The sequence below is a fragment of the Larus michahellis genome, chromosome 1 (assembly GCF_964199755.1).
Source record: "Larus michahellis chromosome 1, bLarMic1.1, whole genome shotgun sequence".
NCBI classification, from domain to species: domain Eukaryota; kingdom Metazoa; phylum Chordata; class Aves; order Charadriiformes; family Laridae; genus Larus; species Larus michahellis.
This window is the reverse complement of record NC_133896.1, coordinates 12113445-12375084: the sequence shown is the minus strand read 5'-3', so window position 1 is coordinate 12375084 and position 261640 is coordinate 12113445. Positions and strand designations below refer to the sequence as shown.

The window sequence follows — 261640 nt, the reverse complement described above, 5'->3', positions numbered from 1 at the left end:
CAATTTTTCCAAATGGAAAGCCCACATATGTAAAAGCTTCTAAAGGTAGATGTCTCCACTGATACTTTCCTTCATGATAGGAGCTAAAACATGATTGGCACCTCAAACCAGCAGCGGAAGGTAAAAATATGTGGAAGCATATCCTTCTCTGTGGATTCACTCTACAGGTTTAACTATTTATCTTTGCACTGGTCAAACACTGGGTCTGCTTTGCGAAATCAGAAGTTATCACTACAACTAATGCACACAGGGGGACACACACTGTGTCACTGTGATGTGGCAGCAGCTGCATTTTATTGTGCAGTCTTGACAACCTCAGCCTGGTTGTCTTCAGCAGGATAAATTGAAGAACAATGTTGACATTCATGGACTCACACTGACAGAAAACAAGGGCAAAAGGGGAACCAGGACCCTCTAATTATTTCTACTTTTCCTACAAGCAATGTGAAAAAGCACTAAGAAAGAACTTTTGGCAAAGCATATACTTTAATTCAATGACAAATCAGTGCAGTTAAGAACTTAATTCAGAAAATCTATTCCAGCCACCATCTAATCTTCCAGGCAGCAGACAGAGACTTCCCTGAGCACCCAGGAGCGTCACCCACTTTGCTGAATGGATGTACATACGTGTCTCCTGAATAAGATCATTTGGCACTTAGTACAATCCTGAAGGAGCCATATCTGATAGATGTACTCAATGTTTCTAGCAAAAATAAGTAAGTGACTAGAGGTATCAGCCAGAAAATGGAATATGTGGGTTCCAAAAGCTCCTATTCTTATATGAGTCCATTTAGATTACACTAATTCAGATGAAGAGAGTATGTTATGATTCATGCTTCAAATGAACCTAAAGTCCTAGAGGAAGATGATTCCTAATACACATAGATGAAGGGGATCTTGTCTCTACTTTGGATACTGCTTGAGAGACAGAGGAATCTTTATGCTGGTTTTAATTCTTACTGGGTTAAAACCAGTAGTCCAAAAACCAATGAGCAGAAACTCTTCATCTCCTTTTCTGACCAGGTGCAGGGATGGTATCACAAGTGCTGAATGCATCTTCTCCTCAAGGAAGGAGAAAGATGGATCACTTTTTGGAGTTTAGATGATTTGTTTCTTAGCACACCAGATTTTATGAATCCAGATGAAGAGCCAGATTTTATCCTGTGTTTCACCTAAATTTCATCCTGGGGCCAAGCACCCCTTAGGCATTGCAGCACCAACTATCATAACATTTAAGTACTTGTGTTTAATGCTGCTTTGACCCTGAAAGGGCTGCTCTGCCTGGGATAACTGAGTGAAGAGGGTGTAGGTCCCTGAAGTCTGGCCAAGTTTTACACAAAGATAAAGAAAGGCAAGTCTGCACAGGTGGTTTAGCATGGCAATGCCTTACACCCCTGTGGAAAACTTTCAAGAGTGTGTTTAGCTCAAAGTCATCTGCTAAGAGTGCCAGTCCTGCAATCTGTGCTTCATGGCTTCATGAACATTAGAGTGGTCACTGGTCCGGACTGCGGTGCTGGGGGGCAGATCACACCATGTCAAAGTCCCTCGGGTAGCAGGTAATAGTTGTTATTCAGTAATATCTGTTTATTCACTAACAGCTGAAAATTGAATTTTATTAAAATTCTCACATTTGACTGAGACAGAAAAAAATTAATCAGATGAATTTAAACCAATCGTGGTGGTATTACCTTAAATTAATACATTTGACTTTGCATTTCAACCTCTCTGATGTAGCGCACACAGGAGACAGTTTAAGCAACTATTTCTGATCAATCAGATCTGAGCTGAGACCTGTTAAATGGTTTTATGAATGTTTAAATCTTTGACAAGTGGTCACTATTGGATCTATTCACCTATTTGGTCCATTCACCTATTTGGTCTTCATCTGAAAGAGAGCAGAATCATAGAATCATAGAATCATACAATGGTTCGGGTTGGAAGGGACCTTAAAGATCATCTAATTCCAACCCCCTGCCATGGGTAGGGACACCTCCCACTAGACCAGGTTGCTCAAAGCCCCATCCAGCCTGGCCTTGAACACTTCCAGGGATGGGGCATCCACAACATCTCTGGGCAACCTGTTCGATTGTCTCATTACCATCACGCTGAAGAATTTCCTCCTAATATTTAATCTAAATCAACCCTCTTTCAGTTTATACCTGTTGCCCCTTGTCCTATCACTACACTCCCTGATAAAGAGTACCTCTCCATCTTACCTGTAGGCTCCCTTTAGGTACTGGAAGGCTGCTATAAGGTCTCCCCGGAGCCTTCTCCTGTCCAGGCTGAACAACCCCAGCTCTCTCAGCCTGTCCTCATAGCATAGGTGCTCCAGATCATTTTTGTGGCCGTCCTCTGGACTTGCTTCAACAGGTCCATGTCCTTCCTATGTTGGGTGCCTCAGAGCTGGATGCAGTACTCCAGGTGGGGTCTCACAGAGCAGAGTAGAGGGGCAGAATCACCTCCCTTGACCTGCTGGCCATGCATCTTTTGATGCAGCCCAGGATGCGATTCGTTTTCTGATCTGAGAGCACACATTGACAGCTCATGTTGAGCTTCTCATCAACCAGCACCCCCAAGTCCTTTCCTCAGGGCTGCTCTCAAGCCATTCTCTTCCCAGCTTGTATTTGTGCCTGGGATTGCGCCGGCCTACATGCAGGACCTTCCACTTGGCTTTGTTGAACTTGTCGAAGTTCTCACTATTGCACAAAGGATGATGAAATGGGTTTATATGCACAAAGATTTATTTGTTGGGTATACAGCAACTCTAATGGTAACTCTCCATTTGAGCAAAACAAAAACTAGCAAATATACAAGGGAAGGAAGGAGAAAAGAGAGAAGGAAAAAAAAAAAAAAGAGAATGTGTTCCCATCTCAGCTTGGATGAGAAGTGACAGGCGTCCCTCCAGATGAGCATTCTCTTCAGGACACCTTCTCCAGTAAAGCATTGCCCTAAAATACCATTTTTAAAGTAGCTGCATTTACATCTTGATCTCGACATTGCTTTCTCTCTCTCATTGCGATAATAAAATTGACTGACACATGCTTCAGTCTGGAACAGACTTTGCAGCTCTAATTGGCTTCTGAGCCTTGTGTGTGTATGTAACTAGGAAATGTTGCCTATCTGAAAAACTCTTACCTACTGTGCTCTATTTGCTCCCTAATATATGGCTTTACAGTAAAAATTATGAAGCGGAGAATGAAATGTAGAGGGAGGAAGGAAGGGCAACTCACATGGTGAAGGCAATGACTTGTGACAAAACTCAACTCAACAGCCATAAGAGCAATTTTTGAGTGCCCCCGTGCAAGACAATAAGGATAAGAGTGCTCTGGAACAGCAGGACAGGGAGAACAGATGCAGGTAAGGGTGTGCAGGCGGATGGCTATAAAGCAAAAGGCAGGCTGCAGTGCTCCACAAGAAGGACTACAAGGCTGAACACAGCAGGCCCTGGGCATTGCACGGGTTGGGGCACCAGGAACTTCATATGACTGGTGACTTGCATACCAGCCCCTCAACTGTTCACTGCTGATACCCTACCAACTGTGCGTGCGTGCCACACACATGAGCAAGCAAACCTGGGAAAGCAGGAATGCTGTGAACAGTCTCAGTTGCCTAACTGTATAAATGCAATATCTTTCAAGACACCTATTTTTTTTTTAGTTAGTAGGTAGTTTAGGAAGGTTTGGATCTCCCATAGAATCCATATCATACAACTCATTGTTCATTGGTATCTCAAAGCATCCCAGAGCATGTCATGTGAGAATTCTTCTTAGATCATTCTATAATTTCTTGCCATACCTGCATTTTTTAAGACTGGGCTCTTTAACACAGTTGCTGGACTGAAAACAAGGCATAAAGAGAGGTGATGAGTACAGGAGGCAACATAAGTCATGTAGGAGGCTAGTCACCAAGACTTTGGCTAGCTTTGGCAGAGTCCCTCTGAGAGAGTTGGCCTTTGCATATTCCCATCTCAGGTACCCAATCCTCCCTTGCTGAGCAGCCAAGTTACCTTCTTAATAGATATGGGACCAGGTGCTTAAAACTTAAATCCTTTGCTATCCTTACCTTACACTTGAGTCCTTGTATGGAACTTCCCCTAAACCTCTTTGTAGGCAGAAGAGAGAAACGAATGAAAAGAATACCCACCTAAATAATTCAAGAGCAGATTTGTATTAACTTCTCTTGCTAATCTCTTCTAAATTTTTTATTTTACAGCCACTTCTTGGATGTTCCAAAACAGTGTTTTGGAATAAATGCCCTCTTGCAGCCTGAAACCCTGAATAGCACGTTTAAATATAAAAATCCACATTTACAGTTTTGACAATATTGATATTTTTGGTCCACATGTACCCATGCCACACAACTTGGCAATGCAACACACCTGCCAGAAGCATCGGAGACAATGCTTTACTACTCCTTGAGTCACTTTTTGCAGTGTAGGAGTAATGCGCAAACCATAGAGCAATCCCAAAGGCAAACAGTGAATAATTTTGAATGAGAAATGAGAGTTACATATTTGCATTCTATCTGCAAGCAAATACTGAGCCGAAAGGGCTGTGCAAGGCTTACCTGCAGGTTGTCCTTCCTCCGTTTACAGGGAGGGGTTACACAGGGTTCTTCCCTGGGTTCTCCTACACCCAGGAAAGGAAAATGGAAGGGCTGAGAATTTCGAATTTCTCTTGTTATTCCCTCACAACATCGATATCTGCTCCTTTAGAAAAAGAAGGAAGGAGACTGGAGATTTCTATTAAGAGTGTCCCACTGCCATTGCATATAACCCTCCAATCGAACATTTCTGAAGACCCTCCTTACTTTCAGACGTGTTTAGTGCTGTGCATTTTAACTTCCAGACCTCGCCATGCAGTTTCTGCGATGTGCACTAGATGGCAATACGATATCTATGCTGACACTCCCAAATTCTCCAAATCTCCTGTCTACCGCGGCTCACCCTGCACCGGGGTTTGGGTGGAGACACTTGGATGGTGAGACTTCAGCTGAGGCCCCTTTTTTCGCATTAATCCGGAGCATTAAATAAGCATTGCATCACCGCCTCACACAGCTTGGTAGTGTTGCAACAATTACCTAATTCGTTCATATATGCTAGCATATGACTTCCACAAGAAACAGATATTATAGACAGTGCTTCTTTTTATAGTTGCATTTCAGCATGTGAAGAAAAGGTGAAATATTTGAACTCGGAGAGATCACATACTCTCAGGCCTGTGAACAATGTAAAGATGCTCCGCTTGCTGTTCGCCAGCCGCTGCAGACCCTGGTGCGTGCTTGGACACCACCTCTGATGAAGGACACGAGAAAGTATGCAAGACCTTCATGCTCAGCAAACCCAATTGATGCCCATTACTATACCATCAGAACAGCAGTTCTCACTTTCTGAGAGTCCTCCTTTTTAATGTCTCCATTCTCCATCCAGAAAACTCACCTTCTCTGATTCTCTCTGTTTCCTGTGGCTATATCTGACCATGACCTGCTTGAGCATTTGATCTCAGTTTTACTTACAGTGAAATGGCTCTGTATGTATTTGTGTAATTTTGTATTTAAAATATTTGCTTAAATATGGTTATATCATCCCTCCCAGATTTTCTGTTCTAAGTCAAGGCTCTAACCATTAATAGATATACTCCCTTTATTGCAGGACATGTTTTGGTTGTAGAGAAAGGAGGTTATGTCTCTATTCTTTTTATCTGGGAAGAACATGCATATTACAATGAAAGTGGCTCGATAAACAGTTATGTGTTGAGATAACATGTTTGCACCAATAATAACAATCTCCAATTAATAGGGTGCCTGTGGTAGCAGCCCTGAATGACAGGAACTAAAAGAAATCATGTAAACTGCTGACTTGACTTTGTAGTCTGCCTTCAAAAAATGTGTCTACAGGGCGTTCTGGAGGGTTTTCTGAGTGAGCAGAATATGAGCCATTTCTGATCCGCATTGTCAAGCTAATAGTGCAAACCCTGCTGAGAACCAGCACCTCAGCAAGTTAGTCAGGTCTGGCTGAAATTATGGTTAGACCACTATTCACCTGTGTCCATTATTTATGGAAATAAAGTATTTATTCATCTGTGTGTATTTATTGTCTTTAATCATCACATATGTATACTTCCTGGAGTTATGAAGACTGGGTAGCAGTCTCTCTTTTATTTAGAAAACCAAACCTATTAAAAAACCCGTTATATGCTTGTTTTCAAAGCTAAAAATATTAAAAATATAAAAGTTCTTTGAGAAGACTATTGAAATGATTTCTCAAAAATAAGTTTCCTACAGAATAATATCTTTTTGATATTTTTTTTTAAATAATTCTTTGGTATTGATGTAGTTCAGGAAGAGATGAGAAATTCTGAGCTTCCCCCAAAATTCAATCACATTAAAATGGAATATATCATCAAAAAAGGAAAAAGAAGGTTTTGTTGGATTCGACCACCTTGATTTCCAGCAATGATTATTTGTGGGTGTGTGGAAGCAATGATATTTATATTAATATATATATTTTAATATATAACTATGACCAAAAGAGAAATGATGGAGTCTGTGCCTGACAAGCTGCGGGCTATGATCTCTCATCCCAGTGAGATGACATCCTGATACTTAGGTGAAAGCACTTCTTGTAACACTCAAGAGATCCTTTACAATGATGGATGATCAGTTTATTTTTCAAAATCAAACAGCTTGAATTATATGGCCAGAGAGTCAGAACTAGACTCTAAGTTATTGCTCAGAGAAATAAGGACCAAGATCTTACATCACAAGTTATCTGTGTGGCTAAACAGACGAGGTGCCAAATGCTGGGCTTGTTCAAGTTTCCCTCTGTTTCTTTTTGCAACGTGCATGTATGGATGTCCTGAAGATACGGTTTCAGTCGACTGGCCTGCATCTGGTATGATGAGGATACTGGATGTAAGTGTGTCCAATTGTCCCTTTATGTTATGGAAGTTTCTGGTAACAATTTTAGGATGAGGATTTCATCATAAATTTTACAGTAATTTAATATAAAATTTCTCTTATGGCCTTTTCATATATATAAATACCACATTGGTCTTTTCATATATTTTAAACAAGAAATGCCTACCTTTGACTACTGGCTGAAATTAGTTTTTGGCACACCTGCCTTTCACTGAAGAAAAATCAGTTTTAAATAGCTCTAGCCATACAAACTGAACTTGGCACGGAGAAGATCCTGCGGGGACCTGGTACCATAAAGAAGGTTTTTGTGTTGCTGCATTTTAAATAAGTTAGAAACTTGTATCCATTATCCAAATTAGCTCTGCAAATGAGCTTTGCAGCAAGTCTTGCCTGACTGAAGCTTGGCGCGTGGTAGCTTGGTGTCCCTGCTGAAGACTAAGCCTTCACACCGAGTGCCTGAAGGGCAGGGCAAGGGGTAGGTGGCGGAGGCGTGTTAAAATGACAGATATGCAACGTGTGTTAAACTTTCTCCATTACTGACTTTGCCAAAGGAGATTTCATAGGCAGCTGCCATCTCATGAATTCATCTCCAGCTGCTGACTCTCTAGGGAGCACACACAGCTGCTGATACATGACATACTGCCTTTCGCTGCTTCTGTCCCCGTCGGTCTGCTTCCCCCAGCCCTCAGCAGTGGCTGCTGACGGTTCCTCCAGACAGGGACTGACAACTAGCAAACATGCAAAAGGCCACATTGCGAAGCAGACGGTTGCTGCACACGTGACATCACTACCGCGTACCCACATAAATAAGAACAAAAAGTAAAACTGCACCACCTGATAAGGCTGGGGCTCTCGATTACATCATCTGCAAACACACCCATGACATTGTATACCGCATCACACCCTCCTCACCCATTTCTTCTGCCTTGATAACCACCCATTGCTTCGATAATGATTGTTTTCCAACTCTGTGCACAATCCTACCTGAAACCCTCAACTACTCAGGGTGGTAAAGTCAGACAACTGGCAGCAAGGTGACAGAACTGCATTTGAGAAGACAACACGTACCATGGGCCCTCAGCTGGGTGGGGCACCACACTCTTGGACAACTTTACCGTCATAACAAAATGAAAGTGAAGGCAGTACTGAAAAAGACATACAAACATGTCTTGGACATACTCTTATCTTCTTTTCCTGTGTAACTCAGCCCTGTGTACTAGACTGATAAAGTCTTAAGTATCCGCCAGCTCCTTTGCTTGCACAACTCCATGCTTCAGTGCAAAAAATGTGTGTCCAGGGCTTTTCCAGATGGGGATTAGTGATTTACTCATTTTGGTCATGTCAGCGCAGAGAGCTGCAGAGCCTGAGGCTGGGTGGCCTTGACAAGCCAGCAGCCTGAAGCGGTTGGCCCTCCATTATGGAAGGGCACAGGCATTTTCAGGTGACATTGATTTCTGTGCTTTGCAGGATTAGGAAAAGGATTTGAAAAGAGTCATGGATTTCTTGGTGGGATTGAGGCCTTTTAATAAGTGTAATATCACAGGATAAAAAACTTTTACTCATTTTCCGGGCCGCGGTCCCAGCCCTTGCTGCTTGCAGGTGGGCCTCAGAGCTGCGCTTCCCTCAGGCAGCAGTCCTGTCTTCCAGAGCTTAAACCTTCACATGCAGGGCATTTAAACCCCAAACGTTCAAAGAGAGGTGATCACTGAAGTACTGCCTACAGCTACAACTCCTATTAATTTCAGTGGGTCTTAAACAACAATTAGTCAGCTGCCCCTGCATCTTGGGCCCAAGGCTCAGGTTGCTTTGGTTGTAAAGAGCCCTGAAAATGGGGTGATCGATCATGAGGCCTACTGATACTCAGGTAATCAAAAGAGCAACTGATAAGTATAAGGCAAAGCTAGACTATAACTGTTGCTATTTAAATAGCACAGGTTTGCATTTCAAACCATGCGTGAGCTACTGCAAATGATGACCTGGTCTGCCTTCAAATTAGCAGCCCACTCCAGCTCCCACGAATTCAATGGAAATTTTCCCATTAGTGCAGTCAGTATTGGTTTGAAACATTTTGCCTTAATGAAAGGTTTCTTGCAAATAAAAACTTGTCTGCTTTGTCTTGTTTCTGTGTTCAGAGACTGAGTGTTGCAAACCAGAAGGTATGAAAGCAGAAAGCATTTAGTGAAGTTCCAAATAACGCCTCCCAGTAAAAGTTTTTGCCCTTTATTGTATGCATTTTTCTACTGAAATCAATGGTTTGTAGTCAAAAGTTAATAGATGTACCAGCTTTCAGCATCTGGAGAAATCATAGTCCAAAACAAATTGTATGCTTTACATATTGTTTAGCTCTGGTGTGGTCACTTGATTCCTGAGGAATGAACACATTCTGTGTGTGTAGGACAAACTCTTCACCCTAAGAATGCAATCTAGCAAACACCAGCTGTTTAGGGTTTTAGCCAGCAGAACAGGAGGAAAAAAAATAAAAATAAAATAAAAGCTAGAAAGCTGTATTTACAGCTGCATTAGCACTTAATACCATGAATTTCTTTCAGACTCAGAACAAAACTGACCTTTAAGTGTAGCAAACTTGGACTATAAATGCAAAACATGGCCTGATTATGAAAGCTCTGATATAAAGCAGGTTTTATTCTTACAGTGCTTGTCAAGCCCTTGGCTTGGAACTGCAAAGCTCTTTGGTTGCCATGCTTTTCCAGGCAGATGATAAATCTGCCTGCTTTGTGCAGTTTGATATGACAGCATGGCTCGTGCGATTCTTTTAAGCAATGAAAATATGCCTGAGACCACAAGATTGTGTCACAGATAAAGGAGCTCCCTCTTGTATTGTTTGGCTTTTTTTTCACGGGGATGTTAAGGGTATTGAAATGCTCCTGGCTCATGCACATATGGTCACTTATTGATTGGCACTGTAGATCCAGTTACAGCAAATGGCATTTTATGCCCTCCTCCCTAATTACTTAATGAAACCCCCTTGGGCTGCAACAATTTCCATATCAAAGTGGGTGGTTCATGCATACATATAATGACTGGAGCTGAAGCAATCTTTTTAAAAGCAAAGGCATAAGGCCAAAGGCCACTTCCTACAATTAAATTAGATAATTTAAAGTCAAGTTGGATCAGGTGGGTGTCTGTGGTCATAGAAGTGTTGCTGAGTAGTCTGAGTTACTCTGTCAGAAGGAACGTTCACGTTGCACTTCTCTTCTGTTTGTAGTGGTCTGGGAGCTGGAAAAGGTGGAGGAGGCAGTTCCTGGGAGCAGGTCCCCAGCAGCATAGAGAGGTCGATGATCATCCAGGTATATCCATCAGAGTCAAGCAACTTGGTTCTCACTGAAGCCTTTCAACTGTCCTGCCCTGTGACTCCTTCTGCTTTTACCTGCCTTGCTGAAGGAGACAGAGGCTGTCACTTAAGTATTTGAACAAGAGCAAAGAACCGCTGCTCTGGCCTGGAGCCTCTAAGTGCTATTACAGTGCACTATGGAGGGGGTTGATACTCTTCAGAGTACATTGGCTTTCACCAAGAGCTGAGGGAAGAGGGGAATGAACCCAGGGCACTTGCTGTGCGCATGTCCCATTGCATGCCCCTGAGTGAGCTGGCATATGTGAAGTCCTTCAAATCATTCAGCTGGTCCTTGCTGTTGGTGTCACCACTCTTCCTCCCTTACAGCACCTGACTCTTCAGTCATCCCAGGAGGCAGCTATGGTGAGGCTTATCTCACCTAGTGTTACATGTCCTTACCACAGGTATTATACCAGCACATTAGACCCTCTTTATACTTAATGGACAAAAAGAGACACTTGTGAGTCATGATTCCTCTAAGCTTAAGGCTTGTCATGAGATATACCACAAATGGAAAAGTCTTGTTTCTAACCCTTTGACCAAGCAATTGAAAGAAGTAGCTCATATGAATGCCTCCCCTCATAATATTTGTTGTGTTTAGGGCTGCCCAGCACTAGAGAGGAGGTTTGGGGTTTTATTTTGGAATTAATCTTTCAAGTTGTTTTGTGTGCCATGGGATCTAGCCTCAGGAGCACTGTCTCTTCAATATGTTTCATCTGGCTCTGGATGCGTAAATCAAAACTCCCACCTGACCCAAGTGACACTTCCTGGCCATAATCAGCTAAGCTTCATCTGCCCACGTGTGAGCACACCAGTTAGCTAAGCTCTTGGGAGTTTCAAGGATTTCCACAGCAGATATTATTCTGATTACAAAGCATGAGCCTGTAGTTGTTCTCAGACTATGTGCAACCCCAGTTAAACACATCTAGAGAAAGATTCCTCCCTTTCAGACATAGATCAGGGGGCTAACTCAAATGCCAATCCCTCCCCAACCAGAAGAGATTTTGATCTACTTCTCTCAACCAACTTGAGGCTAGCTCCCTCCTTGCATCCTGGGCAGGGGTATCTAAGTCTCTCTTGCTGAGGTTGGTTGACTTTGCACGGAAAAGAGAAGAAAAGAAAAAAGAAATCTCACAAGCCTCAATAGCACAGTGGTCAGGACTGTCACCTGGCAGGGAAAACAGCACTCTGCTCTCTTTGAGCATTGAAACCTCCCTTTTGTACAGATTGCACTGATTTTCCAGTCCAAGAGCCTCCACCTAGTTCCTACTACCTGGAGCAGCCCAACGTTGTGGCCTGAGACTTGCTCAACATTTCTCTTGCTCAAGGGGGAGGACTGACAGCAGCAACTCTTACATGAATGAATCAACGAGTTCTGCATTCACATGACAAGTCCTTCTGCAATAATTTGAAACTTACTCCTCCAGAAAGTGTGTTAATGTTTATTTGAAAGCCCTTTGATCTTACAGAGGTATTGTTTTTCTCAGTAGATAGGGCAATAAACAGCTGCATCAATATTTACCTTACCAGAAAAGTGTTTTCTCTGTATCAGTTCTCTTCTTTTTTTGTGTTTTCTCCCTATCAGTTCTCTTCTTTTTTGTGTTTTCTCCAGCACATGGACTGCAAAAAGCATCTCTGTTTCTTTGTTTCAAACTGGAGGGAAAAGGGAACTTCCTGCTATTTTGCAAACATGCAGCCACATCCATGGCAATGTCTGAGCTGTGATCAGCTTTCTTGTGCTGCTGGAAGTTGCTGTGCGGCGGTAGGCATGCAGCTGCTGCAGGCTTTACAGCAGTCAGCTAGCACATTATCAGCAAAGGGCAAACTTATCTTCCTAAAAACTAGTTATAAAATACCAGCAACTGTTTAGTTACAAGCAGCATATGAGGCCTGTATTGGTACATGTTGTGTTTATTTGCTATATCTCATTTTTCAGCAGTTCAAACCCTTTTTTTTATCTTTGTGAAAAGGCCAGTATGCAATTTGGGGTCAGTGGTGATAAGGGAAGTTGAAAATATTGGAGGTTAAATGTCCTGTGAGACTTACATTCTCATTTCAGCCGTTGCTGTGCGTGTGTAGCTGTCCACAGAATAGAGTGTGAGATCTGGGATGACACATTCATTCTGAATTGCAACCAATTTTCTGACCAGCCAAATGAAAATATAAATTCAGGCTGTGCTCAACTGTCTCTGCAGCTCTCCCATATTAATTATATCACATGTTTTTTCGAGTCGGTGGACCCATGTGAGTTACAAACAAACAAACAAAGGAAAACGCAGAACCACCCTGGAAAGACAGCAGAGAGACTAAGGGTCAAGATTTGCGGCAGCAAGAAAAATTAAACTGCACAACTGGCGCAAATTCATATATCAAGGAAGAGAAAAAAACCTTCAGAGATACAAAGCACTGGTATATTGCCAAGCAGTTGTACCCTATGGCAGTGGAAAAGATTTTTAAAATTTAAGTTTGGGTTTTTTTTTTAATTTCTACCCTTAAAATCAACTCAATATTTAGTTAATGAGGCACTGTTAATAGTTTCTGGTCTGCAGAACTGACTCTTTTTGCATTTTTTAAGTGTGGAGACACACTGCAAAACCAAGTTTTAAGTACTGTCTGATCAACAGTAAGGAGAATATGAGCCATATGCTCGTTAACGCAACGCAGAAGCATATTCTAGCACCATCTAGCCAACTTCAAAGGCAACTTCAAGTCAGCAAGTAGGCCCTGACTGTCACATATCATCAAACCGGCAATTGACCGTATCAGTATAGTTGGTGGACTAAACAGCACGGTTACAGGACAGCCAGGGTTGCAAAGTCATGCATGTCTCCCACTTTGGCTCAAGGCTGCATCTGCTCCTGAAAAAATGTGTTTTTTTTCTGTAAGAGATAACCTTCAGTGAAGAAAACGTTTAGCTATCTTACTTACTACTCAGTGTGGAGGAAATAGTCCAGTTAGTTATCTGGGGGTATCAGTGGTTTGGGCTATGGAGATGATGGAGAGAAAGAAAATTGTCACAGCTATGACTGAGATTTGTCAAATAAAATCAACAGCAGGGTGCATTTTATTTTCTCTTTTACTGCATAATGACAGAATCTGTAGGGGATTATTTAATTCTGATTTTACTTTTGATTTTTTCTAAATACTACAGAACCCATTTTTCTTTGGTTCTTCATTTTTTAAAATATACCTTCCGAATAATTTCTCATTACTTTGTGTTTTCAATATCCTGACTTTGTATATGGTTACTATGGCCATAGTAACCTAAAATAAATAACACAGAAAATAAGTGTTCTTCTCAGTGACTTGGAATGAATTTATGAACAGAGGATATACAGCACCCATGATCAGGTGGTGAGAAAGATTTCAAATGCAGAAGACCCTGGACACAGGAAAAAGGAGGCTGAGCACGATTCTCAGCAAGCCAAATCCCACAGGTCTTATTCAGCCCTCACTCATCCAAGCTGAGTAACTAACAGCAGTAGGAGTTTTCACTAGGAACCTGGCGTAAGGAACTGAGAAAGGGAGTACATTGCTATTTAATATGTCTTCAAGGAAATACTTGCCTGATCTTTCCTAGGATGTGGGGATGGGAATTGCTAGATGATGCATGTGTTAGCCAAGGAGTTTTTGACATTGCACAAGACTCAGGGTATTTTAACATGAACTGTCTTGACTTGAATTCTGGTTCTTTCATGAATTATGTATCTTCTGCTCTTTTCCAGTGGCTAAATTTCAAGTTCAAGGTATGATATATCTTAAGGACTGTCTTGTTTAGTGAAATGCAGGTGTGCAGCATGCAGAAAGCATGCACAGAAACTATTCTCCCATCTTACAGCTGAAAGAGGCCACTACCAAGCATTATTTGCAAATCGGAACTTTTCTGGTTCTCAGTGCTGTTTCCGTCTTTAGGATGCCAATAAGTCCCAAAGCTGTCTTTGGGCAACTTAGTGCTTTGTCCTGGTAAAGGGAATTAATATAAGGGCCTAGACCCAGTGGTTGCTTTGCAAAATTCTTGTGATGAAAAGCAGCTGTGAACTGACTTAATCAACCAGTGAAATGGCGTTTATGACCGTCTTAGCTTTCTGGGACAGCACAGAGTAGCTGGAGTGAAGCAAAGGAGAGGCCCAGAGTTGCCAGTCTGAGGCAAAGGAAGGGGGACCGCGCCATCTCCTTCTCTTCCCACACTGACAAGTAAGGCAAAATCTGGTGTAAATGGGGCCAGGGGGATGGAGCATCTGGTATGGCATGACACTGTCTGCCACACTCAGCTCTGCCTTCACAGCCAGTAACAGCTCAGTCAACAGCAGTTACTTCAGAGGTTTCCCTCAGAGTGAGATTTATTCTTGGCATCCAAACCTGAGTGCTCTCAAAGCAGGAAGACTTGTACCATTTCCAAGATTTCTGCTGGCTGACTTTACAGTTGGCTGGAGGATGCAGGGGAAGTTTCTGTTCGGCTTATATGGTTTTCGCCATCGTGTCGTTAGCTCCTTTCAAAATAACAGCTTGCCTTCTTGACAGGAACGAATAAACTAGCAAAGCAATTCTTTCTTTGTTAATCTCTAACTGGTCTCCAGCAACACTAGACAATGAACTGTCTCTAACTCCATTTAGGGCTCCTTGGCCAGTGTGTACTGCACCACAACAGTCTCTGTGCCGGGAGACGAGTAGCATGCTCCAGAGGGCCAGGTGGTTACCAAATGGCAGCAAACATTATTCCCTACTTCTGGAGCCCTGGATAATCCACCAGGCACATTATTCTCTGCTTTAACCATTTCCTGATAGGCAGCTCCAGACATCGCTAGGTGGAGGACACAGCACAGGACAGATCCACATGTAGGACAAATCTGTATATAGGTAAATATCATAAATCTTTCTAATTCTTATAAATCTTGGAAAGGGAAGAAAACATGTGAGTTCCTTTTGTCCCATATATGTGAAGGAGGCATCTGGATTTGTTGCTGTGATGACAAAGGTGATCTTTCTCTTCCGTGGCAAAGGCCTTTGATCTTTCCCCCTCAAGAAAACAGTCTTAGGAACATTTTGTTGTGCTCGTTGTTTTGGATAACTTGGACTAATTCTTTTGATTATTGACCTTTCTGAGTTATAAAATGATTTCTTCTACAGCTAATTTAACAGAATGTATTTGTGACTGGCAATCTGTCAAATAGATCTCTGTAATACAATCTATCAATATTTTTCTCTCCATCCTTATCACAAGTTCCTCAAAACAAAATCCTTGAGCTAGGGTACTTGTATTGTCAAGCATGAAATCAAGAACAGTCCGCAATACGAATACTGTGCTGAAAATATACAGAACGAAATATTACCCAAACATATTTTGAGTGTGAACATATACATTCAACTAAGAAGTCTGGTTCTGATTGTTCTTAAGCTCAAAAGGCTGCAAACATCTTGGAAGTCCTTCTTTATATTTTGTTTGTTAACTGACACTATGAAGCAGAGCAGCTTGGTGAAGCCAATAATGTGTGGCATCTTTTGAAGATTATAATAGGTAATATATTTTAGAGTATTGGAGTGAACGGGGTTTGTAATTAAACCAGCTAAATTAAAGTAGCCCCTCCGGGACTACTAGCCTAAGTTCAACTAAGGAAAGGAAAGAGAATAAAGAAGAGTCCATACAGAAAAGGAGGAGTAGAACCCTAAAGGAAGAAGAGCTTTTGAAAGAGGAAATTGTTGAATTTTTAACAAAAATTGAAGGGGGCATAAAAGCTCTTGAAAGGGCCCCACCGAATTCTCATTGTGAGCAGTAGAAAGATGTTAGTCTTGGTGAGCTTTGGCTTATGGGAGAACTGGACCTTCAAGACTGAAAGAATTGTATTTTTCCATCATATAGCAACATGCTGTAGTGACTCAATGCTCAGTGTTCACGTAAGGACCATGGCATGTTACGTGGTCACAGCTGAAAGCTCTGTTTTTTTCTGAGGTCCTGTTCCTCTCTGCCTGTCATTTTGAGCAAAGTCTTAAAAATGTTGTAAGTTTTTTTTCCAAATACTATATCAATTGCTGAAACGATTTAGGCAGATATCATTAGATAATACTGTAAGTTATACTATTTTTACAGAGGTCTTATTAGGCAAAAAGCCTGAAAGAATGCCCTGGACATCATGTCCTAAGATGTCAACTTGAAAGCAAGTATAAACCCTGTGTCTCTTAGGGAACTTTGAAATGGTGACAGAGAGAGCAGATACTGCAAAGAGCCAAGGAACAACAACCATCCAAAAGAGCCGTGAACCTAAGGTTAAGTAAATGTATTTTTTCATACTCTTTCCTCATGCTACATGTTGCTGTACAGGCTGCTCAGCTAGAAAGCAGTCTTTCTTATTGATTCTCATTTCCCACAGAAAACAATACTGGCCATTTTTTAATTTGCTTTTTCTAAAATCCTTTGTAAAAGTTTTAGGGCCTTTAAAAATGTAGGATATTTTGAAATCCTTTGGCCTAAACCATCTTGAATGTGGAGCTCAGCAAACATTCGGGTTCGTTTATAAGGCTGGCATTCAAATCAGGAGTAATGAAGCTGATACAGTGCTAAGAATACGTGAATGCTGTTTGCTCTGTAAAGCTGTATATAGAATCCAATAATGAGTCCTGGGATACGGGACACTCTATCACTGTAAAGTAATTATTTGTTGACTGCTGAGCCAGCTGTGTTGAATTTGCATCTTGGAGTGTTCAGAATGCCAAAGCAGCTTTAAATCTCAGTCTTTAGTTTAGATTAGACACGTTAAATGACAGCACATTTTTTTATTTCTTACATTGTGCTAGTCTCCTGATGCTAAAAAGAAATTCTTGTTGAGATAGTGCAGAACAAGGTAAGTTAAAAATGGGAGTGATAGAAGAAAGGGCTCTTGTGGACAAATCACTCATCTTTTAAAATGCTCTCAGAGATGGTAACTGCTCTACCCACAAGCTGTTAATGTCTTGGTCTGATTCTGCCTGTGTTGAAAGAAAGTAAAAGGACATAAATTAATGTTAAAAGAAGCTAAATGGATCAGCAAATACTGTATGGAAATGAAAGCTTCTCTGTATGCATGTAGCTGTACGTATGCACCTATCTATCTGGAACCTGCTGGTGAGTATCTGTGTGTAGTTTTACTTGAGCTCTCATCGCATGAAGTCACTTCTCCCCAGACCAGCTTGGGGTGCATGAGAAGGGCTTAGCAAGCCAGCTGCAGTGCAAAGGATAAAGAAGTATTGGTCTCCTGAGACCCAGTCCATTGCTCTACGCAAAAGCTGCAATGCCTCAACCTGCTTTTATGGCCTGCCCCACAGAATTACAGCTGCTGACTTAATTATGGAGGCAACAATTAATTTCAGAGGCAACAATCATCCTGTAGCACTGGGAACTACCTTGTCATTAGTGGTGCCTCCTGTGCAAGCCACATTTTTCGCTGGTCCCCTCTGGGCTTCTGTGGCTGCATAGAGGAGGCTGCACTTGACACTGCTCTGTCCCGGAGGGGTCCTGCATCGGCACATGCACCACAACAGGCTGTGTAAGTGTGTGGGTTTTGCATCCCGCTTTTACTTGAAGAGAGACCTTAGAAAGGCATTGTCACCAGAAGAGAGACCTTAGAAAAAGCAGTAGCTCCCAGATGGAAAAAAAAGGAAAAAAAAAATCGACAGACATTTGAAAGACAAAGGAGAAATCTCAGATCTTTGAAGATCTCACATCTGATGTCTGGAGAAGTCCCGTGTCTTGTTTTGCCACTGCTCGAAGCTAAGGAATCAAAGCAATAAGTGCTGAACCATGCTGCAACCCTGCAGAAGGGGGGAAAAAGAGACAGGGGAGAAAATCAGCAGAAGACAATTGCGCAGGATATGAAGACAATTGTGCAGTATATAAAGACAGAGGATCAGATCTGGGAAAGATTTCACAGAGTGTAAAACTCTGTAAATGCCCAGCTCTTTTGGAGCCTAATCCAAACATTTCCTACAGCACGTGGGAGTGCTCGAAACCTCAGCTTCTGACCCAAACTGGCCTGAGTGCTGGGCAGGTAACTATCCAGTGTCAGCACATCTAGGAACCAGCCAGTACGGAAATCCTGGAGTGAGGTAATCTCATCCACTCACACCTCATAAAGCCTTGCAGTAACCTATCTGTCTGGGAAATCAAAATCCGGGTTTAACGATCCAGAACCTTGTTGTGAAGGTCAGTGTTTGTGACATTCAATTTTTAATTATTATCCCAAAGAACTGAGGAGGCCCTATGCTTTCTTGTTAAAACCCATCTGGAAAAACAGACGATAAGAAGAGCAATAATAACACTTCTTGGAAGACAGATGCAGGAAAAAGGAGCATACTGTAGGTGTCAGGCAGGTTATTTCACTCCAAGGATGGGCCAGGAAATGACAGAGAGCTGTGGCTCCCTGCGGCACAGCCCCACCAGCCTGCCTCCCCTGCAGAGACGCTTGGAGAGTGCCTCGAGTCCCAGCTGAAAGAAAAACTGAACAACACGATTTGTTTCATTGTCAGGATTTCACACAATGTGCTTGGTTTTTTGTTTGTTTGGAGGTTTTTGTGGTTTTTTTCCCCAGTGAAATAGAAGCAGAAAACATTTACACTTCACTCCCCCTTTTTGTCAGACATTTCTGATTGACTTTGTACTTCTAGTAGAAAACCAAATTTTTTAGGTTTTTTTTTTTTTTTTTTTACAGTGAATAAATGTTAACCTGATTATATGCAAGGTCTTTATATGGGATAATTTCTGAAAAAAATCATCTCTTATTTGATCTTCCATGTACTCCTGTAAATCTTCCAGGATGTACTCCAAGTACATCTTCCATGTACTCCTGGAATTCTCTGTGACTGAGTGTTCAGCACAGAGCAGGGCTCAGCACTGGTGAGCTGCAATACCTGACACTGTGCGCATTTTCTGGGACTTGTTTAAGAACGTCTATGGGGTTGCTTTTCAGATTAAAAAAAAAAATAAAGCTCCTTATTTTTAATACACATCTATAAAGGGGAAAACAACACATTTCTAAGTTGTTGCAACACACTTTATTTTGTCAGGCAAATAGTATTTTAGATACTCAATTAAATAGCACGGTTAAACTACATTTTGTTCTTTCTTACACACTATATAATGCATATTCACTGTAATGACAGTTTCATCATGCTAGGAACTTATACACATACCTACACTTTGAAAACCAAGACTTTCTTAATAAAACACGCATATCTACAGTAACAACAATTGCGAAGAACACATTGTTAGGTCAAGATTTCAGCAAACTTTACAAACTACACAAAATAAAAATAGCCAAAAAAATATCAGTACACGGTGAAGTTCTTAGCAGAGAACGTATCTTTACATTTGGTGAAGGTATGCTTAGAAGTCATTTTGCTTTTGTATTTTTTAAGGAATAAAATTATATACATTATTTAGTAATCCTTAAAATAGGAAGTATTAAATAGCACAAACAATATTACAGTCTTAAGTTTTGGTGTCACCTACAGCAGAGGGGCTACTTTAAACAAATAAAATTTGCGGTTTGTCTGGTCTGTACATTTAGGGCCAAACCCTCAGCTGGTATAAAGCACAGTAGCTAAATGGGCAGCGAGGCAGTTACATCAGTTTATACCAGCTGAGCGTCTGGCTCCTGACTACTCTATACACAGGGGAAGGCTGCTGAAGCATGGAAGCTTGGACCGGTTATGCACTGACAGGAGCTTATTATATATATGCTGAAGTTCTCATGCAGCAGGAAAAATGTTAGTTTAAGTATAATCCCTTAAACAGTCATACCATCATAATGGTATATGAAGCAGCTTTAAAAATATTATTTTATAATCATATGAAACTCTGAGCTATGCTGATTGTTTTAACGGAATCCCTTATTGCCAATATTCTATTAGAAAACAGTGTAACTATAATTTCTGAGGCCTAATGGGGGCCTATTAAAATATCACTGTACCTAACCACTTAAAGGGTAAATTGTACCCTTAAATACCTATTAATCACCGTATTCCATCTGGAAGCAATTATGATCCTCACAATAGACATTAATATCCCACCAACTCTGCAGTGAATCTGCTGGGGAAATAGGAAGAGGATGGCAGCATACAGAGCACGTGCACTAATGTCATTCCAGGAGGTAGTTCTATTTTGTGGCACTCGATTTTTGGTTTGTCACTTACACACTTCAGAAGTCAGTCATCCTCAGGAAAAGAATAAAGAGAAAAGAAAAAGTAGTTTGCTGCACTGAAAGTCAGCTGGGGAAAAAACCCCAAACACTAAACTCCACAACCTTATTTTCCCTTACCCATCTCATTTTCCTTTTTTTTCTGCAGAGTCTGCTTTGCCAGCTCTTGGGGCCAGATCCAAGCTCACTGAAGTCAAAGAGAAAGTTTCTCGACGGTTTCCATAAGAAGGACCTTAGATACTCATGGCTACATATTGCAGAAATATGCATTTAGACCTTGATTAACGAAAGCACTTCACTGGATGGCAATATGTGAGCAGGCTGGCGTTGCCATCCCCTTTGAAGCAGGTGGTAAGCACACAAATTAAATTCAAAGAGCTCCCACCAGAATCAAAGGGACTTGGAGATAGTGTCTAAGTGGTTTGATCAATCAGGGCCCATTTCCCAGCTATTCTGCATCAGGTGGTGATAAAGTGAGACATCTACCTGATGGCGGGTAAATACCAGAGTTACCTCCATTGCACTAGATCTTCATTCACACCCGCACAAGGTGTTCTCCTACGCCCTGTGGAGTTACTCCCAGAGTGTTCTAATAGAAGCAGAATCAAAATAATGCCCAAAGAGTTTCAACAAAGAGCCATTAAAATGTTTAAAATTAAGTTTTAAAATACAGTATCTACCTGTTACTGTCTGGAACTAACCACTTTTAAAAAAATATTTCTTCTTATCTTCTCTGGGTTCAGAAATTATTTTCACTCAGTTTTTTTTTCCCAGAAGTATACCTCTTTTTTGGTTTTTTTTTTTTTTTTGAGCTTAGCATAGCTCAGTTTATATTTTTGTATACTATCATAAAATATCACAGAATAAACCATAATTTTTCTAAGGTACTCACACGTTTTTAATCCCTGATATCTATCTCCTTTCAACAGACTCAGTGGTTTACCTAGTAAAATGAGGAAGATTTGTCCCTAGATTTTGGCTTTAGTGTTGCTCAAAAAAAAAAGAAAAAAAGTGATAGTTTTTCCCAGGATGGCTTGATGCACATTTACACAGTTTTCAACTAAACATACTTCATTAGACCTGACAGCTGCTTCTTAAACAAAAATATTTCTTTAAACGTGCCTCTCAAGTTGTTATACTTTTTGGTTTTTGACCCAAATCCATTTTTCAGTTTTATTTTTCCCTCGTTCTTTGTTGTTTTTTTTTTTTCTTCTCCTGATCTTCTTTCCAGCAAAAAAACTGAAAAGAAGAGGAAATTATGAAAATAACATTGAAAAGAAAAAGGGTACAAAGACTAAAAATGGAAATGGTTTAATTCAAAAATCCTAGTTAAAATATTTGAAACTTTGAGAAAACAGTTGAAAAAATATTTTTTTTTAAATTTTCAAAGACACTCATGACTTGTTTCCATGTTGCAGACCAGCTCCAATTTAATCATGGAACTGATTAAAGATAATCTATGTTTTTAATTTCTGAGTAAACACTATACAGTGTACCCACATTCTGTCCTTTGAAAAAAACTGGAGTGTATTTCTTTGAAAAATAGCTAAAATACCTAAGTCACTTAGGTGTTTTTTGAAATTGTATGTATAATGAACATTCTCATGTTAGCTTTGTGCCACTTATAAAGCTATGTAGTGTTATAGGACACCCTATTTTAATAAAAATCAATATGAGCAAAGATATTTTAAATTACATTCCAGAACTCATTAATTTATTACAACTCATACTCTGCACAATAATCAGTGCTTCCTCTGATAAAGTATTATTTTTTTTTTTGTTTTTCTTCTACTTGTTCCTTCATTAGACCTCTGAATGAATGAAACATTTCTACTATACTTTACTTGCTTCCTATCAGCATGCATTCACATGATTTGAACAACGAGTGAAAGCTGTAAACCCAATACTGAACAGTAAACAAGAAGAAACTCATGTTCTTAAATGCAGTGCAAGGAAATCTTAGTACCATCCTACTTTGAGCATGCATCTTAACACAGATTCTTTCATCACCAGTCTGGCTGGTACAGTTCCAGAGTTGCAAGATAATGCATTGATTTTATATTAATTTCTATTCAGCTGTAATTAAATACTGAGATGTTAAGGGTGAACCTGGTTATGACGAATACCCAGTTCTGCTTCTAGGACAGAGCCCAACCTAGTGTCAGCAAGCATCTAGGAAAGAAAATGCTCTGAATTATTTTCTTTAGTTAAGTTACACTGCATTTTATTGGGAGACGGATCTTTTCTGAGGCTTGTAGGATTTTCATTTAATTTTTAATCAGATTTGCTCAAATTTGTTCTCAATAGACAAATATAAGCCCCCTACCGTGAGGACAAAGATACCTATTACTACAAAATAAAATTAAGATCCAGGTAATTGATTCCTTCTATTTCTACTTTTCCTGCTATTGATAAGGGCCTTTAGTTTGCTGTAGTCCCCTCTCATCTTCTGGGATTCTTCCCGCTGCTGACCTTGCTGTCTACTGTCTTTGCAGTACTGGTTAATCATCTGCATTTCTGAGTGGCTGAAAGCTCCCACAAAGTCCTTTGGGTGGAACTGCAGTGCTCGCACTGAGCTGGCCCAGGTCCAAGGGGACCACTTGTCAGTCATGAAGGCCACCATCTCGGAATCCAACACTTTGAAATTGATCTTTGCTAAGGTCTGCTTGAAGTTGTTCTCTGTTGCGATGCAGTGGTAAAGCCCCCGGTCACTGTCTTGGACAGAGCGAATGAGGAGTCCTTGCTCAGTAGCTATGATCCTCTCATTCAGCTTGACCTAAAGGGCAAAAAGGCAGAAGGAACTTTTTAGGGAATGTTATGGAACGACACAGTATTGGACCTCTTGGTGCGTCTCACTTCAAACACCTCTTTCTTTCTTAAAGGGTTTCTTAGCGGTACTATGTTTTGCTTTATCACATCTCCCAGAGGCCCCTGTTATTGCTACTGTTAGGAGAGAACTTACCTCAAGGTAGTAAGTGTCACTAAAGAAAATGACATCAGTAATTTTATTTGTTATGTTATAATAGATTTGATCAGGATAAAGACAAAGATGCAAATCTGGAGACTACATGAAAGAAGAGTTTTCATAATTTTCAAAGCTGAGGAAATGAACTTTTATTTGCCAGGGTTACACCCCCCAGAATGTCTCTTCCGGCATCAGAGATTGCTGCTGGGACTCAATGGAAGAAAGGTGCAGAATTGGGGGTTGATCTGGCATTGAACACAAGGTGGCTCCTAGTTAAATGTTATGACTTTGAGCAGGTTCCTGGGGCTAACTTCTGAAGAACTCTGTCTGCACTGCAGAGCCTATAGCCCGGTACAAAAGTTTTCATTGCAGTGGCCTCAGCTGGGACTTGGCTTATTGGAAACCAAGTTTTCTACTCTCCTGTTTCCTTTCTGGCTTCAGACTCCGGACAGTCCCAGGAGATGGTCACATCATCCAAGGGAAGCAAGTTACCACAGCTTGTCGAGTTATCATCTGCTTATAAATGAGTGTGCACATGTCTCTCTGCCTATCAGCTGTGAAGTAAAAATCACTAATTTAACCCATTATGAAAGAATACCAGTACCGGTGTTCTTACGAATGATTTTTCTATTTTGCCACTGCACTTTGCATTATACCTGATTCTCTTGGGAATTCATTTATTCATTATGCTATTCTGTTATTGTAAACTTCTTTAGACATTGTGGAGGTAAGATTTTCAGAAATCTGAGAGCTTGAAATGTAATTAATCTTTTGATTGCTTTAATTTGTCTGTTATTTAAAACTGCATTGATTCTAATACAGCTATTGAATGTAAGCACAAAAAAGGGAACTGTTCTGCTGAAGCAAAGGGTTAAAGACTTGCACCTAGATTGCCAGGCCACGGCTTGAGTCTTTGAAGAGTACATGAGAAAAACAGCATGAAAGACTCAGTGAAAGGCTTGTAAGTCCTCTCTGATTTTGGAACATGGCCTGATATGAGAATAATGCTTTTCAGTATTTATAATCTATCAACAGACACTATATTGCTTAATATTTCCTTTCAAAAGATGTTCCTTTTTTATTCATATAGTAACTGCCTTGGATTTGAAACGGATTTTTTCCCCTTTTATATTACTTAAGGAAGGCACACTCCCCATAAACAATCGTACTGTATATTGCAGTGCTGAAACTTGAGAGCCTTAGAGAGTGCAGTAATGGAAAATGTGATTGCACCATGGTGGGGAAATGCTTTTGTCAATACGTGTTCTTAGCCTGGACTAGTTTCTTGCTAAAGAAACCTTTCATATTTCTCCCACTTTTGCCTTTTATCTCTTCAATAGCTCAGAAGGGCTACTGCATGCTGACTTCTTCCTGAACTTTATACAGGTTATTGCTTTTATGTCTATTTCCTCAGATCAATAAGAACTCCTGAGTGCTGCAAACCTTCAATTTGCAATTAGCAAGGTGTGAAGGAAAAATTCATTAACTAGTTCTCTGACTTTAGGGGTTGACAGGAATGCTCTGATAGCCGTTCTGCTCTGATAGAAATCACTGGGGCTGAGGAGTCAAGTCCCAGCTGTACCGAAGAGTCTGCCCTTATTTATAAGAGTAAAGTGCTGGTCACTGTTCTGCATCCACGCCAGTTCTCCAGCTTCACTGTAACCAGACTGGCTGATGAAAACACAAACGGTTTTGGTCTGGGGAGTGGATGAGATGCTGACTGAGGTGCCTTCCAGAGCTACTGCTCACGTTACTCACCTCTTTCCTCCTGTCGTTATCTTTCTGTAACAGCCATTTAATAGAAGCCTGAGGAGATTTGGGTGTGCATTCGAGAAAGGTGGTGTTGTTTTTTACTCCGTACTGAACTATTTCTGCAGCGTTTCTGTATGCTAGAAAGCAAAAGAAAACAGGTCAGTCTACTGTAAACGATGACTTGATATAGAAAGCAAGTAACTGTGTTTGCACTGTTTGCAGTACAGGTAAAATGAAGTAGAGATGAAGAATAAATGAAGAATGTATGATCCTGATATTGGCCAATAATAATTTAGAGTAATTATTTACTCTGAATTTAGAGATCACAATTTTCAAAGAAAAGAAATCAAATGCGAAGAAGCATGGCCAGTTCCAAATACTCGTGTTCTCACTCTGAGAAAGCAGGATACCTACTAGGTAGGATAAACTCTGCTGAGGGGATAACTGAGCTCCGGGATATTGTTCCCTGAAATGATCTCATTCTCTGCTACTACAAGAACGCCTCCCTAGAACTATCCAAAGGAGAATGAAGCATTTAATATATTTCTTCACACTTCACCGTTTACGAGTTTGGGGAATATGGCTGTATCTCTCAAAATACAGCAGCGTGCCCGGAAGAAGGCTCCGTCTGCTCCAGCTGGGTGCAGTACCAGAGGGAGGCGGGAGGGGGCAGCCTTGGCCCCCACTCCTCCGCTGCTCCTACAAGGCACGGAAGGGACTTGGCTCTAAATCTGAAATGCAATGAATACGTAGACAGGCCAGCAGCAGAGAGCAGGACAGATTTATAGCACTTCAGCAACACCTGGGCAAGTGCTGAGCGTATGTCATCGCTTAGACTTGTGCCCCTTTATAGTCTTGGTAGATGAACAATTGGCAGTTACTGATAGGAACTTTTAGATGCTGGTTGCTTGGCCCAAATCATAATATTTGTCCTAAAAACAATATACTTCCAGATTTAAAAGATCGCGTCATAGACTACAAAAATTTTCTGTCTCTCTTTTTTTTTTTTTTTAACAAAGGAGCAATGGATACAAAACAACATGAGAAATGCAAATACCTAGAGGTCTACATGTCTAAAATCAGACTCTGTTTTTGCACAGTCCTAAGACTGGTTTTCCTCAGACTCTACTTTATCTCCCATGCTTTTCAACTTTTTTCATCAACTGATATGTGAAATTGGAATCTATTCTACTAAAGGAAGGAGACTTTGCTTGGTTCTAGTCCTTTAAAGGGTTTTAGCACATTTATGAGGTTTTACCGAAATCAGTCATAACTTTCAGGAGAATAATGTGGAAATATTTTGCATTCTAAGATCATAAGCTAGCAAAGACCTTATCTGTGGGCTGACCTATCTGTAGCTGTGGAACAGTGAGAATCAGAGCTGTAACACATTTTTACTTTTATGTATGTTGGAACTAGGTGTATCACAGAAATCCATTTTTATTTGTTTAATTGATCTATATCTTCTTACCCAGTCCATACTACTGTTACTTATACATGGTAAGAAAAAGATTGAGAGAACATAAATGCATTTCTCTAATGGCCATAAGGACTAACACAAGCGAACAATATTAAAGACTTCACAGAACATTCGAAAAGCAATCCCCTTAGTTCTTGATAATCTATTTTAATATGCCAGAAACGCTGAGTTTACACAAGCTGAGAGGTCTAAGGCATGCAACCTACCATGCTTAAAGATTTTGTTTCAAGATTATGGTTCCTTATGAACTTGGAAGATTTCTTGCTATTGCCCGACTCACTGTTCTTTTGTCCTTTAGGTAGATTTCATTTTTTCCCCAAACTTAGTTGTTTTGCTATAAATGGTTTTAATTATATTTTGAAAGAGTCTAAGTTGCTGTTTCTTTTTATCTTTTTTTCCACTGAGGAAACAACTGCCACGTACCTATGCTATATCCCACTGCTGACTCCAAACATCCTTTAAAGTTGCTAAAACACATAAACCTATAAATACATCCACATTAAAAAAAAACGGATGGAAAACAAGAAACCTGTTTCACAAGACTTTCAAGGTTTAAACATTAGTTTCCCCTCAGCTCAGAAAGCAGACAGTTGACGTTCTCACATTTTCCACATCGAAAGAGGAGACACCCACCCTTGGGACAGACAACGGGTGGATGGTCACAGCACATCCCTGCAAAGTAGGACATGCAGCTCAAGTTACTTCATGATTCAAAGCCTAAGCTTTAATATGGATCTCTCAGAGCTCAGATTCATACTCTAATGGTGGGGTCATCTTTTGTAATTACCTGTTTAAGCTATTCAGCTTCATATAAATGACCTAATACTGAGTCATGGGGAAGGACCCGCTGGCACTGTGGATTACCATCTAGAGTAGGATTAGCCACATTTGGGCTGAGGGATCTACACTCAACTGACTGTTGTGGTCTGTTTTGATCCAGGAGATTCTTCCGAGACCCAGAAGAGACCATTTCAGTGGAATTTTTATTAACTGAACCTTTCACATGTAACTCTTAAACCATTGTTCCTTTATTCAAAAAATTCAATCAAAAATTTACAATCAGTTGCTATTATTTGGTCTCCAGATGGTACAGAGAATTAACTTCAAAATTCAGGCTCAGAAACAGAGGCGAAAGGAGCATAATTCTCTAATGTGTGCCCTTGGTTTGATGGCATACGTTGCCACCGCCTGGCTCAGACACGCATGGGGTTGAAGAGGATTAAGCTGCCTTTATGTGTCTACTCTTCCTGGTGGTATTTGACTGGTGTACGTCATCTGGAGAAAGCGGTAGCTGGGAGGGCAGAGCATTGGCTCCCCTGTCCACTTGCACCGTGCCAGGCCAACTATACAGTTGCACAGCTGGAAATAAGGGACTTCATAAAGAGATGTGGAATGGTTTGTTTTCCCATGTGAAGGGAGGAAGAAAACACCGTAACTCAAAAGACAGGTCAAGCGCCTGCTGTTTGCTGAAAGATGTGCTCCAAAACACAATATCACCTCAAATATGCAGAATAATTCTGAGGTTCAAGACTTAGATGGATGAAGAGGAATTAATAAAGACTGAACGGATTTAGAAGTAGAACATCCCTCAATTTAACTGTACCTGTTTCTAGTCAATAGTGTCAGCTTCTCAGTTCATGTATATTGAAGCATGTATTTCATGGTTCATCATTTTATCATATATATGCAAGTTTCACGTAATTGCAAGGAAAGATGTTAAAATCAAACCAAAACAAAACTCAGACTTGGAAAATAATTATGCTTTACCAGTAAACCACAGAGATGATGTGAGTTATGATGAATCACAAAAGGAAAGCCAGGCGTTCTTTATATAGCATGAGGATCTCTCAATTACAGTACCTTTCAGGTTGAAACCTCGGCACTGAGTCAGAGGGTTTCCATGTCTCACGTCTTGCCTACGACTCCTCCTGAAATATTTTGTAAAAACAAAATGTTATTCCAAGATAGCTACGCTGCAAATAAACACTTTTTTATTTGTGGGGTTTGGGTTTATTTTTACTAGATCAGCTGTTAGGGATAGTTCATGACCTACTGTAAGTGTGCTTTACTCTTGGCAGGCTTCCTAGAGTGAAGATACAGTCTAAGTGAATAATCTGTTTGCTGAAGTTTATAAAATGTTTGTACTTTTTGTAGGTAAAGTAGTTTTGCAATGGAGGTATAGAGATGGAAGGGCTAGAGGTGATGCATAAAATAGACATACGTTCACTGTTACAAAATCTAACATTCAAAGCCCGAACCCCCAGCAGGAACTCTTCATAAAGGCAAGCACCTAACCAGGAGATGCATAAGAGTCACAGTGCTTATATCTAATGCACCAACAGAAAATTATGACATAGGGTGTGTTCCCTCCTTGATTTTGGCAGGCACGTTATTTTTGGTGCCTTTAGCCACCTTGGTAGCAGAGGGACTGAAGTATTCATCCAGAATGGTGGAGAGGTAAGAGGTAAGATTCAGTTCTGTCCTCTCCTTGTATGTGACTATTTCCAAAAGATACGCAAAGTCACCACGTCTCAGAATACTTCTAAATAAGACTTTGTTGTATTATTTGGATGACAGATGCAAAATCGCGATTCTGCAGCAAACTGGCTAGGGAGCTCACTGGGACTGGGAATACCAGCATTTGAGTCCTCCTTGGCTAGGAGGTCATAGCTCACAGAACTCAGAGCATGAAAACCTGATACCTGAATTTTTTATTCTGAAGATGTATTATTTTGTTTGCTGAATATTCCGTAAGTTTGTTCAATATTTATCAAGTTCACCAAAAATCATATTGGTGATAGACTGTTGCAAAAGGATGCTGCTGGGATACGTAACAGCTGTATTCTGAACTATACACTAATGACCCGGGAGATCAGAAACCATGAAAAGCCCCTGGAGCTCCAGCACCGCTGAGTGAAGGGTGATGCCTTTGTGGCCACATTATACCAGGTACTGCACAAACACCCAGAGCCAGCCCTTATAATCCTGTGTCATCCGATCCTCCTCTGCATTGTTTTAAAAGGAAACATTTGAAAGGTGATGTTTCAAAGGAGTAATTTCTGACATTCCAAGTATATTTTTGATGTTTACCACCAAAATATTTCATCTTATGCCTTGGGATCTTAACCTTTGTGAACTATTTATGCGAGTCAAGGGAGACAATGAAGAATTTCTGAGTGAATTCCTGTGCTACCGTGAGCTGCTCCGCACTGTCAGAAACGGCACACCATTTGCATTAAGCAGTTCTGAGAATGTAAATTTACAGTTTGATATTTACAAAAAAAAGGTTGAGAAGGTGGCGTTTAGAAAATAAAGATAATACTGTCAGATGTTTTGAGGTAAATCAATGTTGGATGAGGAACTGCAGTAATCCATGGGAGACAGAAGTGTCAAAAGAAGCAAATAAGCAAATGCGTCCAGTAGATAATACTGTCTAGACTATGGGATTTGGCTCTAATTACCAATGTTTTCTCCTTCATAATCTCTCTTGTTAGATAAAGGGACAACTCATTTCCTTCACATATGAAAAACAGTTTTTTTTCCATACAGTTTTAGGTGTTTACTTTGGTTCGATATAAAAAGCAAATTGCAAACAACATGTCAGCATGAAGGCAAGCCCCAGTGGAAATACCCCTGTGTGTATATAATGGGGATGGCACGGAATCAACTGGAAACCACACGGACCGAGTATACCTGACTGCTCATTATATCTTTCAGCAACAATGTCAGTGTAGGAGTTAGGTGGCCTGAGACTCCGGGATTTTTCTTTACTTTCCTCCCCCCATCACCTGACCTTTGTTCCACGGAAGAAAACAATCAGTTTGTAGACTGGAGGCTGAACATGCTGAGAGAAAGCAGTAAAGCCCCAGGTACTTTACCAAGTGCTACATGGCCAGGTTGAGCTTTACCTTTTAATCTGAAATAAGGAATGAATCAAGAAAACTTTCAATTAACGAAAGTAATTGTCTTTAATCCCAGGGGGTGACATTGTCATCAGCTGGTTGGGGCACCCGGAGCAGAGCCAAGCTTTGCCTGGTTCTGTCTGCCGTCTCCCTCCATGTAGGTAGAGGAGTGATGCCCGTTAACTGTATCTGGTCTCTGCATCCACAGCTGCGGTGCAGGGAGTGAGCACAGTGGCAAGGCAGGTACAACTCTGGCAGACATCTGAAAGGTTTGTCTTCTCCGCAGTAACACCTCATTGTGTATTCTGTAGCTTTGTTTGTACATGAAGTGAAATCCTAGTAATACAAGAGCTCACTACAGCCTCCTGCTATTAAATGTTTCTCTTGGGAGGAGGAAAGAGGCTCCTGTTTTGCATAAGAATTATGAGATGGACTATTAGCTCTGTTGTAAATTAAAGAGAAATTGCTTTCCCTGTCTGCTTTAATAAATCTCATGTCAAAAACCCCAAATCTTCAGGCATTACATGGAAATCACATTTGCCTAAAATTTCCCTGGAAATAATTCTTCTCACTTAGGAGCAAATGAGGAACAAAAAAAATAAATTACTTTATTCCTCAGACAGCCTGAGAGATATTTTTCTGTATTGAGGGCTATCATAATTACAGCCATAGCAAGCAACTGATCTTAAACAAAGGGAACAAATAAATGTTACACTGATTTTGTGTGTACGAGACAGAAGGATTAATATTTATGATGAGGAACGTGGTTGTTTTGTTTTTTTCCTTTTTTTTCAGTCCATTACTTTAAATATGAAAAGGCGAGCTCTTTGTCATACACTCTTGCAGCATACACTCCTAGGTGATGAACAATGCCAAGCACAATAGCTACGGAGGCATTGTTTGCACATGCTCCTGAAAGGAATGACATCCCACTTCTCCATCGCATTACAACACCCCAGGCTACAGAGCAGAACAAAAGCCTTATTTCTTTGCAGGCTTCTGCTGCTCAACGCTGCTCACCTTTTCCCTGTGGGATAGAACCTGGAGCAGGAGTTGCCGTCCCAGGCGCAGTAGGGATCTCGTGCGAGGCAGCAGTCAGCGCAGGCGGTACCGTAGATGTGGCAGCGATGCAGGGAAACCTGGGTCACCCCTTCATCTGAGCTCACGTACAACTGTTGCTGTCGAAGGAAACGGAAAGATCTGTTTCAGATGTGGAGGAGCTTCACCCGAGACTCGACTCTAACACCCCTAAAAAGCTTTCAATTAATTTTGGAATTAACTCAAGACCAAGAGGGGAGCCACTAATATATACAAAGCCAAGATAAACAGAAATCTCCCAGGTGAATGGGCCTATAATATTTCCACCTTCCTGTCAGAAAACACTTAGAAATGTTAATGTTTTTTGGACATTGAGTGTCATTGTTCCGTTCTGGGGCAGACAGGCTGAGTTAATATTGCTCAGATTTGAGAACTTGGTTCTTATTCAGTGAGGATTATTGGCTCAAGCCTTTGAACTAAGTATTTTCTCTGCATATAGTCGCTTTAATAAACATTATACAGAGTTCCTAGTTGGATTCTCCAGTGCATAGGTTTCCAAGACATAAAACCTAGAGATTATGTTGAGGCTTAGGGCCAGATTCTGATAGCCTTACATACCTGGAAAAATAAGCCAGAAGAACTTTTACAATAAGTGAGAGCTTTTGTAAAAGAAGTTCAAAGTGAATAGGTCATCACCAAAATCTGGGCCAAAATGACTGTTTTACTCAGAAACAATTAACCAATTATTCTTAAAAAAATAAATCAATATTGAACAAAAAACCTTGAAACTCCCCTGATCTTTTATTCATAAAACTAAATAATTACACTGAATTCAATTTAGTGAATTATGTTTACTTATTAGTAGTTATGTAAAATATTGAGCAACGCATTGCTTGCAAAATCACGGAATACATATTCTTAGTTTGGGTGTTTACCATTTCAGCAGAAATGCTCTCAGCTGTTTACATCATTTTTATTGCCATCATTTGTTACTAATAAACAAACATGTACAATTGCCCCATGGACTCAACAGCCCCAACATTGCCTTTTTGCATTAACCAGGCTTCCAAGGGAAAATTTCTATGTAGGACTTACAGGAAAGAAAGGGAGGGCAAATTTCCTCTTTTAGTACTTTTTTTTTCCTTAATTGTCAAACAAAACAACAAAAAATTTGACACTTTCAATGAATTAGAAATGATACATAATGAATAGAAATTGCTTTATTTATTTTTTATTTATTTTTATTTATTTTTATTTATTTTTTAGTGGCTGTGGGGCATATAAATAGCTCATGCAAACTTCAGTCAAATTTCTCAAAAATTCATTATGGAAAATCTGCCTATATTTAGTATGCTGCACAACAACTGGTATGCTAACATCTTTAAGTCAATTTATTTCTCAGTTAATCAGCACTAAGTAAGCATTCAGCTTTTCTTTACCTTTTTAGATGAAATCTTCATTGTTGTTATAGGAGAATTACTCTGAAAGACAAAATTTCAAACCACGTTTACAAGGACTCTCTTGTTAGTGCTGTCCCAATATTAAAATTTAAAATTAAATAAAACCTAAGTCATATCTAAGAAAACTATACCTTTTCATTTTTTTGGAAAGGCATCACTCACTCCTAATTTTTTTTGTTATTTTCAGAACTAAACAAATGACATAAATACAAGTAATGTCTCACTAAACGTATTGGCTAAACGCAACTGCATTATTATTACTCATGTGCATCAACAAGTTTTTGTACACTTCTAATTAACCTGCATCTGTGTTAGCTCAGCAATATAGGAGCAATGTGTTTTGAAGCCATTACTCTTGCTTTGTAGTAAGAAACAATGTTTATTCTTTGACGATGATGATAATGAAAAATCGTACAATAGGCTCATGCGTATTTACCACATGATCCAGATAAGAATATGTCACATTTCTCCTACACATTATCTACAGTGCCTACAGTTTGGTTACCATCCAACATATACTTTCAGATTATCAATGACCAGAATATTAAAAATGGCATGTGTGTTATTGAAAGTTTCTTTCCCAGAGTCAGTACTGTATACTACTGTGTGTCATCACTGCAGTCTATTATTGTCTGTGTCCAAACCAAATGTTAAAGAGCTGGAAAAGGAATTATCACACTCATTGCCTTAAGCAAGTGAAGCAATTCATTATTCTCATCCAAACAAATGATAAAATTGATGGTAATAAAAATGTTCAGCATTTTTTTAAGATGTAGCATTTGCTCAGTCACAAAGGAAACCCATAACGGTGGGCCAGGATTAACTGCAGTGGACTACAAGCAAAGCAGGCCAGAACTAGAAAATCTGGCTGCGAATCATGTGAATTGGCAAAGGTTTGAAGGAGTTTAGAGCTGATGTCCTATTTCATGAACTGTCTGGAGATTCAAGGTCAAATGCAATGTTGGATCTGATGCCACGTTCTCCTTTCCTTGCGTACACTCCAGAAAGGAATCAGTACTTTGCTACTCTCGATATTTACTAGCACAGAGACAGTGATCTCATTCCTCCTCTCTTGGAGAGACTCATCAAAATACCGCTCTGCTGCCCACACAGATTGCAATGGCACAGGTTATGGTATCATGATAGGGTGAGGATTCCTCTCAGCCCACCTATTTGCTTGCTGTATTAATTTACCTTTCAGTAGACGGAATTAGTAATACTCGGGTGAAGGGTACTCTTCAGGTAATATTACTCACAAATATATTTTTTAACGGGAAGACTTCAACAAAAGCCTAGGAAGACTAACTATGCCTTTATGAGGGTTATCACAGAGTGTATTACTTTTCTCTAAAAAAATTGTTAATGCTGCCTGTCTAGATAAAAAAGCTTAATTTTTCCTTTTTGTATCCCCTCATTGAAATAGAGAAAAGCCCCTGACAAAACCCTTAAGTTTACAAATGCATACTACCATTTGCTCCGAGACTACCTGTTTTAAAGAACAGTCCATTCAAAAATCTGAAAGGGATTTTTCAACATGAGAGTGAACATTTTTTTTAGGTTATTACAAGCTGCTACGTGCCAGAGTGATTGACAGAGGCCATTCCCTTATTTCTCCCCATAGCTGTTTGTGTTTCTTTTCAGCTTATGTTGCGTTAAGCCTGTAGCTTTCTTGACTCCAGAGGCATGTGGCTTTGAAGAATTGGAGTTAAGCAAAAACAACACTAGTTTGCTTCCATTCTGCAGCTCAGAACCAGGAAGGTTACCAGATAGTCAAAGAAGTACAAAAAGCTTAGATTCCATCTGTAAATAGCGACAGTCTCAGTATGTGATGCCAATGATAAAAGTTGCCTTCTGGAAGGCACTATAATGCGACCTTGTAAAAATATGATTATCACAATCCTTCTAGCCAGTATAACACCATAAATAAATAAGCAACTTAAATGTAGGGGGAAAAAAAAACCCCAAGAAACCTTAAGCTAGCTACAGCCTTCGTAACAGCGGACGTTTTATATTCCTCTTTGGGTGGGTATCAAGCTGACAGTATGCATATTTACTTGATCTTTTATCAAGTCACAGTTGCCCTTGCCAAAGTCTCTTAGAACAAAGTGTTTGTGTGAAACAAACACATTGGAAGAGCAAAAGTAGGAGCCAGCCAAACCTGAAAAACCTCCAGCTCTTCTAAAATGAGTTCTCCACTTGCAGAGAAGTTGGTGGGTAGCACAACAACTTTTTGTACGGTTCCTTGATCTGGAAAAGATGAGAAAAAGTGAGACCATGTGGCAGAGACACAGAGAAGGAAAAAAGTAGATGCACCATTATCAATTATGAAAAGAAACCATCAAAGCAAGCCCTGTGACACAGACAGAGATATTAAAAGATGTTCAGTAATTTCTAGGGTTTGGGGTCAGAAAGAACCATGAGACGATTCCTTCACAAGTCACACACTGTGGATAACTTGTATGTGACTGTATGTAGTATTATTGTCATGTATGAACACAAAGAAGTCATGGTAAGATTGGAGTTACTACCATTACTGTTACCATTCTACCCAAAAAGATCAATCAAAATCAGTATCCCATTACTGTTACCATTCTACCCAAAAAGATCAATCAAAATCAGTATCTTCTGTACTAGTTGCTGTACAGACACACAGACAGAGGCAGTATCTATCCCAGAATCATAGAATCATTGAGGCTGGAAAGGACCTTTACAGAGCAAGTCCAACCGTTAACCTAGCACTGACAAGTCCACCACTAAACCATGTCCCTAAGCACCACACCTACACGTCTTTTAAATGTCACCAAGGATTAAATGTCACTCAACCACTTCCCTGGGCAGCCTGTTCCAATGCTTGACAACCCTTTTGGTGAAGAAATACTGATGATCTTAAAGTAAAACCATAGCAATATAAACAGGTAAAATGCAACTACTGCAGAATTTAATATATATTCATATTCATTAATAAAACATAAGAACAACAGATCATAAGAAAGGTAAACCTTCCAAAGAATAACTCTATCTACACCTAAACAAAGTAAAATGAAAGTAGTTTTTTTCAGGAGAGACAAACAATAATCAAGTCTGTTACATATTTTTAGGAGTTAATATTTTGGTCCACGAGGAAAAAAGGAAAAGCAAGGTGAAGACACTGTAGCTACTTTATCATGGCTGCCCTCTCAAAATACAGTTCCAAGCCTCCCAAATCTACGCAGGTCAAAGGAGTAAAAAGTAAGAAGGATGGGGCAATGGCAGTGTTTTTACAAGATAGATGTGATGAGCAAGACCAAAGGGATATTTGTGATTAGTTTTCCAAATTTGTTATGTGAAAAGAATATGTGAGATGCAGGGGTCCATCTGTGAAGGTTCTTGAAGGCTGAGACCGCCACTGAAGTGTTTCTGACGTGGCAGTAAAGGCAGACTGCGGGAGAATCACAAGGACAAGCATTTTTACTCGGAGAGAGCACAGCACATAGAATTCCTCTTGCCTGAAAGGCCTGGGAATTAGTCTGAATAGAATAAATTTATTTGCTCAATATTGACTCTGAGGAATGAGAGCACATGGTATAGATTCTGTTTGGGCTTCAAAAGTTTTATGAGCAATATAGACTTGTGCCGTTAGTAAAACATTAGTACAGCACAATATAGGTAAGTATCTACATGTATTTTTATGAATTTATGACCGAGGAAAGGAAATCTCAGCTTCCTGTTTGGCAATTCATAATGTAGACAACGTAAACTGAAAAAGGGCAATTTTGCTTTTGCTTTTAAGGTCAGTGACTAAATTCCATAGCTGGAGCTGCAGGGCAAGTTGGTTACAGTAAATAATTTACATCTTTTTATTTCTCTGGAGGAAGCCAGCAAATAATAATATCTCTTATTTAAAAAAAAAAAAGTTTTAAAGCCAGAATATTGATATGTAATGACACGACCACACACAGAGAGCACACTGCAGTATTTTGTCATTTAAAAAAAAAAGGAAAAGAGAAATTGAAAGCTGACAAGACTTAAAAATGTGTGGCTATCAACTGTACATGCTCAGGGCACGTTAGGCATGAATTTTTCATGAGAATTTTGTATGGAGAACATTTATTCTCATTATACAATGGCATGATAAACCAGTTCCTTCCGAAGAAACTTCACTGAAACTAAATCTTGTGATAGCACAGCTGTGGTCTAGACTGGGTGCCAGCATTAGCAAAGCTATGAGAACCTGAGAGAGATTTACTAACTGCCAGGACCCACCGAAGCTTTAAACTGCTGCAGATGCATCCCTCCTTGGAGGTAAGGAGAAGCACGTGGGTGTGTGTATTTCTGCTCCTGCTAAAGGGAACAAGCCACTCACAAATACACACAGCTTAAGTCCAGACTACCTCTGCCTCTTTGCATTCTTTTATCGATGTCCTCTCTCTAACATTAAACTATACCATACGAAATACTGTATCAAAAGGTCAGGATGGAGTTGCACCTTTTGTGTTTTTTTCCAGCTGCCTGCAAAGTGTCAACTACCTGTAACCCTGCCGTACAGGGTACTAAGCATGTTGACAGTGACCTTACCTGCAAAGGAATGTGAGGCTGCTGAGCCTCTGAAGAACCGGTTTATTTCAATGACCCATTAGCACATGCCACACATTTAAAACTCCTAAATTGTCTTTGGTTCTCAGACATTGCTCCAAACTGAAATCAGAACCTGAGGGGAGATTTTATCCTGGGCATTGGCATAGAAAATACTGATAATGCCTGACGCCAAGTCCGTCTGTCCTAATAACCTTTCTTATTTGAAAACTAGGTTCCTATCTGCCTTTTTGTCACACCCCAGAAAAATACACAGAGTTAAGGACTGTTTACCTTGGTATTCATTCCCTTTGACTCAATATCTTACCATTCGCTTTGAGTCAGTATTGTACCATGAGGGACAGATGGTTGCAGAAAGAAATATTCCATTGTTTTAAAGGAATTCGTAAACTTAATGCAACACTTAAAATAAATATTCACGTTAGGGAAAGTAGGCAATAAAAAGCTATTCATTAAATGAAACCACTTAAAGCAAGGAATTCCAATAGTCTGTACATAGATATATATACACAGACTTCCAACAATACATGGCTTGTAGGCTATAGCCTTCCACCTCTTCTAAGGCCTCTTGCTGAGGCTGAGGCTTCCACCTCAGCAATTCTATGATTCTATGATTCTAAAAGTTTTTCTACTGTTTCTCAGCCTTTTCCTTAATAAATGAAAAGCAAATATTTGTGCCCAGAAAACACTTCTTATTCCTTTCTCAGTAGTACTGAGGTTTCCACTATAAGCACGGTAGCTGACATATCAAGTCACTTAAACATGTTCACGTCAGAAAGCTTATGGTACATCTGAGCTTTGCTTATTTCCTTTAATGGCAAGGCAGCAAACTAAATTCTCTGGGTCAGAAGGAAGGTTGGAAAGGATGCAGCACTGTGCACTGCTGGAGATGCATGCAAAGTAGCAGTGCCTGAGCTGTTTCCCAGTGTATTTCACAATAGATAATCTCTTGTGTTGCGAGTCAGGCATAAAAGATCACCAAACAAATATAAGTCACATTTTTTTTTCACATTTAGGTTGACGTATGAAATTATAAGCTAATTCTGCAAAAATCATAAAAGGATGATTTCCTTCTCTGTTTACTTGTTACTTCCAGAAATCCACTAGAAAACAGTTCTACATTGTTATGATTTCACATAGTCATGAAAAAAGCTATTGTGTCTCCAGAATCGATGTACCACTAGAATGTATGAAGTGAAGAGGCGGATTTGTGCTCCCCATTTCCCTGACTTTTCACCGGGAGCTGTTTGCAGCCTCGCATCAACCCAGCAGCCCGTGAGTCGAGGGCAGACGGACAAACAAGAAAGAATTTCCCTCAAGCAGACAGCAAGAGGACAAGGAAGATTCATAATGACTGGTTTTCTGTTTCAAACCTGCTTGAACAACTGCAGTCTCCCAGCCTGACGTGGAAGACAGTGTTACTGAGATCATGTTCCCTCTGAGAAGAGCAAGAAAGAGGGAATGACAAGGGAGGAAAGCGCTAACATCCTGTGGGCAAAAAAATGCTACAGAGAGCTTGCAGAGTGGGAAATAAATGGAGAAGGAAGGCAGTCCAATAAATGGTCCAAGGACAGAGAGATAAATAAATAAAAATAATAAAAAGGGAAAAAAACCCCCAAACTTCCTTGAAATGCAGGGCATGATTCTGGGCTGGTGTTAATCAGCTAAGATTCATTGATACCAGTTGGACTATGCCTGATTACACTAATTCTTGGTCTGGCTGACCACGGGCAATGGAAAAGGCAAAGCTTAATGAATAACAATGAAAAACACACAGGTATTTGGCTGGAATCTGTATTCCACAAGCTGAATCTGCAGATGTGAGCTTAAATCTCATTCCCTGAATGTCTAATAGCTTTTTTTGCCCCCAGCCTTAAGTGAACACTGCAGTTGTCAATATCATGAGCCTCAACGAGAGTCAGCACCCATCCACCCCTGAGCCACATCACACACACAAATTGAACAACACGTTAAAAACCTGACTTTTCCACATCATAAAAACATGACTTCAATGGAGACCAACTGCTACCCTGCCACGAGCTTCACAGAGAGGCCTCCTGTGGTAATCCCCCTCCCTGATGTGTCAGACATTGCTGGACATCCTCCGAAACTTTTCTCCATGTTGTACCTGTCGGCCTGATGGCAGTTTAGTTATTTTTGGTCTCTAATCTGAGTTGAACCTGATGCAAACAAATAAAAATTATGAGCACAAAGAAAGCAAAGAGTTTGCAGAATGCTGAAAAACTTCCTGCTTGAGAAAAAGTTGAGGCTCGGGAGACCTCCTGAGATGGTGGCAGGTTAGCCGTCAGGGCTGAGAAGCAAGTCCCCACACTCTCTGCTGTCCTTAGGTGTCTGCTGTAAATCAGGGCTCCCACGACAGACACCTAACCTCTCTGTGCTTTAGTTCACTCATCTGTTAAAGGGGTGTCATTTTTTTCAAGCTCATAGTATTCTTGTGAAACTTTGTAAAGCAATTTCAAGCTGCATCAAAGAACAAAAGACAGATACAAATGCCTAATGAGCTCACATCTGACAGCAAATATTTGACACAGCCCGAGCTCGGTCAAACTTTTGGAACACACTTGTAAGCTTGTTTGAACGAAAAATGAACAGGGGAACTGAAACAGGTGGAGGAACGCCATGTTAACTTACATATCTTCTTAGAAGGCTGTGAAAAAGCTTTAGATGAGTTGGTCAACGGAAGGTTTTGAATGACTCAGGCACTATGACTAAGAGGAAGAAGGAAACTCTGTATGCTGCTTGTTGTGCCACTGTTGTGCAAGATCATCTTCCTGAGCTCACAGACAGGAAGCTGCAGCCAGCAAATCTATGGGAGGCAAACTCACTCTTCTGACCAGATTATCTCTCTCCGTTAGAATCTGTAGCTCATTACATGATTTTGGCTATTGCATTACTGGAGGCTACTGTTGTCAGCAAGGGTTAGTCTTCCAAAAAGACGGCCATCATGTAACACCATGAAAACGAGTATTACAACCTTATGCTCTGAAGACATTTACTGCAACCAGACTTCGAAAACAAGTGTTGCATCAGAGAGGAAAGTTAATAAGAAACATAGATCAACCTCATGCCACGTTAGATTCATGTGGTGCACATTAATCATCTGAATAAGTCACACTGAAGTCTGAAGTGCCTTTTCATGACAGTAACTTAGATCTCTTTCCATAAAAACATATCCTTTCTTGATTGCAAGGAGCTGAAAAAAATCCTGTTGGTGCTCATGGCTGTTTAATGTACCCAAGTCTGACCCAGACATTTAAATATTTTCATAGCACCAAGAGCAATAAAAAAACCCATGCATAATCTTTTGGTTGTGCAATCTGCGTGTACTTTGACCGAAGGCTTTCGTACTGCAAGCAGTAGGTGGCATGCTTAAAAAATAAATATTAATCTCAGGAAAATGTTCTCATGCTGTTTTACTGCTATTCTTAAAACTCAGATGGAAACCAACCTACCAAAGGATAAATGGAAAATGTTGAAAGCTTGGGTTCTTTAGATACAACTGAAATGAGTAAAGTAATTACAGTAAAACTCTAGGGTGCATCAAAAACTTCAGAAATGGGATAATTGAAGCAGAACTCTAACCCCAAATTCCTGAACTGAATATGTTATTATTCATTGCATAGGGAAAAAGTATCATCAGCATTGCCCTTGTCAAATATGCAAAAGAGTGATTACATTATATCCATGTAAATTATCCCTCGGGTTTCTGTTTGGGAAGGGGAGGTATTGAGCACTTGTCTGTTGTAGCACTGCTCTCTACCGTTAAAGACTTGCTCCTCACTCTAAATCATCTCATTTCAGAGCGGGGTGAAGAGATCCCTTTGGGTGGACTTCACAAAACTAGCAAGTTCTGTTAAGTGCTTTGGGAGTCTTTAGGTTGAAAAACATAGGGAAAATAGGAGATTGTTATCATTTGAAAAGCGGGTGGAATGCTGGGAGAACAATTTCTGTCCCTGGGATTTATTTTGTTAGCCACATAGGCAAGCGAGGGAGAAAAGCAATGTAATAACTCTGGGCATGGAACAGCCCCTGTGAGCTCAGCACTTTTGTCTGGGGGTGCAAAGGAAACACTACATTTATTTCACATTAATGTGAAAAAATGACACAGCTGCCTATACCCTCCCATGCCATGGCTACATGATGAAAACCACTGGGGTTCTTGGAGCTTTATACTTCTGTTATTCTTCACTTGCATTCAGGAACTGATTTATTACTGAGGCTATAGAGGAGGAAGAGAGGAAAAGCTAAACATTTTGTGTGCTCTGCATCTGGCAAGACATAAAACACTCCAATTTCAAGCATGAGACAGGTCACTGACAGTGACAGACATGGCTGGCAACATCTCAGTTCAGCAGCAGTAACTCATCATCCGAGCTGAGTGTAATTGTCACCAGGTGTCAAGTCCCATTGTCTCCGTCTGTGGGGCTCCAGGCTCCCAAGGAAATTAGCACATGAAATTCTCCTATACAACGTGGTTTTTGCATTTGCTGGGATGAACTGACACTGAAGCAAATCCCCTCTGCATTCCTTTTGACAGTTAATATCTCTATCGAATTCTCCTGAGTCTCACAGAAGGCAGAGAATAAAGAAAACAAGTTTCTCCTCTCAGTGGCTGAAACTTGATCACTTTTATTTAAAAGGGCTGAGAAATGCAGTAACTTACTTTGCACCAATTTCTTCTGAGGAAGACCTTGGAAGCTATTAATGTCCTGTGCCACACTCAGGAATAATAATGCCTCCCCCCCTCCCCTCTAACTAACTAGAAAGCAGAGAATGATCCTCATCTCCAGGGTAATGCAGCAGATAAAGCAATGAATATAAAGTATCAAGAACTGCAGTTTACCTACTTGTCCCATAATGGACCCTGTGCTGATACAAAGAAGAGAGTTAACAAAACTTCAGATCAAGCTGAGGTATGTTAATGTTTTTAATGAATCACAGGTGTATGCGTGAGGCCACGCTAATCACCTAAAAACAGTCAGAAGCTAATCAAAGTATACAATGAGATGTACTCTATTTATCTCCTGCAGAATTACAGAAATGCTAAATATCAGTACTCTGCATTTTCATGCACATTTCAAATTTTCAATACATTTACAGTATTAACCGTCACTGCTACACTAAGAATCCTATATTGGTTTGAAGCTTTTATGTCTTATCTTTTCCACTTATCCACTTAGTAGAATTTTCCTCCAATTAACATTAGATGTTTACACAACATTTTAAAACAATAGCGCTACTATATTAAAAAATGCATAGAATGTTTATTTGAAAGATCTGTACTAACCTACCAAGCTATTACTCTGGCTAAACATAGTGATTTGGCAAGGAATAAAGCTAATAGAAGACCAAACCTTGTCTTTTACTAAGAGTTATTGAGGAGTTGTATAATGGTAGTAGGGACAATATCTATTAACACTTCTGATATTTCTACAGCAGTGTACAAAGACTCTTTTCTTTACTTCTGTAGGAAAGGAGGAAAATGACCCTAAGTCAAGAATTGTAGCTGCATTAATTAAACTAAAAAAATGTGATTACATGTTAGGGATGGGGGAAAAAACCCACCTCAAGAAGAAAGCCCTGTCCTAATTAGCTTAATTTGGTAGTTTTCAATGACTCTGCAAGTAGTATCAAAGAGATATTCAAGGACACGATAAAACTCATTTATCAACTGCCAAAAAAGAAAATAAAAATACCCAGATCAAAACCTGATCAAATTCCTAATGTAATTCATCACCCAGCGCTTCTTCTACCCTGACTATGCCTTACAGTATACTAAGCATTCACAATACCATAGATGGTGACCTGGTAAAGGTTTGCACAAGATCATGAATTAAGTCTTTCTGTTTTCCTATTTCCTGCCATTGAACCATGGAAGCTGTAGGCTGGAAGGGGCACCTGGAAGTCATCTGGTCCAGTCCCCCACTCAAAGCAGGTCCAATTAGAGCAGGCTGATTGGGGCCATGTTGAGTTGGGTTTTGAATCCTTTGCATCTCTGAGGATGGAGAATTCGCAGCCTCTCTGGGTCCTTGTTGCAATGTTTGCTCATGCTGATGGTAAAACCTTTGCCTTTATATCTAATTGCAATGTCCCACATTGCAACTAGTGTCCAGTCCCTCTCACCCTGACACCGAGCACCTTGAGAAGAGTCCAGATCTGTTTTTCCCCCCGTTAGGTAGCCGTACCCTCCCATTAGCTTTCTCTGAATAAACCCAGTTCTCTCAGCCTTTAGTCATATATCACACGCTACAGTCCTTCAACTGATCTTGTTCCATTAGGTCAATGTTTGCCTTGTACCGGGGAGCCCACAACTGGACACAGTACTCCTGACAGGAGCCGAATACAAGGGAAGAATCCCTTCCAGCAACCCGAAGCAACACTTCTGCTAATACAGCACAGTATGCAGCTGGACTCCTTCGGCACGAGGGCACCCTGCTGATTTTGATAGTTGGGGAGGTTTTTCTAAGAAGTGTGAAGAGAGTTCCTTTTAATCCTGCCCCTATGGAAGCCTAACATTCTTGAGAGATTTTTTAGCACCAGCTTCCTAAATCTATTATAACAGGATGGTTATTCCCAGCCCCATGCGAGTTTGTTGGCAGACACGGTTATTCTACAAGCAGAAAACAACCAGGACCCCAATAATATGTGAACCATAAAAGCAATGCAAGCCATCTCTGTAATTATTTTCTGATGTTCAGAGATGGATTTGTTCTCCTGGAGTTCTTTTCCTTTGTTCTACTTGAAACCATCTGTAGTAAAAAAGATTAGCCTTTGTGCCTATCAACCTATAATGCCCTGTTAAGCCAGCGGGAGTTTCAGATGTGAATGAATCCTAGGGTCCAGCCAGAGTACCACTCCACTTGTCTGCTTCAATCAGAAGAGTGTGATTCATATCTGAATATTTTAAATAATGAAAATTGATCAGAACGAGAATCACTTGACCTGTTCCCTGCAGACTTCAGAAGCATCACACCAGATTCAAATTTTAGGTAAGTAAAAACAAAATGTAGGTTATGTTAGACAGAAATTATTTTGGAATACTTGGATCAAATTCTCTGTGTCCACTACTGCTAGGACTCCAACCATTTGTTTCTTTTTCTCTGCTAAGTACTTCCATATTTTTACTTTTTTTTTTTTGGTGGAGTTGTTATTTTTGCCTTTGTACCATCCTGATCAGATTCTGTTTTTCTTCAGAAGCAGCTTACACAGCATATATTAAATAATGATGATGACAGTATACAAAATAATACAAAGCCAGATTTTGGTATTTTTACTCACGTTAGAGAGCATCAAATTCTAATGTGGAATCATGTCACAGATAAACCAGATTCAAGAGAAGTATTGCAATTGCGATCAAATACAATATAAAATAGTGTCGATTTCTGTCTCAAATAAAATTTATATCAATACATTGTATCTCTTGCACATGGCTGACATCTATAGTAAACATAAAAATGCACACAAAGTAAAAAGAACATAATTTATGGATTTCTGTAGACATTTTTGTAGATTGCAAATATGTTTAAACAATTGTTTCTGAAAGTTATAAATTGTGCAAATCGGAGTTGATTGCAAATTGTAATGCAATGGAGGAAAACAACTGTTGCTGTTTGTCTTACCTGTTCCAAGAAACAAGACGTGATATCTTCCGTCAGCAGCATTCACTCGGTCTACAGCAATCTTTGTATACTTGTAGTCAGCTCCTATGCGGATGATTAATGGCCTCTTGTGTATTGGGTAAATGGGATTAAACATCAAAGGGTGATTCCTGATGAAGGTCACAACATCGTCTGGAAACTCTTTGGTTGTCCGCATATTAGGTGTGAAGGCTCCTCCCGGGCACTGTAAGAAACATGCACAGTAATGCCTAACAATACTTACCATCTTTCAGAGACTTTTCATCTCCAAGTCATTTACAAATATTGACAGATAGTTGACAAAGTAAGTTCCCGAAAGAGCACTTCAGACTCTGACTGAAAGTAATTATGTTCCAGTAACGGGAATGAAGTGCTTGAATAGCTACGCTTTGAACTCCCATCAATTCAGATAAAGCAAACACAAACATTATTTTTTTTTTGCCTTTCGAAGCCCAGCTTGATGGCAAAGATCCATACTTCTGGACCTATTTCCACATTCTTTATACGTCCAAACTGCCTGTTGTAAAAAAAAAATTGAAGTGATTGGTATGAGAAGATACCAAACTTTCACAGCTGGTTTGTTATGGACTTAGTAAAAAGGCAAAAGGTAAAATCCAGTATTAACTGTAATTTGGTCAATAACCCTCTAGTCATTACATTGATTATGAGATGGTGAAAGGGCCTGTGACTCATCTTCATTTGAAAAAACAATAATATGGAGACAATCCATTTACATCTGAGAAGGCTGACCATTCACAGGATCTTGCCTACACTTCCCCTGTGCCCGAGAAATAACAGAGTTGCATAAATACTCTGGATGCTTCTTTAAATGTAATGAAGAATCATCCAAATAATCAGCCCTGGGGCACTCTGGACCTCATGAGGACATAAAAGCAATCTTAGAAATCTCGAGTGTTTACTGAGAGTGAAACTAATAGAGGACTGTGGGAAGAAATCAGGAGCTACGTCAGTAATGGGAACAATGTTCTGGATGTACCTATGCTAATTTACATTACTTGTGTTCAGCCATCGTTACCACACTTCTTACTGCTGCTCCTGAGCTTTCATTTTACCCTTTACCAGACTTCTGAGCTGTGAAACTCTCCTCGAAGTATTGGAACTATTCAGAAATGTTTCAACACAGTATTTTTCCAGTTGGAAAAATGTTGATTTGTTCAATACGAACCATTTCATGGAAACTTGTTTATTTTGATGAGGACCATTCTTACGTCTAGGATGGAATTTCTGGTCAAAACCACAGACACAAAAATAGCTAGTAGTTTAGGGAGAGATTTACCTCACCTGACTTCTACTGTCTCAAAGTCAGGCATTTATTCTTAGTTAGCCATCTAGGTTTCCTCTGTAGTCAGTAATTCAGACTAGATGTCCTGCTTTTGGGTGGCTAAAATTACATAAAATGAATCATACTCTGAGAGACTAGGAAACTCGCTGCGGATATGTGAGTCATGTGTCCAACCTACCTGATGTGAGCAAATGTTAGAATCTGGGTCTTCACCTCCCAGGGGATCCCTCTAGCCACCAAGCAGGAGTGCCTGCCCGTTCTACCTTCGCTGCTAAAAGCTGTTCCATCTTGTGCACATAATAAACTATTCATTGGGCAATACCAGGAACAAAGTAGAGAGGGGACTGCAGCCTAATCCCAGGGTTTAGAAACAATTTATGGCTCAATTACATTTTAATTATTTATACAAAGTAGAACAGCTCTGGTAGGAATTCTTTTAAAAAAAATGCTCTGGCATTACCTTCAGGAAGAAGAACTGGAACTCAGCTCAGATAGGCGTCTCTTTTCTCATCTGACACCCTTTACAATTGATTCTTCTGCACTCTTATTTATCCTGAGGGTTTTGGTTTGGTTCCCATTAGAAATGACACTACATGCTAGCCCTCTAAGATTGCTCATAAAATTGAATTCTTATTATCTTGTTTGCTCTACTCCTTCCCTCTGTGACACTTCCATCCACAGTCTTCCAGGAAATGTATGGAGCTATCTGCTAAGATTAGCAACAAATGCTGAAAAAGAACTGTGTTCAAAAATTTGTGGGCTATTAGCAAGATTATTCTACTTGCTAGTGATCTGCCAGACCCCAGTTCCTCTCCAGAGGGATTCCATTTCACGAGCAGTTCAAATTAAACTTTCCTGTCCTACAGAGCTCAGTTGAAAGAAGACTTTCCCTGATATTCTGTCCTTCCATTCTTGACTTGGAGATCGTAAGACCTTTGTCTGTGACCCTCTGCAAAAATGTCTGCGCTATGGTTCACCCCAGTATGACCCTAAAAACTTACATTATGTCATTGTTCTGAGCAAAGCCTTAACCAACATCTTTAATCAATTAATTCTTTTGCTCTCCCCCATATAAGCCAATGACAGGCAAAAGATGTTACTGAAGAACCCTGTAAGCTCTCCCTTTCCTGGAGGGATTGAATGTGTATCCTTCACACCTCATTCAAGCACTTGGCTACGCGATACTTACGTTCACAGTTGATCACCATGCAGTTAGATTGCAGAGAGAAACAGAATTCTTTAATTTACAGCATATTCCCCAACATGCTGTAGGTACAAAAACTATTTCTGTAAACTCTGAAAAATGGAAACTATCTTCAAACATCACTGAATTTAGTAGCAAGCTGCCAATTATGTAATTTTTTTTTCCTTTCTTTTTCCATAAGTAAGTTTTGCTTGTGGAGAAATAAGAAACCATTGGTATTTAGTGAAGGGCAGCCAAACATTGCGGAGTTGATTACGGCCAAATGAATGTATTGCTTTATTTAATCCTACTGAAGCTATACTGAAGCCTTTTCATTATTTATCCAATGTACTGCGACACAATGAACATTCATTTTTGTCTAGAGGTTTAGCATGAATATCTTTTTAGGCAACTGTAAAGTAGCATTTTCCATATCTAGTCCAGCATCCCAGAACTTGCCAAAAACTTACATTCAAGAGGAAAGAGGCTCATGCCCCATAGTCTGCAAGTGTGGCTATTAAAAGTTAACCCTTCGAACACAAATCTGAGAAGCAAAAAATCCCTATGTCCCAATTTTTACAGATGCTTTGACATAAGTGAAAAATAGAGTTTGTGGCATGCATTTAAAAGTGGAACTTTTTGTCAGTGAAATAAAAGCAAAGTGAATCAAGTTCCAGCTTAGAAAATATACCTTTAAGATACCGTGTTGTGGCTGGATTGTGAGGGAGCACAGAAAAGCCAGTGATCAGAAAACCAGCAATGATCATCTTAAAAGAATCTCTTTTGGCTTTATTTTTTTGTGAGCTCTGATCTAAGAATCTATCTTCAAACTCAGAGCTCATCAGCACTGATGAAAGAGAAATCTGAAAATCTGAAAAATGTAGATAATTTCTGTCACCATGTTAAATCCAACTCTGAATTTTCTTTTTCCCTTTCCATTGTGCTGCCCAATTTCTTCAGGCCCATCTGGAATATACCTCATAAGCCTCCGTGAGGCGAACCAAGAATAACATGGCTGAGGAAACGCATACAAATACAATATTCTGAAGCAGCAAGAAATTCTGAAATGTGACTAATCACAAGAGCATGAAACTTCCTGTTTAAATGGGCCATTCATTTTCCTTTTTTGTACAGTTTAAGCTTAAAGCCTCAATGAACTCATGAGATTAGAGCTATACGAATTAATTGCAAAGAAAGAATAATGCTAGCTTTAGACCTCAGTGGAATATCAGGTACTGATTAGCCAATTCGAGAGATCTGGGAACATGAAGTGCTAAATCTTACAGCAAGTAATAACTGCACTAAAATGTCATGAAGAATTGTGTGAAGAGGGAGAGCTCTTCCATGTATCTGAGCATTTGTGTATGAGAGAGAAAGAACAAGATCTACAGCACAAAGACGAATATGAATGAAATGGTGATATGGTTAAAGGTTCTTGCAGCGACTTGCAAAATTAAAATGAAATTTAATTTCCTGTGATAAATGGAAAAGCAACAAAGTGTTCATCTAAAAAAAATGATAACTACGTCGTTGAGAGATGATTTATGATTCCGTGCATACGTATTTAATTCTGTTACTTAAGAAATTGCAAGACTTCATAGAAGTCAACAAAAGTCCACACTACCATAATTCATTTAGCAAATACGGATTTAGAGAAGTTTCTAGAGAAAGTTCATACATCCTTCATTAAAACTCAAAATATTAGACTTCATACTTCTGCTAATTCTAAATTAAGAATAGTGCAGATAAGTAAACAAATAAATAAAAAGTGCATCAACAACAATTTTTATATACCATAAAGGTGAAAAGAAAAAAAAACCACAATTGTGTTTAAAATCTTTCATGAGACATTTTTATAAAACTTGGAAACAGAGTTAGCTGTAATTGTGTACAGAATCTTCATTGGAAGATTATTACTACCCCTCATACAGTAAAAGAAAGTCCTGAAAAATCCTCAAGGCATACAAAAAGCATCCTTTACAAGGAGGACTTTGAATTCTTTCTAGAAGATTTCCAGATACTGTGTGATTTGTATAGCAAGCTGAGAAGCAAATAAAATTGTTCTGAACTGTAACTAAGTGTCATAGTCACATATGGTCCATTATCCTGGAATAAATAATATCTATTTATGTATTAAACAAAGACAAGTAATTGGCAAACCTGCATAAACATCTTTGTACTTACGGTGCCAGGTCGTGGGTACGGAATTCTGCCCTGATATGGAATCAGCTGGTGGTTCGGGCCCTCCTTGTGTGCAAACGGCCCATTGAACACGGTCTGGATGTCGGACAGATGATACACACACACAGCTGAGCCTTTGAATATGGAGCTGGAAGACAGTAGGAAAAAGTTAGTATGCAACAAACCCATTTTTGTATAGCTTTTCCATCATTTGGCGTGGTCCAATAACAAAAGACACCTCTAAAAGAATATATTTAATACAATTTAACGCTGCTATAGTATGGATCTGATACATTTTAAATCAATTAATTTAGCTCCCCAATATACACCATTACTCCTTAATACCTAGCACCTTTTTGAACAGTGAACTAAAAAACGAGGGAGGAAGGTGCTACCCTACTGGTGGAATAAGAAAATTTCCTAATGTTGAATATAACAGAAATATAATCTGGCCCCAGTTAAATCAATGGCAAAAATATTGCTGACTTCAGTGAGACAAGAGTTTTACAAACTTTGTACTGCCAAGCTCAAGCCAGGTTTCCAGAACTCCCTACCAGCATATTAACCACAAGACCTCCATGAGCCTCCTAAAATACACGGCTAAAATATTAATCAAAACATCCAGCGCAATTACAATTGGTTAGATTTTTACAATCAGTTGCCAGCTTTTTAAGCAAAATGGGAACAGGTTGTGGCTGTAAAGGAATTGCTCCTATGTAGTCCTCAAATCCACCCACAAAACCGGTCTGACAAAGACCCCTCGAAGTGAGTTGAAATTTGATGCTTCCTGAGGAGAACCTGGGGGGTCACCTATGAGAAGAGCACATTTTTAGCAGTGCTCTGGGTTCAGCAATGGTCTCAGATGGTCTCAGACAGCACAATCCCTGAATGGCACCCATCAGCCCATGATGACGAAGGGCACTATGGGAATAATTTCCAGTGATGCTAAGGCTGACTGCAGTGAATTAATTACTCTTTTTTTCCTCTCACCGCATGTAAGTTTTGAGATATTTATCTTAACAAAGTGGAAACTTCAGACAGTCTAAAATCTGCCTGATGTTAACTGTAGGATGAAGATAATCCAAGTAACTCTCTGTTTTCAATTGAAGAAGAAAAAGAAAAACACTCCAGAAAAAACCTGAAAACATTACACAGTGTCTAAACAAGGAAAGGGCAATCCACATAGCTCTCAGCTATATATGGGTCAGTAGGAGGAACCTTTTAGATGGATTATGGTGTTTGTGGAAATTTTAGTAGGTATTAATAGATTTTAATACATATATTTAGTCTTTCCAGGTGTTTTATGTTAAATTTACAGCAGATTATCACACTAAAATAATTTGCTTCAGTACTACTTGTTTTCCCTCTGTATCGTTTAGATAAAAATACTAATAGTTATTATTTGCTGGGATGTTTCTCTCTTGCTACTGTTACGAGTTGGAGGTCTCCAGAGATGAAGATAAAGAAACTGCTAAGGAGCAAAAATCCTTATGATTGCTGTATTCAGCTAGGTAACGCTTTCAATCCATAGTTGAACAAAGAGAAAGAAAGCATAGACCATATGGTTCATGACAACAGAAATGCTTGAGTGTAGAAACTTCAATATATAGAGAAAACAGCTTGAGAGCCAGGAAAAAGTGAAGTTTTCTCTTTGTTGTCACCTTATATGGTCCTGTGATTCAAGCCTCATTTCCACTGAAGGAATACCAGGAGAATTAGGTAAAAGTGTTTCCAGTTCAGGCGTGTTGCATCCACAACCTAATCATAAGTGTGGTTTTACTGCTAAACATAACCTCAGCATTTTCTCTTTTTGTGAAGTAGGAATCATAAAATGTAGACAGCACCAGATGTTTACAACTTACGGGATTCTTCTTCTCCCAATTAAATATTATAAAATCATCTTTTTCCTGGGTGATTCACATATTTAAGAATGTAGATCCCTGGATCCACGTAAAAAAAAGTCAGAAAAGCGTATCAGGAAAAAATACTTTCTCATGCAAGGATATTTTTACTAGAAATTGCCATTAAAGGAATTATTAGTAACACATTAAATAATTTGCTAATTTGATTACATAAATAAAATAAAATTAAAAAAACCGGAAAACTTATTTGAAGGTAAGTAATAACAGCTAAATAATACAGGATAGCATATCAGAAATTAGTAAGCAGTAACTATTTCTACTCTGTATACTACCACTATCTGGAGAGGGCAAGAGAAAATAGAAAAAAATAAAGGTAGAGATGGCAGAATCTGTTGGTCCCCCTGTCTGTCTATCTTTGTGGAGAGTTTCGGCATAGTAAGCCATATCTAGTACTTCCACTGCCCTTGGGAGTTCACTGAATGCTTTCTAAACTGGACGGTAAGTGACTACTACTGACTGATAACAGGGAGCTTAAGGCTGCAAGGAGGTGATCAAATGCCACGTATGCTTGTCTTTTCGTAGCCAACTGAAGCCGACATGGATTATTTGCCATCTGTGTGATCATCTGCCAGCTGAGAGACTGGAGCTGATTTGTATGAATTTGTGTAAGAATTCCCGGTTTGATCCTTCAGGGTGCTGGATGTCCTTCAGGAGGTGTAAAGTGCTCTCAGATGCCACATGAGTTCACCCCGTTGAAGTCGTTCAGCTTTCCGCTGCTGAACGGTGACAAGTGGCCCTCCACGGAAATGTTTTCCCACCGCCAGCTGACTACGTCAGGGAGAAGTTTGCTCCAAGCAGCACGCCTCTAACGTGGATTCCAACAGGAATGATACTGAGACTGTTACTCCTGCATGCAAACGATGGTCACAGGAGACATCCAAAACTGCAGAGAACAGCCTTGACCACAAACCGTCACTTTCAGCTTTCATACGGAAAATTGGGCAGTTCAGAAAGGTAATTTTTCTTCAAATCTCCCCACTTACCTTGACGTTGTAAAAATTCCATACACAAGCGTTGTTCTGGGGTTATCTGTCTCTAAGAGAAACACATCCTCTGGAAGAAAGAAAAGGAAAAAGAAAAAAAACGTTTTGAATACTAATAAAAAACCCTTTATTTTTCAGTTTAATTTATGACCTTATTCCTGCTGAAGTCAACAGTAGTTTTGTCTCAGACTTGAATGGGAAAAAGCAGACGTAACGTATGAATGGACCATATGCATAAATTTAGCATTTGAACGTTCAGAAACAGATTTTCAAACTAAATCCATGCCATCTAGCCTGATGAAGACAGAAGGCAAGGATTTTCAAATATGTTTGGGATCCATATTGCTCTCAGCGGGATCTCGTGTCAGCAGGTTTAACAGTAGGCAAACTGCAGCAGTCAAAGACAAAGCGTTCCCATAGACGGAAGTACTCCAAAGCAGGACAATTAGGCGTTTTATCATCCAGCACACACTCTCGATGCTCTCACTAGCTCATTTTCAACACGATATGAATGACACGCAGTTTTGCAGCGACGATACTGAAAGATGTAAACCTCTCAGCTCCCGTCGTGGAGGGATTTACTGACTGCTCTGCGCAAAGCTGTACCTGCTCGCTGAACAGAATTTGCCCACCTATACCTCTGATCTGTTGGGGTTTTTTACACTTCAGTGACAAATACTTTAATCTCTGACAGTTTGTCCTTACAAATGTTTTAATAACTATAATCGAGATACCACTTAAACGTATTTTACAACACACAAAAAGAGTGAACCGTTTGAGCTTTTTATCATAGAATACGTTGTTTAGCTTTCCGTTTATTCATGTAGCTCCTTCATGTAACCGTCTGATTTTTTAAAATATTCTTTTAAATACGTCAAAAGCAAAATACTTCACCATGCAGAACTGGAAGTGTTACACTCTTTTGCATTATACATGAAAACAGAAGCACATGCTTGCTCTCTCCCAGTTTTCTGCGTTTCCAGCTGCGGTTGCATTCTTCCTCTTTGCCACAGGATTGTGCTGGGAGCCCAGACTGAGAACATTGTCTCCTATTCCGTACAGTCCTACATTTTGTCATACAGAAAACTAAAAGTGGTTATCCTACTGCTTTGCTGAAGAGGAGTGGGCTGGTACATCAGTTCTGAAAGATAAGTTGCTGTGGCAGTGCTTAGGCATGGGGAACTGCTGAAAGTCAGTCCTCCAAGCACCTCACACATTCTGAGTTAGAACAAGTTAGGATCTGCGTCTAAGACTTTTCCATTGAAACCTTGGACCAATATAAAAGTAGACCAAATATTTGTAACGATACCAATTCAAAGACTCTGAACCCCATTTGCTATGACGGAAATCAGCAATTGTGCCAGAGAACCAGAGAAAAGAGAGAGAGATTACAATGGAGAGAAGGTCAGAATCAGATGCAGCTCAGTGTGGCGCCCGTTACCTATTTATATTATGTATATATATATATGTATTTGTATATTAATATACATACCAACTCTTCCAACACCTGAATTAAGAACTATGACTTTGTACATCACAGCTGTGGACAATACGCAACTTGAAACTTTCTGATAATGTTGTCTGACACTTAACTATCAAGATACGCATCTATTAATTCCTTACTGAAAGGAAATCTCTTGTGACTGCTATATAGATTATTCACTGAATATTTGCAGTGTTTCCTATGTTGAACTGAAAAGCTAAGTGCCTGAATGAATCCTGTGAAATTATATTTATTCGTGGTACTACTGCTGGTGCCAGTAACGGGATTTATTAGTACTATCTTGAACTATCAAATTGAGGCCTCTACCCAGTAATCAAAAAAGAAAAACTGCATTGCAGAAAAGCTGTTACGTTACACAGTGGTATAAGAAACAGTTTCCAAGAGAAGTATGTTAAAAAAATGCTATTATAGTCCTAACTAGGAGCAAAATAACAATAGACTTCACTTGTTCCCTTCCAAATATTAATTCTTCACATATATAATTCCTTTACACAGTCAAGATTAATTACCTCTATTTCAAAGATAATCATAATTACCCAGAGAGATTTATGAAGAATTTTTTCATTTCCTGTCATAAAACTGCAAGGGGAATTTTGTCATGAACTTCTACAGGGCCAAGATCTCCCTGTCAACAACTTGACTAAGAAACTGGATGAACATCAATAATTAAATATGCACAGGGTGCAGGATTTAGATAAACTTTAAGGGATCTTTCTTGCCATACCTAATTCATCAAAGTATGTTTCTGTTCCATCTTCATCCATTACTGAGCACACAAGTCTTGCTTTCAGGAATGTTGTCCACTTGTTCACGAGGCTACGTTGACCACCTGTGTCATTCTGGAAAGGAATATTATTTGCAGAAGAAAAATACAACACAGATAACATTTTACTAGGCTTTCCCACATTTTCCTCAGGTTAATTTGACTCATCATCTAGACAATTATGCTGTTATATTCAATATAAAAAATAGATAGACCTAAACAAATCCCCTTATCTAAACACTCCAGATACAGGAAAAACAGGAACAATTTTTCTGAGCAGACTTTCTCTGCTGGGATAGCAGGCTTGGGAGGGTCGGGTAGTAGATTTTGTGCAGCAGCAGTCAGTGTAGGTATCACTGGAAAGGACTGAGGAGGTCTGTATCGCTCACCGACACCTACTGTGGAGAAGTCCATGCTACCTCTGAAAGGTCTAATAGTCCTTTGGAGGGATGTTTCTTCTAGTCCTGACAGGAGGTTAGCTGCATCTGACCCAGTAAGTCATCCTGACCCATAAGGTGCATGCTCTGAACTAAATTCAGAAATGATGGCTAACATGGGTCAAAGCTAGTTTTCACTGTTGCAAGTCCTGCTAGCTTGGTCCAGAGCTGGCTTGGTCACAGCTCGCTCAAGGATCTTTCCATCTCTTTCCAGTGCAAGGTGGAAACTCTAACTGCTAAAGCGGATGGTGCAGCACAGAGGTGACGGCTCCTGCCTCATCCTGCTGATGAACGCCTCCGGTAAGAGCAGCGTCTTCCAAACTGCGTAGCACAACATCACCCAAGGAGAGGCAAAAGGGAAATGGAGAAGCTAGCAAATGTGATTTCGATAAATGCTGTGTATGTTTCACTGGTGATGCTGGAGCTGGTAATCCAACTTTCTGGGTGACCCATAAGGGGTCTTTTGAGTAGGTCTTTCTTGGCACCATTGTACTTATATATTTAGCCAGTCTCAAAGGTTTTGATATATGAATATGATGGTATAGAAGTATAGAAATATGACTGGCTCAGATTTATTTTCACTGGCTTTGGGATTCAGCCACTGACTTCAGCGTAAGTCTAAACAGGCTGAGGCCTTTCAGAAATCATCTGGGCTTCATTATAACAGTAACAATAACAAATACAGCTATAATTGTGTGAAATGTTTTCTTGCAAAATACCCCAAAAGGCCTTTGGGCACCCTCACAAAAATACAGAAAGCGGAGATTATAAAAGAGATCACATGCCTCATCATATTGCCAGTTTTAACACAACCCCAAACACGCCCTCACACCCATGCACAACAACAGCACAAAGCACCAAATTTTAAAGAAGACCCAGATTATTAAGAAGACAGGGAATACACAAATGCTCACAATTATGTTCCTGAGCCTTTCCAAAAGACGGAATTAATTGTGCAGTTATAATTTTTCTCTCATAAAAAACAACAATTTCAACAGAGATATTAATAGCTGTTTCAATCATTTTTCATCTACAGTTGATTACAAATATGAAAAAGGAAATAGAGACAGCGAGGAGCACTGTGATCATAAATTAATTACTGCAGAGGAGTCATCGTAACTCCTGAATTTAATTTTCCCGTGCACGTTTTTAAAGTTAGGCTCGCACATACATCAATGCAAGAACTCAGGAAGGGCAGATACTGTAAAAATGAAAATGATATCTGAAAGTTAAATCAACTCACTTAAAAGCTTGGCTCTGATATTTCCAACGTGTTTCAAAGATTTTGAGTTTGTTTGTGTATATATATGTGTGAAAGGTTTCACCATCTTGTAATTCAGTTTTTCTAAGCAAAGAATGTACCTCATTCGTGCAAAGGACAGCAAGTTTGGAAATGTAACACTGGTATCTAGTCTGAGTCCATCAGGGAAATACATAAATCGCTGAATCTCTAAATTTCCATGTCATTATAGGTATAGCCAGATATACATAACATGTTCAGACCCGAGCTGTGTGTTCAGTAACAGCTCTTCTTAATTATGAATGGGGAAGCTGAAACAGGAAATTTGTTTCAAACACAAATCAAAGGCTTTTCAACCATTTAATCTTTTAGCTTATCATGTCACACTAGCAGCATGTCCCAACAACCTGGCAAATAAAAGAGTTCTTACTGGGCATATTCTTGCAATCATTGAGTGAATTTGCTTCGTGCTGCCGCTGTTGTCTGTGAGTCTCTCTTTGAAGAAGAAGTAGATTTTGGCATCATTGGGGTCAGTGCCATCTGGGATAACATGAGCATCCACAAAAATCGGCTCTGAAATGAAACGGCGTACCAAAAAGACGAAACCAAAAGATGCATCAGTACAAGCAATTAGTGATTTGACAGTTACTGACTGCTTCAAGGAAATGCTATACAATACATATAGGGGCATGGCAGGGGCGTTGGAACTAGATGATCTTTACGGTCCATTCCAACCTGAACCATTCTATGATTCTATGCTCTAGCCTCATGTCTGTATATACCGGATATTATCAGGTAAATGCCCTCTTAAGTTCCTGCATCCTCACATATTATCCCAGAGATTTTTAGAAAACCAATTAAAACGTAGAAGCTGTAGTATTAGATAACTGTAGAGACTGAAAGACTTGGAGGAAGAATAGGGAAGAATCAGTGTGTTATCAGGGCCACATAAGGAAAGATTAATTGTGGCAAAACATAAAAGTAAACTGTTGAAAGACTCATTAGGAAAAGAACAAACAAGGTACATAAATAAGAGAGGAAAATAACTCCTGGAACACAGAAAAGGAAAGCAGGGTATGCAAATGCTTGAATAGCATTTCAGTTCATATCAGAGGTTGATAAACATAACCAAGTGTACATTGAAAACACTGCAAAGGAGCACTAGTGAGAGGGCAAAATAACTTATATCCTTAACAATCACATAATGGACAGTGGAGGAGTCCTCAGAAGACCTTCTCCTCTGTCTGAGGAAAGAAGCAGACCCTCTTCCTGCACGAAGGCTGTATCTTTTCAATGATCATGCAAGAGTGCTTCATCGGTTGAAATCCAGTACAAATCTTTAAACAATGTGATACAAAGGTTGGACCTCTGACAGAAAACTCACTTTACACTGCAGCATTTTTCTAGTCATATGAGCCCATTCTCAATTAATATAAGTGTCATGACTCTGGCTCTAAAAGAACATGGAAATAAACTGTGCTTGTCAAGTACCTGTTCTGAGCATATGAAACAGGCAGATTTTCCAGAAATTAGGCATTTTAATGTTTTTTTTTCCCCTAATTCACTTTAGGGTGCACACTTCAGGGTGTGCAGATAAGTGTAAGAACGTACAGCAAACAGAAGAAAAATTTAGAAAGCACAGTTTCCCATTCATAGCAAAGTGAATTTATTCTGATTGCAATCCTGAGATTTCACTGTACTCACAGCCGCACAGGAATAACAAGAGTGACCCCAAAAATAATCAAGACAAAAGCACAGTAACTTTACTTCAACATGGCTGAAGGCTTTTTTTTAAATTTGAACTGCTATGTCATTTGCTCTATAACCTTTGGGATCTATCTCTGCTCAGCAGGTTGACCACCATTTTAATTCAAAATAGTTTAATTGGAAGGAGTCTTCGTATCAGTAAAGTCAGGGAGAATTTTCACATTGATTCCAGTGAAGCCAAGAGTGAAATGTTTGCACTCAGAAATTAGTTTTCCTACTGTGTTTTGATAATCAATTTCTTACCACTGAAATAAATGGCAGTAACTGTCACTGACAATGGTGCTCTCTTTTGCACACATTTTGCATACAAGTGGTGGTGAGTCTTCTGTACAGAGGTGGATCAGCTTGAATTATCTGAAGTTAGTAATTCATTACAAAAAACCCTTAAAATCAAGCACCCTAATTTAAGGCAATGTCTGATGCATTAGAGGCAGACAAGGTGCTTCCCTAAAAGTCAGATTGTCTAACCACTTGCCATTTGAAAGGTTTTCATACACTTTCCCTTGAACATTTTGGTTCGGTCTTAATGCAAAAATGCCCATCAGATGGGGTGGTCAAAGAGGTTGGCTCATGCAGTGAACCCTCTACATCTGTGCATTGTCGACAATATGTATTTACACACATTTCTTCATGGTTCAACTTCATAAATTAAATTCAGAGAAAAGCTCTTTAAAAGACAAGCTCTTTATTTTAAACAAAACAAAGCAGAATCTCTGTGAAACCCATTAAAAGCTCTGGCAAAACAAAGGCATCTCACCACTCAGCCACTTGGAGTTGTGCTGGTCGGTTCGCACTGCATTCCTCCTGGTCAGACTCCGAAAAATGGCTGCATCTGTCCCCATGAAATCAATATACATTCCTGAAAAAAGCTCTTCATCTGAAAAGAATTGAAACGGAAGGGAAAAAACAAACGCATTGTTATGGCTTTTGGGAAATCCGTGTTTACTGATCTATTTTTATTTTAAAATCACCAGTTCTTTATTTACACAGGAATTTATACAGACAAATACTGGGTCATGGGAATGGGGGTTCCCTCTGATTTACAAAGACACGAGCTAGAATGCATGAGAATCCTCAGATTTTTCTTAAGGACTATAGGGAACTGCATAATTCAATGCAAAGCAGAACTGCATATGTGGTGAACCTGTCTTTGATATGAAGTTTAGTTGATCAACTTTCTCTGCTAAGGATCACTGGAAAATCAAGCTAGTGTTATCAAAAAGAATCACATTCGATTTTTTAAGTACGTACTTCAAAAAGCGCTTTTTTTTTATGGGAGTAGACAAAATGACTGGGCTGAATTTACTGCTGGTGTAAGCCGGCACAACATCTATTGCAGTCAATGGATCAGTGCCAATTTTCGCCAACACTACTGTCAGGGCTGCCCCAGGCAGCCTCAAGCTGACTCTAGTATTGCAGAGGCCAGACAATCATATTATTGAACTTTACGCGGAGTAATATGGAGCAACAGTTGTCCCCTTTTATGTACTTGATTCTAAGTATAGGGTCATTACGCTTGAACGGAATTAGACACGCAACTCTTACATTAACAGAATGATGAACTTCTGCTCCCCGTGCAGGGCTGAAAACTCAGTCCATCCGTCAGGACGCATATCTGTGTTTGTGTGAGTCTGTGTGTGCGCATACGTATACGTATATATAATTATAATTCTAATTACATATACTATCTTTTTCTACTCCGTGAATAACCAAGCAATTTCCACTGACTAATGACAATGAAACCCCAAAGTAGAAAACAGTAGCTAAAATAAACTCCAGCTCTCAGAGTGGGAGTGGTGGCTGAATACATTCCAGTACAGCTGGGTCCTTTGATTGATGTTTTTGTCTGAATTCCTGGACTACCCAGAGTGTGGTCAAGCTGGCAAGAGTCACAGGTTCAGAAGAGCCTGAGGCTATTTTTATGCTCTGTGTGTGTGTGTGTGTGTGTGTGTGTGTGTGTGTCCATCAATATGGAAGACTATTGGCTCATAAGAGAATTAAAACTCTGGAGATCTTGTTTTTCTGCTGCTGGCTACAGTCTGAAGTGAACCCCTGCAGAGCAGCCAGCAGCCACTCTTCTGCTCTCATCACCCCCAGTGATGACAAGATTCATACGCAGGGGATTTAAACAATGCATTCGTTGCATGTTTGTGAAGCATTTACTTTCTGAGCGCATCTTGACAGAATGATGTTAGATCTATACTGATTTATAACTAATTTTGAACATGTATGTACATATATGTATATATATCAATGCCTAAATCCACCAGAGCTTTATTCTTATAATGAAATAAATGGGCTGAAAAAGATCAGGCTTATGGTTCTCACTAAATGTTATGTACAGTCCTATTCATATAAACATATGCATAGACATTAACAATAGTACTGCACTATGTAATTTTAATCCTATTACATATCAATGCTGTCAGTTATGTTATAAGCATTCCTAGCGCCTACTTGCTAATCATGTATCAGATGATACCCATCAGCTCCACTTCCTTTTGGTTAAATCCTTAAATTCCACACAGCACTCGGTCTGCACGGCACAACTAGTTCACACTACTTCTCTTTGTTATTGGAGGAATTGCTGAATTGATGAGTTATGTCTGCTTGTATAAATATCTCAGAGTCTTGGTGGGGAGAGAGACATGCATCCTGCACATTAGTTATGCCAAGTTTCTTCAAACGACAATTTTCATTGCTTTGATGCAAAAGTGTCTTTGTACAATGGCAAATTGTACCAAGTTCAAATTTGGTTTTATAGCATCACTTTCCTCTGAAGGGTGAATCAGCTTTCCTGCTGTATTCTAGGCCGGCGATGCCCAAAATTGCCAAGAAATTACAGCTATATTTAAAAATGGTTCTTTTGTTGTGGAAGAGTTACCCAGTCTGGCAGTATTTCCTATCTTCTGAAGCGAGAGGAAGGAATTCCTCCAGCAGAAGAATGGTCAAAGGAGAGTCCAGTATGTGGGTTCAGTCCTCGCATTTTAACTCAAGCTGTGGTTTACAAAATCTTTCCTTTTTTGCCATGGATATTGAGGCTAAATTCATTCAGGTTTAAATGTTTTTGAAGTGACTGGACTTTGTAGTAACAGGGAAAAAGTACAAAACTCAATCTGTGGTAGTCTTTTGAAAAAGAATGTGACCTTTGCAGAATAATTTAAACTTTGTAGATGAATTATGTCATGAAAGAGAAGTCAAACACTAGGGAAGGAGGTCTCCTCAGTCACATAACTGAGAGATCAAGGAAGATAACATGAAGTCTACTAAGATGAACAAAGCTGCTATAGATCTATTGTAGAAAAAAATCAGGCTATTGTATATACAGTAATTCAGAAACAATGTACTTCAACGGTGTTTCATAAAATCCAGAAGAAACAAGGAAAGGAAACTTTATTTTTTAATGACAGTTGATGCACTTAATACCAGCACAGCAATGAGTAGCAGTGGATTAATCCATCCCTGACTTTGAACAAACATTTTCTTTACACAGTGAGTGTCTGTAAACACTGACCATAGATCGCCAATGAGATAAAGTTGTAAGTGCAGCCAAGGTTTGGAGAGGTATCTAGGTAGCATTTGCCTGTCTTCTAAACATGCTTCAGTTCATACGTCTGTAATGAAATCACTTGTCCGTTGTACTAAACATATTTGTGATGAGGAATCAAAAAAAAAAAATTTTATATTTTGAACAGACCATGTAGGATAGACTATATGACGCCTCCCTTAAGTGCCAGGAGACTCAAACTTTAAAGGAAATACCTGGCACAATTTGTAATTGCCATTCTTTTCAGTGGAAGCCGAATGGCAGAAACACTGCACATTGCTCCCGTGTAAACCTTGGGTGAAATACACGGTCCTTGTGTGCACTAAGGTTTATTTGCTAAGAAAGCCTGAAAAGTCTGTGCAACTGCTGTTCCCTTCATAGCCAAAAATATAGCAAGGAGTAGGCACATACTGAAAAATCAAGGCTTTGGCACTAGAAGCCTGTGAACATGCTGGAAAAGTGAAAGGTCAGGTTACACTAAGTATATAACACGTCTCCTGGTTGGAAAAAAAAAAAAAGTTTCTTTTACTGATGACTTTGGTTGCACAAAGCATGTGCCCCCTTTGAGTTTTCAGTTAGGTGTGAAATAGGCACTGCAGTAATTCTTTGTATGGGGTAGATCTCACAGTCACTGAGTACAGTCACCACCAATTCAGAAGAATATTTGAGGTCTGTCAGTTGTATCACTTTCTGGCCTTTCAAAGGGAAGAAAATTGCAAAATTGGTTGGGTATGAAGCCAATTGAAGAATGAAGAGCCTTGCAATAGCTGGTGGGCTCTACAGCAGAGATGACAACAAAAATGACATTCAAAGTAACTAAACTCTTCAGGCTTTCTTTCCCTGGCTACTCTGAGATTTTAAAAATAATTAAATGAGACACAAGTGCTGTCTAGGATGAACAAGGTCAGAAACCGTTCAAACATAAAATGCTAGACAGGGTAGTGCAAAGTTGAAACTAACCCTGGGAAAAAATCTGTGAGCTGGAAAAGGGACAATCTTTTGTTTTCTGTTTCTCCCTCCCCTTCAACAGCTAATTTCCGTGTTTCATTTGTACACCCACCTTTAGCTTCATGTAAACCTTGAAACAAGGATGGACCCAACTCTTGTGCCCATCAGCCAGACACAAGGTACTGCTCCTTGGAGGCTGAATTCTGTGTCCAGATCGTTTCAGGCATCCTGTCAATGCACATCATGCATGATCGTATGGGTTTAGATCTCAGCAACTTGGGAGTATTTTTACTTACTGATCATAACAGACACCGTGTTCACATTCGGGTTGAAGGAACAGCGCCCCTTTCCTGATTCACACTTGGAGTCGATCTTGAAGATTTGTTCCTGCAATGGAGATTTGTGTGTCACTTCTCATTTCAGGAACCATCAGAGGTAAAGTGATTTTTATGCTTGGCTGTTTCCAGCATTAATAATGCTCAGCACCACTGGGCACTTTTGCTGTACTATCAGCAGTTTAGCTTTCCTCTTCAGAATTTCATCATCTTTTCAGACAACCTTTTTATTGGTACCCAGTTATTTTCAAGACTCTTGTTATAAATTCAAGACACTGAAACAAAGAATTTTTCCCTGTAGCTCAGTTATGCTTTGGAGAGGTTGACTGATCTCTGCAATAACATCTGTGGAGATTACTTCTGTGTTTTTGAAGTTATTTATTATTTATTTGCTGAATACACGGTGATCGTTATGCTAGTCCAGGAAATTATAATAAAGCTATTAGAACAATAATACACATTAAATAAGTATCTCTTATGACAACTGTCATTTGGTGATAGTATAAAACATTTGCTCTTTACTGAGCTATCAGATCTCGGAGAATCCTCTAAATCATACATATTTTCTTCAATACCATCTCTTGGATTATGTGTAGAGCTCCAACTCCATAGTCAAGTTTTATCAATATCTCTTGACATACCCTGAAATATCTTGGAAATTTTTTGCTGTTTAGGAATCTTGGTATGGGGATTTCTTTATATTCTACCTGATTTATTAAGAGGAAATACATTTGGCAAAGTAGAAGCAACCTGGACTACAGCTTGAAATGCAAGCAGTCTGAATATCTTTACAAAATTCGCCCATCACGGTCCACCTCTTCACTTCTTGGTTCCCAGCAACACCGAAGAGCGCAGTATGCTGAGCAAGAAGGGACTCGGGGCCAAGTCTGCTCCTTAAAAACCGCAGTCAGTAATGGCAGAGACATCGATCCACAGCACAGCGACTCCCATACCACTGTCTACCAAACAAGCAACGTGTTGTGGCAATGTACTAGTTATTCAACTAAGGGCAGCAACTCTTTATATTCCCTTTAACAATTAATGTTAACCACAGGGGAACAGGGATGCCACACAGCTCACTGAGCAGCCATTTGGTGACAGTGAATTGGAGCCTCCACCAACCTGAAATGTTCAGCTACAGCAGGAAGTTTCCATACCCATTATCCCCTATCTCTTTCCCCCTCTTCTGTTTTGCCTAATTTAATCACAGAGATCTTATCTATTGTTTCAGTAATCAACTCTCTAAACAATGTTAAAACGTAACTATGAAGTTTCTAATATGATCCTGGGGTTTTCTTTTGTTGTTGTTTTACTTCTAGATTAATATGCAGCTTGATGCTAATCCATATTTACTCTATTATACCACTATTTACCAAATCAAAATGCCCATTACTGCACTATTAAACTAGCTCCAGGATTACACTTGATTTTCATATATATTAAACTACTTTTTAGCCTATAATTAATTCACAGTGATTACATTTCCTTCTGTTTGCATTTACTTTGACATTGGAATATATTTGGGTGACTAAGAGAGTCATTACCAAAGACCATAATATCAAGTGTGCCAAGCAAGAAAACTAATTATTTTTTAACCTCTGTTTCAGGGAAAGGGCAACATTCTGCCTCATCAATGAAATCGCTTTTTATGTGAGATTATGTGGAATCCTGGAGACAAAAGAGCAAAACAGGCCCAGTTCGTATAATTGCTGGATACGACTCTTACTGTCAAGCTTTGCAGCTTCTAGAGAAAAACAGATGTGCTTTCTAAAATATCCATTTTGCACGTGCAAAACCAGCCTTCTGTGCACGGAAAAGTGTACTAAATTAAAGGTGAAATGATAAAAGCAGAGAAAAATATGAGTTCTCACTAGTCCCATCGGCACTACATAGTTCTTCATTCTGCTCTATTAATTAGTCATGCACTGATATATGCAATGAATTCAGAAGGAAATGCTTGGCTTTAAACTGTTATGCTATTGTTGGCCTGTACGGTAATGGCTTTGAGCATGCGAAGCCTACAGTCAAGTGTCTGACTGACTCCAGACGTCTGAAACAGCAGTTTATTTAATCAATTTATCATAGGCATGTAGCTATACAGACAGGCTAAGTGAAGCCAGTTCTGCTCATCCAAGACACGTATCTTTATTTTTAACTTAAGAAATTTAACATCTTGCATCATCTGGAGGTGTCATTTCCCGCCCCCCCCCCCCCCCAAGTCTCATTTACTAAAACCCTAAAATAATGAGATTCCGAGTTCTCTGAGCTACAGTACTACTACTTAAGCTGATAAAGGAATATTGCATTAATTAGAAACAAATGATATAATTTTCTATGTTTTAAATAATTTGTCAAGAAACAGGATAATGCTGAGAAAAGCTGACCTCAGTTTCAAAATACATCAAAATAAGTTAATGTATACTCTATTAACCAGAAGTATGGATTTACTCATTCAGTTCTGCATGCTTGTGCTTTTAAATCCAGGCCTATGAACCTCTACTTTTAGACAATGCATTAGGAGTGAAGGTGCAGTGATTCAGACGATACACTCCGTTAATGAGGCTGGAGCCAGGTAGGGATCTAACAAAAGTCACTGAGATCATCCCATGCAAACCTACCTGGAGAAACAATGATTTATCACCTCCTTGGCAACCCTGCAGTAGTCTTGGGTCTTGGCCAGAATTCCCATCCCACTCCCAATGAACTCGGTGATGAATTTCCCAGTGTCTTCCCTAGGAGCCAGCCCAGCTTTTAAAGCTGCCCTCAGATGGCAAGACTCCAGGTAGCACTCTCTGATCTTCCTTCCCAACACATCTGCTTCCACATTGTACAGGAAAATATACTGCACACCCCTGTGCCTGCAGACATGAATCTGACCCAGAAGCTACTGAGGTGCTGGGTCTCAGTTAAGTGGTTTTCTTTCTCCTTCTGGTTGCTTAATTTATTACCTATTACATTTGCACATAAACAAACATTTCACTTTCAAATCAGGAAACTTGGACAATATATTTATGAAACATCTGGTACTTTGTATACTGAAAGTACACAGTGAAACTGAATATCGAAAAACCGGAGACCTATCTGGAGAAAAAAGGATTTACACCCTGGAAGATCTCATAGTGATCACAAAACTTCCTGACTTCATCCTGGCAGAATCTAAGGGGCAAAACTTGTGCAGCAGCTGAAAGTTCCCTGTACTGGGATTGCATTTAGCGGGTATTAAGCTGAAGTCCAGCAAACCTTTACATACCTGAGCAGTTAGCCCACGTAAGGGCTTCTCCCAGGGATCAGTAACACATGGAAGTTATAAAAAGTGGACTGCGTATTTTGCTTTTTATCTAACTGGCTACTTCCTTTCAAGTCTTTCTTCGTAAATTTTCCAACAAACAGCAGGAATGAATTCACCAGACAATGTCAAATAAAAAGCAGTATCAAGTGTAGCCCAGCATTTGGTATGACTGTGGAATTTTGGACAACTATCGTATTTGAGGCATGGTTTTTGATCATGGCTTTGCTTCTAGCTGGTAACAGGTCAAAAAAACCTATGGATCTTTGTTCTTTTTCTACACAACATGATTGAAGGAACCTATTCGGATCACTGATTTTTGCATTTTCAAAATTTTGAGTTTTGCGTAACACTAGTAAGATGCATGACAAAACGGGTGGATAAAATGAGAAGAGGCTTACCTCGGACCTGCGGCCCCTGTTGACGTACACACACACAGGGCTGAAGGCGCCGCTGCCGCAGACGTACAGGTGTGTGCGATTGTACGACTGTATCACACGCACAAAATTACCACAGCCATGCTGCAGGGAATACAGAAAAGAATAATTTCACATTCGCAAATGTTATTAGATGCCAGGAACTCTAGGGAGTAGACACGGTTTATTATTTGTACAGTGTCATAAAAAGCAGCTACTGAATTTGGTAGTCTCTGGACTGGAACAGCTGCAGACTTCTGCTTTCTTTTCATGCCATTTTGCCTAGTCTGGGGACTGGGCATTGATAGGGCACTACAGAGGAGTTATAGAGGAGTGCATATAACTTTTCCATTTCCACACAGCAACCCAATTTTCATCCACAGACATCTCTGCACCTTGCGTGGGAAGAAGCAGGGCCTCTGCAGGAAAATAAGAAGTAACCTTATTTCCTTAAGGACATTTCCAAAACAGTCTCTTTTTTACCCCTAATTTTTTCATCCTATCTGGAGACAATTAAAAAGAAAAGCAAGGCCAAATCTCAGATCCCATTATTTGTGTAAACAATTTCTTTCCAAAACTTCAAAACTCTCAACAACACTAAGGAAGTTTGCAGTGAATTGTTGCTTCATATTGAAGATCAACAGCAACATCTTCAAATCAGCATGAAAACTAAAACAGAACGTTGAGAGACACATAGTTCCACACCACCGGATTTAGTTTTCTCCTTCCAGCATACCCTTTTCTTCTCTTGCTCTTTCCTTTTTTGACTTTGATCAACTGTTAATGCACTTTAGGTTGAAAATAAGATTTTCTCTGGATATTATTTCTTATTGAGATCACAGAACTGCCTTCATATTCAATCATTCAAACCTTCACCAAAGACAGTGAGAATTGCATGGGCTTTGTCAGCACAGGATTGAAAACTGTGTCATCAGTCATCTTCATGAAAATCAGTACAGTTAATATTTGTTCAGCAGACTGCACAGTTTATTTATATTTAAAGGCATCCACATTTTTTGTTCAGCAGGAGCTGGTACTGTAATACGACATCTGAAAACTGGTGCATAACTGTAGATAGCTCTGAGTTCATAGAAGGAGTTTCTCTACAGGGAGCACTGCGTGTCCTCAGTTAAGTGTTAGCTCTAGCTATATCAGAAAAATCCTTTAACCCAGTCAAAATACATTTTTTTTCCCTAAAGCTGACGGCTGTTCCTAAATGCTTCCATTTTCTCATATCCAGCTATCTTAGTTCGGCTCAAAGACGCCTTTAGTAATGTCTTGCTATCAAAATCTTGTTTTTCTCAGCAGTATTACCAATGCACGTTATCGCTGTGGAAAGGGAAGAAGGACAGGTGAAGGTATACCACTAGCTTATATATGCCAGAGTGTAAAATGATGCTTTCTTTTCTTTGCAGAAAACATTTCTAGAAGACTCCTAGATAAAGGGTTACATGCTGAGAAATCTCAGAATGAAAGTCTTTCGGGATCAGGAGCAGGAGACAATGTCTGCATGAACAGTACTGGTACGTGGCACTTGCTACTCTGCTTCAGTACCATGCCACGTGCTTTCCAAAGTGTCTATGGCAAGAACGCAGGGGTGCTTACATGAAGGTCTCTTTTCTTTAAGGACAGCCTTCTGGGGTAACCATCTGACACATATCTCTTCACTGATGATTTACAGACAAGTAACACCAGTTGGCTCAATATCAGCATTCTCATAATTTAATGCTGTCCGGCAGGAAAACCATTTTATGATCTTCTCTGAATGTTTGCCCATCTCCCTAGTATTGAACCACTGAACTCCATTTGCAATTTGCAACGTGATTAATCTGAGTACTGCACTGTGACTCCACAACCCAACAAAGCAAAAAAATTCATAATCATTGTTATTTCATAATATATTCTGTGGGATTGCCATTCAAGAGCATCTAAGCTTCAGTTTATTTCCTTTTCCTTGATACTGAAGTTTGAGGTGACACGAAACAGTTGTCTTTAGGATGGATGTTTGTCAAAAGCGGTGGCTAAGCTCTAGGTATTCATATATTACCAGTGCTTCTCTTGGAGCTGATACCAACACTCGCTCAATAACAGCATCCGGGGAACTGCCTTACTGTAGACATCTGAAAGTCAGATATCTATGCCACAGGATCTCACCACAGTAAATACAGAGAAATAGATGTCATACTAATGTAAGCATTCAAGCTAGCCTGGTCAACATACTATTTAGAAGTGACAATTTCTTTTCAGTAATGAAAAAGGCAGCCAAAGATGACAAATTCAGGCATCAATGTTTGTCTAACAGTAGGGTAAACGCACTCTTCCCGAATCTCCTTGGAAAAGAATTCACTGATTGTGTAAAGTACTTTACTGGCTGCTCCAAGACCATCTATTCCTCTTTTACCTTGTGATAATCACCATTCTCTAATAGGCCAAACATTATCATGCATTCACTCACCCATTCGTGTTTTTTTTCTTTTCTTTTTTTTTTTTAATGTGATAAATTCTAATTCATTTGAAACTCTCAATTCTTCTGAATTCTCTGCTTCTTGCATTATCAACTCACAAGAATGCTATTAAAATAGAACTATAATTTTTAAGTTGCAAACAGTGATTGAGCATTGGGTTCTCTTTTTCTCATTTCAGTGAGCTTTCAACAAGACACATCATTGATTTTAGTGGGAGCAGCAGCTGCTCTTCAGTAGCTTTTTTTTCCTCTTTTAAACTCTTGAGGACAAATACTAAGAAACTTAATGTAAACTTCTATTTTTGGAGCTTAATTTTTCTTCTGCAATGCACAGCTGGGATTAAAAAAATCAGTTAAAGTTGATGCACGTGGACATTTTTAATTACCTACGTCACAGGATATTGGCTGTACTCCAAATTAAATTGTAAAAACAGAGGTTCTATCCAGAAATCTGTCCACTAATGCAGCAACATTTAGGTACTTCAGCATGATTAAAAAGCTAGGAAAGTCTCACCACTAAATATACAACATTAAAAGTTCTCTGCAGAGCCCAGTACTTAGTAGTTTCTTAGGTTTTTTCCTGTGGATCACATATTTTGCACACTGTTTTCTGCTTAGAGTATCATCTACATTTTTCCTGGTTTTGGCCTAGAAGAGCGTCATCATATGTTGGAAACATGACTAAGACTAATGAACTTGTCTATTTCAAAGAAAATAAAATTCCTTAACCAGTCTATCACATGTTGCTGATGCAGTTCACATACTCAGCAACTAGGTTCAACATTAATCACCATTAATAAAGCCGCATGTTTGATTTTCACATCTAGTGCAACGGGGCACTATTTATAGAATTTACTGCATGCTGCACTAACCAGAACAATGTAAAGGTGTGTAGAAAAATAGGACATTCAATGAGATTTTGTTTTTTCACTACCATAGCTATCAGGAAAGAATGCAGATAAGCCGCCATATCAAACATAATATAGTGATTCATAAAAAAAATCATTCTGTTGCTCTGCAGAAATACAGTGAACTACTCTCCACAGTTTTGAAAAAGCAATATTGCAGCAACACTCCAGCAGGCCAACCTTCTGTTGTCCTTACGTTCATCAGCATTTGCAATAGATTTTCAAAACAATTTTCTTACAATACACACAGTTTTTCTTACAAAATGGACTCAGGTGAATAATTGTAACATTGCAATAACTGAACCGCGTGCCTTAGTTAACAATACAAAATGTGTAGCTAAAACAAATAGAAATATTAGGTATGATACTGAGACCTTTGAAACAAATAACAGTTTTTTTATACTAAATTCAGTGGATGTTTGCATTAATCCTATTGTTTATGAAATTAAAAGCTATATTCATATACACCTCCTTATGTCCTTCAATCACTTAATTATGATCCTACATATATGCTATGTTCCAAAGATGATTACACCTAATGTGAAGGCTTCCAATTTCCATAGTTTTTTGCTCAAATCAAAATATAAGCAAAACTTCACCGATTTTTTTCTTACAAATTTAGTAGTGAGAAACCACAACTTTATAGCTCAGATTAGATTCTGAATTGTAATATGAAAATATCAGTTGGAAAACAGCTATATCTGAGAGCTAAAAAGAAAGTCAGGATAAAGACCTTAGGTAAAAAGTCAAAAGGGAACTGAACAGAATTAAAATGTGACTTTCTGCCTTTTTTTTTTTTTTTTTTACAGTTTAGCTGTCTTCTGTGAGTAAAATTTAGGCATATACACACTGTAAATTCAAATTACTTTATGGAGATAACCATGTTAAACTCTGCCAAAGACAGGATCTTCTGTATTGTACCACTCACCGGGTCTTTTGAAATAGCTCATTTCTGTCTATTATCTATAAAGACAGCCTTGAAAATTATCATCTGATTTTGGTCCCTTGGAAGGTGTCTGCATTTAGATGGGAGAATAATCAGCTGCAATGCAAAACGACCCAACAAAACTCCTCCATGGTCTGTGTTTCCCCTGATTCCAAAGATAATTTTTACCTCTTCCTAGTAAAGCATACTGGTTTCCAGATAGTTATTTGGGCATTGTTTTGTGGAAGTCATGGGAAGAGGTGTTTGGGGTGTTCCCGAGCCTGGGGTCTGCAGGCTGCAGGCAGTGGGCACCACTCGCCCATTCCTGGGGCGAGCAGCCAGCCAGAGCGCTTCCCTACACGCAGCACACTCTTTAGCATCATCCCCGGGACATAGCTGGAAAAGCATTATTACCTAGTTTGACTAGTTACAAGACAAAAAGGCAAAGAAGTGGACAATGCGTATCTTTTTTCATGTGTCAAAGTCTGAAGGTGCATTCTATTTACATAGTTTGGTTTTTTTTTTCCATAATTTCACTTTATCATTTGGCCTGCCTAGCATTTAAAAAGCAAAACAAACGCTTCTTTCATTTTGTTTTTGGCTGCACTCAAGGTGCTCTTACTTTATTGCCAAGTATGTAATTTGTGTATGTGTGTGCGTGTGGATTATAACTTACAGTAGGATCTTTGCCAGCCATTTTGCACTCTTCAACCTTGTTTGCTGACGCTGGCCAGAAAATCTGTAAGGAAACAAGTATCTTTTAAGTAACGTATTTATTACATATATTAACAACCAAAAAGCATTTCACTGCCTAACTTACACTAATAAGTTAATATTTTGATATCTTTTATACCTTGATTTTAAGGCAAAAAAGAATTTTCATTGATAAGTGAAAACAACTTTCTGTCTAGCATTCAGTAAACGAAATAAAGGCTCAGGTCTTTGGCTGATGGAAATTAATTATATTAAATATTTTTAGGATAAGTTTATCAATTTATTTAAACTTCTTCCTTCTAAATAAGAGATATTTTCATCATCGTTGTCTAAATTACTGTCCATCTTTACTTTTTTTGCTTCTACTGAGCTTCTAGCAAGAAGACTGAAATATTCAAAGAAGAGTTCTTGTAATTTTTTTTCTTTTTATTTTAACAGCAAAGGTTTGGTTATCTTATGATAAAACATGCTTAAAATCTTAAGATTTCAGGCTGATTTCTTGATTTCTTTCCAAGATATCTTGCACTGCAGTTTTCTGACAAACTTCTTATTGTCTGAATGTTTATCTGATCTATGCTCAAATCTAAAGTTATTGAGCTTCTTCCAGTATTTGTTTTGATTTTGAACTAGGAAGGACATCAATTAGAAATCTTTCCCTAGAAATCTGGTAGGTGACAGAACCTGATAACATTTAGCCTCAAGATAACATAAATAATAGCACTAAAAGATCTCTGTGTGTATATATATACATACATATATACACAAAGATTTGTAGGTATGTATGCATATGTATATAGGGTTTCCATAGAGGCACAAAATTAGCAGAGTGAATCTGTTATAAAAATAAATAAACAAACAAAAGAACGTGCGGAATTGCACAGATTAATTCTGAGCTTAATACTGGGTGATCACGTTCACTGCCAGAAAATTTCGGGTGTTTCTGCTTTCTGTTGATTTTTTTTTTTTTTTAAATTCTTATTTTTCCAGGCCTAAACAGAGTGCTGAAATGCCTCACAGCTTTATACTGTAGAATATATTCCATGCAACAGAGGCCTTCCTATCTAACCCAGCTCTGCGCGGAATAAAGCCCGCCCTGCCAAGGGCAGGCTGGAGCGCGCCCTGCGGGAGCGCAGCAGCTCCCAGACACGGGTGGCCGGATCACTGGGGAGACGGGAATTAGCGAAAAGGTCACACAGGCTATTTCAGATCAGAGAAGGCGACCCCATTTCAGAGGAAGATTTCCGTACCATTAGGACGCGTTCACGCCATCGCCCGAGAGGCATTTAATTTAAACGTGTTAAGTTAGAGTTAGCCTCCCCGCACTCCCTGCGCAATCAATTCAGGTAGACAGGCATGTCCAGAGGGTGATTCAGAGCAAAGCCTAATTTAACCGCGCTTAATCACCCTCCAGCGGGGCCTCTCTCTCTCTCCTGACACATTAAAAGCCTTGCCTCTTAAGGAAGGCATTTAACTTCGCTGCTGCAAGCTGGCTATCTCTGCCCCTCCATGCTCCTGAGGTACAGTCATAAAGCCCGCAGATTAAAGGATCAGATGAATTTGGTAGAACAAGGCCTTTTACGGTACACTTTAAGGTAGTGTTGTAGCAGTGATAATCTAAAGATAGGCAAGGCAAAGTCTGTAGGGAGGTAATATCTTAACAGTCAGGCATCTGGGCACACAACTGCTTTTGCAGGCTACCTGTTTTAAAAGTAGAGAAGCTGGATTTGAACTGGTTCTGGAGACAAGAGAGGAATCTGTGAAAGTGGTTTAAACATTTGATAATTTGATTATTTCCAAATACAGGCTGCCCACTACAACTGGGGGACTTGGGACACAAAGTCCGTAGAAAACGGCATCTCGGTAAGTCAGAGAAGCAGCCAGAAAAGCGGTGGTGCTGAGGAAGATGAGGGCCATAGTGTCCAAAAAAACCCAAACAGGAGGTGTCCCAACTACCCAACTGAAGGGTGAAGGCTGACACAGACATAACAAAGGATTGGAAAATAGTTCTGCGATTAGGCTTCAGAGTACAAAACAAAAAAATAGTTGAAGGTTAAAGGCAACTCTGTCCCTGTTGTTTTTTCCCCTCTGGTCTGAAAAAGATCATATGTATCTTATTCTTCCTTACAGGCTTCTTTCAAACGTGCATCTCTGAATTATCTTAAATCTTGGAGAGGAGTGGGAACCATCAACCCATACAAATTGTCCTTATGTTGCTTCAAAACGAGTGAACAGAGCAGGTTTTAAACGGTGTTTGAGGAGCAGCCATGCTAATAGTTTATTCATAAACCAAGGACTAACAGTTCAATAAGGTGCGTGCCTGGACTTTTGCCAGCTGCAAAATAATGAAATACACATTTTGTGTCTTAAAAAGAAATACATATAGTAAAGCAACCTTGGATTCTCAAAATAAATCTTGAACTTACACTGAGAGGATCCTGGCTTATATTATTAATATTCAAAGACAGAATATGATCTTTGCTGCCCACGTAGATCCGATCCTGATCTTCATCCATTAGTAATATCCTGTAATCCAGGGGACTGTGGGATATTCTGTGATATTCAGAGGTCTTAGTTTCTTGCAGCTCTGAAATAGTAAAGACAATAAGTTAGTAAAACAGTTCAGTTGCCTTTCTCGCCTCCCAACTACATTTCTTTCTAAATAAAGGCATCTTTGAACACAAGTGGGGTCAATAAGAGAAGAAAACCCCTCATCAGACACGTGGTAATAATGCAATGGTTGAGTTAAAACTCCCTTTCCCAGTTTGAATGTGTTTTTTTTAAACGTTAAGTAGCTCGACATAGCTCATAAAAATCAGGCATTGCTGTTATCCATTGATCTAATTAATTCTTATTTCAATGGATATGATTATTCACAGCTTTGGCTTTTAAAGAACACCATATACTAAATTAATCAATGTGTTCAATACATTTTGAAGTTTATGACAGCAGAAAATCCACAAGATCAATGAAAACTACATAAGAACAGTTTACTTTCTTTTCCTAACAGGGGACCTCACTAAGAATGGGTTTTTGTCATTTTCAAGGTTATTTTTTTTTAGTTCTTCATCACTATGCACAGCTCACTTAAAAGATAAAAAAAAAGAAAAAAAAAGTATTCCCTCAAGCCTAAAAAAGTTGTTTGTTTATGGGACTTGGATCAAACTATCAAAACTGTAGAAATAGCTCTCTTTTTTTTGTTTTCTCCCCCCCCCCCCCATATAATACTTTCTTCAATGAAGTGAAGTGAAAAACATCCTTTGATCTCAGTAATGCAGGATCAGGCCTGTTACAGGAATAGCACAAACATCTGCAATATAAGTATTTCTTGCTGCCCTTGAGAAAGCTCAGCCTTCTTGTCTTCGTTTGGCCAATAAATTTTGACGCCCACTCAGATTATTCTTCTTTTCAGTAATAACAGAAGGGATATTTCTCAAGAGATGAGAATGGAAAAACAAAACTTTAATAATCAATTTCTCCTTATTCAAATATTCCACATATAATTATGCCTTGTTACCTCATGAGCATTATTATTGCATTGTGCTCCCTGTGACTCTAAAAGGGTGGCAAATACACAGTACATATGAAAATGAAGCCCTCCTATAATGTTTAGTCATAAATCTAAGAACTGAGTCCACATCCCTTTTGCAAACTGTTTGGGACAATATGGCTTGTAACTGTTGCTAAAGCCTAGTTTTTGCTAAAAGCAAAGTTTTTGCTGAAGGCTTTTCTAAAAGCAAAGTCATATACTGAGGACACTTGCATCATCCTCTGCTACAATTAGTAGTTTGCTGCAGAGATAAGTGGTTGACTGTGGATGTCTTATCCAAAATTAACCATCTATGCCTTTTAGATGACTAGATTAACACGGGCTAATGATATTTTGGAAAGCAAAACTCTCAAAACAAAAATATTTTTTGATATTTGCTCTGTTAAAAAAAAACAAAACACGTATGCCTAAAGTACACACTTTCAGTAAAACACATCTTTAGCTTGAAGCATAATTTTTTCTTTGAAAATTACTTGGAGAGCAATTTTTGACAAGCTGTAGACAACATACAGGCAAAGGCTGCAGTCTTAGGACTTACACCTGTCTACTAGAGATCTAATGATTGAAAGAACACTTACCAGAATATGATTTGCATTGATAAATATAATACACAACCACTGAATTTTTATCACGATTGTTAAATAGTTTCGTAGGAAGATGAAAAATATCTTCAGTTACTGAAAGATATGATGTTTTGATTCACTTAGACGTGTGATAGCTTTCAGGAGCTAAGGGTTACCTACATGCATTTATTATGGTAATATTAAAAAAAAATATATAATATTTCTATTTCATGTGTCCCTCAAGAAAAGATAAACATACAGTCAAGATTTACAGTCTGCACCGAAAAGCTTAAACTGAAACAATACTCATTAAATATATATGAAAATTGTCCGCATCGTTTTCAGAAGCCTTTCTTCAGTGCTTGAAAAATCAATTGTTTTACTTTATTAAAAAAAAAAATCCTCCCTGCAAGCTCGCAGCTAGGATTTTCAAAGGCACCTGGGAGACTCATCAGCATAGTGCCATTAAAATGCAGTCCCTTTGCCCTCTCTGAAATTCTCAGACTGACCTTTCATAACACGCCTGAGAAGCTAACGCTCATCCCTTTTGCTGGTGGCCTTATTAACTTTACTGTAATATTTGGCAGCCGTAAGGTGAAACTTAACCTTCCCATAACTGTGTATGTGATATCCTAGGAAAGCACATATGAAGTGGGAGAGGCTGCAGTTTCCCGCACAACACTGAGTAAATGTGAGCACAGTGATTGAGCAATAAAATGCCTCTCCTTATTGCTTCAGAGACTGACAACGACTGACAAAGAATAAGCCATGACTGACATAAAAGATGACAAGATCATGACGATTGTTTTTCAGCAGAAGACAAAAATAGAGGTATTTGATTTCCACAACTTTCATTTATTAAAATCCATTATTTTCCTGGATTTTTAACCTCATTGCAATGGTATTATGTTTTCTGAGGCACCTGAACAGTAATCTGCCTCCATCAAGCTGCTGATGAGGAGAATACCTTATGACATGCCACTAAACCACAGAAAACTCAATGCCATTCATAAGAAGGAAGGAAAACCCTGAAACAAATAGTCTCAGACAGATTTATTAGTTTTATTACTTTCAGTGCTGAAGCATACAGTTTATTAGACTCTTAGGGCTACGGGGAGGGAATTTATAATTAATCAAATTTCCTTTTCATTTAACAAAATTTACCATGCAATCACCCAAGAAAATCTGATTTTTTAAACATTTACTATCTGAGCGTTGTTATTTGGAAAGAGTGGTGGCTGGAAAGATGCTTTTAATTTCCCAAAGTTTTTGTAAAAAAATGATGTAAACATTTCCTGACCTTCAAAGTAAATTCTGTTCCATGCTTTGGGAATTTAACCAAACATTCAAGGCAGTAAACCCTGTATGGAGAATGATGTTGTGGACAGCTCTCTGTGAATAGTAACGATTTTGTTTGGCAATAAAAAAAAAAAGATTATAATATATTCCATACACAAATAACTGTCATCCTTAATGATACAAGAATAACCTTTGTTCCCTCTTTTTTCATCAGTCAGTGAATTTAGTTTTGGCTTTCCTCAATGATAAAGCCAATACCAACGTGATTCCTAGTGTGTTAGAAACCTGGTATTAGAAGACAGGTTATACAGCTCTTGTCCCTTGTAATGAAAAACAAAAGCTTCAGTGAACTCCCTCCCCAGAGCTATTATTATTATTATTATTATTATTATTACTACTACTACTACTATTACTATTACTATTACCATTACCGTTACCATTACCATTACTATTACTATTATTAAACTGCACATTTTGGAGATCCCAATGACTGGGAGTTTTCTCCGTACACAGTACAGCTTACTGACAATTAGGCAGTTTAACATTTACACTTTAATTGTCCTTCTAATCCGCCACAAAAGTTAATGCAAGTAGTATTTTTTAAAAAGTTGTGTTCTCGCAGGAGAAACAACAACATGTTTGTGTAATATCCATTATTAAGATCACAAAAGCCTTTGTAACACTCAAAACTCATGGTGTTAGCTAGAAAAAAAACAATTTACAGCTATCAGAGACTGGAAATTCAGGAAGGTAGAGATATCTCCTCTGCTGACAAACACAAACTTCTACACCCAAATTATCCGACCTGCATACAGGTACATGAGCTAGATCCACTCATCACGTTGTCCTCTGAACGTCTTATTTAATCACTCAACATCAGCCTTTCATCACTCCTTAATTCAAATTCACTGGTATCACCATTGTGAAAATACAGTCTGACTTTCCTAACATAAGGATATAACTTTCCCAAATATGTAAGATAAGACCCTTATATAAGTGACTTCCTTGGTAGACATCTTATACTAATATAGATGTCTGATACATACATTACTGAAACTAATGCAATTTTTAGCAGGACCTTCCCAAAATAAGATTTTCCTATTCGCAGACCCACATACCCACTTGTTAATGCAAAGTTCGATATAATCAAGAAATTACATTGCAGAGTTTGGTAAGCTACAGCCGTGGTACGCAAGCATCCCCAGCCCAAGTTCAGAGCACTGAGTTTATCCACAGATAAGCTGTGGATAACCTACGATACGTGAAAGAGTACATGCAGTCGTCTCTGCACGGTACCACCCCTGGGTTTCCAGCCTGGCAGGGCTTCTTTGAGCAAATCTAGGATGCTCTGTCAAGCTTTTAATTTAGGATCCCCTGTGGTAAAGCACAAGAAATAATATGTTTTCCTTCTCTTTCCTGCTGGCAGAAGGATTCCGTCTCAGAAGGTTGTTTATGGGGAAGCTGAGAGCAGAGGCAGAGATTTGGTGAATGTGCCTCGAAAAGGCAGGGAGTAAAGCACAGCAATCCAGCTTCACTCGCAGCTCCACAGTGAAGAGGAGAAACACAGCTTACCAGAAAGATGGGCTACATGTCCCCAGGGAACCTCTGCTGCCCAAATCGGCGTGGATTTTATGCAGCCTCAGTGATTTGCAAGTCATCAGTAACATGCTGCTTCCCTTTACTCCCTTATCGGGTATGGGGTCCACAACCGACAGGCCTTGTGTACATCCAGCACTAGGCTTGACAACATCAGCTCCTAGTTAAGGAGGCTGTAAGACTCTCTTAAGCCTCATTAAACCTTCAGTTTGTGCCAACAAATATGCCAGCCCATGCCAAATGTGAAACTGCAATGTAAAATCTCACCTTCTGGGAACTGAAAGGAAACCAATTCCTTTTTTTTTTTTTTCTTTTCACTTCCCCTCCCCCTGAAATAAATATTTAAGTAGAATGATTTTTTTCCTTATAGAATCAAAAGGAAATGTCACCTTTTTACTCACAGGTCACTTTGGAACAGGAGAAAAAGTAATTTGCATGTATACATGTATAGAGAGACTGTGCATAATGTTGCTAGCAATGAAAAGAATCGTTATATATTTTAAAAATGTGAGTGGAATCAGAGGTATCTGCAAAGTTACAAAAAATAATTTGAACAAATGCTTCTGTTTTATTACAGTTTAAATGTTTTCCTCTCTACTTTGTATTAACTAACTTCTCTGTTTTGTACCTTATTAGTAGAAAGAACTGGAAAATATCTAGTTAAAAGATATTGGATTTAATAAGAATCTAATAATGTCAACTTTTGTTTTCTTGGCCTTATTTCTGATTTTTTAGTGTAAAGACATGGAAGAAATAAAAGTATTATTTTTATAGTTTCCACAGTACCTGTGGAAAAAGTATGCTATTTATAATACTGTTTTTCAACTCTGTGAGGATACGGTGTGTCTATTTGTTTAGTTTTATGTATGGAAAGAGAAAAAAGAAAGCCTGACTATTTCCTTTCAAAACTTCACAACGAGTCACCTTTGCGCTGTCGATATGCCTGTTCTTTGAAGAAACCTGTATTGATTCCTTCTGCTCAAGGGGGCGAGATAAGAGAGCCGTTAAAGCAGTTTGCCACTGCTCATGCAGTGCTCAAACTAAAACCCGACCCTCCGCCCGCTCTCCAGTGAAGCTGATTATAAATGGGTGCGCAGTCATTTGGCCAAAGAGCCACAAGCGGCCAGATGTGCTACTAGCCAGTCCCTGGTGTGCCTTAACCATACGGAGCCCAAAAAGCTCAGGTAGACCTTTGACCTTTTCTTTATCTCTTTATCTCTTCTTCACGCATGAGAATTCTTTGCACTTTTTTTTTTTTTTTTAATGCTGTTAGAATGGAATCTGTTTTTTTGTATAAGGCGGTAATAGGTTTATAAGGACTGGAAATCACAGATGTGCACACTTGCTAGCTTCTGAATCGGTCTGAAAGGGGTTTCATTACATTTTTACTAAAAAAAAAAAAAGAGCATGCGAGAGGCGAGAAAATAAGATTTACAAGTGCTCATACAATCACGGGCTAACTAATTAACAAGATCACTTGGAGGATAGGGAGGAAGGGAGCTCAGACAGTACAGGCTGAAACAGGAGCACTCTTTGCCCAGAGCTAAAATGTATTATTTGCTAGAAGGAAACTTAATTGCTGCATTTGGAATGAGGATAAATAACGCTGAAATGTCAATGATATCTAAATATGATCTGGTTTAAATACACACCTTGAATACTTGTTGGTATATTTGCTAAATGAGTTGAAAATGGAATTTAAACATTACTGGATTGAGATAGTGAAGTCTTTTATAAATCAAAATAATAGAACCAAGGTGAAGTCTTTGGAGAGTCAGGCCCAGAGGTAGCTCTAGCATGTCTGAAGAACAATCTGTCACCTTGTGCAGCTCAACATACACATTAGGAGCAGTAAAACACTCAATAGCTCTTTGTGAAGGGGACCATGTGTTGATAGGAAAAGACATACCAGTTAATAGTTGACCTTAAGCAGAGTGTTCACATATGTCAGTAGATGAGGCCTTTCTTTACAATTCACAAGACACACAGACGTCCTAAAATCCTGGTAACTTGTAGACTTTAAAAAGATCACAATGGAGTATTACCTGGCTTTTGATCTTGGGGCTTTTTAGAAGTTGTACTGAAAAGGGAATCACTCATGACAGAGCGCTGTTTTATTAAAACTATCAAAAACTATCAGAGAATTTTTTGTCTTTGATTTGCTACTTTGAAGAATGAAGAAGGAGGGGCAGATCCACTGAGGTGTGGGCAGCTGCCAGTTTTGTGCGGAAGGAATGTGATTTCTAAGCAAAGGCAAACACACACGACGAGAGAAAGTCTTACTTGTGTGTGGCAAAATGTATTAACATGGCTCTGTGGCACATTCATCAACCCAACACACCCCACAAGGTTAAGTGCATTTTTATTGAAGCTTTACATTATGAAGAACAGACGCTATTAAAATGCCGAATTTTTTTTTTTTACTTACACAGATATTGTCATGATGAAATCATACCACATTCCACAATAGAATCCCCACTCCGAAACAAAGAGGGAAAATATGTCAACTTTTTCCAAACTGCAGTTGCATAGCTATTCCAAGTCTTGCCAAATATTCCAGTATTGAGATTCTTTCATTGAGAATTACACAAGACCACCCACACCCTCCAGCCAGCCAGTCTTGTTAGGCTGTAGGCAACTCTAGGCATAATTTTCAGATTATTCCTCCATTTACCTCACTGTAAACCTGGAATAACTCCTCTGAAGTCTGTATAGGTATTTCAATAAAAACATGGAAAAGTGGGCTTCTTACTTTTTAATAAATAGTGTGCAGTTATAGTTTTACAGGTCATCAACTTTATCCCTTTATATAATTGTAATTTGTGGGGTTTATTTCAGATGTCACAAATGCTGCCACTCTACAGAACCTTCCAGAAGAAGATACCTGATTTTTCAAATATTGCCTTGCTCATTTCTGCCCATTATTAACCTGTTCAGGCTTTATTGTTGTTTTTCGTCCCAAAACCAAAGAGAGAACTTTGGCAAGCATGGAGAGCCATAAAGACAGGCCAACTGTGTTTAACTTCACTGCAGCTTAGTTAGCCCATCAGATGGGAGCCAGTCTTCTCCAGGTCTTGTGTATAAAGAGCTTGTGTATAACAGCTCTGCAGCGTGCAGACTGCTCTCCAAGAGTTGTAAGCTGCATACTTTGAAGTCTGCACAGTTATACGGAGTTTACCCTTTTGTTCCTTTCCAACAGACACGGAGAGGGTCCTTGCCACATTGCCTAAGGCTGCACAAGCTCAACCCATCTCACTAGCCCCGGTGGACACAGTGGCTTTGCCATTGGTGCTTGAGATGTTTTTGTTTTCCAGATGCAGGAGTGAGAAGCTTTCAGTTGCCAAGTATGACTTTTTTTTTTAGATGAAGCAAGAGAAAAAGCTGCACCCGTGGAGAAGTCAGACAAATTCCACATAATTCCACTTCTTGTGGGAGCAGTATATCTTCTCATTGTAATCTCTTATGTTTCCTTTCTTGCTCTTTTCTTCTGGTGGACCAGCAATCACGTCATTGGAGGAACGGCTGTGCTTCCTCCTGCGATGCTCAGTCATACAGAGAAATGTTCCAAGTAGCTATCAGGCTAACTGGCCAGCTGAAGCCCTGACTGTATGCAGACACCAAAACTCTTTGATCCAAATTTAAAGGAAGATAAGAGAAATGGAAGAAAATGAGTTACTGTAATTGTCTGTCTGAAAAATGAATTAAAACTGAAGCTAGTGATATTCTCCAACTCAGAACTGGGCAACAACACGAGGCTTGTGAGCTCTTCTTCCAATTCATTCGTCTTCATCCCATTTGCTGCTAGTAGGTTGGCCTCTGGGAGGAGAACAAGGTCCAAGTGGACTTCTCAGTAGTTTTGCGTCTCATTTACGCTGTTATTTTTGTGATAAAAGCAAACCTTTTTTAGACTTAGGTGTATCTGACTATTTACTCCCCACAACCTGATGTGGCAGATGATGTCAGCTGGGATGGTTTTGAATACTGGGGAGGGAGAGAGAGCAGCACGGAGAGTTTAAGTAAGGTTGAGTGAAAGGTGGGTTGTTTTATGGCTAGAATTGTCTTTCTTTGCAAGTTTACTTTTCTGTTTCAGTGAAATAGTGTACTTGGCAGATTTACTGAGGTAGCCTGTAGACAGTGAAGACATAATTTGCCCTTTGTAAAACTGACAGAGGCAGCTACTCCCCAGATGTGCAGTTTTGAGGTGTTAATACTTTTTCATTGATGTACCAACAACCATGCCTCTGAATTATAGTGAAGAACTATCAAATGTTGCAAAATAATCAACCCCTTAAATAATGAAAGTATGATAGTAGTCTCTTAACTTCTTTTCTGACCAAAAATCCTCTTCACATCAACTCACGTGCAGTCTTTCTTCTTCTCTCCGAGCATATTGTCACCAAGCTGCAGAATTACTCTTGTTGCCAGAGCTAATAAAAACTCATTGAGAAAACACAGCTCAACCACTGAAATATTTAATTATGGTTTCTGTAATAAAGTAAGATGCTGCTTCACTGTGGTGAGGCAGAGGAACCCTTTTCATTATGTTCTTTTCTCTCCTTCAAAGAGCAACCTCTCCAGAGATTCAGCCAATCTCTGTATATCTAGGATTGGCATTACTGCCCTTGCTGCCATAATCCCTGCCTTTATTGATGTTACCAACTTTAACTGCAATTTTAACCATGCTACTTTATCCACAGATCTCCTTAAAACATATTGGTCCTTTCTTTGGCAACCACTTCTCACCCCTACTCTGTATAAAAAAAGGCAACTTATTATATGCAGGCTTGGTTACAGTTTCATTATTATTATTATTATTATCATTTTAATCAAATTAGGATTAGCTATCAGGCAAACATCAGGCATAAAGAGATCAGGCTACATCCCAAGTGCTTAGCTTTTATTCATTCTTCAGTAAAATAATGTAAAATTTACTCAGCCATGAGCTGAAGAAGGCTTGGAGGGCACTATTTCACATTCCAAACAATTTCATTAATGAACTCATATAAATGGATTGGTGAATTAAAGGGTGGTATTTTTAGACACAAACAATCCTGAATACAACGGGTTGCTCATAAAAGAAGCCAAGTTGTCTATAACAAAAATAAGGAAACAGGTATATGGGATGTTCAGTATCAGATACACCTAGGTAAACTACTGGTTCCTTTTTTAGTCTGTTTTCTTGTTTCGTAATAGTATCAGTATGTCAGTTAATGGTACACATATATCTGGTGTCTATACAGTCTTGTCTATATATCAGATAATCATCTCTATATACCAAGTCTAGAAAGTTAGCAAGCTCTGCTTTACGTCTGGGAAAGATAAAAGAAACACTTATTCTCGCTCCACTACGTGAGAAAACAAAGCAGCTGGAGGTCAACAAATGGCATCCCCCCTTCAGTGAACCTTCAATGAACCCCTAGTCCAACATGATGCCAGAAGTGTCGTTATATTTGAGATAACAAACTTTACCAAAAGAGACAGCCACACTCCATTCCACAGTTCTTTGACAACTGTATTTATCCAAATGTCCTCCTGACATTTCTACTTGTAGAATAGAAATATTAGAAGACTTCATTCTTTTTCCTATATTTCCTTGTTGTTCTGTATGGTTAAATTACCCCTTGTAGCCTAATTTGGGCTCTTTGATTAGATTTGATTTTGCATCCAAGCGGCCACCCAGCTTTTTGCAATGACAGGAAGCAAACTGCTTTCTGGATGTGGGTGTTTGGGATGCCTCCTGAAGCCAAGGAAAGTTTGGGTTGTGCGAAGAGCAAAGGTCAAGCCTATCCTTAAATGTTTTCCTGTTGTTTTTTTCCCCTGAAATACACTTTTCTGGTATATTAAATGCATTCACTCCCAATAGAGGATTAGCCATGTGGTTTCATCAGACTGCACATTAAGATTTTTTTTTCCCCCAAATTACTGTAATGCCACAACTTGCTTCACTGGACACAGGTCTTGGCCACGTACCCCAGAGGACTTCAGAGGTTGGACGCAACTAGAAATTATTAATTTCACCATCAGTGTTCACTGAGTTGCTGAACACCTAGGATTGTTATGAGTATTTTCAATATTAAATTAATTAAGACTTAGTTTTGTTTTTTTTTTTTTAATGTCAGCTTCAAAAACAAAATACTTCCAAGCATGTGTGCACTGAATATTATTTTATTTAAGCTTACTTTATTTCTGTATGGGTTCGGAAGCTGGAAGTGGGTCTGTCACTGCTAGGTGAGATGTGGCTCAGTGGGAGTAGGAGTGCTGCGCTCAAGCCCCGCGGGGAGATGTGTTCAGTGGGTAGCATGCTTGCTGCTTAAACAGACAGAACGTAACCGTATTTCACTCTTTTTCACACCATAAGGACTGACACAAAGAGCGAATTTAGGAGCACATTCCAGAGCTTCATGCTACCATCAATCTTCAAGTGATCACCAGCTGGTATTTGGGTGCACAATAAGTCATGTTTAGTGGGCTGAGCATAGCCTGGTGGATTAGAGTCCACTCAACTCTAAATCCTATTCTGTTGGTATTTTGTTTTTTGACTTGAGACATGTCACATAAACTCTCTGAGTTACATATGTGAAGTGGAGGTAACAGTTTGATATTTATTTGACTGGGTTGTTTTTGGGTTGCACTGGATCATGTACAAAAAAGCCTTTGAAATTAAAATGAAATAGCTGGAGGAAGTTATTTCAAGTGTGTTTCACACGCAAAAAGAGAGATTTTTTTGTTTGTTTGTTTTAAGTCCAGGCTCTTCAGACTTAATAAGCTCAGCCAAAACTCTGGTTTGGATTTAAGAGATAGCTTTTATACTCTTCTGTTTAGATTTCATCTGAATGGGAAGCCATTTAAATAAATAAACCTTCCGCAGTCACTCACTCCGTGTTTAAACTAGACTTGCAGTATTTATTCCGTAGGATGACCATCTAGTATTTGGCCAAAAGAAGGGAAAAAAGTATAAGAATTCCCCTTCTTGCGTGTCCACAGATATAAAAAAATTTTAGACAAAACCTACTTGTTTATATTCAACTCCCAGTTATGAAGCATGTCGTGATTACAACGGTACCACTTTTAGATAATGGTAGGCTCTAACAGGAGTGAGCTGTTAGTTCACTTGGATGTGCTGAACACCAGCAAAGAGAAAAAGGAAGAGAAATCATTGGTCCCAGGTAAAAGGCAGGAGTCAAGAGAGTAACATACACAGCTAAAGTACTACATGGAACTCTTACAGGTTCAGCATAGAAATAGCAGGTTCAAGGAAGACAGGACCTGAACAACAATCCAAACCTGAAGGGTATTTAGATTCCTGACGGATTAAAATTGGCACACTGCAGGTATAGGATAGGAAGTGGTACTGGACAGTATGGTACAGAAAACCACAGTCAACCGCTTATCTCTGCAGCAAACTACTAACTGTAGCAGAGGATGATGCACGTGCCCTCAGTATATGACGCTGTCCCCTTGATCCTGAAACAAAATTAAAATTGCACTAACTTTAAAGGCAAAATTCACAGATTTTGTCCTTTATTTATTACCTGTACTCATATTTTGGAAGCAACAGCAAAATAAAGCGGCTATTCATTTAAAGTATAATGTACAAATATCTAAAACAAAGGAGATTTGTTTCAGGACCAGAACAGGGAACTATGAGTCAGAACTCCTGGGCACTTGCTCTCTGACCTTGAACAAATCTCTCACCCTCCATTTATGTCAGTTTAACCATCTGCTATATGTTTATAACAACGCTTACCTGTCTTTCAGAATTACTATCAAGTTCAACTAATGTATGTTTGCTAAAAAAAACATCAAACAAATGAAAGGCATTTTTATGTTCAAGGTATTATTCTAATTTGTGTTCCTTAACCATTTAGGCTTATTGCACAATACATTTAAATCACTTCATTCTACAGGTACACATGTTCTAGTGTTTCTGTGTCATATAAAGTAATGCCACTTAATGCACAATCCATTTCAGCTCAATTAAATAGATAATGCCATGAATTCTATTGTAGTAGAATGGAAATCTCTACCACGAAATTGTGACAGAGTAAATACAGACAGTTCTGAATAGCTTTTAATCAGAATTTGTTTACTAAAGGCATGTTAAGTTCTCTAGATTTGCCCATGAGAAGGAATGCCAAACAGTGACCTTTTGAACTCGTAGCTTGAATGCAAAATATTTTTAACAGGTTTAAGTCTTTTAGCTGGTGTTTATTTAATAGGGCTTTCACTATTATATGACATATTTTGACTAATTCCCTTAAATAGCTTCACTTTCATAGCCGTTCACTGTATACTTCAACTGTTTATCAGTTATGAAAAACTAAAAGCAATTCTAATAACTTTTAACTTTGTTAAACTGATCTCTCATATGTGCTCCTCTTCCTTGTCTCTGTTTACTATTGAATGCTGGGTTATTGGGTGGTCTACTGGCACTCAATGTTCCTAGAAGCAGGATCAGATACATATTAAGTGTAAAATACATAATTTCAACTTATTTTTATGTCTTTTTGGTGGTAATCTATTGTAAAGTCTAAATATTATCCACTGAAGACATTACAATCTAGAAATACCTATCTTTCTCATTTGTGCTACAAATGCTATCAAATCTACTCTTTCTATGGGAATATCATTAGTTGAGAATTACAACCCTTTATGCACAACCCAGGATTTTATCATCACTGACCAGTAGTCTGTTGACCTGATTTTCCACTGCATTGCTCCAAACGTTCCACTCTCAACACCAATAAAGTCAACAGAGAACCACTGGCATAAAATATAGCTAAAGCATTAGGAATCAAGTCTTAGCTCTCCAACCGTCAGAAGTACAGTCTCCAAATTTATTAACTTACCAGTTGTGTGCAAGTAAAATTTCAAAATTGTTAAAATATGAGCTCATGGTGAGAAATGACCTAGAAATTTAGACACTTGGCCTCTAGTCCCGGTATTACTACTGAGCTTGAGTGCAGACAATCATTCTTAGAAATGTGATTCTCAGCTTTGCAATGCCTGTCAGTCTCTCCTTTTGTACAGCAACCTTGAGGTAGAACTGAGAAGAGCACAAGTATCCACCTTCCTGTAGGAATATTTCAGGCATTAGCCTTCTGCCTTTTTTTACAGCTGACACAAACCATTTGGTGCAGGTTGGTAAGGCCTGACCATGCATATCAAGCTCACCATAATCAATTTAGGCAGAGAAATGATTTTATTCTGCATGCCAGTAAACCCTAGACAGCCACCTCCTTCAACAACCCAATGCAAAGAGAAACACTGTGCTGGGGGTGCCCACTCGTACAGCTTTGGTCTATTCAAATTTCTGATTATGAGCTAGGCTGGATTTTCCTGAATTAATATTCTGAACATAGGCTCTTAATTCCAATTTAGATGTCGGTTTAGGTGCATAATTGGCATATTGAATAGGTTCCTGGTTATACTTCTGTGCTATACCACGCTTCCCTTACTCTAGCTTTGGGCATGTAGCAACTACTGTCATTTCTTTTACATGTAAGCTTAGTACTGCAATGCCACTTTATATTCCAAAATATGAATACCAAAAGAATTCAGCAATATCTGTTGATTTCATAACAAAGGAAATATTCTGGAGTCTGGCAAAATGTTTTCCCTTTCGTACATCATTCTGTTTTACATGCGCCGCACTCACATAGTCATGCAGGTATGATACTGCTACACTCAGAAGTCTCAATCCTGAGCCTAATCACAGGAGGCAAAGCAGGCTGTCCCAGACTTGTCATCTCCCATCAGATTACCTGTCCTTTATCACATCAAATCAACGCACGGTAGTCCAGAAATAGAACGATTAATGATTTCCAACTTGTAAGAAAAAGTACACACAAAGAAGTTCATCCATCAGTGTTCCTCATACCAAATGAAATGGTCACAAATCCTGCACTGCCAGAAAATACATCACCTTCTTCAGGCTTAAAACATGACAAGACAATAAGGGCAGTATATTTTAGGCTTCGTTACGAGAAAAGGGAAATATTAACAATCAACAACTATTCAGGGAAGAAACTTTCTGCTGAAGGAGGCAGAAATAAAGTCATTGTTTTCAGGTGTTTTCTGAAAGGAAGGACAGTGATACAAGAACCTAACTTGTCCATGCTGACATAATTTTCTCTTTTGTCATTGATTTCAAACTTCTTCTGCAGGTTCCTGTTTTTTTTGTTTTGTTTGTTTGTTTGTTTTTCTCTAACAATTAGGAAAGAAGCCTGGATACTAGCCTCATACTAGATATCCAACATTTAGATGACAACACTAGAAGTAGGTGAATTTATTCAATATGCCAAAAATACAGCTTTGTCTCACTGGCACTTTGAAGGACAAGTGTACCAGTGACAGTAAAAAATAATAACCTGAAAACAGTTAACTAAGGGTTTTGTTTGTTTGTTTCCATGGTTGACTTTGGGCCATTGAAATAAAAAAAAAATCTAATTCTTTATAACTATATTGAACTCAAATGTAATTGCATCAAAAACCTCCATGCAGGAAAAAACAATCACACAGACAGGAGTGTGGTAAATTAACTTGTTGGATTTATCGTCTTAGAAAGCAAGTGACACATGAGGAGAGGAAGGAAGGCAAGACAGTAAAATATCTGCAATTTGAATACATTTACATTCATTTCCTGTAACATTAAATGCCACCTCATGTCCCCCTGCCCCTCACACACTAAGCCAATGCAAACCAAAGGTCCTGAAAACCCTATTTGTAGAAGCAATCAGAATGTGACTTTTCACAGACGCAAATAAATAATCAAGTGAATCAATGTTTGCGAGTCTGGTCCGGCTGCATGTTACCGACATTTCAATGCCATTCGCAAAGAGTGCTCTGTGGATCACATAATTAATACAGTTTTTCTCCTTCTGTTCTGCTTTCTTTTCTCCAGCTCTCTAATAAGGCAAAGGAGTGTGCTTTTAGCTGGTCTGAGCTTGCGCGCATCAGCTGAGATGACAGATAGCCCACGTCCGAGCGTGAACTGTAGCACGCTTACGAACATTGGCTAACATTTCTTTTTTAAAATAATAAAATGCAGTTGCTAAAGGACAATTTTTGTGCTGGGTCTTGGCCCCCATATTATTCATATCCTGCAAAAATTCTGCTTCAAGTAGCTGACATCAAAAATCCATTCAGTTGTTCAAATATGATGTTTTGCATATCTGACAAGGTTATTTATAACTATTGCATTATTTTAATTAAAAGAAGACCTATCAATTACATTAATTAATAGTGGTACTGTGTGGTGGACGTGTGCCTAACAAGTGAATACAGAGTGTAATTTGTTTGAACTGTTTTTTTCTGCTGCAATGATACTGTTACTCAGGAGACATTAGCACTTGGCTAGATTTAATTGAACAAAGGAAACTATGTCAATAGCCTTGGGAAAAACATTCTAATCGGAAATGAGCAAGTATTTAAACAAACTTGCCTCTGTACCGAAAAAAAAAAAAAAAAATAGAAAAGGCATAAAATAACTGCTGATAATTAAGATACGAGGACATAGAAAATACGCATTACCATTCTGGAATAGACAAAATACTAAAATATTCCCAGAATATCATCTCTTTTGCTATATGTCAAGGTAAAAAGCACTTAATTATTGTGGGTGTGTAGATCAGAATACCACGCTGTGATAAGGGACTTGTTATTTCTGATTCCATTTCATGACACGGGAGACGATGCTCTTACATCTTTTGTCTCAGTTTGTGAATTCATCACGTTGACACATTTTTGCCTATGTCTTGCCTCTAAAATTATAATTGCTGAAAGCCAATTGACTTGGCTTTTAGCTGGCATTACCAGGCTTTTCTTATTGAAAAAAACACTTATTTCTGATGATGAGGACCTTTTATTTTAACTTGAACTCTGTTACTGGCTAGCTGCATAACTGTGGGTCCATCACTTCATTTGGCTGTTTCTCCTTCTGGCTTTGGTCTGTCTTGTTTATTTAGATTATAAACTCCTCAAGATGGGGCCACAAACAGCTTCTGAATGTCTGTGCAGAAGGGCAGGGACAGCATATTACATAATTTCAGTGTATTGCAGTATCAATGCAAAAAAAGTTGTATAGTGGCTTAAATTATTTGGAAGGGGGTTCATACACACACCTGTTCTTTTTTAATTAGTTTTTTAAACAGTTATTTTGGCTGAAATAGTTTAGGTTCCTAATTTGCATTTTGAACAGCGTCAGAGCAATATTCCTATTGGAAACTTTCCTTCAGGTTGCCTTCTGTCTGCTTCACTCTGTTGGGAGATCCAGGATAAATACGTTGCCATTGCTACTGAGTCACTCGACCACAGTAACAACTGAAACCAAGGCAAATCCTCTGCGGCCATTAGGATTGCAGACAATCTAAGCATCATCTTCTGAAGCAAATAAACAGGCAAGAAACACACAGGAAAGTGATATGTAACAGTTGCCTTCGGATATTAAACAAGGCAGGTCAGTACCAGGTCAAAAATATTTTGTATGGCAGCTCAAACCACAGACACAAAGTCAGGATTGCCATTAAGTTACAACAGACCTGCAAACATTACAGGAGGAGGAAACACAAGGGCATTCTTCCAAAACCCAATAGCTCCATCACCCTTTCTGACTCAGTGAATACATAAGCAGTTAAGAGGGGGCTCAGCAGGTCCATTTTAAGAATTCCAGGTTATCTGAGAGAAGGGACATGGCTTGCACGAGTCTTCCTTTTCCATTAATAAAGTCAAATGTGTGTTTGTCCATACACTGATGAGGCAGGTTGCGGAAAAGTCATACAGTCTTCTGCAGGCATCTAGTTTGAAGTGCTGAATTTAGAAGCCCAGTTCTAGAAGCTCTGTATAGTCTCACTGAGAGAGAAAACTCAGAGGGTTAAACAGAGCAGGGGAGCAGCTTAGATTCTCTGAAGCTCCTTCTGAAGGAACCCGCCTTGATTTGTTGAGTCGAAACAGGGCCTAAAGAAGTGAGGCTCTAACTCCAATTTGCAAACAATTCTCAGTTTACTTGATCTGCATAAGGGCACATCTAATGGTCTCGATTCCCCATGAGATCTCAAAACAGGTGGAAAGTATACCTCCTTGAATAAAAGATCATGGACGTTTTTCAAAACGCTAGGCCCATGGGTCAGTGGTCATGTATTTTTTCTTGCAAGTATTTTAAAATGCTGCAGTGTCATGTATATCTGTTACAGGAATCACGAGCAACAGGAGAGTAACAATTTGTAGTTTTAATTGATAAAACACCCATCTTCCTTTTATGTCCTTCCAAAGAGATCACACTTTCAGATCTGATCCAGCCTCTGTAGATCTTTATCCCTGCATTCACTCCTTTTGCAATCAACAGGATTGACAAGATTCCCCTGAAAGATTGGTGGACGTATTTTCAATAGGACAGGGCTAAAAGACTGAAACAAACCAGGAACTTGTAAAGATTTCAAACAGGGTACAAGAAGAAAATAGGAGCAGATTTTCATCTGCTCCAGCTGTAATATGGTCTACTCCAATGAAGTATTTAAGCACTTAGAGCTTAACTGAAAACATACAAGAAGTTCTGCTAAGACTTCTCAGGAATGCAAGCTAAGCATCTTTAAATGCTCTGTTGGACCAGTCTTTAATTCCAGGTAAAAAAGAAAGTGAAGAAAGACACTCACATATGAGGGAAAAGAAAGAAAACAAGTAAGGAAATGAAAATATTGCACTAGTTATTACAAATGGGAATAGTGATATCAGTGTTTAAAATACATGGCAGTGTCTTACTGAAAGACAGGAAGCTAAATTTTAGCTGGAAGATGTAAGTAAACAACGGGGCTGCCACAATTATGTATTGCTATCCCAGCAGAGGAAATAATCAACAAGAAATAAGAGGGTTATGGAAAAAAAAAAAAAGAGTAAGAAGAGGAGAAAAAACCATTCTAGAAATAAGATTGCCAATACAGCTGAAAATGGGTTTGCACGCCGTTTTCTTACTCCTGCCTCTATGCAATCTTGCTTGGACGCGTTTAAGAACAGCCATCTTCAAAAGTCCTTCTGGGATAAGGAAACAAAGAGGGATGGTGGAGGGATACTCCTCATATGTCTAAGATACCAACGTATCTATCTGATAATTTATTTGTCAGACAGTATTTACTTCAGATTCAAAGTAAAATTGCAACTTTTTGTGTAACAAGAAGGCAATCTCTGTCAGAAAGAGTTGCACCTTTGTGAACTAGTCAAAGAGAAATCAGAAACATGAAGAGTAAAAGTGACCTGCCAAAAGTCATCCAAGACCGTAACTGAGAGGAGTACTTACTGCCAAGGCCCACTTTCATGTCCTGTAAGATCAAGGGTTGCATCTTGGCCACTCCTTAAGCGAAGGGAGGAATCATTTGGGAACAGCCATCCCCAAGGAGGCTGCATGTGGCAGAGCCAGGATCCCTTCTCAGAGCCCCAGTGCTAGTTGGCTCCTCTGAAGCCTTTCCAATGTCCTTGGAAGGGACCAAGTACTCTGGCTGCCTACTTGCACGGGTAGCAAACAAACAGCACATGCTCGAGGAGAAAAATGCGGAACCCCCTACTTTAAACAGCCATTAATGGTTTGTGGCTTAACTAAAAATAACAGTGGCTGGAAACACAACCTGACTTTGTTTTTTTTTCTGTATGGGTTCAAATTATGCTGCACAGCGACCAAGACATTTCATGAGATTCAGTCCCAAGAGGTTCAAATTTTACTGTCCCAGGAGGATAGGTTGGTTGTATGTCCCCCGGAAACCTGTCAGAAGGAAGTTGGCTTTTATAAAGCCCACACTAATACACTTCACTCCCAGCCTCCCACACGACAGAGAATTAAGCTAAGACATCACTCAGCCCATCTGCCTCTCTTACCTCCTAAACATGCTTCCCTTGTGTTTTAACAGTATATATTTCACTTGGTTAACAGCTACTAATAATAATGCTTGAGGAACAATGGAAAGTTAGACGTGGGCAAAAAGAAGTTTCTTTTCTCTTGTAAATGTAAAGAAAAAAACCCACCCAAACACAGATAATTTGAGAGGGAAATAAGCATGCAATCTAGCAACCTGATTTTCGGCACACAACAACCTCCAAGTACAGCATGTGAAATGGCAAAGGCTTGTTACTTCCACACCATGCCACTAACATCGAAGTCCACGGACACCTCTTAGGTTTTCTGACACGTCTTATTTGACACATGTTACTCTCGCTATACTGGGTGTGCTTTGCACTGGCTGTATACGAAGCTATTTGTTCTTTCTGTTTCCTAGTAGCAAAGGATTTATGTCATTGCATTAGAATGCTATTACAATGAATAAACTCATCACCACCCTGAAAACAAAAACAACAGGGAGAATAAGAACGAAAAAAAAAAAAAAAGCCAGATGCACATCCAGAGAGAAAAAAGTCCTAAAGATTCCTAAAACAATATATATTTTGGCCACGTATGTGTATCTTGGTGAGTCAGCGTCCCAAATGCAAAATTTAAGGGCTTTGGCCCAAAAAGTAGAAGAATTTTTGAAACAGCCACTGACGTGCCCAATAGCAGAGATGTGCTTCACAGAAAATTCAGAGAGCGAAGAGGAATGTTTGTTTGCCCCTGTGTGCTCAGAAGGAAGCAGCAGGATGCGCAGGTCTCCAGCTAACCCTGCCATCCTGTTTCGCATCATCAGAGAGATGTGCGAATTTTCATTACTCTTATAAATATCACTGCATTGAGGAATATTACACAAGTCAAAAGTTCACAGAAATCAGTTTTTTTAACAAACGAACGAATACACTTGGCAGAGAAAGAGAAGTGTTCGGAGCAATCTGAATAGCGAGACAAATACAATCATTTTTTGCCAAACATTGGCCTACACTGACAGAAATAAACAGAAGCGTGACTAAATCGAATTCAAGACCATTTCAGCTAAAGGAAATCAGGACTTGATGATTTAAGAAAACAAAGTTATTGGTATTGCAAAGATCATAAAGTAATCACGGAAACTAGCAAATTATTTCTGTTTTATAATGGGAACAGAAAAGAAGATGATGACTCAATCTCTGTGAAATAAAACAATAAAACTTTCTCTGTTCCTCCAAAATGAGGCCAATTACTAAGATTCAAAGAAATTTGGTAATTTCTTCCTTGAAATCTTATTGTGAGTGTTGATCCCCACTATTTTTCCATGGTTCAGCTACAAGCAGAAGAGCTGAACTCTCACAGGAGATGTGGTAGCACCTCCAGTTTGTTCAGAAGAGGAGTGGTTTGATATTTCCTGAAGTTCTATAATTTTCAGAGTTAATTTTTCGGAGTCTTTCCTCTGACACGAACTGAAGCATGATTTCAGACAAAGAGTCAATTATCAACGCTGAGTCTTACACAGGGCTTGGTCCAAGCCCATTAGAGACCTCCCAAGTTTTTGTTCCTGCACACACCAGGCTCCACACGCGGGGTCGTGTGAACAGTTACACCCCCCATGTCAGGGCACTTGCAGGGGGCGGGCAGGCCATGCCGGCCAGGGGCTGAAGCCAAGGACTTCTGCAAGGGAGCATGTTTTCCAGAAAGTGCTCCCGAACTCTTCCTGGGGTGCAGTACCCTGGAATGTCTGACCTGCAAGCTCATTTTCCTGGTGCAGCAGGACAGTCAGCAGGTCCTGGCACACACATCATCAGGAGAAAGCCACGACATGGAAGGAACTGATGTAAGGCCAGGCTGGATGAGGCTTTGAGCAACCTGGTCTAGTGGGACGTGTCCCTGCCCATGGCAGGGGGGTGGAACTAGATGATCTTTAGGGTCCCTTCCAACCCAAACCATTCTGTGATTCTATGATTCTGTGAAGGGTGACCATATGAGCGACTCTTCTGTATGAAGCACGTGACTTATCAGGTATAGTATATAGTATTAGAAAAACCTTATAGACAAAATAGAAGTGCAATAGAAAACATTTTCAATAGGTCAGGGAGACAGTGAATCGATGCACACTTTGTCCAACAAAGTGACCCTGAAACCAGGCAGCAGAAGTCTGAGAAAGGACTGAGTATAGATGGAATGAAATTTGTCCTTCAAACTTGGGTTTATCAGCAGCAACTAAATCTTGACTTTGTTGAGACTCCCCCCATCGGTGTAACTGACTGAGCTGTAAAAATAGGCCACACAATAATGAGGTTTTTGATAATGCTTCCCAGCACAAATGTTTCACAGAAGCTTCATTTGTTGCCTAACGCCGCATAGGGAAATCATAAATACTACTTAGAAATATATAGGTCTTTACGGACTCATAATACATTTGTATCTGTTATAACTAGGATTAAGCTGCATACAGCTAGACCTGCAGGCTAAATAATAGCAGGTTTAATTAATTTGTTAAGGCCATATAAAGTCTTCAGCTTTCTAAGTACAACAATTCTATTCATCCAGGCTGACTGAATACCAATAATTGCCTAACAGCAAATCTAGCTATGAGACAAGGCAAGCATTCAAATAGCAAAAATTACATGTAGCAATTAGTTAATATGGTAAAACTAATAAAGCAAGTGTTCATGGCACAAAAAAAGTCATAGAAAATAGTATATAAAAATAATAAAATGAATGTATTATTGCACTTGCTTAATAAACATTTTGTCTCTCAAAATTATTTCCTTCTCCCTCCAGGGAAGCACGCAGCCTCACAGCTGGTATCCAGGAAGAGCTCTAATACTGCTCACTACATATGTCCAGGAAAAAAGCAATGGAACTGACTTGCTTCATTTTTGGAAGTTTTAATCTTGAGTAGGAATAGCCTACTTGACCAGACTGAAGTACCTTTCTGCGACCAGATCAGATGCTTCAGCATGAAACTTAGTATGCTTTCTTTTCAGTTTCACTTAGGAGGAGAATAGGATGTGAACTATTCATATGGATACTATTATATTATTTCTAGTAGGTTCCATAAGGAAATGTGGAGGAAGGCAAGAAACTAGACCATTGTCTCCAAAGAATTAGGTTAGTGCTCTGAACCTTCTTACGTGCCATTTTGAGTATTAGATTTACAAATTTAGGTTATGTATACAAAGTAATTTAAAAAAATAGTAACCAACATTTATGTTGCAGCAGGTAATAAAACAATAACATGCAGTAACACTGCCCCAAGGATCCCAAATCACTTTAATTAAGTCTTAAAAAATAGCCCGGAGAAAAATGAACACAGTATATGAGAACACATCTCTCAACAACCAGCTCCAGGTTAAAGGGAATAGCTGGTTCACACCATATAGCAAACAACACTCAAGCTTGGGGATAAGAATAAAAGTGAATACTGAAGCCAAACAAAGATGCAGATGGTAGGTCAAACACAAAAGTCAGAGGTTTAGATCTTTCACAGCTATATATGGGCTCACACTCTTAAGTCTGAGTCTTCGAACTCTAGTAACCTGACTTCTCTTTAACATTTCACCTAAAGTATAGCACCTCCAACAGCACAAAGCCAACAGGCTTTATTCTGGCTGTGCTGCTTTAGGAGATGGTCAGCCCCTGAATCAGCAGCCGAACTGGTGCAGCAGCAGCTGGGTGTGCCTGGCTGCGGATCCAGCTCCAATTAACTCCCCAGCCTGGAGAGCTGGCAGGATCCTTGTGCGAACTGGAGCAGCTGCAAAACCTTGGTGGAGTGATGTCTCAAGCTGTCTGTAATGCACATTAATTTGCGAAGTGTGGAAAAATATACTGTGCAATATTTACAGTTAACAAGCTAACAAAGCTATGTTTTGACATTGAAGACAGAGTTCTGTGGCTTTTGAGTATCTACTTGGAAACTTGTCAGTAATACTGGTTTATAGTTCATGTCATCCTCTACCTATCCAGATGTAGATACATAAAAATACCCAGGTATAAAGATATGGAAAACCTTGGCTAGTGCTCTCAGCAGTACTTGCCAAAGCTGAAAATAAGCATTACAGAAATCAGTCTTCATGATGAACACTAATTAGCTGGCAAAATACTTAGGAAAACATGTATGCTACAAATAAGTAAAAGGAGCTTTAAAAGAGCTTTTCTTCTTTTTTTTTTTTTTTTTCCCAGAAAAAAAAAAAAAACAAGTTAAAAGGAAAATGCTTTCCATCTCAGTGAATCAATTTTAACATGCTAACACTCTGGACATTCAGATTTTTCCTCGTTTGTTCTTTTCTACTGTTTGGATTTGTAAGAGGCCTATTGGCTGCACAGAATTCAGGCCGAAATGCATATGTGTTCACAGTGCAGCGGATTATCAACAAGTGCAACTTTGAGCAGAAGAGTTAAATGGTGTAGCCTGGGCATGTTGACACAGATTTCTGTATCATTGGCACGATGTGTAACCATTAACAAATATCGGCTGCTTCTCACACTCAAAATAAAAGTGGAATCCTCAGAAAGTCAGAGGCCTGGATATTTGGAAAAGTTTTTTTTTTTTGTCTTTTAATGTTGCAGTTCAGTAAAACAAAGCCCACTCATCACCCTTGAAAAATGTCATGTCCTTGAAAACTTTTTAAACTATCCTTTGGAAACAATGAGGACAGAGAAGTAGCGTATTTGTTATTATTCAGTGTTCCATTGTAAGGGAGAATTCAACCAAAAATAGCATATTAAGCCTCCATAGCTACCGAGCACTGAGAACCCACAATAATCTTGGGAATATTTTTGTTATCTCTCGGTGTCAGCAAAAAAAGACAAGCAAACAAACAAAGAGAAAACTCCCCAAAAAAACGAAGAAGTCTATTGTTGTACACCTGACTGCATTGTGCATATGGTCTGGTTTTGTGTGTTGAACTTTAAAACTTCACTGACACTGAGGAACACTGAATGATTTAATGGCCGTGTGAGTTTTTCCTGTCGTGTGCATACAACTGACCAAAGCTGTGCTGCCTGGTGGTAAAATCAAGTATAATATGCCCCATAGAAATAGAGAATCTAGTCGTCACCTGCCAATCCTCACTGATAGTCACAATACTTGCTAATTAACTACACAGAAAAGATCAAGGAAGGAGGCATCGGAAATGAGATTCCTGTGGTGAGGTCCTACGTACAACTCGGTTTGACCAAAACAACTTACATCTGGACAAAATTAACACTCAGATTCTTTGAACTCTGAGATAGTGGCCAAAGTGGCTTGGATGCAAATACATGTATGTGTGCATATATAAACACAGACGCACACGACTCAAAAAGACTGCCAACCAAGTTTTCTGCAGGGCCAGTCACCAAGGCACACGAGAATCTGTGTCACATCTGTTAACGTTACACTTGGTGCTTCAACCATAGGCAGAGAAAAAGCACATAATGTGATTAAGTGGAAGATGCATACGTTGAAAAGGAAAAGGAAAAAAGGACACTGTCATCTTTGAGGACACATTACACAGTGAAGAGAACTGAGCTTTCAGATGTAAAACACATGGCTAAGGCTTGTAATTTACAATATGAGAGTCTAAAAATGTAAAGAATCTCATTATACCAGCCAGGTTAAACATTTAAACTCCAACATGGAAAATTATTCTGCTGCTAGTTCTCTTCAGAGCTTTGACTTCTGTTAACTCCTGTGTCCCCATCTTGACTCAGAATTGCCAGGACCACGTATGTTAAGTAAGAGAAAAGATTTAAGTATGTTCTCAAAGCAGCTTTTCACCATTTACACTAATATTCTTTCACTGGTTTTAAAATTTGTTGGTTGACAAGGCCTAGAACCTTAATTAAATGCTAAATATAGAAGACTGTCTTCAATATCAGTGGAATAAAGCCAGAACAATGTAACCTTACTGCAAAACTGGCACGGTTTCATAGTAACTCTATATAGCTTTCTAAATCCAAAATTTAGGTTTGCAACCAGCAAAAGACTTACTGTTAAAATGCTTGAACACATTTGTCACTCCCCATAAAAGTGTGCAAGGGAAGGACATATGCGACACGTGCTCAGATTTCTTGTTTCCGTACCCTTTCTTCAAAATATTCCTGCAAAATATGCCACCAACAGCATGATGCCAAGTGCCTTAAGGGTCACACTGGACTTGCTTCACAGGACTACAATGATTATACCATGGTGGTGCTGACATGCAGCCATGTCCAAACAGCTGCTAAAGAGATGACAGGATACCATCTGTCAGGAAAAACCATGCCCAGCTGCTGTCTAATCTGAAGATTACTTTGCTGACATGGCGCAGATGGCACGAAAAGCTTCATTACCAGGTTAGTTAACCAAGTCAAAAAAATCCAGTGTTACAATAGCAAAAGCCTGTCTACAGCTGTAACAACGAGGCCTGAAGAAAATGGTGTTCGCGCCATGGCGCAGCAGAAGGTACTACGATCCTCCAGACAGAAGATACTAACAAGATACTGAAAGATCTGACAGCCTCCGCTGCAAGGCTGCTAACACGCTCTGCAAGGATAATTTGTTCTTATGACCAAATCATATCTGTCCTCTAAGTTTAACCTCCTCTACGGCCCCACACGCCACAGGGGCGTTCCATGGACCTCTGAGCAAGGGAACCAGCAGGTAGCTGCCTGCTCCATCCAGGTGGCTGCCAGCAGGCGCCTCCGGCTTTGGCCCACGGAGCAACGTTATTCTGTGAGAGAACAGATCTCACCCAAAACGCAAGAGAGAGCATTCCCGTGGGTAACTTCGTCACCCAGGTGAGCAAGGAAAGGGTTTTTGTTTTCTGGAACATCAGCTTTCTCCCTCCCCCTTACCATCAAATTGGATTTAATTTTCTTCATCACTTTGCCTGTTAAGGAAATTGGTAGCACCTCCAAGGACTTCAAAGAGCACAATTAGCTGACATGAACAAGCCCACTGCTCTTCTTTCTCCTGCTTCCAAGAAAAAAATGTTTGCTGTAAGCAAAAAGATGCTGAAGTACCCCTTTCAATATGTTTATAGCTTTACATTACTATGATCTTGTTTTCTTTGTGATCCATGTTACATGTCTGCTGATTGGAATAAATTATACAGATTTCATTGCTGTAACGTGAAAAGTATGAGAGGAATTTTCCATCTAGGAGGTTTAGCAACACAACTCACTTTCAGTAGATTTGTCCTGTCAGGCCATAATTGCTTGAGAGGGCCCCACCCTCTACGAACTTTCGGTAAAAAAGATAATGCCATTTAATAATATCGGCATCCAGTATACTGTATTTCACAAATATGTATGGTCCTGTAGTCTGCCAAAATTCATAAAATAAAACAGATAGGAAGCAATGCCAAATGCGGAAAAGGAACTTTGTCTTAATCATGTACTTAGTTTACAATTAGCAAACGCAGTAATTCCATTTAAGGTTACAAACTGAGGATGCAGAACTCAAAGAAGAGTGCAGCTAGTAAAGAAGCTGGATGAATAATGTCTTTTTTTGCATGCTTTTTCATTTCTTAAGGAAGAGGTTTTAAATAACAAGGAATGCAGGGACAGTATCAGAACAGTTGCTCTACAATCAGTAATTTTTTAGAGCGCTTTCTCTACATGCTATTTTGGTAGGATTATATGAAATACTAATTAAATAAACTCTAGACTGTCCCTCTCTTCCAATACAGTCTGTGTAGCTCTAAACAACTCGTGCATGGGTATACAAGGACTTGTGTGATTAGCGAGCAGCAAAGTGAAGGCTTAGGAGCTGGAATTCCCTTTAGTGCTTTAGGTAAAGCACAACTAGACACACCTTAAGATGAAAGTAAATAATGGAAATTAAGTCCTGATTTTGAACTCTCTGTGGACTGTGCTGACCCTGGCTTTGCATTACCGAATCCCTGTTGAGGTGACTCCGGTTGAGTCCAGGCACACTCAATAATAAATGTCGTTCCTGTTCTGTCGTACATGCCTATAGTTACAATAATGCCTGTCAATTTTGTGTCTTTATTCTCATAGTATATCTGGGATGTATCATCATTACTGATCCTCTGAGGACTAAGGCATTTGCTCAAAGCGTCACAATAAAGCTCTTAAGCAGGAGGGAGGTGAACCTCCATCTGCAGGAGCCACCATAGCTGCTTGGTCAGCCTTCTGCCAAAAGATATCCAGGCAAAACCAGCAGAATGTACTTTTGCTTCCTTAAACATTTACAACCACAATGAGGGTATGTAACACACTCAGAGAAGCAGAGGGGGTGCTGCATCAGGCTCGTGCCTGTGTCTAAAGGAGTCATGTAGGCTCTCTTGAACTTGGGACTACTGAGATGACTTCTCTGTGTTCCAGTTCACCTATCGGAAAACACGCTCTGCAAAGCTTTTGATGCTTCTTTCTCTAAAAACATTATTAAAATGCCAAATATTGTTATCGTTGCTACTGTTCAAGTTTTTGAGTCAGCAGAACAGGTCTGAATATCTTACAAACAACCACTGTGTTGAAATTCTTTACATACTTTTGTAGTGTAGGCAGGATAAATCCTGTAAAAGTAATGCTTTGCTTCACCCTTCTTTATAGAAATTGGAAATTTTTCAGCTACTTGGGGGAAAATACATTTTATATTTTCCAAAACAGTGTTTTTGTTTTGAGGGTAAATATGAAATCGTAAAACATATAATAAGCTTTCCACTATGATTTTCGTAAAAGCTAGAACTATTGCTTCATTCAAATATCAACGGCACGCTGCTAGTGCTGCGTGTCTCAGTGAAAGCTCCCCTTGCTCTTCTAACGCTGCTGTCCTAACAACAAAATCTACCAAGAGTGAGAAACTGCACTGCCCACCCAGCGTTCGCTGCAGCAATTGGTTGTTGTCTCTACAATATCCTAAACACAGGAGGGAAAAGCTGCCAGTAGCCATTCTTTTTTTTTTAATTTCTTTCCTTTTTTTTTTTTTCCCCCCCCTCTGCATTTTACAAAGAAGCAGCAGCTCCAAGAACAACTCTCTGGCAGGCTGCTGTACATGCTGACTTGGAAACTCATCTCTGATTCTAATCCAAACCAGCAGGCTGTGAAGAAAACCATAGTCTCTCAAGTGCAGCAAACACTTCTCCCCCCTCCCCAGTCTACTGAGACATTGTGTCATCAAAGATTTTATTGTCCCAGCAGGTGGGGGTTACGTACCTCGCAGATACCAACGTTTTCAATTATAGGCCAAACACGATGCATCGGTTTTTAAAGGGGAATTTTTTTTTTTTTTGTTAAATGGTATGAAAAGCATTCTGCACAGTTACAGAGCTGTATTGAGGCATTTAGACAGCAGAGGGATGAGCGTGGCGGACCAGGAGCGTGCCTGCAGTCACAGCTACACCTTAGGAAGATTTCCTCCTATAGCCATAGAACAGAATAGTCATGGACACAAGTATTGAAGAAATATTCGATTCAAACCCACTGTAATTAAAACAATTATGAAACCTTAAGGCCATTACTGCCATCCAGTAAATCAGCTTCAAATACCTGCGCAACCAGAAGATCAGCTCTGTGTCGGAACGTGCCCCTCATACCACCACCTTCCACATTCTGCACTACTGCCAAGTAATCTTCCCTTCCAAAATACTGAGATTTTAAATACCACGTTGATAGATTTTTGTACGTATCTCTGCACTTAAAAGTCAACAAGACAGAAGACATCTCCTATTGCTAAGAGTATAGTGTGCTGTACATCATTATGGTTTGATGCTTATACTGTTTTTAAAAGCAATAACCCACCTGAAGAGCAAGGGCTGTACTGTGTTGCATTTCTGGTGCAACAACCATTTCTGATATGATCTAGAAATCTTTAATTATTGATGGGAAAACCTGGTGTTTTCCTGTAGCACAGGAGAGGGCTGAGGTAACAAAAATGATGCTGCTTAAACAGGTGAAAACTCTCAATAGAGAAGCCCCTGGATTAAGTCTCTCCCTTTTCCTCCATATGGGTAATTTCAGTCTAGCGCCTACATTCAGAATTGCAAACCTACTTCAGAGCTTGCCTACATTCCAGTGCTTTTTAGAGGTGCGCTCGATTCCCAACTCCAGGAATGCATCCTGGAACCAAACTCTGTGTAAGACTCATAATGTTATCTGAGCTGAGGCTCTTAGAGTAGCTATAGCAGTTTCAGACAGTCAAATAAATACGTTCCCCCTAGGCCCCTAATATTTAATCATGGAAATATTAAGTGATTTTACAGCTGGAATCCCACCAGAAAGTAAACACTGTATACATTCAGCATATTAAGTATTCATCATTCCTTGTGGGAGTAGCTGATAAGGAATGCTAACAGGCAAGTGGATTTGGCATACGTGTGAGGGAAAGGCTGACCTTCACAAACATGGGATGGATGGAAAAAAATCCCCAACCTGATGCGTTTACGGCGTACATTGGGGATGCCTCCCTTTTCTGCAGATACAGAAGTGGTTTTACATCACTAATGTTTTAACCAGACACAGCATTTACCTTACACTTCTACTAGCCAAACCCATCTCATTATTATTAGTTCCCTATGGCCTTTATTAGTCTTTATCAGCATAATGAATCACATCAAACCAACGCGACAAATGCATCTAGCTTCCAGTTCTGTTGGCTTGCCTTAGGTGCGGCAGCATGGAGGGTCAGTCCAAGAAAAACATTCGCGTTGAACCTCAAATAAAAAAATAAAACCCAACTAGAAACCATCAAAAGACCTCAGCCAGAAGCTCTCGCATCCTCCCTGTCCTTCCTTGAAAAAAATACTATCCCTGCTCAATGAGGGATGGTGGCTCGTCCTGGCTCATTCTTTCAAAATCAGCACCATCAGTTATTTATTCATTTCACTGCATCTCTGTGTGTGGTATCACGAATTCAGACCTATCTTGGCCTAAAAAATTCCATACAGGTGCAGAAATACTTCCTTCCACACAAACATACTTTGCGCGTATGTGAATTAGGTTGGCTAAATGCCCCTTGCAGTATTCTTCTCCAAATCTAGGCAGATCTAGGCTGGCCCAGTTCTCGGCGGGGAGGTCACTTAGGCACTATTTGCAGATGTAAAGAAGTTATATACAAGCAGCTGGCAAATACCAGCCCACATTCTATGCCCTTTTAAGGCAAATTCACTGAAACAAGTAATTCCTTTTCTATTGTATGTCCGTAAATTTGATGCAAATGTGTAGTCTAATTTCACAAATGGTAAATATTAGGCACAGGCTATTCCAGAAACTTGTTCTACAGTAACATTGCTTACAGTAATTACTGACTTTTTGTAGAGGTGAAGCCCTTTGTGATACTACCAAAATGCCACTACAGCTGTTATACTAAGAAAAAATTATTTTCCTGGATTTTTTTGTTCATAATGTGTTTCATTGTTTGTTTGAGGACCTAGTACATAGAGGCAAAAACTTACTTTCACCTGTATAGACCACACCATTAGTAGATGAGATTTCTGCTGTAGTAATAGCTAACTAGCTATTGCAATAACCACATTTAAGGTTGAAAAGGACTTATAATACAAAATTAAGCTACTTCTCTTTGCACTTCCCAGACTGAAAATGTGTTCGATCTGCTTAATTTATTGTACACTTTAGAGAAGAGCAAATTCATTATGGAGCAAAGTGAGGCTACTTATTTACTTATCTGCAGAATACTGAAAGTACAGTGGGTAGGACCCAAAATCTGATAATCTTACTCAGTTTAGGAAGGATGGTAGAATCCACAGGATTTCATGAACTTCAGCTTAAGTCAGGCCACAAAATTTCTACTTCTTCCTTTAATACACTGCTTTTTAACCTTTTAGCAGCTGGTCTTTAAATATGCTGCCCTCTCTTCCTCTACCTGCCTTGTGTGACTGCATCTCTCGTCACTCAAAGCCCCGCTGCTGCGCCCCCACCAGCCGTTCCTCTATTCCTTTTCCCTCGGGGTGCCGGTGTCTGCTGCAGCCGCACCGAAGCCTTTCCCTAATGTGTCCAGAGAGCTGACAAGTCTGGACTCTGCTCCACAACACGCCTCACTTCCAATATTGAAGCTGGACTGGCACACTTTTACAAATGCACGTGCAGGAATTCAATACTCATGTTCATTTAATATTGATGAGCAAGGCAAGTCTAGAAGCAGCGAGCAGCGATTAAAGGTGAGCAAACACTTGAGATCACAAAGGATGCTCTAATGCACAAAATCAAGTTACAAAACCACAAAACCAATGGAATTGCCATGGTAAAACTTAAAGGCAGTAGCAAAATTTACATTTTTCCTTTCTGGTATATATGGTTCATTCCAATAGCTCAAGTTGTATTTTCTTTGGGCATACTGTTAAAATTAAAAATGTTCTGTTTAAATTTCTGGCTCAGTTAAAGTCAACGTAAGAACACGGGACAGCCCTAGAGGGATTCCAGAGATGTTAACAGACATCTTCAGTACAGGAAACTCAAGTCAGCACAGTATGATATGGAAAAAAAAAAATAGAAGAGGGGAAAAAATTATGAAAGCTGAATGAAAAATGTGGGAAATACCAGGCTTATAATACTATGCACCACAACACAAACCATGGCATCACTCATAGATGGCAGTAATTCCAGACCTGTATCAGGAAACACGCAATTTTGCAAAAGCAACTGAAAAGTGAATTTTGGAGCCACCTTTAACTCATTAAAACTGTCTGTCTTATTTCCACTGAAGTTGGTGGCGAAATACTGTCTGATTTTATGGATCTGAGACAGTAGGTTTAGATTTGCTCATTTTCACTTTGAAAAAGGATCCATATTAGAACCAAAAATTATGACCACTAATACATTTTTGGAGGAAAGGCTTCATTTTAAAGTTTGTGTAGATGCCCGCTTCTAGACATTCCACATTTTAATAAGCAGTCCATACAACCCTAGCCTAGACTATGGTGGAGAGACCATGAAAATCAGATAACTTTTATAACACATATATTATGGAAATATATGAAATACATGGAATATACAGAAATGTATGAAATATATTGATATTATTTATTTCCGATACATGGAAAATATAGAATTCATCAGCATCAAACACCAACATCTTGTCCTCCTACGAAACTACCGGAGAAGTAACAGTTTTAATTAAAAAATGTTAGAGGTTATGGATTGCTGCCAATTACTCGACTGATTTATATTTCAGCAAAGGCAAGAAATGCATGTTTTACTTATCATACCACGCACATGGAAGCTAATGTAATGGACCAAACCAAAATGGAGAAGCAGCGTTGGAAAGGATCACAATGTTATTATACCATCCTGCTAAATCGAAGAAGGATCAATATACGTAGTCATGATTACAATGTTTTTTTCTGGTAAATGTGTAATTCTCTGGGGACCATCACTCCCGTTCTTCCAACGCAACCTCTTTTAAGTTTGCACAGTTAAAGTTTCTCCTATGAATTCCTACTGCAAATTAAGTCAGTAACTCCCTGCTTTGTCCTCCGTGGATGCGGGGAACAACTGATAACCCCCATGGCTATAACAGTTTTGAAGACTGTTATCAAGTTCCCTTTTCCCACACTATGAGTCTTCTCTTTTCCAGACTAAACAAACCCAGTTATTTCAAGCTTTCCTTGCAGGTCATATCTTTTATACCTCTTATCAGTCCTGTTGCTGTCCTCCAAACTCCCTTCACTTTGCCTACATCTTTGCTAAGTGTGGTGACCAAAACTGCACTTGTCAGTGTGCAGTAGAATAATCGCCTCCTGTGCCTGAAATGGACGTTTCCATGAATTTATCTGACACACTTATGTTATTACTTACTCAGTTTGCAAGGTAGTACGCCTAACTCCAGTTCTGTGATGTTGCTGCCCAATTTTCTTCCATTTTTCATTTGACCATTTAATTTCTTCTCCCTAATTGCACACACGGGCTTTGCAGTTCTCCTTATTGAATTTCAATTTATTGATTTCAGACTATTTTTCAATTCAGTGAGATTATTTTGAGCTCTGACCTTATCCTCTAAAAATCTTGAAACTCCTCTCAGCCTGGTGTCATGTTCAAACGTGGAAATTTTATTCCATCATCCAAGATGCTGCTGAAAATGTGTAATAGAAATAGATTCCAGACAGACACTTTACAATCACTCTGAAGAAGTCTTTCCAGTTTGACAGCAAAACAGTATTCTCTAAATTATCTTCCACCCACTAAGCATATATTAAATTAATCTAGGCCTTAATTCCATAGTTTGCTTTGATGAATTTGAAATGGGGCAATGTTAAATCAGGCTGTAACAGATGCACTTCCCCATATCCATAAAAGCAGACACTCTATCACAGAAGGAATCTGGATCAGACTAAAATCTACTTTAGTCCTTATAAATCTACTTTGTGTGATTCTATTCACTCCATTATCCTTCCAAGGCACTTAAAATGACTGTTACAGCATTTTGGTTAAATTGGGAGTTTTTTTGGATCAAGTATTATTGATAGGCCTGTACTTTTTTAAACCCTCTGTTTACCTCTTCGCAAAGAGCAGCCTCATCTTTGCCGATGCACCATGCTCTGATCCACTCGGACACGACCATCCTCCAAGGGCTCTTGAAAAGACTCACTAATGCTGCACTTAGCGAGTAAAAAAAGGGTCACCAATTATGTGATTAAAAAAGAAGACACAGGTCTATAGTGTTAAACTGTGATAACAGGAGCCTGGCATTGTTTGGGCTGGTGCCAGGCAGCAGTTTCCCAACCAAATATTGAGGTTGGGTGCAGTACAGAAATAGCCAGGGATGATTCCCAGCAAATGCTTTGGACGCAGATGATCTCTTTTGGAGGCACATACAATTTTTACTGGATACCTGGGCTGTTTCATGCCCCATGACATCAGTACCCAGGAAAGTTCCTAGAAAGTCGTATTTCCTATTACAAGCATAGCCTTGGGACTGAAGGATTCCTTGTGCTTTCCTTAAATTTGTCTAGGATAAACTTAATCAGCCTCTCACACTTGAAAATATCTAGCTTGTCTAAATATGCTTTAACTTGTTCTTCTTGTATTATGATCAGGTGTTTCTTCCTCTTCACTAAAACAAACTGTTAAACTTGTAACCACAATATGTTTATTTGCTCTCTTTTTAGTCAGCTACAGATCTGTTACTTTCTTTTGCATTTCCTACTCATATCAAGACCTGCAGGATAAAAAAAAAATCTTTGCAGTACTTGCATAATTCAGAATCAGGCTTGCAGTAAATCGTCAACCTGCTCTAAAGTAACACTTTCAAATAAGAGCAGTTCCTCCATTCCTCACTGACTTGTCAATTAACAAGCAGTGTTTCTAGGCCAAAAGCTAGGTTTTAGTGGATTTATTATTAAAACACACATTTCAAAATAGTTTTGTATTATAATAGAAACTTCTATTTCAGTTTGCTTAAAAACACTGCAGCACAAAAAGAAAGCAAAGATCTCTGATACTAGCGTCCATTTGCACTCTTGGTCAGTTTATTTGTAGGCCTTTCCTAAATCATGCAGTTAATCAGACTTTTCTAGTAGTTTAGAAGCCAGAAATGACCACTCTTCCAGAGTCTTCTATGGTTTTTAGATTATACAAACGTTACTCAACATTCTTGTTTTCAATTGCTTAACTGAAAATGTTTGGGTTAAATTTTTCCATTTCGGCTGTCTGCCATGGTCTGCAACCTTGGAAATTTTCAGCTCCACATTTCTGGTCTTCTGGTCTTCTAAAAGAGGAGGCTAGGGATAATGTATCATCTTGACCATGTTAATATCAATAACTTTTCATGCGAAAGGTTTGAGCATCACTTAAATAACTGTTCTGAAATTTCATAAGGATGTGCCCTCTTCTCTCTTGTGGAGAAAGCACCCACGTGTGCCCAAAACATGCAGCTTTGAGAAATGACACTTTGCCTGTGCCCAGCAGAGACAAGTTCCAGCCTGGACCAACTGCTGCATGTCAGGCCAAGATGCCAGACCAAAAAGAAAGAAACTTGTCTCAGATGAACCCTTTCCACAGCCTCAGACTTACACCCTTTGTGCCCTTCCAACACAGGGCCCGGCAGGATATGGAGGTAACCCCTTCAACCAAATACAGCGGGTACCAGCAGGAGGGAGGCTGGCCTACGGTCACAAGTGATGTCTCCTCTAGGTTTGGTCAGTGGGGGTCATCTTACTGCTTTTGCTACTTAAGTGGCAGAGGACGGAATGACCTCCAAAATCAAACATGGCTTATGATTTTCATGAGCATTAGGATGATGGTAGAATTTCATCAGAAGAGGAAAGAGGAACGCAGAATGCTTTTTAAAACACTGTTGTGTTTTATTTTTCCAGAAACTTCACACTTACTTTGTTAACTCATTCAGTGCATGGAATACTGAGAAACCTTGAAGTAAATCAATATTTTTTTCATCTCCATTCCTCAGTGATAGGAATTATTCAAGTTCTTTTGAAGACAATATTTTTAATTCCTCTCGTTTTTTTCAATGCTGCTCAGCATAGCATCTGAGTGCCTTTAGAAACATTAATTAAATTACTATCATAACATGTCTATTAACTTACAGATGGAGAATTGAATTTAAGAAAAACTGGAGTACGTAGCTGAAGACTTTAATATTGCACAGCACTTTATATGTCCAATTGTATGTTGCTTATTATCAAGCCTTAAGTTTAAATATTCGTCACTTCGGCAATCAACCAGTAATCTCAGCCCTGCTGAAAGCACGTTGTGACCAGCTCAAAACACTACTTAATGGACTTGTCTAGCATTGTCAATGAAAACTGTGGAACAGATAAGAAGAGGACTCAATTCCCTCAGAAACGTTGAGTTGAATTTTTTCTCTTCCCCTTTGCGCCTTCTGCAAATAAATGACAGTAGAGATCCACAGCCCAGAATCATATCGTAGGCCCTGATTAATTCCAAAGATGGAGGTAGCCTACAAGAAAATGGCACAATAGTTCCACAATACATGGTCACAAAGCAGCTGTGTTAAATTTAGGCTGGCTATTTTCTAGCCTTCTAGTGATTGACTTGATCCTTCAGTAATGCTCTCTTCACATGGTTGGGTTTTGGAAGAGTTTTGTAACGAGTCTAACTCTCACCCGGGCTCACTCATCACTTCTGTTTCCAGGCTGATGTGAAGGGGGAGCTCTGTGAATAGCTGCCCTAATATACTGAAAGGCTTCACATTTCATGAGCTCTTATGCTTTCTGATCTTTGATAATATAGTTTGTCAGTTTTTCACTTTTTATCCAACCTGGGATCCTATCAGAAAATGCTGACAGACTCCCCTCGAGACGAGAGCCTCCCCAGCAACATTTAGGTCATGGGAATCTTTCAACTGACTTCAACAGACAGTGGATCAGATTTTGAAATTCTGACAAAGGCGGGTGTTCCTCTGCATTTCACAGGGCTATGAATGCTTCAGATCACTGTTCAGACAAGAGGCAACACACAACTCTGTAAGCTGAATCGTGACGACATGGGGCTTAGTCTGCCAGGCTGATGTGCGCGTGTAGGAGCTCTTGACCTACTCATACATTGCAAGACCAATTCCACGGCTCAGAGCTAAGGTAACCAAAGCCTTTGAAGTAGGCTATAAACATACATAGTGCACAAATAACCTGGTGGTTTTGTTTCTTGCTAGAGGAAATTTTCAGTGTATTTATAATGTCCTTTGATGCTCCCTGTAAATTTGCAAACAAGAGGCCACACGTCCTTTCGATGAAACTTCAGTTGTAAATATATGTAAAACAGGCTGCTGGAGCAGTTTGGAGAAGTTTGAAATAAACAAACAGAAACAGTTACACATACATCACCAAAAACACGGCTTAGTTACGTTTTAAAAGCTCAACAAGGCTCCCACAAGTTATAAAGGGTTGTTTAAATAGCTCTTTTTAACTAGTTATTTAAACTAAGAACACCATGTCTGAACAGGAGATTAAGATATACACTGGCTATGTGTTTCAGCACTTTTTAAACAAACCCCACAAGCTATGCACAATAGAATTAAACAGACACAATTAGAAATGACGGCCCTTTCTCCTGCATTCAGTTTCACTCATTTCTAGAGCTGAACTCAAACAAAATCAAATGAGTGGATGTGAAATATTCAGGCATGTTATTTTATCCTAAATAATGGAATGGGATTGGAAAGGGGTGTCTCGAGACCTCTTGTTTTAATAGATGGAATCAAATCTAGAGAGGCAACTTATCTTGGCAAGGTATTGAGAGAAATGAGAAGCAGTTTCTGTAAAATGGGCTATGTACTACACAGCAAGTGAAAATCTAGACAGATGCCAGCTTAACCTGGAAGTCTGCCTATCTTGTTGGTCACCATTCATGATTAGAAGACAGAAATCTTGCTTGAGTTGATGAATGTGTATTTTCTAGCCAAAAGCCTGCTCATGTGCTTGCTAACTAGAACACATACTTCAGGCGAAAAAACACATTATGGCTGTCCCAAGCAACAGAAAGAAACAAGACTCAGCATCGTCATATAGCACATGAAAAGAAAGGAAAACTGTATATGTCTTTAACAACGTACATAGAATCACAGAATCACAGAATCTTCAGAGTTGGAAGGGACCTCTAGAGATCATCTAGTCCAACTCCCCTGCTAAAGCAGGATTGCCCAGAGAACATTACTCAGGGCTGCATCCAGGCGAGTCTTGAAAGTCTCCAGAGAAGGGGACTCCACAACCTCCCTGGGCAGCCTGTTCCAGTGCTCTGTCACCCTCACCGTAAAGAAGTTTTTCTGTGTATTTGAACGGAACTTCCTATGTTCCAACTTGTGCCCATTGCCCCTCGTCCTGTCACTGGGAACCATTGAAAAGAGTCTGGCACCATCCTCCTTCAACCCACCCTTTAGATACTTGTATGCCATAATAAGGTCTCCCCTCGGCCTTCTCTTCTCCTCCATGTCTGTAAGACTCTACATGTCTGTACCTTCTTTTGTACTTGGCGCTGAAGCTTTCCACTGCTCTGAAAGATGTAGTGATACACTGTACTGGGAGAGTTTTTTTAACTCCCCTGAAAGGCACTAGGGTACAACGTATTAGCAGCGGTGGCTGAAATAACCCTTCTGTGGAAGCAAGCAGGATGTCAGCAGCAGCCCGTGAGTGGCTTCTCAATGGCATACAACATAAAAATAGCTTGTTTCAACAGATTTTGATCTATACGACATGTCATCATTGTTCTCCACAAAAAGTCACAAAAACCATCAAGGTAGGATTCTTTTAAAAATCCCCTTTATTTTAGGCCTTTTGCTTAGGCTTTCTCTTTTCAAAGCATACATAAATCCAGGTGTTGATGATTTGTGGGTATTTTTTTAAAAAAATCTATCTAAATTTCACACACACATATTTAAACTTTGGTTTCCTGTGGATTTCTCCCAGCTTATCCAAGTCCACAGGGGCTGGTGCTTGTGTAAGAAAAAGCCCCAGTTTAAGCTATGCTGTTTAACACTGGCTCATAGGGTACCGCCAGTTTACTCCACAAATATGAAAACGTCTTGCAGAAAAAGAACCCTCGGACCAGTGTACTGAATGTATTCCTTGGTAGGATCTCCAGGGCAGCAACTATAGACAGCCTGCTCGTCAGTGAACAAATTACCATTTTGATTAGCTTTTACAAACATTCATCTTTTGCTGCCCCAAACATTTGAATGAGACTAGGCAACCCTTTCATCTAAATGAGCTGCTGTTGTATGGTGCACCATTAGCTTCTATAAACCTGCTGCCGTAAGCATCCATTACCACAGCCTGGTAGTGACATATTGATTTTCAAGCTGGAACTACTTCCCTTGAGACTAGAGAGCATATGGCTGTTTGTTAGACCTGCTGGGTAAAACATGTTGATGGCTAAAAGGAAAAAAGATGTGCGAGTCTTTGTGATTTTTTTTTTTCAATTATTAAAATTCTCAATACTAATTCAGTCTTAGTAACTACCTTTTTTCTTTAGACCAAATGAAATTCAGACTGGGTCTTCTGCTGTGTTATTACACAGATAGAAATTCATGACCACTGGAGTTACAATCAATAGTGATATCAAGTTGAAACTATTAGATTCTGAGCTAAAACAAAGTACTGAAAGGCAGGGACTATTGGTATATATGTGACTGAGATCATAATTAAACACCTGTTGTACAGAGCCTGGCCAGACAGCCGGGCAGCCATGCAATCTGCAGGAATCTTCCTGTGAAATGCTTAACAGGCTTTATGTTAGAACAGAAAGAAAGCTGTTTTAGCTCACACCAAAGGTCTACGCAGCGTCTAACCCAAAATAGCTACAGGGGCAGAATATAATGGAAACGATTTTTCAAATGACATTCCACCTTTTCCTCATAAAATGCCTCCACGCATGTATAGATCGGTATTCGCTGTACCTAAATTTCTATGTTTCGCAATATAACAAGTCAGATTTAGTGAAACTTTTTAGGCTGGACACGTAAAATAAATTATACTAAGTGGCAAAGTTACACATTTCAAAGAGATTTCAACGGAGGCACTCAGAAGAGCTGTGTCAAACTCTTTTAACCTCCTGACTTTTGACGCATGGATGAGGCATTAACTCCCTCCCTGAATACACTCACGCTCTGCGCTGAACAGTAAGTAGTGCCCTGTTCGTGGCAGAGACCCAAAATATATAAAGAAAATAAAACCTAAAAATAATCAGGTGAATGCTCAGGAAACAATATTTACATATTGTAGCCTACAGGCAAAGGTTTCATCATTCAAGCCGTCAAGTCATGCGTTGGCATGGCCATGGGTGCAAGCTCCAGTCTTCTCAGCTGTAAGTGTATTGGAGCTTTACTACCTAGCGAAAACAGTGCTCACTACAGGCTTCGAAGCAGTTGGGGCAACTTCACAATCCACACAAAGAGAGAAAGCAAAAATACAGTTATGAGGCAGAAAATGTGAAGAGCTTTTTCCTAAACACATCCATGAACCAGGCTGTAGCCTGTAGTGGTTAAAGTGCCACATACTCCCAGTTTAGAAGATCACATGATCAGAGAAACATTTAGAATTTATTAAGTAGTTGTGTCTTAGTAATGATTAAGGACAGTTAACGGGTAAAGTGACCCCTGAAAGGAACGGGAGCTTACATATGACCACTGTAGGGAAACGATTTCTTTTTTCCGTCCCTCAATTTAGATTTGCAGCACAGGAGATTCTCACAGTAAATTGCTTGCATACTCATCTTTTCTTCAGGAATTAGCCTAGTAGCAACCTGGACCAGTTGCAATCCAATCTGGTCCCGATAATACTTTTAATATTTAGACTGAAAACCATTTTTACCCAAAGACTCCCCCGAATCTCTTTCGTCATCTGTTCTAGAGAAAGACCTGCTTATATTGGAAAACAGCATATATTGGATGTGGGTATGTACGGGTGGAGAGATCACAAATCACTGCTCCAAGACGCTTTAGAAGTTCTGCTCCAGGCAGTGCTCATTACAAGTGTTCATCAGTAGCAGAAGCAAAACACTGCATTACATCGTTTCAGCAATTTTAGTGATTTAATGATTCGTGAGCTTCATGGGCACAGAGAAGTGAAGGCAGCAAAAGCAGTACCCAGCACTAGAGGGTAGGCACAAAGGCGGGCGGCAGAGCAGGAACAGGTACAGTGAAAGAGCAGCACACATCGAGCTCTTCCCAGGTGCCAAAGTGCATGGGAGGAGCGGCAAAAACTTGCTGCAAAAAGACAGCAGGCACTGGTGTTCCTCACAACCCTCTCCCCCCATAAATCTCTTCAAAATATTCCTGTAATACCAAATCTGAAGACAATTATATTTCTGGACTGTTACATGAATGCTAAATCCCCTGAGAAGCAGATGACTCCCTGGTGGGAAGTACTTAGGGGCATTAAAGAAGGAAAAGACGTAATACTTGAAGCAAGAGGAAATTTTTATTCATCTTGAACATGATTTAATGGATAAGGTTCTTCCTTCCTTGGAAGCCAGTAAGTGGCCCACTGAGGCTAACTAAATTAGACACCATGACAGACTAACCAAAGCTTTTCACTACTCCTTTTCCAGAAAAAAAAAAAAAATACAAAAAATTCTTTCCCACTTTAATTCAGCTCAGCACTTTCCTGGCTGGTCTGCTCGGTCTGAAGCAAAGTCCACTTCTGCCTTCCTCCCACCATCATTCCCCGCTCCTCCTCTCCAGCCTCCTCTCCCTCCGCCACCGCTGCCGAGCAGAGCCTGCCACACACTCACCCATGGTGCTACATGCTCGCTTCGCCCACATTGCTCCGTGACATATCACAAGTCTCTAATAGCTGGAAAAAATTATATTATTAAAAGCCCTCCTTTATTAGACACTTGAAAATGCATTTTAATCACTTTTAAGAAACGGTGAGAGTTTCCAATGAGCAGAATTAATTTCTGGACATGAGGCAACTGAATCAAGCTAACCTGCAGTTCTAAGCTTCATCCACCTGGTTCAGTTAAGGACCGTCAAACTTGGTTTTATTAATTCTGTCAGTGCAGCGGGTTACAAAGCAAGCACTGGAGTGCCCAGTGCCTCCTGAACTTTTCCTAACTACTTCTGGCACAGCTCTAACTGTAAAGTTCACAGACTTCCAAAAATACACCGCGTGAGATGCAGCTGCCCCGCTGGCAGTGGCATCTCCGGCCGGGAAGGCTGCGCCGGGGTCACGGGGGGATGGCCGTGACCCTGGATGGGCTGGCAGGGCAGCTCTGCCATCTGGGAATAAAGTCAGGAGAGCTCAGCCCTGGCGTGGGCAGCGCCACCGCGGAGCAGCGCCGTCGGGATGCCCTGCTGCTCTCGCGGGGACACCGGGAGTGGGCAGGGACGCTCAGATTTACCCCCGCATTCACTGGCCCCGTAAAATCAAATTCCCTGTTCAGACATGGATATGGATAAAGTGTGAGAAGCAGAAGATCCAACCAGCCTTGGGAAGAATGATCATTACAGCTGCTGTAGCACTGTATGACAAAACTCTGTGTTTAATTTTGGAAAGTAATAATGGAGAGAGGTAGGAGAAAAAGTGACAAAAAATGCAACTGACGATTACAAGGATTGATTTCCCCTATCTTATTTTCAGTTCTGATGTCAAATCTACACTGTAAAGTGATAGTAGAGTCTTGTTTTCCTACAAGTCTTACAGATCTTGATGCCATTTTTGTAGCTCGTTGAGTGGCTCTCCCACGTAGAGACTTCTGATATGCTTAATATTGCACAATGTTCTCATCCAGGATTTTTAGCTTTCATGAAAAACTCTTCACAGTACGTAATGGAAACTGCTTTAAAATCCAAGGACAAATTCTAATGATTCCAATGAAAATATAAGCATTTTGGATTTTATTTAATACTTCTTCTAATGCTTATTCCAAATTTTTTCATCCCTTCAAGGAAGTGATACAGCTAATGGGCTCAAAAGGTACAGCCTACATCCATTTACTCTACTTAAAGAACAGCAGTATCAAATTAATTAAACACCATTAATTAAACACCATTCCCTACTGCATACCTAAACACTTCTGCGCTTTAAACCTGCCTGCTGCATGGCACACCGACCATAAAGAAAGCAAACGAACGAACCAGAAATTCTTCTTATTTTGCATATACCATATAACTGATTTTACAATCCTTTGAAACCTATGCAAGCTAAAACTGCCTTCAGGCATCTTATGCAACTAAAATAAAAAAAAAAAAAAAAACAAAAAAAACCACCAAACAAACAAAACCCAACTATATACATCTAATTTATTTTGTTATGTTTGATTTACCTGACTCCTATTTGCTAGAAAAATATATCTGAAGTATTGAGAAAACACAAGTTTTTCCTGAGCATCTTGGTGAGTCTTTCTTGGTTTCTATCGTTCTTTAACAAAAGCCCATTCGCTTGTTTCTCTCTGCCCCTTTTAACTCCAGCTCAAAGAACTGATGGATGAGCTAAACTTTTCCTTCTTAAGAGTGCAAATTCCTCAGCAGTGCAACTTCTTCTTTGTTACATAGTAAACAACAGGCACAAGGAGATGATTTTACACACATATTGCTCATCAGCAGTAAAGATTCGACTGCTAAACTATGGTTTTGTCTCCTTTCCATCACTGTCTTCTTTCTGGGCATCTGAGAGGACGAATAAATGCGGAGGCTGATTTCTGCGGAATATGCCTTGATGCCGTAAAAGGGCCAAGGAGGCAGCAGATTTCCAAGTTGTGTAATAAGGAGTGCTGGCACTGGCGACAGCTGTCTGAGTAAACAATATTACACCGAGCCTGAGGCTCACACCAAACTTCAGATCTAAATATCCCTTTTGGTTAAGCACGAGGCTGTTCAGAGCACAGGTCTGTAGGGCCAAGTCAAACCCCGGCTTTTGAAGGAAGCCCTCATCAGAACAGACGTACCTATAAAAATTAAGAATATATAGAGAAAGGATTTGGAGTTGGCAGCAAGGCTCAGTTATGAACAAATCTGATGGAATCTGATTTCACTGGAAAACTCCAACACTAGTAACGATACTGACAGTATCGGTCAGAGAGGCAGAAACAGGTAACTGGTTCCTACATGATGAGGCTCCTATTCCAGTATTACAGCACCATATCTGGATCCCTCTGCGTCTTTGCACACGCCAAGCACAGCAGACTGCCCTGACGCCTAAAAGCAGAGTCACGAAGAGCTGTGGGCAGACCCGGGGAGACAAATCCCGCAGGTGAAAGCAGCCTAACGCAGCATCGCCACCTGCTCTTACCAGCGACCCAAATTAATCTGGGTCTCCCCCATTACACCTGCCAAGGCAATCCTGTCTCAGGCATCAGTTATGCAATTGCTCGAGTTACCTTCACGTGCTTGACTTTAGGTATCATTCCCTTTTGTAGGTAAAACCCAAGGTTTCCATCTCCAGTCAAACTGAATGGCAAAATCTAGGACGAATTAGCCTGAAAACCTCTGGAACAACATACACTCTAATTCACGCTTCTGTCCTACTGCCCATGTGGTCTTTAGAGGGCAAGAAGAGACATGTGCCTGTGTATATTAAAAAGCTGAGAGTGCAGCCCTACACATGTGTACATTGTACAGCTGGTGAGTCAATGGCAAAATGACAAGCTTCAGGAAACAACGTGCACATAAGCATGTAAATAGAGTTGTCCAAAGTCTTGGCTCTGTTACTCCACTAGTACTGTGTCACCGGTAGATATGTTAGGGTGCCTACGGACTTGGCTCACTCTGTTTTTACCATTTCAAATCTAATAGCTTAATACACAATTAGGAAGGTGATGCATATTCACCGACTTCAAGGGAGTTAGCCTGGATTTGCACAAATTAAATTACCATTAGAACAATGGAAGCGTATGCACCTGCAAGAAATAAATTAAAAATGCACTGAATTGTATTTAGCATTACTTTGAACCCTACCTGGAGGAATCCCATCATAGAACAGCCCCTTACCACCCTGAGATTATCCATGGAATAATGAACTCTCTTGCTCGGCTCTTCAGTATTAGTAATGTGGAGGAAAACACGAGTTTGGAACTCTATAAGTATTCAAGAGACTGACGAGACCGAATTATGAAGGAAGATCAAGAAAATGTGAACAAACAAACCAAAGCATGGCCAGCAAGGCCAAAAAATGATTGTTAAGCAACATAACAGTTCTGTGTGAGTGCTCTGTGCTCAGACGGGATAGGATTAGGATGGTGCACAAAAGTATAATTCACTGTTACAAAGACTTACAAAATAGAAAACAAAGGCTCATAGTTAGAAAATAATTCTTCTTCCTGAAATAACAGCTCAGAAAAAAGTTTCTGTGCTTAGGACATTCATTACTGAACAAGAGAAAGCACTACAAAAATGTGCTGGAGCAAAGATTTTTTCACTAAAATGAGGTGGATTAGAGGAGTTAAAAATTCCTAATATTTCTGATTTTCAAGATCCCTACTTTTATAAGACATGTCTTTTCATTAAGACTGGATTTAAATATTGATTTGGTCTATTTCTTAAGCCAGAGGTCTCACAATGCCATTTTGTGCCTAAGTATATGTGTGTGCACACGTAGGCAAAGGGATAGAAGTGTGTGTCGTATCGGGAAAAGAGAGATATTTACATATCTTTCTTACCTGAGGCAAAAATTATAAAGTATTCTGAATTCACAAGTATCATTAGTAGATATCTATCCTGTTGCTTGAGGGAATGAGACATAAAAGCTCCAAGAAACAAGCAAAGTTAATGAAACCGAGCCAAATTCTCTGCTGGCACAATTTCATTAGAGGTAAAGGCAGCTGCCCCCACATACATAGCTGAGAAGGCTACTTGAATGACGAAGACAGAAGAGGGAGTCAGCCTAAATGTGTGGTTTCAAATTGTATTTTTTCCTGTCAGCACAAATTGTAATTGCAACATACGGCAATTTTTATTAATTACGCATGTCAGAATTATAAGTATGCATTGCCCTGCATTTCATGGCTTTTATGAGTATCGTCAGGATTGTTCTGATACACGCATTGACTACAAAGTATGCCTTATATCAAAGAAATGTACTATTTTCACTCCAACTCCTGTTTTATGTCTTTCTTTTTTCCTTTACTTCTGCAAAAATAATTTATAAAACAACTACATTCACAGTCTTCATTGTTTTATAGTTGCTTTTGGTGCAGTAGTTTCCTTCGAGTCATAAGGTGAATTGTTCTTATAAAGACCCAAACAACAATTTAATTAACTTTATCAAAGTTTTATAGGAGATATCCACCAGGGCCTAAAACCATTCCAGAACATAGGCACCTCTGATGCCTGTACGCAGCATTGGGGAGCACTAGCATATAGAAATGACAGATTTGTTCACTCATAACAGCAAGAATTTAAACCCTCCAAGCACAGGAGTATCTGATGGTGACATACACAAAATGAACTCAGTTTTGGCATCTGTGAGCCAGTCTAAGGTCAGGACAAAGTGGTAGCAGCCTTTCAAAATTAGATGTTTCCTTACAACCAGCCTTGGGGATGCAACCCAGCAGTTAAACTCTGAGGGCTAATCTGTGCAGAAGACAGTCAAAGAGAGGATTTTGGGACCCCATGGCTGATGTCCCCCTTCAGTGGGCTACAGCAATCATCTGAAGGATGTGAAGAATGGAACAGTGGCTCGGCCACAGCTCCTGTCTTCCACCATCCCAAAAGCTGCTCCTCACGGATGGTTTCTCTGTTTTACAGAGCTACCCGTTACCACAAAATAAAGTTGCACTTATGAAAACAAGGAACTGCAGCTAGGACTCAGATCTAATCTACTGCCCTTTACACTTCTCAGTCTAGTTCAGTCCGTTCTGCATTATTTTTTGTTTATAGTGGCAGGGCTTAAAGAGAGGAGTGAAAAGTACACTTCATTGATTATCCCACCTTACACCTCCTACTTACAACAGTTATTTAGGAAACACAGGCTGGAATTGGAACTTCTGCCTCTCTGCTTCCACAGTAAAATGGAAAGTAAAACATTTTTTTTTCTCACTCTTTATTATATACAATGCAGAAAAGAAAGTAATCTCTGCTCAGTTCTTTGAATGTAAACTATGCAAACATTTCTCTTCAGGCAATGACCCTTAGTGTGAATTCCAGGCTGATGGAGGTACCTCCCTGCAGAGCTGAGTAAGTCAACTGAACACCAAGATTTGCGTCCTATTCCTGTCCTCAAAAATTCTCCCCTAGCTACTTCCAGGTAACGTTTAAAGAAGCACGATGATTTCTGGCAGCATTTTGCTTCAGCCCCCAGTCTGAGGTGCCTAACTCTCCCCACGGGCTCAAGAGCAAGCACAGACACCTAACACAGGCTTTGAATCCCATCCAGGAGCCATGCGCAATAATGTTTTTGCCAGACATTTCAGCATGTTATTCCTTTGTTGTATTAGCCCTCATTTTGTAATATTGTTTGCATGTAGTCACTATCTAGTATGTTGTGCATTCCAGCATATTAACACATAGCAAGTAGCATCTTTCACTGGTAAATTGTCTGTTGAGGCTCACCCAATATAAGTCAAAAAGTTTTCAGGTATTAACGATAGAGACCTTTGTCTTGTGGCGCTGCGTGTTAGACATTGTAGAGTTTGCTAGTGGAGTGAGAACAACTTAAATTCCCAAATCACAGCTCAGCAGTTACCACAGGTATCTGTCACTCAACTGCAATGACGCGTGCTTTATCCTAAAGCAGCAAGGCCGGGGAAGGTGTGTAACTATGAGGATGCTTGGGTGAGAATTTAATGTAGCTACAGAAAGCTAATCCAATCCATCCAGACATAAAATGCACTCTTTCTCGTTGCCTTTAAGCTGAGGTACTAGTGCAGCTACCTAAGAATACTTTGAACACATGTTCTCGTTCCAGTTCTTATTTCTTGCTCTAAGGTAAATACTTTATAGGCATATTTTTGTTTATTTAATGAGAGATATGTGTGCTTCCACTTGGTGCTTAAGTGCATTAAAAAAGCCATGGTGTGTGGCTACCAGGCGTATACGGTACGCGTATACTGAAGAGTGACTGTATTCCTACCCAGTGGTTAAAGGCACAAAAGAACCATGGGAACCTTGCTCCAGCCTTTATTTTTGGCTTCAGTAAGATAAATCCTAACTCTTTATTTGTCAAATTACTATCTGTTACAGTTTGAACTTTCCTTAAGCTTTACTCTCCTAATGAAGTTTAATCTGCCTCTGGCTTGCAGCAAAAGAGCATTGTGTGTTCGTGTGTAGGCAGTGTGAATGTGGTTTTGCAGAAGAGGAAGCCTTCTGAATGTTGGGGGCTAAAATCAATGGAAAATGGAAGCCAGCCTATTGCCCTTGTTTTTCCAGCTGTCAAATTTTACTCTAATAAAGTAGATAGTATTTCTTTACAACCCCATTAGTTTTTCCTAAGCAAACTGACAATACCATTCACTGTTCTGTGAACGCAATCTCCATAATTTATGCTATTCTCCTGTGAGAAATACTCTGAACATTTGTGTGTAGAAAAAGGAACCTTTCAGCAATGTGTTCAGAGGTCCACACATCTCTTCTACTTTATTTCACTTTTTAATTTGGACAGGGGACTAGATACAGAAGGGAGCAAATGTGAATCAAATTGGAGGAGACAGTAAGTGTGAAGAATTGTCAGGGCAGTGCACATTTTAGGCTGGCAAAATAGTCCGCAGTCTCATAAGGAGCTTAGAAATAAATAACAATAGATTTTATAGAAAGAGAAGGACATTAAGGAGATCAGCTCTATGAAATCCTTCCATAATTATAATATTTGAAAGGCAGCCAAACTGGGGGTGGGGGAAGGGTGCAGAAAGCAGGAGCTCCTTTTTTGCTACATGACACGATCTATGATTTCACATAGGATCTTCATCTATTAAACTTGTATCTACACAGCGGATCATCAGCTTTCTGACCCATGATTTTATAATGTGTGAAAATTTCTCGAATGTGTTGCGCTGTTTAAGATTCAGCAGGTCTAGCTATTAACGGGAGTCAACATCAGAGTAGAAAGAAAACACTTTGCGGCTACAGAAATTCCAATTTGTATTTGTAGAGAATACAGTTTCCCCCTCAGTATTTATATGGCCCTTATAACTCAGGTATTTGCAAGTCTTGGAGTCACTAATAAACTTTGGTTTTCCACTACCCCTGTGAATAAAGAGGCAGCATGAGCACAAATGGCCACATTTGTACTAGCATTATTAATAAGTTTATAAATATTTCTAGGAATCTCGTGTTTCTTATGAAACCTTGTTGAGATTGTTTTCATTGAAGACACTCTGTAGCTGAGGATTTTGTTCTTCTTTTCACTTTGAAAAATCTTTGCTTGATCTTAATTCTGCATAATCAAATTCAAACCGGTAAGGATGGCATTTGGGTTTTACTTTTTCCCTTCCCCTACAGATTTGAGATGCTGGGAGAAATGGTCCTAGTCTCAGTCTGTTTCAGAAGAATTTTATGATTATTATCATAATGGAAAAAAAGGCAGCTTTAATCAGTTAGGTATGAGACATACTTAATTGACTGCAGGAGAGACAGTAATGAATTGTTACTTCCCATCCTCCCCCATATTATTCCCACTAACACAAGCATTAACACCGCTGCGCTGAAAAAGCGAGTATTTTGCTTTTGATTTCACCTTCCCTTCTGAACTGTAGTGTAACATTCCCTCAATTAGGAAAATTAAATATTCTGAAATGTGAAAATATTAACTAACTGTATGAGACAGCACAATTACAGAGAAAGTCTGTTTCTTTAACCTTTGTCTGAACTTGTAAATTACTGATTTCTTTTTGTGGTAGTTGCCTGACATGCCTCATTTCAGATGCTGCCAGTTGTCGTAAGATGGCAAAGTACACAAAGATCTTTCATTCTGCTTCCACCAGGCAAACCTCAACAAAAAGCTTGGGTGCAGTCGTGTGGGGTAGTGGCAAAAGAGAAAAGAAGGAAAAACCAAACCTGCAAACCAACTCTGACTCTATAAATAATACAAAGTGGCAATTACTGGCACGGGCAGTGAAGAAGGGACAGCAGCAAACGTGTACCCTTTCATCATTGCCAAGGGAGCAGCCAGGCCTGGCTGACATGTGCAAGTGCCACCCACGTTAATCCATCCTCATTTCCACGGGCTCTGACACCTCTGAACTGCATAAACGCTTCAGGCTGAAGTTGAGACGTAAGAAAAAATTGTGAAAAAAGGTAAAACCAGAGAAACTTATTCTATTTTTTTTTGTTTCCATTCTAATTTTCATTAGGAAATCGAATACTCTCTTATTGAAGTGAAGTGAAGTGAAAATAAATCATGAACACTGTCATGTATTCACTGGGTTCGTAACTGCACGCCTTCTTTCAGGGTGGAGAAAGATTAAACGTAGATTTCTAATTGAAACACTGAACCCATTGGAAAACACGATCATAAACCAAAGTATGGTAACATCATAACTAATGGTAACATAATAAGTCCAGTAACATCACTGGACTTCAGAAGGAATTATACTTTGTTTTGTTGTTGTTTTTTTTTTCACCCACTAAATGAAATTCCTTTTTAGTTGTTTCTTTTTGTTTTGCCAAAACCAAGTGGAAACATGTAAAAGAAAGACAGACTGCTGCAACGCAAGCTATATGCTGTGTATAAACCCCTGCAGACCATTTTGAAATTGAAATGCATCTGTTGGAAGTGTATGGAAACACAGACATGAATACGGATATTTTTTTAAAGTTTTGTACCATAAGGTTTTGTAACACAAAGTTCTGTAACACAATCTTAACTTAATTTGTGTGTAACATCCATAAAATTGAACTCGGACTGAAAGCTGGAAGAAACAGCCTTTCCATGTCCTTTTTCTCCTTAAGAGTCTCCGTTCCTTCTGACATTTTGGCTTGCTTCTTCCTGAGGGATTATTCTATCTAGAATGCCCTTTTTATGCCGGAGGAACAGTTTTCAGTTGTTGCAACCCTGACTTCACTGTAAAAAAACCCCAGCAAACCCATAATAAAAAAAAAAAAACCCAATCTTGCAAGACTTCTCCCTGCATCCTGCATCACCGTTGCATGCTGCCAGCCAGCCAAAACCACACCGAGAGACCATGCCCTCTCCCCTGCGCTAAATACTAGGGTAGAATTCCTGTTGGGTGGGATATGTACACGGAAGTAAAAAGTCTTAATCCTGTAACACCATTTACATTAATTACGGTCTACAAGCAGAGCGGCACTAAGTCTGTTCTTCCCTTTACCTTGCTTTCAGCCTCTTTTTTCACGTGCAGGAGGAGAGAAGGCAGAGAAGGTGTGGCAGCTGGGCAAACAGAGGCCGCATGGTTTGCTGTGAACTGTGACCCCCAAATCCTAGGCAATATTTGTGGAAAAGAACAATTGCTTTATCCAAGAACAATCTTGTTGGCATTTTCTACCAAGAAAGAAATCATCAAAGGATTTTTTTTTCCCCCTACCTTAATTTAGAAAGAAAATAGTTTTATTTGTTCTTCAAAAAAATATCTTCATCTTGTCTAGTCTTTTTTATCATTGGCATTTATTATAGCAGATAACAGCTGCTGAGAGCCTTCAATCACAGAGCTTTTGAAGGCTGATGGAAGCATCAAGCTAATATTTTCAATGGCTCTGGGATCTGAACCCATATCCTCGGGATTAAGGCAGATCAAATGAAAATGCATACCTCTTTATAGACAAAATCCACCTATCCTTTACCACACAGAGAATGAAATTTGTCTGCACAATGCAGAGTCTAAAGCAGTGATTTGAGATCTTTTCTATTTTATTATTCATATACAAGCTATTTTGCTCCTACTTTGGTATTACAAAAATGACACAATGCTTTGGCTTCCCCCCTGACAAGAATTAATGCCCAAAATGTAAATTAATAGGGAACTGGTAACGGATACACAGTTTTTTCCTTTTAAACTGCTTATATTAATTAAGTTATGAGCAGAAATCAAAACATATCTTCAGAAAGTTATAGAGAAACTTCTCTAAAAACGGCTGGCAGGTGAGTTCCTCATGATATCCAGCTTCAAGAAATACTCAACACCTGCCACAGGATACAACATTCACATTTGTTCACACTCTCCAGAAAAAAACCTCAGTAGCTGACTCTAGCCTAACTGGAGCCAACGAAATCCTCCTTTTTCTTCCCCAGCTGAACACCAAAACAACTTCATAGTCATTAAGTACATCCACAGACAGATACATGGTCCTGATTCTGATCTTACTCAGTTTTGAAGTGGCTGAATGATGAACTGTTGTAATACGAACAGAATCAGACTCTGTTCATATTATATGTGAAGATGTGCCTGGAAATGGGTGAAGAGATGGTGAGCAGTTACAGAAGCGAGCAGTTCACCATTAGAATGGAAGAATTGCTTTCCAAGACTAAAAACAAGCCAAAGAACAAATAAAGTTTCTGAAGCACATGGCATACAGGGAGAGATGAGAGACCCGGGTTTGTTCAGTTTTAAGACACAAAGGAAAAGGGGAAAACTTATTGCTGTGTACCATGACCTACCAGAAGGCTACTGGAACATTGGCATTAAAGGGTGGGATTTCCACCCTTGGAGCTATTCTAGACTGACATGGACATGTCTCAGAGGCACCTGATCTAATCAGACCTGCTTAGAGCAGGATGTTGGCTGGAGGTCCCTTATGACCCGCATGACGCTATGATTCTATGGAAGACAGGAAAAATACAGTGTTTTTGTCAAGGTATGTCAGTAAGAGACTATTACAGCCTTTCAGAGAGGTGAAGGAAAGTTTCCCTAAATCTTTACAGTGTAACAATCAATACACTTCTAATGACTTTTTCAAATATTCAAAATAATACAGTATCAATCACATGACTGAAAGAATGAGCTCAGAAGCACACATATGACTGCTTTTTTGTATGGTGGTTTTGCATGTGTGTGTGTGTGTCTGTTCACATTTATCATCAAAGAACAGAGCTCAAGCTTGCAAAATCAGCCACTGAAAAGAAAGAAAATACCATTGCTTGGTCAAATCTAGGATGTTATGCATATGAAACAGGATGTGGCCAGGTAGTTTAATTTTTTTACTCTGGACTTTGCCATTTTAATGTAATTTTTGCAAATATTTTTTTGCTATACATCTGCCATACATCAAGTAACATAGAACTTGCCCAGAAGTAGACACATATACCTCCACACAGTAAGTACTGTAGAAGTCTGCTTTATCTGTTGTATGTAACATTATACACACGTACAGATACAAACTTTGAAAATAAACTAGAACCAGATGTCACAGTAAGTAAAGGCCTAAGATCTGGTCTGAGACCAGATGTATACTCTGAAATTTGGCCATAAATTCGACATATTTAATTTAACCTTAATTTTAATTTGGTATTAAAGGAGTTCAATAGAATTTAAAAATAAATAAATAAATTATGCATCTGTAAATTTAGTTACATTCTGCACGCTCCATCATTACTTGTGGTGATTTACTCATCACATTATGAATGAGCTCACTTTAACAACAAGAAGGCATCTCTCTTTCTTAAACAAAAGAACGAAGGTGATTATACACAGAAAATACAGGTAGAATCATCTGACGTTGTTTTCATATCATTTCATGTAATGCTGCATATCTAGGATTTCTGCCATTCTTTAGAAGAGGAATTTTTATATTTTATTGTGCAGCTACAGACAGATCCATGTTTTTCCCTTCCACACCAGGGAAATCTATTGTATTAAACTGTAAGAAAACAATTTACACAACATGCAAGGTTCCAAACTTGGAAACCCACACTTTAGTCACAATAATTTGCAGTAGGCATCTTAAATAAAAAATCTTGATGTTGAGTGTTTACAGCTTCCATTGTGGACACAGGCTGCCAGGTCATTTGGGTCAGATTTCTGACCTTTTTGAGAAAAGCTAACTTACTTCTTCAGAACTGCTTTAGTAGATAAGCTGTGCTGGAAACACTGCCAAAATAGATATCAACATCTTAATACTCACACCTGCTGATCCCTGATAAAATCACAGAACCACAAAGCATGCAGGTTGGAAAAGACATCTGAAGGTTATGTCGGCCAAAATCCTGCTCAAAACAGGGCCAGCTACTGAAGTGAGATGGGTTTGCACAGGACTTCGTCTAGCTGAGTTTGGAATACCTGGAGTGATGGAGAGTCCATGGCCTCCCCGTACAACCTGTTTCAACATCTCAGTATGCTCATGGTAGGGAAAAAAAAAGGAAAAAGAAAGAAAAATTGTCCTACCATCTAAACAGAATTTCTTTTGCTAAAACTTGAGACTTTTGCCTTTTGTCCTGTCATTGTGCACCTCTGAGAAGAGTCTGGCTCTGTCCTCTCTATACTCTCCCCATCAGAGAGTTGAAGACAGCCACGAGATGCCCCTCAGCCTTCTCTTCTCCAGGCTGAAAAAGCTTACCTGTGTCATGTCATGTCCTCCATGTGCTCCAGCACCCGTAACAGCCGAGTTGCTTAGCACCTCACTGGGCTGCTTCCATTTCACCAGCACCTCTTATGCTGGGAGGGCCCGAAACTGAGCACAGCAATCTCTTTCCCTGATCTCTCCTCTCCTCTCCACAACTCTAAACAAATAAATTGGCATGATTGCAGAAAACTTATAGATGACATAAAATGTCAGAACCATGCTCAACTCCTGTGCAGAAAACTAATATTTTGCCGCCAATCTGAGCTTAAAAGAGCATATACACGTGTACTTTCTTCAACATGAGACCTTCAACCAGACCTGAATTCACCTTCAAAGACCTGTAGATTTCCTCTCGAGCTGATCCTATGGCTGGCTGTTCTCACACAATGTGAACTGGGGTGGAGTGAGTTCTTCCCAACTCCTTGTGCCTATGAGTAACCTCCACGAGACCCTTTCACCTCTTGGCGACTGCTATGTCACCCCCTCGCTCTCCACAGAGAAGTAGTTGCTTTCTTGAAAGGGCCTTTTAGAGAAAACATGTCCTACAGTCTGGTATTTCTCTCTCTCACATTTCCACGTAGGATTCGTACCTATCAACCAGAAATTAGTCCCGCTTTGAACAAAAGTCATTTTCAGCTGCTCAGCAAACAGGTTGGGGCTATCACAGACACAGGGCTGGAAAAATAAGCAAAGGGAACGGTAAACAGTGAGTGGACACCTTGTTTATTCAGAGTGCTGCGGTTTATTGATGTTACACACAATCTCAAGTTTAGTTGATCTTAGATGTTAGATGTTTTCTCTCACTTCCAACCTGATCTGAAAGGGAGTTTTCTCCAGCTGGCTAGGGAAGCTTTCAACAGCCGTAAAGCTCTCCTGATGCCATTGTCCCCTCATCTGTAGAAAGAGAATAACCTTAAAGGAAAGGTCCTTCACAGTCACCACAGACTGAAAAGAAGAAAACTCAGCGGCCTGCCTGTTGGACAAGTCCAGACGGACTTCTTTCACCTCTTTGAGGGCATGATAAGAGAGGAACTGAATATACAAAAAGGACAGGCTGTCTCATAACCAGCATTCAATGCCTGACTGCAATACCAATACCAGTACCAAGACCAAGACCAAAGACCAACATACCAATACCAAGTAAAACCCACTCAATATAAGCAAGAATATAATAATAATGGAGAGGGATCTCATCACTGTACAGCACTGTTGGATGTATCTGTAGTGTTCGTATGAGGGAAAGTTCTTTGGCAATGACACCCTGAGAATCTGGAATGAAATGTATCTTTTTTTGAAACAACAAATGGAAATTAAGTCATCATCTGCGGCAGATTCCTGTATCTGCAAACAAATCCAACTCAAGAAAGGTTGTTTGTTATTTTTTTTTTAAATAAATATATTTAATTCTATTAGATCACCACCCCCCCCCAGACACATCTATGTGAATTACCACGGTAAGTACGAAACCTGCCCCAGTATTGATTCAGCTGGCACAACCTTCCCCTATAAAACCCTCTTCAGAGCTCCTGCATCAGGGTGGTCTGCTCTCCCCAGCTGCTGGGGAGATGCTGAATTCCTGTACTTGCCCCTCTCCCTCAGTGCCTGCTTTTACTGAAGCGGACACAGCAGCAGCTTTAACTAGTCGGGTCACATATATACCCACAAATGCAGCAAGACTCACGTCCCTCCGCTCCTGCAAGCACCACGCTAGTGCTTCATGAACTTGCTGCTCATCGTCAGGCTGCTGGGGCGGGAGGAAGAATTCATCAGCCAAGGAAGCACATACCGTGCAAGCAAAGATTCTCCCATGTCTCGAAGGAAAAGACGGGACCAGAGAAAAGCCTGTTTTGGCTGGTGGGCCAAACCATGCTGGCCAAGGTAGAAAGTCTTCTTGCTTCACTTCCTGAACACTGTTAGTGCAGATAGTGGTATACCTGACCACATCTGAAAGTTTCAAATTATTTTTGCAATTTCATGCAGCTTTGCCACTTCGGGAACAGACTTTTTCAGCTGCCCGTGTGAGCTTAAGAACAGATTTACCTGAGATCAGGTAATAGTAGAGAGGGAGTTTGAAGAATCATCCAGTGAAATAAAAATCACTGAAATAAAAATCACTGAAATTTGATTCTTCTCCTACTCTACTTTTGAAAATTAGGTTTGAGAAGGTCTTACGTTGGCAAGTATCTGTAAGAAAACAAGGTTTCTACTGGAGAAACAAATGACTTATCAAAGCTACAAAGATGATAAATTATTAAATTAGAGGTAATGGCTTTACAGGCATATTAATTTTCATATTTTATAGCCATGTATGCACGGCTTTATTTCCCTAATGCAAACCACAATACCTCATGAGGGCTTTAAACTCTTTTGTCTTTGCTGTAGGTTTGTCTGCTTTAGGAAAAAAAAAAAATAAAACGATGGTGCATTATTTTCAAAAGTGGCAGGAAGTGGGTTTTTAGCCGAATCAGCTTAAAAAATTCCAGCTGTGTTCACGTTGAAGCCATCGAAAAGTCTAAGCCCAGGATCAGCTCTCCATGCCAACTAAATCCTTTTCATGCTTCAAAAAGTAAATTTTTTGAAATAATGCCAAGCCTCTCCTTGGAAAAAAAAAAAAATCTTAATTGGTTGATATTAAAAAACCAGAAAGTGTCATTCTGAAGATGTAAGTGCTCTCATTTTTGTATGCTAATTTGATATTGTGCCTTCTAAGAGCACTCAACATATTAACACGGAGACTGTCTCGGAAAACTGCAATGACAGGCATGCAGACTGGCTATTTCAGACAAGGAGGAATTTCTAAGAACTGTAGAAAATAAATGTGTTATGAACTATCCTGTGCCACTGAAACGCACCAGAAAGGCCACAAAAGTTTACCCAAGGAAAACACCGTCTTTCATTCCCCGGCTGGTTGTGGCTCAGTAGAGGATAAGGGAACTCCTCTCTTGTTGTCTTCCGAGATCAGCGGTTGTTTTCAAGGAATTTATGTATCAGTTTTAGGTTCACACCTAGTAAAATCTCTGGGACCAAGAAGCAGAAAACGCAGGTGCACATATTGCTATATGTATGTTACAATGTTTTGAATACGTATGCTTTTTTGCATTAAAAATAATTTACTGCAGGATTGTGAATACATCTATCCTACTGTCTTTCCCTCTCTGATTCCCGTTACACTATTCATTTTTGTCTGCATGTATACTATGATATTTATCTTCTCCTTCTGCTGTTCAAAACTTTGCATTCTTGGTCTGTTACATGAGAAGGAAAGAAAGCGAACCTTGTCATTCCCAGCCATTGAACTGAATGAGCAATCAGACACTTGTCTCACATATTTCCCTTATCCCTGTAAATCTAACTCTGCAGCTCCTTTAAGCTGGGAGACTGAAAGATATAGCCTGATTTATACAGATGTTAAAAGCAGCCAAATATTTGCCAATTTAATTGATTCTGGGCTGACAGAAACTGATTTATTCTGCATAACTTGAAACTTTTAGAAGCAAATGTATTTTTCATTAAGAAAGGGAAATGGTATTAAGCAAAAGAAAAGAATTCTAAGAAACTACAACAAATGATCAGAAAAACAGGTGACTGAGAAAGCCTATTGCTCTCAGGGAAGGATTTACAGGATCTTGTTTTTTTCAGTTGCATTTGCAAAGCAATATAGGAACTATGAAATTGCAAAGGAAATACTAAAAGGAGACAATAGTTGAGACAATAGATAGTTGAAAGTGAACTTTAATACGTCACGAATTTACTGCATAAGTCTAAAGCAAAGCCCTTTTTCTTCATTTCAGAATACCAGTCTGACTCTCTTAATGGCTGAAAGTGATGAAGAATTTGGCTTTGCCTTAATTTTGTTGGTTTGAGTTTGTTTTTTTTTAAAATAAAATCAACTGCCAAGGCACATTTTTTTCCATTAAGCAACTTGGCATTCTGGGGTGATTGTGATGTCTCCTCATCCACATTCTAGAAGATAATTTTGGTGAGGCAATCATTTATCCCAGAGCAGTAAGATTAAGCAGAACAGTTCAAAAGTCTGGGTATTCATTCCAAACTATTTCTAAATGTTGCATTTCACAAAATTCATATTTGCACTTGAAATTTGTACTAGAAGTAAAAACTTCTCATAAAAATAGGGTGTGTTTTATATGAAGCATTTACTTACAGCCCCCAAATAAAAATAAAAAAAAATTCAAACCCAAAACCATTCTTCCTTCCCCAGGATTACCTATGGCATTAAAAATGTCCTATCACACTTCCGAGATGGTGGCCAAATTAAGAATTGGCCAAGTTAAAAATGAAGAGCTCATCCCTGAAAGGTTTTCATAGACCAGACTCTAAGCTCATGGTGATTTGAGGGCGTTCACACACCAGGTCTGAAATTCACTTTCTCTCCCCAACAGACACACAGATCCTGCATTTCTTGGCACTCCCTGATTGAACTCGTGGGAGTTGCGTACTGGTGAAATGCTGTTCCAGAGATTTTTCTATCAAGATGGTTTGATAGAGGGTTCCAGAGAAAAAGGTTTTTTCAGATAATGATGAAATACCATGGGCTACAGTTTCTTGTAGGTAAGATGGTAGCAGGACATTTCTTCAAAATGTTGTCTCCTGATTGTATCACTGTCTTGGATATAAAACAATTATTTTAAGATCATTAGTTAAAAGTAGTTATACCGTGCTTCTGAAAATAATCTAGCTATAATCTGGGGCATTAAGTGTGGTAATCGAGGAGCCTCTGTGGTGTTCACTTTTGCATAAATGACTTGCTGGGTGAGAGTAGCAGTTGGGAGTATAGAATGATAGAATGGTTTGGGTTGGAAGGGACCTTGAAGATCATCTGGTTCCAACCCCCCCGCCATGGGCAGGGACACCTCCCACTAGACCAGGCTGCTCAAAGCCTCATCCAGCCTGGCCTTGAACACCTCCAGGCAAGGGACATCCACAGTTTCTCTGGGCAACTTGTTCCAGTGCCTCACCACCCTCAGAGTAAAGAATTTCTTCCTGATATCTAATCTAAATCTACCCTCTTTACGCTTAAAATCCCAAATAGTAGCTGCTGAACAAAGGGACAGGAAACATAGCCTCCACCTTGTCCACACAAGAAGCAAGAGACTTTTCTTCAAGGAGAGATGTTAGCTTATATTCACAAGGATAAGAAGAAAAACTAAATTATCTGAAGGGCATTATGGTCCCAGCTCCAGAGTGGCTTCATGGGAGAGGCAAAGCTATCACACCTTATCTTCCTTCCGCTGTGATACCAGAGTCTTAGCTTCACTAAACCGGTCATCAGGATTTCTGCTTCCAGGAAGAAGCCTTATCAATGGTGGGTGAAGTAATGATGCAAATGCAATTGTACCAAGTTTGCATTGAATAAGGATGGAGGAATGAAGGGAAGGAAGGAAGGACAGATGGTGTAAACCCTCCATTAATCACCATCATTCATTCCATTACTGGAAATACGCATTTATCTTGATTTGCACGCTTCACAGTAAGACAGAATATCCAACATCACACCGATTCACACAGGTAATGGAATATTTTTCACTCCTCAGTTGCATCCCCGAGACCCTAACTCTGTAATCAGATGAATATGGGAAAACACACAGCCTCCTTTTAACCTGGTGTCTGCTCCAGCCATTGCCATCTGAATGTAAGATGAGATGAGAAGGCATGCTGCGAATCAGCAAACTGTGTCCCTGTGACAAAGGCCTTTCCTTGAGAAAGAGTGCCTACTCTTTTTATTAAGGAGAGTTATTGAGAAGACTGAAAAGTCAGCACCAAAAAGAACAAAATACATATGTTGAGGAAACAGCCGGTTCAAATGACAGGATAAGGTCTCGGTCTATGTATTTATTCATGGCAGGATCTCAGTCAACGCAGTTCAATAAAATGAGTAATTATTGTGAGTCACGTCACTAATTACATCTGATACACAAAAAGGCTTGTGCAGCACCACATATCAAAGTGCACTGTGAACTCATCCAGCATGGAAACGGCTCACAGAGGAGCTCTTGTTACTGGTACTCAAACAGTCCTGAAAAAGATAGGGTTTTAGACATGCCTGTGACATTTCTCTCTCATTGCATTTTTTTTTTGAACATAAAAGATGTGTTGCACAATAATGGCAATATAACTGCCTATGTAGAGACTTCAGCATTTGCCTTGGACAGGCAACACAAGGGAGAATTGTGATGAGAGAGCAGTGGTATTGGCCAAGATAAGCTGCTTTCTTCTATGACAAGTAGAGAGAGCTAAGATGTGTCGAAACTGTCAAAATGTTCTAAGATAAATTTTGATTTTTCCATAACAAAATAATAATAATAAAAAGACATGGTTCACATACAGGTCAAATTGCCTGAGTTGTAGAACAGAAAGAGATTGAAGTCATCTCTTAGATCTACTTTTTATTGTGCAAGAAACTTGAGTCTTCTCAAACTTTGTAAAATTTGGATGAGTTCTTCATCCAAGAGTAGGATTAAATTTATAAGCTTTTCCCTTAATTTTGGTGCCTTATAATACCTTGAAGACCATGTACTTATTTGTGCTTTCCTACAAGGGTACCTCTTGTAATAACTTCAGAGAACACGTGAAGAACTGGACCAAACATCGCCTGTGACTTCAGCTTTATTGCATGGTTGTTTTCATAACTGAAGTCACAGCACGTGGCATAATCTAACCAGAAACAATACACAAAATTCTACTCTCCTATACACTCATGTCAACAATAAGGACAGTGAAGGCAAGTCAGTGACACTGACACTGAACAAGAGTGAGTGTGAAAATAAGCAGATTCAATGTCATTTGGCATGTGGGACCTCTCCCCAGGGAATTCTAGAAAGAATACTGAGGTTTTTTTACATAATGCTTCCTTAATTCAGTTTCTACAGAAGTAAGTTTTATTGCATTATGTTCTCTGTTTATTTTAACAGAGAAAAAAAAAAGACAAAACAAGAAAAAAATCCATATAAAGAAAGGATAAAGTCTAAAAATGACCCCCCCCAAAGACTTCAATTTGTAAGTTAGGTATTTGTCTTTAAGAACAAAGTTGTCAATTGGTTGTTAAATGTAAAAATACTAACTTCACTACTAAAGATAAGAAATTTTATTTTTAGTTGACAGTATTCAAAAGTTTTTAGATCTCCAGTGCGAGACAATTGAAGGGGAAGAATTATCACATGGTTGGTGTTCAACACTTTATAAATGTTATTTAAGATCCATGAAGCTGCGAAAGCCACAAATCAGTTACTTTTGAGAAAATCTGACCCACAATTTGTGAAAATTATGCAACTATATAAACACACACAAGATTTCTGTATGAGTTTTGCATATAATCTCTCTTTTTATTTTCTCTCCTTTTTTTTTTTTTTTTTTTTTTTAAATGCTTTACCTCTACTTCATTTTGCAAGTAGCTTTCATTCCATGGACACCACCAAAAGACCCAATCAACTGTTTGAGCATAAACCGTTGCCTACCAGACTGTCATCAGCACAAAGTCCCCCAAATAATAAATGAACTTTTTATTAACTGTGGTAACATTAACATTACAATGAGGGATTGTTTAAAAACAAGTTGTACTGCTGTTGCTCAAGAGCTCAAAGAAAATGGTTCTCAGTTCCTTTCTTTTTCCTTGAGGGTAACCACAGGGGTTGCATTAAATCTTTTAAAATATGTTGACAGTTGAATAAGTGCTGCTGTTGCTCTGGTGACATTTTATGCTTTTTAATTGTCATTAATGAAGCTGACTGATACTTTCTTAAAAGTGCTTTACGTGTTCTAGTAATTTTATGACAAAAAGAGGAACAAAGCCGTCTGCAAATTAGCCGTGATCCACTTCTCATATGGAATTTTCACTGAAGACAATGGGAGAATCTGCATGGGAAATATCTGCTTGACCAGACATTTTAGGTAGGAATGCATGAAATGTTCCCAGTAAATTGTGGAAATTATCACTTGGTTGTGCATCTCCACGTAAATGCAAAGCTCAAAGAAGATTTGTTTGAGCACAATTTCAAAAATAAGTGCTTGAACTGCTTTGACTGAGTCAGAATCTGATATTAAAATGGTATGGCCCAACATTTTAGGGTTGCAATAAAACCCAAAATATAAATTGGAATTAAATTAAAGTCAGATCTGACGCTACCCTGGAGTATAACAACTCCTTTCTTATTTTGATAATACTCCCACTGATTTGAGAAATGTTTTGCCCCTGTAAAGACTGAAGGATACAGCTCCCAATTATCTGTTGAGGAACGTGCAGTAACAAGGAGGAATGCATGTAGCTTGAGAAACAGCAGGCACTATACTTGATAGTTCATAAACAGATAAGGTAAGTCTTTTGCTACAGGGAGAAAATAAACTATGGTGCTTTAAATTATGATGAGTGATTTAAGTAGATTAAGGAAGATCTATTCCGGGGACAAGGAGCCAGAAGAGGTAAGAGGAGGGGGGATGGTATACTAATGGTTTAGGGAGATGTGTTGAGTCCTTTGCTTCCCCCATCCCAAGTTCCTTGGCTTTTGTGTGCTCCATGGTAACACAGCAGCTGATTCCCCAACACTACTGCAGCTACTGCATCACGGGCTCCACATCTTTCCAATTCCAGAATCAGAAAAAGCTGGAGCCATCTTTCTTTCTTCAACTGCAGTGGCTCTTCAAGTGCAGATGTTGTACAAATACCGATGGTCCGAGCCATCACAGTTGAACAGGACGATTAGGTTATGATAAATCACTGCAAGCAAACTGAGAACCCTTTTTCCTGATTCTCCCTAGACCCAGTGCCATGGATAACCACATATACCTGTGCAAAGCATGCAGTTCAGCTCCAGCCTGGCCTTTTCTTTCATCCAAGTAAATGTCTATACAAGGTACAAAGCGATAGAAATCAGGCCTCAGGGTTCTATACGGCACTGCAATTTTCAAGACACTCAGGGTGCAGACAGCAGTAAGTTCCACACTCACGTCAGACGCACATTTAACAACCTCAGCTAAGTCACAAACTACATTTTAATTAGACAAGGGGCCAGGCTTTTGATTTCAAAAATAGAAATTAGGGTTGCAGTCCTTCATCCATTGAAGTTAATTGCAAAATCCCTATTATCAGGCTCTTGAGGTATTACCCAGGCTTACTTTTTAATTACATTTGATTCTTAATGAAGTAGATGGCAAAGAGAAAAGCAGCCAGTGATTCAAACGATTCGCATTTTTATCTTTCCTGATGAACAACAGAATAGGTCAAGATACTTGCTGGATTTTCCCATGAGAAATGCTGCGATGTGAATAAGCTCAATTGACTTGGTCCTGAAGGAGCAGGTTAGCTTTGAAAAGCATCACTCATTTTCTCCTCCTGTATACATTCTACCCCCAAAACTTATGCAATGTAATTATAGACACCAAGCCAAACCCAATTCAGAACTTGAAAAATATCATGTAAGTATCCTAAGCTTGAATGACTTGTATTTATTGTGTAATGTCATTTAAACCATAAGGAGTCCTAATTATAGTTTTATTTTCAAATTATGCGCTTGAAAAGAGTGACAATTCCCCATAAAAACTGACAACTTCTCAGGGCATGGAGACAGCCCATAACTTGATATTCCTACATTATTTAAAAAACAGTAAGCTATGAAGCAACTCATGCAGAAAGAGTACGTTATCACACTTGGCAAGAGGACAATACAAAGTTTCACCTTTTTCTCTTATATGAGTATCCATGTAAATAAATTAAGATTTCTAGAACAGACATTAGTACTACAGGTGGGGCAATTACCTTGTTATACACAACAACCTGCAAACTCTTTTCACGTAATGAAAGCTGTTTCTTGCCATCTGGAAATTCGGCTTAAAAATAAAATTACCGGGCTTATATTGTATGAAAAGCACAGCCCTTTATTTCAGGCCTTACTTGTCATATTATAAAAATGTATAATTTCTTACTTTTATGACTTCAAAAGATCCATTAAAAAATCAAAGACTTTAAAATTCAACTTTTTTTTTTTTAAAGGTTGAATGTCAAGATAAGTATTAGAAAAAGTAAAATGTCCATTTTAAGAGAATCAGATAGTATTGCAATGATGACACTTACTTCTCCTTAACTTTCACTGAGGTTAGACACTCTATGTTTTCACAGAATCACAGAATTGTAGGGGTTGGAAGGGACCTTCAGAGATCATCTAGTCCAACCCCCCTGCCAAAGCAGGGTCACCCAGAGCAGGCTGGGCAGGAACGTGTCCAGGCCGGTTTTGAATATCTCCAGAGAAGGAGACTCCGCAGCCTCTCAGGGCAGCCCCCTCCAGTGCTTTATCCATTCAAAGCATCACTTTGAACATCAAGGAGAGGACACAAGACGTGCGAGTAACATACATGATATTGCGGAAGCGAGCTGCAATCGAGGCAGCCCAGCAGGGTTACAGTCAGGAACTGGAGAGCTGAGGCTGTGTCCACAGGGCTGGCGTGGGGTGCCAGAGCACTTGGGGCTCCGAGAATCTCACCAGAGGAAGGGGCTGTTGTATGAAGCTCCTTTCAGGTAGGGATGGAGAAGCTGAGGTTTCAATTCACTCAGCCATTATTTTTTCTAAATCCCTAGGTTTGGGTGTTTTTGCTCTATAGGTGGTTCTGCCTATCAGACTTGCAGGACACCTGTGATGAGCTAAGGAACAAACCACAAATCTGTTCAGCCCAGGTTAAAACCATTTGCCCCTTATTATAACTTTTTCCCATTCACAAGGTTGAATACCGCGAAACCTCAACACTTCCTACTTCATGCCCATACCAGAGATCAGGGGAAGCCTAGATGACTTTCAAGGCCACCGTGGACACAATGTGGAAATCTGAGTCAGCCTGTTTCACGTGACAAAGCTGCAGATGTAACAGACAACCACAGCCAAACTCCCTTCTGCACTGAGTTGTGTAAAATCAGTACCATCTACATTAAGTCAGTGTTACTTAAGCAAGGAAAAGAAATTCCCACCTACTTCTTCATTTGGCAGTTCCCTCTTGGAATGCCATTTCTACTATTGCTTTTACTGGAACCCAGCCAATTTACACCTATTGAGTATCACGTTCATAAGTTTAGGGCCCTACACTCCACAACATACGGTGCCTTGTAATCGTTCTACCTTTTGATATTTGTAGATGGTCTAACTTGGCACATCTCCCTCTGGATGTCTCTCAGACTCGAGAGTACATAGTTATGGTCATGGCTGCAAATAGCAGTTTGAGATACTTACTAGCTATTGTCTTTAAAGCGATTTTTTTTTAAAGACTATTCAGAGCACCCAGAATACTCCCATGACGGGACATGGCAGTTGCGAACCACACAAGCCATCCTAAAGCAGACACATCAGTGTGGGGAGTGGCGAGCCCTCATGCCTCAAAGACAATCGCAGGAAAGGCAGAGAACTGAAGAAAACCCTACATAGGGAAATGGAGAATTTCTGCTCAAATTTAACAGAACTGGTAAGCCCAAAGAATACATATTCTGAAGTGGTGGCTAAAATCAGTATTTAAGACAGGGAGCAATACTAGAAGAATAAGCTACCTTACTATTAAAGTAGTACTGGGGTAATTGCAGCAATGAGGTACTGCTCATCACTGCAGAAGTAAAAGCACCTTTCTTTTGAAAGTAATAATTTGGAATCCTTGTTTACAGTATGCAGACATCAGTGACTGCTACACACTCTGTACACCCGACACATTGTACAAAGTGCACAAGGAAAGATATTTTGTCAAAGGACTCCTTGCCTTGCTAACTATCCTGGTAAACCTTCAGGCAGCCTGATTTTCAGAGTATAAAGTGTCTCAGTTGGGCATCAAATGAAAGCAACTCAAATCATGAATAACTTCCACTACGTGCCATGTGCATACATCTTTCTCAACCAAAACTAAGGTTAAGAAAGAAAACCTTTAGTTGTTAGTAAGCCATAATAACTCTCAACATAAATAGAAGATATTATTAATTATGTACCTGTAACTACAGTAGCAATGAACTTCATGTAAAAATCAAATTTAGGCTGACAGGTACCCCAGCAACACAAACCAATTTCTACCCAGTTATTGAATTTAAAGAGAAAATGTTCAATCATAACATTTGCTTAAGAATGTTTATCTTTTTTCTTACCATTGAATGTTAGAAACACCCTTGCTTGGGGCTGGGAAGATCCTTTTACACTGCTAAAGTAAATAAATATCCCAATCAACACGTGCAGCGCAAGAAATGCCATCTCTTCAGATTTCCAACTTAATATCCAAGAAATGAAACCTGAAAGACAGAGATATCGCATTACTGTTGTTATACAATTCCGTGGAGCACAAACAACACTACAGAAAGATCTGTGTTAGAAAGCTCTTCCAGCGGAAGCCATAATAGATGACAATGTGAAGGAGGTACGGCACTTCTGGTTTTTCTTTGTACATCGGAAAATGGTTTTCTCCAGCAGTCTTCTGTGCTGGCACAAAAGGAGCTCTCTGCCTGTTAGTACGAACCAACAGAGCCTGAGCTTTGGCTAAGGCGGACTACAGCATTAGGTTCAGTTTATTTAAATAAGGACAATTCCACCTGCTGGAAAAATAATTACACTAAATGTCAAGGCAGAGCAAAGCAAGGACAGGAGATAAAGTTTCATGAATAAAAAGCTGGCGGATATTTTTAGACTTCTCTCCTTAGTTTACATCATATTTGATCTCTCCCATGTTTTGGGGGGGGGGGGAGGGGGTGTGGAGACGGACATGACAACAGGGTTCAGTTGTTTGGTTGTTGTTTTTTTTCCTTTTTTCTCTTAACACACTTGAAGTCAAAGGTGCTTGGAAACGAGCATTAAGTTTCAGTAAGTTGAGTACTCTAATAGCCCTCTACATCTTCTTTTCAGATGAAATCCTGACTGTGTGTGTCACTAATTTCAAAACCATTGAAACCAAAAGTATTTCTACATGCTTGAAACTATTAGTCAACATTTGCTTTTTGGGCTAGGCCCTTTCGGGATACTTCCCCGCTCTCATAGACCTCTACAGAGCAGTAAGAATCCCCAGTGTCAGACAGTGCGTTACACTTGATACTTCTGCTGCCACCCTGCACATCTGCTGAATCTACATTCAGTTTAGCTGCTGAGAAGACTGAGCTCCTCCAAGAATCAGAAAACACCCCAAAATAAATCTGCATCTTTCCTTAGCTCAGGAAGGACTTGAGCTCACTGGAGTCAGGGGCACTTTCCTATCCATTCCAATGGTCTTCGGACCAGACCCATAAAACCCATCAGACATTAAAAGCTGAATATTGTGTATCTGCTATGCTCCTAAACTGCATCTCTTCAAAAAATTCTTAAGTCCAAATTTCATTTCACCTATGATAACAACTTTGTTCTTCAGCTCAGTGAGAATAAAACACACTCTCATTTTAGGCCTATTCTTCTCCCGTGCTTATATGTATTTTTTTAATTTTTGGCATCAACAGCTCTTCTACTAGACACCACTTACTGGTTAATCAAGTGATATATTTGATTTTACGGTAACTGGAAGCACTTTGAAGGATACAACCCCTCCAGCTAGAAGACAGCATGAAAGGCCATACATTTATTTCATGAGGAGTTTTGTTGCCTGTGCAATCATCTTACGCTTCTTTACCTCAGCTCTGCTCTAGCACGACAGTCCCTCCAGTGGAAGCCAATGTTTCTACAGGCTTGTTCGGTCGGTCCCTCCGAGATTCACACCTGTCCTAAAAGAACCGGCTGTAACCACCACCGCATGGCAGGAACCAGCTGTCAGACAGGGATGACTTTAGGTCAACACCAATTTGGGCTGGATCCACACCAGTGACTTAGCAGTTAAAAGCCCCCTATCTCATTACTACCTCTGTCATTCCCTATTCACTCACTGTAAATCGTTCCGAAAGGCTTCTCTCTGCATGAGAACTTCATCCTAAGTTGGGGGTGGGATGGAGAGCGCGCAAGCGAGCGCACAGCTCTGTAGCCCACACTCAAAACTCTCCATCACGATTTGCTCCGGAGTACTGAGAAATGCATGAAGATCAAGGAATGCTTCAACTCTCCTAACTGACAAAAACGCCAGTGTCAGAAATTTGCCGGCTACAGATCCGGTCTACAGGAGAAACCTATCCACTCTGGCCCAGTTCCAAATTATCTCCAAAGGTCTGTTAACTAATAAAATGATAGTTGCAGAGTTTTTGCCAAGAATAATTTTTAAACAGGCTGCACAAATTCTAGTATTAATTCTGCTCTGTGGGCTTTAAATTTAAAACCTTATGACTAGCCCATGGGATATCCTTTAACTTACCCCTCTTCTAAAGAGAGAAATGCCATTAAATCCTGATAAAATTTCTTTGTCAGGCCAAAACAAATAGCCAATCGTACTGAACATGTGATTTAACAGATGCAATGGGATTAGTTTTTTTACAGCAGTAGCACTATGCTGTCTTTTCAATAGAGATAAAAAGTCAAAGAGGAACAAGTGTGTGGCTTTCTCTCTTCCCTTAAATGATATTGTAGGAAATAATAATAAAAAAATCCTTTCAGCATTCTTTCCCTCCCACTCCCATGCCTCCTGCCAATTCTAGTGCAATCAGTTACAGGAGTGAAACGTTGCTACATTTCATTGCTCAAATTGCAGATCTTCACCGTTAACACAGAAGTGACAGGCAAATACAAGATTCAAATTCTGAGCTGCGTGGCTCCTACCCAGCTGTTAGACACAAATAACAAATGCATATGGTGACAAAAAGGTACCTCAGGGTGTCTGACACGTGAGTTACCTAATGGAAACAGGTTTAATTTCAGAGATTTACATACCTGGTAACTGAACACAAACTCACTGCAGGTTTGAATCTTGGTTTGGGCTTATATCCCAGTTCTGAATTTATCTCAGTAAGTCATGATACTATATTCAGCATGTCCTGTGCACATGATCTCTGCTGACAACCCACAGACCTAAAACCTTGCAAGTACTTTTAAAGAATCTTTTAGGACAGACAAAAAGCAACGTCTAACTACATTTCTGCTCGTGTACCCTGTTCTAACTGTAAACAAACCAGCAAACCGCTACTAAAGTGAAGTGGTGAAGTTTTCCTGCCATGGAGGTCACTTTCAGCATGCTGTATTGCTTTTGGAAAGTTATTACATAGCCTTGCTGTAAAGTGCTGCGCAGGTGTCATCCACTACCGGCAGAGTCCTACCCTCAAATACTGTAAGGAAAATCATTCAGCAGAAGAAAGGAAAGAAAGAAATAAAGGGAAAAAGAAAACCCCGCCAAACACACACTATGCTAATCTGGAAAATATTGCTTTAACTATCTGTGAACAGTAGGAAAATTCAACCATCAAACACATTTCACATCTATTACAGCAAAGAAAGAGAACTTTCAATTATGCTTACCCAGCTATTGGAGGAACCAGTAATACAGATTTCTATCTGGTTTCTACCAGTTTATGGACTCCACTTCTTTTACCAGAACATTTTAATTCCAAACCTGGCTCACTGCGGGGAGGGGGAAATAAAAAAAAAAATTTAAAAAAAAAAAAAAGACGAATAAAGAAAAGTCTCTCTTCCTGCTGGCTGCAAAGGTACTCCCGGCTCCTTTGTAAGATAATCCTTATAGCTGGACTCCTAAGGCACCGGGAGCGCTGCTCCCCAGCCCTCAACCCCGCACCTAGGAGCGAATGGGCAGCGGCGGGGCGGGGAGGCTGCGGGCTCTGGTTTCCAGTGACGGGCGCTGCCCTGCCCTCGCCGCCGCCGCGCTACCGAGGCGAGGCACGGCGGCCCCCGGTGCATCATTAGCTGAGCAAATAGGGGCTGGAGCTCATAAATAACGGCGAGGCCACACCCCGCCGAGCGCGGCGGCGGCCGCCCGGCCCGCCCCGGGCAGCGCGGGGACCGGGGCTCCGCGGGCGCGCAGCCTGCCTTGGGTATGGGGGCGCAGTGCAGTCAAAAGCTTTTTAGGGGAACGCTGCTCTTCCTCCCGGCTTCTCCCCGAGAGGGGTTCAGCGGCAGGTAGCCTCCACCGCTCATCCGCGCAGTTTGCGCGCCCGCGGGGCTCGCTGGAGGAGGGAGGGGAAACTCGCCGGGAAAAGTTTCTGCCCCTCCGTGCGGGCCGTCCCGGGGCTCCGAGAGCGCCCCGACGGCAGCGGCCGAGCCCGGGGGGAGGCGGCGCGGAGCGGGGGTGTCGGGGGAGCGGGATCCCCGGGGGGAGCGGGGGTCCCGGGAAGCGGCGGCGGGTGGAGGGATTCCGCGGGAACGGGGAGCTTTCGGCAGAGGCCGGTAGATGTCACTGAAGAGAGGGAAGGAGGCAGGGTGGCGGTGAGGAGGAAACCGGGTCACATCCAGCGCCGGTCAGAGTGATTTCTTCATGTTTTTTTTTTCTTTTTCTTTTTTTTTTTTACCATTGAATTATTTCCTCGATTTCAAACTTTAAAAGAAAGTGAGCAAAGAATAGTAAAAAAGAAACGTTAGAGCAGTAGTTAAGATTTGTAGTTCAGTCTCCTGATTGCTCCAGGAGTTTCACTATAAGCTTGCAGAAGGTCTTTTGCAGTTCAGGAGACTGGGAGCTGCATGTGCATCTCTTTTGCTGAGATATTGAGCTATTAATTGTTGCAGACTTTCCACTTCTGGTGAGATTTGTGCTCTTATAGCTTTGGAAATTTTACCCAAGCTGTCTTGAAAGTGAACTGCAGCATAGCTCCATTAAAGCCGCTAGAATTTTCCAAACAACAGTATTTGGGTTCTGGGTTAGTTTTTCCTAAGTTGTTTTGCAAGCATATTCTGTTCTAGTCTGGACTGCTATTTGTGAACTTAAATCAAGAATTCCACTTCTTTAGGGAGAGATGGTCTCTGGTCCAGCTGAGGCTGCGCAGGTTGCATGGCAGGGTACTGTCACAGCAATACTTCGAAGGAGCGCGTCTCAGCACATCTCACGATCCTCTTGCAGCCCTGTCCCACAGGCAAAACTATGTTAACAAGTAAACAAGTACCCACAATGAATCAGTGCACATGCTCAAGTTACAATTGTGTTTCCAATTATTACACGCTCTGGCCATACTAACCAAAGCAGTCAATAATACTAATGCATTATAGCCAGAGTGCAGGGAGTAGCCTGAACACAGTGCCCTTACTAAACTTATTTTGTGAATACATGTGGATGTCTTTACAGCCTGTGTCTATAGGCTACTTTGGGTAAAAGCTCATCTGCGTGAGTTAGGGTCACACGTGTTTCAAAGACAGTTTCTCCCCCAGGCTTCAGTGCCAGCCTAGCAAAGTCAGTGCTTTCTTCAAGCAAGAAATTTCAGTGTTGTGAGGCACTTAACAACCCCAGAGAACGTGAAAGTGTGGGATTTGCAACTGATGCCAGAAAAGAAATGGGTCCAGAATTTTGAAATGCTTGACCCACTTCAGATCATATCTTGAGGATGAATTAGCTGATGCCGTCAGATGAACTAAACTCCCGAGATCATGAGTCCTTAAAAACATTGATGCTCTTCCAGTTCTCCTCCTTAACACAAATAAACGACACAGAAATGCATGAACATTTGCTGTCCTAGAGAGCAGCTAAAGTAAGCCATCAGAGAGCTTGTTCTCTCAATGGGCCGGCGGTGTGGCTGTGAACATGATGCTGCTCATCCTTGACATGTGGTGACGTTCAAATGCCTCAGTCTGACAGCAGCACCCTGGCAAAAGGAGAAGTCACTTGTTTGCTTTGGAAAATCCCCACAACTGAGTGCAATTAGAGATCATCACACCAAGCAACAGAAGTGAATCAGCTAATTCAGTATTCTCTGTCTTGCTGTGGTCTGTGCAGGGTGATTCAGAGGAGAGTGCACAGAAAACCACAAAGCAAATACGAAGTAACCTCTCTTTTAGGAGATTTTTGGGAGATGTGTAATGGGTGGCAATACCAGTCAAAGAAAAAGGAGAATGTTACCATGAAATAGCAACACTAAAAATGATGATGATTCTAACTGTCCTCCCCAAATGTTTTTGCCATAAAAAAAAGAAAGTAGTATGATGATTCTATTTTTCTTCTTAGAATTCAAAATAACCATCTTCTATGTAAGATCACAAACACATGCTCCTAATAATATAGCATTAGAAAAAGACAACAAAAAGAATATGCTCAAGCATGAATCAACATTAGCATTAGTTAAAGTCACTTGTGTTTGTCAGTGCTTTTGTATGTATGGACACTGGGGAGCCATCTGGCTATCTGCATTTCTTTTTCACATGTGCTAGCTACATCAGAGATAAAAAGGTAAAATGGAACACTGAGGAAAATTATGGGGCTTTCCGACACTCCCTCAAGGACTTTGGGTTTATAAAATAGCAAATGAACTACAAAGAGACAAAGGCAAAACTTTAATCTGCGAGATACCATCGCACTCGTATATCTGTTAGGCAAAGCAAGAGTATGCTAATTTTAAAAACAAAAAGCAAATTGAAACAAGAATAAGCATGCTATATTGATTTATTTGTATTTAACATGTGCATATGTGCAGGTCAGAGCATGATAATTAACTTTAAAAAGCAGTTTGAACTTCACAGCTGGGCCGAGTGAAATGGTTAAAGTTTTACTTTAGATGTTTTGTAATAGCATGTATTAGCTTCAAGCAAAACTCATGGAATGGAAATTACTTCTCCAAACTATGAGGTGGGGTTTCAATATTTACTGGCATGAATCAGCCCTGTGAGTGAAACGAAAAGTATGCAAGACACTTGCTTTCCAGGCTGTGTATTTTACAGGCCAACACAGGGGTGAGGACAAATGAGTTGGACTCTGCTTTGCAGCTGATTTTTAACCGTTCCTGTATTAACACAAAGCATACGAGGCAGTGTACGATTTCCTTCTAGTTCTGATTTGGGGCGTGTGAGATTTATAACTGAGTGCAGGTCCTCCTGGTTGTGTCACACGTGTGAGGATGGAGTCGGACCCCGGCTCTCCGCATCGGAGTCAGGGTGGTTCTGATTCTCGCAGGGTGATCTGAGACGGTGAAAAAACCCTCGTGGCCAAAACAAACAGACGCTGATTTTGTTGTATCTGCGTATGGTGTTTGTTTCTTACCCAAACAAATCATCTACATGGACCCAGGCCTAGCTTTAGACCTAAACACTAAGTGAAGCCAGGACCGAGAAAGACAAGAGTGGATTTGGGTGTTTACTTAACACTTTGTTTGGGGGTTTGGCTTGTTTTGTTTCTCCCCGCTTAGATTTTAAGCTCCTGAAAAAGTGAAGAGATTATAGGAAGCAGTAGGACCAGAAGGAACACAGGTTTAAAAGAGGGAAGTCAGAGAAAAGAAACTAAGATGGATGAAGATGGCAGAGAAGGAGGAGAGGAACCTCCTGAGACACAGTTGGATGGTTAAAGACAACGAAGTGGAAGAGAATCAAATACTTTCACTGGATTGGCAACAGCTAGCCATTAAGAATCAACAGGTTCAATAATCAGTTTCTACTTGCAACACAAGCACAGACTTAAAATTCAGACAAGATCAAATGCTAGCTATTATAAAGAAAAATGTAGCAAAAGTGACCACCAAATGTAATCCATTCCTTCCTTAAAAATCGAAGGAATTGTGTATACAGTAAGTGTCCACATTCCAAGTTATGAGAGAAAATGCAATTAACTTCTATTTACTCTGTCCTCATTTGTGAGTGTCAAATCACCTTTTAGAAATGCAAGGTCATTAGGTAATCCAATTAGTTCATCGTTGTTTATTTTCTTTCTTACAGTTACAAGAACTGGGCAAAGTGTGAAATATATCAGCAGTTTATTGTAGAAAAGCTTATTAGGTGTTTGTTTTGAAGGTGTGCTAATATGAATAGCAATTTCTGTTCTTTTTCACAACAAATAGTCCAAAGATTCAAGAGATAATAAAGATAAAGCTACTGGTGATACCGCTGTGTGATCAGAGATGGCGTTAGGTCCTCGGACATAGTGTGCCCTAACTTGTCAGTAGGCTCATTCAGGTGGGTCAAATAAGGACTGCCCGTCAAGAGTGAGGTTTCATCACCAAGGTCAAAGGCTTATAAAACTCCTGGCGTGTAACTAACAGTGAGTTGTCAAACCAAATCCATCAGTTTGCTGTTTACTACTTAAGGTTCTGTGAAAGTCCATTTGCAGGAGACAATTTGTCTTTTCACAGCCTAAAGAAAAATTAGGTGCTTAGGCGCAGGATCAGCGTAACCACCTTAATGAAGTACAATTACCTGTATGGGAACAGAGGAAAACTTTATGCTCTTAGTTTGATAAAACTCCAGTTGTCTCCAGTCAAATAGACCCAGCTCCGAATGGCTTTCCTGGAAGTCAGTGAGCCAGCACTTCGTAGTGACCTCTGTCCTTGAACAGACTGTGATTTCTGTAAGGTCATCATCAAATAAGTACTTCTGTGTCTGTACAAGAGATGTAAGCTGATTCCTGGTGTGCTACCAGGCCTTCGTACCTCCTCTTTCCAGTGAGGCAGCCACATTATTGCTGTTTCTAGAAGCACAGTGTTTTGGTCAGATTTTCCATCTTTTGGCCATCTGACTAAATGAGGTCAGAGGTATAGCAAGAGTCACTGTGCTTACACAAAGCTGGGTTTGAGTTTTTCACAAATAAAACAAGTCATCATTATTTTGCAAGTTGATGAGCAAGAATATGTATTAGGAAGACTTGAATGAAAAGGGATGGGTCATTGAAGCACCAAAGATGGCTTTGGGCCAAGCAAGCTATAAATACAAGAAAGCACAAGTGCGTAGAGGATGCAACAATGTGTCGTCTGTGTTTTGGAAGTACTTGGAACGAAGGTCCTATGGTGCAAGGAGCTCTGCAAACACACAGGGAAGTAAAGCAGGAGCAGTTAGGGAGAAGCATTTTATCCAAACAGACAAATAGAGATAGGAGGGGAGAAGATGACTGCAGTATAGAGAGGGACAGGGACATAACCCTGCGCATCATGGCCATTTCCAGCATGACATACCACTCTCCAACCTGGTGCTTGATCTGTTGCTGCATACTACAGGCCTCACAGCATTCAAGGAAGTCCTCTCGCCCTGTTGGAAGAAGATTTTGAAAAGGTAACTTTTTGCCAACGATTCAGCTACTTTAGTGTTTATAGAGCGTTATGTGAATCGCTGGTTTGAAAAAAAAAAGGTGGCTTATTATTTTTTCCCATTCATCTTAGATTTGAAACATGCTTGTAGAAGCCTGGTTGTATAAAATTACCCACCCCCAGTCTGGTCCCAGATAATATAGCAATGCAGTCCTATTTCCCACCATCCTTCGTCTTCAAATGAAGAATAATGACTGCATACCTTGCAGTCTTCGATTTGTTTTCTTCTCTGTAAGCACAGACTAAGCTTTACTGATAGTATTTGTCAGCTAATTGCTCACTGCATATTGTCTGCGTTCTGGAAGCTGTTAACCTTGGAAGAGGAGAAGGACCATTCTGCATATGCCTTGTCCTTCCCTAAACATGTCTTGTTGGCCACTGTCCCTATTACTTTCCCTAAGGAAGTTTTTTTTCTGTGCAGAAGAAATTAAAGAACTTGTGTCTCCAGATGAAAGAAGAAAAAAACTAATGGAAAAGGTCATAATGTAAACCATGCATGCAAAGTGGAATGGTGAAACAATCTGAATAATGCCCACTGTCCCCTGGAGATGTCAAGGGTCTGTGTGCATGGACCAGAAGGACACTGAAGAATGGATCAGGCCCCAGAGATGTCTCCCCTCCTACTCATCAAGCCTGATCCTTTTGCATTACATCCTAGCTATCACTGGAGTTGGGATTTTAAACTAGATCTCTCAGGTGACCCACTATGACCATTCTCATTTTTTCTTTAGGAAACTGAAGTAGCAGTGAAAATTTTAATCTAAATCCAAAGTACCCTATAATTCCCCCAAGGTGGAAAAGATTGAGATGTTATTGGATTCAAGTCCTAATTCTTTACCATAGCATTATATCAGTATTAAGGTAGACATTCTTGCTTCCAGCAAAGTGTTCGTTTCCTTTTCTTAAAGAGGCTGTCGTGTTGTCAGCGATGAACCAAGGTTTGTCGCTGGAATCAGCATGGTACAGATGGTGTTGTACTGATGTTTTAGCTGTAATACTGATCCCTTTAGTGCCTTGTTGTATAGATACCACTGCATTCTTCTAAGGTCCTAAAGAAGATAAAATTGAAGCTCTGGTCTTTATTGTGTTCTGTGTTGTATTCTTGATCGTGTGAGCTCTCTTCTTCCTTTGTCACAGGTATTCATACAGTGCCTCCGAATAACTCGTGATTCATGGGCACAGGCCCTCTGTTTTGCCTTTTTTCACTGTCAGTGCAATAGATGTTTTGAAAGGCTCTTAAAAACGCTTTTTCCAGTATATTAAGCTACCATATTTCAGTCATCAAAACCCTCCTTGAAAGCTACCCGATTGTATTCATTAGAACGTGTTGCGTAAAAAGCATGAGCAAACACTTGGCCGGGATAACGAAAGCCTGTGAAGTCAATGTATGTTCAGTGGGGTTGAAGAGAGTCTGCTGACTTCTTTGTACGTTTTTGGGGCCTCAGGACAATCAGGATATGGGTTAATTTAAAACAGCATTAAGTCATCAGCTTAAAATCAAATCTTATTAGTTAAAAAAGGACTGAGAAGCAGTCATAGAATCTGATCTACTTATTTATTGGCTATTATGGTTTGAAAATATGCTTTATGCCTATTATTTTATTAATTCCCCACTCAAAGTTAGCACAGGCTTCGTGGAAGCACCCGATGCATGAGAAGCGCAGCATCACGTAATCTTAACATTGTGAATTAAGTGTCAGAATTTTCTATCATACTGAAAAGTTTCTTTTGCTTTAACTTGGTTCTTGGCTTCTTACTGAAAAAGCCACAATTTAAAGTGAGTCTGCATTTATTTTTCTCTCAAACAACATAAACATTCTGCTAAATATTTATATTACTTTTTATCTGACTCTCTACAGAACATCTGTTAATTGAATCTTTATTTTAATCTATTAGCAGGAGGGTGTTTTAAGCCAAGAAGGCAAAAAAAATAATCTATAGTTTGGATGGCAGCCATAACACAGTATCTTCTCCAAAATTACACCTTTATAACTTAAAATCAATTTATTTATTGTCAGTTATTCAAGGTCAATTAGGAGGAAGAAAAGGCAAAAGAAAAACACGGAATAGATATAAAATATTTTTTAAGATCTTTATTCGTTGCTATTTTGCTATTGCTAACATTTAAACACTTAACTGGTACTACTTCGTACAAATTTATCTCAATTTACTTCCAAAACATCGTGAAATTGGAGATAAACATTTTCAGTAATATTTCACCACAGTCTTGCCTGTTTATTCTGTACAGTTTACTTATATTACAAACACTTCCAGAAATCAGTTAAATCCTTTGTTGTCAATATCAATAAATATATACAAAAGATATGCTTGCTCTTTGCTTTATACACTCATTTTAATTGAGTAATTGGCAAAGAACAGTCATCAAAATGTTCTAAAAATGAGTTCCTTATCCTAATTGTTAAAAAAATGCTTCGAAGACTGGATTTTCCTCTCAAATATCACAGAAGTGGAGGAAGTATAAAGAAAAAAAAAGTTAGTATAGCTCATTATGACTGTAATATCATGCACAGCATATTTTTCTTTACCATTATTTTTTCCTTCCAGAATAAGTGTTTTTTTCTGAACATAAATTCATAATGTAAATGATCTTAGACCAGATAAGCTTTGAGGAATCCCTAAATTTTGCCATAAGAGGGCATTATTCATGCACTTAGAATAGAAAATGTATCTCAATATAAGCTTGTATGTTTTAAGAAATGGCAATTCTCTACAGTCATGTACGAAAGAAGTAAAAAATATGACTACTTCTGTAATTAGGAATACCTTAAATGAGTTACTGAGACAGGCATAGTTCACTATCATGGGTTTTCTTACTGGATGGTCTGAAGATACAAGAGAAGACCAAAGAAGAGGCAAAGTACTACTTTTGCAGTTTAGAAATTACCACAGAAGAAGACAAAGCCAGAAGTTGGTGGTTTGACCTATGGACACAATTCAGAAAGTGTGCCTAGGCAGAGTTAACATTAAGCACTTGTTTATCCCCTCCATACAAGTGGAATTTTAAGATACATTCAAGCAGCAAGACATCAAAAATGAGAGCCTTGAAGTTTCGTTATAAAAAAAGGACTGAAGAAAAATTAGACCATGTGTGAGACAAAGGACATGAATTCTTAAGTTCCTGCTGTGAATAAAAAAACAAACCAAACCAAACCAAAAAAAACCCCACAAAAAACCTGAGCCTCTAACATTTTTTATAAGTAATGTAGATCGTGAAATGGGAAGAATAAAGAGATGTATCGTATCAAAATATGGACCTGAGAAACCTTTGGGATGGAAAAGAGTTGTCTCTTCTCCCCTCCCCACCAAAACATTCAGAGTAGAAGTTAGATCCCAAAACATAGTGTAATGGCTTCTGCCGACTTCTAATGTCGGTGAATGTTGGATTGTTTCCCAGAAAGATAGAAAATCTTCATTCTGGAACAAGAAAAGTTGTTAACAAAAAAATATGTGCTATGTGGGGTTTCCAGAGCCCTGAAAGACTGTTACTATGTAAGCTGCAGTTCTGCTCTTCATGAACAGAGCCAGACTCAGGACCACAAATATTGGGTGTCTTGGGCAGTGATTACGTCTTACCCTGTGTGCCTGTTCTATCAGGTATTGCAAATGTCTCTAGACAAGTATTTGGTTGCATCATCCTTGTCCACCCCAACAAGCAACGGATGCTTTTAATTCTGAGTCTCTCAGAACATCATTTTCTGACTTAATATTATTTAGCATATACCAGGGATATATTTCATTGTCCCGTTTCCTGGAATTATGTACGTTATCACATGAGCTCTACCTCTAAATCACTTTCACTAAAACCTATAGGAAAAAACAATTTGACAAGCAGAATACAAATTGCTTTCAGATATGTTTTGGGTATTCTCCAGCTTGTCAGATCTTTTTCTCCGTTGACATCTAACAGAAAAGCACAGAGATCCAGCAGTAATCTGTTATGTGCAGAAATTCGTAGTTGAAATGAAGAGCTGAGTTTGGTCATCTGGGTATTTTTATTACTAATTAATATTAAAAAAAATAAAAATCTGTAGGGGAAAGATTTATGGTCTTTGAATTTCAACCCACTTCATCATTGCATGGACATTACATTAAGAGTTGAAAAGCCAGTGCTGCAGTTGGCACAAAAAAGTATTATGCTGGTGAAGCCAGTAAGTCCATTGAGTTATGCACTGACTAATAATTTATGTTAATGCCTACATATCTTTATAAGAACTAGATAGATTCCCCAAGGCAATGATACCTCAGTATCTGTACTGGAATCCCTGTCATTAAAAATGGAAATCATATCAATGAAATTCTGCATCTGCAACCTTGGATTTTTCACCTTCTTTCTGCTTTAGAAAGGATTCCAGGATTTTTGTTCAATTCATCAGGTAACAAATATTTGAAATGATGGTCTACAGCCCGGATAAATTCCAACATACAAGTTGGCAAACTTATTAGGAACAGGTTAAAATCAGGCAGCTCCATGATGGGCAACTTTCAGGAGCATTTTGCTCCTCTTGTGAAACCTTGACTTGTGGAACCACTTGTATGGATTCACATGTGCCAGAACAAAATAATCCAATTTTTGTCAAACATGCTGGCTACTACTCCTCCAAACTCCTCCAAAATTATTCCGGTTTTGTTGGGTTTTTTTTTGTAATTTTTTTGAGGCCTCTGTCATTATTGCTGTGATTATAATTATTACCTACGTGCTTGGAGATCTGAAGCCATAGAAGTTTGCAGTTATGTGTAAATAATTGGAAAATTGTAGTCACTAACAGGGAATGATACTGATGACTGTTGGGCCTTTTAGGGGCAACAAAGTCTTACGGCTGCTGGAAAAGCAGGCACTTCCGTCCAGAGGATCTAACACATCCTTTAGACTCAGCTGGAGATGGGCGTGCGATAGTGTCTGTACCTATTTGGGAACAAGGAGCCGTCTGCCAGGCAATTATCTCCTTTATATTACAAGCAGGCTTAGGTTATATTTTAATAATAATAGTAATAATAAAAAGACAGTATACCTCCTCTGTTGTTTTAGTTCTCTCTTTAGCACAAACATTATGCATCCTGGGAACACACATTAGGTACAGATTTCAAGGTTTTTCAGTATTTCACCACTACCTTTAAACACACAACTGCTTCATGAAGTGCTATTTTAGGCAGTTTGTTAGAGCTGTTTTGAAAACAGGCAGGGTAGTCACGTGTGAAAGAGCTTTCACTTTTCCTCTCTTAGAAGAAAATACCTCTTATCACTGCAAAAGTTCTTCGGCTTCCACAGGCCAGCAGATACACTTTCCCACTTTCCCTCCACTTCTTTCGTGGCACCACTCTGAAGGAAAGCTACTGGATAGTCTGAAAACACAAGAGACGACCAAAGAAGAGGCAAAGTACTACTTTTGCACTTTAGAAATGACCACAGAAGAAGACAAAGCCAGAAGTTGGTGGTTTCACCTACATGCTTCAGACTTGTACTCAGGTGTCCCATTCCCCTATTTCTGCCTGGTTTCTGGGACAATAGTTTTATTCAGCTTGAGCCTGGTGAAAAACCAAATGAGAATATAAAGAAGTATTTTCTATTCACTGCTGTAGGTTTTGGATTAAAGGCAAACAAACAAACAAACTTACTTTTATTTTTTCCCTCCAGCTGAAATCTGATACAAATGAAGAACTCTTAAGTTTCCTCTGTGATCTTGATGGTTAATTCCTGTGTGCCACAACTTCACCTCCATTCCTACGTGCCTTGACTTTACCTCCCACGGAAAAGGAGCCAAGGAGGCTCCCTCACCACATTCTTTCTCTAGCTTCTCTATTTCAATAGGAAACTTTTCAGAAAGGATCTGTTTCTCAATGTGTTCTTCACCTAATGCTATATTGTCTTCAGGTGGATTCTTACAACTAATCCATTATGACTCAAAACAAACACTGAAGAGCTTTTAAGAAGCCTTCAGCAAAATCCAGTAACACCAGAACATACCTGTGTTTTTGATGTTGTACAAATCTACTTTGTTGGAGACAGTGTCACACATTTGCTGCATTTGTATGAGACATCCTTTCAAATCAAGAAAGCACATGAAGTTAGCAGCCTAGCTAAATTTGAAAGGAGTCACTGCAGAAAAAAACAACATTTAGCAAGAGTACGTCCCATCATCTTTCAAACTCTGTCTGTGAGCACTCAAAGAACAATTCCGATATGCAAAAATATAATCTTTTAAAGTGCAAATGAATATCTGTGAGCCCCCTCAAACAGCCTCAGGACTTAATCCTGCTTATCTTCATCTTTGGGTAATGACTGGTTAAAATATTTTTGAATAATGAGGGCATTATCAAAAATCAAGTCTATTCACAAAAGATGCATGAAAAGAAAATGGGGCTCAAGTTGTTGAATACATTTTTCATTCTGAGCAGTGTCAGAATCTATTTACATCTTAGAAAGGATGTTGATTTCCTAGTTGGTTTTAAGATACACATTCACTTTGTAAATATTAAAAGATGCTAATTTTATTTTCCTATCGTAGAGATTAATTTTTTACAATAATCTTTAAAGCATCTTTGTTGGTGAAGAGGTATTTTGGCCCTCGCTGCTGACTACTTCACACCTTGTTTGGTGGTTTACACAGGTGCAGGGTGATGTAAATTGCAATCAAAAGAGAATGATTTAATTTTTAATTTTATTTTTATGTTCCCCTTGCACAATCACAACAAGTGGAAAATGTGTTTTCCATATATGGAGTTAGTAATTTCTTATGACACAGGAACACAGAAGTTGTACACAGATCAGCTGCTTTCAGTGAGCAGATGCCTCCCTGCACACAGTCTAAATAAAAGTAACTTTTCTGTAGGATGTACTAGTATGAGGGAAACAAGCAAAAATTCATTTTGGATATTTTTCATCACTTAGATTTCTTTTGGGGGTTATATCATCTTAGCTAGTATTTGTAAAAGTAAACTGCAAATAATAGCATTGAAGGGAATTCAGAGTAAGAAGTTAACTTTCTGAAAAAAATCACAAACACAATGTCTAGTTATCATCATAAGCTCTAGAGAAGTCGGAAATAAAATACGTTTTACTAGCATTTACAGATTAAAAAACACATCAAGATAAAATGACCAACAAAACCTTTATTTTTTTTTAATGTTTAGTATCAAAAGAAATTGAAATCCTTTGGCATTTACCATATACAAGGAATCACAGACACTAAAATATTCTATCCTTATAATACCGTTTCATGTCCCTTTTCTTTAAAGTCTACATTTTCTTTAGAAACTTCTCTCTGAGGATGAAACAAAATTTTCCAAGCTATCAAAGCTGGTGCGCTAGGTCAGGAAACCTGTATTCTGTAACAAATCGCTGAAAGTGTTTTCTTATTCTTTGTGTCTGCCTATATTGTAGATTTTATCAGAGCACCTCAGAAAAATTAGGCTATCAACTCTTGGGGGAGGGGGAGCCTAAATGAAAAAATTATACTATATATTATATCATCATATTGTATTAAAATATATAATATATGATGTAATCCCAGTCACGAAGGAGTGCACAGGTTTCGTTGTAATTTATATTCATGTTATTGCAGTTTTACTCACCTGCAGGAACTGGAACTGTCTCTGGTTGACACATTTGTCACCTGAAAAATGAATTTAACTAAACCACAGAATCTCAGAACGATTTAGGTTTGCAGGGATTTAATCTCATTCAATCCCCTCTCAAAGCAGGACCAGGTCTGGAGTTAAACCCAACCTCGGCATGAGATCACATTGCTCCTTATCCCATCAGGGCTTGAAAATCTCCAAGGGCTGATGTTCTGCCACCTCCCTGAGCAGCCTGCGATTTTTCCTCCTGTCTAAGTGCAGTTTCCTTACATTGATTTTGGCTTGTCCTTTCCTTGATCACCCCCTGTCCTTCCACTGTGCTCCTGCAAGGAGAGTCTGCCTCTGTCTTCACTACTCCCTTTTATGTGCTCAAGACTGCTATTTGATCCCCCTTGTCTGGCCTGTTTTCTAGTTGTGTTTGCTCTTCCTTGCCTTTAAGCCAGGAGTTGGAATTCGAACTTCAGTTGATTCTGAGCACGGGCTAGTGGCCATGAGGTAAAGCTAAGGACAGGGTGTGAGCAGGCGGAAAACAGTTTTTTCTTCCACATACACATGGCAAGTGAGTATTTCTGTATCCACAACTGAGCAGGCATGGAGCAGGAGACGAAGAGCCAACACAGTTGTCCAATCTGTGCACAAAAGGACAGCTGCAGCAGAGAGAGAGTTGAACTTTTTAAGATTCATTTTTAAATGGAAAATTTAAGAATCAATGTTGGTTTCGGATGAAACTGCCTCAGCACATCCTTGATCTAAGCAATGATATATATTTGAATTTATAATCGAGGGCTGTAATTTATAGCAGAATAGTATGTATGAATGAGTACCTCACTGGCAATCTGACCAACTCTCTGTAAGGGAAGCGAACTGATGAATATGTACCATATGTTTAGTTTGTGTAAGTGGAGGCAATCCTCAGTGACTTCAGAGGAGTTGTCCTTGTTTACACCAGCTAGGAGCTGGCCTCGTGCATATAATTTGCAATTGAATAAATGCAGATGTTAGCATTATACAGAGCTTACAGAGTTTCAGGTTACTTTTGTTAAACAAGGCATCTAGCCCGCAAGTTCGGATTTGGCAGCGCTGCACTGCACTGCTGCCTGAGAAGAGACATAGGTTTGGAAGTGAACGTGGCATTTTTGAGCCTTTGGAAAAAAAAGCAAAAAACACAAATGTTCATTTATCCTAACTGCACAAGAAGTCTTCCACAGTAGAGAAAATAAGGAAATGAAAAGGAGGATATATGGAACCTGAGACAGTGAAATATGACAGGACAACGTGTGTACCTGAAACCTCGCACCCGGCACACCTGCCTTTTGCCAAAATGCACGTAACTGCACCACCTACAGCACTGGTGTCTTAAGGATGCGCTAGTTTACCAAAAGAAAGCTGAGTTTTCTTCAAGTTTGTGTTCAGTGTTTTTATGCCCGTTGCAGAAAATACAGGGCTTCCTGCAGATACTGACATTATCTAAAGACAGATGCCCATGATAAAATCCTGATGTGTGACGAACGACTCCAGCAATGTCCCTGAAGTCACTGGGAGGGCTCACATAATCGAAGTGCTGAGCAACACGGAAAGAGTTGTAAGGACCAAACCTTTAGTTACTTAGCAGCACTGGCAAGATTTTAAGGCCCATGAGGGCATGCTAATTCAGCATGAGAGAAATGGTTGTCTTGATGATGTATTTTATTTCATTAGGAGAATACGCAGTGTGCTAAACTTGGCTGACTTTTTCAGCAGTGTTTGCAAACAAATCTTCTGGGATAAACAGAACATGAACGATACTGCTGACAACAATCTAACCAGGAAAATGTCTTTTTGGTACAAACTAACACGTGCAAAATTTGCTGTTGCTCCATCCATACTGTAGCACCCATGAGTGGTTTCCTGTTTCCATGCAAAGGAAAGTTGGGCGTTTGTCATAATAGGCAGATAGTGGGTGTCTGATTGTGTGCCAGCTTGAATGACTGATGGATCAGGATCCCAGGGCTCACTGTAACTTCAGGAGAAAGTAGGTGAAGATACAGCCTGTATCTTTACTATCATGTATATGCTGATCAGGGCAGTATCATTGCTTGAAGACTGTATGACTCATTCTCTGCTGTTTGTTTGCTGTTTCTCATGTTTATTTATCAGGAGTATCTGTATATGCAATCAACACAATCGTAAAGCTCATCAAGAATCAAAATCCAGTTTTGTTTCAATATAATGTAAGATTAAAATTGTAGTCCTGGCTTTATGAGCATGCATACAGTGATTAAATTAAAATTTGTTTAGAAAAAGCCTAATGCCCGTATCCTGCAGAAGGTTAGCATAGCTTGGCAGGGTGAGTCCTCCGGGCCTTTTGTTCCTTAAACGTACTGATCTAAAAGTTTATTGTGGAGAAAATAATTATTCTGCAATGTGAGAGACCTTGCCACTGACATGTTAACACGACGGGGGGAACAAAAAAGAAATCTCTTAAACAGTCAAGGAGTGAACAGATTTTTCCGCAGTATCATGTGCTTCTCTTCCCACTTTCTCCTCCTCTGTTTTCCATAAGGTTTGCTCAACCATTTACGCACTGGAATAAATTCACTGGGTTGGCGAGATTCACTAATGAAGATAAAGACAACCAGATCTGTAAAACATGTGATGGTTTCTCTCTCTACTTTTCTGGCTAATAGGTCTTCACTTCCAGCCTGAGTTACAGGGTTACAGACAGACCTGAATGCCAAGCAGGGACAGGCTAGATTCATTTGTGGTTTTAAATACTTGCACCGTGTCTTTGACTTGGTTGCCTTGACTGTAGCTTCCTGTGCTGGTAGCCAGCACACCATGCAGCTGGTATAAATCCCTCTCTCTCATCTTTTGCTCAAACTGCACCTTATTCTGGCTTTCCATCTAAAGCTAGCTATCCAACCTGGCATCCTTGCTCTTTCTTACAGTACTTTAAAAGCAGTCATCCCCAATTTAAATGCTGGCTTTAACAAGGAATATGTCAATTGCTCTTTGCAGCTATTTTATTTTTACAGTACTGTGAACCTTTTCCTCCTTCATCTATATTTTGCCTCTTCACATTTCGTATTCTCACGACTATATTCTCTGTCCCTGAATAAAAGTCTTTACACTATGTATTATAATAGTTACACAATTACTTGTAAAAGTAGAAAGTATGTCACTGATCTCCCTTTAAGCAGTCAGGTATCCATCCTGGGTTCCATTAAAACCAAACTGAATCAACAGGACCAAATGAGGAGTGATAACTTTGCATACACTATGCATGGGAACGGGAGTTCCTGCCAAAAGCTCTTGGTGGGGCTTTGGAGGAGCTGTGTCAGGAGGAACCGAAAGCAGAGTAGTGAAATATTCAGATAGTTCAGGTCTTCTCTCCATTTTCTCTTACAGCAGCAGCAAGCATTTACCCTTTCTCCTCAATTCCAATTCACGTAAGAAAGAACAAGCCCAATGGCTCTGAGCAACAGCAGAAAATTACACCTTCATTGTCTGAAAAAACCCATGTGGGCACAAAAGGGGAGATACTGACACTGTGGCCGCAGTTTGGTACACTGTAGTGTTGAAGTCAGGTATAGTGTTTCAGTGGTGGGTTAGAAAGTTTCTGGAATAAGTACATTTTTTAACTAACAAAGAAACCAACATTTACAGCATATAGGAAACCAGTGACTAGCAGAGTGGTTCTGCAACACCCAGAAAATTAGTCATATCAAAACATCCCATGCCTTGCTAACGTGGCAGCGTGGCTGTTTTACTACAGTTTTTTTAGCACAAAAGCAGGGACTCGAAAATTTTTGTTTTATTTCCTAAGCCTCTGCCCCAACTTTTGTTTCAACAGTCAATGAACCTGCAAGAGTTTCCAAATGCTGACAGTGCTGTTGTTTTCCTCGGATGTCTCAAGACAAAGCAGTAGAAATTAGCTCCGGGGACTTTTTATAGAAAATACAGGTAGGGCAGGTGTAAATGTGGATGCCACGTAGCTGTACAAATGTGTCATAGAAATGGTGACTTCTTCATTACTTTAATGTCTCTTATCACTGAAACGTGAGAGCTAAAGTCAACAATGAAAGCTTTACTATATAGTCGTATAGTTATTATCAGAACTACTTAGCACATCGCTACTTTATGACTAAAGTCTCACGATTAAAATACACTGAACTAGTTCTATAATTCTTTTAACCTCACTGGTACAATAGTTCTACAGAAACATGAGTTTAGGGCGTTGCAGCGGTCAAAACCCAAATAAAATACAAGGAATCGTCAGGAGAGAGGTAGAAAGAGAACCAGAATCCCATAATTAAACTAGCATATGATTCCTTGTTTTATAATCTGTGTACTTTGCTATCTCAAAAGAAAGGAACATGAGCAGTAAGTTTGAGCGAATATATAGAGCAGCTTTCATACAAGCAACATCTGAGTAGGCTGGACCTCCTCAGCCTACAAAAGAGAAAGCTTAGGAGTATGATAAAGATCTACAAAATAATGAAAGCTATAGAGAGGGTAGATAGGGATCTATTCATCTTTTTTTTCCAGTACAAGATCCATCAGATGGTCCCCCTCTTCTAACATCTAGCAGTAGAGAATTTCAAAACAAACAAAAAGAAGGGATTCTTCATGCAACAGGTTTTATGACTGTGGAGTTCTTTGCCAAAAGATGCTTTGTTTGCAAAGCATTTATATGGATTAGCAGACAGATTGGACAAACACTTAGAAAATAAATCTGAAAGTAGCTGGAAGCAAACAGAATATTATGGGTGAAATATCATACATGCCTGCTCTGATCATCTTCTTGCTTATATGTCCACAGGTGGACACTTCTGGAGACATTACTGGGCTAGATGGACTCTCAAAGCAGCGTAGCTGGTTTTACATGAGATGAAAAATATCATAAAAGATGTGCCTTAGAAGTACTTACCTGCAGTGATGCTGCCATCGTGGATTGTGGGTTTCCTAGTTGTCTGGAGTTTGGAGAAAAAGAGGAGGTGCAAACTGGGGATAATATTTTGTGTTTAAACATGTGTGACCATTTTTCCAAACGGAAGGTCTGTAAGTGGATCACTTTTCTTGCATTTCATTTTGTTGTGTTAAAAGGACCGATTTAATGCAGAAGTCTGTCATAATATGCCTGGGGATATTAACTCATACAGCACGCAGACATATAGGAGCTCTGAAAATGGGGAATAATAAGTAAGTCTTGTTCAAACTTTGTAATTAATTTGATCTTACTCTCCTCTGGTAGTTTGATGATGATCCATAAAACTGGATGACACATAAAGCTGATCATTTGCCATTATTAAGTACCCCATAATTTATTTAAGGTCTGATCTTGAGCAGTGAAAACACTCCTATAATATCTGAAGACTTGCAAAATTGCAGGGTTTAGCACTTATCCAAAGCGGCGATTAGCAAGAACAGAGATGTTAGCCCTATGGTCCTTGGCAAAATCCAACTAAGTGAAAGTACTGTTTATACTGGTGCCTACATTTCCCCTCCGGTTTTATACGGATACGATATTTTTCAGGCCTCCTCCCAGAAAAGTAATGTGCTGACTAAGTCAGAGTGATTCATGTTTCATACCCAATACGTGGATGTATTCCAATAACATAGAAATGCTGAGAATGATTGAATGAAAGTACTGCAGAGCTGAGGTCTACTAGATAACTATTAACTGTAATGCACTGGCTTTGTATAAAGGATCCAAACATAAAGCAGGTTTTTCTCATCTATCTAATATATAGACAGATAAACAGACTCCGCTGAATGGCTTAAAATCCTAGCCTGTGACAATGGGTATTGTGTATTTTGAGTATGGAAAAATAAGAACAACATTTTCTTATAAAGCTTATAAAAATGCTTCATCAGCTTTTGGTGAGGGAATGTTGAAATTAAGAGCACTTACAAAGAAAGAAGAATCCTTACAGTGTAATGAAGAACCCTTATTGAACTTTCCTATGATTCAAGAAAAAAAAAGAATGAATTCACTCTTTTTGTTTCCCCACGTACTGGCAATTTTTTTTCTATATGTTTATAGATATATACAATTTGCAGATGATGGGATATATCTCCCACATTGGCAGCCCTGAGCATCTTGACAGTAGACGGGGCAGTCAGCAAATTCAATAGGATGACGTCAGTTTACTCCTGACGAAGTCTGGGTATGGTTTTGGGAGCCTTTGTAATCTGTCTGGACCATGGACACAGACATATATTTCGCATGACATCTGGATAACTTAAAAAGCCCTTCTGGATGAAACACCGCCATGATATAGTAGAATATTAGGAGGTAGCTGCAGTTATTAAAAAAATTTACCCTATTTTAGAAGCTGTCTCTGGAATCTTTTGACTACTGAAATAAGATCTAAGATCTTCCAGGCCAAAATTCTCTCAGCAAGCCCAGATACGGGCCTAATCACTGCATCAAAGACAGAGGGATGAATGTGGATTTCTGCTGGTGCAGGAGAAGAGGGCTTGCCCCGTGCTGGCTGGGAGAGCAGCCCAGCAGCTTTTCCCTGCCTGACTCAGCAGATGTTTCCATGGCAGTCTGGGCTCCAACGTGGGGAATGCTGGGGGGTGAACAGAAAGGAGCGGTTTTAGATTACCCCCCTTTCTCCACTGCTGTGACTAACTCTTACATTCCTCACTTCTGTGTGTTGGCAGCAAGTATCGATATAGATTTGAACTTTCAAGCTTGAGTTGTTTTTATTAACAGAGAGTTCTCTGTACCGGCAGCTCTTAGGGTGGGGGTAAAAAAAAAAAGAAAAAAAAAATTCTACGTGGGCAATTCCCACCTCTCTGGCAGAGAGGCAGAAGATATCAAGATTTTTTCTCATATATTTTGTGTTTGACCATAAGAATTCTCAAAAATGTTTGGCAGCAAGCTGTGGATTGCCAAAACCCTATTTCTGCTTGGTGGTTGGGTTTGGTTCACAACAATATTTTGAAGCATAAAGGTTGTTGGTAGTTCCTGTGGTTTATTTTGCTACGGATTTAATTCTCACTGAATTCCCCTCTATTCCAGAAACTGATTAGTAATTCTAGTGAAGCTACACCTCGTTAACCTGTGCTTATGTCTGATTAATGGAGAACGAAAGGTTATCTCTTTATACTATACTTCTTCAGAATTTTATGGTTGTGAGTATAGTTTGATTGCACTGGGTTGATATGAATAAACTATGTAATACTTGACATTCTTTTGTTGGCAATCGATTTTTATGTTCTCATGTCTTTGAGATGGTAATTTTAGTATTGTCCAAGGAGAGTGATTTACATTTCTGCTTTTTTATAAATGAAATGCTTTTTTTATATAAGTTGGCATGGCATGGCCATTATTCTCAGTAGCGTTGCACAGGTGTACCTGAGGATGGAAAATGAAGGTAATGTCTACAGGTGTAAGCAAAGGAAAAATATAAGGGGAATAGAGGAAGAGAAATGTGCCTGCACAATATTTATGAGTATTGGTAATGCACAAATGATGAAGAGCACAGAGTAAACATTCAGGGCATTAGCTGATTCTGGGGACAAGAGAGGGAGAAATAGCTGGTAAATTTGATTTGGCAACAATGAAGTCCGTTTCAAGTTAGAATAAAGTTGAATTTTTAAGTAAAAATAGTAATGAAAATCAAATTGAAAATCTGAAGCATTGGTATCTGCTCAGGTTAAAGAGTACTGATTGTTATGTCTGCATTGTATTCTAACTTGTTTGCTCCCTGTGCTTTTAACAGCATATTTATTTGTAGTTAGTAACACAGTTTCCAACATAAAGGACTGAGATTTTTGAACTCTTTTAGCTAGCAGATCTATTATTTGTATAAAGGTTGCTGGAGTTGTCTCACCTCCTTTCCTAGTACAATAATTGCATTTGTTTAAAAACTACACAGAACCTCAAAAAGTCACGTGTCAAACAAAAAGTAAAAGGTTCCGTGACCCTGTTAACCCACTTAAGGTGATGTCTGTTATTACCAGCTCTGCTTATGCTTACGGAAAATTGCTGATTTTTTTTCCTCTGCAAACAGTTGTTACATCTTGGGTCAAGCCAGTTGTTCGAGGTCCAAATAAAGAGGAAGCCTGATTTTATGGTATGAGTCACTGAGCTTATGATGCAAGTGTTGTCTTTTTGTTTGGGCTGGCAATTTTGAAAAGTAAATGAGTGAGCACAGTATCCAACGGTGCGTCCAGTAAACGCGTGGGGATACTGTCCATGACACACATAGGAAAGACCAGTGGCATCTATGCTGAAGCTTTCCACTGATAATCCGAACTGGAAAAATGCCATTCTGCTTTTTCTAATAGTATACAGGATCACAATAGGTTTCTGTTAGTGTTGAACTTTGTCATGTCAGCTGAGTTTAATGAATATTAATCAGACTTGTAAAAAAACTAAAAGTGCTCCAAAGTTTTGGTATTCCTGTTTTGGATTTTATCAGCTTTTTGGGATATAGTGCATCTGTATCCAAAACACAGATGTGAAATTCTTAGTGTCATTACAAACTCCTAAAATTGTAATGTTTTGTTTTTCATATTTCTGTTTTTTCCTGTGTGAGATAGAAACTATGATGAGAACTGTAACTGTTTGTCACCTGCTATCTTCTACGTTTGGACCGATGATTTATCTGAGAGTTAGATTTTTCAAAATGTATAGAGACACGCAGAGGGCCTACCCTGATTTTACTGGGAGATAGGACCATCCTACTAGGCATCTGTAGGCCACCAGGCATTGATTTGTTTCTGCATATCCCTGCCAAAAATGTGTTATAAACCTGGCCTTTGATCCTTACTACTGTAAGTATTTAATCTCATTATATTTATACACTATTGTACATGGAGTCTGGATCAAATCTCTCTCTTGGGAACCTGTTATTTAATTTATTCTTCATATTTCTGTATTTTTCCTCCACATGTTCTTTCCTGGGTCACTAGTGACTACTGAGCTTGCTAACAAGTCTGGGTCAAATCCCATAAAAATATCTTCTTTCTCTCTCTGACTCCAATTAGCCTTTTGCCTTACCCTTTCCAGATAAGTGATAAGGGAGGGTGATAAAACTGATCCCTTGGGCCCTTCCCAGCAGAGGAAGACCAAAAGTTAACATGTTAAGTCACCTTAACCTCATGAAGAAGCAGGCAGAAGAGCTCCTCTGGGCATTTTTCAGAGGACCAAGTCAAGAAATGCTCTTTCATCTGAGGAATTGCACCTACATATGGTGATTATGTGCTGTGTAAGTGACAAAGATTGGGTCTTCCTGCCTCTCTGCCCACATACCCCGTCCACATACTTGACACTAGTATATCCACCTCTGAGCAGATTGCAAACGAGAAAAAGTCTTTAAAAGAGTGGCATGGACTTCCACCTTCTCTCCTCCCTGCAGTTCTGCTAGTTGGGGATGTGGTCAGAAACTTTTTGAATGCCTCTGCCCTCTGAAAACCTGTCCGAGGGCTTCTTCTCCCATGGGGGTATGCTGTGCATCCCAGTATCTGCAACTTTACTGGGGAAGTGGTACCATTAACATGCAATGCCATTCTTGTGGAAGAGGATTTTTCTTTTTATTTGCCCTTGGCGTTGTGCTCCTGCTGCCATACCGATTGCTCCAATCAAAGCTAATCCTTAATCTTCGCAATTTCTAATTCATCATATGCAAATATATGCTAAAGTCTGCAAAGTTTCCTTGAATTACTGTGCTGCCTCCTTCATAGAAGATGATGGTAGGGTGATTAAGGGTGAGGAAAGGGTGCCGATTCGGATTTTTTTCTCTTATTGTAAAGCAGCTGCCAGACAGCAGAGGTTCTCCTGGCTCTTTTGAAATACCCAGCTGTGAGCAGCCAGTTCAGATTCACTGAGCAGTGATCTGGGCATATTTTCTTTCTCATGGCCATATCCCAGAAATCATAAGAACTGGAATGTGGTGTTTCTGTCACACATACAATGTGTGCTAACTGTTGCTAGGCTGCTTTGAAGCTACTTAGTGGCACCAATGTACCGCAGAAAGGAGAAAAAAAAAAAGGAAAAAAAAAGAAGTAATTTCAAAATATAACTTTGAGACTAAATCTTGAAGATCCTCCGTAGCTTTACTGGCATGCCTAAGACCCTGATTTTTCATGGGCATTCAATATCTAATGTCCCCCCTCAGCTCATTGTTGATAAATACTGAAAAAGGGGTGTCTGCCTCCCAGCATCTTCGGTACCGAGCTCAGTATCTCATAGAATTAAAACATAAGTCAAGTTGTCTTTCTTTGTGTGTTGTTATTCAAGTGGAGGAAGCAATAACAAGAATAAAACAATAGCACTGAGATGTATGCAAGTTGTAATGCACACTGGCAGAAAGGAAAAGCCCTTACCGTTGAAAATAAAAATGGAGGTTCAAATCTTTTCTTTTTGACCTGATAGTTCTTCTCTTAATTTCATTCCTGGCTGGTTTTTACCTTTTAGCAGCAGTGTAAATACTCTTCAGCATTATTCTGTTCTCAGTATTTACATCCATGTGATTTGTCAATGATATGCTAATTTTCTTTGGCATTAAGACTAAGTACAAGTTGGCCTAATTTCCAAGTAAAGCACTAATCAAAGCCTGTGAACGTTAACGTGTAGAATCTGTTACAGTGTAAAAGTACAGAAGTGTCCAAGCAAGGATTCCTGATTGTGAAGAATTTGCGGTAGAAAATAAAGTGGTTACTCTCCAGCTAGATTATAAAGACAACCCATAATAGTTTGGTAGACTAGCTGGACCTAAATCATTCCAGACTTACTAAGTGTCTTGCAATGGTGTTGTCTTCTGTTTGTGTTGTTTAAAAAACTATTGCCAAGTCAGAGGTCTGGAGCTTATTATAATTGTGTGTATGATATATACAATAAAAAATAGCCGATTGAAATCTTAACCAAAAACAAGAAGCAAAAACTGCCTTGATGATCACAGACATAACAAGAAATAACAGGCAACTCTCTTTGTGTAACTTCTGCCTTTGAAAATGACTTTTTAGATTTATCATTACCCTTTTACACAAGGTTGCGAGTCGCTAATTTTTTTTCTTAAGAAATTGCCTTTAGAAACAGTCACTGTTCTGACAAAGAAGTCTTTCAGACACGCTCTGCGCCTTTGATGGATATTTAAGCTTTTTCCTCCAGGAGTGACAAAAAAGAAACAGTGTTCATTCCACTTTTTATAAATGTTCCTTTATACAATGTGTAGTATATATAGTTCTAATGATGCATACTTGCAAACCTGGCAAGACAACTAAGGCAAGGTATTTATAAAACATGTCCAAAAATCTCAGGTTTATTTATTAAAAAAAAAAAAAAAAGTTTAAAATAAGTTTTCACAGAAACTGTGATAGGGGACAATTTAAGAAAGTATGGGTAACGAAAGTTGATAAAACATTTTAAATCTCACTAGTTGTTTTTGGTTTTACCCTACTTCTAGCAATTCTGGAGGTTTAAAAAGTACAATCTTGTTTTCAATATTTTTCCTCAGTATTTGCAGATCTCTGTGGATAATAAATTATGCCCAGCAGTGGGTGGAATTCCATTTTGCTTGGAACTATTAGTGATAAATCTTGATACAATTTCTAGAAAATTTGGAAAGGTTATTTGTAAGGTATTACAACTTCAAACCCCTTCAACTTGATCAGGAAATAGAACCCTTATTATGTGACATCAAATTGCTATACTAAAAAACTTTATTATCTTGTGAACCAATCAAATGACTAACTTTTGAACCCTTAATAACCCTTTTAATTGATGCAAAGACACAGAGAATATAATGACCAGTTCTTGCAGTAAATCTTTTGTACTCAGCTATTGCAGTGATTTTAATTGCCTGCTCCTGAGAGCAAAACCTGCGCTGATGAGCAATAGCTGCCTTGTTGAGTTAGGCCCCAATGAGCTGCATTTGTTGTAGAATCACGGAATAGTTTGGGTTGGAAGGAACCTTTAAAGATCATGAAGTCTAACACCCCTGACGTGGGCAAGGACATTTTTCACTAGATCAGGTTGCTCAGAGCCCCATCCAACCTGACCTTGAACAGGGACAGGGCATCCACAACTTCTCTGGGCAACCTGTGCCAGTGTCCCACCACCCTCATCATTAAAGATTTCTTCATTGTGTCTAGTCTAAATCTGCCCTCTTTCAGTTTAAAACTACTGTGCTTTGTCCTGCCGCTATAGACCCTCGTAAAAATTCTCTCTCCATCTTGCTTATAAGCCCCCTTTATATATTAAAAGGCTGCATTAAGGTCTGCCCAGAGCCTTCTCTTCTCCAGGCTGAACAACCCCAAGTCTCTCAGGCTTTCTTCATAGGAGAGGTGTTCCAGCCCTCTGATCATTTTTGTGGCCCTCGTCTGGACCTCTTCCAACAGGTTCGTGTCTTTCTTGTACTGGGGACCCCAGAACTGGATGCAGTACTTCAGGTGGGGTCTCACGAGAACAGACTAGAGGGGGAGAATTACCTCATTTGATCTGTTGTCCATGGGGGTTTTTTTATGCAGTCCAGGGTACAATTGGCTTTCTGGCCTGCAAGTGCACATTTCTGGCTCATGTCCAATTTTTCCATCCCCCAGTATCCGCAAGTCCTTCTCCACAGGGCTGCTCTCAATCCCCTCATGCCCCATTCTATATTGGGGATTGCCCCAACCCACATGCAGGGGGTTGCACTTGGCCTTGTTGAACTTCATGAGGCTTGCACTGGCCCACTCCTCAAGCCTTTCAAGGTCCCTCTGGATGGCATCCCTTCCCTCCAGTGTGTCAACTGCATCACTCAGATCAGCATCATCTGCAAATTTGCTGAGGGCGCATTCAAGCCCACTGTCTATGTCATTGATGAAGATATTAAATAGTTTTGGTCCCAGTACAGACCCTTGAGGGACACCAGTTGTTACTGATCTCCATTTGGACACAGAGCCATTGACTGCAACTCTTTGGATGTGGCTATTCAGCCAATTACTTATCCGTCTACTAGTCTATTCATCAAACCCATATCACTCCAATGTAGAACTCAGAATGTTGTGAGGGACTGTGTCAAAAGCCTTACGGAAGTCCAGATAGACAACATCTGAGGCGCTTCCCTTGTCCACTGATGCAGTCAATCTATTGTAGAAGGCCACTAGATTAGTCAGGCATGATATGCCCTTTATGAAGTCATGTTGGCTGTCTCTAATCACCTCCCTGTGTTCCATATGCTTCAGCATAACTTCCAGGAGGACCTGTTCCATGATCTTACTGGGCACTGGGGTGAGGATGACTGTTCAGTAGTTCCCAGTGTCCCAGGTTGGAAAACAGGTGCTTTCTCTGAGTGTGTGAGTTTCAACTTTGCCAATCCTGGCATTTCCTCACAGCCTTCTTAAATTCTGAACTTGGAAAAAAGGTGAGATGGTTTTAGTTACAATTTTGTAGACAATGCAACTTTTCTCAGTTGCAGAATTTTTTGGTGGTGCTTTGGGGTTTTTTAGTCTTTGTGAAACAATGACACACCAGTTTCAAGGTCACTTTTTCCATAAAATATTTTACGTAAAACCAGATTAAATGGGCTAAATTAAATTTTAAATTTGACCAATTTTAATCCATGAGACTAATGCAAATCTAATTTCTATTACTGAAAAAATATAATTGCACATGGGAGAGAAATTAGTCCTTGGTTCTGTTGCTAAATACAATTTTTGTTCTCCAAAATTATAATTTTAGTGTTGTAAAATAGCACGATAAGTAAGGCAAGGAGCAACTAATAATATCATGTGCATTTTAATACATTTGACTAGGTGCTAAACAGTTTGCTTTAGTCTTTCCAGTCACATATGTTGCATAAGATAAAGCCTTGTTTCTCTTCTCCCGTACATGTATCATATATCTCAGCTGACTTCAAGGAGTTACTATAACGTTAGAAAAGCATGTGGTTCCTAGCATGGGTTTGGCATTTGGTTCAGGCAAGTTCTGGAGGGGATTACTGTTCACGTGTACCAATGTTATGAGAACACAAGGTAAGAAATGCTAAATACGAAATTAGAGGCAAAACATAAAGATTTGCTCCATATCATCTGTCTACTGTTCTAATAGTTCTGTCTTCCTGTGTGATTATATTTTAACTGCAAAGATGTATGACAAACTTTTAGATGCTTTGACAAACATTAGGCTCTTGTAGTCATTTTCTGTCCTTCAGAAGCTGATCTTAATAAAATTGCTACGCATTCACACTTTCTGAAGCTAGCATGGCTTTGACACGAGCCAAGCAAGAATAAATTAGTATGTGTTTCTTCCAAAGATATGATTTTGTTTGTCTTTTTCTTAGTAATATCAGCACCCTTTTTTTTTTTTTCCAGTGATTTTAGTTTAAATTGGCTAGAAAATTTAAAGCTAAAACCAAGAAGTGGACTCGAAATTCATTAAACATATATATAAAATCTGTTTATTATAAATTCTGCTATTACAGGGTATAAAATTGAATTCACAAAGGTGAGACACACAAAGCTAAATTGTTAACAGATTTTCCTTCCTACCTGAAAGAAATAAAATTGTAGTGTTCATGTGGGAGAGGTATGGAGCCAAATACCTATGCACATTGCCTTGCTTTTCTTTCCCCTCCCGCCAAGTATTTTCTCCTCCTTTTCACAGCTGGCTGACCTATTGGAGGCTCAAAGGCTCATGTAGGAGTTGTACCCTGAGGATTAGCTGTGCCATTTAGCACTGGCTCTCTGCACGGGGAAGTGCAGCTCTGTACCTCTGAAAGGCAAACTTCTTGCACAGCTCTCTGTCTACTGTCTCATCAAACGAGCCCAGCCAGAGGTTGCTTTTTTTTTTCCCCCCCTCACCAGAATATTTAGCTTCCTTTCCTTTTTTAGGCAGCGAGTGTGTAGGAAGCGGGGTGAGCTTCTGGCCTGAGCCACGCCCTTCCTCTTTTAGGCCACGCAGCTGTGCCTCTGCTTTTATGAACACGTGCAGATAGAGTTGAACTTGTTTTGTCTGTGCTCCAGGGTAGATGGATGTGAGCCAGCCCCAATCTGTCAGTGAGCTGGCTACGTTAGCGTAGCGCTGTACCGAACCTCCTGAGCTCTGCTGAGACTCTGCAGTTATCGCTGAGGTGCAATGACACACTCATGCATCTTCGTAGTTTAAGAGATCGGACAAGGGTTGGGTCTGGCCTGATCAAAATCTCCATAGAGTGTGTGTGGATGTGCTTCCAATCTGCGTCTACATCTTTATCCCACTGTTGCACAAGGGGAAAAAAAAAGTGGAAATAAAGGGAAGTCTCCTGTGCGTACTTTCATTCCCTTGCTATTTAAACTTCAAGCAGTAGGGGGTCAAGCTAGCCCTAAAATAGGTATAAGAGAAATTAAGGACCATTTGTGCTTATTTAATCAATGGAAAACGGTCTGTGTTTTATTTCATTTGACATCGGTTTTGTCTTTAACTGATAATAACTTAAATAGACAAATTTAATCAAGTTCCTTTCGATTATTCAGGATGCGTCTCACGGCTATATGCGGCGGTTTAGGTATTTAGTGCAGATGTCAACAGCTATGCTTTAGGTGGTATCTCATGCTGTAATTAAGCCCCCCTCCTTCTGAAATTAATAAAACTATAAAGAATAAATGTCAGACAAAAGCATACTGTTAGAAAGGGGAACTAATTATACTGTAATTATATCAATAGCGCCTAGGAGTGCCAGATAATAGCCCGATGACATCTAGTTCAAAGACGTATGTGGGGTGATATGGGGAAGACTATGACTTTGTATAAGATTCATGAAGTCACATAGTCATTTTTTGTTAAAAAAAACCACCAACAACAGAAATGTTCATCATCTATATATCATCCTAAATAAAGTTAAGTTGAAAGAACGAACTATCATGATCCACAGCACCAGACAAAAACAAAGTAATTCCCCCAAAGTTATGATTTGGGACAGGAAAATTAGGTAAGTCTAAGGCTGTCAGTTAATTTTCCTCCTTTATTCTGAAGAGAACATGCTCCAGGGCTGCTCCAATAAACAACATAGATGAAACTGCACCAGATTCAGCTCCCTTTATGCTACATAGCCTTTTCATACTACCTCAGCAAGCCGCCATCCCTACATGCTTCCAGCAGCACAGCTCTAATGTCATTTCACACACTTGTTACTGAAAAAATCCCACACATATAGTAACTATGTATTGAGAGAACAGAAGGAACATATGGAGCCAGAAAGACAAGTGTCTCTCCAGTGCGGTAGTGTGGTTTCACCAGTGTGCTTTCAGGAAAGTATTAGCGTGTTCACGAGCCACTCTGCATCATTTGGCTTGGGGAACCAGGGACCGCTGCCTGGCAGAAGCATTTAGCACAGTGAGTACAACCGTAATATATTTAAGTTGGGGTTGTAAAAAACACCTTTAATTCAGGTTACTGCATTCTGGCTACCTGTATTTAGAAAGGGAACTCTAAACTTCAGAAGAACTGAATCTCTAAAATCTCATTTGGCCCAGCCAAAGCCCGATGCACTATGAAATATACGTCTCAAGGGAAGGTTTGGATGTCAAGCATCTGCCTAAGAAGTAGCACATTTCAGCAACTGAATGTCAAACGCAAGCTGGAAACAGTATGTAGAAGTGTGAACACACATCTGTGGATCTGTAAATACTTTATTCCTTGAAAAATGTAATGCCATTAGTCCCGAAGCTATTCAGACCCCAAGTTTACTGTTTTCTTCTGGAAAAAGTCAGGGCCAGATTTAGAAGCAGGGTGATGGAGACAGTGCATTGCATGCTTTCTCTTTTATAGGCTGGACAAGCCATTCATCCACGACACCCAGGTACTTCCACTCTCCTACAGAAATTTGAACAGGGATTTTCAGTCTTTCAGAAAAAAATCCCATATCCTTTATGCTGCTGACTTTCTTGAGCTGGTTCTTCTTCTGCCTCTCATGTTTCAACTGTTTCGTTTTGAATAGAATACAAAACCGAGGAGAATTGTTTGTTGGCTTAAACATTACTACATTCCCTCCGAATGGTTTTTCTTTCTAAATATTTCATAATTTGTACAAAATAAAAGATGTCAAAAGACATTGGTAACACTGAATGACAGAATCCCTGTGATGTACCAGTTGTGGCACTTTCCTGAAAGGTCGGAAATGTAGCTCAACACTCAAAAGAAAAAATTAGTCTGAGTTACCCTCGTAAATGTAACGGAGATCCAAGTAAAATATTTATTTCAGCCCAAGCTTTCCCTCCCCCCTCCCCCCTCCCCCCACCCCTCTTCCCTTTTAAACAAACAAAAGTAATCCTGTTTCAGATGTAATTTTAAAGGAGGGAGAGTACTGGCTTGTCAGTTGACAGAAAAAAGCAACAATTGCATAATCCATCTGAAGGGAAAGACCTTATTGAGACAGGGTGGAAGTACAAACATTGGTCTGTTTAGATTTAACCCACCTAAAAATTTGGATGATGGATTTTGATGCTTGCTTAAAGTCTGCAGCAACTTATTGGTATTTTTTTCTTAGTTGCATTTGCAAGTTATTGTTCAATTGGAATATATTAAAAAGTCACTCAGGAAAGCTATGGGTGGCATCCTCATTTCCCTAAAATCAGTGAAAATATATAATTGGGATCAAGTTTCATCCGATAAAGACAGAATACTCAAACTGAAGCTGATTTAGACTATACAGCTTGGCTGGAAGTTGTTTATACATATTATACATTGCATTATAAATGTACATACTCCACATTACAAATCGTGGAGGTTTCAAAGCTGTCATTAAGTTAGTCGGCTCAGTCCTGCTACAGCGACACAGAAGCCAACACACATGTTGGTGTCTGAGCAAGTAATGCAGATAGCCTGAATGGGATTCACCTTAACAGCTTCGCCTTCCTACCTGACACCTGAGACAGTTAACTAAGGTCTGTTGGTAATCTTTGAAGAATAGAAGCTTAGGGAACAATTAAGCTCCTCGTAAAGTAAAAAGCTGATGTAAGTCAGATGACCTGCGCCCTACCTGTTTATTTCTACTGACTGCGTAGAAAGGGTGGCTAGATCAGATGTAGAAAACTATTACATACCTGCAAAGATATGTGGGATGAACATCACTTCCCTTGTCCTTCACCTTGTCCTTGTCTCACATGCATCTGGGAGATTTTTAGCTCTTTGTTGCTTACAGCCGAGCCCAAAAATATCTCGAGCATGTCTTTCTACAGGCAGTTTTTCCAATTCTTTTCTTATGGATCTTTCAGAAGTGGAAATAGGCAAAATTGTATCTATTTTAAAGGAAACCAAGAACATTCCAAACTTTAATAAATTTTCATGGGTTTGGCTTGGAAATAGAGAAGGAAGGGCAATGGTTGGTAAATGGACCCTTAGTTGTTTTTTCCAGATGCTTCACCACTGTGAATGAACTGGGGTGAAGAACAGGAGAGTCAGTTCTGCACGGTGACAGACCTCTCTGTCAGCCTTATTAGAAATCACAACCTTCATTAAATTTAATAAATGGGAGATTGCAGGAAAGGCAGTGCAACTCCGAAAAAAGGAAAGCATTTCATTTCTGATTGCATCTTCCTTCTTTAAAAGAAAACAGAAGTGTAATAGTGCTTCCTTGTAGTTGGTACAGTTCTTTCCAGTATGATTGGTAGGAAACAAAACTTTAAAGGTTTTTAATTTTTCAAAAAAAATAATCTCAAATTTAAGATGGCTTTTAGCACTTTATAAGAACTCTTTGGGCCTTTTGTGTCTGTAAAAACCTCTTAGAAATTCCCCAAGAGAGGACTGTATCCTGTAGTTTCCAAGACTTAGAAATGTTAACTGTACTTCAACTTGTGGCTAGCAATGAAAAATACATTAAAATAAAAAATAAAAATTACATGAATTTTAAAAATTTAGGTTTCGGTTAGATTGGCCAGTGAGGTGAATGTCATTTTGAATTATTAATTTTCCATTACTGTATTTATTACGCTGTTGGATTTCCAGTGGCTATTTTTTGCTTTCACTTCTCTGAAGGTATTTTCCATATTTGGGATTTTAAAAATAATAGCAACTACGTTCCCTTGCATCAATGGTTCCCACACAGTTCAAGTGTAAAGCCAAATTTGAATCCAGACTTGAGGAAATCCTAGAGCAGAGGAGTCTGAAGTACTTGTACTTGGTGCAAAAAACGGAGAACATAGTTGTGAGGATGTCTCCTGAAAAACCTGCCGTGTGATGAGCAGTATCCCAGAACTACTTGGTGTAGTGAATCCAAGCTAGGCTCTCTCTCATACTCCAGCTTGAAGAGTCTAATGTAAAATACTTTTCTCCTGGGGCTTCCTAAGTCTCTGAAGCAGTTAAAGATTAGGACTATGAGTTCTGTGTTAAATGTTTAAGTGGTGCAATAAAGAATACAACCTTGAAGTCTGAGTTATAGATTTTCTGTTTCTTTGGTCTGAGCATAGTTACAGGATATCTGCTTTACTCAAAGAGTTCAAAGCAAAACCTAATTATCCTTTTTCCACTCAAATATAGGAATTCATTTGAATGGATATACTAATTTTACTATTATAACTAAAAGCTGTGGTAAATTGTCATTCTCAATTTGGATTCAAATACCGAGAACTTCGGATATAAAACCAAACTGAACCCAAACTCTGTTTTTTTTAACTGAATCTCAATTCCAAATTCTTAGATTTTTGTCTTCCAATAAAATTAATGAAAGGCATATGAAAATATGTTAAAGGAGAAGAGTATTCATGCTGAGCTGAATATGAAAGCAGTTGGGAAACCTATAGGCTCAATGCCAGCTGAAAGATCTTCCAAATTCTGTCTGAGCAACTAGGTTTTGAGACATATATGGGATTTCCAGACCTCAGAATGTGTATTTATGTATCAAGGGCTGACAGAGTTAAGAAGGTGAAGAGGAGAAAAAAACTTGTTGTTACAGGAGGAAAACGATCATTTTACACTACACATTCTTTGTTCAGTGGTCTGCACAACACCGCAGAAGCTGCCTATAGACTTGGCAGTGGAGGAGGAGACTGATACAAGTTCTATGTTATGCTCAGAAGAGAGGAAACAATACAGACATTAAAAATAAAAAATTCCTCCAAATAACCAAGTGCCAGGATGTGAAGTAATAAATATTTGGTACAGCTCAAGAAGAGTAACAGGGTTTTAATCTATGCCAGTGTGATACGGAAAGCCTGTTTGAAACCCTGCTCAATCATGACCTCAGGCTGGAGGAACTCATCACTGGAACAGACTTCAAGGGTTCCAAGTTTTCAAGATTATATGGGATGTTACAGTGAAACGGCAGCTCTTTTCCAGCCTGCCATGTATGGACACTGCAGTTTTGCAGCAAGAATGCTTTTTGGTAGAATAACGTAATTCACATCCACAGTAGATTATTGTAAAAAATACAGGCACCTTTTGTGAAGAGTTTCATTGTCCCCTTGAGAAATAAATATGGAATACCAATACAAAAGATACATTTAATGTTTTTTTCCTGTATAGAAAAGTGTGAAAATAACACACGGATGGACACTGTAAGTGAGAAGAGAGGAAGGGGAAATACTTTCCACAACAGCAGAGCTGTAAAAGTCCAGGGAGTAGAAAGGTCGTTGGTTCGCGCACCTAGAATATAGACAAGGTTGGCTATAGACTCCTATTAATGATATTAGTTAATGGACGTGCAGAGTATGTCTTTAACAACATAAGGGAGAAATAAAGCATTGCCAATATTGTTGACGTGGTTTTGTACTGTGGAGTGTTTGGATTTGAAATTTCAAGTGAGTTGCTGGAGCTTCTGTGTCTCATTCACACTATCCAACTAAAAGGTACAGAGGTTCATAGGTCAGAGTACAGACAAGTCACAGTGTTAAGCACTGAAAAGGGGATTTTGAATAAAAATTTAAATTACTTGGTTTTGTAGAAGTGTGCTTAGAAAAGAATATTTCATCTTCAGCCTGTGGTTTGACTAGTTTGGCAAACTTTCAATGACATTCTGAGCTCAAGCCACAAATTCATATTTGTAAAGAGATTCACTAAAGACAATGTGTCCAGGTCTTTGTTTTCTCCTTTGCAGAAAATATGTTTTCCTGATCAGCAACAAAGTACTTACATCTTATATGTTGTTTTATATAACAGTAGTGGCACTTTTCTGTATAAGCATACATACATATATGTAAAAATAGTTTCAAATATATATGTGTACATATATGTATGTTTGCGTATGTGCATGCACACACATACATACAAATAAATATATTTTTATATATGTATACATGCATGCACACATACACATTTAAACCATTTTTTGCTGTTCTTCTGCGTTTCCATAACGAGAAATCTGTTTCGCAGTGTGTGAAGCTACTATATTTGGAGAAAACAGATTGCTGTAACTAAACAAATTCATTAGGGTTATTCATTTATTTATTTATTTAGACATCCAGTCCTATTTGTATCGATTCCCTTTTGCCACTGTCTTCATGTGTGACAAGAGTGGACACAAAGGTCTCATTGAAGGTCCAATGAAAGTGATGAAAATTAATTGCAACATTTTTGTGTGGCATTAGAGAGACATGAATGGACATGTCATTCATTACTAAACAACTTGGATTACTAGCAGTAAATAAAAGTTACTTTAATACAAGGGCAATCCTGATGCAAAAATAAATGGCTACAAACTGCAAATAAATTCAAATAGTCTGGAAAGCAAAAGGTTTCTATCCACTAAAAGGATCTTTTGGAGCACCCGGTACATAGAAAAATTAGGATTATAAGTGGTTTTAGGATGGTGCTGGACAAAATTACGCAAGGTATTCTATGATATGGTTGCAAGTGGTAACAGTAGATTGGATTTTGTGCCCTTGGTCTTTTTCTCATAGTTTTTCTGTAACAGTTGTTTATTTTGTAATTCTTAGAGGTACAGAGTCTTGAAAGTTGTCTGTCAGCTCTACTTTGAGCCTCACAAAGGATGGACTGGTTGAGATTTCTCAAAGTTCTGCCTTCAGACAGAGGTGGAAGGCAAGAACAGTTCAAGTATTATAACTATACTGGTTCGGACTAGCCCCAGTTCCTTTTTTTCGGCATCAGTAAGCATCTAGTAATGAACTTTCCATTTATGACATAAGTGTAATTCTCAACCTGAGAAGTAACAAAGCCAAAGTTTGTGGTGGCTTGTGTTCTTGTTTATTCGAACTGCTTTCATCTAGAAGTTGAACTGCAAATCTTCTGAGAACAGGTTCTCTTGAGCTTTCCAAGACTGTTCCTCAATCCAGTTTGGAAATTATTCAAAAATAGCTTTATTTTCATTATTTCACTACTTTCAATTCTCTTCCTGTGTCAGAACTTGATAGCGCAGACCAACAGTGGAAATGATAAAACTTCAGAGACTTCTATAGAAATGAAATTCCCTTTTTAGGCAGCTCAGGTTTATTGTCTGAGTTTGAGCCAGTATTATTATTTCCCGTAGTAGCAGCAGTATTATTGTCGCTTTTGTTGTTTTGTTGTTTTTGTTATTGTTGCTATTGTTATTGTTATTATTTTTAACATTATTTTTCCTGCTTTAATTAAACTGCAGAATATTTTTAGAAATTGTCTAATAAACATAATTACTGCCAAAATTTGGTCCCAGTGCATATTCAGTTCTATTAGATTTCTTTGAAATTACCTATCACTGGCAGTGTGTTGAAGCATGTCTTTTCCCAAATAGGTTTTTCATAATTTCTGTTCATTTTTGTACTATTGGTTAATGTGCGTGGTACAAGTTTGCATCAATTACTAGTTAAACTACAATTTCTATCAGAACCATAACTCTTCACACAAGGCTTCATTCCCTTGCAGTTCATTTTCTTATGGCATAATTGTAAAATCTAATGAGTATTTTATTAAGGGAATGCATTCCCTCCCAAAGAGTTTGACAAACACCTCAGTTTATTTCTGAACAAGGCTCTACTGTTTGAAAACTAGCTTTACATCTGATATAATGGTTTATAACTATGTTACCTGACATATATCATGTTAACTAGTACATGTAGCTTTTTTTTATTCAATATATGCAGCTTGACAAATCTAGAAGCTGTCTCACATACGGCAGCTTCCAAACAGCAAATCCTGATTGTCTATCTTCCATCTCTGTCTGGGTAAAACTCTCCGTCCACAAAGGTTTCAATACCACCATTTATTACAAGTCACTGAGATATAAACAAATTATTAAAATGAGGCATATGTGTCATTTAAGAGAACATGAGAAGGGCAATCTGTCTTCATCCCCCTGCAAGAAGAAAAGGCTGTTTTATTTTAAAAGGAATGCAAGGCATTAGAAATCACTTGCTATTTACTGGAGCTGTAGCTATAAAATATCACACAATGTTGAAAGCTAGTCTTTTTAAATAATTTCAGTGGCAAACTGTGAGGTCAAGGTTTAAAGTAATTGCCCAAGTAACACAACTAATAGCTACAATTCTTGAAACCAGACACCTAGGTTGTAAATCAGCAAGGAAATTAAGAATAACCAGTGTGGCTGAGACTAAGGCATCTCTGAGGGCTACTTACCGAGCAAGACATCATCCTCAGCTACCCAACATGACGTACTAAGAGCAGATTTTTTTCTGAACTTCCCCTTCCTCTTTTAGCTTAAACATCTTTATGCAGGTCAGGTCTTACATGGGAAAGCTATAAAAAAGCTATAGGAAAAAAATAGAAATAGTTTGAAGATCAGGTAGTGGTCCAGTAGATTTCTTTTCTTGCAGGCAATTGCCAGAATGCTGTCATTCTTCTGGATCCCTAAGTCCTGCATCACTGGTTGTGTAGAGGCCCAGCTTCAACAACTCAGAAAAGGGTTCTTCCCAAAATTTCTGTATACCTTAATTCTCTATTGTCACCAAAGCTCAAATATCCTCAACAGCATGTCTGTTAGAACACTTTTTGGAAAATATCAGGATAGGTTTGAATTCCCTCAGGTTGGAGAGGGAACTGAACTCAGAAATCTCATTTTTTAAAATTAATTTACTTACTACCTTGCTATTATGCAAATAGTGAGAGATTGTTCGGGTGCTTACACTACACCTGCATGTTAAACCCAGGATTTATCACCATGTCTGCACTGTCTTCAAAGAAGCATGAAAGATCTCAACTTGCAACTTTTTACACTGAAAGGGTTATCAAACATTGGCACAGGCTGCCCAGGGAAGTGGTGAAATCCTCATCCCTGGAGGTATTTAAAAGATGGGTAGACGTAGTGCTTAGTGATATGGTTTAGTGATGGTTTTTGACAGTGTTAGGTCGATGGTTGGACTCAATGATCTGAAAGGTCCCTTCCAACCTAGGCGATTCTATGATTCTATGATTCTATCACAGTGAAACGAAATGAAAACTGGTTTGTGTTGAAATCTGTATGTGGAGGCACTCATAATTAGCCATGTTTCTTCATGGACATGCAGATCTGGATATTTCTTTCCCTGCTGCAGTTGGATGTTAAGCAACTGGGTATTTCTTTCCCTGCTGCAGCCCTGAGCTGCAGTTGGACGTTAACTAAGAGCTCCATGGCCCAGGATGCTTCTGAGCTGGCAAGGGTGGATAGGAAATGGAAGGTGAATTGGAGAGCATGAAGTATGGATTTTATGGGTTATGGTACTGAACTGAAGAGCATACCTTTTACTCTCTCTTTGGTGTTGAATTAGGCTTTAGGTCCTTTCCTACAAAACTGTCAGGTTATTCCAACAGCTCCAGTTTAACTCTACAAACTATAGAATTTAACTCTATATCTGGTGATGAATTATTTTCCTTACAGGTAAAATCAGACTAGTAGCCTTCAGTCCTTGTATTAAAATAGTTTGATGAACTGAGACTAGATTTTCTGTATTAGCATAACTAAATAAACATGGTGTTATATAGTCAATTGATCAGAACATATGAAAATTTGCTTTGGACATAGTCATTCCAGCATGACAAGAAGGACGAAACACTACAAAGGCAACCTTGATGTTTCAGTAATTTGCAGATCATTGCTTTCACAATAGCTGAAATACACCAATAGTCTAAAATAGTTTTTTATTACGCCAAGTTTTATTGGGGAGATGAAAAGAGAGCAGTAAAAAAATATTGACACTGAGAGAAATACTCGCATATTTAAACATCTATCTAACTTACAAACTTCAATATTTGTGTGAAATGAGTTTCCTTTAAATACACAGGAAGATGCTACTAAGCAGGGCAAAGTTTGCAGTCAGAGAGAAGTTTTTCCTAGAGAAGGTGTCATCACTGGGGAAGAAACCAAAAATGTTGTGAATGATTGCTCTGGGTTTTATTTAATTATTTTATTCAATGGGATAGAAAGGCAGTTGTTACCTGCGGAACAGAAGGGAAAGATAAAGCCATTAGATTTGTCTTGTGGTACAGAAAGAGAGAGAAGAAAGGGTGATGGAGGAGAAAGTATTTTTAGAAATTCAATATGATTTTATTTTGCATTTGATTCTCTAAAATTTGCTCTTGGTCGTTGACCACCATTCGTAGCAGTGTGTGCTATTCCCTGTGGGAATGAGCTGAAATCGCAGCCACCAATTTCAGCGGGCTTTGTTGGCACAGTTATATCATTTTCTTGTCTACACTGTGGTAAGTTCTTTCAGGAAGAAAGACAGGGAAAATCTTGCAGCAACATATAGAAAATATTTTTGGGCAAAAAAGGTGCTCTTCCTCACTTTGTTTTGGGAGTTCATAATTCTACAGGATCATGAGTGGCATTTCTCATGGTGGTTCAGTTTGAGCGACACGAAATGAAGCAAAGCATGCCAGACTGATACGACTATTTCTGTATCTAATTACTTCCGCTGTTTTTTGGTAATTCCAGTATCTTTTTATAGCTGAATCAGAAGGGTGCCTAAAGAAATATGTCAGAGATGAGCTTTTGTTTTGGGAAAAATATTTCTTTTCCCCATATCCCAGTGAACCCAGTCATGTAAAAGAGACTGCAGGTGCTGCCCACCCTGTTCTCTTTAAAGGTTGGACTTAGCCCAGGACAAAATTTTGGGTCCATGAAGTCAATAAGAAAACTCTCAGTGAGTCAGCTGAGGTCAGGAAGGGTAACATTAGATAATTGTCACTATGCTGCCTTCCCTATTGTCTCAATAAAATACGTAAAAGATGGTTCTGACTCAGATTTACAGATGTATAGTTTTCAAGCCCAAGAAGTTGTTGAATGAAAGCCGAGACACATGTTCATTAAATATCTGTAGCATGTTTGGGATATAGTTAAGTTACAGGGTGTGTACAGCAGGGAAAAACACTGTGTAGATTAACAATTGTTTACCCGGCAAATCCTAGGCAACAGACCCCGTTTTTAGAGTTATATGTGAGTGATACAGGATTTCTCAGTACTAACAAGATGAAAATCAAACAATAGCAAGAAGACATGTAACGTGTTATAAACATGCACCTATAAGTTACAAGGATTTTTTTCTTTTGGTCTCATTTATTTGGATGGATCAATTACCATTTAAATTATTTTTTGCACTAAAGTAGAATGGAGATTCTAACTGTGTTGGCTGCTGACCCAGCTAGGGAGTAACCAAGCTAAGAAGGAGGAAACAGAGACAAAGAAATGTGAATAAAAGTCATGGGGTGTGTAGGTCGGCATCGCACAGACAGTCAGGGAGAAAACAGAACCAGTGCTGAGGACTTGAGAGTGTTGTGTCCTCGAGACACAACATATGTAGGTGTTACCCTACAAAGAAATTGAGGTCTTACAGTGCTGTACATTGATCTATACATTACCTATGAAGTGGTGCCATTTTTCCAAAGCAAAACTATTAGACTTTTTAATTCAAGAAACATAGCTTGGCTGAAGTTAAAATAAATGTGATTTTGAATGTACTGGCAGGTATTTAGAAGACAGTTTTCTGACTGGGAAAATCTGAAATTATCACAAAAGACACCTGATTTGACGTTAATTTTAGGATTCTTGTTCCCGCTTATGTTGATGAATGATGGTTTTCAGCTACCCAGAGGTTTAGTCTCATAAGTGGACAGAGTTTTGGTGAAAAATAATCCAACAAGCAAAAACCTTAATCTGAGCCATTGAAGGAATAGGATTGCATTAAATAGCCCTTAAGGGAAACAAAAGCAAAAGAAAGATCTTTTTATGTAAAAGTTTGGAGTAAGAATATTCCCTTAGAAAAATGCAGTTTACATAGAAAAAAGGCATAGCTAATTTCTCAAATAACAAGCAAGATAGAAAATGCAGAAATTAAATTTTTTAAACAAATTGCTACAAGAAATCTATGTACTATCTGGGCACTAGACCAGAGCAATTTGTGTGTGGTCATCTGAATGCAAAACCAATATGCAGCTCTAATTGAAGGAAGAGGAATTTGGCCCACAGAGTCATTGTTTACCAGTCAAAACAGAGATTTAAGAAAATATAGACTTGTCTTTATTCTAATTTGTAGTTTTGGAGTAAATCAAGGAGTGCTCTGTTTAGATTAGCTTTTGCCGAATGCCCCTGTTTACTTGAACTAAGTGCTGCTCAAGAAATAGAAGAAGACATAGACCAGACATTCTATAATTTAAACAGTCTGATAACAGAAAACATACCCTATGCTAAGGGGAAGTGTCTGTTGATTTTGCTTTACTTTTCGTTCATTTACTAATTTAAATAGGTTTTAAGCCACCTGCATAAATTTTAGCATATTTGACTAAGAGTTGGCTAAAGACCAGAATAGCAGCAGAAGCAGCTCAAGAGAGGGAAAGTCCTGTTGTAGAGCTAGAAACGAGATGAACTTTAGCAGTACAAATGAACCCATGAAGACCTGCAGACTAAGAAAAAATGAAGTCCAGGACACAGGAACCGTTTAATCAGGAATAAGTGCTGTGCTAGATTAAAGCACAAGGCGTAGGGTGCAGATGCAGCTGTCTATGAATAAGGTGTTGTGGTGCCATGAAGAGTGTCAGCTGGGCCCTACACAAGCCAAAATCCTGAATGAAGGTCATTCCTGCATGGAGGAGAATTGGAAATATCAGGAAGATGACCCAAAACTTGCACTAAAGCAGAAATCTGTTTAGCACAGAGCTGCATCTACACTCTTGCTTCGTCTATGGCAGATGCAGATCCAGGCTTCTTTGTCTGCCCAGCACACAGGGGCCCAAATCCTCTGCTAGTTTATATGGCAAAAGCAATGTTTAGAACAGGCTTCATGCTACCTGCTGAAGGTGAAAGATCAAAAGGTAGCCAGAGTCGGACAGCCTACGAGAAAGTGTGACTCTGTATTTGGTGTTTAAGGTGCTGAACTTGGTAATTTAACTCAGTACAAAACTTTTGTAGTTGTGGTACTGAGCTGATCTGGGCTGCAATCCCAGATGTTGGGACCGCAGCCTGGAAGGAGATGTGCATTCCACCCGCGCCCTGCGATAGCGCAAACATTAGCAGAGGGACTGTGTTTCTCCAAGGTTAATGCCTTACCACAGGAACACAATCTGTTTCCCATCTGCCTCTCTGACCTCTTCTCCCTCCACCAGTGAATCCCGGAGCAATTTCAGCAGTAGGCATGTGGAGCGTGCTTCCTTCCCTGAACCACAGAGTGATTAGGGCACTCTACTGAGAGATATGGGTTTGAATCACTATAAGCAGGTTAAAATATTATTACAGTCCTTTTTCATCCAAGTTCTGGGGTTGAAAGCCAAAAGTAACATCAAATCAGTATAATTTCCTTCCTGTGCTTAGCAAAACTTTTAGTAACATGATGGGTATGCAGTGCTCAGTTTGATCTTGTTGCCAGTGTGGAAGATGTATGCTAATTGTAGGGAATTCAGTTGCCTGTCACTCAAAATGACTTATTTTGAGTATGATGGAAAAAAAATTGTCCCTCGGGAATTCTTTGCCTTGCTTCTTTTCTGAATGGATTGTATCAGAAATAATTTTACTTAGTGTTTTACTTAGTGTTGTCCCAGATTAGGAGACATAATCCTTTCCTTTTTTCTGGATGCACAACACCCTCCAGGCACTTTCCACCCCCTGCCCTGACCTCCTTCATTTTTGAAAGGTTTTTCGCATTGTACTGAACTCCCTGTGTTAATACTCTCCCTGTTGCAGCACACTGGTGGAACGTACAGTCCTGTCCCAGATACAAATGTTTGGCACAGTGTTCCCTGCTTGGAATCGACTGTTTATGACTTTCCTCAGCAGCACGACAGCGCTCTGTGATTAAACACATTCAGATTTCTCTCTGTCCTACTTTAGTTTATATTGACCAAAGATATGACATTTAAATTCACCTACTTGGAACCTCACCAAAATGATTCATCACTGTTTCGTTTGAAGTTGTGGCTCTGGGAACACGCCAATAAACTCCTAAGAAAACAAAGCTACAAAGAGGTATAAATAATAGGCGAGAATCTTTCTACACGCAAAATGAAGGTAGAACCTAATAGGAGCACAACGCTGGGCTGAGGTTGCATCCATGTGCCGGGACAGACTTATTAAAGTTGTTACCAGCTATTACCAGTTATTTCAAGTTGTCACCAACAAACATGTGTGCAACAAGATTATTCTTAATAGTTGTGTAACTTTCGTCACTCTGAAGGTAATTTGTTGTAAAATATGATGTAAATCAGTTCAGCTCTACTCACAGACTGACTAACATTTCCAGATAGAATCATAGAATCATAGAATTGTTGAGGTTGGAACGGACCTTTAAGATCATCGAGTCCAACCTTTAGCCTACCCTGACAAGAGCCACTTCTAAACCATGTCCCTCAGTGCCCCATCTACACTTTTTTTAAACACCTCCAGGGATGGTGAATCCACCACCTCCCTGGGCAGCCTATTCCAATGTTTAATAACCCTTTCAGTGAAAAAATGTCTCCTAATATCTAATCTAAACCTCCCCTGACGTAACTTGAACCCGTTTCCCCTCGTCCTATCACTTGTCACCAGGGAGAAGAGGTCAGCCCCCATCTCTCTACAACCTCCTTTCAGGTAGTTGTAGAGGGTGATGAGGTCTCCCCTCAGCCTCCTCTTTTCCAGGCTAAACAACCCCAGCTCCCTCAGTCGTTCTTCATAAGGTTTGTCCTCCAGGCCCCTCACCAGCTTTGTAGCCCTTCTCTGGACACGCTCCAACACCTCAATGTCCCTCTTGTAGCGAGGGGCCCAAAACTGAACGCAGTACTCGAGGTGGGGCCTCACCAGTGCCGAGTACAGGGGGATGATCACTTCCCTAGTCCGGCTCACCACACTATTCCTGATACAGGCCAGGATACTGTTGGCCTTCTTGGCCACCTGGGCACACTGCTGGCTCATATTCAGCCGGCTGTCAACCAACACTCCCAAGTCCTTTTCTGTCGAGCTGCTTTCAAGCCATTCTGCCCCAAGCCTGTAGCACTGCATGGGGTTGTTGTGACCCAAGTGCAGGACCCGGCACTTGGCCTTGTTGAACCTCATACCATTGGTCTCAGCCCATCGGTCCAGCCTGTCCAGATCCCTCTGCAGAGCCAACCTACCCTCAAGCAGATCAACACGCCCGCCCAGTTTAGTGTCATCTGCGAACTTACTGAGGGTGCATTCGATCCCTTCATCCAGATCATTGATAAAGATATTAAAGAGAACCGGCCCCAGCACCGAGCCCTGGGGGACACCACTTGTGACTGGACACCAACTGGATTTAACTCCATTTACCACCACTCTCTGGGCACGGCCATCCAGCCAGTTTTTTACCCAGCGAAGAGTACACCTGTCCAGGCCATGAGCAGCCAGTTTCTCCAGGAGAATGCTGTGGGAAACAGTGTCAAAAGCTTTGCAAAAATCCAAGTAGATAACATCCACAGCTTTTCCCTCATCCACTAAGTGGGTCACCTTATCATAGAAGGATATTAGGTTTGATAGGCATGACCTGCCCTTCACAAACCCATGCTGACTGGGCCTGATCACCCTGTTCTCCTGCATGTGCCGTGTAATGGCACTGAGGAGGATCTGTTCCACGACCTTCCCAGGCACCGAGGTCAGACTGACTGGCCTGTAGTTCCCCGGATCCTCCTTCCGGCCCTTCTTGTGGATGGGTGTCACATTTGCTAACCTCCAGTCAGCTGGGACCTCCCCGGTTGTCCAGGACTGCTCATAAATGATACCAAGTGGCCTGGCGAGCACCTCCGCCAGCTCTTTCAATACCCTTGGGTGGATCCCATCCGGCCCCATAGATTTGTGCACCTCCAGGTGCTGAAGCAGGTCCCTCACCATTTCCCTTTGGATTAGAGGGGCTTCATTCTGCTCCCCATCCCTGTCTTCTAGTTCAGGGGTCTGGGTGCTCAGATAGTTTTGTATAGTAAAAGATGGAGAGAAGGAGAAAAGGGAAAGGAAGTACTAGGAAAGGAAGAAAATTCCCTTTATTTTGCAAGTCAAACTTCAAAACGGTCACAATATTCCTAAAATTGCCTGAAAATATTTCCACAGATAGCTTTTTTCGCAGGAAGGTCTCTATTCACCATGTTACAGAACTGGAGCTGACGGATTTGTTTCTTTTTTGTATTGAGTATTTAAATACTCAGCAGAACACAGAAATACATAACGTAATGATTTTGTTACTTGACAGCAGTTTGGACACTGAAACGGTGCGTAGGAATCTGGCTTCCTTCCTTTAATTTAGGGAAATGTGTGTGTTTGAACAAAGTATAACTGTAGCAAAGGAAAACATTTTCAATCAAGTATTTTCCTGAAAAAAAATAAAATGTTTCAGTAGAGATTACTGTAGGAGAATCACTAAATGACTGTTCTTCAGCTATGTAACGCACAGTACCAGCCATAGAACAGGCTGCCCTGTAAATAAGGGCCAGCTGTTATCTATTCTTTTACATTGATGATAAATTTTGTTAGGACAAAGTGTGACATCATCAGGTCTTAAAATCTTGTTGTGTTAATTTTGTGCTGGTTTGAGGTCAAGTTCTGGTTTATTTGGATGCAGTCCATTTCACTGGGCTTTTTTTTCTAAAGCATTTGGGATTCAGCATTGAGAGGCAAAGGTAATAGCACAAGCACGATCTAGCAGTGAAAGGCCGAAAGGCTGAAAACCAGCGCATCTAGGCTCAGATTGTAAAGGTTTATGATTTTCAGACATTCCTCCCTGGGAAATAGTACAAAGTGAGCATACAGAAGTTAGCTGTCAAACTCCTGGAAGACCTGTCCCTGTTTTCTGGTTCCAAGTTTCATCTGACGGCTGGTAAAGTTCAATTCGAAAACATGGTCATTGCTGCTTCTGCTCTCCAATGCAAATTATTCATGTGGGACAAAAAACCCTTAGAGAATTGCTGTTTACCAAATGTTTCTTTTACTACGGCAGTTTTTGTAGAAGTAAACTGCCAAACTTTATAATTTATCTACTTTTAAAATTAATATTAAAATTAGACTGATATAAAAAATAGATTTACTGTGAATCAGGTAAGTAAGAAAACACCTGCAAGAAGATCCAAGAACAAAGAGCTGCCATAGCCAGGAAGCGTATTTGAAAGTGTTTACAAGTAAGAGTCAGTAAGAGAAGAAAAAAATAAAATGCACCAGCTATCTTATTGACTTCTTGAGTAAATGCTATAACCAATAGATTATTACAAGGTTAAATAAATCCATTTCTCTTGACATGTTCCTGGGACAGTACCTCAGGGAAAAAAAAACCCACATCTGTCAGTAGGGAGAGTGTGAGAACAGAGACACCTCATTGGGGTTCTGGGATTTAAAAAATACGCATCTTCCTCCATCTTTTGTGTTTTACCTTGCTCTGGGTAACTACAAGTGTTAAGACTCACAGAGTTCACTGTTTTGGCTCTCACTGTCCAGGACCAAACTCTCCACACCCAGCACAGACAGAATCTGGGCATCTAATATGAGGTTTGTTACTCCATTTCAAGAGGCTGGAGTCCTCTCTGGCCTTGACCTTTGAATCTTTTTTTTTTTTTTTATTGTCCCTAATAGATTTTATAGAGGTAGAAATTTTGACCTGTCAAGAAGTAGATTCTGCAGAGCAAGAGAAAGTGATACAGCTGTCAGCTTCATGACAAATGACAGTGATTATGTCTTAGCAGGACATCTGTGACTAATTTATGCCATCACAGGTGCACAGGAGGCAGGGGCAAGTAAAGCAGTTCAGTAGGGAAAGGACCTGTAGCAGTCTCTCCATAGGGAATTCCAAGGTTAATTGGTTAGGGAAAGGAAAAATTACACAGACTGTAATGATAATTGGTTTTTATATCAAATTAAATAAAAGTGCTTATAAAATACAGGCAGGAAGAAAGGAGGGAAGGGAGGAAGGAAGGAAAAAAAATTAAGCCATAAATGAAAAGTATTTTTATCTTTAAACTACCACATTGTTTCCTTGCTTAAAATGTTTTTAAAAGGCAAAGAGGTATTTTCAGTGAAAATATTTTCTTCCATTATACTAACAGGTAGGAAAACACTGAACAGCTGTAAAAGCTATAGTGTAATACACCCTCTAGCAAGCAAAATATGTACTTGAAATGAATATTGGACAGCGAGTGCAGCCTGACCCAGTTCAGCAGGGGACACCTATGCGAACTAAGGTCAAAACTCCTCTTCCGTGATTTTACAATGGGCTAGCATCATCTTCAAGAGGAATTCTGCCTGCCTGCTTGTGACCTGGAATAAGCTGACTGGATTTTCTCTGTAAACGGAAGGATGTGAAACAGCTATGTGATGGAAGCAGTCTGATCTTTGGTCTGATTCAAGCCCATCAAAGCAAGGGCCAAGGAACCACTCAAGCCGAACTCCACCAGTGGGCTGGTTCCTGAGGTGAGGAGAGCATCGTGTCTGGCTGCCTCTGGCTTCTCAAGCAGGGACCCTTTGATATTCAGGGTAATGTTGGGAGAGTCTTTGGAATGACTCACATTTTTGGTTCTGTGAGACCTTAATGATTCTGTTGTAATGCTCCTAGGCTCACCAATGCATGTTTTTTCCGTGACAAAACCTCATGATATTAATAGAAAAAGTGAGAAATCGGATGCTAATGCTGGCTGAATTCTGGAATCTTGAAAACTAAATTTCTGATTTCATTATTTGAAATATATGCTTAATAAGAAGATCTTTAGTATGTAAACTGTCTTGCTTAAGTGCTAGATTTAAAACAGATAAATGCTGAAACATGGATTTTTTCCTACCATTACAAATTCGTTACATTGACTTTGTTAAAAGATGGTACAATTTGTTCATATAAGCATTTACAATTCAAATATTTAATAATATTCATTTACATTACTGAAAGTTTAGTCGATGGTATTGTTAAAAGAATTCTCAAGGCAACAAAGACCACAAATTTTTGAAAAAGCCAGTTTCAGCAGTTTTCTTTTGGTTGCCTGCTATATTGGTTATTTATTTTTCTATGAGCACTGAATTTGTTTGGAAGAATGAGAGTGCTTATTTATAAATAATTTTCTTAGGCACTCCCCAGTATGTCTCCCAGATCCCTTAACAAGAATTAGAAACAGATTTCATACACAATATGACCGTAGTGAATAGCAAAAGTAATGACAACTGTCATTGTTGATTCTTTTGGTTCTTTACCGGCCAGAAAAAACATTTATTCAAATAAATAATCAAAAATCTAAATTAATTCCATTAGCTTATATTGTGCCCAGAAAACTGGATTGCCACTGAGGGCAAGGGATTTAAGAAAGCTTCATGTCATAGTCCTGGAAAAGAGATTTGTTTATAGGTTTCCATGTAATGGCCATCTCAGTAGATGAAATTAGTCCAAAATATGACAGCTTTATCACAGAAACAATGTGTGTCTAAATTGGGGGTTTAATAAGGAGTGGGTATTCTACTTTAACTTGTCTCCATAGACAAAACCTAGATCACAATCCTACAAAAAGGTTCAGACAGACTGACCCAATTTCATGCTTGTGAATTTAACAAGCATTATCACTTTCAGTTGTAAAAAAAATCATGTTCCCCTTCTAAAATCATAGGATTGGCCTATTAGGCAATAAATGCATGCAAAAAACAACAACAAAAAAAAACTCCAAACACCTTTCCGAAGTATTTTTATTTATCTACAAGTTTTAAATTATATTTTTATATATCCCTGCTTTTCCCAATCAGGAAATATAAAAGATTTTTTAAGAAATGAAATTGAGGAAGTCATCCTACTGTAATCGGTTGTTTCAAAAAATTGAGGCACCCAGAAAAATATCTTGAGTGATCTTAGAATGATTATCGTCATTGCAACATCAACATACAAGCGCCAAAAGAGCAAATTATAAAACAGAGAAAATACAAAAAGAACATCACAGGCATTAACATCTGTGCTCTGTCCTCAGTGAAAATGTTGTTAGTTCACTGGGATTTTATTATATGTTTCTTTTTGCATATAGAAAGCTCCTTTTCTTGGAACTTGTTTTTGATGCTTTTCTATTGCCTGATTTGAGGGGTCTGTGGTTAAGGTGGTTATTGATTCTTGTTCCTTGAATGGCTGAACTTCTCTGATTTAGTCAGAAAATAGGTAAAAGCCACTATTATTACTCTTGGTTGAAGATGATCTGGTTGCAAAATTGATTTTTCAGAGATGGATGAATGCCACAGAAAAATACCATTTTACAGAGAAGATTCAAGGAGCTCTAGAGATGGTATTTAGGCAGACGATCTCTGTTTGAGAAACATTTCCCTCAAGGTGTGGGTTGGTCCAGGAAAGAATTTACTTTCCTGATAATAAGCCTTTGGACATTTTCCCAGGTAGTGGAACTAATTCATATGATACATTTGTATGCTGTTACAATCAAATTTTGATATATTAGCTTACTTTTCAAAATAATGTTGTGTTTTAATGTTCCACTCCTAAACCTGCAGTTAAAATTAATTTCATTATCCTTTCTGCTGTGGCACGTAGAATCTCTTATCTCCAGCGTGACTTTTTCATTGCAAAAGTATTTGAAAATATCATTTGTTATAAACTAACAAATAGAAAATAAACAGGGTGATTTCAAATTTAATCTTCAGGTACTTTTGAAAGAAACTAAAAACAAATGCATCTCTAATATAATATTTTCCTTACTTACATTGGAAACAGCTTTAGGTAGATGAGGTTTGCCAGTGATGTACATTTGAGAAAGTGATATTTCCCTGCGTATGGATCATGTTATACTAAACAATAAATACGACTGTGAAGACTAGAATAGCAGCTTTATAAATATACAGAAGAGGTAATAGACTCACTAGCAATGATCTGCTTGTGCTTATTCAATTGTCCTGCTGGAGGGGAAAAGTAAAGGAGAAAAAAGTCTTCTACCTGCACAGAATTGATAAACACAGCATTTATTGCATAAGCACATACTCAGTTACCTCTTGACCTGGATAGACTGCTAGTCATAAACCACGTATTCAGTTCCTTTCTTTGTCTTCTTCCTGAATGATAGGTTAACAAATCATTATTTTGGCCTGTGGACTGTATGCTATCTGCTTTCACTGTTGCCTCACTCTTCTTTCTCCGTGCTGCTTCAGCAGTGCATGTTTCAAAAACATACTCTCCTCTGCTCCGTTATTTTTCTCCAGGATGTCTCAAAAAATAATTCTAATGCAAATTGTCTTGTAAAAGCATATTTACATACAAAATTTTCAGTTTTTACACCAGAAATCCAGAAGAAAAATTAGTTCCACAGTTTGTAAAAAAATGAATGAAGAATAATTGTGAAATGTCAATACGAATTCCTAGGTCACGACGTGAATTCTGGACCAGCATGGCAAAAATAAGGACAAGGCTACATTTAAGTCACTTTGTGCCACTTCTTCATTTTCAAATCTTAGAGACGTATAGATGAAAAGGAGAGGAGAATAGAGGCATTCATGAGATACACACGAAGAAGCTAAAAAAGAAAATTAATACCTGACAAAAATGAAAGACAGAAAGTAAAGTCTGAAATTAATGTTGAGTCACTCCTCCATTTCCGTCAAGATTACCCTACTGGTGTTTTTTCTCATTCCTGCCAAACCTGACTTTGTATTTGGGTGTTAAAATAAGTGCTGTACGCTCAGCTCTGAATTTATATAGGCCACAAATTTCACATTAGTATTCAGCCTATCCTGATGTTTGTGTTTCTTGGCATCTGAAAGAACGGACCTTGAAAACGTGCTGCTGAAACTGAAGCTTTCTTAATTTGTCTGTCAGAACGAAAACGAGTTTTATTCAAGATAAGAGTATTACTAAAGTTCTACTTTAAACTTTACATTTGCCTAAATTAGTGCAGTTGAGTTAGTCTGGTTGTACTTAGTGCAGTTAGGGAGAAAGGACTACAGAGCTGAAGTTCTCTCCTCTAAGATCAGTGAGGGTTGAATCAGCTCATATGCAATGTAAAGCAATACTCAGCTGTTGGGACTGACTTTTATCTATTTTTTTTTTCCCTGGATCATATGATTTCATAATCGGCTGTAAAAATGCATATTCCTCTTCCCTTTTGTTGACCACCAATTGCTTCTGACAGCCACTTGATAAATATAGCAGAAAGTGTTGGCATATTGTAAAGCAGATCAGGGCCAATTGAGACAACGAACATTCCCTACATTGTGAATTCCTGTTGCGTGGAGCATCCACTTTAGGGGTTGAGGGGTTATTCCTCACTGTCCAAATGATGGATGGAAGATATCAAACAGGTGAAGTGCCTTTGTACAATGACTCAAGTAGAGCATGACAAATAAATGAGTATTTTGTATTTAATATCCTCTTCATAAAAAAAAAAAAAAAAAAGAAAATAAAAAAAGAGCAAAAAAGAAACGTAGCTTAGACATTTAGGGAGATGGAAGTCAATGCTCATAGCAGCTTAATTTCTTTGGGCAGTAAGTTTCTAGGATAGCTTAATGGCTTAATTAATGTTGTCTGTCAGTGTGGCTTGCAGTTGTTTAAAAGCAACCAGATTAATTTGGATGGACACATTTTATTATGGTTAGAAATTGAAATAAATGGTCGCAATGCTGTGAACATAGAAGTAGCGACAGGTAGTAGGGAAAAGGTGACGAGTGAAGAAAACAAAAAAGAAAGTCAGGAAACAAGTGCCCCATAGAGAAAGACACACAGATCTGGAAAGTGAAGGGATGAACCAGATGATGCTAGCAAGGACTGGAATTGAGAGAATAAACCCAAGCAATGGGATTTGTTAATTGGTTGCTTCAGATTATTTACTGAAATAGAAATTCTGAAAACAGAATGAGTTTTTTTATTAAAATCATCTAGTTCAGGATTTAGCCCGGAGACTAGAACCAGTTGTGGTCTAAATTAAGATAAGTCGTAGAGCAAAAGGGAAAGGGTGAAAGCTGGTAACAGGGCAATTACGGCAACTTGTTTATAGAAATGTAATTGGCAGAGGGAGAAAATCAACAGCACAGTTAAGAGGAAGTTATGTTACTTTTCTTCAGTTTAAGGAAATAAAATAAAACAACCAACCAAACAAACCAGTTATGTTTTTATGATTTATGGATCCATATTCCAATAGTTGCATGTTTCCAGGGCAGCACTTCCTGAGACAGGTAGAGGTGGGAAAAGCAAGGCTTTTCATTTTCCGTGTTTCTGGAAGAAGAGACAGTCTGGGAATATCCCAGGTATAATGAAAAAGTTGTGGGTAAAGTGAAGGCAACCTGTTTTCTTCTCAGCACCTTTCTCCGGCGTGCTGAGGCTGGAGCTATGGTGGTATAGCCATGGCTGTGTTGTCGTAACAGATTTGGCTACTTCCCTTCAGCTCTGGCAAGAAGGGAAGAGGAAAAGGCAAGCACTGAGTTTAGCCAGACACACGGGCAGCAGGATCTCAGCTGCTTGTTGCTGCAGCCAACACCTTCTCCTGGTCGTTTTGCCAAGCCACAAAATTGAATGTTAATGCCATGAGGATTAAAACAAAATCCTGTGGGACAGTAGTACATTTTTACTGATGCTGGTGAGAAACACTGAGCCAGGCCTGTATCTTACAGTTAAAATTTTATGTTACCGCTGTCAGTGGAAACAGTAATGAAAACATCATCATTGCTAAAGTTTCATTGAGGGAAGTACTTGAATTTTGTTTCTTTTCCTCCAAATGGTAATAATAACAAAATGTCACAACACAATTGCCAAATGTGTATCTTTTAAAAAGCCAGCAGGAAGTGGGCTCAGAAATACATTGCTATGTGATTTTAAAAAAAAAAAAAAAAAAGTAATTCCACCCAACTGGTGCAGAAGAAAGAGAAAAAAACTTGTGTCAGGATTTGTGTAAGACTGTCTTGGCAAATAAGGAAAAGTTCTGTATTCATTTTTTCCTTGAATGGATAAAGAAGCAGCATTCCATTTCAGAGACCCACCCTTTTGAGATAGTTGTATATATATGATCTTTCCTGCTACATATAAATATACTGAAATTAGATAATGGAGGCATTTGCTTTCACTTCTTATTGACTCTACCTCCAGAAGACAATTATCCAAGTTTTAAGAAGTGAAGATGACTGGTCTTTGCCTGGGAAGCCATCAAGCCTTCCAGTGTTTCCAGTTCTGTGAGATCCTTCTTTATTCTATTTGTGATCCTTCTTTATTTCTATTGTGGGTTCTCTGTTATGTCTGTTTTATTTTTTCATCCAAGATAAAAGAAGGGAGATAAGAGTTTATATCTGTAAGCAGAGTTTATAGGGAACATTGCAGGGAACAAAGCCAGTAAAAATTTTAATTAGCCAACTAAAACTAAAAGGATTTCTTCTTTCTGGGTACAAAAGACCTGAGAGAAGTCTGTTTTACTGAAACGCAGGTATCAATAGTATTATTAAAAGAGTAACATACCAGTGTTACTATTGAATATTTGCTGTATATTACAAGTATATATATATATATAAAAAACATGGAAAAAGTAAGATGTTAGAAGAAATGAGTTGTCCAAACAATGATCAAGCAAAAGAACGCATCTTTCTGGGTCAGCAAATAACAGCAAGGACTGTGATGTCCTACTGTTTTTAACCAGAAATCAGAGTTTGCCCATCTCCCACCAACCACCTATACACATATATATACCCACATGCTATGTGCATTCACACAGGCAGATTTACTTCTCTGAGGTGCACTGTCCTCCCAGCGAGGGCTGATGCACACTCCCTCTTTACTGCTTGACTCTGCGTCCAGAAGAGTTTTGAACCTTGGGTTTTATTTTCAGAATTTTTGGAGCACACCAACAGAGTCTGAGAGACAACTTTTCCTAAGATATGGTGTATTCTTTGTGTAATCAAAGTCTGAAGAAAAAAATGTCCAAATTCTGTGTCAAGAAATGGAGCAGTCTTGATTGTTTTCTGGTGAGTTCTAGTTGGTTTTGGCAGTTTCGGTACTAATAAATCAAATGGGTGAATGACTGTTCTTGCTCTGAAACCAATTCTCATGACACAGACTGCATTTATGTGATAAAGTTTTATTATGAAAGTCATGGTGGCTTCATCAAAACTGCTTTTTGGGCATGGTCATTGGTATGAATTAATCTCCAAAACTTGCCCTTAGAGTGCAAATCGTCACGGTAGTTGGTCCAGGCCAAAACCAAGTCAGGGATAATGCTAATAAGTCAGTAATACAGATGGCGATACCACTGACTTGTGCTTTCATCCTAAAATGATTCTACTAAATGAAGTCAGAATCATGTTTATTTTCATTGGATTTAGTGATGAGAGTCACCAGATTAGGGATCCTACATGAGCAGTGCAAAGAAGCTTCCTTTTCTGGTAGCTGAAGGTCATCCTGCTGACAATGGCTTGGGTATGGGCATAGCAGTTATAAAGCACAATTTATTTTATTCTTTCAAAATTCCAGTAGTTAATTTTCTGGCACAACCGCAGTTTTCTTATGCAGTTTTTTTAACTTACTATGCCCCGTGTCTCAGTTCCTTTTGATAATGCACCTTTAAAGGGAGCATTAGTTAGTGGGGGGTAATTCTGGTTTTAGAAGATTGATTGCTACACTGAATAAGGCTAATAAGGAGCTGGATTTACTGGACAGCAAACAAACAAATAAACAAAATCAAATAAATCTCTTCTCCCCTCCAGCAGTCTTTTATTTACCTGTGTACCTTTTGTCAACCAAGATTACTGAGAGTGATGACTGAACCTATAAAGATTTGTACTGCAGCCTCCGCTGGGGTAAGAATGCAAAATGTAGATGCATGCCCTGGCACTTATCCGAGCTATGGAAAACCTCTTTTTCAAGTGCAACGGGACTGGGAAAACTTTTTAAAATTATTTTTAATACTGCCTCATTTTTGGTTGGGCTAGACCTGTTTTCTTAGGATACCAAACCATGCGAAAGTAGAAATAGCACAGAGACAGACAAAGCAGCGCTCAGTGAAAGTGTGCTGTGTGTTCCTCAATTTCACAAGAAAAAACCCTTGAAGAACTCTGTGAAATGGGTATAGCTGATTAGGGAAGCAAATATAAGCTCACTTCTAAATGTTACCTTTAAAAACTAACTTTGCATTGTGCTTCTACTGCAGGTAACACAACACAAATCAGTCTTCCAGAAAATTGTGTCCCTACCCTAATAATATTACACAGTATTTTGAAAAGGATCTTCCTGAGGAGAGCAGAAAGTTACATGTTGTTTTAACTCGTGGAAAAATTCCAGATTCATATGACAGTAAGCTGGAACACAATTTTGGCCAGAGGTTCTCAGAAACTGTAGGACAGAAAATATTCCCTTTTAATGGAAAAAAAGAAACAACACTTACATCCTACTATAGACAAAAAAAACCCCAGGGATAAATAGCACACCAAGAAGGTAACATTAGTACCGTCCCACCCAAGAGCTGCACAGATATTTCTCCGCAGCCCATTCAATAACACCAGCTTTTCCTGGGTGAATTAATGGAGCAGCTGTGCAAGCACAGAAGGCAGAAAAGCAGGGGTTAAAAAACCCCCGAGAAACCAAAACACCCTCTCAAGACCCCAAACACGCTTCACATTCGACCCAGCCTGGAGAGCCAGCAGATGGAGAGCCAGCACATTACAGGAGAGAGGGAAGATGCAATGACACAGAAGGAATGTGGAAACTTGAAAATAGACTTGGCACCAAGTGAATAGCTGAAATTGATGACCAAATGATAGATGGGTAATATAAAGTGACAATGAACAGAGAAAATTATTTCCCTAGGGAGAAGGCCTTTTTGGGTAAACCATCGGGCTATTTGCCTGTAATCTATTTTTGCATGTGATTCTGCAATTAATCATTTCATCCTCAGGCATCCGCACCAATTTGTGAGGCCTTTTCATGCAAGTGTAGGGATTTCTATGTAGATTTCATATAATTCCCTTCGTTTTTTTCTTCTCCTGATGTTGACACCACGTTAAAAGCTAAGTCTTGTGTATTACACAAAGGTGGACAAATGTCTTGCAGGTTTCAGCTTCTGTATCTTTAAAGTTATCTATTCTTACAAACAAAAACCACAGCCTATATATTAAAAACTTCTTAAAATTAAAAAGGTTGCTTTCTTATTTATGGGGACTGTGTAACCAGAGGAGGACAAGAGGGTGTAGAAAGAAAAGATTTTCCAATCAGACGCTGCTTCCCTAAATATTTCGAAGTCCAAATCTACTGTTAAAATTCAGAAACTTCTGAAGGCTGTGCTTGCACATAACACCTGAATTTTCAACCTTTTCCCAGAGTCTTTCACAAGACGTAAGCTTTGAATGTAGTTTTGAATGTGATTATTCACTCCAAAGCATTAACTTTTTGTGTTAGAAGCACTGTCTTTTTGAAAGTGGCGCTGTCTAACCATAAAACTGTATGGTGAATCCTTTATGAGACCATTATTTTCGTGGAAGGCACAGAGAACCTGCATTATGGGCAGTTCAGCGTGGAGCAGCACTCCGAAGGAAGGTGCTGGGTATCTGTATGCACAGGAACACATTTTTATCTAGAGTCATCTGTTTCCACTGAAGGGTATTTTGGAGCAAATACTGCCGTTTAGAAAACAAATTAAGAGATTTTATTAGTCTCTTGGATGAAATACTTCATTTATCTCTCCTATAAATTAGCTTTAATATTAACTTGGTAAATTAAAAGATATGTTAAACATAAAATATCTATCTGTAGTAGGCCTTTTAAACCACATCAAGGACAGAGCTCAAATTATAGTAAGCGCCATAAAAAAATGTTAGTGTAGAGATTCAGCAATTATATCCTTCTCAGAGACAGGAAGATATATGTATCAGTTACTCCTGTGTGGCATTGCTGAGAAAAGCTGACTTTGTAATGGTGATTCTAGTCCATGCAGAGATGTAGTGGAATACAATTCGAAATGCTGTGCAGAATTTAAGAAGAGGGAGAAGTTGGCAGCCAGGCAGGACATTCTGGCCACTGGAATTGTTATGCTGAGGAACTACTTAGTGATGCTTGAACATCTGCTGTGCTCCCTTGTTGCATTTTGTTATGCATTTGGTTGTAATCTCTTGGAGTCAAGTATTGCAATTTACGTGGTGTACCATGCTGTTAATCCAGACTCAAGACTTCTTACTAATTCTGCTACAAGACGAAATAGCGCTACTAATGCAGACGGAAGGGGTGCTGCCTCATTTCAATGATGCTGCGTGCAGGTTGTCCGGGGCAGAGTCAGTGGCCTACCTGCAAATATCTGGTAGGTAGAGCTTCACTGGGACTCTGGTAACAGAAGAGCTCAGGCTCCTGGCCTCAAAGGAGGGGAGGGGATGGTCTACTGATGTTAGCTAGATGGGGCCCCATCGCGCCTCAGCTCCTGCCACGTGCTGGGGCCATTGAGCAAAATTTCTCATGAGAGAAATGGACTCAACCTGTAGCTGGGTCAGTGGCGTAATTTATGAAAGCTAATGGGGGTGCAGTACATTAGAGCTACTTTTCCATATATTACATAGCTTAATGTTAGCAGGCCAGGCGCAGAGGAACCCAGAACTACATATGAGTTCAAAACAAATGAGTATACAATGGTATTTTCATTATTAAACATGAAGATAGTCTGTGGCAATGTACCAGAGCACTGTTATCTGAATGCCCTTTTCTTATACCTTTATAGGTGTCCACTGTTAAATAAACCTTTGGCCCAGTTGCTCTTCCATAGTAATATAAGGTTAGATAAAAGGCCATCTGGATTATCCAACCTATTTTATTGCCAATATAGGTTTGTTTTAGAAAGTTGTTTACTGTGTTGAGTCTCGTTTAAAGACAGCAGGGCTTTCATCATTTCTCGTAGCTATAAATTAGTCGCTTAATACGTTTACTCTGTCTGTGTCAAAAAGGCAAATTATGGGTTTTTTCTGGTTTCTTAGTAGATTTATTGCAAGCTCTTACATCCAGTTCTCACATTGAACTTGTAGTGACTTGATGGTTAATCATCTGTCTTCCTACCCCATCATACCCCTGCATTCATTTGAAACTCCATAACTTCGGGACATGAAACTATCTGCACACAGCTGCAGAGATCAGCAGGAGTAGCCATATACTCGGGCCAGCGAGGGAGAGAAGGGGAATAAAATCTTTTTTCTCTTTATCCATGAGACTGTAGCAGCTTAGCCTTCTGATGATTTGTTTAACCTCTGTTGATGAAAACTAGTTTTTATGTACGTATAAGAAGAAGGAAGAAAAATAGAAGTCCACATAGGCTTTGTGAATCCAAGAGGATAATTTTTTCCCCAGGCTTTACAACTGCAGCTGGTTTTTTTGCGCAGAACTTTTATGCATACTGATTTGTGGCCTTACAATTTGGGCATTGCAACTTTTCTAATCTGACTGCAAAGATGCTGATGAGACACATGTTTCTGATTGAAAACAGTATTAGGCTTGTCTTTGAAAGACCAGATAATAAAACTATAATGTTCTTTCTTGTCTAGATAACAAAAGCATGATTTATTACTTTATCTATTTCCTGTTATTATCAATTTTTGTCAGTATAAACAAAATAAGAATTAAACGTAATTATTATCTGCAAAACACTTAGAGATTGTCAAAATGTTTGCTATTATGAGGAGTATTTCCAGCCACTATTTCCAGATCCTACCCTAAGTCTTGAGCAACGCGCAGTTGCTGATGTTAAAAAAATCCCCATGCATTAATGTAGCAATTCTGATATGTTGCAAACAGACATAATTTTCTGCATGGGTCTGTGAAAAAAAAAAAAAGAAATCAGGTTAGGAGACATTTGGAGCCCAGTTTTCCAGCTCAAACTTTTATCCCCCCTTGAGAGAGGGAGAGGTCATTACTCAGAAGCAGTGCTTGTAATGGCATGAAGTTTTGTATGTCACAGGCTTTTAGTTAATATGAAGTCATGAGAAAAAAATGTGTATTCAGTTTTCCTGGCTTTCTCCAAATTGCTACACAGAGCAGCAGGTGCTGCATGTAACATGCACAGAATCAGTCGTGTGGCTGAATCCAAGGAGCAGATTGCAGCCTCGAGGAACGCAGTGATCAGCACCCGTTGTTCTCCATTTGTCAGCCAGTGCAGAAGTGCATAAAGGTTTCTAGCACTGATTTTTCAACTTTAACCTTTTCAGCAACCAGAACAATGTCTGATAATGCTTCTAATGTCCTAGGTGGTGCGTAACAGGTCTGTGGTCTCCCTTCTCAGCCTGTGCAGCCTCAGCTGTGCTGAACACGATGCTGGTTAGCACGTGCAGTGATTGAAGCTTCAGCACTACCTGTCCCCCAAAGGGCATGTTCACTCTGGCATACATTGAGAGACAGCCTACCCTGCATATTTGTTTTGCAATCTATCCACTAAGGGGTCTTTTTATGATCATGATTTATGGAGGGCTTGTAGGCAATGAGCAACTCTTTCAAGAAAGGTCGACTGTGGATATGTGCTTATTCTTCATGATTCTACTGACTCTGATGTGGTCACTGATATCAATATGAACCAGATTATTTCTCCACAAGTTTTTTGTTTTTCTTTCCAAGACTCTGAGGAAATTAAAATTCAGAGTCTTGAAAAAGTAATTTATTAATGTATTTTTTTAAATAATAAAAAAAAAAGTCATTCAGAAACGTGCTGGACTTCATGTGGCCTCTATGGAAAGCATAAAGGTCAAGCTATTGCTCACAAAAGACGTATTTTCATAATAGTCTGGCTTCAGCAGCAAAGCAAGTTTAAAATAGTTCTTTATTCAGGCTGAAGTTATTTTTAACCTGGATCATTTAAGTAATCCATATTGCAGCACAGCCACACAAACAGTTGCATTGGTTGCATGAACTGGAAGGGTGTGATATGAAAATGGGAATAAGCATCTGGAGATGGGGAAGAGAGGGGCTTACATTGATTTTTTTTGTCTCCAAAGACATCATGAAACAGTAATCAGAGATTAGTAAGTGGATCTCTATTCCCTAAAATGAGCAAGACAGACAGACGTGTTCCAACTAAGTACACAAAAGCTCCAACAGTCTCTTCAAAGGAGGTGCCTGCTTCCCAAACTGTAAAGCACTTATAGTTCAGGTTTTTGGAAATTACTCTTGAGCAGATTTGACCGCACTGGATGATTTTGTTATAGGACTGTCCTGCAACTCCTATTTACAAAGTGCAACTTCCACAGAGAGAGGTGCTTGTTGTCTTAAGGTCAGTGCTCAAATGGACAAATATTCAGAGAGAAGACAGTAGTAGCTAACACTACAATCGTAGAAAAATTTGTTTTGCAAAGACAGTGGTCTTATATGGATCTTCTTTGCACTTCAGATATTCAACAGATTACAGACTTCTGTGAACCTAAAGGAATCACTTGGAATCACTCAGTTCCCACAAATTTCCTTGGAGAAGAATACAAAGGTACTGATAAAAGGAATACTGTAACAGGGCATGAAAGCAGAATAGGAAACAGGAACCTGCGTGACCTACACAGGAAAAACTATTTTTTTCTCTTGAAAGAGAATAAGAATCTAGAGCAATTGTTTACATGGGGGGTCTGTGTACTGTGAGTGTGTGGGGTTTTTTTTCTGGATAAAACATATTGAAGAACTTTCGTTTACCTGATAATATAACTTTCAATTTCTGCTGTGGATGCATGTAGTGTGCTCTAGAGACAAGCAAGTTAAAATCAAGGCAGTAGGGCAGAAGGTACAGAGCACCACACGGTGCATCCCGGAACAGTATCAGCTTGTCCCAAAATAACAGGACCACATGAGAGCAATGCTCTTCCTGAATTAATAAATGATGACTCCTGTTATTGTAGAAACAGTGTCACATGTATATTACTCCTTGTTTGAGAGCTGCCACAATCATTTCTGGATTACTTTCTCTGTAACACACCAATCTATGTTGTAAATAGGGATATGAGTTGTAAGAATAAAAGGAATCCAATAAAATAGCAAGACTTGAGTAGCGAAATAAAATTTTGGCATGTTAAACAAACCGTGTAATTTTCAACCTATTTTATGCATCACTTGTTACTATGTTGCTTCAGAATTGCTTCGTTTTCCTCCATAGCAGTCTTATTTTCAGCACAGAAATTATTATATTTTTTTTAAACTAATGTGAAAAATTTGCCAGACAATAGACAGAGATAAGCATGAGGGAAAAAAAAGCTCACTTAAGCTTTTTCACTTTTCAAAGCACTAAAACTTGCATTCAGGTGAATAAGTAATAATTACAAAATCATCTTTTTCCAGGTTTAAGAATACAAGGGAATAGTAAGAAAAATCTCTGGAGATCTGACAAAGGAGACGTGAGAGAAATACAAATGAAAAACTAAATGAAACAGATCATTTTATGGTGTTAATGATGTGTAGCTATGAAATCCTAGGTTGAATCACCAGAACTACAACATATTTTTCCTGCTTAGCCCCTGGTGAAATATTTAAAAACATTTTACTGGTATAAATGTGAGTCAGTAGTTTCTGTGAAGTCTTGAGTACTGTTACAAAAACAGCTGAATGTTCTTTCTGGGCTCCCAAGAAGGAGTTTCAAGCTGAAGAGGTTTTTTTGTTTTGTTTTGTTTTGTTTTTTAAAAAAAGAAAAACAGAAAAAGTTCAGCAAAACAAACGAATCTCATGCAACTAAACCCATTTCTACCTGTACTGTACCCTCACAGGCTGGTTGAGGTTACATTCACTAAGTCCTTCTATTTGAGATCTGTATGGGGAAGGCATTGGGCACTCTGCTCTGGTCACTAGCTGCCAAAGTCCATAGGCTCACTGACATCAGCAGGAAGACATTTGATGATTTAAGTGAGTTTTGGAAAGTATCCCATATTTCTGATCTTTTTAATGCAGAAGAAAACTGTACCTCTTCATTCAAGCCAGAGATAACAGGAGGGTGGGTATGCGATAAATGATGCAACTAAATTTTATAATATGGACTGGGATAAACAAATATATGAATTATTTCAAATATTTACAATTCAGTTATCAGGAACAAGTGATAGACACTCCTAGAGCTGAAAATAAATGCATTTATGAAGTCAAAAAGCTCAGAAGTCTTAGGGCTGTCGTTAATCTCACTATATCTCTTTGGGGAGTGCTTGGTCAGATGCCATTATGAACTGGCTGTCCCACTTCTGATATGCTTTGTCAGCATGGTGGTGTTTACTGGGGAGGGAATAAAGAATATAACGTGGTGGTGGTGTGGAAGCCAAGCTGTCCGAAGATAACTGTGCCATGATAGTGAGCAGCCTGCTCACTGTTACAACGCCGCAATCCCTGGTTGCACTGCGGGACAACACTAGTGCGCTCCACACACAAATCTGACCCAGAACATGCGCGAACCAAACCAGCTAGAACTGCGTTAGCTGGCATTCTGTGTTTTTACGGCAGATTTTTACTGGCTGTGTGAGAACAGATGCTCGCTGGTCCAGCACACAGCCCCCTGGTTAATCCTTCAAGACGTTTTGAACAAATCTGAACGGGCAGAATGGGTTTATACTGGATCAGTGCTTTGTGGCATGTGGCCACGGAGTTTTGGATCTGACAGAAGGAGACTCAAAGCCAAATTTTGCGTCTTGTTGAACCATAGCCTAGGTAAACATGAAAATAGTTTTTGTTCCATGGTACCAGATACTGCCACGCTGAATGCTTTACAAATAGGACATATGCGGTCTCCGTAATACAGATGCATAGACTTTTTCTTTAAAACAGAGTCAAATTATTGCACAAGAAATTTTGACTCTACATCCTGCTTTTTTTTCTTTTTGCTTAGGTGACTGGGGAGTCGTGCTAACCTCATGCTTGTTGCCTCATACCCCATGCTTATATTCCTTCAAGAACATTGCCTGTATCTGGTCTTCATGGGCAAATTTCCAGAGGGAAGCAGCACTTTCTCTCCCTGTTCCTTTCCTTGACCCCGAATACTAGTCCTAGGAAAAGAAACTATCTGGAAAGCAACCAAACCTGAGGCCTTATCCACAGCAGGATGCTGCTGGTACTGCTTTACTTGTTCCCAAAAGCAGATTACTCGTTACTTGTAAAAAGTGGTGTTATGGTAGAGGAACAAATAGAAACTGCAGCACTCTTTCCAACTCTCAGTCTTCTGAGTGAACGTAACTGATTTAGGATTTCAATCTAAATGTATCCTGAATTAATAATGTATTATTATGGTCCATTTATACTACTGGTAGCATGAAGAAACATGATTATTAATTTTTTTCCCTTCAAGAAACTCACTTTACTTAACTATGATGAGACTAGGGAGTCTTTTAAAACAAAATACATTGATAAGATAAATCTGTGCATGGGGCAAACAAGTTAAACATGCAATGACACATAATAAAAGCATCAAGTTTATTGCTTATATCCTAAATTAATCATATTTTAACTGCAACCGAGAACCTCAGTACACTGAGATAGGTTAATGAATACCAAGGGACAAATGAAGATTTCTGTGGCACAGAAGTAATAGCAGTGCTTCAATTAAAGAATGCCTGGTTTGTAACCAGCACAAGAAAGCACAGATTTTTCCCCAAGTCTTTTCTCTTTACTTTCCAATTCACTGGAGGCAGCAATTCGGGGTGGGGGTGGGAGGGGGGCTGATCCAGTTCCACTGTAGTCAGTAGAAAAGACTCTGACTGGGATTTGGATCAAGTCCTTACTAACACTACAGGGTGGGGTTAACAATGTAAAAAGCTATCGTTTCCAGATCTGACTATCTAAGACCAGATGTGCAAGGCAGGAAACCATATGATTAGATTCAAACAATAAATAAAAAAGGAGTTGCCCTTGTTTAGAAGCATTTTCCACTAGTGGAGATTTTCTAACCATGACAACATACTGCAGGATTCAGTATTAAGTCATTGAGTGGCTGAACCTCTATCCAGTGAAGCCTATTGAATCTTTGGGGAGTCAGGATTAGCTGAAAGAACAAATGTAAGAGATCACTTCATGTCCGGCTAAAGCCAACAAAGGTTTTCATGCTGAACTTTCTTCTGGTTTTCATTTTCTGCATTTTGAGTTACTTATCTTATTTGAATCTCCTATTGCGGGATCCTTTTAACTGTTGTAATGTGTTTCCAGTTAATAAAAGTAGGCATTGTTTGAAACAAGACATATTCCTTGAAACCAACTTTACCTTGCCTTTCTTGCTCTCCTTCTCTCCTTCCTTGCTGCTCTCCTTCCCTCTCTTCCCCTTCCTTTCTTCCTTCCTTTCTCCTCCTCCCCTTCTCTTCCTCCCTTCCCCCTTTCCTTCCCTCCTTCTTTTCTTCTAACTCTTCCACGTAAAAACCAAAAAGAATTTTTCAAAAGAAAAATCAAAAAAAACCCACCACAGACCAACCGCAAGCGGTCTGTCTGCATGTGACAGTCCTACATAGTGCACCAATTCCCACATCATGGTGGTCACTGAAATGAGCACACTGTGGGCCCCTTCTCTCCTTTGCGCCTTGTATAATAAGAGTTGCCTGGCTAAAACTGGTTGGAATACTGTAATTCTGATTTGCAGCTTTTTTTTGCAACCACTTTTGCAATTTTTTCCACTGAGACAAGTGTCTAAAGGGACTGGAAGGCAAATCTGCAATTTTTTAACTTCATGTATGCTTCACGTGTTTGAAGGGAAATTGTGACTCTGTGACCTTTGAGGTCATTTACCATTGCAAAACATCCAATCACATGTGCGGTGCAGGGAGAGAGAGGGTGTTATGAGGTTACTCATAACTGGATCAGCCCCCAGAACCTAATAAAATATTTGGGCAACATTTTCCGGATAAAGGGCCCTGTACTAAAACGTCTTTAAGACTGAAAGTTTTCACAACTGTGAGTAATTGGATTAGTGTCTGGAAGCAGCCACCATGAAGAAGGTGCCTGAATAGGAGCCGAAGTTAGAGTCTTAGACATACTTAAAACTCTAAATTTACCAGTCAGTACTTTCCCATTTATTATCGCTGTACAAGAATATGAGGATTTATACATTAGCACAAAGGTGGACATTGTCCTGTTTTCATTTCCATTCATTTCTCTGTCAAGGAGGAAATAACCTGCACCTGGAATGCAAACCTCCCTGCTACGCAAAGAGCAGTTAGACAGAACAAATCACAACTGTTATAAATCCCAAGGCAGATGCTGTGAAAGCTTCTCTCTCCCTTGCCACTAATAATTAAAAGATCTATATAATATGGCAATAGTAAGTGAAGGATAAGGTTAGGTGCTAATTTTTTTCCACTCCACAGAGGAACGTACTATAAGAACATGACTTCCCCAACAAGAAAATTGGCCAATTTTATTGTGCCTAAAAAGGTAGCTTTAAAAAGAAAGAAAAGTAGCAATGATCCTAAATAATGTATGGAATTAATATGGTACAGAAGGCAGAAGATGGGTTTCTAAGCTGTAGTTCAAAACCACCGCAGAATCTATATGCACGGGAGGAATCGACTCTTCAACTTGATGGAGGTCAGCCCATTCCAGCTAAGGTCATTCTGATTAGTTTGGGCAGCTACTGAGCCAGCTGGTAAACAGATGCTTTCTTATAAGTTGATGGTTTAGAATAAATGAGGCCAAATGCTTTGATTGTGGTTGATGCAAGAAGTCTGATAAATACAGCCTTGTATTTTCTTTTGCTGTTCGAAATTTTTAGGCAGCAATAGTATAGTATTATTATACTTAAAAACAAGTAAGTAGACAACATATAAAAATGATGAACTGAAAATGTGCAAAAGATTTTTCTGAGCTACACCACCCCACCATCGCTACTGCAGTCATTTTTGTGGGTCTTTGTAGCAACCCTGTGGGAAAAGTGCCCATTTGGATTTATGTTGCAGTAATTCCCTGAAGGACTGAGCAGTTCCTGGGGGTGCTCCTTCCTACCAGGTGTTATGTGCATCTGACTGTGAGACAGACACACTTTTGCAATTTTTGTAAGGAAATCACAATGTCTGCTGTAAAAGCTACCTTTGCCCTTCTGGAAAGACACAGGATGGGCTCCCGTCACTCAGAATCAGTCTCAACATTTAGTTCAGAAGATGCTTAACTCCACAGACCAAACTCTGTTTCAGGAAGATGGTGAAGCTGTACATGCCTGGACTTTCCCTAGAGATGGATGGGCAGCAATTCTTGCTCTTTTTCATTCCCTTTCTCTCTCCCCACACCTTGTTATTGGCCGGGGCGGGGGAGATTGTGTGTGTGTGGGAGATTATGGGAGAGGGGGAGATTGTGGGAGGGGAGGAGACTGTGGGAGGGGGGGAGTTGTTGTTTGATTTGGTTTTTCATGGACCTTATTCAGGCTTGGCCTTAATTAGATTGTCTCCGAAAATTTACAGTCCCTGATAGTCGCCAGTTGTTGGCTGTTAAGCAAACACAGCCATGGATACACTGAGCTGGATTCTCCTGTCACTTCCTATATTCCCACTTGCTCCACTTACCTAGTGGCATAACACTGATTTACACCAGTGCAAATAAGATCCATCTGTTGGCTTCACCGGCGCACACTGGTTGTTTCTCTTGTTAAATGATACCTTTGTGAATTGTCATTTCTGTTAGCATCTGGTCCCAAAGTAATGAAAGCAGTGGGGTGCAGTGGCAGGGAGGGAGAGGACAGGGACCGAGGAGGGGGTCTGTACAAGTACCAGGGGTCTGCAGAGCAAAACCACCTGTTGGTAGAAGTCTCAGGTCTGCCCAAGTTTGCGGTGAGCAGGAGTGCTGCAGTTGCTCAGTTTTAAGCGCATCAGGATGAAGATTAATGCTGGGTTTCTTCCACTTAATTCACAACAACCAACATCCTATGAAACTGTTGAGCACAACAGCATGTAGGTGATAACAGATGCATCTAGTAACTTATAAATGCTGTTAGCACATCCAGCCATCATGCTTCATAATTTTGTTACAAACTTTGGCATATGCATGTATCATCTACAGCATAAAAAAACATCAGCGTGCAACGTATGCGGATGCATTTGCCTGGGCTAAGGCACAAGTTAAATGCTGAAATGAATGGGAACACCTACTGCATTTCATCATTTTTAGAACCACAATACAGAATAAAATTTATCTGCCTGCTCACCTGTCAGCAGATATTTTTATGCCGTAGGTAATGTACGGAAACATCAAATTTTGTCACAGAAAAGTGAAGCATTTTGTGTGTAAGTTAGCAGGGCCTAGATATTGCTTCGCAACACTGCTAACCTGGATAATGCAAAAGATGCAATTATCTGGTACAAAATAGGCACCTGTAGTAAAGGCATCTTTTTCCTAAAATTTTACATTAATGTGTATATTTAGAGAGTGGAGAAGAGGCAGTTAACATAAATGTTATAAACTGTGGAGAAATTCATTACAACTGAGAAATGACTGGAAATTGAAAGCACTCTTTTAGGCTTTAGTCAGCAGATGTCCTGCCATTTGGGTTCAGCACTGTTCATGCTCTCAAATCAAAATCACATGAGAGCCTTTGGGAAGCAGAGTTTTCAGACTGTTTCCCCTTGCGATCTGTCAGAAGTTTTCCATTAAGAAATACCGCCCTGTACTGGATCTTGTTAAGAGCATGATTCTGATCTCAGCCCTTCCCTCTCTCTCTAGTAAATGACCTTTCATAAGGATTTCTTCACTACTGATTGTCTGTTCTTTTCTTCCTCTGGATAATTTTTTATCCTCAGCGTCAATTTTTTTTCTCTCTGCTCCCCCAAAACAGACTTTAAAGGTGTAAGTTCCCTAGAGAATTCACCTCTTCCCAGAACCAGAATGACATTTAGCTTCAAGGAAACTTTTTTACCTCCACATTCCAGCCCCAGACCTGTGGGTTTTTCGTTTACCAGGAGCTGTGCTTCCAAATACCTGCCATCAGCTTCTCGACGTGCCTTCAGGGAGTGCTGCTGCGGAGCTGCCTCCTCTCCTCCTGGGGGGTCAGAGCCGCAGTGACAGAGCTGCCAATGATGCTTGGGGTCGTGTGGCCCCAGGACATTTTGGCATCACTCCTAAAGCTGTGACCCCCTATTGAGCTGGTTGTGCAGTCACCAGAGGACTGATGCAGCTCTGCCTCTCGACTTTCTGCCTTTTGGGAACAACACGGGCACAACACGTGTCTTTCAGAAGTATTTACTTTCCCACCAAAAAGGCCACAAGTTGGGCAACACTTGCAATTGACTCTTGATATGATGGATACAGCTGGGAGCTATACACACAGAGGAACTGAACATGGAGCCCAACTTCGGCACAGCCTTTGCTGGAGGAAGCTACATCCTCATTTTATTTCCTGGCCTCACGCATCTCATCCGAATGACCGGGAGATTGTTAGACCAAGAGCATATATAAGATCTGTGCTCCTGAGTGACAGAAAAGAGGTTAACCCTGCTATGAAAGCGTATCAGCCTGTCAGGACGCATGGGGAAAGGCTTGAACAGCCAGTGTATGAGACTTGACAGTCTCCCCTACAGTCGTACCTGAGCTCCAGGGCTGCAGAGGCAGCAGGGACCCTGTGTGCTGCACCACCACCCTGGGACCCTCACCCCTTGGGCTAAGACCACAAGTCCCCATGATCTGACCTACACGACTGAGGTCCAGGGACTGGAGTACACTGACTTTAAGGATTCTGACTGCTTTTAAAATGCTTTTTCTTTTTCCTTGATAGTAGCTGTATCCCTTTGGATTACACTCTGTTATGCCTAGGAATGGTTTCTGAATACCTCCTGAACCATGGGTAAGGAGGTTTTTTTTTTCGTACTTTCCACATTGCCAGTATTCCTCACATAGACCTACCACAATGTGTCCTGCACTGTGTAATCAAACATGGAAAAGAAGACAAGCGTAACACAGCTCAGCTTTGTGGTTCACCACGTGCATGGCAACGCTGACTCCGAATCATCATGCCAAAGCAAACCCTGGTCTCAACCCCCAGTTTAGTGCGATGTGTGAGTTTTATCGAAGTGGGCCTGACAATTGATATGCTGACATCTGCAGTGCCTAAATTAAAGTACTCATATCAAGAAATCAATAAGCCACAACCAGTTACTTCAAATGAAGCTCAGGATGAGGGATAATCTCAGGACATTAAAATAACAGAGACTGATGGGATCAAAGCAACCATCTAAACCAGTTGTGCTTAGTTTGCTTCTGTTGGTTGTTCATTTTGGCGTGCCTGGCTACGTGGAAACTTCAGAGATACCCCTGAATCCTTACCCCGAATTGAAAAATTGCATATCTCCACAGCTGCATTTTGATCTTGCTCTGCTTTAGATTATGTTTATTATTAAAAAATCCCTCATGCTTTATATTATTTTCACATGTTGTTTATGAAGGGTTAACAGCTGATTATTAGCTGTGATACAATGCAAGCTATGCATCGCAAACGGTTATGAGCACATCTGTAGAAGATACAGAACGTTACAACATACCTATCGATCTGCTTCAGGTTGTGGCGATTGACTGTGGCGTTTGTTAAAGCAGGTATCATTACTTACCCGGAAAAAAACACAGCACAGAGAGTGGAAAAGGGCAAAGAAATCCCTGCAGTTTCAAGGCCAGTGCATGAACTTTCCTGCCATCTCTCCTTATTCAGTGCAGCCTGGCTTAACTTTCCTACTGCTCTGCCCTCAGTCATGCCTAGCCCACGTTTTTCTGCCTGTTCTGCAGATGTTTGCCAGGGTTCTCTCTGTGCTCTAGCATGCGGTGGCTGTAAAGGTGAGATGTAAGGCTAAATGTCTCTTGGGTCATATTCACATATAATGCCACTGAATATGAGAGTGTTTCAGATTAAGATCAGCTGCCACACAAGGTTTCCAGAACCTGACTTCTGGGAGATGGAGGGGGCTCAGCCGCACGCAGTACGTGGTCCGAATACAGCTCCCTACTCAGCTTCCTTTCATCTTAGACGGACCTTGGACCTGAAAGCCCTGGAAAATCGCTCATTCATTTCTTAACTAATAGTTTAGCGAGAGGTCAGAGTATGGTCCCTCTCAGCCTCCATGTTGAGAAGCAAAGCACAGAATGTAATTTATTCCTTCCTCAACTATGAGCCCACTGAATGCTTAAGGAAAATGGACCTATTCATGGTAGACACTGAGTCTATAATTTGAAGGGAGATTAATTTTTTATGCTAGAATATATCAAAAAGGAAACCAGTTAAAATAAGATCCAGGTATTTCAATAAGGGAAGAATTAATTAAAGATTTTAACAGAGCTGATGACTTCTAATTCTGGATGAAATTATAACCTCCAGTATATCTCAGCCAATGAGAAAAAAACTTTTTTTATCATCATAGCTGTATATATTGTCCTCAATTGCCTGCAAAATACTGATAGAAATTGTCCACACAAAGAAGGCAGTACGTACACAGTTTTTTGCTCTGTCATTGAACATTTGGAATTTATCGACAAAGCAGAGGTCTGCAATGAAATATAAATAGAGCTATAAATATATGCATACTTTTTGGTGAGGCAAATGAGGTCCACTGAATCTCCTGCACTTTTCAAAACTTCCCAAAAGCCTTGTTATCCTCAGGGTAAGACAAACTTTAGCCATTAGTGTAACTATTATAGATGCAATAGGTGCATAACACTTCCACTAGTTGAAGTACAATTTGAAAAAGTTTATTTTCGAGGAGAGTTTTACATACAGGAAAATGTAAGAACCCCCCTTAATATTTTAAATTCTCATTTTGCATTTGTGTATTTTTTCCCTCAGTCTCTGATGGCTTCCCAGTTTTCACCTGTTGGTAAAAAGTAACGAAACACTAAAAGATGCAATCCAATCTCGCTGCTCAGTTGGGTAAAGTCTGTAGTCTCTAAAGTCTTTGACTCTCGAATTATGTTTGGCTGTAAAAGTATATGCAAACCCTCAATGGGTAATGTAACATTTCAGGACCAGTGTTCCTTACATATCTTTCTTTCCAACGTCCCTCCTTGGTTGCACTAAGGCTTGTAAGTAGTTTGTCCAGGCTGCTTTGGATGATCAGAGCCACCTATAAAAAGACGAGTGATCAAGCTGTGTGGCCTAGAACAAAGATATACCAAGTAGAATATTAAGGATTATTCCGTTCATTTCATTCCTGTGTGTGGTCTCGCATATTTCTTGCCTGTTGTTTACATTATACAGAATATTTTTTCTGGTTACTCAGAATATGATATAGATATAGTACCTCTTTCCTATTTAACTAAGCAAGCTTTGCTCTTAGCCAGAAATTCTTCACTACTGAAGTTTAGGATCAAACTAGGAATAGGTGAATGGGGGTTTCTAGTGGAAGAACCATTTAGTTTAAAATATTTGAGAGGAAAGATTTGTGGTAAACATTCGTGTATTTATATGAGGACTTGCAGTTGATGCTGCCAAAGGAAGATTTTCATGAAGTTTTATTCAGGAAAGCCCATATGCTTCAGTACTAGCAGAAGGAATAAAATGACACGTTTCATATATTTTAGTTAAATAAATATTCTTGCATCTCTTTTAAACTAAATTATTCTGTTCCATTTTACATGCATATAGTTTCCCATGAAAAAAAGTGACTCTACAAGTTCGTCTCTGAAGCAGTATTCCTAGTGATTGAAAATAATCTGACAGAGGCATTCCATCTGCATACCTGTCTGTGTATGTATGTATGTGTCTACCCTCACACTTTCAAGTCTGTCTATTCCCATACTTTTAAGCATTTTGTCAGATACTTTCCCGTCCAAAAAAGTGGGGGCTTTGGGTTGGGTATTTTGTTGGTATTTTGTCCTGGAGTACTTGTCTTATTCTGCTTAGAAAAGACACTTTGCGCAATTTCACATGTTATCTTCACTTCAGCTTAGTTTTGCTCTTTCAAGAAAAAACTTAATTGTCCACATCTGTCAGATGCCTCCAGATCCCTATTAATATCATTGTGCTGCATCTTTTCACCATTTTAAAACTCTTAGGTGTTAAAAGAGTCTTTCTGAGTTTTTAATTTTCCTTATAGTTTTTTTGCCTCACTCCTCTATTCAAATTATGTCCTGTGCCAAAAAAAAAAAAAAATCCTATCTGCTTCAGGTGTACTCCTGGCAAGCCACAGGGCTCTTCTGCACTGGACTGAAAACAAATTGTCTCATACGTGGTCTTGTAGCACCCAACCCTAAGGCCAAATCTAGCAAGGGGAGCAGAGCTGCAGGGTCTCCTCGTTGCAGAGTAGCGTAATGGACACAGCATGTTCTTATTTTGGCAATATCCTTGCATGCACCCTGTGGCTATCTGCCCCTTGCCTATTCCTTTAATGGCACCTCTGTCTTCTCCCATGAAGGTCATTACAGGATCACGGCTTGTCTCAGAACCTCATAGCAAAAGACTGATAGACTGAGAACTTAAAGACCTTAGCAACAAGATTGCACCCTTCTTAGCACTGAAAATGCATTTAAAACAGAGCAGATGTGTTCCCAAATGTAAGGGTGAGTGAGGAATAAAAGCTGGTTTGATTCTTGATACAGACATTCATTTTTAATTGAGACTAGTGATTTGTTCTAATTAAGAATCTGTAATACCGTCATAATTTGTTTGGGCCACGGTGATTTTCTCTATTTGACAGGATCATTTATAATCATTAAATTAAATAATTTCCAAATTAAACAGCCATAAGAGGATAGAAAAAGTGTTAATACTTTTTCTGAAAGAAAGACTGAAATGAACCATGGCATTATTCTGATTCTAGTACAGCTGTTTCAATTTTCGAACTTCTATTTTTTCTCTCCCTCATGGTTTAAAATATAGGGGGAAAGAAATAGAAATGAAAACAAATGGGAAAGGATATATTGTTCTGAGTATTCTGTGCAAAGGAGTAACAGCAAAATACGAGGCCATTTCTTTTATCTATTTGTTTATTTCAAGCTATTTAGAAATATGTTGTTCTGCCAAAACCCTGAGTGCAAATACAAACCCTTTTGTAATAAATCTTGTGAATTAAAGCCAACTACCATATACTGCGAAGAAAATAAACCTGTTATGAAAGACCTTACAGGAACAACCACCGTGCAATATCTGTCCTCAGGTGTGTATACAGCTTCCAGGGTAATCAGCAGAAGGAATATGTGCATCCCTTCTTTTATCTCACTGGATCTCCATAGAGATTTATGAATGATCAGGACTAAAGAGCAAAATTCCCCAAATACTTGCTGGTGCAAACTAGGATATCATCTAGTTGAATTTTTTTTCCTGGAAAAGCTAATATTGCCCTAAATTGTATAGGGAGATGAATTAAGTTTGTATATATGGATGTAATGTGAAATAATGTCTCCTACATCTATTTCTCACTCATACCCATCCCAGGTGGTTTTTTTTCAGGTTTCTCTGAAGTTTTGTCTTCAAGTTAATGGGCAAAAAAGATGGGGAATGAGAGGAGTCTCAACCCTTTCTCAAAAGACACTCACCAGCAAAATGGAGCCAATGACTGAGTGCTGTAATTTCCTGTTGATGCAGTTCAGAGCAGGAGTGATACAGCAAGTTTATTTCTTTAGGGCAAAATAAGCACACAGTCCACCACTACTGCAGTGCAATGTGTGCATTACCCAGAGTCAAGGACTTCACCTCAAGCCATGGGGAGACTATTGAGCACTGACCTAACTCCGTTGAGCGTTATCCCGAAAGACAGTGTGTCTGCTTACAGTGGCAAAAGTTTTGGCTCTGAGTTTTAACTTATCTCTTGGGCCCATTTAATTTATTTCTATTTTAATCCAGAGTTGTATTTTTACAGGGAAATGAATGTGAGTCTTTTGTAAAGCAGGTGGTTTCTTGAATAGGCCTTCTCATTTTTAAATATTAGGAAAGAAATAAGACTTCCGTGGTCTCCAGAAAAATGAGCCTTAGAGGTTGTAAGTCTTTGACTTCCAAATTGACCTTTCGTTACTGCTGAGTTGCTGTCAGCCATGCAAGACTTGACAGAACAAAAGTGGGATTAGATTTCAGAGACACTAACCACCATACTCTGTCGTCCAAACTCTTTAGTGCATGACCTGAGAAGTAATTCTAGCTTGCCGCCACACATGGCAATATGTATATCCTAAAATCAAGCTCATTAAAATATTTAAATAAACAAGACAAAGAAGAGGAACAAATGGAAACAAATGAGCAGCAGCTAACAGAAGCTGGGCTTGGCAGCTCCGTCCCCTTCAGAAACTGATTATATGGATGTTTCCATCTCTTAAAAAGCACTTTACTGTAAAACAGTCAAACACCAGAAGAACGGAGTAAAGGAAATCAGTGTGTATGCTTAGAAAGTAAAAGAACTTTAATGACCTGGGCTGTGGTTAAAAAAGACACGTTCTGTAGAGATTTCATCTACTTTAATTTCCTGTTCTACCTGGGTGTGATCTGTCCCTGAGTTCTTCAGGAATGCCAGTTCTGAAATCCAACAAGATTTCTCATTCTCCTTTGAGCACTGATTAAATGTTTTGAAATTAAGCAAAAGCTTAACAGGTTTGAAGGCTCAGCCAGAAGAAATCAGAATTTTTATTTGGTCTGGAAATCCCAGGGAAGGAGATTGCATCCACAGGCTGAAGGTGTGATTCCAGGCCTCCATGTTCTCATTCTCCAGTTCTTACTGAAGCAAAGACACAGAAATGTAAAGAAACAGGGTGGGTGGAAAAAAAGAAAAGAAAAGAGAAAAAAAAAGAAGAAACAACAGGCAAAGAAGAAAAAGCTAATCTGTTTTTTTTCATAACAGCTCTACAAGAAGGAAATAGATGCAAATAAAAATCTGAATTTCTCCCTAATCTCTGGGAGATCTGGGTACAGTTATGAAAGCCTTGACATTTAAGAAATGAGGTCTAGGTTTCAAATCTGAATTTCTTATTTTGGATGTGCATCTAGTTGGAAATCTACATTTGATTTTTGCCTTGGATGAAAATGTAGCTTAGCTGGATCAAGAGTATTCTCTCCTTTTCCACTTATATATACAATTAAAACACTGTGTTGCTCTATGTTTTTGCTGTATGTAACTCAGAATTAGAAAGTCTGCTTTTCCAAAGAATTGTGACGCTTCGAGTAATTGATTGAAAGAGCTGAAGCCACACACCACTAAGCACAGAACTGATGCGAATTCATACTACTGCTTCAAATTTGTTCAAAATATTTTGATAGGGTAATTTTGTCCTGGCAGACTCAGGATGAGATCAAGTATCATCTGCTCTCCTGCAGCTACACAAATGCAGCCCAAGCAACATATGGCGTGCTCTGGCACAGCACGCATGCCGCAACTGAAACACGACCACACGCTCACACCAGGCCTAGATCAGATTTCTGTTGCTTTTAGTGCGTAGATCAAGTATCAATGAATAAGGAACTACTAATTATTTGCCGTGGTTTTAAAAGAAATACCCAGCTATCAGTTCCAAGTATTGGGCTTGATGCTGGGAGATGCTGAGTCCTCCTCTCCTATCTGATATACCTGGGGCTGTCAGTTGGGCTGCTGGTGAGGGGAGGAGTAGCAGAGTCCCTAAAGAACATACTGTGTTTAGGGAGATCGTAACTAAGGGACAGCTCAGCTGTGGCCGCAGTTACACATCTGCTACCATGAAAAGCATACCCACTTTCTGGGCCTTCAGTTAAGCAAGATCTTTCAGTTGCTGTTGCAAGGCTATTATTTGCACAGATGTATCCACACGCGCACAGGACACTGGTGTTTTCTCAGAACTTTCTGGCCAATGTCCAATTCATCTTTAACTGCAAAATCTATATTTAGAAAGTGCCTTCACGGTGACCTTTCCTCAAAAAATGTATTTTGGTCCTACATAAGCAGAAGTCATTAAAAGTTAAATAAATAGTGCATAAATATGCCCAGAGTATTAAGCTAAAATATTATTTTTGTACTTTATGTATCTCTGGTTCCACTTCCACATATCAAAAAAACACCTGTATATTTCTAGCTGCAATTCCATTTATTTCATAAAAGAAGAACAAATTAAAAATGATAAACAAATAAACCAGAATTTTCTGATAGTTTATATCTGGTATAACTTTGTGAGAAATGAAAAAAAAAGGAAAACGGGGAAAAAAAAAAGATTTGGGAGGTTTGTTGCCAATTTCAAGCTATTAAAACTTTTTTTTCCTGAAAAAAAAGAAATTTTTTTTTTAGATTTGTAACACAGCAAAAGAGTAGAAAAAAAATTTAAATCTATTAAAACATTCTGCTTTGTGAAAAAGAAATGTTTTGTTTCAATTTCCACCTTTTAAAAGCATCTCAAATTTCTAAGAAACTTGAAGGAAATTCTCAGAAAACTATTTCAAATGGATCTGGAATCGTCAATTTATTTCTTAAAAAGAGGAATACATGTTTTTAAAGCAATTCTGTAATGCTGAGTGTACGTTTTTTCCTAGAAGAGAATTATGCATCTGACTAATCAGTTCACACCTGTGAAAAATGAGTGTAAGCAGATGTATAATGCTTCTGTTATAATGTGGTATGGCTTCCCCTCACAGGGGAAATCCTGGCTCCAGCAACGTCAAAGAGAGTTTCTCAAACTCATTTCTTCACACCTAATTCATGTTTCATCTTTAGGAATCAGTGATTTCACGTTAGTCTAAATGTTGCTACTCTTACTGGTGCAACTGCCAGATCACTCACTTTAAATATGCTTAGTATTGCAAAAATTCAGATTTTTTATTTTATCAAGGGCCAAAATAATAGTTCATGCCCTAGATATTTCCTGTCTAGACTACTATATTGGTCTTTTGGACAGATTTCGTGCTTTTTCCATTGTTGTTTTCAAAGTGAAATGTACAATGTCTGTAGCTTGTTTCTTACATTTCTAAGTTCTCAAGACGATGATGGGCCTGTTTTCTTGGCATGTAATATTAGAAAACTATACCCCTTGTAAGAAATCAATCCTTTATTTCTATTTGAATTGTGATTACATGAGAAATCAGGAACTGATTCTGTGGGTTAATCTACAATAGAGTCCCCCTTTAGATAATGGCAAACTTACAGTGGTGACCTCTGAAGTATCCTATTTATTGCACTCTGATGAAAGATGGTAACACCCTGCATTCAGCAACTCAGGAGAGACACTGAGAGGTCAAATATTCAGGTGAGTTTCATTCGTTATTTTGTTCTTGTCATGGTTTCAGCTGGGATGGACGTTCCTTTTTTGCTAGCAGCTGGTGTGGGGCTATGTTTTGGATTTGGGATGAGAATACTTTTGATAGCGCGCTGATGTTTTTGGCTGTTGCTAGGCAGTCAAGGCCTTTTCTGCTCCTCACACCACCCCACCAGCAAGTAGGCTGGGAGGGCACAAAAAAGTTGGGAGGAGACAAAGCCGGGACAGCTGACCCCAACTGACCAAAGGAATATTCCATGCCAAGTGACGTCATGCTCAGTATGTAAAGCTGAGGGAAGAAGAAGAAAGGGAGGTATGTCTGGTGTCATGGTGTTTGTCTGTCTTTCCAAGTAACCATTATGCATGACGGAACCCTGCTTTCCTGGGGATGGATGAACACCTGCCTGCTGATGGGAAGTAGTTAATGAAGTCCTTGTTTTGCTGTGATTGCATGAGTCGCTTTTGCTTTACTTATTAATTACTTCCATCTCAACCCATGAGTTTTTTCTCACTTTTACTCTTCCCATTCTTTCTCCCATCCCAACTGGGGGGAGTGAGCAAGTAGCTGCATGCACCTAGTTGCTGTCTGGGGTTAAACCACAACAATCCAAACATATTAAAGAAGTTAGCTGTCCCATCTAAATTTACAATACAATCTCCGCCAGCATCGCCAGATAATTATTTATCTGAATTATTTTAGATACCTGTATTAATGCATCGCACATGGCCTCTTTAGGACACCTATTTCATAGAATCATAGAATTGCTGAGGTTGGAAGGGACCTTTAAGATCATCAAGTCCAACCTTTAACCTACCCTGACAAAAACCACTTCTAAACCGTGTCCCTCAGTGCCCCATCTACCCTTTTTTTAAACACCTCCAGGGATGGTGAATCCACCACCTCCCTGGGCAGCCTATTCCAATGTTTAATAACCCTTTCAGTGAAAAAATGTTTCCTAATATCCAATCTAAACCTCCCCTGACGTAACTTGAACCCATTTCCTCTTGTCCTATCACTTGTCACCAGGGAGAAGAGGTCAGCCCCCATCTCTCTACAACCTCCTTTCAGGTAGTTGTAGAGGGTGATGAGGTCTCCCCTCAGTGTCCTCTTCTCCAAGCTAAACATGCCCAGCTCCCTCAGTCATTCTTCATAAGGTTTGTCCTCCAGACCCCTCACCAGCTTTGTAGCCCTTCTCTGGACACACTCCAACACCTCAATGTCCCTCTTGTAGCGAGGGGCCCAAAACTGAATGCAGTACTCGAGGTGGGGCCTCACCAGTGCCGAGTACAGGGGGATGATCACTTCCCTAGTCCGGCTCACCACACTATTCCTGATACAGGCTAGGATGCTGTTGGCCTTCTTGGCCACCTGGGCACACTGCTGGCTCATATTCAGCCGGCTGTCAACCAACACCCCCAGGTCCTTTTCTGCCGGGCTGCTTTCAAGCCACTCTGCCCCAAGCCTGTAGCTCTGCATGGGTTTGTTGTGACCCAAGTGCAGGACCCGGCACTTGGCCTTGTTGAACCTCATACCACTGGTCTCAGCCCATCGGTCCAGCCTGTCCAGATCCCTCTGCAGAGCCAACCTACCCTCAAGCAGATCAACACGCCCGCCCAGTTTAGTGTCATCTGCGAACTTACTGAGGGTGCATTCGATCCCTTCATCCAGATCATTGATAAAGATATTAAAGAGAACCGGCCCCAGCACCGAGCCCTGGGGGACACCACTTGTGACTGGACACCAACTGGATTTAACTCCATTTACCACCACTCTCTGGGCACGGCCATCCAGCCAGTTTTTTACCCAGGGAAGAGTACACCTGTCCAGGCCATGAGCAGCCAGTTTCTCCAGGAGAATGCTGTGGGAAACAGTGTCAAAAGCTTTGCAAAAATCCAAGTAGATAACATCCACAGCTTTTCCCTCATCCACTAAGTGGGTCACCTTATCATAGAAGGATATTAGGTTTGATAGGCATGACCTGCCCTTCACAAACCCATGCTGACTGGGCCTGATCACCCTGTTCTCCTGCATGTGCCGTGTAATGGCACTGAGGAGGATCTGTTCCACGACCTTCCCAGGCACCGAGGTCAGACTGACTGGCCTGTAGTTCCCCGGATCCTCCTTCCGGCCCTTCTTGTGGATGGGTGTCACATTTGCTAACCTCCAGTCAGCTGGGACCTCCCCGGTTGTCCAGGACTGCTCATAAATGATACCAAGTGGCCTGGCGAGCACCTCCGCCAGCTCTTTCAATACCCTTGGGTGGATTTCAGTGTACTACTGGGTCTCTGAACCTAAATAAGACTACGTGAGATGCTTAGCTTTTAGATAGCTAAGTCAGATTGGAAGAATACTCTCTTCTTTTCTGCTGGATACCTTGTGATTTGTCAAGGATGTCGAAGAACTGTGGTGACTGTCCATGGAATGGTAAATATGGATATTTTTGGAATGGCTGATCAGGTCATTAAGTGATTAATAAGCCATCATTTGTTATTTTTAATTGCAGTTTGATCTTTATCAAATTTATTATAACATTCAGTAATTCTAGTCCAACCTTTTTTTCAATATCTTGTTCTCTAGCCTTTGCTTGAATGATCAGTCAGAATCCATAGCATACATTTTAATTAATCAGTTATATTTAATTAATCAGAAATTAATCAGTTTTCATTTTTCAGTTTTTTCTATAATGGTGACTTATTCCATGTGTTTCTTCAATATGTTCGTCCATGCACAATTTTCTGTCTATTGTCTGAATGTTCTTCAGAAAATTGTGACCCAAGAGTTATTAATTGACACCATGTTGTGGTTTCTTTTGTCCTTAGGGCATAGTCAGCTTCACTGCTTGTGTGATTTTGTAACCTTTGAGATTTCAGCTGGGTGACTTTGTTCTGCTATGTTCATGAATTTTGTTTTATTGAGTTTTGTATTTAACATGTTTTTATACAGGGAATGCTATTCATGCATGTTTCCCAACCAGTACTCCAACAAAGCTCAAGTGTTCTGTTGATCTCATTGTGAAAAGTTTAACAAAGATTTTTGGAAGTTTTCCAATAAAAATGCAACAGAAGCAGACGGGGAGAGGTTAGGCAAACACTGCTGCATTATACATGGCCACATATAATACTGTGCTTAGGAAAGGCTAAAGAAGTATAATCGCTCAAAGGGACCATTTATGGGTGAAAACAGTAATAAACATAAGTAAATGTTTCAGAATCATCTTTAGTTTGAAGAAATGAGGACCAATGCCATCCCTAGTCTATAAGATTTTGTGTCACTACAAAACTTTCCAGTTTTCAATGGTACGTGAACCAAGTTCTCTTTCAAAAACACTTCAAGATACTTTTACAAATCTCCAGTTTTATCCTAAATCTTTTCAAATATCAGCAAATACAGAGTGAGAGTATTGGTTGCTATAATGCTATACATAATAATTTTATTATATATATAATGTTATATATAATAAAACATGCATAACATTGCTATGCATATTTTATTATTCCATGCTGTTGAAAATAAAGAATTGTGGCTATCTTACGCTATTCCAAGGAACATTGTGCAGACTATATTGTCTAAACCTCAGCGTCACATGGTGTCGTCTTCTACTTCTGTCTTCTTTCAGAGAGTATTTATTTACCATGGCCAGATCTACAAGCCAAAATTCTCCATGTTCCTTTCTCTGTGAAGATATTCTAGGCAGCTAGCCAATTCCTCATTCTCTACGCTGGGATATATGAGCGTGTGCATGGGCCTGTTTGTCCTCTCACAGCTGATGCGTGCTTCCTTAGAGAACAGGACTGGGTAGGGCTAAAGCAGCCTCTAGGCTGTGCTAACAGGAAAGCAGATGGCCCTAAGGAGCTCCTGACTGATCCCAGACTCTTAAAAATCTTGATGCTCAGGGAAAAAAAGAGCAATCATTTTTAATTTGGTATGAAGGATTTGTTCCTTGTCTGTCATACCGTTCACTCATGTACAAACATCAGATGTTTTGTCAGCTACTGAATTTTGCACAAGGAAAACCCAAAAACGCTTTTTTTTTTTTTTTTTTAAATTCAGTTTCATTACTTCATTACTTTGGGCTTTAATGTGAATCCATGAGTTAATGAATCTTTGTAGCATGGATACAAATGTTGCTGTTGCAGATGGAAGCACTCTTCTAATAAAACAAGCCTGATTAATTTTGCTAATACCCTTGTTCTGTTAAAGACTTTCCCTTTTCTCGAAGACAAGCATCAAAAGTTGAAAGCTGGTCTACCAGGAAATTGAGATTTTCTCTAGTGGGCTCATCAGTAGTTAAATATTAATAACGTCTGAGCCAATATGCTTTGAGTATATACTAGATTTGCCTCCTTACTCTACATCATCTTTGAATCCCAGATTTCCCATGGTCATCGCACCAATAGAGAACAGCTATTTATCAGAGATTGCTTTTCAGTTCAAATTTTGTTTTTCCTGCACTGGTATGCATGCATTAGTAATATGTGCTATATATATAATTTCCCCTGTAATATTAAATTTCAAATGCATTTTTATCATCCCATCTCTTCATCCTCTCTCAATATAGAAGATCCTATAGCATTGCTTCACTCAGCTGCTCTGCTTTTTTAACTCTCCTATAGATCTAAATACATGGCAGTTGTAACAAGTGTATTTATGCGCCTAATTTTAAACTTGCTAAGTGAAAATCACTAAAATTGATTCAGAAATTAATGCCTTCAGAAGCCGCAATAGCGCAACTTTACTTGCCATCAGTTAGTGGAAGTTTAATAGTGCTGCCTGCAAAAAAAGCTGTGTGTGATCTTACACTTTTGCTAAAACTATTACTGAACTTTCAAAACTAGACACTGTGAAAGAGGGGAGTTTCGTTTGGTTGTGGGGTGTTTTTTTTTTTTTGGTTGGTTTTTTTTTTTGTCTAGACATTGCGTAATACAAGGAAGAGGGTTAAAAATTATAAACATATTGGCATTTCATTTCAGTGCTTATGAAATGAGATGATTTCATACAAGAATGAAACAAAGTCATGCTCTCAGCAGACATATGGAAATATAAGAGCATGCCTATACCACACAGTTATCCCTAGGCTAGTATCAGTCTCCTCTGTCAGGATGCTGCACGACATCAATGTGCTGTTGCCAGATCGGAATCACCTCGCTGGCTTCAGGGTCACAGCACGCCCCGTGCTAGTGCTGAAGGAGGCAGAAAAGGATGGTTAGAAGCTCTTTCAGCAACAGAGGCAAATCTGTCCTCTTCCTTTGGAGCGGGAAAGGGACAGAAGGAGGCAGAGGATGTCAGGAGAGGGGTCGGGGCTATGGATAGCTTTTTCTTTCCTCTTTCCCTGAAATCTTGCGATACTACCTAATTTGCCCAAAGCTGACACTTTAGGTAAGTCCTCTAACGCTGGTAAGGCTAAATAATTTCTCTAGTGAATTTTGTTGCTGCTGTTATGTTTTAAAGGATCTAACATCATCCACAGCAGGATTCAACCTAGAGAAATAAGCTGTAGCCTTAATAGCAATTTTCCATAGCTAAAATTTTCAAATGAGAGCTTGTCTGATGACTTCATCCTTGTCTTCTCCCCCAAAACCTCACCAGACCCCCAGACTTTAAACTCAGGCCAGGATCTCTCCAAGGTCCCCTAATTTAATATGATGTCATCACAGACTCGGAAAGGATCTCTCCACTTGACCTGATCAGCTATCCATTCAAATTACTTCCCCAGGCAAAACTGAATGCTCCCTGGGTGAATGTCTGGAGGGAAGTCTCAGAAGCATGTATGATTTATATGCTTTAGCTAACCAACTCCAAAAAGCCATTCTCTTTATGGTACTTAGGGAAGTCTGCACGAAATGAAGCTGGGATTAGTAAAGGTACTGGAGAAGAGAGAAAGTGAAGCTCTCTGAGGACATACGAATAAGTATTACATGCATCCTGAATTCCTTTATTTCATATTCTATATTGATCACAAGTATAAATAAAAAGTAAATACACTCATTCCACAAAAAAAACCCCAACAGTCTTTGAACTCATTCAGATATTTCAAAATATATGCAGAAAATTGCATATTTTTCTTTGTAAAAATGTAATTATACCTATTTCTGTACAACACACATTAATTTTCTGTGCATTTGTTATTATGTAGAATGAATTAAGATAGGTGGCCGAGGAAAAAGAGCCACTGTTAAAAAGGTGAATCGGATGCAGTAGCTTCAGGGAGAGGGAGCTGAAGGAGGGAGGAAAAATAGCATGCTGAGCAAGAGGGAATAGCATCCGCCAAGCACAAAAAGTCACAAGGCATAGGTAGCTTAGTTCATAAACAGGCAATCCTATAGATTAACATCACTGTGTTAGCTAAATTAGACAAATCTGTTTAACAGTGAACACATTTTCAAAATAATTACTGGTGTGTGCTTGAGTTTTAGATAGCTGCAAAGAAGTTGGCAAATTGGCCAGATGCTGTATGCCTAGGAAAAAGATTCAAAAATCAGGAAAGGAACAACAAACTCTTGATTTCAGCTGCTTGTGAGGTCCTTCAGGGTAACCTGTGCCAATCAATAATTAGAGTAACTGACAAAAGCTATGCATGGTGAATACAGCAGAGGCAGATATTAATGTATACTGATTGGCTGCAGTTTGTGTAAAGGATGATCATTAAAATGAGGAAAATGTAGCAGTGAGACGTTTGAAAAGAAAATGGCAGAACATTCTATTACTTTCAAAGTACACCTCCTTCAGTCAATGGAAAAAGAAGACAACTATGTCCAGAAGGCCGTTCACCTTACTTTAGAGAGAGGGTGAATTGCTTTCTGGGGTGCATTGCTCTCCCTCTACTCATTTGCTATAGAAAGAGCCCAGTTAACTGGTAGAGAATATATCCTACATTTTTAAGAGAAATTTATAATGGAGTTTAATAACTATTTTCCTGAACCTGTTCCATTCATATAGCAATAAACTCAGTTTAACAGTATGTAGAAAAAGTTATCATCTGTAGATCTTACCTTTATTTTTCACACTGTTGCAAGCACTTATTCACATTTTTTTCTGCAATAATGCAAGCATCTAAATCTCAATGGTATTTAACTTTTTTTTTTCAAATGTCCCTGGACTCTAGTATTGTAACTTTTCTTACAACCTTAGAACTACAGGAGAAACTGTCTTGCCACTCCAGTATATATTCTGATATGTTTTTATTGATAGATAGGTTAAAGTTAATGGATATTGGGTTTCAGTTCTAAGCCTAAAATATTTATTGCTTTTATTTATTTATATTCTGTAGACAAGGGATTTTCTCTTTGTGCTTTTTGGGTTTATTTATAATAACTAGAAGGAAGATATATGAAATTTGGAATGAATCAATCAAAACACAGACTTTTCAAGTGCTCAAATGTCCTCTGAGACAGTGTATGGGAGAAAACTATATGTGTTACAACCAAATAATTCAAAATCTGTCCTAATGTGGAAGAATCAGTACAAAAAAAGCAATAGTAAGATGCAGATAGACCTTTGAAAGATTCACAAACTGGTCGGTTATTATCCCAACTGACCTTTAAAACCAATGTTGATTATTTTTCATCCAAAAAAAACCCAAAAAAGTAAACAGAATGAGACAATTAATTGTTTCTGATCTCTATATAACCTCAAAAGAACAGATGAGAATGAAAGAGCTGACGGTTGCAAAACCCTGTTCTGAGTAGCTCCCTACATTTAATCCAAGGAGGTCTGCAAGGTATGGCAAGCCTTCTATTATTAAACAGGTTGTTTCCCTTTCCTTTTCTTACTGTTCAGACCTTATGCAAGTAATAGTTTCTGAAAAAAGGCTACTTTTAGTCACTGAACTTCATTGGTATTCTTTGACTCTTTATAGTAAAGCTCAAATATTTCATTAGTAAACACAATCTATTCATGTAGATTTTTACAAGCATATATATTGCTATCTCATTTGATTACCTTGCTGGTAGCTAGATTCCTTTCTGATTTTTTTTACAGGCAGTCCTGCTGAGAGGACTGGCATAAATTAGATAATGAGGATATGGCATAAATGAGATAATCAGATGTTTTCGTCATAAAAGATGTATTCTCGACTCCCACTACATTTTCGCTGCAGATTACATCCTGAAGGAGATCGCAGCAGGGACAGGAGAACTGGACTGGTTGGTTTGTGCCTTTCGTACAGTTGCAATCTCATACCTTGCACGATACAGGCTGCAGAATCTCTCCCTGCACGTTCTGTATCAAACTCATATGTATTTTGCTGAACCAAAGTGTATCTTTTTGAAAACTACCCAGTCTCAAAGTAATTTTTCAAAAGAAAAAGATATTTATAGAATCATACAACCATAGAATAGCTCAAGTTGGAAGGGACCCATAAGGTTCATCAATTTACAAAATGTAAAGGACCGTGACCCCTGACTGTCTTTGCCGCACACATGAAAGTAGGATAAGTTACACAGTCTTGTTTTGAAATGCTCTTCAGTGAGTTGATAACGCAGTCCAGGTTTTAACTCACTGATGAGTGAAGGGAAGTAACAAGGCAGCTGTTTGGGAGTCTGGGAGGCTGATATTTTTTTTTCTCATTCATGTGACATAATAGTTGCAGGGTGTAGTTACAGGTCAAGTCCACTCAGAGCCGTTTCCTGACGATTAACATTAGGCCAGTGACTCCACTAAGTGATCCAAAAAAAGAGTTAAATAACCACAAGGTCTTACAGGAGAGGTACAATTGCCACAGTTATAAATAAATAAATAAATAATCTGTTAATTCTGATCATACTTAGAGTTGACTTTGATTTTAGATATAGCTCTATGTTATTAGTATATTTACTACAAAGCAGCCAAGAAAAACATATTTTACGTCCACTAAAGAAGGCGTTGGTGAGACTGCTTCTTGTAGCTCTCTGCATCCGGAAAAGTAACATAAAATTGAAAAAGAAAAGCACAAATGTAATGCCTTGTTAACAACAAATTACTGAGTCTGCCTTTATATATACTCCCATATACTTCTGAAGAGGTAATAAAAATGGTAAAAGGGGCCCCACACACTTTTATTTTTTTAAAAAAGGAGACCGGTGTGAATACATGCACATAAACATCTTCCATAACTCATTTTAAAAAGCAAGTACATTAGTATTCTGAAAGAGTTAGGATCAGTTTCTGGTATAGAATTAGTGTTTGTGGTGATTTTATTAAAATAGTGGAAAAAAAAAGAAATGTGTTTCCATTGCCTTTGAATATTTTTTTCACCCTCCCCACTCCTGCTTTTAGAGGCAAAACCCAAATGACCCTGTAAAATAGAATGATGGAAGCAAAAGACATTTAAATTATGCTGTAAAATGGTGGAGATTTTTCAAGTAAGACCTTATAAGTCTGCTCTTTCTGAACTTATCAGAACACTAGTCAAGTTTTGGCGTCTGATCCATTTTTTGCTGTCCTATATTTTAAGTGACTGGACTGCCTAGATTGTCAGGAAAGGAAAATGAAGAAAACCATCCAAGACATTAAAACTTTATGAGGTTTGAGTCAATTAATTGTCTTTTTATGTTCTCTGCTACTAAATTGTTTGTTTATCAGAGAGCAAAAAAGATAATGTTGGCTAATGGGATTAGAATACAATTAAACCAACAAGCACACAAAATTCAATATACAAGCAATAAAGAAAACTAGCATTTTTACATTGATTTGTGCATGCAAAACACACTTTAAACTTATCTAATGTGACATTTATCATGGGTAGATACCAGCAGTGACAGCTGAGGAATTTGCTTCTAAGAAGTCTTGTGATTAAAAGAAAGCTGTCAGAAAATTGCAGAAGGAAAGTCCCAAATTTTCCTTCATCCAGCTGCAGACCTTTCTGGGGGAGATAAAGGGCTGGAGCTCCTACGATAGAAACTACTCTCAGTGCTGTCACATGCATACTTATCACTGCCATTCATAGCTTGCCTGCATCTTTGTCCACCATCCTTTCATGGAGGGTATCCGATCATCTTCATGAATTTTGTCCATATTGTTCCCTTTTGCAAATAGGTGTGAGCAAGGAAACATAAGAATGATGGTATCAGGTCATAACTATTCACCTAACCCAGCATTCCACCTTCAGCAATGGACGTGAGCTGAAACCTAGACAAGAGCAAGTCTATCGTGTATGATAGCATCTCCATATACTCTTCCAGCTTGTATTCATCTCAGTGAATTTTCTAAGATAAATGTAGTTTAGTTATGCTCAGTGAATTTTTTCCCCTGAACCTTTCCAGTCAGCATGCACACCATCCTTTGGAGAGGAGTTCTACACATCTGCTAGCCAGTGTGTGAAGTATCACCTTCTTTCTGTTTGTTTATTTTGCACCTGATCCCTCCTAACTTCAGCTATGTTACCTCGTTTTTATCCTGGAAGACAGTGAACAGTCAGTCTATCCCTAACCTCCTTTTCCCTGACATTCATGACTGTAGACTTTTGCTGTACCTTCCAACCCATCGCTTTTCCAGATGTCCTAGCATAGTTACAGTAACCATTCCACACCCCTGAGCACCCTTGTTGCCCTTCTCTGCACCTTTTCCAGTTGTATTAATATCATTTTGGAGATATTGAGATTAGCTATACAGTTTTCAATATAAATGTATACAGTGCTTTCTGTTTTGTTCTCTAGTCCCTTCCCAATAATTCCTTATACTCCTTGATTTTTTTGACTCCTACTGAGATTTGAGCTGAAGTTTTCATTACTCTATTGATCATAACCCAACACCTCAACACCTGTGTTACAATGATCAGCTCAGAGCCCATCTTCTTATACATGATGCTGGAATTCCTGTACTCTAAATGCATTATTTTATGTTTATCCGTTTTAAATCCCATCTTTCATTTTATTACCTTATAGCTCAGTCTCATAAAGTCCTTTTGCAAGGCTTTACAGCCATTACTTATCTCTACTGTATGATTAGTTTAGCAACCATTGCAAAGTTTCTTGCCTTACTGATCAACCCCTGGCTTAGGTCAGTTATTTATGAGATAAACACCACAGGTCTCAGTACAGCTCCCTGCAGAACTGCACCGGTGTCCCTTTGTTGCAAGAGGTGGCCGTGCATTTCAGCCTTATGTTTTTTATCTTTTTAGCAAATGATTTATCTATGCAAGGATGTTCTTTCTTATGCTTTGCTTCCTTAGATGCTAATGCTGAGAGGGTTTGTCAAAAGCCTTTGGAAATCCAAGCAGAACTGTACCATCAATAAATCTTTGTTCCCATGTTTTTGTTGACTCTTTCAAGGTATTCTGTTAGGTTTTAAAGACAGTACACCCTTTTGTAAAAGCCATGTTGTTGCGTCCTAAGCAGACTGTATACAAAGGTATCCGCAGATTCTTTTATTTATTAGTTTTCCAGTAATTTGGTAAGAGCAAATGTCAGACTTGGAGGACTGTGTGCTTCAGAACTGCTCTGGAGCCATTCTTAAAGTTTTTTGCCACTTTCAGGTTATCACATATCATGGCAATTTGTACAAGAGGTTACACATTACTATTAGCATTTCAGCTATTTCATCCCTTAGCGTGCCCATAGAATTCTTGAATGATTACCATGCTCTGGTTCTGGCATTTTCTTGTTGATTTGTTTATATATCCCGTACTCTGTGGTCAGTTAAATTTTAGGCAGATGCTCTGAGTAATATCCCACAATGAAAGGTTCTGCTTTAACTGGTTACTTCCACAGTGATCCCCAGGTTGTGTTTTTTTTTTTTTTTTATGTGATTTTGCCTAATCACCATTGGCTCTACACACTTGCCTGGTGGCTTCCTGATTTTGATGAATTTGAAAAAAAATTTTTTATATTTGTTTTCAATTATTTATTTTTTTGCTAGTTTCCCTTCAATCTCTTCATTTTTCCCTATCTGTTCATGTGTCCTTTCATGATCAGGTAGATATAAATTTCAGCATCATTCTAATGTAAGATAGATATTTTTTATTTCTGAATTGAATATCTTATTTTAAATTTTCATTTATAAAATTATTATATATCTAAACTCAGAGATACATTGAAAATAAAGTGGCTATGAGTCTGCTCTACTGTATTTTGTATATGTTTTCTGACTCCTCAAAATGAACAAGTACACAAATTTTAACCTATTACAGTTGGCATGCAGAGAATGAATAATGAACATCTTCACTGGCATAAATCAACTTTATTTTGTTCACCGAAAGGTCCACCTCTTACGGTATCTTTTAACAGTGCCACTATCTGTGTTCATGAAAAGAATAAAAGAAAAGTGAAAACATAGGCCAATATTTCTCCTGGCCAGGGAGCCTCTGACAGCTCCTGCTTTGGTCACTTCCTCATATGAAATTTGCCCCGTGTTTGATAATCCCCAGAGTCCTTACTCCTCTGAATTTTTCTAATACCTCTTGGAATCCAGCTATATATTTGAACTTCATAACATCCCAAGGCAATTTGTTGCCTGATTTATTTACTTACCTTGGTAAAAGTACCTTTTAAAGGGTTACCATGATATCTGATAATTTTGTTAATTCCTTCTATCACGTTTTCAGAAAAAAGGGAATATTTTGTTCTGATTCAATATGTGCTTACTCAAAAAAAAAAAAAAAAAAGCATAACATTGACTTCTATGCATAAATTTTTTATCTTTCCATTAAGATAACCCAAGTTATCATGACAAACAGTCTACAAAACATGCCAAACAGGCATGGATAAAATTTATGCCTTTTTTCTTCTTTTTTAATTCCACTGACCTGTATTCAACTTATCTGAAGTTTAGGCAGGAGTTTGGAAGAACTTTGTCGTTAGCTGAAAGAGAAAGAAAACTCATCTGACTAAAAAAATTCTCTGTTTGGAAGGAGCTGTTGTAAGCAGCTGCTAGGATCATTATAGCCCAAAGTGCATCCACCACCCATGAATATTTTAAATACACTGAAGAGTTTTGGTTTTTAAACACATTTCTTATTTTCATTTCCTTTAGTCCTTGAGGCATTTGACATATTGGAAGATACCACAATAAATCATGCTCAAATTATCTAGAACTTGCTTTAAATAAGACTTATGTATTTATATTAAATTTTACAGGAAAAAGAAATTTTAAGCCCTAGAATCACTTTTTTAATGTAAAATTTACTGCTGTACATAGCATTCCTTTGTGACAACGATGGAAGTACATCATATTTAACACTTCTGCAGTATAATTCTCCCTCAGTAAATTCTTTGGAACATTTACAATTTTCTGTCTTCAGATAAACAAGTCTAGTTCCTAATGAAGGGAAGGACCATGCTTAAAATTGGCTAAATTACCACCAAGAAAGATTTGTCTGATAAATTCAGCTCTTTTACTCTGTTCATGAGTTTCTCTCAAACAATTTTAAACTAGCAATTGACACAAAGACCCAAATACTGATTCTGAGAAGGTTTATTTATAAAAGCTTTATTACTTGCAGCCTGAGTTAGCCTCTTTGATTTTCCTTTAAGCTCCGTCTGTATTAGAAAATAGAATAGTCTAGGGTTCATTCTTTGGCCCTCAGGCACCAAACGTCCATAATATATGTCCGTACTGCTAAACTCTCTTCCTCCACTAGACACAGCACCTTTATACATGCTGTCTGCTGGGAGCAGCCCTGTTCCCAGCATTATTTGGGAGGATAATAGTTGGCACAAGCCAAAACTGTGCTACAGGGCATGTTCACCAGTATGCAGTACCACGTACCAGTGTTTGAACCTTGGGTCCTGCCCTGTTTATTTTACTAGTCTAAATGCAACGCTCAAATAATTGATGATATATAAAGGACTTCTATACCTCAGAGCTGAAGTCTTGTTTTCAAACTATTTACTTACACTGTTACAGTACATTATGTGGCTTGACATCAGCAAAGGACAAGCCAAGCCACATGGTATTACTTATTCTCTTTGACATGCTTTTTCTGAACAAAGAATAATGAATAGAAGAGATAGCTGGAGAAAAAAAAAAAGACAAAAAAAAAAAGAAAAAAAGGAATCAGTGACCTCTTCTGTTCTCCCTTCATTGAAACAGAAATGTTTTAAATTTTTTTAACTTATAAAAATAGTCAGTGTTAGTTATGCATAGCAATTTACCTCTTCACACAAGAATTGTGATTCTGTAATAATAAAAACCAGCCAGTTTTCCATATATCAAAAGGGATTCTCTCCCTTTCTCAGCTCTTTCTGAAAAATGTTCATGAATATTATATAAAAGAACAAGCAGCAATGACAGTGTATAGCTTCCCAGGATCTGAAGAGTTTTAAAGACTATTTTTTAGCTTATATATCCGAATCTAACTCCTAATGTGGAAGTTCAGAGTAGTATGAATCAAACTGGAGGTAAAGCTCTTTAAAATTTCCGTACATATGTTTGGCCATTGATGCACGTATTAATGTACTGATTACTTTAAAAGGAATATAGCACTCTACTTAATGAAAAAGAACAACCACACATTAACACCACCAGACATTTTCTGTTTCATAATACTGTGATGTGACGTGTTGTCCTTCCTACATCTAACGGGCACCAATGTACACAGGGTTAGAGATAGTTTTAAGCAAGAGGGGAACTCTGTATGTTTACCTCTAAGGAGGATTTGAAATGATACTTGCCATTATTGCAGCTCCATGGCAGCACAATGCAAACGAGTAGCTTCAGAGAATAAAAGGAGCCTGGTGGGAGGCTACACTCACCCTGGCTAACAGGAGGTTTCACGATAGCTTTAATTGCAATGCAGGCAAATAACAAAGGGGAATCATCAAAGGCAGGATTCACCAGGCAAAGAAAAATACCTAAATTTAAATGCATATGTATAGATATTTGCATACAAATTGGATGTCTCAGCTCCCACTACAGATAGTGGGGATATCCACCGGGATGACTCCATTGCCAGCACACAGATGGCTACTGCCAGTGGAGATGCCCCAAGCCTGGCTTGTTGCGCTTGGCCTCCGGTTGCTGCTCCAAAGTGGCAAGGGCTGCTCTAGGGCTCCTGTGTCCCCTCCTGTGCAGCTGTGCTGGGTGTTGAGAATGAGCACAACATCACTGGCTGCCAGTGCAAGCAAGTCAAGCCCCTTGTCAATACACCCAGTCAAGTCTGGAGAGCTGCAGCCAGTCAGATGCAGGACTGCTTTGGGGTGAACTGGGTAGTTCTCTAGGTTCCGTGGTGGGCAGACTTAGGGTCAGCTATAACATCAAATTCACACGTAAGTAAATACCCCTCCATGAGTCTGAATCTAGACCTGACCCTGGCCCTGAAGACCTTTTTCAGGTGCCCACACACAGATATCTCCTGCTGTTTGAGATGCCTTAGTGAGCTTGGGACATCCATGTATTGTAGTCTATGGGAAACCTCTGGCTTTTTGTAGCAGCGGTCAAAGTTCAACAAAGATACCACTGGGCATGTTATATGTGAGCAAGGACCTGGACCTCCAATTTCTGGAAGTTAAGAAAGGTTTAGAAGAATCTCTGTGTTGTACCAAATCTTTGGCAGATCGTGCTATCTCTCTGTTTTACCCTTGGCAATGTATTTTTCTACCTGGACTCAGGTAGAAATCTCCATTTCTTCACATTTTCTTTTGAAGAATCTGCAGGCTTCCTCATGGCCCAGACCCAGTCTCTCATCCTGTTTTGCATCAGCCTCTCTCAGAGCCTGAACGAGCTCCTTTAAAATGAGTTTCAGAAGAATTTTCTTTGTGGATGTGGTACACTTTGTGCAGTGGATGGCCAGCTGCACTACAGTAATGATGTGTTTCAAGGCTTCTTCACATCACAGGCACCCAGGGACACGTTGTCCTTCACCTCTTTTACTTCAGTCCTAAAGAAATATTTGAAATGGCAGTATCTGTAAAGTTTAATGAGATGATACACTTCCAGAACATGCTGAGATCTTGAAACGAAATTTTGTACTAGAAATTAAACTATTTTCTTTAAAGAAAAGAAAAAGAAGAGGAATTGAAATGCTACATTGATTTCAGCCTTCAGAATGAGTTTGAGCTGATAATTAATTTTTTTAAATCACATGCTTTCCTGGTGTACAGCAGTATAAGTTTTTCCCCAAAAAGTCAATAAATGAAGTTGTGTTTTGTAAATTCAGTAGTGAAAGATAAGAAATAAGATGTTATGGACCAACTGTACACAAGGGAAAGAAAATCCTCTTGTTCCAAATTTGGACTAGGAGAGATTACTTATCCTTGGCAAATGAGTACTCCAGAAATAGAAACAGGATCTTCCAACTCAAACCACGATAGGAAGGTTTGAGATGCCTACTGTCAGCTATTTTTTATATGGAAATACAATAATCAGAAGGTTTATCATGACAATAATCATTGAATAAAATGGTAAAAAAAGAGAGAAAATTATATCACCCATTCAGATTTCCCATACTACTGCTTCTTATCCTTTTTCAAGTATTCAGCAGCAGCAAATCCCTTCTATCAGGCCACCCGACCTGCTGGGATGAATTGTAAATGTTGTTAAAAGTGACTTTCGAAGAGGTGAATTGAGAAAAGAGATCTGCACTAAGAAAAGTTAGTATTCTACATAACTGAAAATGCTATATAGCTACTATTCAAATTCAAATAAGTAACGTAATTTCTTTTCAGAAGCAAAACCTGGGCAATCTGTAAATTTGGGAGCGATGACAGAATTGTATGGAATATGACAGTGACTTCCGGCTGACAAATGGAAAATCATGATGTACGGTAAAAAGCAGCATTGCAGGCACCAACTGTATAATTAGGAAAACCCCATCAATTTAAGGTTAAACTGTCTTCTGAAACATGACTGAATATGACTTTTGAACCTTCTGTCCTAACCTTTAAAATGTGTTTTCAGAGAAGCTGCTGGTTTCTGCATTGCAAGACCTTATTTAGAAGTAAAAGCAAGTAAAGAATAGTTTCAAATAATTAAGTGCATTTGACACTGAAGCAAATCTGTTTGGATTTTATAATCTCTATTACATTTGCTCCACAAAGAAAACAATCCAGTGAGTGAATGCTCCCTTCTCCATCTTTCTAGTCTGCAGTTTTTCTGAAGCTAAATCAAGTACTGTTTTGATATGGAAACTAAAATGCTAATGAGATCTGTACTTAATGAAAAATGTGTTATAAATGAGTTGCAATGCCTTTTCCAACTGCTAATTTAAAGGCAATTCACACAATGCAGTGTGTATTCTATATTGTGAAAAAATATTTGGGTAAAGACAGATGCAACAGCTGTGACATTTTATGCATGTCTAGATGGTTGGGATTCTTTAGAATAGTCCTCAACAAAATGGTACTGCTGCTTCCATAATCCTTCTGTGACAACCCATAGTGCTGAAAGCCAGGCCACATTCTTTGGTTTCTTTTTAAAGCTGTTGGATAAAATCTCGGCCCCAGTAATGTCAAGTCAAAATAAAAATTACCATGGACCTGAAATGAGCCCAGGTTTCTCTCATGAGCAAAAAATCAATCCAGTTTTACTTGAACATCCAAGTTTGATTCAGCATTTTAGTTCTTGTTAATTACCTCCACAAATTAAAGTGCACTGTGCATTTTATCAAACTAACACATCCATTCCCTTAGGTTCATTATAGATTATTTTTTTTAACATTGCAGGCAGGAAAATCCTATTGATCGATGTTATGCTGAACGTTTTGTTTGTATGTGTGTACTCACATGATGGCAGTGTTTCTTGCATTTTGTACTGCTTTAAAATAAATATTATTACCTCTCATTTTACAGTAAGAGTAAAAACAGAGATTAATTTGTTTAAAATATGGCACAAAGTTGTAATTTGTAGAGATTTTGTGGGTAAAAATCTCCATTTCTGCAAATTCCGGTTATTCTATAACCTTGCATTCGAGTTATATGCATGAGCTAATAGTTGGCACAGAATCACAATAACTGTATTAAATTATAAATATGTTCTCAATATTTTAGATTACACATGGAAAAGTTATTGAGTCTGAGGACTGGATGCTTCAGATGTTTATTAATTGAATAGAGGTTATTTGTTTGAATCAGTTCCAAGTTAGTAATAATGACCAAAAAGTTAATAATCCCTAATGGAGGTTTAGTAGACTTACTGGAAATCAGTTGACTGCTTCAGTCCCCACTGTAGCACAAAACTTTCCCTTACTCTTTACAAAGCTACCACCAATATCCAGGCAATTGCTACCAAGGCTGGTTATGCCATTGGAAAGGTCAAGGAAGGAGCAGTTACTGGAGGCGTTGAACTACAATTTACAGCTAGTGTTTTGTTAGTGTTGCAAAATATTTCAAGGAAGTTTGCCTTACAAACAGCAAGAGAAATGAAAATCTTGTCTCTAGACCTAACAATTGAATTTTGGTTTTTGAGTTTTCTTTCACGTTTGGAAAAAAGAAGCAATATGATAAGGATTTATCCTCCAGTAACAAAATGCTTCTTAAAAGAAGGGTATGGCTGGTCCCTGTAGGTAAGCATGTTCTGCCTTAGTCCTGTAGATGCTGAGGACACACCTGATTAGTTGACCACTTTCACACTTACTAAGGTTTCAAAGGATGAGAAGTCATAGTTAAACAAGCATCTTGTTCTTCTTTCACAAGAATTGCTTGAAAATAAGAATTTGGATTTTTTCCTAAAGCCATATGCAAGTGTAATTACAAAACTCATTTCACTAGTCACAGATGTCAATGAGATTTTCACTAGAATGGGCCAATCCTGAGTTTGGCTTAACTTTTTAGTCACCCATGATTACAAGCAAATAAATTTAGTGCAGAAAAATGCATGTGTAGAATACTTAGTGTACTTAGAATATTCAGTGCAGAAAAATGTCAGGTGTTCTTTCCAAGAATAGATTTATTGATTTATGCTTTAAAGTCATGCATCTGCCAATGATCTTGCTTGGTTATTAATTTCAACAGCATTTATTTACCTGGCATAACACTTAAAATCCAAAATAATTTACTAAGTTCCCTGGTTTACATAAAGTACCTGAGCAAATGTTCAGGTCTGATTGATAGACTTTAACACACCCATCTCAGCCCTCATTATGGAACTGGAGGTTCGTAACATCTAGAAGTTTTTATTTAAACTAATTTTAGATAACATATTTTGCCTGGGTAGGCAGAAAAAAATATGTAGTTTTTGCTCAAAGAAAATGTGCTCAATTTACATGCAGGAACAGCATCTTGGAATTGCTCGTACACGGGGCATCCATTTTGATGCATAAATGCACTACAGAAAATGTGACTCGTGTCATTTCTGTTATGTAAACGTTGCATTTAGCCAGTTATACTGCATTCATTAGGTATCCATGGCCAAATGAACACGTTCAGAAAAAGAAAAACATCTACGTGTCTGATGGCATCCTGGTTTTTGTCTCTGACTCAGTCTTTGGTCTGCCAAAAATACTAGAGATAGCAATGGAATTTGAACTGCATTGTGATTATAGTTATCATGAAAAATCTGATCTGTAGTCATTCCAGTTCAGGGAATATATATACAATTTATTTTAAGGGGTTCTTTTCTAGCCTAATCTCCCTGGAAAATCGAGAAAACATGGGTTTTTTTTTTTTTTAGAAACAAAATCCATAGGTGTTTGTTACTGCAATATCACCAAAATGAGTATTTGGATTAGAATTTGATTGGTCAAACTGTGTGATGGACAGACCAGTGGGAATGCAAAGGGGGCAGGTGAAGAGGCACTGTTGGAGAAAGCAGGCACTCCGAACAGAAATTGAAAATAGGAAAGAAATCACATCCTACCGTTGAAATAAATTACTGCATCTATTGTTATTCATTAAATGTACGGTCCAAACCCTACTTTTTTTCTGAACCTCTGTGAAAGAGAAAAATAATATCCCAATTTGACATCTTTCCAGTATTTAAATTTTCAGGCATTTGTTTGAGTCTCAGAAGTTTCTCTTCTGCTTCTTTTGACTCCCATGTAAAGGCACAGCAGAGAATAGGTGAGTGTATGAAATCAATGACATAGAGGAGTCCTTGCAAAAAGGCAGAGAACAGTCATACACAGGCTACCAGGTAAACCATTTCAGTGCATTTAGTACTTCATAAAAATAAGGAGCAGGTTTAAAAGTAGGGACAGACAGTTCTGTTTCCTTATAATTCTTTCATCTGATTTCCTGATCCGAAGGTAAAATTCCATTGAGATCCCTTGGGAAAAAATAACCCTTTTCTTCTCTAGGATAGGGGAAGAAAAGCATTGTGATTACACTGGTAAATGAGAACTGTCTGTAGCCAGGATAATTTGCCCTATAATCCATACATGCTCCAAAAGTAAATCTGTGGGAATATTTGTTTGATTGTTTCTCAGTTATTTAACCCTTTCTAACAGCCTCATCCAAGCAGCTACACCATATTGAATAGTTATAGAAGGCATTTGGGTTCTTCAGGATTTATTATTGCACTGGTAAATCACAGTTCTTCCTTATAAATAAGAAAAGGATGTGAAAGGAAAAATGTTGAATTGTTATTATCAGTGCAAGAACATGAGATTCCGCTTTTTCATGGTTTAGGGTTGTTTCTGGTGTTTCAATGTGCTTACAAGTTCTCTCACCACAGAGTTCTGAGTGTCGTGGTTGGTAGCACTCTGCCAGTCCTGCAGTTGCCACAGTCTAATTCACAGATTTCACTGCTGTGGTAAGTCAAAGTACATATAAATGTTTATGTACTGGCAAAGTACTTAAGAATAAAAATAACAGCATGCAGTAGGCAGGCAGCCATACTATAAACTTAACTTTGTACTTTTCTTTCTGCTGTCACTTTCCATTTTTCTTCCTTCTCTTGGCATTCTTGGCAAAATACCATTTCTTTCTCACTTTCTCTTGTTATATGTCAGACTCTCTAAACATTGCAATCTATTCCAAGGCTATATTGGTAAGTCAAATTAAGTTGTATACCACTATAATAATGTTAACAGAGCATTGGAGCTATTAGATGTTGATAGACCATTTTACAGCTATATGGTGATGTAGTATTGAAGTGATTGAACACAGCTTATTTAGGTGATGTGCTCTGGTGATGGGGCAGGGAGGGTGGGTGGGAAAGAAACATCTTTTTCAATAGGAGATTGTTTCCTAATTATGTCTTTTACTCGTGTCTTTTGATCACTGTGTGCAGACAGGTAGATCAAGGACTTAATATTGTCCCATGGAACGCTTCCTCCAAATAACCATATTCCTGTCTTGCACAGAAGTGAGCTATCTATCTGTTACAGTCTATTTCTTATACATGCCATGTATTGTCATTCATTATCTGTATCTTCCAGACTGATCATCAGACCATTAAAACCATTGATTTTGAATCTGGATAATTTAAAAATATTCTAATAAAGACTATTTCGTAACTATGTGAACAACAAAGACCTTTCTGTTTGTTTGTTTGTTTGTTTATCTGGGCTTTGAAAGAAACAGGAATTTGATTGATATCATATGGGCTTGTTGTCCTCTTGCATGAGAAGAATTTGTTCTAAAAAATACTCGACTGTAGTTTTTGGCTGTTGAGATAGACTTTGAAATACACTGATTGCCAAAATAAAAGCAAATAATGAAGACTCCTACAAAATAAGTTCTGGTCCATTGTCAAACAGGGGACTTCTTTTATAATGAAATTGCTCTAGAAAAAGAACCACCACAAACCACAAAGTTTTGATAAATATATTGTAAATATATTTTGAGTGAACCAATACATTATTGACAGTTTGAGTCTTAGTGTCTGAAATTCAGAAAAAATTACTGCAAAGATACTGTATAAAAGTATACCTCTGACTCTGCATCCTTTTTTTTTTTCTTTGTACGTGCTTTGGTTGAATAAAATCCTTAAAATGAATGCATAGACACTTTGTGGATATTCTGAAGTCTCATTTTCCTTATAGTAAAAAAATCCTCTGTTGATGACTTCAGTAGAGCACAAAATTATATCATATGTATTTTATTTTTTTCATCATTCAACACAGTTTTTTTGCTGTTTGTGGAACTAGAGTAATTGTAGGTGCTCAACTCAGTGTGATTCAATTTGAAGGTGGTCTGGTGCTCTGTGCTTGAACTCCTTCAGCCTGTGGATGGTATTAGTATCCCATTTCTAGCTCATGTTAGTGATGTAAATAGCACATAAAATTTGGAAAGTGGCATAGTTCTGATCAGCCATATTTTTAAGGGGAGATTTGTGTTTCATTTGGGGAGGATTGCTGGATGATAATCCCAAATGGATAAAGACAGTTTTCTGAAGCTTTAATGAAGAATTTCAAGCTCAAACAAAGCTCTGTTAAAAAGTACACTGCATGGCAGGGAAGAGCATGGTCTCCTAACTGCTAAAACGCTTCTTGATATTCAGCCTAGGCTTTACTTTGCTCATTTTCATAAGAAATAAGAGTGTACTTTGGCTTTAAAGTATCAGAACATGTACCACGATACGAAAGGAAAGTGGGGCAGACAAGGAGTACAAAATGCCACTTGTTAGTGGTTTTTTATATCACTGACATAAATTGGACTCAAGAGTCAGAGACATGTGACAAGTATATTCCTTAAATAGCCATAGACTTATTTATTAGCTAGGATTCTTTTTAATTCTAGTTTCAGGATTATTTTTTAAAAGAAATATACAGGTTCAGGTAAGCATATTTTCCTTTCGCTGAGCCTAAAAGTCTTTTTCAGACAGTGGCTATTGTTCCTTGGATCACAGCTGTGGACATTATCTTACTTTCTTTTAAGACTTTACCTTGAATGGAAAGAAAATAAAGTTCCAGAAACTGGAACAGAATGGAATAGTTTAGGTGATAATGACCATGAAGACAAAAAGATATGATCTGGGGAACAGTTCCACCTCAGTAAAGCCAGGACAGTTTCCATTTTCCACCCTATTTTATCATATAATCAATTCGGAGCAACAATAATGGAACTTGGCCCAGTGTGTTAGTGACAAAATCACATTGTAAATAGGCTAGACAAGCATATGTCTTCTTCAATCTCATCTTCTTGGTCTGTTGGATCTTGCATTCCTTTCCTTCTTCAGTTCTTTCCATAACTCACACAGGGACTGAAGGCTCTTGTTTATGCATTTCGTGGTGAATTTGATAACAAGCAGCTTTGACATATAAAGGAGAAACAATGGCAGTGGCAATCTCGTTTGTTCCATTTATCCTATACAATACTACCTTTTAGGTATATTTAGGAATCTTAGCTTTAGTTCAAGCCACATAATGAAAAATAATATTACATTTTCCCAGATGACGTTTTTATAGCACGAGACTGGGATTAAATGTTGCAGTCTATTGGAAGAAGACCTCAGACTGAACTGCACTGAGAACTGTATCCAGATTTTGTCAAAAAGTGAGGTGGCTGGTCTACTCTAAAAAAAACCTTAGCGAATAACTAACATTTATGAAATGCTTACGATCAAAAGTGAATACAGCATTGATATTTTGGTATTTTGGGGGGAAACTACATATAATATCTTCATCTTGAATAACCTTCTAAAAAAGATATGAATCTTTCACAAGAAAAGTTAAAAGAGAAGGGACAAGTAACTATTATAGGATTTCAGCTTAAGGATTTCAGCTTCGGGATTTCTCTTAGGGAGAAACGTCTATCCTGGTGCCATAGAGTAAGGTATACAGCAAGTGGCAGGAAATTCAGTCTCTGCCACAGGCAACGTGATTGTTGCAGACTTTGCTTTTGTAGCGACTCTACCTTTCTTTGGTCAGTTGACAAAACAGCAGGAATCTCTACTGACGGAGAGAAAAGCTGCTTCCCTTGACCTCCGTCACACTGGACTGGGACCAAGGCTCAGAAACTGGCCGCTGGAAAAATCAAGAAAAACGCCTAGAAAAACTCATTCTGTTAAGAGAGATGAAAACTTTGTTTATTTCAGCTCCAAGCATTACTCTCTGGCCAAGTCTCCAGGACATGCTATGAAGGGTTGATTTAGCTGCAGCTGGACTTTGTGTAGAGGAAGTATAATGTGATATGCCCTAAAAGTCAGGAACCATCAGATCTTTGAGGTCATATGTTACAGATTGCATACATTGTACTATTATATATTGAGAGAGTAAATAATATGTATTGCCTGTGCTGTTATATAAAGCTGGACTTTATGTAAGGTTAACCACATTGTTGGCTTTGTATAAAGTACTGTGAGTATGTGTTATACCTTGCTGTACATCATACAGACCTTAAGCATACTATCTGGGTCGGAGATACCAAGGTACCAGTGATATTCCTCATTCCTGTGATATGTTACAGTGCGGATGGATTATACCTGCAAAACAAGGCCACAGTCTCAGTGGAAACTGCAGATCAGCCAGGAATCAGTTACCAGCTGGTTACACTTTTGGTTTTTCGCTGGATTCCTCAGATCATTAATGATTCATTTGCTCCGGCCAGCAAAGCTTGACCGTGCATGGAACTGTTGGCAATAGTTTTAATGGGATTCAGTTATCCGAGCCAGTTAGCCAGAAGTGTTATTAAATGTTTGCAGACTACTCATCTATTCATAGGAGATAAAATATTTAACCTTTTCCCTTGTAAATACAAACAAATTATGAGGATGAAAGACATACTACTGTCTGTTTTTATGGTACTGTATAGGATTTTACAACCCATTCCCTATAGGTCTGCCTTTCTTCTAATTACTAAGTTGCAGAAATCATCCAGAATATTTCTGGAAAGAGATGAGTGGGGTAGGTGAAGAAATAATTTGAACCCAGCCAAATAGCCTAAGAATTTATCTTGAATGAAGCAATCTGGAGAAAATAAAAAAGAGAAAATTATGTTCAAATGATTAGCAATGACAACAAAAGCACTGACCTTAAGATTGGTGCTCCAAAGCTGACCTGTTGAGGAAGCAATATAAATACCTCCAAGGCTAGGTCTCGAAAATATTAGTAGTTGTACCAAATCCCTTTATCACTGTAAACCAGGCACGTCATGTGGGACTTGGCTCTACCTGAATTACACCCAGCCTAAGTCAGTCTATAGCTCATGAATTCAAAACAAGACATGGAGACCAAATCAAAACACACCTAATTGTGTTTCAAAATGATTTGTTTGAAAGATTACATGACCAAATTATTTTATCAGTTCTTGACAAAACAGCTTTATTACCTGCACATGCAGAAATATAATTGCAAAATGTAGTATTTTCAGCTCTGATGGATGTGTTTTCTTTAATGGCAGTCTTCAAAATGTGTAAAAAATAAAAGGTCATAAAAGCAGCACTCATAACCTGCAAGTGTAGAACAACTTTCAGACTATTTGCCTTTTATATTTATTATTTGTAATGGCTGAGAAACACCTATAAATGACAGAACAGCTAGGACATGTTTTCTTTAACAATCTGCACTTTAAACAACTGTATCTTTTACAAGAGACTGAGAGAAAAACAGCTTCTATTTTCCATCAATAACATTATAGTAGGAATGTAGGTTGTTTAGCTAGGCTTAGATGCAGGATATTGAGAGATATTATTCAGTTTACACTACTTCGTCTCATGCAGCAGAAAGTTTTCCTCCATTCAGAGAACCACTACCAGAAATAAGGATTATTCAATTCTTATTTATAGAATAATAGAATCATAGAATCTTCATGGTTGGAAAGGACCTTTGAGATCATTGAGGCCAACCAAACCCCTACAATCTCTGCCACTAGAGCATGCCCTGAAGTGCCACATCTAGACGTTTCTTCAACACCTCTAGGCATGGTGACTCAACCACCTCCCCGGGCAGGCTGTTCCAGTGCTTGACCACTCTTGCAGTAAAGTAATTCCTCCTAATATCTAATCTAAACCTCCCCTGCTGCAACTTCAGACCATTTCCTCTGGTCCTGTCATTATTCACCTGGGAGAAGAGGCCAACACCCACCTCTCTCCAACCTCCTTTCAGGTAGTTGTAGAGAGCAATGAGGTCTCCCCTCAGCCTCCTCTTCTCCAAGCTAAACATGCCCAGCTCCCTCAGCCTCTCCTCACATGACCTGGTCTCCAGAGCCCTCACCAGCCTGGTAGCTCTCCTCTGGACACGCTCCAGCGCTTCAATGTCCCTCTTGTACAGAGGGGCCCAGAACTGAACACAGTACTCCAGGTAAGGCCTCACCAGTGCCGAGTACAGAGGCACCATCACTTCCCTACTCCTGCTGGCCACGCTATTCCTGATACAAGCCAGGATGCTGTTGGCCTTCTTGGCCACCTGGGCACACTGCTGGCTCCTGTTAAGCTGGCCGTCCACCAGCACCCCCAGGTCCTTTTCTGCCGGGCAGCTTTCCAGCCACTCTTCCTCAAGCCTGTAGCGTTGCTTGGGATTGTTGTGACCGAAATGCAGGACCCAGCACTTGGCCTTATTAATCCTCATACAGTTGGCCTTGGCCCATCGATCCAGCACGTCCAGGTCCCCAAATTTAAGCTTTACTTTGAAGATTTAAATGAGACTGAAATATACATTTTGCAGGTATCTGTGCTGACTAAATTAAGTCTAATAAGCTTTATTTTATTTTTATCAACATATTCCTACCAGTGCAATAGTATTGAACTGACTTTCTGATGTTTTTTCTAACTTTCTCCTGCAATTTACCTGCTTGGTGTTCACTTATGCATCTGGCAGTGACTAGAAAAAAAGTCCATCTCCGTGCTAGAGCAGTGAGGTGACCTATGTTCCACTCAAAAAAAACAAAACGCAAAAATGACAGCGGCAATGCCTTTTCGGTCCACATGCGATGTACTGCTTTATGCTAAGGAAAATGGCAGGAGAGAGATCTGTGGCAACACCAGCAAGTAAACAATAGTAATAGCATAATCAAAGGAGGAGGGACTTTATGTGAGGTCAACCGTTTGCGGCTAAACATAAAGAATGAAGGAGTTGAGTCATTAAGCTCACATTGAGCAATTCACTGAAAATGATTCAGGAGTACTTATTTGTACGCTTCTTGCGTATACTTCCTGAATAATATTCCTAGGACATTTTAGGCCTCGTTAATACACAGAGTCCGCCTTTGCTTAGTCAAAGTGGTACTGGGCCAAATTATAAATGTTAGTCACAGAGGGAAACACTCCCTCCCTCATGTAAACCCACCCAAGTCTCAAGGGATGTACCAGTGACTGATGTGAGCAGTGAACAGTCATTCTGTCTCAGACTGTACTCAGTCTGCCTTCCTCATGTGGAGGACTAGCTGAGTAGAAAAAAAATGTTTGGTTTAAATGTAATTACTTAAGAAAAAATTTCACCTTGTATGAGTAAAAATGGCATAATTCAGTCCACAATTATTATCAATCCTTGGCTTGATTTCCTTGCCTTCACTATTTTTTTTTTAATTATTATTTTATGAATTCAAAAGAACCAGTTGCTAAAAAGTATGTGCCCTTATTAATGTCTTCTGTTTTGTATTTACTCCCTTAAAGACACTTCAAAATACCATTTTTAATAGACTTAATATGTAGTAAATCCAAAAAGAAAGATCAATGAATGTAATCACTCTTCCTTTGAAGTTCAATTTTTACTATCATTCATGAAGTGAACAGGTGGCTTGTAAAACATGTGATATAATTAGTTAATTTTCTCTTTCAAAAATTTTAGCCTTATGATTTGAAACAGTAAATGATGGTTTTAACAGATTTACTGGACCAAAGACAATAAACAGAGAATGAGAAGGCCTCAGGTCACCTAGCTATGTGCCAAAGACTAATTGCTCCTTGCAGTGTATGTTGGATGCTCTAGGGAAAAGTGAGAGAGCAGAAAGTTTCAAACAGAAGAAGCATAAGGATATTAGCCAGTCAGGACATTGTTTCTCAAGGTCACTGAGCCAGACACTATGATAACTTATACACAATCCTTAAAAAGAGTTTGCATCCTTTTTTTTACAATGAACTGAAGAGAAAAGCTGTAACTTAAAGACATTATGAAGTAGGAAATTGGAAAGCAGATAAATCAGAAGTTGTATTTTGTTCATATGGAGCTTGACCAGACAGACAGATTGATGGCGAGAACAAAAATCTTTCCTGTGTTACTGGCCTTTTACTATCCTGTGCGTTTAAAGTTTTGCTTTTATTGAGGGAATTAATTTTATGCAGCATTTCCTCACGACCTAAACAAAATGCAACAAGAACAAATTAATTATTACTTTATTACTGTTATTTAGTAAGTTTCCTACAATGCTATTAAAACAAGAGGTTGGAATGAGAATGAGAATTTCAAGAATTTCAATTTTTATAAACTTGAGGATTTAGCTAACGGTATGGCTTTCAAACTCAAGTTTTCTTATTAGTAACAACAAAAAAAATAATACATTTTAATAGAAGACAATCCACTTCATTGAGCATAGATTATGATGTGAGCTTCCAAACTACACTTATAAAGTTACTTTATTTATATGCATTACACAAGTCCTATTGATATCATGCATGAAGACCTCAGATTCTGGCTGTTATTATTATTAAATTAATTATTATTTATTATTATTAAGTGACATCTGGGGCATTGACTTTCTAAACGATTACATTTTATCATTCAGTTCACACTGTTCATATTATCGTGCCAAATTTTATCTTTAAAATGTAGGTGAGTGATTTCTGCAGAGACACCTGAATGACTCAAGGGATTTCTTCTCAAATAAGCAAGTGCTTTTTTCTTAAACCTTACTTAATGAAATAAGTAATTAAATATAATAATTGACTAGTACCACTATCCTTTTAAGTTCATATTTGAAGAAAAATGGCTTTTTTCTACCATAAGTCATCTTAAAGTAAAAATGTAATAACTTCATTTGACTAATTTTGATAAATCCTTCAGCATAGGCCCTTCTTGAAACCAACTGCTCTGCTGAGACATACGCATTTCAGAGCATTTGCCAGATCAAGTTAGAAGTGTTATGACACGACACGAAATCTAATAAGAGTCTCTGAGAGAAATTCAAATTACATCTACACATTCACAAAAATCGAGTTCCCCCGTGTTTCCATTTAGCAGCATTTCCCATTACTTAAATCTTGTTTCTTCAGTAGGTGAACCAGAAAACAGAGTTCTCTTTCTCTAGCTAATGAAAATACACAGATGGGGAAAACATACAGTTGATGCATGCTCACCCGGAGTTTGAAATATGATGAAGTTCGTAACAGAAACCCTCAAACTTCCATCAAACAAACTAAGGTAACAGATACACCAACTATGTTGATACTAAAATGGCTGAAACATCATAATACTTTTTATAGGTCTCATGGCTTGAAGTCTACCAAAAGTAAACATCAAATCTATCTTGAGTAGGTTTCCTCAGCTGCCTCCCTGTAAAAGAGGAGCCATTAGATCCTCCTTTAATGTTTGCAGAACTTGAGAACATGCAACAGAATTCCCTCTTGTCTAACAACTAACCTCCCCGATTTCTCCAATTTCTTCAAGAATTTTTAATAGACCTTTTCTCTTCAGATGTTGAATGTGCTCATTGAGTTTGAAGGATTGACCTCTTCACCCTTGGCCATTTTAGGTGTAAGAAGACTTCTGTAGGCCAAATCTATAAAAGGATCTGAAGCAAAGTAGCAGTTAAATTTATTTTGCAAACAAGACTTTGCTGAAGATATTGGGCAAGAGCTGATGGAATTCTTCTTTCCAGTGTATGTCAAATTCAGTTTATTAGAAACAAAAAATAAAAGGAATAGGAAAACCAGAAACATATCTACTTTTTTGTTGTTGTTGGTTTTTTTTTGTTCATTGGTGTGTATATATACATACACGATATATATAGGGTATAAATGTCAAGATTTTGGTATCAGGACAGGGAAGGGCTGCAAGGATTGAAGCACTTTAATATTTGTCTTCCTTCTTTTCTTGTATCTGCATCAGTAATTAAATGTTTAGGTTGTGTTAAATGGCAATAAATTAACTTAAATTCCTCAAGTCAAGTCTGTTTTGCTTGTGACAGTAACCAGTGTGCGATTTCACTGTCTTTATTTTGACCCACATGTTTTCTCTCTCTTGTTCTTATTTTCTCCCCCAACCCACCAAGGGGGTGGAGTGAGGAATTAGTTTTGTGGGTGCTCGGCTACTTACTGGGGCCAAACCACCATAGTCTTTTAAGTTATTTGATTTTTTAGCATTTAAATCAGTTTTCCATCTTCGTGTCTATCATCCAGCTTGCTTTGTCTCTTGTGTCATATAGCAGCATTCTTATTGGACACGAAGACAAAAAGGTTATTACTGGATCTTATCAAAACTATTTTAAACTTTACTAATCCTGACTTTGATCTATGGTCCTTTTGTTTGTTTTCTGGCACTCATTTAATATGACTAAAGAAACACTTGCCGTTAGTTTTTTATTCCTCTGTAATGAATCGTTTCACTGCACTTCCTGATCTCTCATGTGTAGCATTCTTTACTCACTCCTACTATCCTTCTTGAAATGATTCATGGAGTTATGCCTGGAGCTCTCCTCTCAGTTCTGTGTATCTTGCTTGCAGTGGTAACTCCAGACTGTGTGTGCATCTTTGCTTTAGAGAAATTACAAACCTTCTCCACACTTAAATCTTTGTCTTGGCCCAGTTTACTTACCTTACTGGCTTCCTAGTTTATTAGAGCTTTAAACTTTATTTGATAATATTACCTGATTTTTTAAAAAAATCTTTCCCTTACACTTAAGTTTGAAATGATTGATTATAAGCTATTATAAGATTATATCAGTTTATTTTTTACATTATTTTTGCTTTTTTTTTGAAAAAATCTCATATTTATGGGGAAAAAAATAAACCCAGAGAATTATTTAATGCAGAAATCTCAGCAGCACAATTAAGGAATACTAAGGTATACTGTATCAGTAAAAATTTCTACTCTAACCCATTTCTTGAATTAAAGTCTCCTGTTATTAAGCAATTCCCAGTAGTATTAATTATTAATCGTATTAAAGAGGCCATGCTAGCAGTCAGACCAGCATTCTCTCTCTAAAGAATCTACTTAAATATTGTGATTCAAATTCAATGATACAAATATCCTAGTCAGCACTGTGCTATTTTTTTCATTTATTATTTTTCTATCTCTTCATAGACTTGAAGAAGCAGTAAAATGTATAGAAAAATTGGAAAAGGTCTTCAAAATTTGGGAAGTGTATTCTCTACTATGTGAAAAAGCAGTTGTAAAATCTCTTAGATGATGTAAAAGAAGATGAAACTGATCAGCTATTTGCTTCTGATAAAGTGGCAACAAAAGTTTCACTTCTAGGAGTCATTGTCTGTTTTATTCAGGAAGTGATTTAAGTGGGTAAAGAGAAACAAACCTGCATTTTTTTTCTTTGTGTCATCAGTTGAATTTTAATTCTTATGAATAACAGGTATACCTTTCCATCCAGTTTTGGATGGTAATTCACTTAAAATGTCTGATCTTTTAGATCTGTCTGCAGTACAGTTCAGTGCAGTGCGGTGCAGTGGAGTATTGAACGGCAGGTAGAACAATTGTGTCATAGCCTATTTTCAGTATATATAGATATATACACACAACCTGTGGTAGAATTAATGAGAGATACTGAATATATTAAGTAGATTTCTTCTTGTCAAAAATTAAAATGAAATTATGAACATTTAACATAGGAATTATTGTCCTGCTTGAACTGTCTATTCCATTTTAACACATCCTTGTCACGTGAAAGTAAACCGTACCCTACATCTGCAAAAAATAAAGGAGATGACTCAATCACAGGCTGAATATGTCTAATATGGAACTTTGCAGTAACGTGTATGAAAATCCAATGGCTGATTTTAGACAAGTCTTCATTGAAACTTAACAGATACAGTTTTCTAAAAGAATCATCAAAACTCCTTAAACCATACATGTTTTCAATAAACATTTGGAATGTAATAATTCTACAATAAGTATCCTATTAAAGTTAGAGTTATATTTAATAACAGTTGTTGCATAGTTCATAGAGACTAAAACAAATGGCTAGTGTAAACAGATTGGCCAAAGATCAACGGTTATGAAGGAGATATGTAGACTATATATATATATATATATGAATTCATATTTCTATAATTACTTTATGTATGCATATCTATAGACTGAATATTTCCTCCATGCTTTCACGTTTCCATCATTATATATATATATATATATTTCTTATACATGCATACATTTAGGCCATGCAATGTTTCAAACAAATTTTTAAAGTACATGCTTTTAAAATAAAATTTCTATATTAAGTTGCCCTTAAAATCCAGATTTAATTCACTTTTAAGACATCAGATCTTTATCACAGATTTCACACCAAGACCAGTACATTACACAAACAGGGTAAAACAATTTTTCTATACACTATAGAAGTTTATCTATAAACTGTAGACAGTTGCAGTTAGATGAATGTAAATGTCTTCTTTTGACCAGAGTTTCCCTAAGACGTCTTTGCATTCTGTAGTGAAAAATAGATAATTTTAGTGCATTTCAGTTGAGCCACCTTAGTATGCAGCAGACTGTTTCTACAAACTTCCTATTGTGCTCCGCTGACTAGAAAAGGAGCCTACAGCAATCAGTTCAGATGTAAATATATGCATTACAAGCCCGTGACTTTGATTCTTAACTCCTACAGTCAGGAAATCATATATTTAATGGGTTTCTGTCTGCACTGATAATCTATTTCTACAGCATAGTCACAAAATAAATAGAATTTTTTAGTTCCGTAGGCAAAAAAAAAAATTGCTCTGTACCAAAACATATACCAGTCTCTCTCTGAAACACATCCTGAAAACAGTGTGTTTCGCATTCAGGTACAATATTTTTTATAATCTGAAAAATTTCATTCTGATTGTGAATTTGTAGCAAACAGTGATATAATAAAATATAAAATAAATGTCAGTCATTTTGAAACAATGGGGAAAATATATTAAAATATAAACCACATTATTATTATTTTATCTTTTTTTGTCAAATATATATTTATAATGTATTGACATGTTTGATGAGAGAAGACTTTATCAAATAGATGTTTCCTCAAGAAACAAATCCTGGAAAATTTCCAACCAGTGCTTTGTCCAGAGTAAAACATTTCTGTTAGACCTCATTTTGCAGTAGAAGGAATAGATTTGTGGTATTTCAACAGTTTATCAGCCCAATAATGCAACTTTGATTTTATTAAATTTGTGCTCTAAACACTGTATGCTGAGCACTGGTGAGTTTTGATCTTCCTTGATATGAAGCTTCGTTGTCACAATAGCCTTATTATTTTTTGTGACTTTGCATGCAATGAGGTGACAGGATTTGTCCACTGAGAAACACTGGGACATGGCTTGGGGTGGAATATTTATGAAACCACAGAGTGTTAGAAGACTAGATGGACTATTCTGGCTGAGGTATAATCATTTCCCTGAGGTGAACCCTGGTCATAAATCTGGCAGACATGCCAGTATCTTCTTACTCATCTCAAATTCCCAGCAGGACCTACACCAAATTTAACTGGCTCTACAGTTTCAGTCTAGCATGAAGTATGCAGTGAAAATCAGAAAGAATGTAAGAGCTGAATGTGATCTGGCTGAATCAAGTTTAGAAGTCATTTATTGCCAGCACCCAACTTTAAAAAAAAAAAAAAGAAAAAGACGCTAATGGCTGAAGTCTGCTGTACAGCAGGGTCTACATGGAAGATAAATTCAGCCCCAGAACTTGGGAGAGTGTTACTGTAGGATCAAGATTCAGGACCAAGACAGGAATAAGATCAAGGCTGAAAAAAAACCCCAAAACAAACAAAAACACACCCTTGTCCAGGAATAAGAGTCTGTTTTTTTCTTCTGCGTTGAATCCAAACCTAGTTTCTCCTCAATTTTAACCCCTTTGCCATTGCATAACTGCATACTTTTATGGGAAAAAAAATAGATATACAACTTGATATGAGACTATTCAAACCTTTTAACAACTGGGAGATATACTGCTAAGGAAAAGCATATTACACCAGGTAAGATTGTAAGGGTACACAGAAATCTTAAACAAACAATCAACCCTGCCAAACCCCATCACATTTACCAGAAATGAGAACCGTTTAAATCACTGGAAAAAAAATCTTTCAACCTGACAAGCTTCAATCCGAGCTTTAGGTTAGGGACCGCTAAATGTATCAGTCACGCTCCAGATTCCACCGAATATTTAATGTGGATTGTAAGAGGCTTTGTACAGAAATTATAAAGGTATGGCTTTGTAAGGTAAACTCTTTGAAGGTTAACACACTACTAGTTGTGTGTTCTATTGCTTCCAAAAAGATCAGCATAGTGGATCATTGAGCTCCGTTGTAGGATGCTGCGCATTGTAACACGCATGTATTTTTATGCAGAGCTGTCCAGGAAAGTGAAAAAGACCAGCTATACTTCATGAATCTCTAAATATATTCTCTTCGGAAAAAAAATAGTCATATTCCATTTCCACTCCTGAATTGTCTACAAGTTTCCTTATGCTCAACGTTGTTGTATAACCTTTTTAGTTTCTTTCAAACTAGTTATAAAATTAAAGAGGTACGCAGAGGGTTACTGCCAGGTACTGCTTGAAAGAATTCCCTCAGGTCTTGCACACAGTCAAGAGTAATTGCGTCTTAAAGAGTTACTACTCATCAGCTGTGCAACAGGAGCTGACTGTGCATATTCTTAGCTCACCTGAGGTGTGAAATAACGTCTGTTTAATCTCAACTATGCCCATTACTACTTCAAGTTAATGTGTTTTACTTTGCAATTTGGAAGGCCTATAAGCATGAACAGTCAATACAGGACAATATACTACAAAGATTCACGATGTCCAGCATCAAAAGGTTTTTAAAAAAGCCTAGAACTGCACAAAAAAGGCTAGGAAAGTTTCCTTTATAAAGTTTATATAAATTGTTCTTTACTGAATAATAATAAAAAAATGTGACCTTGGTTAATCTATCCAAGTTTCAGTAAAACTGCCTTCTGCAATTCTAATTACCTCCTTTCTGGAGAAGAAAAATAATAGGACACAAAGGACAGTTTATTAAGTTTCAAGGTAATGCATTTGCCTTGAAATGGTTAAACATCGAAAGAGACATATATTAAAGTAAATCGCTCTTACTAAAATAAAATTTTTCTATGTCCGAATATTGACATGATCCTAATAGCATGAAAAAATGAATAGAAAATATGACTGGAGAAACTGTAGTTTAGTACTAAAATTGAGAAATACAGGGGTTGAGAACCTTAACTTTCAAGAAATTGTGTAATTTCAGAGCAGCTTTTCTGCTTTAAAGGTTTATATTTTTCTTATGGATAAATTATGTCAAGGACTTTAAGAAATGCCAGAGAACATCACTAAGTTTTCTGTTACTAAGAAAAAAATCATATCTCTTAGTTCTTGTATATTCAAATGTACTTTCAGTGTGACTTGAATCATTGCATACGCTATTTTCTAGCCTGATAGTAAGATCCAACCTTAAATTTAATTAGGATCAATAATTATTTCCATTTCCCTGAAAAACTGTAGAAAAGTAAATTACCACGTCATATTTCAGAAAAAATTTGCAGATATTTCAGAACTTTGGCTGTCTTTGGTACAAAAATGCCAAAGTGGGTGGATGCGGTGGAACATTATTATTTAGTTATTTTAGAATTCTGTTTCTGACAAAATCCCACAGAAAAATTGTTTTTGAAAATCTTAATTACTGTTAAATTATTTTTTTAACCAGCTCTACCACACATGAGATAAACTTCAGGTACTCTATGATGATGTATAAGGCCAGACTGTATACTTTCATAGTACCTGTAAGATTTAAAGGGTGTTACAGTTTCTGGTATTAACATAATTCTAGGGAACTTTTATGGCTTCAAACAACTGGTCTTGCCCAACAGCCTTCTGGTTTTGTAGAAGTTTTCCCTCTTACTTGTGATAAAATCCTCCCATACTAAATAAAACCTGAGTTCTACGCACTAGATGACCTTTAAAGGTCCCTTCCAACCCAAACTATTCTATGATTCTATAATTATATGATTATAGATGCAAAGACGGGTACTTGTAATATAATACTAGTAGAAATAGTACTATTGTGGAAACTCACATACACGAGTCAGAGCTTTCAGGAGGTTTGCTACCATTCAAATCTTCTAAAATTGGAACCTGAGTATTAAAAATCATTTCAGTCCTAACCCAGGCATGATCAACTAGGAAGAACTGCTTACTATTTTTTTTTTCAGTTTGGGCTTTTTTGTTCAAATTCTCACTTGAGCAGTTTTTCAAAGCCAAAAAAACTCCATTAAATATGGAAAGCAACCTGGCTTCCAGTTTGTGGTTTTTCTTTTCTCCACTTCTACAGACCTTCACATAAATTATTTGATGTCTTGTGTCCAGCCACTGTAACTCTTTGTTTCATTGGCTGTGAAAGTGATTTACAACTATGCAACAAGTCTTCACCTATACAACTTCGGCAGTGATAATAATACTATGAAAAATCACTCTCTGTTTTTTGTTTATTTGTTTGTTTCTGAGTTTTGTATATGCATATCAGAATCAATATTGGGTAGATTTCTTGTCACGATAGGTAAGTCTTAACCTGAGCAGGTCACCACTGGCTCTCGAGTTTCTATTTGCTCCCAAAGAGATTCAGGCACTTCCCACACCAGAAGCCCTGCTTTTCTTGGATTTGAAAGCAAAGAATTAGAAGACAAAATCCACAAATTAGTACAGAACTTCAGTTGGTGAATTCAGATCATAGTCTCAGGTTAAAGATCTGAGCGCGTGCTCAGCTCTAGAGAGTCTGCTTCTTCATCCTTTTTCTCTTGTGACCCCCAGTTTACCACCCTCCTTATCTGTTCTTGACACACATCTCCTAACTTCCTCACTTGTTTTCTCTTGGTTTGCAATGTTGCGTTCTCACTGGGCAATCAGTCTTAGCCCAGCAGAGTCCATGGGTAGTCTTCAATAAATGGAGAAAATCCAGTGGAGATCGACAAGAAGAGTAGTAGGAATCAAAAGTTGACTCATAAGAAAAAGCTGAAAGAATTAAGAATTTTTTAGACTGGAATACCAAATAAGACAACCAGTAATTCCCTATGCCCATTTTGAGTAGGGCAAGAAATAATGACTTACTCCATATCAGGGCAGGATTACTCTGTGTCTTAATGAAACTTCTTTTCTGGTAGAGAGATAGGTAAGCATGGAAATACATTCTCTAGGAAGCTATGGAATCCATGCAATTGGAAGAGTTTAAGAAGTTAGAGCAATGGGGATGGTCTAAATTTATCAGATCTCAGGAAAGAGACAGATGGCTTGCTGTATTTCTAGGACTTTATGGCAATGCAATTCATTTATTGTACTAAATTCTACTGAAGTAGATTTTCCTGAAACTGGCATAAATAAGAAAAAGAATTATAATATTTTTTATGGTTACTAAATTGGTATTTGCATAAAAATAGATGGAAGAGATCATAAATACCAATATTGTCTATATTCTATTTTCTCCTCTTTTGACCTTCTGAAAACACATAATCCCTTAAGAAAACAGATGAATTTTACCCTTTTGACTTCTGACATATGCAAAAGAATTGTTTATCTTATATATAAGGGTTATATCTTATATATAAGGGTTCCTATATACAAATTTTGGACTTTGATAGAGGACGTGTTTATCGTCCAAATTCATTTTAGCTTGCATATCTGTTAATTGAGATGGTTTAATGTTGATATGAGAATGACAAAGTCCCTGGAAAAAAGCGAAATATTACACATTGTTTAATGCTTGTAGGGAATTGAGAACATAATGAATTCCATTCCTGTATGTCTGTTTTAACAACTGTTGATAACGCAGATAACAAATGTAATAACTTTGGGAAACTGGAAAACAGAGAGGGGAGAGAAAGAAAACCAAAATGTTTTTTTTTTCAAAGTGCTTTAGCAGGTGCTTTTATTCAACCATGAGAGCATTTACTTTCCTTTCCAAGAAGTCAATCTGCTTTCAAACTTCAGCATACACCTTGGTGGTTCCTGGGTCCAGGATACATTCTCTTCAATTGACTTAAAATATAAAAAAGTAGGATGACACGAAACTTTTTAGATTCTTGCATTTTTGTGAATCGACATTCCTTCGGTAGCAAGATCTAGTGACATTTATGTAGAGGGAAATCACCGTTCACTTGACCTGAAAGTATCAAGACATCACCTCTAAGGAGAAATGGTGGCAATTAATTTCTGATCAGCCAGTTATGTGAGGTCTTTTCAGTCAGTCTAAACCTCAAGCTTGACCACTTCTGAATACTCACTACATAGATATAAGTAAATATTCTTGTTGTAAAGACACATTTTGCCACTATATGCCTGTCGGGGTTTTCTCCCACTGCAATTTCAATAGTTTGCTCTGCCTCTCTAGTCTGGCTATCCTATTAAATCTCCTAATCTTTCTGGATCTAGGAAGGTATAATCATTCTCATCCCATCCCGTTGATCACCTCAATATCCCACTTGGACACTTGTCCTCTCTGCTTTCCTCAGGTCCTTCTCATTTTCTTGTTCCAGGTTTTAATTCTTTGTGTTGTGTGATGTGTAATGAAGAACATCACATTTCTCAATGCTTTTTCATTGTTCTAGACCATGGCAAGCACCTCAATGCCTCCACAATGTCCTCTACATGAGGTGATCCACATGGGTTGTGTCTGGGCTCTGATGTAGCTTCCATGTTTTGTTTAGCACTACTGTGATTAAGAGTATATTTGTAACTATCTAATTGGCCTTTAAGAACCCTTGAGTTTTATGTAACAGATTCAATATGAAACCATAACATATGTGATGCATTTATTATCTGTAAAATATTAATAAAAATATTTGTGTCAACTTCTTGTGTGACTAGGTTTCCAGATACATTTTTTTCAGGTCAGTATTTGATCTATGAATCTGCATACTGAAGCAATTGGAAAATGTTTCTTTTAAAACTTAATATACCTGTTTATAATCGTTTGCAGCTGAATATGTTAGTGACAAAAATGAGCTTTTGGTCCGCAGTGAAATATTGCAGAGCCAAATGGCTATGGAAAAGTGAGTCATATTTTGTTTTAGCTCCCACATCATCAGTGGATCCGAACAAAGTTTTAGCTGCAGGACCTTATTCTGCCCTCAGTTTATACTTCCCTGCTTAAAGCAGTTTAAACTAGAGGCAGAAATTGAAGACAAGAAGGTGTTCCCAGTAGATTTGGTTTGACAGAGTTCTTAATACTTGTGTTAATGTCTAAGTCAGAAAGAAATCAAAGCAGATCTCATAGTTTCCAGGACTGACACACTTAGGAAATACCTAAGAAAACTTTCTCTGCAGTTCCCAAGAGACAATAAATGCAGACCCTCATAATGCAGATTTTACAGAGCTGTTTTCTGAGTAGAAGCATGAGGGGATTTTGCCTTTATAGCAGGGCAGGGATCTCTTTATCTGTCAGTAGTTTACTTGCCAGCAATACAGTTAAACCATTCATGAATTTAAAAAAAAAATGGATGGACTTTTTTTTTTTGTTAAGAGGAGCAAAAAACATTAGCTGTTGTCTATCCTCAGTGAGAGTTCTAGTACCGTCATATTGAAGCAGTGTGTCACTTAGCTATGATGCTGAGTTTATGAAAAATTTTATCCATTTATCTTCCACTATGCAGGAAAAAACCTTCAGCCTCTACATGACAGGCTATCTCAGAAAAAGACAGGATTCTACTTTGTACATGAATATCTTAACCTTTAAGCAAGGAAATCAGTCCTACTTTCTGATTCTGGCTTAAAATATCTAAGTAATAATTTCACATACATATATATAAAAAGGAGTTTTTCTACCTTATTGGTATTGACACCAAAGAAATTTTTGCCAAGCAAACAGAATAGTCTCTGCTGGATTCAGAAGAAGGATCTGAATCAAACTGCCAATAGCTGTTCAAGTATGTGATGCAACAGTGGTGAGAAGGATTCGTTGCATTCTTGTAGCATCTGGAGAAAGTCTGTAGAATGTCTTCTTCCAAAGAAGAGAGGTGAACTCTAGTTTTCCACTTTTCCTGCAAGTGGGCTACTTGGGAAACACAAAAAGCACAATCACAATCACACCATTTTCATGATAATAGGAAATTCTCTACTTTCATTTTAACTTTTTCTCTTTGAGAAGATTCTTTTTTTTCTTTTCTGTTTTTTTTTTTCTTTTCTTGAGGAAAAAAAAGAGTTTAATTGAATGAAAACAAAATAAATCTTTAGTTTCATGTTTTATTATAATTATTTTTTTGACCCATTTTTCAGCTCAGCGGTTGAATTTAAAAATTGCTTACCTAATAGACAGTGTTAAGCAATCTGAAAAATGACTACCTTATTTATGGGATATAATATATACCATTATATAATCTGTTTTACAGAGAACAAGGAATTGACAAGATACAGTGAATCAAAATAGTCAGAGTGACATTGGTGTGTAGACCAATCTTCTGTCCCAGGACAAAGAAGTTAATTTATAAAAACATTCGGTGTAAAGCATTCTTTGTGATATAGGTGTCCATACATTATGTGACAAACCCTATATTTCCTATACTAAACCTATACTTTATGTACTAAGTATACTAAACTACATCTATATTGTTGGAGGATTTTTAGTACAAAGGGGTCATCCCGTGAACACTCCAAGCACCGAAGAATTGCTAACAACTATGTAGGCTTTGTTAGTTTGAAGGTTACGTGAAAACATTGTAGCGATGTTAGAAATGCTGAGACAAACAAGATATGAGAAAGTGTGCTGAACTCAGCATGCGAAATGCAGAACTTCACCCAGGATATAGGAGGGGTGATTGTTCGCGTGGACAGATGCTTTAAGCCAATTATAATATGTTGCTTACCGCATGCACAGCTTGTGCAACCAATCAGCAAATTGTCGGTGCGTGATGCGGAATCAGAACGTCTATAATAACTGAGCTATCTGTGCAATAAACTGGCATTAACCTGATCATATTGGGCGTTGTGTTATTGTCCGAACCTTCTGCGTCGACAAGTGGCGCCCGAACAGGGACCCTCAGATCGGTGTTGGGATCAGTGGATACTCGATGAGCAACCGACGGATGGAGGCGGCGGAAGAAGCCGGTCGATAGGCGAGTG

General features: G+C 39.0%; 1 protein-coding gene across 2 annotated transcripts; it reads right to left on the bottom strand.

Moving 5' to 3' along the window:
• Positions 1-21171: 21171 nt before the first annotated feature.
• SEMA3C (semaphorin 3C) lies at positions 21172-144515 on the bottom strand. Of its 2 annotated transcripts, none has more exons than XM_074578530.1 (18): positions 144112-144515; positions 140850-140990; positions 74513-74673; positions 72052-72114; positions 67064-67183; positions 63338-63428; positions 59304-59423; positions 57210-57352; positions 55064-55178; positions 52836-52905; positions 49934-50078; positions 45246-45468; positions 35192-35280; positions 33013-33054; positions 31556-31713; positions 28494-28561; positions 25160-25290; positions 21172-23212 (listed from the first exon to the last, which is right to left on the bottom strand). In XM_074578530.1, exons 2-18 carry the CDS (start codon positions 140950-140952, stop codon positions 22799-22801), a joined length of 2256 nt encoding a protein of 751 aa, XP_074434631.1. In that variant the 5' UTR covers positions 140953-140990; positions 144112-144515; the 3' UTR covers positions 21172-22798. The 2 variants fall into 2 exon arrangements, with proteins under 2 accessions (XP_074434631.1, XP_074435479.1); XM_074579378.1 differs by lacking the exon at positions 144112-144515 and adding an exon at positions 143530-143592.
• Between the last annotated feature and the right edge of the window lie 117125 nt (positions 144516-261640).

Coding starts and splice junctions, on each gene's coding strand:
- SEMA3C (XM_074578530.1), bottom strand. CDS start 140,952: ATGGCATTTCTTGCGCTGCACGTGTTGATTGGGATATTTATTTACTTT. Junction 33,055..35,191: donor AAGAGCTGGAGGTTTTTCAG/GTTTGGCTGGCT, acceptor TTTGTCTTTCAG/AGTAATTCTCCTATAACAAC. Junction 28,562..31,555: donor TTCTATCCCACAGGGAAAAG/GTGAGCAGCGTT, acceptor AAAATATTTCAG/GAGGAGTCGTAGGCAAGACG.